General features: G+C 36.0%; 1 protein-coding gene and 1 pseudogene across 2 annotated transcripts; one reads left to right on the top strand and one right to left on the bottom strand.

Moving 5' to 3' along the window:
• Positions 1-72858: 72858 nt before the first annotated feature.
• LOC149580169 (metal tolerance protein 5-like) lies at positions 72859-255495 on the bottom strand. Of its 2 annotated transcripts, none has more exons than XM_089789873.1 (6): positions 254869-255495; positions 211270-211379; positions 210908-211153; positions 124635-124715; positions 123336-123569; positions 72859-73682 (listed from the first exon to the last, which is right to left on the bottom strand). In XM_089789873.1, exons 1-6 carry the CDS (start codon positions 255017-255019, stop codon positions 73329-73331), a joined length of 1176 nt encoding a protein of 391 aa, XP_089645999.1. In that variant the 5' UTR covers positions 255020-255495; the 3' UTR covers positions 72859-73328. The 2 variants fall into 2 exon arrangements, with proteins under 2 accessions (XP_089645999.1, XP_089645992.1); XM_089789866.1 differs by lacking the exon at positions 254869-255495 and adding an exon at positions 245241-245528.
• A 14783-nt stretch (positions 255496-270278) lies between these two features.
• LOC149580168 (uncharacterized) lies at positions 270279-270856 on the top strand (annotated as a pseudogene).
• Positions 270857-288358: the final 17502 nt, after the last annotated feature.

The following is a 288358-nucleotide window of genomic DNA, read 5'->3' as shown; positions in this document are numbered from 1 at the left end:
ATTTTTTTATTTTATTTTTTTTTTTTTATCTAGAACTTTTCAATATCATTAAAACAAAACCCTTATCAAATTAGATCTTAATTTCTAAATCAAGAAAACAAGGGTTCTAATTAATTCATCCAGTCTCCATGGATACAGAAATTATTGACGAATAATTAATAGCTTCACAAGATTGAAAGCTTAAAACTTTTATCACAGAGAATACAGATCTTCAAACCCCAGACATGAAGAAGGCAGGAAGGGATAATTGCATATTTAATGGATAAAAAACACAAGACCCTACCTGATCCTGATGCTATTATGCAACCTCCAGAAAACTGTATGCGAATTCGCTCCTCTCAATATCCTTCCCCTTCAAGACTTTCTTCATATCAGCCTTCTGAAATTTGCTTCCAAAAATTGTCTTCCTCTAAAATTTCTCGTCCAAATTCCTCTCCTCCAAAAATGAACCCCCAAAGTTGTGATAAGCAAATTCTCCTCAATTCGGGGCACTAATTGTGCGTTTACCCGAGAAGACTCTTTGCACAACTCAGTTAACTCAAATTAACTTTTATTATCTTTTCTAATTCTTTTGCATTCAACTTTCATGCACAATCAGTTGAATTATTAAATAACTCTATTTAAAATTTCACTTGACTTCAATTCTTAATTAATTTATTATTTTAAATCTTATGTGCACTATTTAAGAAATTAAAAATAACATTATTAATTTTTATAATTTAATCTTTTAATTTAATTCTTATATTTAACTCATGATTAGATCATGCGATCTAGAATTCTTAATAAATTTATATCTTTCAACTTTTTAATTTATTTTAGAACTTAATTGATAACATATTTAATTAATTTAAATAACAATAATATTTAGCATTTATTTAAAAATGAACTCCAAATATATTATTATTAAATTAAATAAATATTATCCTGTTCTAAATATATCTTAAACTTTAATTTCCAACTTTAATTCTTTTATTTAATTAATTAATTAATTAATTAAATATAAAGATATCATAATTATTCCTTATTAAATTAAATCATTAATTTGTCTTTTTAATTAGACTTGATTAATAGAAAATACACCAAGGACTTAAAAAGCAACATACGAAAACCCATCATAGAAAAATACATACCAAATCAAACAGAAGGGTTATAATCACCAAATTACATCATTTGATGCATTCGGAGGGTACTTAACTCAGATACTTGTCCTAATTATCAATTAGGACAATTGGCTAAAGGGTTTAGGATTTGGACTTAAGAGTTTATCTCCCCTCTCTTACCATTGAGATAGTGCGATAGGGTACGCTCATCCTGACAATTCAGGGAAGTCGATACCCGGTACCTGCAACCTGCATAAAATCCACGCATGTACAAACACAATATTCTATCCTAAACAGGGAATGGCAGGAAGTGGTGCATCGTGTAGATCCCGACTAGCAGGTGACTACGACTCCCTTCCTTAACCATATCAGAAACACCATACATAAATAAAACAACACGCACACCATACACATGCAGTATGGGGTAAGTATCCATAAGAAACACATGGAATAATGAACCATTTAACTAATTATCATCGATAACTGAAACCATTGAATAATCATCATACATGCATGAAATATAGAGTACCAAGTAATCTCATCATATAATAAACTGAGTGTGAACATCCTCTGATAATCTCTAAATTAATGATACTACTCATCAAACATAAATTGGCCTAAAAGAGTTTGGCAAACATATCATAAATGTAGCTCGAAAAATGTAAACTAGGGGCAGGCACTACATCCACCCCCCCTAGACTTAGGCTTACTCCTGGAAGCCTATAAACAAATAGGGATATAAATCCCGTAATCTAGATGCATCCTCCCATGTAGCTGAAGAGTCATCAGTAGGGTCCCATTGGACCCTTACCTGCTCTATGGTTCGACCCTTGAGGGTCAACTCCCGCTGCTCTAGAATACGTATTGGCTCCAAAGCCAGCTGCCCGTCCTCTACCTGTAAAGCATTCCAATCAAGAATATGTACAACATCAGGAATATACTGTCTAAGTACTGATACATGGAAAACATCGTGAATGCGAGCAAGGCTGGGCGGTAAAGCAAGACGATAGGCAACTGGACCAATCCTCTCAAGAATATCGAATGGTCCCACAAAGCGAGGTGCTAGCTTCGAGCCCTTTCCATAACGGATTGGACTCTTCCGCGGACGCACTCTCAAGAAAACCTTCTCTCCCATAGCAAACTACTTATCTGACCTATGAGCATCAGCATACTTCTTCTGCCTATCCTGTGCCGTTGTCAAGTGCTCTTGGATACGCACCACCTGTTGCTCCATGTCACGAAGCATCTCTGGGCCCAACAGGATGCGATCCTCAAGGCTATCCCAACTCAAAGGTGTACGACAAGGGCGTCCATATAAGGCTTGGAAAGGTGCCATGCCAATAGAACTGTGATACCCGTTGTTGTAAGCAAATTCCACTAGGTAGAGATAGTCCTCCCAATGAGTCTGCCTATCCATCACGTACATCCTCAACATATCCTCGAGAACCTGATTCACTCTCTCTGTCTGCCCATCTGTCTCTGGGTGATATGCTGAACTAAAGTTCAACTGCGCTCCAAGATCATGCTGTAGTGATGTCCAAAATGCGGAAGTGAAAACATGATCCCTATCCGAAATGATCTTTCGGGGAATACCATGTAGTCTCACAATGTCACGCATGAAGACATTAGCCACTGAAGCTGCAGTGTAGGAAGACCTAATTGGTGCAAAATGTGCCACCTTGGTCAACCGATCAACGGTGACCATGATAGCATCATGACGACGAAGAGTCATAGGTAATCCTACTATGAAATCCATAGAGATAATGTCCCACTTCCATGAAGGAACGAGATTCGGTTGCAAAAGTCCTGCCGGATGCTGGTGTTCTGCCTTGACTCTCTGACACTCAAGACATCTAGCCACAAAATCAGCAATGTCGCGCTTCATCTCGGACCAATAGAATAAACATCGCAAATCTGCATGCATCTTCTTGACACCTGGATGTGCCGAGTAAGTTGCACGATGGGCCTCTGATAGGATCAATATGCGAAGCTCATCCAGTAGTAGCACATAGATCCTTCCTGAAAGTCTCAAAAGGCCATCTGACTCTAGGACATAGCCTGAAAACTTACCCTCCAAGGATCTCCCTGAATTGATCTCACTGTACACCTCCAGATACCATGAATCCGTGGGGAGTGCCTGAAGTATCTGACATCTCAAATCGACACTAAGAGTCATAGATGATATCACATGTTTCCTGCGACTCAAAGCATCAGCTACGACATTCTCCTTCCCCTGGATATACTTCACCTCAAAGTCATACTCGCACAAAAACTCCATCCAACGCCTTTGCCTAGCATTCAAATTAGGCTGCTTGAATATGTACTGAAGACTACGATGATCGCTATGTAGTTCAAATCTGTGTCCCAACAAGAAATGTCTCCATCTCACTAAGGCATGAACTACTGCTGCTAACTCAAGGTCATGTGTAGGATAATTCAACTCATGATCCTTGAGTTTGCATGACTCATATGTAATCACTCGACCATTCTGCATTAGAACTGCTCCAATACCCTCGAGGGAAGCATCTGTGCACACCATGAACTCACCTTTTGGATCAGGTACAGCTAAGATCGGTGCACTGGTCAGAAGCTCTTTGAGTTTCTGAAATGCTTCTACACACTTTTCTGTCCAAAGAAACTTCTTTCCTTTCCTCTGAAGGGAGGTAATAGGGTGTGCTATTCTGGAGAAGTTTTGAACAAATCTGCGATAATACCCAGCTAGACCCATGAAACTACGAATCTCCGACACAGTAGTGGGTGCAGGCCAATCTACTATTGCCTAGATCTTCGCAGGGTCTACAGAGATACCTTCGCCTGAAATAACGTGTCCCAAATATTGTATCTCTGATTGAAAGAAATCACACTTTTCCGCATTGGCATAAAGTTGATTATCTCTCAAGCACTGCAAAACTAAACTCAAATGTTCCTCATGTTCCTTTTGGGACTTAGAATATATCAGAATATCATCGAGGAACACAAGAACAAATCTATCAAGATAGGAACGGAACACCCCATTCATTAAGCACATGAAAACTGATGGAGCATTCGTCAGCCCAAAGGGTACCACTGTGAACTCATAATGCCCGTAGCGAGTTCGAAAGGCGGTCTTATGAATATCAGCCTCCTTGATGCGAAGTTGATGGTATCCTGACTTAAGATCAATCTTAGAGAACACTGTAGCTCCCTTGATCTGATCAAATAAATCATCAATCCTTGGTAAAGGATACCTGTTCTTTATTGTCACCTTATTCAGCTGTCTGTAATCGATGCAAAGGTGCAAAGAACCATCCTTCTTCTTCACAAAGAGCACTGGAGCTCCCCATGCTGATACACTAGGTCAAATACTACCCTTGGCCAAAAGTTCCTCTAACTGCAAACGCAACTCACTTAGCTCCTGAGTGGTCATACGGTAAGGAGCTCTAGAAATAGGTTCCGCTCCTGGAGTGAGCTCAATGCTAAAATCAATGTCTCTCTTTGGAGGCATGCCTGGAATCTCACTCGGGAAGACATCAACGTACTCCTGTAAAATAGGGTGATCTAGGGTCTTCCTCGTAGATTCTTCCTCATCAAGCTCATTTACCGAAATGGCAAATACCTGACACCCCTTACGAAAGCTTCGCTTAAGTTGCATAGCAGAGATCATTCGTAGGGATATAGGTCTCGGTATCCCCACAATCTCAACATCCTTCCCTTGGTCATCCTGACACATAATGGTCTTCTTTCTACAGTCAATACTAGCCCTATGAGAGCCAAGCCAATCCATACCTAAGACCACATCGTAGGAGCCAAGAGGAATAACTCGAAAATCGACTGAAGTCTCAAACCCTCCTATGCTAAGTCCACACTTGTGAACTACCGAATCTGTGGAAACTTTAGCACCTGAGGCTAGTTCCACTTGCCAACCATGATCTTGCTTAACCGACTCCAGCTTACACTTATCAACTAGAGATGGAGAAATGAAAGAATCTGTAGCACCTGAATCAAATAATACAGAGAGAGGTGTACCTCGGATAGCTCCTGTAGTCTCGACTACTGTCCCCTGATGGTCTGCCTGACGGTGATCCACCGCTGCAAATACTCTATGAGATCCACCTGTATTTCCGACTGTAGGCTCAGATGCTGCTGGCCTGGGTCCTGAATGCTGAGATGCTCGCTGTGGGCAGTATGCTACAATATGACCAATCTGTCCACACGAATAACATCCCGTGCCTCTGCCAGATCCTCTCCCTATAGGTGGTGCATTCGACCGCTGTTGGCTACCCCTGCTAGCAAAAGACTGGTTGCTCTGTGCAGGCCGAGATTGCTGATTCTGCCTATTACGTTGAGCATTGCGATTGATCCTAGGGTTGGATCCACCGCCACCACTCTGTGCCTGAGGGTAAAATCCCTTATGCTGCTGAGGCTGCTGCTGAGAATGTGGCTGAGAATGCGGCTGAGAATACTGATTCCTCCTAGGGAAGGGAGGCTTCCTGATCCCACCGGAATTGTGGTTGCCCTTAGATCCTGCTATAGTAGGCGCTTCCACAAATCCTCCTTACCCAAAGTTGACACTCTGCTCTACCAGGATAGCTCGATGTACCGCATCCTTGAGGGTCTTAGGCTCAAATACCTTAACACCCCCAATAAAACGGTTGTTCAAGCCTTGAATGAAATGTTGTGCCAACTGTGCTGGGTTGTCACTGAATCCCGAAAAAGGCATGAGCTCATAGAACTTGCGCTCATACTCTACAACGGTCATAGTGAACTGTCTCAGGTTGTGGAACTCATCTGCTCTATGCTGCTTCCATTCCTCTGGTAGGAATCGCTCATGAAAACTCTCCAAGAAAATCTCCCAAGTGACACTACCCATGTCAATGCCCAACTTCTTCTCCTCAATAGTCCACCAGGTGGCTCCAAATAACTCTAGATTGGTAATGGCAAACCTCGCTTTGACATTACTATCAAAGTCTTGCATAGCAAAAATCCTGTCAAGAGCAATAAGCCACTGCTCAGCTACATACCCAGAACCTTGCCCATTAAAGGGTTTGATCTTGGACCTCTGAAGATCCTTCATCTGAGAAGATACTATGAATCTATGTCGGTCCTTCTGAGGACTCCTAGATCTGCGTCTATGCTCATGTCCAACCTGGTGTGCTCTATCCTGCTCAAGAACAGGAGGTAAGCGATCAATAAGGGTTCGCATCATTTGCCTCAGATCAACCTCCTCAGAGTCGGCATGTCCCTCATCGTGGTTCTCTTCCTGATGCTCACTGACATGCTCTTCCCTATTCTCTTCCTGAATGGGGCTCTCATGGATAGACTCATGAACACTAACATCTCTGCCTCGTCCACGACCTCTGCCACGGCCAAGGCTACGGCCCCTAACGGAAGATCTCATCCCAGATACCATCCTACAATAATATCCAAGACACAAGATGCTAAAATAATCATGAAACATACTACTGAAATACATAGATAAAAGACACATGTTTTGCAAACAAGATATTTTCAATTTTTAGTTTACCTATAATTTCAGTTTAAGTATAATTTCAGTTTTGAAGTTTTGAGTGTTGAAGTATGAATAAAATAGGTAACTAATAGTTTATATACAGTTTCAGTTCAACTAGCTTCAAGTTTTAGTTTAAGGTTTGCATTTTTATTCAACTAGTTAACACTAGTGGCGTTCCAATATACCCAGAGCTCCCAATGTAGAAACTTGGGCTCTGATACCAGATGTAACACCCCGCCAAGGGATCCAAAAGAATTAACCTAAAGTTTCACTAAGTTTGCTAAAAAAAAATTTTTTTAAAGTAAGAAAGTATGACATACACATCAAACAAGTAGTAGCGGAAGCAATAACATGTAATCATCGACAAACATACATTGCAAGTTACATTTCTTAAAGATCCCAAGACGTGGAGTCACGTTTAAATTTAATTAATTCTAAGTCTAACAACTAACACATACATATAAAAGAATAATCAGAAACTCCAATGTCCATAATATACATTTGTTCCGAATGCTCCTTGGCAAATTAATTTCGGAATGCTCATTCATCCACTGTACATGTCACAGGGTATGAAAGGCTTAAAAGAATATACATATGTAAAGATCAAGATACAACATCCTCAAATCCATGGTACAAAGTACAGTAAAATATATGAAAATTATTCACCATACATGATACATCCATACATCCATAATGATAAAGCATCTATCATAAAATCTAACCATCCATCATACTAATCCAAGAACATAGTGTAGGTAAATGCCAATCACGAAATTTCCAGCCACAGTGACCACGGAACGGATCTCATTGGTAAGAGTAAAAGCACTACCACCCGACCGCGTGGAACCTAAATGGTCCACTCCCACCGCGCTGAGGAGATAGTCTCAAGTCCCAAATAGGATAACAAAACCTATAATCATAAATATTCTCTAAGTCCAAGAAATCCTATAAGTATGCTAACTCAAGGGTTCCTAAAAAGATCGACATCTATATCCCAGAGGTACCACAAGACACGTAGGAAACCTAACATGCAAGCGGGAAAGTGTCATCGCAAAAGTCATGTAGAAGTTACCCGAGCAATCCCTTAGGAATCCCGGGTCCCTACTGATCCTGCGGCCACTAGTATCCTCTCGTACTGACGAGGCATACTATGGTATGCAAGGTCGTAACCAAGCGTCCTCTCTACCCCATCCTAGTCTGTACTAGCACTCATGGCATGGGAGAGAACATACAATTATCTTGTTAGGTTCATTTTCTCTCATTTAGTGTAAATGTTTTCACTTATTAAAAACGACTTACAATGGGTTTCTCAAGGTAGCCTCTTAGGGCTCCGACCCCCATTGCAAGCCACTTCCCGACTCTACACATAGATAACCTACCCTAGCTCATGAACTCATAAATCAAAGAATCATAATAAAACCATCTCAGTCCTATGCAAGCAACTGAAAATATCATAAAAAGATAATCCACAAAATATATCAGTTCTTCATGAGCAACAGATAACATCAAATAGTAATCAAGTAATCACGACAGTTCTCTATCAGCAACTGAAGGTATCAATGATAAGTCACAAAATCCAATGGTTCTCTAATGAGCAACCAGAAAGTAATACAAGTATAACTGATCGAGACTCAGAAATGGTTATCAAATATAACTGATCGAGACTCAAAAATGGTTAAGTTAGGTATTCTCAAATACATACATCTCAGCTTCACACAAGGAACTAGAAAGCAATCACAAACAGTAAACACAATCATGTCATAGAGCACTTCATCACATTACCATGGTCAGGTTAAGAAAGATCGAGACCAAATCATCAAGACATCACATTCACAAAACCCCGAGCCTCTGGTAACAACCTGAACTGGTCAACGCTAAACCAACCCCAAAACATTCAAAGTACAAAGTCAACATCAAAGTCTCAGAGATTGGATCTGAAAGTATATTATTTAAATTAAGGTAAGGTTTGTGTTTTAGTTCAATGTCGAATTCAAGTAACAAAGTTTTCACAACTACCCTTTTTCGAATAACCCAGTTCTATAATAATTTACATTAAATCAATATCCAAATTTATAATTTAGTCAAATAACATTCCTTATTAATTAACTTAATTAAACTAATTTTAATTAAATTAATCAATATTTATTAGATCTAATTAATTATTTTAATCCAACTAATAATTGTTAATTTATTAATATTTAAACAAAATTATTAATAAATTACAATTTACAACTATAACAATGCAATTAATATTTATTTATTAAATATTAAAAAAAATTTAGTATATTATAAAAAATTAAATATATTATAATTTTTATTATTTAAAATTTTTAATTAAATAAAATTCATTTTTTTAATAATTTAAAAAAATTATAAAAAAAAATTTTTAAAAACGAATTCCCAAACGTTTATAGCCCGTCGGCTTTGGCCGCAGGGCCTGCGGCGGCAGGTACTCTGTACCTGCCATCGCAGTACCTGCGACGCAGGTACTGTCGGCCTGCGCCGACAGTGGGGGCGGGTACGGGGTAATTCCCTCCCCCCCACTTTAATAAATTTAAATATATATATATTTTTTTTATTATTTATATATACTTTTTATATGAATTTATTTTATTCGAAATAAAATAAGTTTTTATTAAAAATTAATTTTGTTTAATTTTTAATACAAAACAATTTCTTCCAAAGGATAATTATGTAAAATATATATATATATATATTTATATATATATATTTATTTATTTTTTTATTTTATTTTATTTTTTTTATCTAGAACTTTTCAATATCATTAAAACAAAACCCTTATCAAATTAGATCTTAATTTCTAAATCAAGAAAACAAGGGTTCTAATTAATTCATCCAGTCTCCATGGATACAGAAATTATTGACGAATAATTAATAGCTTCACAAGATTGAAAGCTTAAAACTTTTATCACAGAGAATATAGATCTTCAAACCCTAGACACGAAGAAGGCAGGAAGGGATAATTGCATATTTAATGGATAAAAAACACAAGACCCTACCTGATCCTGATGCTATTATGCAACCTCCAGAAAACTGTATGCGAATTCGCTCCTCTCAATATCCTTCCCCTTCAAGACTTTCTTCGTATCAGCCTTCTGAAATTTGCTTCCAAAAATTGTCTTCCTCCAAAATTTCTCATCCAAATTCCTCTCCTCCAAAAATGAACCCCCAAAGTTGTGATAAGCAAATTCTCCTCAATTCGGGGCACTAATTGTGCGTTTACCCGAGAAGACTCTTTGCACAACTCAGTTAACTCAAATTAACTTTTATTATCTTTTCTAATTCTTTTGCATTCAACTTTCATGCACAATCAGTTGAATTATTAAATAACTCTATTTAAAATTTCACTTGACTTCAATTCTTAATTAATTTATTATTTTAAATCTTATGTGCACTATTTAAGAAATTAAAAATAACATTATTAATTTTTATAATTTAATCTTTTAATTTAATTCTTATATTTAACTCATGATTAGATCATGCGATCTAGAATTCTTAATAAATTTATATCTTTCGACTTTTTAATTTATTTTAGAACTTAATTGATAACATATTTAATTAATTTAAATAACAATAATATTTAGCATTTATTTAAAAATGAACTCCAAATATATTATTATTAAATTAAATAAATATTATCCTGTTCTAAATATATCTTAAACTTTAATTTCCAACTTTAATTTTTTTATTTAATTAATTAATTAATTAATTAAATATAAAGATATCATAATTATTCCTTATTAAATTAAATCATTAATTTGTCTTTTTAATTAGACTTGATTAATAGAAAATACACCAAGGACTCAAAAAGCAACATACGAAAACCCATCATAGAAAAATACATACCAAATCAAACAGAAGGGTTATAATCACCAAATTACATCATTTGATGCATTCGGAGGGTACTTAACTCAGATACTTGTCCTAATTATCAATTAGGACAATTGGCTAAAGGGTTTAGGATTTGGACTTAAGAGTTTATCTCCCCTCTCTTACCATTGAGACAGTGCGATAGGGTACGCTCATCCTGACAATTCAGGGAAGTCGATACCCGGTACCTGCAACCTGCATAAAATCCACGCATGTACAAACACAATATTCTAAGCTAAACAGGCAATGGCAGGAAGTGGTGCATCGTGTAGATCCCGACTAGCAGGTGACTACGACTCCCTTCCTTAACCATATCAGAAACACCATACATAAATAAAACAACACGCACACCATACACATGTAGTATGGGGTAAGTATCCATAAGAAACACATGGAATAATGAACCATTTAACTAATTATCATCGATAACTGAAACCATTGAATAATCATCATACATGCATGAAATATAGAGTACCAAGTAATCTCATCATATAATAAACTGAGTGTGAACATCCTCTGATAATCTCTAAATTAATGATACTACTCATCAAACATAAATTGGCCTAAAAGAGTTTGGCAAACATATCATAAATGTAGCTCGAAAAATGTAAACTAGGGGCAGGCACTACAATGTTTTGTTATTAATGATTTCCTCAATAGTCACTAAGTATTTTTTACTCTCTTTCTCTCCTTGTGGAGGACTAGTGCTCAGCTCATTATCATATGTGGTTTCTTGTGTGCCATCCTGAGCTATCTCATCTTGTTCTATTTCATTCTTCTCTACCTGTATTTGTAGACACCTAAAAACCTTTAGAAAATAAAGTATTTTTATGTTTTGAAAAATTCCTGATGACATCATCATTTATTAATTAATTAATTTATTTATTTATTTATTTATTTTTATGTCATTAAATCCCTTTATCTTAATTAAAAATATTTAATTAAGGAATCCCTCCCAAAAATGTTTAAATCTTATTTAAACATTATTTCCTTATCTATTAATTAAAATTGACCAAAAAACCCAAAATAAATTAAAAAATTATTTTTTGCCCAAACTTGACGAATTTCCTTAAGACCACTAACCTCTTCCAAAATCTTCTAATGCTTCTTTAATTTTGATTAAAGGCTAATCCCATCATTTCCTACCCCTAATCCCAACTCAAAATATTTAATTAAGATTAAATATTAATCCTCATGTTTATTAAAAAAATTTTAATAAATATCTCCTCAACCCAAACCCTTGAAATAAATAAAACTTTATTTATTTCCTAAAATCTAATTCATCCTCATCCTAAGAAGTTCTAGACTCTTCTAGAAAGTCTTCATTCTCATCCTCATCCTAGGAAATTCTAGACTATTCTAGAAAGTCTTTATCCTCATCCAAAGTCTAGACTCTTCTAGAAGATGTCTTTAAACCTAATCCTAATCCCCTCCTAACCTTTTCACATTCCCTAAACATGGGTTAAGACTTACTAACCCAAGCCAAAGTTAACAAATATCTCCTCCTTCACCCACCCTCATTAAATGTCATCCACTTGCCTATCCCTAAGCTAATCCTAAACCATCCTAATCCATCCTCTAATCATTTGTACAATCCTAAGCAAGCTTAAAACCCTCCTAATCAAGCCCAAGTCGAAATTTCTCTCATCTCCCTCAAAATATCTCAACCATAAAACTTTATGAAGCCCACTAGGCCATAAATGACTCTTCCAAGCCCTTTTATTGCTCTTACAAGCCATTATGAGGGTCTTTATGAATATTTTATCCCTTGAGCCTCCTTTGTTGACTCATCCTTCCCCTTTCCTCCATCCTCTCACACTGTGACATGTGTCACTCCCTGATTGGATATAAGGAAGCACAATCCATGTGCTCTCTTCTCATGCAATTTGAGCCCTCCATGAGCTTTTTCCCATCCTTGCATCTTAGCCCTCAATCCCTCAAGACTCTTGCCTATAAATTGGATCCTTCCCCTTTGCAAAATAACACAATCCATGAAGTAAAGTCATAATGCCATTTTAAGAAGCCATTTTACATCAAAACCATACAGTCACACCCAAATTCCAACTCCATTTGAAGCCCTTTTTGAAGCATAAGTTTGAGCATACATCCTATCTATTTAGACAAAGCTACTCAACAAGAGAGCTTCTCATTGAGAGAGCCCATTAATGGCTCATTATTCTCAATTGAGAGCTCATCTTAGTCTATCTTGAAGTTTATGAATTTTTTTTAGTTTGTAGAAGCTTTATTTAAATTTGGTTTCTATTAGCATACTAACATTGCTCATATACAGTATTCATTTCTTGTCTTCCATTATTTCCACTATTTATGATCAACCCATAGATTATTTTCCAAAGTAATTTTCTCTCCAGGTTACCACCTCTTCAACTCTATTACTCAAAATATGAAAGGCTTTTTATTTAGGAGAAAATATCCCTTTGTATTTCTCTATAGCCTTTGTGATCATTTTCTTATCAAATTTAGGCATAACTGAAGCTAAAGTAGCCTCCAGGCTAAAAAATTTCCAATCTCTAAAGGAGTAGTCTTAAAAGTAGCCATAATATTATAGATAGCTTCTTCAACATTATGCTTATCTCAATTGTCTAAGTTGTCAAAATCAATATGTGGAAATCCAAATAAATCTACATTTTTGTTTACATTCTCACATAGATTATCAATATTAGATGAAGGTTTTTGGCTTACCACTTTGAATTGACTAACACCATTTGATTTGATCTTCTCATCATTTGAATTTTCTTGAAGTTTTAGACTCCTCTTTAGTCTCTTAGTAGGCATGCTCAGCTCTGTTGTATCATTCTTCATTTTCCCTTTGGCAGATTGTGCTTCCTTGGCTTGTATAGTGGCAACCCTTGTGCTTGACCTTATCAAAGGTGCAACTAGCTTCTATTTTTCTTTCTTTGTTTGCTTCTTAGGTTTATCCCCTTTCTTCTATTGTGCTCTCCTCTTCTTTCCTTTTTTTTGGGTTCTTTCTCAGCTTCTTCTTCATTCTATGAAACTTGATCTTCACCTTATCCTTCTATTATCTGTAGAGGTCCTTGACCTTCTTCTACTTCTTCTTCTCCTTCTTTTTTAACATTACCAAAATTCTCTTTTAGTTTATTCACCATTTTTTTTTCTTTCTACTGATGATTCATCATAATTTCCAAATGATGTAGCATCCTTGTCAATTTCTTCTACCAATAGTGTAGTGATGATTATTGATGCTTCATCAACATTTACCATGTAAGGTAATGGTCTCAACCATCTAACCCTTGGAATAGATGCCTAAACATATGTATAGTCGACATCTACTAGTAAATAAATACCATTATAATGTTCTTCCACTAGAGACACGGGAATTCTTGTTCTCTAGTTCATAGACTTCTTAAAGTATTCAAAATAGCTAGTCATTACTATTAGAGTATTTTTTTAATTTATACTTATTAATTAAATCATATTGATTTAATTAATTAAGTTTCTTTTACTCTAGTTACTTAAGCTTCATTTAGGTACATTATTAATTAATTAATAATTAATAATGTGCAACCTAGCTTTTTCGTTTAGGGTTTCTATCTCACCTTTATAAGGTTGAGCCTTGTACTTTTCTCATTATCTCTTATGCATTTTTCACATTTGAGAGCAACTTTTCTTCTGTCTCCATTATTCTTCTCTTGTGATGGGTTATTGGCTAACAAGTTCTTCTTGGGTTGTGTAGAATTGATTAATATTCTTTCATGGTATCAAAGCTCAAATCTGTGGCTGTTTGTTCTTGATTTGAAGAATTTTCTAGAGCTTCAAGGGTTTGATCGTTTAGAAGTTTTTTTTTGGTTGGATCTAGGGATACACTTTTGTTGGAGGCCTCTTGAGTCAAAATAGACCTCACCAATGGATTCAGAGGATCGATCTAGAGAATTTTGATATAAAATTTGACCTATTTTGGCTATCGGAACAACCTGTAAAAAATTTTAGCCATTAGCACGCTTTTCAAGGTAAATCTTTTGAAAAAATGTGCATTCAAAAAAATTGCAAAAAAAAAAAATTAATTTCAATTTTTTGAAAAGTTGAAAAAAGTATTTTATTACAACTTTTATTTAAAAAGTTGTTCATGCGTTTGAGAAAGTTTTTTAAACTTTAAAAACAAAAAAAAAAGTTTGGATGTTGGTATGCCTGGGTCGGAGGGTACCCCTACGTAGGTAGTATGCATCAGCGCAGTACCTCTATGCATGCATCAATGCACTACACCTGCAGTACCCCTGCGTATACAGTACACAGGGTACGCATGCCATTTATAATTTTGGCATTTTAAAAAATTTGTTTTCCTTCTTCTGCCATTTTTGGCAAGTTTATTTGAAATCTACCATTTTTGGCAAGCTTTTTGGTGAGATCTGCCATTTTTGGCAATTTTTTTGGAGATCTACCAAATTTGGCAAAAATTTTGGCACAATTTTGGCCACACATTTTGAGGTGCCACATCAACACATAGTCATCTAGTAATGTTAGCACCCAGTCAATTGCCACATTAGCGACCAGTCAGCTAGTGACATCAACACCCAGTCAACCACCATATTAGTGCACTTTCAGTGATGACATCATCAAAATGTCATATGATAGCTATATGGCCGTTAAATTTTTTCCCAAGTCTGTAATTTTTTAGAGAGCTCCTTTTTTGGACCTACAATTGGTTTTTTGGCCATAACTTGGGCATATGGAGGTCTTTTTCTGATCCAAAAGAAGTGTTGGAAAGCTAGTTCGGAGATGGAGAAATTGGTGCTAGTTTCATTTGATTTTGAGTTCATTTGGGCTTCCAATTTTAGCATTGAACTAGAGGCTTTTGTTTCCCTCTTCTCTACATCTGAAATCTAGGTTCCTTTCATAGTTTTTATACTTCCTATAGTTGTTTTCTTTGGTATTTAAGGGCTATCTTATCTGTTGTGGGGGGTGAATTTTCTTTTCTTTACTTTAATTTAGAATAAGACCCTTCTACTTCTTTCTTCTTCTCTCAATGGCAGACTCTTATGTCGCCTACCTTACACCACACAACTATCATACTTGGAAAGGACAGATGACTAGATTGCTTATAGCAAAGGGGTTATGGTCATGTCTCGATGCAACTAAGCCAGTTCTACAGAGGTCTTATGAGCTTCTTATGTAGTGCAATAAAATGGACCAGGCAATGGGCATCATTGCAATGAATATTTTAGATGGGTTACTACTTCACCTGGATGGTTTGAATACACCTAGGGCTATATGGGACAAGTTTTCAACCTTATTCGGCATAATGAATCAATTCAAGATTCTATAGATAGATGCAAAGCTTACTTCCTTGATTCCTGAATCATTTACCAGCATTGAGGATTTCTTGATGAAATTCAAGTCTCTTCGATCTATGGTACAAGTTGCTAGAAAGACAAAATCTGATAATGAGTGTATCTTCTTGGTATTGTCCAAGCTTCGTGGACCTTATCAGATTTTCACTTCTACCTTCTACTCCACTATGGATGCTCTAGGTGCATGACATGTTATGCCCTCTTTTGAGACCTTTTGTGATTGGTAGACTTGTGAGCAATCAAAGCTTACTCAGATGGATTATCTTACAGGTTCACAGTCACATGCATTGCTTGCCAAGCCACCTTAGAGCACACAGAAGTCTAAGCAAATATCAAATTCCTCATCTCAGCACTCTACCAGCTCACCATCTTCTTCTAAGAAGGAGAAATAGAAGATAGAAAGACTTACATGTTCCTATTATCAGAAGGGAACACATGATGAGTCACTTTGCTATCAGAAGAAGTTTGATGGTTATGAGAAATAGATAGCAGATTTGCAAGTTCTTCTTCAGAAGAGAAATCTTTCCTCTCCATCCTCTTCTGGCTCACAGGGGTCTTCTTATAAGTCTTCTTCTATCAATCCTATAGTTGGATAGGATCTTAGAAAGGGTCATGCATGTTGGAGTTGATGAAATCCAACTCTGAAGATGTCCAAAATTACCTACATGCGAAAACTTGTCAAATAGAAGCCAAGAAAGTAAGAGCATGGAACAAGGAAAAAACCCTAATTAGACATGAGAGGGAAAATATGAAAACACAAGAAAATATGTATTTACAATATGCAAGAAGTGATGTTGATAAAATACAATGAGGGAGCTCGAATATAAAGAGCTCCAAGATTCTCCTAGAAGAAAGCTAGAAGACACTAGGAGATAAGTGTGACAACTAAGCATACATCCACATAAGGTGGAAAGTCCTCAAACAAGGTGAGAGCATAAGTATGACTTAAGAGAGAAAAAAATCCCATATTGTCAAAAAATTATAACAAACTCCTATACTACAACTAATAAATGAATGCATTTACCTAAGTAAGCTTAAGTAAATAGAATAAATAATTAATTATTAATTATTTACTCTAACACCCCCCCTTAAGTCCAACATAGGAAAATGTCTTAACCTCACAAAACTAAAAAATGTAGAATGGGTCCTAGCAACAAGGCCATGTTAGGTACCCATGAACAATGCAATCTTTGTAACTAGAGCAAAGGAGAAAACCCAATGGGAAAAACCCCTCTCCAAAAAGAGATAAGAACCTAGTGAAGAACTGAAGAAGCCTCCAACTAGGGGAATGTCCCCATAAAATAGGAACATGGAATGATCATGAAGAGAATCACTAAAGCATGAAGAAGCTGCAAAATCTGCCCTCTATAATAAAATTGCAACTATTGATCTAAAGTACCACCAAGGTAGCCAGCCACTGCAATCACCTTGTATATAGGATCAACCACTAAATACATAACTCAAACTATCAAACTATTGAACCAAGGATGCATTAGAAAAACAACATAACCCCCCCCCCCCACCCCCCCCCCCACTCTTAATGTAGATGGGGTGAGATGATAGGCAACTGAGAAGATGGGCCAAAGTCTCCTACAAACAACTAAGAATGACGAGAGAGGGAAAGAGGTACAAAAACTCACAAAGACATGGTCAAATTGACATTACATGGGGCTAATGTCATGGAAGTGACACTCACTTGACAAAGGGAGAATGCCTAAAATAGCAAACAACTATCCCCCCCATGGTGATTTATAAACATAGTGTATGTACAACTGACTCAAAAACAATGTTCATGACCCCTGAAATGCAAGAGTGGCACTTTATCTCAGTGTGATACATAAAAGTGCTTCAAAATAATAGCTACAATGATCAAAACTAAAAATAAGCTAATACAAAATATAGTACAGCCTAAAACAAAGGAAACCATGCCAAGAAAATGATCCTTGGGCCTAAAACACTCAAGATATCCAGCATATAGAAAAAATGCCAAAAATATGATAGAAAGAGCATGGGCCAAAATCTAAAGAAAAGGACCACATTTCTGAAAATATGACAAAACCAACTTTCCAAAAATATAAAGTTTTCAAAAAACTTACATGGGACGCAAAAGAAATGCTTGCCGGAGTCAAAAACACAACTTCAGACTTCAACTAAAAAATGGTCAAAAAAAAGTGTCAAAACCTAAAAATACCTACACCAATGTCTTTGTCTCAAAACTAGCTTTCTGGCACTTCTTTTGGATCAAAAAAATACCTTCGTATGCTCAAGTTATGGCCAAAAAATTGAAGGTAGGTCAAAAACTAACCTAGGAGATGTGCAAGCAAGGTGCTGATGCAATGCTGACATCAGCAATTCACTATCTTAAATTTGATGGACTATTAGCTGTCAGTGCAAAAAAAGGCCACATGGCAGTGCCATGTGGACACCACATGGCAAGTATGAATGATGTGGCAAGGGCCACATGGCAGACCTACCATGTGTTAGCCTGTGAATCTACTGACTATACTACAAAAATCCATGTGGTCACTGACTTGGCACGAACTACTGATGGGGTAGGAGCCTCCAACCAAGTGTTGATGCAGACTTCCATGTGGGTGTTGATGTCATGGGCAAAGAGCCTAAGTAGAAGCAGTGACTAGGCAGAGATTTGTAGGCAAAGTGGCAAAAATAGACTGTGTCTATCACCTGCATGTGAAAACTTGTCAAAGAGAAGCCAAGGAAGGAAGAGTGTGGAGCAAGGGAAAAACCCTAATCGAACATGAGAGAGAAAATATGCAAACACAAGAAAATATGTATTTACAATATGCAAGAAGTGATGTTGATAAAATACAATGAGGGAGCTTGAATATAAAGAGCTCCAGGAATCTCCTAGAACAAACTAGAAGACACTAGGAGATAAGTGTGACAACTAAGCATACATCCACATAAGGTGGAAAGTCCTCGAACAAGGTGAGAGGATAAGTATGACTTAGGAGAGAAAAAAACTCATTTATTGTCAACAACTTATAACAAACTCCTAGACTACAACTAATAAATAAATGCATTTACCTAAGTAAGCTTAAGTAAATAGAATAAATAATTAATTATTAATTATTTACTCTAACAATGCATTATGGGCTTCTTTCACATCCCCTTCACAGGTCCCTTGGATATTGGATTCAGGTGCTTCTCACCATATGGCATCTTCTTGAGAGATCTTCTCTTCTTTTGAGGCTTCTCCTATTCGCCATATTATCATTGGGAATAACACTGTTATGACAGTCTACGGGAAAGGCATTGTATGCATTCAGGAGGGCACATTCAATGATGTGTTGTATGTTTCATCTCTATCTGCAAACCTTCTCTCGGTTTATCAGATTTCTCATAGTGGGTTCGGAAAGATAGTTGAGTTCACTCCAGATTCAATTTTCATCTAGGATATTATGATAGGAGGTATTGTTGCTACAGGGACAATTAATCTTTCCACCCATCTCTTTTTTGGAGAGGAGTTTTTTTTTCAACTAGGTTTTCTCCTTTGCTCCAGTTTATAAAGATCTCCTTGTATTGGGTCCCTGATTAGGCCTTATTGTCGAGACCCACTTGTTTTTTCTTTCATAAATTTTCTTTGCTAGGTAAGCGTACTCCTTGCTTTCAGCTTAAGGGAGGGTATTAGATTATTTTTTATGTACATTTGTTAATTAAATCATATTGATTTAATTAATTAAGTTTCTTTTACTCTAGTTACTTAAGCTTCATTTAGGTACATTATTAATTAATTAGTAATTAATAATGTGCAACCTAGCTTTTTTGTTTAGGGTTTCTATCTCACCTTTATAAGGTTGAGCCTTGTACTTTTCTCATTATCTCTTATGCATTTTTCACATTTGAGAGCAACTTTTCTTCTATCTCCATTATTCTTCTCTTGTGACAGGTTATTGGCTAACAAGTTCTTCTTGGGTTGTGTAGAATTGATATTAATCAATTCTTTCAATTACTAAATCAACATTTTCACCTAACTGCTCAATATACTCCCATATCTACTATGTAACTAGCTAATTGGTCTTCCAAACTACCATGCCAAATGTAGGAAAAGTATTTTGGACATTGAAGAATATGTAGATAATGAGTGAAGCAAACTTACATGGTGAATTTTATTCCTTCCTATTAGCTTCTAGGTTTTCTAACAATTATTGAAGTTGTAGCTCAGCTAGGTTGTAGTTGTGATCATGTTTAACAATCTTGTAACCTAGGTCCACAATGTCGTATGGTACACTATTGAGTCAACTAGACTGGTAAAATCTATGTGCTATCACATGCACTATAAATATAATTATAGGATCTATGATTGTATCAATTAACATTCCCCTCTTGTTCCATACTGCTCAAGTGTTTTTCTCAATTATTTCCTTGGTATCACTCCTTATGGTCTTGGATCTATCTAGGGTAGGATACCCTGTTACCTTATGAATAATTATTTTATAAATTTTGACCAAACCATCCTCTAACCATAGTTGATTATCATGAATTCTTCTCAACACTATCTTTACCCATTCTATCTTGAACATCTAAGGGAAATCTAAGGCATGCATCAACCCTTTGCACTCTACAATCTTGTTCTCCTCCTTCAAGAATTCATTTTCACATAACCTCTAGTAGGTCTCCCTAATCTCTAAGTCTTCAAATTCACCTATCTTTCACATATAACAAAACCTAACATCTTTAATCATCGAAATCTTTGATGGGATCATTGATAAAGTGCCTAATAGGTTTCCCTTATATGTGATTTTAGGTATAAATTTAAAATTTAAAGGTTTCCACACATCTTTACTGATTAACTAAATATTCAAAACCTTTTTACCTTCCTTTCTCTCTATTGTCAAAGAGCTCATTGCCATTTTCACTATCCAAGGTTCATAAACTTGAAACAATGTAACTCAGCACTAGTGAAATACCTTTTGATTCAATGGATGGTGTCAAGTTGTAGTAGAATATTGTTTGTATTCACTAAAATCCTTTTCAAAATTCATCTTCTTACTCTTTAATTGAATATACAACCCTGAAAACCTTGTAAAAAATGCTTAGTGCTTACACAGTTGTAAGCTCGGTCACTAAAGGACTTTCAAAATGTTTAGTTAACATAGCAATCTCAACAACAACTATGATACCTTCATAACTCATGAGTAACTACAATTCTCCAATACTTGGCAACAACAAAAAATATAACATGTGAATAGATTAGCTCTTTCTTCTAACCACTTCATTACATCTTAAATCAACTTGATAAATCTTTTCATTCTGTAAATGCTTGGAACTAATGCAAAATATATCATATTAGATATCAGTTCCACACATACCTTTGATTGCCTAGTTGGCGGTGATGTGATCACCTGGTCCATTGTGTAACATGACCTCATCTTAGCTTGATGTGTTGCAATCTTCCTTCTTTCTCAATGTCTTATTCATCTACATCTTTGTCTTTTAAGCTGCTACCTTTTCCTTGCCTTTGTTGAATTCATTGATCAGTGTAGGTGATCGAGTTGTGCAGTTTCTTCTTACATGACTAACCTTAAAATAGCTGAAGCATACAATTCCTCCATTTAGCCACTTTTTTTAATTGTCTTTAAAGTGAATTCTTATGCAATTTATAGAAACATGACCATATTCTCCAAAATAGTGACAACTATACCTTGTGTTCTAATCCCAATTGTAAGAATTTCCATGATTATGTATCATTTTTTGCTTGTTTGATGTTCACTTAGATTTAGATCTACATTCATATGCTTTGTGTTCATATTTTTGATAATTGTAACAATATCCCTCAAATTTCTAAGTGTTGATGGTTTTGGTCCACCATTCATGTGCCCAATTTCCTTGCTTCTTGTATTTATAGTAGTGTCCTCTATTTTCCTACTTAGGGGTTTGATTGCCAATGTTACTCCTGCAGATATTTATTGTGTGACCTAATTTTCCACAATGGTGCCAAGTGGGTTAGTTGGTCTTTCCCTTATTGTTCCTTTATTCACCACTTTTAGATGATTCTTCTTCCTCAGTAGTCAAATATCCCAATTCAACAGTATCATCATTTGTTCTTGGTGTATTCATCAGTTTCTCAAATTACTTTATGGCTTTAGTAGGTTTATTGAGCCTTTCAATAAATTCATTTTGTAGTAGTTCATTCTATGATTTCATAGTCACAATCTCAATGTCTTTCCTATTCAGTTCTTGATTTGTAGTCATCAGTTGATTCATTGTGTCCAATTGCATGTTTGCCAATTTTTGTACATCTGATGTCTTCTCCTCAAGTTTTTTTGCTAGTATTATTTTCTCTTCTTCAATCATGACTTTTTTTCCTCATATTTCTTTTTCAATTTAGTTATTTCACACAACATAACTAATTGATTTTCTTGTTCCCTTTTTAGATTCTTGACTTCTTTATTTAGGGCATTATTCTTTTCCATCAGATCTACAATGGATGCATCTGTTGGATACAATTGTCTAATTGTTTGTTGTCTTTAATGTTGCACAAATGTCATATCAGTTGTTAGCTAGTGCTTGCCAAGCTCACTTGGTCAACAGGATAGTTTTCCTTGTCTATTGAGAATTTCTAAAGTTTACCCTATGAAGGCAGTGTCTACTAAGCTCACTCAAGTGTCAAAGGAATTCAGACAAGAAATAGTGTTAAGCAAGTTCACATGTTTAGCAAAGAAAAGTTGAATAGAGTCAATATTCATTGAGTTCACTTGATTTCCAAAGGATTTTTTGCAAGTTTGTAGTGTTAACCAAGCTTATGTTGGTTAACATAGGAAATCATCTCAAAACCAATGTTTACTGAGTAGGGTCAATCAATGAAGGATTTTGTTGTTTTGGCATAAGAAGCCTAATTATTTTAAGTATTGTTTCTAGTTGACTATGGTGATGATTATTGGTTAATATAATTTTAATTTGAGCTAACTTGACAATCTGGATGGTATAAATGAAAGGTCAAGTTGAAATTTTTAGTGTGTGTGCAAGTGTGTTGATTGAATTAAGAAGGAAAGAGTGAGAGCAAACTTGAAGGATAAGCAGGTATCCTTGTGGAGTAGAAAAGTGTTATTCGATCAAGAAGGATCAAGTATGAAGTAGAATAGAGATCTATAATCAATAATTTAGTTGCATCATAATCAGGTCATTTCATTGTTACTCTTTAACCATTGTAGTAGTGATCTAAAATCTCTTAATAGAGTTGGTTTAGTAGTCAGTTGTAAATCTTCTAACAAGGTTATAGTTCCATTGAATTTTTTTAAGACCTCTTGCAAGGCCACTCCTAACAGGGTGATTAAATCCTCTAACAAGGTCACACCTAATAGTGTATTTTGTAACCTTTAACTGGGTTGGCTCCTAATAGGGCTCACTTTAAAAGAGTGAAAAATAGTAACTAGTTACATTAGTGATTTTTTTCATATTGGATTTCCACGTTAAATCTTAGTGTCTCATGTGTTCATGTTATTTCTCTTATGCTTGCAAATTAATCATTGTTAATGTTTAAGATTAGCTAAAAGTAAATCACACTCTACATTTACTGAGTTATAGCATTTTCTATGTGTTTACCGAGTAACAATAGCAATCAATTTTCTCAATCTAAATTTTATCGTTGACATCTGAGGGATCTGGGATTTATTTTAGTGGTAACTAATTCAACGGACCCCCCCCCCCCCCCCCCCCCCCCCCCACCACTCTTAGTTACTCTTTCTATATTTCCAACAATTGGTATCAAGGTATTTGGTGCTTGTAAGAAAGGTTTCAAGGACCTAAGCTAACTATCAGGATGTCTTATAAGAGAGAGATTCCAAGCTAAATAGAGACAACTTTTCAGCATGGTAGAGACTCATGAGACTTCATCTAGCCACCATTAGTGATTCAAGCTTGAAATACCTTGATGAAGAATACACAACCCTTACTGGTACATTATCTGTTGGAGATATTATTGAGAAAAAGGACCATAACATCATTATGATTGATATTGTATCTTCTCTTAGCTATGATGAATTTGATGAGATCAAAGACTACAAAATTGATTTTGATATATGGAACAAGCTAAAGGACATCTATGGTGGTGATGAAAATGTGAGGAGAGCCAAAGTAGAGAGCCTTAGATGATAGTTTGATTAGATGAGAATGAGAGAAGATGAAAATGTTGCCAAATATGTGGAAAGAATCAAAGCTAGTGTTAATGCAATCAAAGCTTCTCAAGGAGAAATCAATGATGAAACAATTGTAAGTAAAGTTTTTAGAACATTGCTTCCCATCTATGCAATTAGAGTATTTGATATTCAAAAAAAGAGGTTTGAGCCAAATCACAAGATAAGTTTTGATACATTAGTAGGAAGATTGACAGCTTTTGAGCTAGACAACTATGACAATTATGTTCTAGCTTCCAAAAATATTGAATCTACATTTGAGGCCAAACTTCCACTCAAAGAGAAAGGTAAGAAAATAAACGACATTTAGTTAGAAAGTGAAGAGGAATCAGAGGAAAGTTCTAATAGTGATCTTGAAGTTGTTGAAGCTTTACTTACAAAGAAATATTCTAGAAGTAGAGGTAAATACAAAGGTAAAGTTTTCCTAATCTATTTTTCATGTGAAAAAATTGGTTATATTGCTACCAGGTGTCCAAACAAAGAAAGCAAGGATGAGAAGAAGAGTCACAAGTACAATGGCAAGAAGGATTTCAAAAATTACAAATCATACAAGGAAAAAGGTAACAAGACTTGTTTTATGGCTAAAGATTCTAATAATAGTGAACATGAAATAGTATACATTGTTGTGAAAGATGAATCTAATAAAGAAGAAGATAAGATGGCACTTATCTCTCATGTCAATAAAAATGACACATGGATCATAGATAGTGGATGTTCACATCATATGACTGGAGACAAAACAAAGTTTGAATACTTTGAACACTATGATGGAGGTAGTCTAAGGTTTGGAAACAATGAAATTTGTTGCATAAAAGGGAAAGGCTGAATCTCATTAACCAAAGAACTTGTATGTGATAATGCCTATTGGGTTGAAGAACTAAAACATAATCTGCTAAGTGTGGCACAACTAATCAACATTAGATTCAAGGTAGAATTCATGCTCTGATCTTGGTGATTGCTCATGTTTTATTGCTCAAATGAAAGAAATTTGGTTATAGCATAGAAGATTATTTCATGTAAACTTTGATAATGTGGTAAAGATAAGAAAATTTAGAAAAGTAAGCGGTATCCCTAGTTTGAAGAAACTAGATGTTGGTTTATACAAAAATTGTCAAATTGGCAAAATGGGAAAGACTACTTTTAAAAGCAAAAACTATTAGTCTGAAGATGTCTTGGAAATTGTGCATACTAACCTATGTGGACCCATTGGAATAGAAATCTATAGTGGAGAAAAGTTCTTTATTCTTTTTGTTTATGACTATTCTAGAATGATGATTGTTATGCATCTTAGAGAAAAATTAGAAGCATTTGAGAAATTCAAATGGTATCTAGCAAGAATAGAGAAGGAAACAGGGAAAAGATTGAAATTCTTAAGATCAGACAGAGGTGGTGAATTCATCTCCAATGAATTTAATAAATTTTTAGTCCCTGGTACTCTCAAGCAGAATGGAATAGGGAAAAGAAGAAACATATCCATCATGGATTGTGCATGACTGTAATGATTGAAAAGAATGTTGCTATGAAATACTAGAAGGAAGCCATCAGCACTATATTTCATACTTTGAACCAAGTATAGTTGAAGAAGGACTCATATAAAACTTCCTATGAATTATGGTATGGCTACAAACTCAATCTAAGTTAACTAAAAGTATTTAGAAGTAAATGTTATATCTTGAAAGAGTCTAGAAAAGGCAAATTTGATGTGAAAGGTGATGAAGGTATATTCTTGAGATATTCTTGTAGAAGTAAGGCATATAGATGTTTGAATTTGTCTACTCATAAAATCATAGAAAGTGCACATGTGAGAATTGATGAATTTTTAAAAAAGATTGAAGAAGAAAGCAAAAAAGAACTAGAAGACTACAGGAGATTTGTTTATTTCAAACTCAATACATTACCAAACACATCTATCAATAAGGAGACTTCACCATCCAAGTCTTTCTTAGTTATCGAGTTGCAAGAAGTTAAAACTGAGTCACAAGGACCCAATTCACATTCTAAAGCTACCAAGCCAATGCCTACTAAGTCTAAGTGATCCAAGCCAAAAGTTGAAATTCAAAATGAAGATAGTGCAATTCATTCAAAAGGAAAAGAACCTGTATTGGCCAAGTATGTCAAAAGGCATCATGCACCTAATCAGATTATTGGAGATAAATCAAAAGGTTCTATAACAAGAACTAAGCTAAAAGGTACATGTTTACTTGTTGATTTTGAACCTAGAAGTGTTAAAGATGCATTGGAAAATGAAAGTTGGATTGAGGCTATGAATGAAGAAATAGAACAAATAGAGAAGAATAAAACTTGGACCCTTGTTCCTAGGCCTAAAGATAAAAATGTGATTAGAACAAAATTGGTATTTAGAAATAAGCTGAATAAAAATGGACAAGTATCAAGAAACAAAGCAAGACTGGTATGTAAAGGCTACTCTCAAGAAGAAGGAATTGATTATGGTAAGACTTTTGCTCCTGCTGCAATATTAGAAGGTGTTAGGACTCTACTTGCATATGCTACTCATAAAGGATTCAAAGAATATTAGATGTATGTTAAATCTACATTTCTCAATGGTATTATTGATGAGGAAGTCTACATTGAACAACCAGAAGGTTTTGTTGATATAGACAAAAAGGACATGGTTTGCAAATTACACAAAACTCTGTATGGTCTTAACCAAGCTCCTAGAGCATGGTATGAAAGGTTGCACAACTACCTTATATAGATTGGTTTTTAGAGAACTAATGATAACAGTAGTTTGTATATCAAGGAAGGACCAGATAACAAGATTGTATTGGCAAAGATATTTGTGGATGACACTCTATTTACATGGAATGATGATCCATGCAAAGAATTTTTAAAACAAATGAATAAAGAATTTGAAATGTCCATGTTTGGTGAGATAAAGTTCTTTGTTGGATTACAGATACAACAAAACAAGCATGATATTTGCATTACTCAATCTAAGTATATCAAAGAGATATTCAAGAAGTTTGGAATGGAAGATTCTAAACTAGTTGGAACCCCCATATGTACTAGACTGAAGCTTACCAGAGATGATGATTCAAAAGAGATAGATCAGACCTTATATAGATCAATGATTAAAAAATTATAGTATGTAGTTCATACAAGGCTTTATATTGCTTTAGAAGTTGGGATAGTGGCAAGATTCTTAGCTAAACCCAAAGAAAATCCTATGATGGAAATCAAAAGAATTTTGAGATATCTAAAAGAATTGAAGATATAGTTTATGTTACAAACTTGGAGGAAACCTAGACCTAAAGGTATTCATTGATACTAATTGGGTAGGAAATCTTGATGACAGAAAAAGAACAAGTGGTGGAGTATTCTTTCTTAGTAAAAGGTTAGTATCTTGGACAAGCAAGAAGAAAAATTGCACATCCCAATCTACAGCAAAACTAGAATATGTTGCAGCAGCAGTGAATTGTTCTAACATTGTTTGGTTTAAATAGTTTTTGGAAGGCATGAAGTTTGAGATCAAAGAAGTTATGTAATTCCTTCATAGAGGAAGATTACTGCATGAAAGAAAAGAAGCTTCTTGTGAAAATCTAAGAGGGGGAAAATTTCTATCAAATAAATTTAGTTCTCAAATTTCATTGTGCTATGAAATGTTGTGTTGCCATCAATGTCAAAGAGGGAGATTGTTGGATATAATTGTCTAATTGTTTGTTGTCTTTGATTTTACACAAATGTCATATCAGTTGTCAGTCAGTGCTTACCAAGATCACTTGTTCAACAAGATAGATTTCCTTGTCTACCGAGTGTTTTTGAAGTTTACTCTACAAAAACAGTGTCTACTAAGCTCACTTGGGCATTGAAAGAATTCAAACAGGAAATAGTGTTAACCAAGTTCACATGGTTAGCAAAGAAAAGTTGGACAGAGTTAGTGTTCACTGAGTTCACTCAGTTGCCAAAGGATTTTTTGCAAGTTTGTAGTGTTAACCAAGATTTTGTTAGTTAACACAAGAAATCATCTCAAAATTAGTTTTTACCAAGCATGGTCAACCAATGAAGGATTTTGTTGTTTTGGCATAAGAAGCCTAATTATTTTAAGTATTGTTTCTAGCTGACTATGGTGATGATTATTGGTTATTATAATTTTAATTTGGGCTGACTTGACAATCTAGATGGTATAAATGAAAGGTCAAGTTTAGACTTTTAGTGTGTGTGCAAGTGTGTTGATTGAATTGAGAAGGAAAGAGTGAGAGAAAACTTGAAGGATAAGTAGGTATCCTTGTGGAGTAGAAAAGTGTAATTTGGTCAGGAAGGATCAAGTATCAAGCAAAATAGAGATCTGTAATCAGCATTTAGTTGCATCACAATCAAGTCATTTCATTATTACTCTTTAACCATTGTAGCAGCAATCTAAAATCTCTTAACAGAGTTGGTTTAATAGCCATTTGTAAATCCTCTAACAAGGTGATAGTTCCATTGAATTTTTTGAAGACCTCTTGCAAGGCCACTCCTAATATGGTGATTAAATCCTCTGATAAGGTCACACCTAAAAGTGTGTTTTGTAACCTTTAACTAGGTTGGCTCCTAATAAGGCTCACTTTAGAAGAGTGAAAAACAATAACTAGTTACATTGGTAGTTTTTCTCATATTGGATTTCCATGTTAAATCCTGGTGTCTCATGTGTTCATGTTATTTCTGTTATGCTTACAAATTAATCATTGTTAATGTTTAAAATTAGTTAAAAGTAAATCACACTCTGTATTTACCAAGTTACAACATTTTCTGTGTGTTTATCGAGTAATAATAGCAATTAGTTTTCTCAGTCTAAATTTTATTGTTGACATCCAAGGGATCTAGGATTTATTTTAGTGGTAATTGATTCAACCCCCCTCAATTACTCTTTCTATATTTTCAATAGCATCAAATTTGTTAGAGGTCTTGTTCTAAAAAAATCTAGTAGTGTCTTCTTCTTGATATTAACTAGGTAAGTATTTATGTTTCTCACTATGCATTACTTATTCTAACATGGCAAGTAGGAGATGTTTTCCACAACAAGTCAAATTTTGATATTGCTATCAGGATTTAACTACGTAATTTTTTGAGTCAAACTCATTTACCCATGTTTCATGAGTAGTGGTTCAAATGAATCCATATCTCATGAGAATGAATGGAACACTTAGTACTAATTGTATCTAGGTGATTCTCATAGAGGTGAATCACCAAGACTTCCAGGGAGGCCACCTATCCCTATACTACTCAGCTCAAGAATGCTTAAAGAGTTTTCTCCATTATTAAACCCCTTATTCTTGTAACCCTATTTGTAAACCTCTAGAAAGTGTTGTACCTTATGAAGCATTAATTATAAATTTCCTTAAGCTCATCAATTGATAAGTAGAAAATATTTTCCACAACAAGTCAAATTGTGGTAGTGCTATCAAGGTTTAACTATGTAGTTTTTGAGCCAAACTCATTGACCCATGGATGCTTCATGAGTATTATTTTACACAAACCCATATCTTAGAGAATAAATGGAACACTTAAGAACTCATTGGATCTAGGTGATGCTCAGAAAGGTAAAGCATTGAGACTTCCTAGGAGGTCACTCGTACCAGTATTACTCTAACTCAAGAATGCTTAACTATGAAGTTTTCTCCATGGTTAAAACCACTCTTCTTGCAGCCCCATTTGGAAAAAAATTATTGAGTGGAATGCCTTATGAAACATTAAATAAAAATCCTCTTTATCTCATCAATTGGTAAATATGAGATATTTTCCACAACAAGTCAAAAGGTGATACTACTACCAAGATTTAAGTGTGTAGTTTTTTTAGTCAAACTCATTGAGTCATGTTTCATGAGTAGTGGTTCACAATAACCCATATCTCATGAGAATAAATGGAACACTTAGAAATAATTGGATTTACATGATGCTCACAAAGGTGAAGCACTAAAACTTCTTAGGAGGTCACCCATCCCAATACTAGTCTATCATGAGTACACTTAACTACATAGTTTTCTCCATGGTTAAATGCACTCTACTTGCAACTCCATGTCTAAAAAATTCACCAAGTATTTTTCCTTATGATCCATTAATTATAAATCTCATTTATCTCATCAATTGATAAGTAGGAGATATTTTTCATAGTTAAATTGTGATATTGCTATTGGGATTTAACTATGCAGTTTTTTTGAGTCAAACTCATCGACCCATATTCCATGAGTAGTGGTTCACATGAACCCATCCTTTGTGAGAATAAATATAACACTTATCACTCAGTGTATCAAGGTTGTGTTCATAAAGGTAAATCTCTAGGACTTCCTAGAAGGTTACCCATCTTAGTGCTACTCCAACTCGAGCATGCTTAACTACAAAGTTTACTCCATGGTTAAACAATCTTTTATTGCAACCCCATTTGAAATAACTTCACCAATTGTTGTGCCTTATGGACCATTCATTATAAATATCCTAAATCTCATATATTGATAAGTGGGATCTATTTTTCCTCAACAAGCTAAATTGTGATATTGCTATCAGGATTTAACTATGTAGTTTTTTGAGTTAAACTCATTGAGCCATATTTCATGGGTAGTGGTTCACACAAACCCATATCTCATGAGCATAAATGGAAAACTTATAACTCATTGGATCTAGATGATGCTCATAGAGGTAAAGCATTAAGACTTCTCGGAAAGCCACCCATCCCAATACTACTCTAGGTTGAGTGCACTTAACTACAAAGTTTTCTCCATGATTAAACCAACCCTTCTTGAAACCCCATTTGAAAGACCTTCATCAAGTTTTGTGCCTTATGAAACATTAATTATAAATCTTGTTAAGCTCATAGTAGGAGATATCTTTTACAACAAGTTAAATTGTGATATTGCTACTAAGGTTTAACTATGTAGTTTTTTAAGTCAAACTTATTGACCCATGTTTTATGAGTAGTGGTTAACATGAACCCATATCTAATGAGAATAAGTGAAAAACTTATCACTAAATAGACATAGGTGATTATCATAGAGGTGAAGCACTGAGACTTCTTGAGAGGTCACCCATCCCAGTGCTACTCTAGCTCAAGCATGCTTAACTATGAAGTTTTCTCCATGATTAAACTCACTCCTCTTGAAACCCCATTTGTAAAACCTTCATCAAGTGTTGTGCCTTATGTACCATTCATTATAAATCACCTTTTACTTGTCAATTTTTAAGTAGGAGATATCTTCCAGAACAACTTAATTTGTGATATTGCTATTAGGATTTAACTATGTAGTTAATTGAGTCAAAGTCATTGACCCATGTTTCATGATTAGTGTCTCACATGAAATGATATCAAATGAGAATAAATAGAATATGTAGCACTCATTCAATATAGGTGATGTTCACAATAGTGAAGCATTGAGACTTATTGGGAGGCCGCCCATCCAAGTACTACTCAAACTCAAGAGTCAAGTGCACTTAACTTTAGAGTTTTCTCCATGGTGAAACCCACTTTTCTTGAAACCCCATTTGCAAAACCTTCAAAAAGTGTTGTTACTTGTAAAAAATTAATTAAAAATATCCTTAAACTCATCAATTGATAAGTAGGAGATATTTTCCACAACAAGTCAAACTATGACATTACTATCAGGATTTAACTATGTAGTTTTTTTAGTCAAACTCATTTATCCATGTTTCATGTGTAGTGGTTCACACAATCCATCTCTCATGACAATAATTGGAACATTTATCACTCATTGGGTCTAGATTGTGCTCATAGAGGTGAAACATCGAGACTTCTTGGGACATCACCCATCTGAGCATCACCTAGATCTAATGAGTACTAAGTGTTGCATTTATTCTCATGAGAGATGGGTTTATGTGAGCTATTACTCATGAAAAATGGGTCAATGAGTTTGACTAAAAAATAAATACAATTAAATCTATAAGAAAATATCACAATTCTAACATGGTATCAAAGCTAATCTAATATTATAGTATATTTTAGTTTCCTTTTTTGGCAGATTTAAGGGGGGCTAACAAGTTTTCTCTAGGTTTTGTAAAACATAGTATTATATTCTCTTACATTTCCACATGAACTAAATTTAAAAATGTATGTGGGGAGTTTTTTAATTGTATAATTTTTCATGCAAATATTTTATAGAATTTGTACATTTACAATATTCTCATTAATTTGGTGGCTTTTTCATTTATTCAATATCATTCAAAAAGATCAAGAAAGTTGATGCATAGTGGACGATTTGCATGTTGGTTTTCTTGTCTTTGTTGAGGTGGAAGCTTGTGGTGAAGATGAAAATAGTTGTATATCTTTCTTTTGGTGTCAAAGTGTGGGACACACTTTTCTATGTACTAGGGGAGTTTGATGTTGGAGCATCTTGCATGGGAAAATTAAATTATTAGAAAAAGAAAAAAAAAAAAAAAATTGTGGAGGAGAGAGAAAGTAACGAAAATAGAAAAATTGAAAAATATGAAAAAAGGAGAAAAAAAGGAATTTCTATTTTCGAGGTGCATGGGTGGCATAAATAGGAAAATAGTTCTCATTCCATTTATCAAAGTGTGTAGGTGGCATCTTAAGAAGTTTGTGGAAAGTTCCTTAAATCATGCATTTAATATTTGTTGTGATCCATAAACCAAATGTAATTTTCTAATTGGACCACATGGTGGTGCTTAGTTATATTTAGGTGAAAATTCTAGAAGGTTGTGGATATTGTAGAAGGTTGTGAAAATTCTAGAATGTTGTGGATAAATAATTCATTGGGTGTTAAGTGCCTATTTAAGGAAGGCTTATGTTCATTTGTAATCAAGCTCTTCAAGTGTAAGCTCTTGTAGTGAAGCTCTTTGAATGCAATCTCTTCTAAGGAAGTTTGGGAAGTAGAAGCTCTTTGAGTATAACCTCTTGAAGGATAGGCTCTTCATGTAGAAGCTCTTAGTGAGAAATCTCTCTTATATTATAAGAGTTTGGACTTATTTCATTTGGAGAATATTGCAATGAATTTCAAGTATTAATAGATGCTTTATGAAGCATTTTTTTTATCTCTTGTCTCCATCTTGTTGTGATTTTGGTTGTGCATTTGTAAGGGTGGTGTGGCCCTACATCAGTGGTATTAGAGCATAACTTCATCAGTGGTATCAGAGCTGGCCCTTCATCAAAAGTTAAGTTTGGATTTCATTCTTCCAAAATCAAAGCACACAATATGAAAGAAAGACTAGAGGCATTTTCACTTTTGTATTTAATTTGAGTCTTCTACAACTCAAATAAAAAAATTAATTTTGGTTGTGTTGTCAACCCCCAAAAAATATTTACATATCTATTGTATTATCTAGATTTTAAAAAAATTGGCAAAATTGGCTATCAAAAAAATGTCACATGATTACTTTTTAATTGGTCAAAAGTTAAAACAAATCTATATTTTTTTCTTTGGTTGTTAGATCAAAACAAAGTTTTTTGGGTTCTCTTACTATAAGAAAAATATTTCTATTTTTGTATTATCTTTTATATTTTTAAAAAATCAATCTAGAATTAAAATATTTTATATGAGAAAGTTGTTCCAATAGAATAAATTCAATTTTTTTAAAATCATAATTTTTCCATAAGTGTCATCATTCAATGAATAGGCTATCATTAGAAAGCTAAAAATGAGGACTTTTCATCTATGTTGGGCTTGATAAAGTTTTTTTTCAATATTTGTACATATTGCACGTTGAAGTTGTTGGCCCCAATTGATAATGTTTTTAATATATGTGCAAAAGTCATATCATTTGTTGTCATTGATGTTAAGCCTTATTAGGTTAGATATTATGCTAATTAAATAGAGTTCCATATAATTTGATTGATAAAGTCGATTTGATAGATGAAGAGGATTTGAAGAAAGTATGACGATGTAACTATTGATAAGTGTATGGTATTCAATGGGCACTTGAATGAGTTATACTCTGACATTATAATGTTGATTTGATTGTTCTACATGATTCAATTAAGTGTTGGAATCGTGTATAAGCAAGAACATAATATTAACCAAGATACTATAGTTGTCAACAAGCACCTAGAGAAGAAATGAAGAAAGTGTTGGAATTTGATTGAAAAGATCACTATTAAAGAAGAGAGATTGTTTACAAAGAGGGAGATTGTTTTTTATTAGATAAACAGGTTTTACAGGGACCCTGAAACCCAAGAGTTAAAACATTAACAAGGTTGATAATAAGCGTGAAAAGCCCAGCCAAAAAAGTTCCAATTCAAAGGCTGAAAATAAGCACAAGGCCCAGCCGACAGACAAAAGCCAAAGAAAAGGCCAGGAACAGAAACAGCATGAAACGACCAGGGAAAAAGTCCTTACAAAAAGCTAAAAAAAGGCACAGAAAGAAACAAAAGAACAGGTAGAGGATTAGTCCTTGTTCTTTCTCTCCAAGTCTTGCATGACCTGAGCTACCTCATAGGCCATCTTGTTCTCCTCTGCCTCTTCCTAGAGCACCCTTTGATCTTCTTGGTACTGACCATTTTTGATGTTGTCCTTTGTGGTGTCAACCCCCATTCTGGCTTCTTCCTTGTCTTTTCCATCCTCATCATCCTTCATAACTCTGTCTTTGATCCATCCCGTTAAGGATATGATGTTGTTGGTAATGGAGCTTAGCATCAAAATCATCTAATTCAAGAGATTATGATTGTAGATTTCAAGGGTATTTATCCTTCTCTCTACCAAACTAAGCCTCTCACTGTTGTCATCTCTTTTATCAAAGTCTGATCCATTCTTTTTATTCTCCATATGACCCACCTACTCTTTGACCTCCTCCAACTCATGGAAAAGCTACTTGATTGATTTGAAGTTATCAATCATGCTATTGCTAGTATTGTTCAAGAGATTCAGCTCAATTTCCCTAGCTTTGTCCAAAATAGCCACAATAGTTGGGTCTATGAGTTCTTCAAGCCTCGTCTCTTCTTGGTTATCCACAAGGACCTACGGGATCATGGCCTCTCTAAAAATGCCCATTTTTGAGGTCTTCACTTTAAAGTTTTTCCAAGCTTTCCTCCTGTTATTTACCTGCACCTCCCCACCCTCGGCCTCAGAATCCAAATTTTGTTCCTCAAGTTGTGCATGAATATGGATAGGTGAAAGAGGCAGTGAAGACATGTCCTGATCTTGCTACATAATCTCCTCCTCCATACCCTCCCTCTTGTGTTTCTTCCCTCCTCGATCCTCCTTAATTTCCTCCTACATCTCCATTTCCTCCTCTTTCATCTCCACATCCTCCTCCTCATCGCTTTCATCCTTCACATCTTTCATACGCTGGGGGTGATGGAGGAAGGCAAGTTCTTGACCTTATGGGTGGCTTTTTTATTAGTAGATGAAATCATGTCGTCCTCAGAGCTAAAGCTCTGAATGTCATCCAAGTTTGAAGAGTAGCTAGAGCTACCAAAGGTCACATTCTCAGTCTGAGGGGGATCCTTGCTTATAGTCTGAGCCTTAAAATGCTCATAAATAAGCAGCACGAGCCCCTCATGCAATGTGGGGTTATTAGAGGGCTTCTTTTTTAAACTAACCACTGCCTTGCTCAAAGAAGTTAACAAGTCAAAAGGAAAAGAAATTTTACGACTCCACCAAAAATGATTTAAAAGAACAAAGTGGTGGGTACGAGCCCTATCAAACCTAGGGTCCAAAGTAATATACTCTATAACAGCTCTCAAAACATACCTCCATAGTTTCTTCATGGTGTCAGGAACATAGTACATGTCAATCTTCTTTAGGGCTTTTAGCTCCTTCTCATCCTTAACAAAATCCCGCACAACATTAGCCAAGAGCTTCTTGTCCCTGAAAAACTTAAAACCCTCAATCAGGATTTTAGCAATGGTCGAAATCACCTCCTTAATGATCATCAAAGAAACCCCATTCACCTTCACTCTACCATCCTTCCATGAACCAATCATACTATTGGTCACCTCCTGATCAAAGCCATGCAATTTCACTATGTATCTGGTAATCCCGCCCAGATCTAGCTGCTCTCAAACTTTGTCCTTGCTCTTCCATTTCTCAATTTTGCCAACTGGCTACTTTCTACACCTTTTGCTAACCATATTTGCACTCTGCGCACCCTCAATTCTCATATGCACCTCGCACTGCAACAGATTGGATCCTTTGTGACTAAGCAGAATACAGAAAGAATTAACCCTTCTATTGCTCCTATAGTAAATGTAATAACTAACCCACAAAGCATGTCGACTAGTCTGTAATAAATTGTAGCAATTACAATTTCCCATGCTAACTTTTTGGGAAGTACCCTTTCCCCTTAATCCATTCATACTCATAATTGCAAGTTGATCTTCTTTGTACTTCCTTGGATCTTGTCTAGATCAATCAAGCTTTTAACATCCATCGGCAAAGTATTTCTAGGATGCCATGTCATAATTTGGCTTGCATTGACCCCAATATTTGCAAACTTGTCAGCGATCGAGTTAGCTTTTCAAAAAATATGAGTGGCGTGGACTCTACTAAATTTGGCAAGAGTCTCATGGGTCTCATCAATAAGATTCACAATCGACCATGATGGCTGAGAGTTGCCATTAATACATTTTATTATGTTGTTCCAGTCCCCTTCAAGCCAAAGATTAGTGACACCAATTTCAAAAGCCAGTTTGATAGCATTACATGTAGCATTCACTTCCACAAAGTGGTTGGTTTGATAACCCAGTAGGAGGGAAAAAGCCACAACCCCATCTCCATTTTCATTCCTTATTATGCCTCCACTTCTCAAAGAGCCAAGATTTCCCTTGGACGCTCCGTCGAAGTTGGCTTTATGCCATCCTTCCGAGGGGAGAAGCCATTTGGATTCCTATCTTTTGCCTTCTCTTTTTCTCTGCCACCTAATTCAATATCTCCCCCTTTCCTTATTGAACAGTTTTCCTTTATGTTTGCAAAAAAATTCTTTCCTATCACTTTAGCCGACTCCTCTTTATCTCTAAAGATTTTTTTATTTCTCTCCTTCCAGATGCTCCAACAGAAATGAGGCAGGATCCACGAACTTAATTCCTGAAGTTGAGACCCATTGAGCATACACTTTCATTGATAGAAGAGATCTAGGAGGTTAAAAGGCACACACTAGCTAAATCCCAAGTCCTGGGTGAGGGAAACCCAAACCTCCCTGGAGAAAGAGTAATGAATGAACAAATGATTGCTAGTCTTTGTCTAATCTTTACATAACTCACATCTACTAGGCATAATATGACCTCTTTATATGAGGTTATCCTGGGTAAGGATTTTGTCCTGTAGAGCCAGCTAATAGAACATATTAATTTTTGGAATGAGGCTAGGAATCCAAGCCCTCGACCAAGGAGGATTTTTGATAAAGAATGTTTCCAATCATTATTTTGTCACTGATGTCAAACCTGCTATTTGCTAGAATGATAATTGCTTATAAGATCCAAGTACTATCACTTGGTTGATTGATGAAGAGGATTTAATCAATAAGATGTAACAAAAGCACCTAAGGGAAAGGTTGAGTTATGGTTTTGTAATGAAGTACAAGGATTAGTTAAGACAATGGTAAAATGATGTATTGATAGTATACTTGAAGATATAGATGTTGGCTACACTTAGAAACTCTAGAAGAATAAGTTGTAACAAAGTTGTCTACAAAGCTTGACTAAGTTCATTAGTGAGTGTTGAGCAAGCTAGTTCATGCTGAGAAGATTTTCAGTAAGTGTCTAGCAAATGCAAAAATCTAGTAAATAGAAGGAGCTGAGCAAGCTCATGTGCCAAGCACATAATAGGTGTCAAGCATTAGTAAAATTTAGTTGATGCCAAGTGAACCCATAGTAGGTGTCAAGCATCAGTAAAACACAGTAGGTGTCGAGTAACATAGTGTGTGTCTAGCATCAAAATTTCAATAGTGTTGAGCTACTGCATTATTTGAAAAGTTAAAGATTTGCCAGATCTGACCTGACAAGTTTGTTACCTTAAATTTTGTGAACCAGATGGAGGATAAGGATGATGAGCTGGTGGCACAGAATTTTAGGTAAACTATTTTTTATCAAATATAGGAGGACTCTTCATGATGCTTCTAGAAGGAACAAGATAAGGGGTAGATTCATTGAATCCTACCTAATCCATGCAACCTAAAAGAAAGAGCAGGAAGATTCAAGTGGAAAAAGCATTCCAAACTTCTATTTAAGGAGTTACAGGTCAAGAAGCAAGAGTTGCTAAGTTGTCAAGTTATTGAAGTGGTTGGTAGGATGTCAAGGTGAAGGCATTGAGAGAGAAGAAAGAACAGAGCATAGAGACATTGCTTTGATAAAGTGTCCATATAGGAGATTGCATTGGCACATCAAGCATGGCGACTCAAAGGAGACACAGCTTGAAAAGAGGACAAGTTGTTAGAGCTGTATAGACTAAAAGCCAAGAAAGTTTGAGAGCTAAACTGAGATCTAAAATTTGCAAGTTAAATTGTGAGTTGTATCAGATTGAAAGCCTTATTGTTACTCTGTAACAATTGTATCAGGTAGGGTAAACATCCTATGGGCTTGTTGAGCTGTTGTTTTACATGGTGCTAAATGGCAGGAATTCTTGCAAACTCCTCTCTTGAAAAGCTAATTTTTTGAATCAACTCCAAGGTTTTGAGTGATCTTACGACCTACTAAAAATCCACTCAGTTGAAGATAAATGTGAATGTTCACAAAGAGGCCTTTGCTAGTTTGTTTTGATTTCAGATGAAATGAAGAATCTGCACAATGTTTAAAAAATAACACTAAAAAAGAACTATGTTTTTGTATTTTTTTTATGTTTTTATGAATGCAATTCTAACAATACAACTAGTATGAAATCCTATTCTAACAAGGGGGTTCATAAAGAAAATAACAAGAACTTTAATGCAAATAACATTAAATTCAAAGAAAATAATGTGAAATCAAAATCCTAATAGACATAAGCTACAGAAAAAAACACATTTGTAAGTTAAGCTTTCAAAATGATCGATAGGTAACCAATGTAAGTAGGAGCAACACTTCCTCAATTTCATTGATGCAATTGTCAGTGAGAAACTTTAATGATTGTATGATATTTTACTCTTCATTAAATCACAAGGCCACAAAATGTGCACTCATGTGAGATAGAGAGTTATGTAGGCACAATTTGACGATTTCTTCTCAAGCTTGTTACATCAATCAAATTCATAAAATTGTAGCAAACACCAGAAGTAAAAATTGCACAACCAAAAATAAAGCAATAAACCTTTGGCTCAATCACAATTCCATGAACAAAATTCACAAAAATATGACACATTCAGGCAAGAATTAGTACACTCCAAATGCAAGCACCAAAAGCATAATTTTATTACATAATAACGGTGGCCCTGATTACATATTATAATGGAGTATTTATAAGAAATCATCTCCTCAATTTGTGCAGAGACTGAGAGATATCTTCATGTAATAAAATTCTTTTAATTTAATAAAACTAACTAATTATATAAAAACTAACTACCTAACTAGTGCCAAACAAGACTCCATCCATATTTTATTTATTAATTGGATGCATGAGCCTTTTACATATTTAAAACAAAGAAATATGAGAGAAGAGAGAAAGCAAAAGCTCCAAGTAGAAGTGGAAGTGTCTGGGAGTGCCAAAAAATGGAAGTTGATCCTCCACAAGGTGTTTGTAGGAGTTAAACCATCGTCAAAATGCATTTATGATGCATGGAAAGCTCTATTTTTGGAACTGGTAGTTGATTGTCGATGGAACATTTTTGAAAATGCACACTTGTGGAGCTCTATACCTATGGACCTGCAGAGCTACGCACCTCAAAATGGTCCAAAATCTCAAAATTATACTAAGTGTCAAAATTGAAATTATGGTATCTGGGTTTTGTTCTTCTTCATCCCAAAGCCATGTTTGGATGTTTTCCCTTGAATTTCTCTATAATCTTAGTAATTTTAGCTACATCTAGTAAATCCAAAGCCTTGTATTTTTCCTTGACCTTTTTTCTATAATTTTCTACCTCAATTTGAGTGTTAACAAAATCCCCAAGTTTGGTATCCAATTCTAACTATGCTTCTTCAGTCTTGAAGGCTTGTCAGATGTCCTTCTCATCAGTAGCTTCCACAAAAATCTTCTTAAAATTCTCTACCACTATCTCTACAGGTAACAAATTTTCTTATTCCTCATCTTCAAAAATATCCAAGAATGCATCGCTATAGTGTCTCTCTACTTCCAGAATTCACTCTTGAGCTTGGTCCTTGAGCCAATGAATCTCCTCATGTAATGTTTCCATTACTTTATTGCTATCTTCTATTTTCTCTATCCAATCATCAATCATATCTAACTCTTCTCCTATATATACATCAATCAAAATCTAATACCTTTGCCACTTTATGGCTTGCAGAGTTTGTAAATCCTTACTATAGGTCCTTACTTCATCCATAATACTGAAGTCCTACTTCAAAATTGCTAAGATTTTATGCAGTAACTTCAAATTTCCCATGATAATCAAAATACCTTTCTCCTTAAAACTTTCCCACCACTACTAACAAGATTTAAAAAATGGATCCATATGCATAGCTTTCCCTTCTCTAAGAATAGTATTGAATGTGTCCTCGAGATGCTCAAGATCAAGAGGACCAACCACTTGGGAAAAATATCCCTTTAGGATCTCAATCTACCTTCAAAGCGTTTGGAGTTTGACCTCATCTTGCCCCATGCTTTTTAAGACTTCTTTGATTCCCATGGTAACCATTAATCGAGCCATATCCTATCTAGGTCTCCCAAGCATGGTCTCTTTGAGTTGATAATGTTTGGCACCAAGGCTTTCCACATCTGTGTCTTCAGGAGGAATGACCACTTATGCAAACAATTCCTGGTTCCATGTACTGGGTTTATTCAAAATCTTTGCAATCTCAAAAATGTCTTCCTCTAAAGCATAGAATTGGGGTTTGGTACTCCTCATTGTTTCCTTTTGGAGCCACCTTGGGATGCATTCATTTGAAGAACTTCTACTCGAAGATGAAGGGGTGTGTTCTACTACCCCCTTCCCCTTATCGCTCCTCCTAGGAGTTGTTTCCCTCTATGAGGGCTCTTCTTCCATAGCCTCCATTTGAGTAGACCCTATATCTTGCTCCTCAATGTCTTGGGAAGGTGGTTGAGAATATTCTATCATTTGTCCCTCCTTTGAGACTTCATCAGTTGTTGTTTGTTCAGGTTCTTCCCCTTGTGATGGTTCCTTTTGAATTTGTTTCTCTTCTCAACTTTGGGCTGGAGGAGTAACTGAACCCTTATCTACCACCATGACTTGTGGTGGAGATGGGGGAGTAAGATTAGGACCCTATGAATCTAGCAGCATATGCATCCAATCTTCTTGTTGAGGTTCACCTATAGGGGTATCCCTGATCTTATCCCCAACTAGTTTTGTACCAATAGGCATAAAATCAAAATCTAACATTTTGAAAATGGCATCACCTTCTTCGCTTTTCTCATCTGCCCATTACTGTACTTCATCTTCCAAAGAAGAGACTCCAAGGGTCCTACTAGGGTGGATGGAAATATGCCTATGGTACTTCTTCTCCTTTCTTGCTCGATGGCTCTAGCTAGCTAGGTTCTTTTTTGCAAGGGTAGCTACTCTTCTTCATTTGTCTCCTCTTATTTCTCCTCCTCCCCTTTTGAAATGATCTCAAGAATAGATGGAAAATGCACCATTCTCCTAGTCACCCTTTTCCTTTTCTTCTTTCAGATCTTGATCCTCTTTGGCTTTGTGGAGGCAGAAGGGGATGTTGGCTCTTTTTGTGAAGGAGGACTGGAAACTTGTTCTCCTTCTTCCTCTTCTAATTGGCTAGGCACAAAGGGAGGCAATTGAGGGTCATCCTGGACTTGAGTAGCTTCAGTATCCTTGGACCCTTATACATCTTCCTATTGTTGGGGAGGTACTTGCACTTCACCCTACTCTATTTGAATGCTTTGCGGGGGGGTCCTCTTCCTTTTTTCCTTTCCCTTCCTCTCTCAAGGATGATAGTATCTGACTAGGTAGTCAAGTTGGTATATTATCTTTGGCTAGATGGGAGATTGGGCCACAAAGGTAGAAATTGTAACTTTTCTCCCTCTTCCTCTCTCAGGGTGGGCTTGAGTGTGAAAGATAATAGTGTCAGGTATTGGATCAAGTTAAAAGGGCTTTTTGATCCAATCCTTAGTCATTCTAACTACGTGCCTTGCTCAATGATTAATATCATTGCCCTCCTCCCTATCAACCTTGGCATTCATAATGGGCCTCTCTCCTATTTTGTTCAAGTTGAACAAGGGGTGTCGCAGCTCCCTTGAATCTTGTTGCCTTAGTTCCTCTGAAATGTATAGTTTGAGAGCCTTCTCTGCTAGATACAAAGTCATCCTACAATGGTCTCTTATGCAGACCTTCATTTGTGGCATTCATCCAATGATCTTCTATGGCATCTTCATGATGGAACTCCTTGTCAGTCAAACTCTCCACTCTCCTGATATTATCAAAATAGAGCCTAAGGGAGTTGTACTCTTTGAGAGGATAATTCTCCCATTCCCACTCAAAAGATAGAATATCTTGCTTCCATTTGACCTAATATGGTCCAATAACTAGTGACCATGTCCAACGAGGTCTCCTCTATCTCTTCACCCTCTCATATGCGAATTCAATCTACTGGGAAATCACATGACCATGAAAGGTTCATATATGAAATTAACTGATTATTCTTATCTACAAATAATGAAGCTTAGATACTATTGGCTCAAGAATTTATCTTGTAATTCCATACAAAGATCCAATTGAAATATGCATATACATCTACTATACAATAGGGCTAAGATGATAATAACATTCTACACAAAAAATCTTCCTATCATTACCATTTCTTCTATGATATTAGATTCAATTGGGAAATCTTTTTGGGGAGAACATCAAGTTTGGAATTTTTCTTTTAAACAAACATTTCATGGAAACATGGTCGCTTGCCTAGAATTATGCCCATTTGACTTGGCATCCAAACCTAAGTATAGGTGCCTAGCAAATGTCAACTCATTGCAATTTTAAATGAAATCTGACTTACTCATTTCCATGCCTAGAAAAGGGTGAGTAAGATGGGTCAGCTCGATTTGACCTTTTCTTGGATGGTTAGGGGTAAGTTTATTAAGATGTTTTAGGATAAAGTTTAGTATAGTTCAGATTTAGACTAAGTAGGATTAATCTCATGTGTTGGGATGGATAAATAAAAAGTAGGAAATTAGGGTAGGATTAGTAGAATGTATTAGGATAATACTATAGATATCATGTTATATAGTGAATTCATATTATATATTATTATTACACATGAATAATATTTTTATGTGTTTATTTTATCCTTTAAGTTTAAGTTGATGATTTTAAGGTAAATAGAGTGTATTGAAAATTTAATATAGTTTCTCAATAATGAATACTTAATATAGGCTATTTAATATATGTTTGTTGACTCATATTAGTGAGTTGGTGTGAGTAAGATGGTTAATTAGGTTTTAGAGAAATTACATAGCTAGTCATAGCCTATGTTAGAAATGAATAGTGACCTTGTGTTTAGAGATTGGTAGTAAGTGTTGATTTAGTTAGTAGTTAGCGATATTACCTGGTCATAATGAAGAGAAATCATTTGTAATTCATATTACTTAAATAAATTAGTAAGAAAATTTGGTCTTGCTAATGTCAATAAGAATAGGAGTTTTAATATTTTAATATGATATTAAATGGGTAGAGTTTAGTTAAAAGATAAGATGATATGGGTTAAGTAAATTAAGTATGGATTAGAGATTGGGTAGGTAGTAATTAAAAGCATAATTGACATTAGCATAATAAATGTAATCGATTATTAAAATATAAGTTTTGAATTCAATTATTTCTCGCGTAAATTTTTTGTATCAAACTCAATTTTAGGTATGGGTGATGTTAAACAACTTTGAAAGACATTTTAGTGGTTATTTGGGATAGCTAGCTAGTTAGTTAGGGATTAGTATTATTATGATTTTAAATTTTTTTAAAACCATATAGTTGTCTAATGATAGGTTATTTGTATTAAATAATATATACGAATAATTTGTGCATCTTAATATATATGCATAAAAACCTTATATAATTAATTCTTCCCATAATTTTATCATGTTCATTTCATGTAGGGTGTATTGAAGCCATTATTGACATTAATAATGAGTGATCATTGAATGAATAAAATTTACTATATGTTATGTGATGGTTGTTACATCATGAAAAAAATATATATATCATAAGTAACTATAAATATAGAGCATGACATCCAATGGAATTGTTAGAAATATTCCATTGATAAGTAGTATGATATTTAGCCCCACCTGATTCATATACTAGGTACAAACATATTATATCTATATCAAGAAGATCAAGTTGTTATATTTGCAATATGATATACTATGCTAAGAAATTTATAGGTATGTACTATCTTGTCCTCTAATGGAAACGAGTATTGGAGAGTGACTTCATACAAAAACCTCCCACTATTTGGGTTGCACCTTTCATCCAACCATGCTAACTAACTAGGAAATATCTATGAAATCTTAACTCATTTTATAAACATCTGATCCTGAATTATATTTCTCAGTAACACCTAGAGCTTAGTTGGTTTAGTGGATGTAAGCATGACAACAAATTTGACTAGGTGCATTGTACTTCTATAATGCAACCACTCTATATTCAATATAATGTCTACCCAATAATAATTTGTCGTAACAATGTTTTGTTTTGCTAAGTATTCTAAAAATTTAAAAAAATTAAAAATTGTGGTTGTGTTTTTGTCTTGTAAAAGAATTTAGGCATGACATCTCTAGTAACACCAGTTTGTCACTTGGATATCTGGCGAGCTTCTTTGGGTTGATAGTGGTGCCAACTACCCATAGATATGTGAACATCTTGAATTGGATGAAGTAGGCCCCAAGAGCTGTTATCTATGCTTTAGCCTCATCGAATGACCTATTTGTATAATCTCCCTCTATGAATCAAATGACCGCAAAAATGAATGTGTCACTCACAATTTTGTATTCTTTTCTTTGCGTTGAGAGCTTCTTCCTTACTAGCTAAGGGTAAACAATGTAGGGCCAAGCATTAGGGTCCTACATACTACATCTCTTGTACAAAATGGGGTAGTTTTTTGCCCTTGCTACAAGTAGATATATCATGTAAGAAGTCATATAAAACTTCTTCTTCTCCTTAACTACTCCCAATTTCTCACACAAGTTCTCACTTAGTGTGGTGGCCCAATCAGGTGGCATCCTCATTGTCTTGATGGTCTTAATGAAATTGACCATGAAGGCACTAAGGTGGCTAGCAGCTACTAAACCCATGGCTCTGCTCAAAAGAATGATGGAATAAGAAATATCTTCCCTCCTGTATCCCCTAGACATGTCCACCTTTCCTATGACCTAGCCCAAAGGAGTCTTCTCAATGAGGTAGGAGGATTGAATTATTTCCATCCCCTCTTTTTGGTGTTCCTTGTACCATCTCTCCACTGCTTCATAAGAAAGTCTAATGAATTCATCTACCCTTGGGAGATGGAAGACCCTTTCAATGTTATCAGGTCATAGGTCCAGGACCACTTCTCTAGTCACACTCTTAACCACTCTCTCCTTAGGGACAAAGTGTTGTGCTAGTGTCATAATCAATTCAACTAATAGTACTGATACTAAATGTGAAGTTGCACTCACCAACCCAAAACAAATCAATGAGGACACTAGTGTAGATCTTTCAGTGGGTTTGTTACAAATTCTAAGGAATTCTCCCAAGTCTATGTGTCCCAAGTCGATATCTCTAATTTCTGCATAATAATCTTGAAACCTTGACTTTGACAGCATGCCTTGGAATTTGAATACAATTGGCTTGGGTGCCATTTTCTCTCTAGATGTGGATGCATTTAACTTGCATGATAGAAGAAAAGGTGTTTGTTTGTTCGAAATAATGAAAACTTAAAAATTAAAAATGTAGAAGCATTAAATTTCTTCTCCAATTAATTTTTAAAGAAAAATAATAATAAAAAGTTATGTCTTTCTATTTATTTAATATTATTATTATTACTATTTTCTTTTTATATTTTATATTTTTATTTATTTATTTATTTATTTATTTTTGTTAGGGTTTATAGTTAGGAGACAGAAGTGTGTATATACACGTGAAATGGGGCACAGGGGCTTGAAGTACGTGCACAAGTGGTGAGCGCAGTGTGCACAGCACGTTAGTGTTTTGACGCACGAGCACGTAGCGTAGTACAATGTGTGCACACACATAGGGTGCTTGAAGTGGTGTGCGTAGAGGATTATGTGAAGCAGGGTGTTGCGAATGTGGGGTGCGCATAGTGGGCATGGAGCACTGCGGGTGCGAGGCATGAGGTAGGCGTCTGAAACTATTTGGTGCCACGACAAGTGGAGGCGCAAAGGCCTTATAGCAGGGCATATTGCATGTAAATAGTTATATCTATGAATAAAGCATTGCAATTTGGTATCAGATCTTTCTTTGTTGTTGTGTTTTCATTGTGTGGTTATTTGAAAGGATCTAGATTACCTCCAATAGTGGTACCCTTAGATTCTTATTGTATCAATATGTTTCCTTAAGTCTAAACTATGCTAGCATAGGTTGCATCATGTATGACTTATCCCAAAAGAATAATTTTGAGGTGAAATGATTGGGATCCTAGGAAATTTTGAAATTTTGGGGAAATACAAAGGGTAAGTAGGAAAAAATAAGTGTGAAGGCTAAAAATTGGGTGAAAAGAGAAATTCAATTGGGTAAATGGATGGATAAATGGTGTATCATCTTAAAATTTAATCAATTTCATTTAATACCTTGTAGCCATCCTTATTGTGGTTTTGTACATCAGGACCTCCTTTTGCATTTAACAACTTAAATCAAGGTCCTTTCTTCTTCCATCCTTGCTGAAAACTCTCTTTGGCATCAATTTCTATTTTTGGATTCCCATTTATTCGCCCAACCACATAAATCATGCTTTATATTCATTTCCAACCATTTATGCTACATATGTAACCATTCTTCCTTGATTCTATAATATTTCTTGGATTTGGACCCCACTTCTTAGCCCTTTCATCCCCAAGTCAAGGATGATCTCATCCCTTCCCTAGGGTAGGTGAGAGGGTTGTCTCTTGGGTTGCAAGGGTTGACTATGTCCCTGACTCGAGTATTTTTTTGAAAGGAATTTTGAGCCCAATGTCAAATATTGCTTTTCTCGCCTTTTTGAGTCAACCCTTCTTAAGGTTTTCTCTAGAATCTTCATAAAAGAAGGCCTTCTCTCCTCATTTAGAAATCAAATATCATCCAATATAAATACAAGCTATCCGTGCTCAAGATATGAAAGTGCATTCAAAGATTTCTCAAGCAAGAAGGCAAGGCATTATTCATCCAAGCATTCAAGATTTTCATCAACCATCATGCTTTCCTCCTCCTAGTTCTAGCTTCATTGTGGAGTTTTCCTACCAAAGAGGAGATCTACTTCTACAAAAGCAAGAATTATTGAGGCATATTTCAAGCATCTACATATATGAGGTTTTTTCTTACATGATTTCTCTTGGTTTTTATATTGAGTCAAATCGATTGCATTAACATACTTAATCACAAACTAAACAAAATTGCATCAAAAATGCTATGGTATTCTAAATTGTTATATTTATTCTACTAAATGTTATCATTCCTTTATCAATATTTATTCCAATTCAAGATTGATTCCTCAATTATGACTTGATCGAGGCAAACCCCTCCCCACCAACCAATTTTCCACACTATTGTGTAGAAGTGTATGTTTCAAATAACATTTCAAGAATAATCATAAGGGATATAATTGAAGAAATTTATAGATCCATATTTTATTTGAAATCTGACATTCTAATGTAAGGTATGAGGTCCTCCTTGACCCTATAGTTTTAGTGACAGATCAATTGCAAATCTGGTAGTCCACAGTGCAAATAGGGGGATTTTGGCTTCAATTTCGGGTCTAGGTAAGGTACAAGGTCATACCTAGGTCAAGGTTGAGGTTTTTCTTGACCTCTAAGGTCATGCTTGACATGGTCTAAGTCAGGTCCCTATCCTTTCTTATATTTTACAATTTTTGTGGGCTCAAAATAGAAATTATGTCAATATAAGCTTTTGATCAGTAGAAAATAAGTCACTTGGCCATTTTTTATCATTGACCTAAAAGGCACACACATTCCTATCTCTAATACTTTCATTTCAATTTCTATATTAGATTTGTCTTCTTGTTAGAATCACACATCTTCATAACTTGAGGATCAAAGCCAAGGAATTTCCACCAAGCTTAAAAGCTTGAGGTCTCAAGATTTAACCATTTCTCTTTAGTGGCTTTAGCTAGATCTATTTGTGGATTTTACCTCTTTCTCTTGATCTCCTAAATGTAAGGGTGAAGTGCACACCATGCTCCCTTTTATACTTTGGTGAACCTGAAACTTTCATGCTTTATATACCTTTTGATTGAGTAGTTAATTTTTTTTATTGATGTGGTGGTTAGATTTTGCATTCATTTCAATTATATCAAGAATCACAAAAATAAATTATTTAGTAGTTAGTTCCTTTATTCATAGCATTAGCTTTCATTTTGCATCATAAAAAGAAAAAATTTGAAAAAATAGATGCATTTCATTTTTGCAATTAGATCTACTTTATATTCTCTTTGAAAATATATACTTGGAGTCAATTTTGTCTTTATAAACTTAAATCTCTCTAAAATATCTTGGTATGCAATCATTTGTATGGTCACTTGTGTTCTTGCTTCTCTTTTTATCATGTTTATGATGTGTATGAGAGTTTCTTTCATTTCATGATGTTTATGTCCTTACATGGCTATTTTGCATATGATATCATCATACTGACTAATATAAGGTTTTATGAAAATATATATATTTTAAGACTATCATTAGTATTTTACATGATATTTTACATCTTCATAAAATTACCCAGCATTATTAGCCCCTACTAAGGTCATCATTTTTATTCTATATAATGTGTTTGAAGGGAAGTATAATAGGCCCTTCCCCTTGTTTCTCTTAACTAGGAGATAAGATTCATCTTTTTTATCTATTCTTGTAGGGATCTATTCCCCTCCCTTTATTTTTTTTGTGTTTCTTCATACTTTAATATCTTTTCTAGTGTGCATAGTTCTATGTTCATTAGGAAGTGTATATTTGGTATCTAAAAGAAACCATTGAGGGATCTTAATATGATATCTCATTTCTCTATACTTGTGTGCATTCATTCTCCTTGTGGATTTGTATTATTATTTATGATGATATTCTTTTGCATTCTTTTTTTTTGTTACATTTCCATGTGCATCTTTATCTTTGCCTTGCAAAGGCATATTGTAAGGGATCTATCCTTTAGGACTTATCTTGTTCTCTCTCTCTTTAGGATCCTTTACTCTTTATATAGTGATACGCATTTCCTTTTCGACTAAGATCTTTCTCTTTGTTGATAGTATCTCTTTTTCACAAACTTCTCCTTATCTTAATAGGCATATTCAATATAATTATCGTGACCTTTAGATGGTATAATGTGACATCCTTCCTTCTTTCCCTTCATTTTCTATAGTTTGTATTTGGCATGTGATACGTTGTATCACACAAGATATAAATGTCATTGCTTAACATATTCTTTGTATGCCTTGGATTGGTATGTTTGTCATTTAAAGAATCATCTATTGTGTCTTCTTCCTTATTACTTCATATATGATATATTTTCTAGCATATTTATCTTATGTTGTTTGAAACTGAATATCCTATTATGTCTCTGATACAAGAGCACCTTGCATAAAAAACATGTTGAGAAGAGAGAAAGTGAAGAAAATGCAAAAGGAAAAATAGATAAATAAAAATGAGAAAAAAAATCATTTCTATTATCAAGGCACATAGGTGGCTTGAAAAGAAAAAAAATAAAAAAGGGCCATTTTATTTTTTGAGATGGATAGGTGTTATTGTAGAAGTTTGTGAAGTGCATTTAATATTTGTAGTTAGTTAGTTGCTTATCTAGTGGTTGAGCCTAATCTATTTTCTTATTAGCCCACAAAGACAATGTAATTTTGTAATTGGCTCACATGGTGGTGCTTAATTGTAGTTGGGTGGACATTTAATATTTGTATCAAGGTATTTTCATCTACCTTTTTGTTGGCATTATATTGTATTTGTCATTAGTGACAACACTTACTCGATTATGAATAATTATCGAGTTCATCACTTAGTCTATAGTGTATACAAGCATTCAGTGGTTACCTTATAGGTTCATCACTTAAGTAGTTCATACCGAGCATTCCTAAAGCTATCGAGTGAGTGTGCAGTCAAGCAGTTCATACTGAGCATTCATGAAGCTACCGAGTGGGTGTGCAACCTAGCAATATCTACCAAGCATACAGTGTTCACCAAGCTTCACAGTGCCTACTGAGTCATCAATTTGTATGATGGAAGTCAATTTTTACCGAGTGATGGAAGCATAGTGTTTACTGAGCGAAATCAAGGTAAACACAGGATTCAATTTTTACCGAGTGATACTATATCTACCGACTCTCCAATGGTTACCGAGTTCCAAGCTACGTTGTGTGATTAGTATGGACCAAGCCTTCACTTCTACTGAGTGCATGACGATGCTGAGTAATGCAGTGGATGCTGAGTATCAGAAGCTTACCTATTTAGCTTGAAGAACCCAAATTTTCTACTATTTGGCCGACTCAGTAATATTTTGTTCACTTGTGTTTTGGCCGATCTTGCAATTATAATTATTGGAATGGTATATATGTAATGTATTATATCATTTACAATATATGTATGATGTATCAAGACAAACATGTAGTGCTTTGAGAAGAAGGAAAGTGAATCTGTAGAAGAGCAGAGTATTCAGCAAGGTCTACAAGGAGCAGTAAACATTCATCAATCACAAGAGGTGATTTGTACTTCAAGAATCTAATTAACAATCAAGTTGTTAGTAGATCCACTATTTCATCCTAAGAAGTGAATATGTTTTGTAAATCCTTTAATAGGGTAAACTTAACAGTCTTTGCATAAATCTCCTAACAGAGTGCATACTTCAGTGTATGTTTGTAAATCCTCTAACAAGGTGGACGTAGCAATCCTTTGTGCTCCTAATAGGGCAGATCACTAGAAGTGGTCAATGTAAGCCTTAATAGGCCAACTTCATATTGCAGTAATGAAGTTTTGTGAGTATCATCCCCACCCCAATTTTACTTTCTATTTGGAAGGTTTCTGGGTTACCAAATCACTGTGTACATGTACTATGAATGTTTGATCTCTCATTTATGCAATAGATTAGATGAATGAGTGGTGAAAAGTATATATGGTTAAAGTATTAAATTGTTTAAAGTTTTGAAGTTACTGATTCACCCCTCCCCTCTCAGTAACCTATCATATCTTGAATATTTACAACAATTGGTATCAGAGCTTTTGTGGTTCTCAAGATAAATTTTGACAGCTTGAGAAAAGATCAAGGACAATGGAGATATTCAGACTTGATAAAGCTATTGAAAATGAAAAGCTAGATCTGGAAATGGCCATGGCTCAACTCAAAGAAGCAAAGGAGAATCTTTCTCAATCCCTGAAGAGAAGGAAGGAACTTGCAAGACAAATGAATGACCATCAGTATGTTGAAGAAAAAATTGAAGACCTTTTACCATCAAGAAATTCAGATGAAGCTAATGAGGAAATCAAGGAAATCCTAGCAAAAATGGCCCTCTGCAGGAAGAAGTAAGAAAGCTTAAAAGAGAACAATAAATCCAATCAATCAGGCTATGTGAAGTTTTGGAACAGAGAAACAAGGCAACTGAAGACTTAGAGACAAGAAATAATCAATCCAATCAGCATGAAGATCTTGTGGATCAACTATCTAATGCAAATGAAGAAATTATGAATTTGAGATCTAAAAATGGAAGCCTGGGGACTAATTTAATCACTAAAAGAAAAATCAATGAAAGATTACAAAGTGACTTAAAATCTGAAAGACAAATCAATGAAAGTCTAGAAAATGACCTAAATACTTTAAAAAAAAATCAATGAGAGAATGATGAAATCTCAAGCAGACATGACTCAATTAAATAAAAAAAGTGAGCAGAATCTTCATAGACAAAAAGGTAAAGCTAGACTTGGTTATAAGGAAGAAGGTGAAATCTCCAAACAAGGTGCCCAAAGGAATCAAAGACCTACTCGCAATCACTGTGGTAAGTTAGGTCACACATCAAACAAGTGTTGGAGCAATGAAAAAGGTAAATTCAATGGAAAATGTTACAATTGCAGTCAGCATGGTCATAAAGCTAATGAGTGCAAGGAGAAACCAAAATTTGAAAGAAATTGTCACAAATGCAAGAAGCATGGTCACAAGGCATTCCAATGCAAATCCAAATCATTCAATCCAGCCGAACAACTTGTTAAAGCAATATTTGGATGGGACTACAATACCTAGTGCAGATGTCATTATTGTGGAGAATATGGACATATTAGTATAAACTGTGCAAGACATCACCTAAAGAAGGACACTATTGTAAGGTGCTATGCATGTACAAAACTTGGTCATATAGCTAAAAACTGCATGAACATAGGAAGAGTTGAAGATGAAAAGAAAGCTAAAGCTGAAAACATTTGGAAGCAAATGAGGCAACACTGGATTCCTAAATCTACTGAGCAGAACAGTTCAAATGATGGCAAGTCACTCAAGAAGTGGGTGACTCCACCATTTCCAATTAGATTCATAAAGGAGGATATGGAACTACATCTTCAAGTGATATCTCAAGTAGTTCCAAAATGAAAGAAAGAAAAAGATCCAATCAGTATTTTAGATACAAAAGGTCACGAGATATCAGGTCATACTGAGCAAGGTTAGTCACAAACTCAACCAAGCTAGGTGGGGAGCAATAAAAGTTTTATTCGATCATCGAGTTGTAAGCTTCTACCAAGCAAGTGAATGACAGCTTGTCAAGCACTATGTCATCTCAGCTACCTTCGTACCAAGCATTTATGAAAAAATTTTTGTCAAAAGGGCAGAATTTGATTTCATTCTTCATCGCGATTACAGAGCTAAGAAATTTCCAACAATTCCAAAGCAAATTTCAATCGATTTCAAGCGATTTTCAAGTGGAGAATTTGTTCAAAATTTTCTTACACCTATCGAGCAGTGATGGCATTCGAGAGTAGCAGCAACACCAAGGCAAAAAGAGGTTCAGAAATGCTAGTCAAAGGTGTGGAGTGGAAGGTGCTAGATTTCAACCTAGTCCCAGCAATTGCAGAATCACTTGACCCCAATGGAGCTCAATCACAAACTCCACAAAGGTACTTCTCATAAAAAAATTTGTACACATTTCAAATGTTCTGTTTAAGACATTGGAAACCTAGAGATGGACAATGCCCTAGGAGAAATGAGTGTTGATGGCTCTTTGAAACCTGAGCATAGGCATCTAGAGACTAAAGGTTTAACCCATATCTCACATATGCCAAGAAGTTTCCAAATTAATTGGATCGGGTACATACTCAGTCATATTCATAATGGGAAACTATGGTTAGAGCAGCCAATGTTAACCATCAAGAAGATGATTCATAAGATTACCGGTCTCCCCATGCTAAGTAAAGCGAAAACTACCAAAACCCTAGGTTAGGAGGAGTTACAAAAGAAAACCCTAGCTGAATGGGACAGTAGAGGTTTTAAGGTCAGCACTGTATCTAATGTTGAATTAAGGTTTGGCATTCACATCATTGCCCACAAAATTTATAGCTCTAGTCATTTGAATAGTGTGCCCTGTGATGCTGTTGATTTGGCATTCAAAATTGTGAAGAAAAATCTTGAATTTGACCTGTCAAAATTGTTGTTGAAACAATTGAACAAGAACATGGAAAGCACAAGGACTTCAAAAAATAACCCCTACAAATTTGGTTCCCTGTTAATTTGTTTATTTTTCTATATTCAAAAAAAAATTCCATCAAAGGGCTCAGTTGTATGGAGAAAAGATATTCCAATTTTATATCAGATTAATGAGTTTATTGCTGACATGGGTGAAAACTTTGAAAAAGTTATGGATAATTATTTTGAAGATTTCAAGGAAAGAATGAACTACAGGTTCTAAATTCCACCTAAACTGGTTGAAGACTACAAAGATGATGCATGCTTCATGGTTGACTGTGATAAGGTATACATTTAGGCAGTCAGACCCTGAGTTGCATAGGTGAAACCTCTTCCTTATGAGGTTAATATTGATGAAGCTAGAGACATTATTGAAGCACTGGTAAATGAACCTGGAGATCCTAAGTTTCTTGCCTTTGGCACTTATGATGAAGCCAAGATTAGAATTGAGCTTGAAATCAAGCTACCCCAGGCTATAAGCAAAGGTAAGAGAAAGATAGCAAAGTTGAAAACTGCAACCGGCCCTCTTATGCTTATCGAAGGAAAAGGTGAGGATGAAGAAGAAGAAGAAGAAGAAGGTGAAAAACTTGAATCTGAAAAAGAAGAGGAACCGCCCAAGAAGAAAGGGAAGGTGATTATCACCAAACTTAAGAAGAAGCCTAATGCAGTATTCTCTAGAAGAACTAGACAAGGCAAGTAGGAAACTGTACTTGTCAGGCCTCCACTCACATTTGAGGAAAGGCTAAAACAATTGGAAGAGGGAGCTGGCATCACAAATTTTAAAGCATTGAAATTTGAAACAAGGGCTGATGCAAAGAAAATGCAAATTGAGGAATTGGTACTCAATAAAATGAGAAAATTGAAATACTCCCCAGACCAGCTTGCCCCTCAAATCTCCAAAGAGTTGTTGCAGAGATTGCAACCAAGATGGGAGTCAGCCACCCAAACAGTCAAGGACATATATGAGCAATCCCTGAAGAATCTTCTATCGAGTCTTACTGAAGCATAAATAAAGGCAACAATGAAGAACAATGAAGGTAAAATGATGATTAGATTTCACAAATGTTTGATTTTAATTAAGGACATTGAACATGTTGTAAGAGATGCAACAAACATGTGGAAGAACATCTATCATCTACAAAAGCCCAGTGGTGATCTTGTTGAAATCAAGGATAATGATAGCAGTGACAACGATGATTTTGATAACACTCCATCCATCACAGTTACTCCAGGAGAGCTGCATGCACTAACGAAAAAAAGAGAGGAAGAAGACAAGGAGGAAGAAGCACTTGAGGAAGAAAAAGATGAAGAAGATCCAGTAAAAATTGTAGCAAAATTTATTGCATCCCTTCCTCACTCTCCACCAAAGACTGTTACATCTACTTTGGAGATAGCTTCTACAAGTGAGATTGTGAGCACAACAGTCACGTCAATTGCTCAATCCTCACCAGCCACCTCCCAGCTCTAGTTATCTGAAATAGATGTGCCAAGCACTTCATCTACTAAGCTGTCTATCACCTCTTCAGCCACCAAGTCAACCTCCTTAGCTCCTTCATCAACAATGAGTGTACCAGTAAGTTCTACAATTTTGTTTTCATCAACAATATCTATATCCTCAACAACTCCAATTAGTTCAGATACTACTATGGGTACTCTACCAAGTGTGATACCATTTTTGGGAAGTGTTTCAATTTTTTATCTGGTTAGCACTTCTATTGGCATTCAATCCTCAAATCCTATCCCATTTTTCACTACTAGCCCTTCTATCTCCACTATTGTGTCTATTCCTAAGGTTAAACCAGTAATCACAAAAGTTAAACAAAAGCATCCATTAAAACTTCTGATCATTGGAAAGGAAATTGGAGAAGACATTGACGTAGACACAGAAATAGTGATTCAAAAGATTGACTATGATGATGCTACCATTGAAGAGATGAGGTTAACCAGTCAACTCATAGAGATGAAAGTTATGCAAAAATAGTTAAGATAAAAAAGGGATAAGGATTACAAAATAATTGAGAATGCCAAGGATATAATTATAGATGCTATTGGTGTTGAAGTAGATTCTACTCAACACATTTTGATTCAATTAGAAGAGGCAGTACAAAAATTTAATATAGATTCTTTCGGACAAGAGAAACTAATTGAAAAAGTTGAAAGGAAATTTGATAATAAGATGCTAGAGCATATTGTTCAAAAGATAGCAATCAAGAAAGTTGAACTATCAACATCTTTGAGTAATTTTGAAAATTCTTTTAATAATGCAACATCACTTTTTGCTAAACTTTGTGATGCTTTTGATTTTACTAAAGAAATAAAGGATAAGCTAAATAAGATTGACATTGATATGCAATCAAGTGCAGATGTACAGGTAGAACTATTGAGAGAGGAAGCAAGGATCCGGTCTGCACTCATAGACATCTAGAACATGATCCTTTCTATCATGGACACAATGCAGAAACATATTGCTCATTGCAAAATATTGGTCCAAGATCAGAACTTTTTAGTGGCTGATCACATGATCCAATTATCAGCAGAAGTTCAAATTGCTCTCTCCACCTATCAAATTTTGCAGCAGAGTTGGGATAATACTTTTGCCACCATCCTTAAGGTACATCAAGAATTTCTATCTCACTTTGGTGTAGTCATATAAATTGTATATATGTAGTCCTTTGGCATTATTGTCAAAAAGGGGGAGAGATCAAAATAATAAATGAGGAGAGTTATCACTATAAGTGAAAGGGGGAGTTAGCACTCATTAGAGTTAGCATGTGTACATAAGTATCTTTGTATATACATTATAAGTCATCAAGTAGGTACAGAGAAATGTATATGCAATAGTTCTACAAAGATCAATTTTGAAAAACCAAAATTCATTGAGTCAGGTTATGTACATATGTTTTGGCTTATAAGTGTTTTGTCACTAATGCCAAAGGGGGAGATTGTTGGCATTATATTGTATTTTTCATTAGTGACAACACTTACTCGATTATGAATGATTACCGAGTTCATCACTCAGTCTACAGTGTATACCGAGCATTTAGTAGTTACCTTCTAGGTTCATCACTTAAGTAGTTTATACCGAGCATTCCTGAAGCTACCGAGTGAGTGTGCAATCAAGTAGTTCATACCGAGCATTCATGAAGCTACCAAGTGAGTGTGTAGCCCAGTAGTATCTACCGAGCATACAGTGTTCACCAAGCTTCACAGTGTCTACCGAGTCATTAGTTTGTATGATGGAAGTCAGTTTTTACCAAGTGATGGAAGTATAGTGTTTACCGAGTGAAATCAAGGTAAACAAAAGATTTAATTTTTATTGAGTAATACTATATATATCGAGTCTCCAATGGTTACCGAGTTCCAAGCTACATTGTGTGATTAGTATGGACCGAGCCTTCACTTCTACCAAGTGCATGACGATGTTGAGTAATGCAGTGGATGCTGAGTATCAGAAGGTTACCTAGTCAGCATGAAGAACCCGAGTTTCTACTGTTTGGCCGACTCAATAATATTTTGTTCACTTGTGTTTTGGCCGACCTTACAATTATAATTATTGGAATGGTATATATGTAATGTATTATATCATTTACAATGTATGTATGATGTATCAAGACAGACATGTAATGCTTTGAGAAGAAGGAAAGTGAATCAGTAGAAGAGCAGAGTATTCAGCAAGGTCTACAAGAGCAGTAAAGATTCATCAATCACAAGAGGTGATCTGTACTTCAAGGATCTAATTAGCAATCAAGTTGTAAGTAGATCCACTATTTCATCCTAACAGGTGAATCAGTTTTGTAAATCCTTTAACAGGGTAGACTTAACAATCTTTGTATAAATCTCTTAACAGAGTGCATACTTCAATGTATGTTTGTAAATCCTCTAACAAGGTGGACCTAGTAGTCCTTTGTGCTCCTAACAGGGTAGATCACCAAAAGTGGTCAATGTAAGCCTTAACAGGCCAACTTCATATTACAGTAATGAAGTTTTCTGGGTATCATCCGCAACCCAGTTTTACTTTCTATTTGGAAGGTTTCTGGGTTACCAAATCACTGTGTACATGTACTATGAATGTTTGATCTCTCATATATGCAGTAGATTAGATGAATGAATGGTGAAAAGTATATATGGTTGAAGTATTAAATTGTTTAAAGTTTTGAAGTTACTAATTCACCCCTCCCCTCTATGTAACCTATCATATCTTGAATATTTACAACACCTTTTATGCCACATTGGTTGTATTTGTAATATCATGGTTGGTAAGTACCTATATACATAAGGCATATGAGAATTTGTAAACAAGATCTTGGTGTGCAAGCTCTTATGTGCAAGTTATATAAATAAATAAATTTTTTGAGAAGAGAAAGTTAGGAAAATGCAAGAGAAAAAAGAAAAAAATGAAAATGATAAAAAATATCATTTCATTTATCAAGACGCATAAGTGGCATTAAAAGAAAAAGCTATTTTTAAAAATGATTATTTCATTTATCAAGATTCATAGGTGGCATTTTAGAAGTTTGTGGAATGAATTTAATAGTTGTAACTAAGTAGTTACATCTTATCTAGTAGTTCACTCTAATCTATTTTTTTATTGGCCCACAAAGACAATGTAAGTTTTTAATTGGCTTACATGGTGGTGCTTAGTCCTAATTGGGTAAACATTTACTATTTTTATCAAGGTAGTTGCATCTACCTTTTATTTCACATTGGTTTTGTTTGTAATACCTTTTATTCTATATAAGCAAGAAACATGAGCATTTGTAAGCAAGCTCCTGGTTTGGAAGCTCTAAGCGTGAAGGCCCTTAGTTTGTAGGTTTCCTTATTGTAAGTTCGCCCACATTGTAAGAAGTTGAAGTTATCTCATCTTGAAGAATTTGTAGCTCTCTTCTTTTAGAAGTGATGTTGTAAGGATTTTTAAGTATTATAAATGCATGATTTGTGAAGCATTTTGTCGTCTCCTTATCTCTATGTTGTTAAATCTTTGGTCATGAGTTGGTAAGGGTGGTGTGTCCCATCATCAATCTTTCCCTTACACTTGGAAGGAAAGGTTGTTTGTACTCTCTCTCTCTCTCTCTCTCTCTCTCTCTCTCTCTCTCTCTCTCCCTCTCTCTCTCTCTCTCTCTCTCTCTCCCTTGATCATCTCTCCTCAATACAGTGACATTTTTTTTGTAATGTGACATTCTTTTATTATATGGAATTGTTGTCTTGATCAAGATTCTCTCTTATATGCAAAAGGTGTATGTCCTTCATCATCACCTCTTCTTTATTTGTTAAACTACAATCATTATAAATGTTGTCCCTTACTATGTGCTTCAAAGTTTATCATACTTCATCAATAATTTCTATTTCACCTAGAGAGAAGGGGGCTAAATGGGTTCCTTCTTGTTCTCCTCCCCCTCTTTTGTCTTGAAGACATTATCTTTGTTTAGAAACTCCTCTAGAAGGTAGATTTCTTGTCAATAAGATCTCTTCCTTTCAAGGGTCTCTTTTCATAAGTGAAATATCCTTTTGTGATTATCTATTTTCTTAGCTTGTAAGAGTCAACATTCTTCACTAAGTTTGTGGCATACATTATTGTTCAAGATTATCTCCTCATTTATAGAAGTATTGATCCTTGATTATCTTCCTTATGATGTCTATGGATACATAGTCATCATAACAAGGGGGACATACATACACTCTCCTTTGTTTTATATTTATGCATTTTACTTTTATTTTTGTTGCAAGTTATCCCTGACAGGTGTAAGTGGCCCTTGTCCCACCCTCAAATTTACATTTGCATACATAGATCTCTACAAATACCTAACCTAGACCCATCCACAGAGATCAAAAATATTTCTTTATGGATAATGGAGGGGAATCCCTTCATGAGGACCACATATACACATGCATGCAAAGTTTTGTAGGATTGAATACCGAGCATACAACCCCGCTATACCATATGATCTTATCTTTTTTTTTTATGGGATTGATTATCAAGAACACAAACCTATTAGACCATTCAATCCTATGTCCCTTTCTAGGATTGACTATGGGGCACATAAACCTGCTAGACTATTCAATCTTATTCCTTTGGTGATTCACAACAAGATTTAAATCTTACTAGATAAGGTAATCACTTCTATCCTCTTTCTCTTTTGCTTTCATGGTAGTATATTTATATAATGGAGTTTATGTCATCTTTGGTAGTACTCTTATTTTCCCTATGTGATCACTTATGCTCTTGCATTATCTTACTAGAGATGATATCAGTGGGTGAGGCATTTCTCAATTGAGGTCTTTCTCACCTGTTGAATTGGAGTTTGTTTTAGCACTAACCCCTTTTTGTATCTCTATGTCTGGTTTTTAGCTTTCTTTTTGTTTTAGCATGCATGTTGAGTTAGGATCCTTAGTTTGGGGGCTTATGTCCTTAGGCTTATTGATGTCCCATCTCTTTGCAATTTGTCACCTAATTCTTCATCATCTCTCTTATTCTCTCTCTCCCTTTACCATGAATATGCCTTGTTTCATACTCCCGCTAAAGTGGCAATTAAATGTACCTTCTTGAAATAGAAGCACTTTCATTTAAGAACTTTTAGCTCTCCTTAGTGTAGTTTTCTATATTAAAACCTTTTTTTGCATTTAATAACTTAAATCAAGGTCCTTTCTTCTTACAACCTTGTCCAAAACTCTATGTTGGCACCAATTTCTATGTTTGGCTTCCCATTTATTCCCCCAATCACATAAATCATGCTTTAAATGTATTTCTAACTATTTCCCCCATATTTGTCAACATTTTCCCTTGATTTTGCAACATTTCTTGTATATGGAACCCATTTGCGATCCCTTTGACCTCCTCAAAAGGGATGACCTTGACCCTTACCCAAATGATTTCCTCGAAGGGATTTAGGCTTGATGTCAAATATTTCTTTTCCTTCCTTCCCAAGTCAATCCTTCTCAAATTTTCTTTGAAATTGCTACAAAAGATGACCTTCTCTCCACATTTAGGCATTGACTAGCAACCAATATACATGCATGCTATTAATGCTCAAGCTCTCAAGGTGCATTCAAGGATTTGTCAAGAAAGTAACCAAGGCATTCTCCATCCAAGCATTCAATATTTTTAACAACCATCATGCATTCTTCCTCTTAGATCTAGCTTTATTGTGGACTTAGGTCATTAAAGAGGTCATGTAATTTGCCACAAGCATTTATCATTAAGGCATATTTCAAGCATCTACAAACATGAGATTTTTTTCTTACATGATTTCCTTGCTTAGTTTTTATGTTAAGTCAAAGCTATTCCATTATCATACTTGATTACACACTAAACATAATTACATCAACATTTCTATGATATTGTACATTGTTATATTTGCTTCTACTACATGTTAGCATTCCTTTATCAATATTTATTCTAATTTAAGGTTGATTCCTCGACCAACACTTGACTGAGACAAGCCCCTCCCCACCAACAGATTTTCCCCTCTATTGTGTGCAGGTGAAGGTTTAGATCAAAGTTTCAAGAACATATCTAAGGGCCATTATTGAGGCACTTCCTAGATCCATATTTTATCCCGAGATTCAACATTCAAAGGTAAGGGACAAGGTCGCCCCTAAATTTGTAGGTTTGGTGACAAAGCAGTTGCAAACCTAGGGATTTTGGCTTCAATAGTGGGTCTAGGTAAGGGACAAGGTTATCTCTAACCCTAGGTCAAGGTTGAGGTTGTCCCTAACCTCCCAGGTCATCTTGGGCCTAGTCTAAGTCATTTCAAATTTTCATGAGTTTTCTCTCTCCAAATAAAGAGGGCGATGTTGCTAGTGAAGGGGGGCATGTGCCTCTAGCATCTCATACCATTAATCTCAAGACCAACCACATCAAGGGAGTCAAACACCACATTTCCTTTTCTAAAGGTGTGTTATATATAGAATTCATCTACCTTTCTAAGCAAGGGCCAAATGTCATGTATTATACTGCTCACTTGCCAACTAGCACATATATTGTGCTTAGTAGCTTCGATAATCAATTTGGGATCCCCTTCAGTGCAAAGGCTTTTAGTCCTTGTAGCTTGGGAAAATTTTAGACCACAAAATAGTGCCAAGGCTTCAACTAAGTTGCTAGAGTTAGATCTAAATTTTTTTGCATTAGCCAAAAGTGGCTCTCCCCTATGATTTCTTAGTACCCCACCTCAAGTAGCCAAAACACTATTAGTAGCTCAGTCAAAATTTAGTTTAAGCCAGGGAGCTTGGGGGGTCATCCATTTAGTATAGGGTATATAAAATTTCTTACAATGATTAACTTTGAAGGAGTTAGGGAGGTTCCATTTTTTTGCCAACATACAATCCACAAAGGAAGGGGGATCGGTCAAAATTTTCCATTTATAGATAGAAGCATTTTCCAAGAGTTGTCTCTTAGTGATGCCCACTATTGTCTCAATATTATTAGTAGTAACCCTGAAATTTAACTTATTATGTTCTTTCCAGATGTTCCAACAAACGTGGGACGGAATGAGATTCCAGATCTGGTGAATCAGAGGATGGGTGGAGGGGAAATCCTCCAAGAAGGTCTAGGGGATATTAAATTTTGCAATGATCATGTGTCAAATAGTGGAGAAAAATAAGCAATGGATCAAGAGGTGGATGATAGTTTCCTTTGCATTATTGTAGAGAAAGCACCAATTAGTGAGTTAGAATTCCATATATCTAATGTTGTCAATAGTCAATATTTTACCATGCAGAGTCATCCACTAGAAGATATTAATATTTGGCATAAGCTAAGAGTCCCAAACTTCCCCCCCAGCAAGTAGAGTCCTTGGAAGAGCTAATAAGAAGGTTATAAGATTACTTAACAAAGAACTCACTAGAATGGTTTGTATCTAAGATTAAATTTCTTCTCTTTAAAACATGGGTATTCTGATGTCCTTTAACATTTTAGGAATGTCCTCTGCCAAGTGGAGGAGGTGGGGAGTGTCCCCTAGGCACTCAACAATCCTAACCCATACTTAGTAAGAAATATGTAGCCATTAACCATAGAGCCAAAAACTCCTTGGTTTGCCTCAAAATTTGGTTGAATTGGTTTCTAATCAAAGGCTTAACCCTGACCCATCTATCCTCGCAAAAATTGATCTTGATGCCATTACCAACATATCATCTGAGCCCTTGTTTCAGGATGATGTAGCTTTTAACAATATTGTTTAAAATTATGGAGTCGAAGGAAGATCCTTCCTCATTAGGGTGGGCATAGGAGTCATTTCTAAGATTTAGCTCTCATGATTTTGTACCAATCAATTGACTCATAGGCCAAATTCCAACCACCTTAGCAAGGAGGGCTTTGTTTACATTTGTTATCTTTTGGATCCCAAGTTTTCCTTGGACTTACAAATCCTATCCCAATTGACTAGACTAAGTCTAGGTTTTTCCTCCATTTCCATCTAGAGGAATTTCTTTTGCATCTTCTCTAGATTGTCAGCCATATTTTCAGAGATGCTGCATAAGGATAGGAAGTACATTGATATCCCTTGAATGGGGTTAGTCATGAGTTGTAGTTTACCAACATTGCTTAGATTTTTACCTTTGAATCTCGCCATCTTCCTCTAAATTCATTCAAGGATGGAGTTCTGAAATTGGAGGGTAACCCCCTTTACTATGAGCAAGAGACGAAGGTAATTATTAGAAAGAGCTACCTCTTAGCAACCAATAACTAGAGTGATTTTTCTCTGAAGGCCAAAATCAATATGGAAGAAGTATGTTTCACTTTTGTATTTTTTGATCTATTGGCTAGAGACTAAGGAACAACATCCATGAGTTGTTTCGGATATTTGGCCTCAATGACCAAGGAAACCCCAAACAGAAGGGTCTCATCCACAAATTATTGCAAAACCTCCAAAGGATGGATCATGGCAACATGTATACCTTAAATTATGTGTTCATTGATTAAGAAGAACAAATTCATGGTCATGACTTCATTGCCAATATGAAAAGATAAGTCAAGAGGGGGTTTCCCTAACCTTGGGTCCTTCCCAAGCTTGAAGAATCCCCAAGGGGTGTCATTGATGAGAACAGTGTAATGGACACTTCCAACAACCTCACAAATGATGTTAATAACATGATTATGGAATCCCAATTTAGAAACAACAAAAAAATGGAAGTTCCAACAAACCTTGTCACAAGCTTTTGAATCCTCGAGCTTGAGGGCCATTGCCATTATTTGCATTTCTCCATGGAGTGAATGACCTCACGAGTAGAGATCGCAACATCCAGAATTTGTCAAGAAGGGACAGAACCTTTCTAGGCAGAGCTTATAATTTTTTCTAGAAGACGTTTGATCCTATTCACCATAACCTTAGATAAGATCTTATACACAATATTACATAGGCTAATAGGTCAAAAGTTTCTCATCAACTTGGGGTCAAAAACCTTGGGAATCATAACAATGTATATGTTGATAAGTAGGAGATAATTTCCACAGCAAGTCAAATTGAGATAATCTCCTACTTATCAATTGATGAGCTTAAGGGGCTTTCTAATGAATGGTTCATAAGGCACAACACTTTGTGGAGGTTTTGCAAATGGGGTTGCAAGCTTTGGGTTTAACCATGGAGGAAACTCCGTAGTTAAGCACACTCAAGCTGGAGTAGTACTGGGATGGGTGACCTCCCGAGAAGTCTCGGTGCTTCACCCCTGTGAGCATCACCTAGATCTAATGAGTGCTAAGTGTTCCATTTATTCTCATGAGAGATGGATTCATGTTGAATCACTACTCATGAAATATGGGTCAATGAGTTTGACTCAAAAATCACATAGTTAAATCCTGATAGCTATATCACAATGTATATGTATTTAGTTTCCACAAAAGTTTGCCCACGTAGAGGAAGTCCTTGACAACTTTGATTAGGTCATACTTTATAACCTTCCAAAACTCCTAAAAGAAGGTCACGAGAAAGCCATCATGGCTTGGGGCTTTATAAGCTCCAATAGAGAAGTTGGCATTTTTTACTTCACTTCAATGACTTATGAAAGTTACAACTCATTGTTCGCCTCATCAATAATCAAGGGTATTTGATCACAAACAATAGGATCCTCTCTAGAGTTATTTGTGAAGCTATGAAGGAAAATTTGTGAAGCTCATTTTCCCACATCTATAGCTTTTATGGATTCCTCATCATTATCATTTATGATAGATTTAATGTTATTCCTTCTCTTATGCTTGGAGGCACATTGATTGAACAAGGCAATGCTTCAGTCCCCCTCCATCATGAATTGGATTTTGGATCTTTACTTTTAGTATATTTCCTCTTTGTTGTTGTTTTCCTTCCATTTCTTTCTTTAGTTTTCCCCCTCCTTGTAGGTGGGGGTTGATCATACCTTGATGGGGTGAGAGTTTGGTGAAAGCCTCACTAAAATGAGCAAAGGTGACATATAGTTTTTAAGGGAGACTTTGGTGGTGTCCAAGGCATTTGGTGATGGGTTAAGTTAGCCTGATGGGTCCATATTTTGGTGAGATATATCCTTCGTCTCATCCAAAACAAATTTAACACTAACAAGGTGTGGGGATGTTGTTGGTAGGACTCTCAACCCATAACCATAGAGCATTGAATTTGGGAGAACTTAGTCTACATCTCCTTCTATTTGAATATATCATAAAAGGAGTTTGTTCTCCACTCATTGGCTTCCCATTTGATGTTTTTGAGTTTATTGGCTACACAGAACTTAACAGAGCCCTGGATAGGGATATTCCACCATTTATGTATACAATCTTTGAACTTGGGATATGCATGCCACATGATTTCATATTTAAAAGGGATGGATCCCAAGGAGGGTTGATTACTCCAATTGAGAAGAATGGGGGCATGATCAGAGATGGTATGGGGGAGAGTAGACAAAGTAGCATAAAAGCGAAGATCCCAACCGATAGAAATCAGGAAGCAATCTAGCTAAACTTGGATAAGATTTTGACTTTTTTAATTGTTGGACCAAGTAAAGGGATTCCCTTGGAGATTCAAATCAAGAAGGTAATTCATCCTTATGAATTCAAATAAGTCTATCATATTGGCATTGTAGTCCAAAAGAACTCTGATTTTTTCAAAGGTTAAAGTGGGGAGTTGAAGTCCCCAAACACCATAAAAAGGTCATCACCGTTGTCGTTGAAGAACTTAGAGAGTCCCTCCCAAACCACAATCTTACAACTTTGGGTGTTAGGGGCATACAAATTAACCAAATACCAAGAGAGATTATTCAAAGTGAATTAACTTATCAGAAAATTATGAGAATGCAATCTCATGCACATTCAACGTACAAGGATTCAAGAGAGTGGCAACCCCATCAAATGCCCCATCAACCTTGTTGTAGGCAAAAGCAACATTGAGCCAAATTTTATTGGCAAGATTAGAAAATGTTGTTCGGGTCATTTTCACTTCTTGGATGAAGAGTAAATCAACCTTGAAGTTGTCTATGTTTTGTTTCAAAACATGTTTTTTAGGGTTGTTTAAGCCTCCCATATTCTAGGTGGGGTACTTCATTTCTTACTTTTTTGGGTTGCCTCTAAAGTCCATAATGTCAATTTGCAACTTCTCTAGCCATATGCTCTTTTTTAGGATTCTCCCAAAAGTTCTTCCTAGTTTCATGTCAGTGCCTACGTCCACCTTATTTTTCCCTATGGTCTTCCTTTTTGGCTTCTACCCATCTTCTTGATCATTGTCCACTAAAGAGAACAACACAAATATGCTAATAGGGGAGGTGACATAGATTTGATGTACTCCAGTGTCAGAATAGTACCAACCACTTTAGGTGGTGAAGCTAGACCCATACCATCTTGGGGGGGATGAGAAGGGTGAATCACCCCAATCACCTTTCTCCATTGAGAGTTTGTGTGGAAAAATTGACAAACAAAGGTAGAACAACAACTCCTAAATCCTCAAGGGTCAAGGATGAGGCCATCATTGTCCACTAGGGAGAGGCCAGGGCCACTATAGTCCCTAGGAGAACAATGCGTGTATCTTGGTACAATCCCCCATCTTCTAGTTCCAACCTCAACAATTGGGTAGGGGGAAGCAGTTGGGTTTTTTAGAACCTCTTGAATCCTCGCCATGAATGGGTATTTAACATTCTCGGTCCAATCCTATAGCCTCAACAATAGTGTGCGGATGTGGTATCTTCATCATGGCCTCAGTCTTCCCTCTCAGGGAGAAGACTTTATCCTTCGTTATTGGGTCCTTTTAAGCAATAACTTTACAGTCAGTAATAACATGCCCATGCTTTGCACATTTCTAGTAATAGAGGGAGGCATTTTCATAGACAATGGTCTGCGTCCAGGATTTGAGAAAGATGAAATTTGGGAGGGTTTATTAACAACAAGATTAACCTAGAACCTAGCACACATCATTTGGGTCCTTTTCATCATAACAACATCAATTGTAGAATCTCGTAATCCCAAACTTCCAAAGGAAGGCTTGGTAAATAGGTGCAAACAGGGGCAAGGTTGTACAAATCGACATTGGGGTCAGAATGAGGTTTCCATTTAGACAAGGCTGGGATTTGATTCTCGTAGTGCTAGCTACCAAAGAAGGCATGGACCAAGTCCTCTTCTACAGTGAATTTGAAGGAGAAGAGACCACCCAACATAGCAACTATCATCACACTACCCTTGACTTTGCAAAGGTTAGACATTGATTTCCTAACCATATGCACAAAAGGATGGAAGGCTGAGAATCTCCCCATCAAGAAAAGGTGAAGAAAGGAAGCAATATTATCCATGATGGCATCTGGAAGGCAAATTTTTGGACCATCTCCACCTTGAGAAATATTAGCTAGGGAGAGAACATCAACACATTTAGCATGACCCACCAAAACAACTTTCTAGCCATCATCGAAAGGGGTGCATGGGAGTTTGAAGTATCCACAACAAAAATAACTTGAGAATGCAATTGAACAGAGACAATGGGGTCCAAGAGGAGGTTGTTGCCAAACCCTAGCTATAGGGGGGCAAAGAAATGTCCCCACCTACAACTTAGGATCCCAAGACCAATGCTAGGTTAGGACAAACATCTATAAGGGAGAGAGGGGAGGTCTTAGTAGGATGGACCCTCCCCAAAAAGAGCCACCATTAGTACCAAGGGCTCAAACGACGCAAGAGCGAGAAAGTTTCAAGGTTCAAACAATGTAAAAGTATTTAAAACTTGTTTTTTCTTAAGAAATTCTTTTTTTATTTTTCTTATTTTTTTCAATAATATGAATTACTTAAAAGACTATAATATTATTATTATGAAGTTTTTATTCTTGAAAACTTTTAATCTATCAAAAGTATGAAATTACATAGAAAATTAATAAATTCCAAAAATACTCAAATATAATTGGTTTAATTTTTTAAAAATATGCATTCAAAACTTATAAAATTCAATAACAATAGGAAAACTTATTTATATTTTTTCTACTTTAAAAACAAGAAACTTTATATTATTTGAAACTTATCAAAGTCTAATAATGAGCAAAATTATGTTTGTTTTGCTTAAAATCAAATAATGAAGAAAATTAAATGTATTTTTTATTATATCCAAATTATCAAATCTAATAATAATAATAATAATAAATCACATTTTTATTTGGACAAATTTTAACTGTCAATACATATCAAATTAAAGACTTGTTTTTATTACAAAACATCCATCTGTGAATGTAATACATGTCTTGTCATAATAAAATAAATAAACTAGTATAGATATCTTGAATAAATCTAGCCAAAGAAATGTCGAGAGATATCTATTAAAAAATTATTAACATTTAATTTACTACACTAAAAAATATTTATTTTCCTTGTATCTCCATTAAATTTTTTGTACTCATTTCAATTTTTATTTTAATTTATAAAAATATTTATTCTTTATCTCTAAAGCTTATAATTTTGGCAAATACTTTATGTGATGTTTCTTAAATTATTTTTAAAAGTATATTCTATTTATAATAAAATATTAGAATTTTGACATGTAGATGGTTGTCAAATTTAACATAAAAAGGTAAATGTTAACATAAACACACTCATCATCCCACTCCACCCCATTCTGCCATTGTAGAATGCCTCTCATCATTAATAATTTTGGCTTGAATTGAGCCATTAAATGACTTCATCGCTATAACAATATTGTCCATAGTTTGGTTGTTCTCCACCCAGGGTGTATTCTTTGCCAAAGATGTATTCATGAGACGCTAAGCCTTTGTGCATCTTGAAAATAAAATTAGCATTCAAAAGAATTAGTAACACTGATCTCATTAGGTGAAGCCAATATAGATGCTTTGTCAATTGGCTTTAATGTACATTATTTTCTAGGCTTGAAGTTGGCTCCATTTTATACAAGAAGGGATATGTGTTGATGAATTTGTCATTGCAAAAGACTATAAATATTATTATATATTAAAAATATGTGTATGTCTAGTATTTTTGAATTTTATATGTTTTCAAACTAAAACCCAATATTAACCCAACTCCAATATTGTTTTTGTCAAATCTATGAACCCAATTAGCAAACCCAGACTAGGCCCAATATGAGGATTGGTAACATAACTCTGATTTGTAATTGTTGTGTACAGTCTACCACAAAACTTTGTAACTTTAAACTAAATAGATTGATAAAGTTCTTTATGTAAAATGTACAAAACAATCCCTCATAATAATGTATGGAATAGCTATAAATAATACTTACATTAAAAGCAATTATTCATGATATAGTACAATTATCACATACTATTCGGTTATACATTAAGTAGTGTTATTATTTTTACGATTATGTATCTTTGAATTAAAACAATTTATGTTTATAAATGGTGGGTGTGTCTATATATATATATATATATATATATATATATATATATATATATACATATACATGTACATATATATATTTATACATGTACATATATATATATATACATGTGTATATATATATATATATATATATATATATATATATATATATATATACATGTATATACATGTACATATATAGATATATACATGTATATATATGTACATATATAGATATATACATACATGTATATATATGTACATGTATACATACATGTATATACATATATATATATATATATACATATGTATACATATGTATACATATGTATACATATACACATGTATATATATATATATATATACATATGTATACATATGTATACATATACACATGTATATATATATATATATATATATATATATATATATATATATATATATATATATATACACATGTATACATATCTATACATATATATATAACATGATCATATGAATATACTTCCGTTATAATTATAAATTATACAACATGAATTGTCCTTTCAACCAAAAAAATTGTAGTTGTGTTTTACTGTTAAATTTTGAGCATGACATAAAATATTAAAATTCTGCATGTAGATGATTGTCAAATTTAGCCTGAAAAATTAAATGTTAACATAAACATACTCACACCATCCCACTCCACCCCATTCTACCATCGTAGAATGCCTCTTGGCATTAATAATTTTGGCTTGAATTGAACCACAGGATGACTTCATCGCTACAACACTATTGTCCATAGTTTGGTTGTTCTCCGCCCAGGGTGTATTCTTTGCCAAAGATGTATTCATGACACGCTAAGCCTTTGTGCATCTTAAAAATAAAATTAGCATATTTTCATCAAAAAAATTGTTCGCCAAAGGTTAGCATTCAGAAGAATTAGTAGCACTGATCTCATTAGGTGAAGCCAATATAGATGCTTTGTCAATTGGCTTTAATGTACATTATTTTCTAGGCTCGGAGTTGGCTCTGTTTTATACAGGAAGGGATATGTGTTGATGAATTTGTCATTGTAGAAGTTATATATTAAAAATATGTGTATGTCTAGTATTTTTTAATTTTATATGTTTTCAAACTGAAACCCAATATTAACCCAACTCCAATATAGTTTTTGTCAAATCTATGAACCCAACTAGCAAACCCAAACCAGGCCCAATACGAGGACTTGTAACATAAAGTTCTGATTTGTAATCGTTGTATATAGTCCGCCACAAAACTTCTGAACTTTAAACTAAATAGATTGATAAAGTTCTTTACGAAAAATGTACAAAAGAATTCCTCATAATTGTCATGTGCGAGGTACAAATAGTGTGAGAATGAAGCATGTATACTCAGTTAGAAAGCGTAGAACATAGAAGAAATGAAAATTACTACTGCAACAAACCTGGAGATACTCAACTTGGGAGAGATCTCCTTAAACCACTATCTCATGAGCTAGTGCAATAGTTTACCATCTTTTAGAGGCCTTAAATGGACTAATCTTCCACAAATACCACTGACCAAAGACTGCTCACCAATTTCTCGGACTTACAAGAAGTCATTTCAACAAAATTTCTAAGAAAACAAAAGGGATGTTGTTTGCCATGGTCTTTGTTGGAGGTACACACGTTACAATATCTCAGGTAGGAACCCAAGAATACTCAATAACAGAAACTTGTGAATTTTGAGTGCTCCAGCTTTATTCAAGCCCCACAAGCTGTCTTTTTGTCTTAACTAAGACAGTTTCAGTCATGAGAAAAACGTCTCTGATGAGTGTCACTGCATAGTGATGCATTTGACACCATCTGAAACCGTCTAGCTTCAACTGGGATCAAATTCATCACTGATGACTAGTTTCACCATGACACTAGCATCCCAAGCATTCAGATTATGCAGAGCACCTTTATCATTGTTGTGCACTGATAATTTTATATTAAACAGACGTGTTCACCCATTTTTCTTGTTGAAATAGGCACGAAGAGTTTCTACTACAAGTTAGACTCTTTAGTGACTAGTTTTTAACCAAGGTTGCATGGGTACTGTACCCACACCCCTGGTACTCGTACCCACGTACCCAAGTACCGGGTGCACGTATCCCACATACTGGTTACTCGGTGGAGAGCATCATAGCTAAGGACCTTGATTAAGATTCTGATATTTTTTTTGGTTTTTTATTTTTGTATTAGCTTGTTATTTATCAAACTTAATTCAATACCAAATCAGTTTGAAAATTTGATACTCATTAACAATAAACTTTATCACTGTTCAAGTCATAAGTTTATAATTTGCAATATGTCATTGTCATATGATTTAGGATCTTCTTGTTCATGTTTAAAGTCTGCCTTCTTTGTTATGGATCTAAGCATTTATCATGTATTATTATTTCAAACATATAGCAAATCTGAAACTGAAAACAATACATTACATTTGCAAACTTTATCACTGTTCTTGTTTTGAAGAACCATTCTCATGACTCATAATTTCAGATTTTATATAAATAAAAAAGTATAATTTTTAAATAAGTTTGAAATACCCAAGTACCTCCATCCCCTATTATAAAAAATACTTTAAACATTAAACATTCAGCAATAGCATATATATATATAATTTGACTTAAGGCTCATATTTTCAAATTTCTTGTTTTGAATGCTCAATGTCATGACTCATGACATATATTTTGATTTTTATATTTTCTATAAAATATTAATTATATGAAAAAATTAGGCATACACACATACCCCCGTCCCCTATTTTGAAAAATATGCATACCCGTACCCGTACCCACGTACCCATGCAACCTTGTTTTTAACCAATTTCAATTAATTCATCAAATCCATTTCCTATCTGAGTGGATGATTAGCATGCAGTAAAGTTGCTAATTTTTGCATGTCATTTTGGTTAGTTTGATTGCTGCAGCTATGGTTAGCTAACCATTGTTAAGGTAATTCAAACTGTCAGATTCTCTCCACAATGCATACTGAACGTAGCTGCAGCCGTAATGGAACAACCACGTGCCTTCCAGGGAAGATGTCCAGTGTACATACTAGATGCTAAATATTTGCTTATAAAGATGTAGATCCCAATATCTTTGTATTTTCTTCTATTATGATCCATGAGGAACAAAATAGTATAAGCTAGACATACAGCAGTTTTGAAGTTCTCTTACGTCTGTTGGAATATCTTTAAATCATAAACAGTTGTTGAATTTAAAGATGTAACACTGGATATTCAACCACCAGCATTGTAAGCACTGAAAGAATGAACTAAAGCTTTATTACACAGCATCAGAGAGCTAAGAGAACATACATTTAAGAAAATGAACATCCAAGATCTCTAGCCAAGAACATAATTGGAGCTTGTGCCTTAACTGTGTATACATAAAATAAGTTGCTAAGAAAGTATAAAATCATACAAATATTTGAAAACAAAAACTGCACACTGAGACTAGATGAGAGAGCTACAAATTGCCGAGTCTAGATAATAACTACATAACAGGTTGGAGGAGGGATATCAGTTAGCAACGATAGGATAAAATGCCCCGAATGTAAACATCACACACGACCGACTAACTTGTAGGCTAAAAGTGTTAAATAGTCAAAGTTGACTTACTTTTTGAATCTTAATTTTTTCGCCAGTGTGTGATGTCTAAGGGTGGCCGATAAAATGCATGATGAAAACACTGGGAATAGGTATACAACCCCATCATAAACAACTAGGAAAACTTGTTCAAGTTCCCCTGTTCAAGTTCCCATGCTCAGGTCTGTGACTGCATTCATAGTCTATATGCACAAAAGCCCGTTCTATGTCAGGAAGTGATTCCAATTTTTCTTGAAGTGCCTCTCCAATGTCATGAGACTCCTGCACAGACATATCACTGGGTAGCACAATATCAACTTCAACAAAGTAATTGCAACCAAATGTGTAAGCTCTGACTGTATCAATGTGTCGTATGGCACTATGATGATTCCAACAGAGATATGTCAATTTCTGCAAGTAATCAGGTGAAGCTGTTTTACCCAGCAAAGAATTCACATTTTCCAGGACTGTTTTCGACCATGTCTTGATTGTGTAGAGTGATAGCTGTACAGAAGGTCCACTATCAGCTTTGATATTTCAAACAATAAAGATTAACATAAAAATTTGAATGTACATGATATATGCTAAAAGAAAGCAGCATAATCTATATTTTGGTTCTTGAAAAATAGACAAACAAAATAGTGTATTCATATATGTGCGGAAGGACATTTAGATATGGTAGACCTGAAAGGACCAATTACTGAGCTGCTAAGTATTCTAAAGACATGCTTTCCAATGATCATTGCTATCATCTCTGAGGAAAGGCAAGCCCCATTACTTTTGTAACAAATTAACCTCTCCAGAATTTAATAAATTGAAAATGTGTAAACAGTCGCACACATTCATAATTTCTAAAAATAGCAAACTATAAAAAAAGGAAACATTTTCTATATTTTAATATGGGTTATATAAGCTATAAGTCTAAGCATAAATTTAGACATTTGTTGGCATTAATGACCATGTAGATACTGTTAGCATGAATGTTGATGATACTACATTGGGGGAGTATCCTAAGCATTGGAGAGTATTGGTATGTTGCATTCATGACTGTGTTTGTCATTGATGTCAACATAGCAATATTTCTGTAGAAGACTGGAAGAATAGCAGTCAGAGATCATATGTTGCATAGTAACTGATTAAGAGTTAAGTGATGCACAGTTATGGACATGTTCTTGAGTATGTCCTGATGACGTGGTTAAGAGGACGAAGTGTGAATCAAAGATGTATGGAAGTTATACCTGATTTACTGAGAGCAGTGTAGAAACGAAGTATTGGGAAGGTAGTTCCTAATGTTTGTTTGCCAGATTACATCTGAGATGCAGTAAGAAGATGCACAGTCATGCAGTAATAGAGGATAGTCGTGTGGTGATGTCAGCAAGTGCGCAAGACCTAGAGTCGCATGTGTAAAGATTTGTATAAACTGTGAGCCGACAGTGCTATTGTAATTATAATTAATTATATATCTTATTTTAATTAATTGGGAAAGCCTTGAGGCCAACTCAAGGAATTATTATGAAGGTATGATATAAAGGAATGATGTTTTCCTTGATTGTAGATATATATCAATTGCACATTGTACCTTAAGTGCGAAAAGGAGTAGAGTATTGATTGAATGTGTGTAAGCAATCCAAGGGATTATTGGATGCGCAGTCTGTGATTTGGTTACAAGATCTGAAGGAGCAAAAGTTCAGTTGACAGGACAGAGACAGAGGAGTACAATTCAGTTCTATTATTCTACAAGGAATAATACAGAGATCATTTGGACAATGGGTTCATTGGTCTTGCCTTCGAAGTTGTTTGAGCAATGGGTCCAACTGTCTTCCACAACTCCTAACAGGGTTGGAATCTCCTAACAAGGATTCAAAGTCTCCTAATAGGGACTCATATGTATTGAATGTTATAATAGACTCCTAACAGGGTCTATCCTCTAACAAGAAATATTTATATTAGTACATCATCTTGTGGCTACCATCCCCACCGGGGTTTTCCCTCTCATCAAAGTTTTCCCTAGTTAACATATCTGGTGTTATTGTGTATGAGTATCTTGTTGTGGTTTCAGTTTACATTACTCATATGGTTAAGATTGTTTAAAGTTGGTATTGATGATAATAGTTGTATAACTAATTCACCCCTCCGCCCCCCCTCTCAGTTATATCAGTAGACTATATATTCTAACAATTGGTATCAAAGCATCAGGTCCTTGAAGGAAATATTTAACAACTTTGGGAGATCAATGGTGAATCTTTTCAGAAAGGATAGTCCTAGACTTGATAGGGCCAACTATGACAGTTGGAAGGAAAAGATAAAGACTAATCTGATGTGCATGGGTCCAAGGTATTTTGACAAAAGCTGAGAAGACAATTGTGAAAGAAGAGAAGCTCGATGAATGCAGTGAAGTTGATAGAGACTTGTTCATGTGCAACATGAGAGCTAGAGAAGCACTATTGTCAGCTCTTCTTGATAGTGAGTACAATCAGGTAAAGAATTTTCAAACATCTTATGAATTTTGGAAAGCATTAGAAAATACTTATGAAGGTGATACACATACCAAGAGAATGAGATTACAAAATTGGATATGTGCATTTCAAGATGCTAACATGATGGAAGATGAATTTGCAAGAAGTTATATTGGTAGAATATCAGAAATTGTTGCAGGTATTCAGTCACTTGGTGCAACTAAGGAAGATGACGAAATTATGTGGAAGATCTTGAAAAGTTCGACACCACCTTTCAAACAAGTTGCGCAGATGATTCAACTTGTGATGCCCTACACTAAGGATTTCACAAAGGAAACGTTTCTTAGGAGATTGGAGTCTGCACAAGTTGAACTAAGACAGTCTGGAGATCTAGCCAGAGTTGAGACAGCCTTTAGTGCACCGAATGTTCGACCTAACCTATCAAGGAGTGCATGCACATGAGGAGATTTTGCTAGTAACAATAGATCTGAATAGAATAGAAAGATTGAAGGAGTAGCCCTTCTTGTGAGGAGAGAAAAAGATGGTAAAAAAATCTTTAAATGTTGGACTTGTAATGAATTTGGTCATTATGCATCTAAATGTCCTAAAAGAGAGAAAAAGTATAAAGGAAAGTTCAAGTCTAGAAGAGATAGAGATTGTTTGTATGCTAATGAAGAAGAAGAATCTAATGAGAAAGATCAAAGTGTCAGTGATGATGAATTAGGATTTGTGGCTATCAAGGAAGATGATCTTGATAGAGAGATCAAAGAAGAAAGAGCTCTAGTTACACAAGTTGAGAAAAAGTCTGATTGGATAATTGACAATGGTTGTTCACATCACATGATTGGTGATATGAATAAGTTTGTAAAGTTCAGAAATCATGAAGGAGGTATTGTTAGAGTTGGTAACAATGCAGCCTATCATATTACAAGGATTGGATCCATTACTCTTGATGGTAAAACTAACACTAATGATGTTTATTTTGTTGATGGTTTGAAGCATAATTTTTTGAGTGTTGGATAGTTGGTAGACAAGGGATATCTGTTGCAATTTACAGAGAAGACTTGCATCATCAAAGACAAATATGGTAAAATGATTAGAATTGGAACCAGATCTAGAGGTAATGTACTTTAGTTGAATTCCACTGAAGTGACATGTTTGGTAGCAAAAGTTGATAACAATTGGTTGTGGCATAGAAGATTTTGTTATATAAACTTTGATAACATTGTGAAGGTTAGTAATACATTTGCAGTAAAAGATCTGCCTAAAATTGTTAAGCTTACTAATGTTGTATGCACGGAATGCATGTTGGCAAAACAGAGGAAAGTGTCTTTTCCTAGCAAGAAGTTCTCTACTACAGAAAAAATTGGAGATTGTTCACACAAATCTGAGTGGTCCTGCAAGAACCAGAGGATTCTATGGTGAAAGGTATTTTATGATTTTTGTTGATGATTTCACTAGAATGATGTTGGTAGCATTTCTTAAAGAAAAGTCTGAAGCTTTGAGAAGTTTAAGACATTTAAGAATAGAGTTTAGAATGAATCTAGTGTTAAAATTAAGTGTTTGAGATCAGATAGAGGAGAATTTACTTCTAGAGAGTTTAACATATTATGTGGATAGAATGGAATCAAAAGATAGCTATCTGCATCTAGAACACTTGAGCAAAATGGAATTGCTGAGAGAAGAAATAAGCATTTGGCAAAAGCAGCCAAAGCTATGCTATTTGAGAATGATGTTCCTAAGACATTCTGGAGAGAAGCAGTGAATACAGCAGTGTATACTCTGAATAGAGTACTGATCAGAAAAGGCATGGACAAGACACCTTATGAGTTATAGTTTGGACATTCACCATCAGTCAAATATTTAAGGATATTTGGGAGCAAATGTTATATTAAGAGGAATGATGATATTGATAAATTTGATCCAAGAAGTGACAAAGGTACGTTCTTTGGATACTCATTGAAAAGTAAGGCTTATAGATGCTTTAACTATAGAACTAAGACAACAATTGAGTGCGCAAATGTAAGGATTGATGAGAAGTTTAGAACCAAAGAAAAGATGGTAGATTATAATTTAGATAATGAAGAAGAAAACTCTGGAATTGTTAGACAAAATGCTGAAGTTTTCTTTAAGACTAATTATGACTTGCAAAATGATGTGCGAATTGATGAGCAAAGAGGAGAACAAAGTTCAGATCCAAGAGAAGAGATAAGAGTTGAGATAACTACTCCTACCCTCAGTAAGAATCTGACAAGGAATCACCCTCCTAAGTAGATTGTTGGAAGCAAAGACAAAGGTGTAATGAGAAAGGAATAGAGTAAATGAGAAGATATGTTTGATATCTCAAGTTGAACCCAAGTGCCTAGATGAAGCAGTCAATGATAATCATTGGATACAAGCCATGAAGGAAGAATTGGATCAGATAGCAAAGAATGATACATGGGAACTGGTCCCTCGACCTAAAGACAAAAATGTGATAGGAACAAAATGGGTTTTCAGGAATAAGAGGAATGAGCAAGGAGAAGTTATGAGAAGCAAGGCCAGACTTGTTTGTAAAGGTTATTCACAACAAGAAGACATTGATTATGAAGAAACATATGCACCTATGGCAAGAATGGAAACAATAAGGATGTTCCTGGCTTATGCAGTGAACAAGAAATTCAAGGTTTATCAAATGGATGTCAAGTCTGCATTTCTGAATACAGAACTACAAGAAGTCTATATTGAGCAACCTGAACATTTTCCTTTATCAGAAGACAAAGACATGGCTTGCAAATTGAAGAAAGCTTTTTATGGTTTGAAGCAAGCACCAAGAACCTGGTATGCATGGTTGGACAGTTACTTGACAAAATTTGGATTTGCTAAAGGTATGGTTGGCAGTAACTTGTATCTAAAAGAGATTGAAGATGGTTTATTAATCATTGTAATATTTGTTGATGATATTATTTTTGGAGGCAATGATGAAGCTAATGATAAATTTGCTGAAGATATGAAGAATGAATTTGAAATGAGCATGATAGGAGAAATAAAGTTTTTCCTAGGATTGCAGATTGCGCAGAATAATGATGGTATATTCATCTCTTAAACTAAGTACCTAAAAGACCTATTGAAAAGGTTGGGTTTGGAAAGTTGTAAACTTGTTGGTACACCCATGATAACTGGTCACAAGTTATCTAGCAAAGATGTGACACCTACAGTAGAACAGAAGAAGTATAGATCAATGATTGGAGGTTTGCAATATCTGACTCACACAAGACCAGATATAGAAAATGCATTAGGGATTATAGCAAGATTTCAAGCTGATCCTAAAGAATATCACTTTGCAGCAGTAAAGAGAATATTCAGTTATTTGAAAGGAACATCTAAATATGGAATTTGGTATGACAGATCTAATGATTTCACACTTTGTGCATATATTGATGCTGATTTGGTAGGTAGTATGGATGATAGAAAGAGCACTAGTAGTGGAGCATTTTTTCTTGGAGGAAGATTGGTTTCTTGGTTAAGCAAGAAGCAAGATTGTATTTCACAAAGTACAGCTGAGGCAGAGTATGTTGCAGTAGCAAATAACTGTAATCAAGTTATGTGGATGAAGCAAATGTTGAAGGATATCAGAATTGAGATTGATGAATCTGTTATCATTTACTGTAATAACAAAAGTACAGTGAATATGTCTAAGAATCATGTATTGCATTCTAAGACTAAACATATATCAATTAAGTATCATGTGTTGAGAGAGAGAGAAGCGGAAAAAGAGATAAGATTGGAGTATGTAAGTACTAAGGATCAGATTGTAGATATATTTACGAAGCCTTTGCCTAAAGATACATTTGAGTACTTAAGAGGTATGCTTGGGGTTATGCCCCTGCCTACTTCTGAGTAGGTGATGCAGAGAGTGCATCAGTGCAATGGTATAGAGCACTACTATTTGACTAGGCTGAATGCTAATGCTTCCTGAATGGGGGAGTATCTGGTATGTACTGAGTCATAGAGGACTCTTGGTATTTGGTATTTGGTATTGAACAGTGTCTTTGGACACTCAAGCTGGTTAATGAATTTGAGCAACTGATTTACAATTGGTATGTGTTGTGAGGCTTTCACACCATCACCCCAAAATTTTTGGGGACCCCCTTTTTCGGGCAAGCCTTGACAATTTTCGCGAGTGTTGGGAATTTTTCGATTGCCTTAGCAACATTTGGAGTGGTCCAAAGGTTTTTGAATTGACAATTTTTGCACCTTGGATGCCCTCGGGCCAAGATTTGATTTGATTTGATTGTTTTCACCGAGTGCAAAACTTGATTTTCTAGATCATGTGATTTTTTCCTTAGACAAAATAGAATTCAACAACATTTTTTCAATAGTTAAAATGATATCTGGCAAGATAAAATTACAAATTTTGGACTTAGACAAATTTTGAAATTTTGATATATTTGTATAAGCTTGAGCATTTTCAAAATGAATTTGTTTGATTTAGTTGTTATGGAAATCTTGAAATTTTTTAGTGAAAAGAAATATGTTGATAGTGAAATTGGATTTAGAATTTAAATTTCGACTGCTAGGAAAAGGATTTATTTTGTTAAAAATTTGAAATTGTAGTGTAAAATTGAAATTGGATTAAATTACATAATCTAATTAATTTGGTCGAAATTTTTCCTAAGGGATTTTAGAAATGTTGAAGGAAATTGGTAATTTGGAAGTGAAAATTGATTTTGGCTTGCTAAATTTGATTTTAATGATATTTTAATTGCAAAATCGTTATTAAATGAAAATTTTGACATCTCCTAGATTTATCTTGTTTCTATTTTGTAATTCTGGATCAAACTGGCAATTAAATGAGCCAATTTTGCTATAGAATTTAGTTATTTAATGTTTCATTTAAATCTGGGCCATCTTTGGGGGTTTAATTTAATTTTATGTTTACAAGTCGGCCCTAGAGATCAACTGGAGGATATAAGAAGGGTTTTCCCCCCTCTTATTTGCTCATCCATTTCATCTCCTCTTCCTTGGTTGTGCAAATTTCTCCTCCAGTTGGGCGAATTCTTCCATAGCAATGATTTTTGGGGTCAGATTTTCCATTCTTTGGCAGTGATTTTCTTCCTCCAAATTGGGCAATTTTTGTCCTAGGGTGATTTGGAGGAGCAGATCCGATTTTTGCGAGATTGAGTGAATTTTTTTTGAGGTCTGAGATTTCCTTCTTTGGCAATGAATTCTTCCTCCAGCTATGGCAATTTTTTTTGGGGTGGAGACAAGGTGATTTGGGGTCTGATTTTTTTGCATTTGTTGGACGATTTTGGCAATGAGATCGAAATTTGGTGAAAGGGGCAGATTTTTGCAAGCAATTCATTTTCTAGGGCATCACACTTTGGAGGATTGAAATTTCTGAAATCTAATCTGAACTTGAAGAGGCCCGATTGTTGGTAGAAGACAAATTTAAGGTAAGATTCTCATTTATTTTTAGAGGTGAAGATTGGTTTTAAAGGCAAATTTTATTCCTTGTCCTTGCTTGGTTCGTTTCCCTTATTTTTTTCTTGCACTTTTCATCCACTTCATCATTTCCATTGATAGGCTGATGTTGGTAGATATAAGTGTAGATTTTATGATAGGACACTTGGAGAGGTAGAAATAAGCTAGACCACCCTAGGATTGGATTTGGGAGATATAAGTGTAGTCCATCCTAAGGTAATGAAGAGGCAAAGATAAGTGGTAGTCCCATCCCTAAGAAAGAAGGTTGGAGATTGATAAGTGTAGTTCATATCATTTAGAACGAAGGGGCATAAATAAGTGTTTAAGATGGTAGATGTTAGTGCAAGCAAGAACCCAAAGGGAACGAATACCAAAAAAGACAAGGAAGATATGATGCCTAAGACCACCTTCTTCTCGAAAGTGAGGCGAATAAGTGATACCAATATCAACACGGTGAACATGGTAATATTGAAGGACAATCCCCCATGGCAAAGAAGATCTACAAGAGCGGATTTTGTACACACGGCGGCTTTTCCTCCTACCTTGCCTTGTCCTAAATTGGTAATGGAATGTGCATCCTGGTTTGATATTGTTACCAAGTCCATCATTTTTGATGAAGGGAAGAGAGTGTTGGCTAACATCAACAAACAAGTGGTCGAAGAAGTATTCAATATTCCCTAGTATAAAGGCATGATAGTGGTAATTATGGACCAAGCAGCCAAGTTCTTTCAGGATAATTAGGAGGCCTACTTCATTCATCTAAAGCAAAATTGGTTACACGAAGGCAAGAAGGGAGTTACCAAGTCGTCAAAACTCACCAAGTCAGAGTTCAAGTCGGAGAAAGGCAACCTTATTGTGCTTCTCAGCCACATCATAGACATGGCTCAAGGTATGCAATTCGAAAACTAGATGTACTATTTTATTGATGAAATTGAAAATGGAAAGAGAAAATTTGATTGGGCTAGAATTATAAGTGAGAATTTAGTGTTGCAACTAAGGACAATACAAATTCAAAAGCAATTCTACATGGGATCCTATCTTTTCTATCTGATTGCGAGACTATATGAAAATCCTGGACTTAAGGCCTTAGGAGTGATTGGCAATGGGCCAAAGAAATATTTGGTGCATGAGTGCTATCCACAGCTTCATTTGCACAACACCAAAGATTATAAGATGTTTTATGATGCCTTTGCCATGATGACGGTAATGATATTACAAGCGACACCTAGGAGGCTCTCATCAGAAGCGGAAGCAAAATTTAAGAAGTATGCGAGTTGGTTCATCTAATTTCCGCAATTCACATATATCAGAGTGGCAGGAAGTATAGTTTGTCCCAAGAGACTTCCAAGGTACCCACCGGACAAGATAGTTTTGATGGAGTTGGCTAGGCAACTTGAGCATTATGACAAAATGATGAAACTTAAAGGTGAGATAGGGAGTACCTTCTCATTTGGAATAGGCAATGATATTTGCCCCAGTCTTGTTGTCTTTGCAGCTATGGAGAAAGAGTTAGAGCGATACCATCTAGATTGGTATAGAGCAAAACAAGGATTTGATCCTAATGGTCTTATCAAGGCATCTCACAAAAATGCATTCAAACCTATTCCTACTCTAGAAGATTTTTGGGCCAATGCACAGGATGACTTTCATATGAGGAAGCTAGCTTTCTCAAGATTGTTAGTGGGCATGATGAGGGAAATCAGATGGAGACGCCTTGATATTCCTACTCAATTGGAAGATGATGAAAATGTGCTACGGGAAAATTATGATACAGTGGATGGAACAGAGCTGGGTCCAGTGAATTGGAATGATCATCAGGATCCTTCCTTAGAGGCAGTTACAAGGACAGTTGATCTACACACTAAGTCGTGGTACAATGAGAAGCTAAGGCAATTACAAAGTCGGAAGGTATGCCTTACTTATGAGATGATGAAACCAAAAGAATGTCTAGTGGAGTCAATTAGATAGAAAGGTGGAGGCAGTCGCCAACAACAAAGAACAGTGAAGACCAAGAATAGAAATTTGGAGGTGAGAAAAGTAAAGAACATCAAGAGCCTCTAGCAAAGAGACAGAATGCAACACCGTCAAGGGAGAGCATAATTGAAGCTAGGAGCCAACAGGTTAATAGAAGTGGACAAAGGGTCTCGATAGAGGTGAGCTCTGATTCGGAGTCAAGTGGTTACAGTGATAGTACCGAATACTCACCTCTCTTGGAGAACCAACATGGAGATGATATGACAGTCACTAGTGAAGAAGAGGATAAACCAATTGATATTGATGCAGGAGCATCCAGAGGTATAAGGGCAATCCTGTGTCACCCAAAAAAACAATGTACTTAGACTTAGTTTCTGTTTCATGTGTTTTCATTTCTGGATACCCATTTGGGTCAAATAAAGGTTCCAACTCTCACAGCTCCACTATCAATGTTCTAGGATAGAGTATTTGAACACCTTGGGATACGTGTAAATGCCAAAAAAATAGGAGTATGTAATTGAGCCATCATTTTGGTGAACTAGGAGGTGTAAATTGGCTAGATGAATGTAATTGCAATTTAGAGCATTCCAAAAAAAGAATCAGGTCAAAAGGCCCCACGGTTTGAAAGTTATTGCAGTTTTTCGATTTTTGGAGATCTCCTAAGAATGCTTCAAAGTCAGGTTAGGGGCATTAAATGACCTTGAAAAGGGCCGAAAAATGGGGGACGAGTGAAGCTGGTCCATAGGGCTATAGAGCGCTTCGAGAGCTTTCTGAAAATGTAAACAGTTCGTCAATCGGAGCTACAGTTCAAAAGTTATGCCTCCCGGAAGTTCGGAAACCGTTTTTGGATTCTTCTAGATTTGCACCAACTTCTAACGCGGCTTCTGGAGCCTTCTACTTGGTCGGTGGATGCCTACTAGCACTTTCTAGAATGTACTCCTAGTCCTTAACCCTTCGGGGTCTATTAAGGACATTTGTGGGCATTGTAAAAGGCAGTTCGGAGTGGAAATTGAGAGGAGGTACCAAAAGGAGAAATTATCTCCAATTTTGTGCTATTGTAAGCCCTTAGGGCATGTTTTGAAGTCTATTTTCTCTGTACTGAATGTACTAGCTTATTTTCACAGTTAATACAATTTCCCTTTTCTTGTTGTGTCCATTTTGTGCTTGGGTCGTGTCCCCATCAGATATTAAGGAAGTAACCCATGCGCCTGAGGTTGTTGGTGATGCTTTGCTAGTCGATCCAAATCCCAATTAGGGGAGATGCACAGCACCACTATGGTTAAGGCAAATGCTTATGCCAAGAGGTGAGGTGGTGACTTTCCGAACAGTTGAAGATATTCAAGGGTTAGTGAAAAAGGAAGATAGTGAGAAACAAAAACAAATTGCAAAAACAGTGGCAAAGGTAATCAGGAGCAATGATGAGGGTCACTGAAAAGTTCAGATTGCTATACCAAAGGTTAGCAAGGCAGTGGAAGAATTTGTAGCCCAGGAGTACGAGGTAGTAGAGCATAACTTGGGAAGAATCATCGATGACATGGAATGCGAGGAGATCCAGGAAGGCATGGTTTTAATTAGAAAAAGGTTGAGGAAGGCAAACGAGAGGAGAGGATTGTAAAGTTGGAGGCCGAAAACAAGCATTGGAGAGATTGTCAGTTTATCCAAAAGTTGCATCAGGCAGCCCTTTCGCAAGACAGTGGGAGCAACATAGAAGAGATATCGGCTCAGCTGCATGAAACCAAAGATTGGATCAATGATATAATTCAAGATGGGAAAAATTTATTGCCTTCCTTTATCTTGACATTCACGTCATTGGTGGCTATTAGAGACAAATTCAGAACATTTGAAGGGGAGCGGAAGGATTTCCTTCTAGTCAAGAACTTAGCCATTCCCAGGCTACGAGCATTTATTGGGCTACCGGAGAGATATTTGGAAAGAAACAAGTTGGTGGATGAGGGAGGAATGAGTAGGGTGGAGTCTTGGTATGTTGCCTTGACCATCAGATTGAGGATACTTGAAGAGATACAAAATGAGATTGCACAACACAACCCAGGCGTTGACACTTCCATATCAACCATGATGAGCGACGTTGGGGTGGCACTTGATTTTGAAGATATCAAAGAGAAGAACGACAATGAGGTAGAGTTTGGATCGAGATTGGATGAGTTGAGGTAGGTTGTCATCACGAAGATGCATTTGGGCATCCTTGTCTCCCTCAATGCCTTTATCGAATACGTGAGAGAGTATGAGAAGGATCATGAGAAGATATTGCAAGCAACAAGCAACATGATGAATTCAGCTGAGCTCAAGATGAAGCACACGCCTTGCCCTCCCATGAAGGAAATTAACAACAGGCTAGCCAAGTTCAGTGCCTTGGCTAAGAAGAAGAAAGAAAAGGGTAGAATTATATTAGAAGATCATTTGAGATCATTTGATGCAAGCCCAAGTAGAAATTTCTCCTTTTTTGGGGGTAGGATAGGTGTCTGATTCTGATTGTTATCATTTTGGTGTCTTCTCATTGGTTGCCACTTTTCCTTTTTTCATTGGTCCATTGATGAGGTGACATCTTCTCATTGGCCGATGGGGCGGCAACCCTAATTAGGCTTTTTGGGATCTAATGTGGATCGTTGATTTTGCCTCTTAATCTCTACAATTGATTGTAATTTTGGCCTCTATATAAGGCCATTTGCTCTCATTTGGAAAGAGTTGAGAAAAATTGTTGCTTAAGATAATACCAAAACTGCTTCTCTTATCATTGTTGTGACTTGCATGGTGATTAGAGACACTTGGTGTTATTGCATGGTTTCTACTTCCAATAGTTAGAGTTAAATTTCATTGAAGTTGTTAAAGTAGATTTTATTTCAAGAAAGTTGTTAAGCAAGAGTAAGAGTAGATGGATAGTTGTATGGTGATATTAGTGGATGTTTGATAGGGATCCATAAACTAGGCCACTAGCATCTCAGTGGCTTGTTAGGAAGCCTTGCATGGTAATCTAGTCTTTTTTCCCTTGAATCATTGCATCTATAGAGGTAGAGCCGATGGTAAGCTTTCAGTCCATTTGCTAATCTTTCCATTCATAGGAGTAGAGGTAAAGTAGCAAGTTGTTCAGTAGTTGGAGTTCATTTAAGAAGAAAGTTAGAAAATCAGAGCATTGGTGGACATACCCTCCATCATCACCAACATCATTTGGCATTAGTATACATTGCAAAGCTAGATTCATCACCATCACAGCAAAAGCCCAAGTTATCTTCGAATGAATAACATAAGCCTACCTATGTGATTAACCAGCAAATCATATTAATATAACTGAGTTAGTATCCACAGGTGTAAGGAATCTTGGAGTATTTTTCTCATGTTCTTCATGAGTAATACTTTTCAAGAGAGGGAGTGAGTGTTTGATATTCCATATCAAGTATCCAATTGATATATGTAATGTAGTGGTACAAAACTAACATCAACAGTATGTAACAATTGGTATGGTGATTGACACCTTTGACATTGATGTCAATGGGGGAGAGTTAGAAATGAAAAACATCTCCTAAGGCATAGAGGAGAGTGTGCATGAGAAGGACTCCTAAGCAATGGGGGAGACATATCTATTTAGGGAGATTTAGAAAGATTCATGTAAGATGCAGGAATATGCACCTATTGTATTGTGAATTGTTTAGTGTGAAGTAAACAATTGATGTCTAAAAAAGAAGATGAATAGAGCAGTGTTCTAGAGGATTTCAGATTCGATTGATGAAGGGGATTTGAAGAAGATGAGAACAGTATGCAACAGTAGAAATTTACTTGGTATTCTTGGAACTTAGATAGTTTTTCATCTATGTTGCCATCAATGCCAAAGAGGGAGGTTGTTAGCATGAATGGAGATGATACTACATTGGGGGAGTATCCTAAGCATTGGAGAGTATTGGTATGTTGCATTCATGACTGTGTTTGTCATTGATGTCAACATAGCCGTGTTTTTGTAGAAGACTGGAAGAATAGCAGTCAGATATCTTATGTTGCATAGTAACTGAGTAAGGGTTAAGTGATGCGCAGTTACAGACATGTTCCTAAGTATGTCCTGATGACGTGGTTAAGAGGATGAAGTCTAAATCGAAGATGTACAGAAGTTATACCTAATTTACTGAGAGTAGTGTAGAAACAAAGTATTGGAAAAGCAATTCCTGATGTTTGTTTGCTAGATTACATCTAAGATGCAGTAAGAAGATCCATAGTCACGCAGTAATAGAGGACAGTCATGTGGTGACATCAGCGAGTGTGCAAGCCTTGGAGTCACAAATGTAAAGATTTGTATAGGTTGTGAGCTGACAGTGCTATTGTAATTATAATTAATTATATATCTTATTTTAATTAATTGGAAAAGCCTTAAGGCTGACTCAAGGAATTATTATGAAGGTATGATATAAAGGAAAGATGTTTTCCTTTATTGTAGATATACATCAATTACGCATTGTACCTGAAGTGCGAAAAGGATCAGATTATTGATTGAATGCATGTAAGCAGTCCAAGGGATTATTAGATGTGCAGTTCGTTATCTGGTTAAGAATATCTGAAGGAGCAGAAGACCAGTTGACAGGACAAAGACAGAGGAAGGAAGTACAATTCAGTTCTATTATTTTGCAAGGAATAATACAAAGATCATTTGGACAGTGGTTTAATTGGTCTTGCCCTCGAAGCTGTTTGGGCAGTGGGTCGAGTTATCTTCCACAACTCCTAACAGGGTTGGCACAACTCCCAATAGGGTTGGAATCTCCTAGCAGGGATTCAAAGTCTCCTAACAAGGACTCATATAACCGAATGTTGTAACAAACTCCTAACAGGGTCTATCCTCTAACAAGGAATATTTATATTAGTACATCATCTTGTGGGTACCATCCCCATCGGGGTTTTCCCTCTGATCAAGGGTTTCCCTAGTTAACATATCTAGTGTTATTGTGTATGAGTATCTTGTTGTGGTTTCAGTTTACATTACTCATATAGTTAAGATTGTTTAAAGTTGGTATTGATGATAATAGTTGTATAATTGATTCACCCCCACCTCTCAATTATATCAGTGGACTATATATTCTAACAGATACTGCAATGCACTACTTCGCACAAATTTAGTTATGAAAAAAATAGTAAAATCCAACATAGATCATTTTAGACAGGGAAAATGCCTCGACTCTACAATTCTCTAGATAAGGTCTCTGTCATGAACTCGCCATACTTAGTGAAGGAAGATAGTAGTGCATGGAAAGAAGTTTATATCTAAAGAAACATCTTAAACAGGTAACAAGTATCAACATGCATTGTATACGTATTTTTAACACTTTCTATGTAACCCGAGGATGCATCCATAGCCAAAGTAGGGGCATTCCTGGTAGGAAATGTTTTGGGAATGTGGGGACAAGTAGGAAACGTCCCTATACCATCTCCAATTTTTTGAAAATCTGGAAACACCTTAGGGGCATTTAAGAAAGTTGCAAAAGTGACAAAGGAAGGTTGGTTGTCTTCGAGATAGCTAAGTGATGTCTAGATGTCCTCTAGCCATCCTGGGACAACTAGCCGTCCTTAACGTCCCAACACAGTTTTAATCCACTACAGAAAAACTTAAATTTGAAAAATAAAACATTATAACATTAAAAGCTTTAAAAAAAGAGAAGTAAACAAAAGACTAGAACTATGAGAAACCAAGTGAAAGAAGGGAAGATGCTAATAAGGTGATGAATTAGACTCTAATTCTGATGTAGTGTAATGCCCCCTTCCAAATTGCTTCAGTATGGTGGGACCATTAGCCTATTCTATGGGTTCACGTAGGCTAATGATTCAAGGTTAGGGAACTTATGATAATTCTTCCAGTAGTTGGTTGTGATAGGTGTTTATTTGAGCTTAGGTGGTTGAGATGTGCCTATTGCCATCTGGTTTAGGCTTTGATGTCCCCAACCTATCCATGAAACCTATCAAGCATAAAAATACATGTTTAGTCTAGGTGTGGCAAACCTAGGACACTTTAAAGTTAGTGTAAGAATTCCTACCAATTTTGACCTAAATTTTCAGTTTCTTCTATTTGACATTTCATCAAACAATTGGTATGCTAATTGTCTAAAATCTGGTTTATAAATTTCAAATTTGTGTTTGATATTTGTTTTCAATGCCAAATCACAAGTAAACATATATAAATGATAAACAATATCATGGAAAATAGATGATGAAGGAACACACCATAAATTTACGATTTCTCCTTGAATAATAAAGATACAATACATGATTTTCATATAACAAAGCTCTGCAACTGCTTACCGCTTACCGCTCAAGTTTGAATTTTGAATTTCAAATTCGTTCATGGCAGGCCCTAGGCCTCTGGATCCTCCATCCTGCCCAGGCCTACAGATGGTGCTAGCCTTGCACAGGGATTTGAAAGACACAACAGTGGGTGGTGGGTCCTTGGGCAATGTCGAGAAGTCTTTCTCCGACACTGTGATTTTGGGTAGTGGGGGATCTGTTGTTTGTCCACTAGATGGAGGTCAGAAGTTGACAGATGGGACACTGAGAGGATGGAAGAACACACTTGTGGGTTCTTCAGTGGCTAATGTGTCAATGAAGGATCCCAAGATTACTCATGGCAAAGATGGGCCAGTGATCTCCCTCCCCGATACTTTAGTGGACAGCGTTACTTCTGGTCTTAAACTTTGTGTTGTGGGCAGATTTGTTGCCATTAGACCTACAATCAAGATGGTTCAAAAATGGGTAAGTTAGAAATGGAATATTAGGGGTAGTGTGGGTGTTTCAGCAGTGCCAAGTGGCATCTTCTATTTTAAATTTACGTTGGAGGAAGATATCAATCTCATTCTCTCGAGAAGTTGGTACTATGGTAAGCATTGTCTTGCCTTGACAAAGTGGCACCCGAGCTTTGATGCTAGTACTAAGCTAAATAGGCTAGCTCCGGTCTGGGTAAGGTTACCAGGACTACCCCTTGAATTTTGGGATGACAAGATCCTAAGGTGGGTAGGGAATTCTTTTGGACATTTTGTTAGTATGGACAAAGTAACTATGTAGAAATCACGATTGGTTTATGCCAGATTCTGTGTGAATGTGGCTTTGAACTATGCTCTCCCGATTGTGGTCACGCTCAAAACCAAATGGGGAGAGAAAGTTCAACCCATTGAATATGAGAATGCGGGCCTATTCTGTCAGAAATGTGGTCAATTTGGACACCTCATAGTGGACTGTAAGGCTCAAGTGCAGAAGCATAAACAAAAGGAAGGCTCCCTGAGAATAGTCGTGGAAGAGGTGAGGGAACCTTCGGATACCCCAAGTTTGGTGGAGGAGACTGTCAATGTTAAAAAAAATGAATGATAGCATGGTGCAGACCTCCCCACGAAAAGGACCAAGGGGGGTTATTGTTCCTAGGTAAGGAGAAGCTTTAGTAGATAATGAGAAAATGGGTGAATATCCCTTTAGACTTGAGCTAGAGGAATTAGTGTGTTCACCAATGGTACAACTTAAGGAAGGAGAAATGATGGAGAAAGGCGAAATAGTGGTTAACCACCCTCTTCCTTGCACTCCATGAAAATAGGATAGAGAGGGACCCCAAGAAACTATGACAATAGAAGGCGTTGCCTAGGAAAGGGTATGTACCCCTATAAGGATGATTAAAGCCTCTCCGGCGGAGATTGCTACTGAAGTGATGGAAAGCATTGAAAAGGTTGAAAAAGAACTAAGCCCCACCTCACCACAGGAGTGGGATAATGGAGAATGGGAAGTTCAGAAAAGGAAGAGAAGGGGGGGGGAAAACCAGATGTAGGGGCATGTGGGACAGCTGGAAGACTGACTAGCAGAGCAACCAGGACCAAACAATCAGCAAGGGACATGGCTTGTGGTAAGCAACTTACACTGGAGACTGTAACTAGAGGTAAGAAATGAAATTCCTCTCTTGGAATCTACGGGGGCTAAACAATCCTCAGAAGTAGTATGCTCTATAACAGTGCATATTTCAGGAAAAGGTAGATTGTGTGTTAATACAAGAAACTAAAATGTCTAATGCTAATTTTGATAAAATTGCTAGTCATGTTTGGCTGGGTGTTGCTTACATGCATATGGATGCTGAAGGAGCCTCGGGGGGCATTGTTACTATGTGGAACCTGTGCTCTATGATGGGGATTGAAGTTTGGAAGGATACAAATTTCATAATTATTGATTTCCAAACTAGTATTCAACATTGGGGGCTTATAAATTTATATGCTTCTAATAGTAGGGTAGGGAGGAAGGAAACATATCACAAGCTGGTAAGGATCCTAGAAAATATGAAAGATAAACAATTAATGTGTATGGGAGATTTTAATACCCCCTTTATCATTCGGAGAAACTAGGGGGGAACAAGGACTGCCTTGAAAGTTTGCAAGACCTTAATGACTTTATGAGCAGAATGGATTTTATTGATGTGGATTTGGGAGGGAACCTGTTTACTTGGATTAATAATAGGAAAGGGAATGATCTTATCTAGGTGAGATTGCATAGGCTGATGGTGACAAGGAACTAGAATAGCCTGAGCAATTCCCTGCTGGAGAACCTTACTAGAACTGCGTCAAATCATTCCCCTTTAATCCTTCCGTGGGAGGATGGTTTAAATGGTGGACCGAAACCTTTTAGGTATGAAATAATGTGGCAATCTCACCCAGAATTTAAAGATAGAATTCAGGAATGGTGGAATATAACAATAGATGGCATTGCTATGTATAGACTGACTTAAAAGCTTGATAATATAAGGAGAAATGTCAAGGGCTGAGCTGAGAGTTCCTTTGGAGACTTATTCAAAATCAAAGGAGAAGTAGAGGAAAAACTGAAAAAGCTCCAAGGGAAATTGCCGAAGGTAATAACCTTGAAAGTGCAATTGCGGAAGAAGAGGAATATAGAAAAAAAATGGAAGGATATTATGGTAAGGGAGGAAATTTTTTGGAAACAAAGATCAAGAGTTTAATGGTTAGTTGAGGGGGACAAAAACACTACTTTCTTTCATAGGTCAGCGTCCAATCATAAAAGAAGAAACACAATCAGCAGATTGGAAGGGGAAGAAGGTAGGATACATAAGGACCAAGAGGAAATGGGAAGACATGCGGTGGAATATTTTAGCAAGGCTTACATCAAGGATAATAATGGAAGAAATCAGGTTATTAGAATAAGTTTGATTAATACGATCCCACAAGTGTTGGCTGAGGTGGAAAACAACCACATTCTTGGAAACATTTTGGAGGAGGAAGTGAAATGTGTTGTGTTCTCCATGAAAGCTCATAAGGCCCCAGGTCCAGACGTTTTCCCTCCTGCTTTCTTCCAACACTTCTGGGAGATTGTTAAATGTGAACTAGTTTGGGCTACTAGAGATTTCTTTAAAACTGGGAAGATGCTGGAAAGGATTAATAAGACTTTTATTACTTTAGTCCCCAAAACTCCGACACCCATAAGCTTATTGGATTTTAGGCCAATAAGTCTGTGCAATATTGTTTATAAGATCTTTGCCAAAGTTCTTGTCAATAGGGTAAAACCATTTTTGGAAAAGATAATTAGTACTCCACAGAAGGGATTTTTTCCAGGAAGACAAATCTTGGATGCAGCGATAACCACACATGAGGTCATTCATTCTATGGAAAAAAATAAAAGACCCGCCTTCAGGTTAGATATCTCTAAGGCCTATGATAAGGTGAAGTGGGACTTCCTCTATGAGGTGCTTAAAACAGTGGGGTTCAATGACAAAGTGATAAACCTAATTAAGATGATGGTTGGATCGGTGCAGTTTTCTGTTCTTTTAAATGGCTCCCCCTGGGGCAATTTTGGAGCAGAGAAAGGTCTAAGACAAGGTGACCCACTATCACCCTACCTTTTTATTATGGTTGCTGAGGTACTGAGGAGGTCTTTCACTAAATTGGTTAACACAGGATGTGTTAAAGAGATTAAGCCTACTACTACAACGGATAGAGAAGTGCTGTAGCAGTTTGTTGATGATACTTTCCTCTTTGGAGAATCTTCGGTTATGGAAGCTAAAACATGGAAGACTATCCTTCATAATTATGAGGAAAGTTCAGGCCAGCAAGTTAACTACTTCAAAACTAAGATCTATTTTTTTAATACTGATGCCTCATTACAAAGGAAGATAAGAAACATTTTAGGTTGTCAGTTGGCAAACCTCCCAGATACTTATCTTGGCCTACCATTAACCACTAAGGAGGTGACTAATGATTTGTAGAATACTATAGTGGAAAGAATTCAAAAGAAGTTAGCAGGATGGAAAGGAAAAATCTTAAGCAATGTTTGCAAACTACAATTGCTCTTGGAGGCTCTATAGGGCATTCCAATTTACTTCCTATCCCTTTTTAAAATTAACCAAAATATGGTAGACAGAACTGAGAGAATAAAGAGGAATTTACTCTGGTCAGGGACGGAGGAGAAGAACAAATTGAGCTTGGTCAATTGGGATGAGGTCTGTAAGCCGAAGGAGAAGGGGGGGTTAGGAGTTCAAAGACTGCAAGATCTGAATAAAGCACTACTTACCAAGATAGGTTGGAGACTAGGGGAAGACAAGACGGACTGGGGTAATATAATGAAAGCTAAATATTTGTCAAATTCTCCTTTCACTTGGAATCTCTTCAATAATGACCTTCATAGAGGCTCCAAAATCTAGATGAATATTGTCAGGAGTAGAAGCTTGCTAAGGGAAGGGACAAGGTGGATTGTGGGGAATGGGGGTAGTATCAGATTCTGAGAGGATAATTGGATGGTGGGAAAACTGCTGGTTTATAAAAAATTTAAAAGATTAATGGAGTTACTAAAAGAAGACATGGGAAGGAAGGTGGAAGACTATATGGATCAAGGGAGGAAATGGAAGAAACTATGTAAAGACACTTACACTCAGGAGGATATTCAGCTTATTAAGGAATTGGAAATGATATTAGGAGCACAAAGACCCTCAATTAGGATCCAAGAGGATACTATAGTTTGGGACCTAACTTCTAGTGGTCAATTTACAGTTAAATCAGCTTATAAACAACTCTTCAGTAAAGATTTTTGCCCACCATTATGGAGTAAAGTTTGGATTAGTAATCTCCTCCCTAAGATTAATTTTTTCTGGTGCCCTGTTCAGCATGGTAAAATCTTAACTCTTGACAATCTGAAAAGAAGGGGATTTTTTATCACAAACCGATGCTATCTCTGCAAAGAAAATGAGGAGAGTATCTCTCACTTGTTCCTTGAATGTCAGTATACCTTGAAGATTTGGGCTATAGTGTGGGAGAAATTTGGACTGAATTGGGTTCTCAAGGACAACCTGGGTCAATTTGTGGAGAATTGGAGCTGCCCCTTCTACCACCCAAAATTGGTTTTTCTATGTAAAATTGTCCCGCCATATATTTGCTGGCATATATGGAAAGAGAGAACTAACAGAATATTTAGGGACATGGAAAAACCTAGGGAGGCGGTGATGAGAATCATGGAAAAATTGTTGAAGGAAAATTTAAAGGTAGCCAAATGTAAGTTACCGAAGGAAGAACTAGGTAGGTTGGAAGGTCAGATTGCTGAAAAATGGGGGGTTCAAGAGGATTTTTATCTTTTTGATAACTCAAAAGTGTTAAAGAGATAGCAATTGAGATGGAAACCACCAACCCTAACCCAGTTCAAACTAAATTTTGATGGGGCTGCTAGACGGGGTATAGGAGCGGCAGGTGGAGTGCTGAGAAATGGGAATGGTGATGCGCTTTTAATCTACTTTGGGAGGGTGGGGGATGGAAGTAATAACTTGGCCAAAGCTATGGCTCTACTTTGGAGTCTTCAATTGATTAGTGAAATGAATGTTAAGAAAATAACTATAGAAGGGGGCTCCAAATTAATTGTTGATTTGGTTAATGAAGTGTCCCAACCGGGATGGAATATTCGAACTATCATCATGGACATTATGCACATTTTGGAAGGAATGGAAAAGGTCTACCTGCAGCACATCTACAGAGAAGGAAATAAGGTGGCAGAAGCGGCGACGGCCATGTGTTTTGAATTAACAGCAGTCACGTGCTTGAGAAATATGGAAAATCTAAATAAGGACATTAAGTCCTTGATTCACAAGGAACGAGGGGGGAGTATTAATTAATTATGAATACAAAATTTAAAGCCGGGGCCAAATTTGGCAATTTTACCCTTAGAAAGTTGAAATTCGCTAAATTTAATAGTTGTTTTAGGGAAATGAGGAGATGACATCGCCGTACAAATGGTAAATTGAATGGAGACGAATTAAGGAGAGTGTCAATTATGGTAACTTACTGCGAAATTCAAATTACTCCCTCTTTGAAAGTACGAATCATATCATTAAATAGAGTGTCAGAGATTTGAGGGGTGTTAAAATTATGATGATAAACATGCACGATTCTCATAATGAATTCGCATGGAATTTTGAAGTGTCTCAAAAACGGGCTTGTATAACCATTTCGCTCTTCACAGAGAGGTACAGAGCTAAAGAAATTAGCAGAGATATTGGTAAAAAGGAGGTCTAGATGCACATCACTAAGGTGAGGGATTCGAAAGAAAGCGGGGAAGAAATGGGTGGAGATTTGAATAGGCTGGAGCCCACTAAAATTGAGAATTTTAAAGACAGGATGGCGACCTAGTTCCTATTAAAGGAAGGAGGATTTCTACCTTACATGTAGGTGATGGCGGGGTATGATGAGAATTGTGCCCTCCAATTCGTTAATGGGTGGCATGACTGAAAGGTAACCATAAATGGCATTACTTTCTAGGTAAATGAGGAAGTAATAGCCATGGCCACCGGGCTATCTATGAAAGGAAGAAAATGGAGAAAGGACACTAAAATGGCAGATGAAGCCAGTATGAATAGTTTTTTCGCGGAGGGTGAGGAGCCAGTGCGCTATGGAGGAAGATTTAAGAGGGATAGGCTGCCAGCTCCGTGGGATGATGTCTACTTGGTGCTCATGAAATATATCACGCTGGAGGGTAGGTTTGGTGTTTACTACTATTACCACTTTCCCATATTAAATCATTTTAGAAATAGGGATTTTATCTCTATCCCGTTTTTTCTGCTACATTCTCTGGAAGATATGGTTAGTGATGTTAGGGAGAAGAGGAACAAGGGGCATAACTTCACCATTATTCACCAAGGCCTGATTTTTTGCCTATACCAAATCCACCTTGCCCTCTACCCCCCTAGGGTGGTAGTGGTTGACAACCAGTGCCACTGCCAGAGCTCCCTCCCGAGTACCAATACTGGTACCAAAATTCATACCCCGCGGCCTTCCCCTAGCCGTGAAAATAAGAAAAAGAAGAAAGCTGAAGTGGTTGTTGAGCATAAGGCTAGTAAAAAGATTAAAGCTGAAAAACTAGTGGAAGTGGAAGAGGAGGGCTCGAAGGAGGGGGGATGCAGAAAGGGTAGGAGAAGGTCTAGTAGACTTGCCAAATCCCAAGCAAGGCATAAACAAAAATCTAACAGATTTAGGGGTTGAAGAGGTGGAGGAGGAGAGCTCTGAGAATAATGAAAGAGAGAGGGAGGAGGAGAATTCTGCCAGCAATTCTGTTGATGATGCCCAAATATCTATAGGGAACACTCAAGTGTCAGCTAGTAATGCCATCACTATAGAGACTACCCATGTTTTTGCCAGCTTCACCCTACAACCCATTACCTTCTGTGATGATAGTAACAAAGTTGATACCTCCCCCATTACAATTTCCTCTCTGGTCAAGGAAAAAGCCAAGGTTTATACTAACCCAAAGGTCTTGCAGGATGATAACCAAGTGGAAAAAGCCAAAGAGGAAGCCAACAAGGTGGGAACTAAAAACAAAGAGAAGGTTGAGAAGCAAACTGAGGAGATTGCCTAGCTGAATAAAAGGGTTAATGTTTTAGAGGAAGGATTCTCTACCTTCTCTAAATTTTCCCTTAAGGTCACTCATGTTGTTGCCACCACCCTCCAATTGCTGGCATACAAGAAAGAAGACACAGGGATGGACATGGAAGATCATAAGCTTCTCTTCAAGTTTCTTGCTGATGATTGGGCCCGGATTCTTTTGGCAAGGAAGGGAAAGGAGAAAATTGACAAATAATGATATAGTTTTAAAGGATCATTGGATTCTTGTTATTTTATGTTATTATGTTGGTACTTGGTTTGCTGGTTTTCAGCTGTTACTCAGACTTCGATTGGCCTGACTGTGCCAACGTTCTTTTATGAACTTTAAGTAGTACTGCTATCTTTATGGACTTCTACTATAGATTAGTTGTTTATAGTAGGTTGTTGGTTAGAAGATTGGATAGAAATACTGTAGTTAAATTACTTCTTAGTTTGCTTTCATTCTAGTAATGTTCTTTGTTGGTTTTGGCTGGTGATGTGCTGGTTACCAGCATTTTGGATGTAAGGGTCGACCCCCTTGTTTTTGGTCACTTTTAATTTCAAAAACAATGGAAAATACAATGATATCAGATTTGACATGGGTATAACATTATGTTACATCCCAATTTTTGACCTAGCTTGAAATATAGCCTTTGAGGTTCACATGAAGTCAGTTGGCAGTTTAATTTGAAATAATCTAGCAAAATGGTAGGATAGTTGGTCATTGTGATTTCAAGTGAAGATGACATGTTAGTTGATCGTTAATCGCAAATTTATAGAATTAAGATGAAAGGTTAACTGTTATGATTATTTATGAATAAATAATTTATAATTTAATTACTGAGAAATTCCTTGCAGGGAGCATGTCAAAGGTGTGGAAGCATTTTCAGAAAAGAATTAGGCAAGGCATCACCATCACTTGGCAGACGGGTAAAGGACCTAGCTAGAATACATCTATGGGACTTGCATGAGTTGTTTAATAATTTAATTAAAATAAATTGGGATAAAATATTAAACATATATTAAAGGATTTTAAATTATTTTTTGTCGTAGCAATTTTAATAATTGTTTATAAATGTTCATTTAAATATAATCAAATGATTTTGCACCATTATTATTTAATAATTTAATAGTTATACATTATAATAATGATCGAATTATAATAATTGTATTATTATAATCTTAGAATTTTAGTCTTCCAACTTATGTTCTTGCTTTTAATGGATTATTGTTGGCATGTTTAATAGAATTTACGTTTTTAAATTCATTTAGACTTCTTGGGAATTCAAAATGAATCTTGTAACTATAGGTAGCCGTAGAGACAGGCTTACTCTATATATTATGGATTTTCTTTGGCTGTCAGAATCCATTCTTCTTCTTCCTCTTTCAAAATTCAATTTTCTTGACAATCGAACCCTTGATAGATATTCTCAGAGTGAACCTGAGTTCATATTGTGCCATTGATTGAATTCTTTCAAGCTGCAGACCTCTGAGCTGGTAAGTAGAATCATACCAAACGTTAAGGTTATTTTTATTTAGACTTTCAGCAGAGTCACGTAAGACCCTACCACAACCCGTGTACCCTTTTTCATATTCATTTCTTGCAAGATTTGAATGTGGTATTATTTCTTAAGTCGGCAGTTACTAAATTATTGATAATCCTCATAAAGAAGACGTTTTTCCAAGTTATGCTTGCTGGTCATCGTGTAACGCTTGTTGGATGGCTTTCCATGGTCATTAATCATGCGACTGATTTCTGTTCTGTGTATTATCTTTATCGAACAAGAGACTGTTTCCTCTAGCCGCAGAAGCAAGGAGATGAGTTGGATAAAATCACTTAAGGCTTTCTATATTCTGAATCCAATTATTTTTCCTAACAGTTTATTAGACGATTTCCTACCTTATTCATTATGTTTTTGAAAAATAAATAACCATATGATTTACCTAGTAATGGATATGTAAGATGGAAATAAAATGAAATCCATGGATCAACAATCATGCCAGTGTTATCACCATTAATTACAGTACTTGTTTGTTCCATGTAAATTCTATAGAAGTCTCTTTGTTTCTCACGATGGCTGTATAAAAGTTTAAGTATTGAATAGTAAGTTATAAAGCAAAATGTAGATTCCGTATTAGAATATAGAATTTGTATCAGAACTTTGTTTAATAAGGAGATCATATCAATACAAGCTTATACAAGAGTATTTCCATCTACCTCTAAAATATTGGATAGTAATCTCAGGAAGAACTAGTAAATAGGTTATAAAGCAATTTTTTTTAATCTTTGCTAAGCCTTAGACCTAGGTCAGATGCACTACAATGACTGTGAACATAAATGTTTCTATACTCTTATGAAAGACAAGTATTATGAATCATTATGCCAAAGGATATAAGAATTAAACAATCAATCCTGAAATCTTTAAAGAACATTACTATGTAACCACAGAGGGTGAAATGCTAAATGCATATAATCTTCTTAGAACCAGCTGTTTTGAGAATTCCGAATACCTGGGACTCACCTGGTTGTGTAGCCAAGAAGATGGGTGATGAGGTGTGAGAAAAGAATCATCAATAATATGAACTAGTATCAGTTATGACATTTCAATATTTATCAGTTAATATGCAAATTCCTGTTACGATGATCTCTTGCTACCAAGTCGTATGGCATGTTTTATATCATGATGTCCAGTGGATGTTAAGATGCCCCCTATCAATTCCGGGTAGGGAGGGCCTTTCTCGTTAGAGATCGTGTGGGGATATATTGTGGTCCGAGGTTGGGTGGTTAAGCTCTTGACAATGTTTCACCTCACTCAAGATGTCGGACATGAGTCAGACAGAGATAAGCTATGCATTCAATTGTTTATCAAAAACAAGTATTATCATTTTTATTATGAAGAGGTAGGATTGAATTGAGTTAAATTCATTGTTATCGTTATTTTACACTTGGATTGAATTGTGAATTGTTTTCATTTATATGAATATTGAATATAAGTATTTATCTAATCTTGAGAAACTGTCACAAATAAGTAATCAGAAGAAAAAGAAATCCAAAGCCCTAATTGATTGGGTAATAGTTGGAATCTTAAATGATACAGTGGTATTGGAAGCCCTAGTTGAATCTGTGGTCGCGGAAGCCCTAAATTGAATCTGTGATTGCGCAAGTCCTAAAATGAATCCGCGGTATTGGAAGCCCTAAGTGAGATAGCAGTATCAGAAGCCCTAAATGAACCAAAGGTAAACAATGGCCTAATTGATACAGTGGTATGTGATAATTTGATTTTAAGATAGCGGTTTTTAGATGATAGTTGTCATATGAAATTGTTATAGTGTATTTGTGGACTAACCTAGGTGGTTATAGAAGCATCCCTAGTTTGATTCGAACTCAGTTTTTTGAGATATGTGATTTTCAATTTCTATAGTAATTTCTTTTGATGGTAATTCAAATTTTTAGTTAAGAAATTTTGATTTACTATTTTTAACAGTAAATCTTATTCACATGAACATGAATGATATAACTATCTTCCTATGAAACAAAGTAGTAACTATATTCTTTGAGTATGTTAGATGTTAATTTAGATCTAAAAAATCTGGATGTTACTGTTACAAGATTCAAGAAGAGTTGGCAGATTAACGGATTTCCGGATGATTCATTAATAAATAGAGGAACAAATGTGTTCCTTATAAAGAATTACAAGGACGTTGTTTCTAAAAGAAACAACGTAGACTGAAGACGGAATTAGAAACAAAACTAGAGACAGGATAGGAAACATTCCTATCTGGACTGAAGAAAAAAGAGATAGGATAGGAAACATTCCTATCTAGACTGAAAGACGGACTACAGACAAGTAGTTGACTATTATAGAAAGTATAAGATATTATCTTAATACCCTCCCTTAATGGTCAACGTATGGATGTCGGAACATTCTGTGATAATTGAGACCCTCCCTGGATCTACAGAATGTTGAAACCAAGAAGCTTTGCCAGAAGAGTGCTATGACTTAAAATAGGTTGCATTTACAAAACTTCGTTTTTGTGGAAAAAATGGTAAAACCCAGAATCTCACACAACCTTGCGTATTACAGACAACTTGAAATGATTTTTGAGGAGAAAATCAACAAACCCAGAATCTCACGCAACCTTGCGTATTACAGACAACTTGAAATGATTTTTGAGGAGAAAATCAACAAACCCATGAAAAACAGAAATAGATTCAGAAGGCGAAAAATGCAGCTTCGCCTTGATCAGTAAGCTCGACAACTTGTGCTGTTGGCTGGGAAGCATTTTGCCTTGCTTGGGCAGCCAAACGTTTCCGACACTCGAACTTCATATGGCCGAACTTGTGACAGTAATTACACTGCACATTTTGCTTCGTAGAGCCATCTAGGGATTGAGCAAAAGGTTGATGCTGGAAAGGCTGAGAAGACTGATGGTTGCCGATGTTCTGTTGAAAGGATTTTGCAGCATATGCCTGCTCTGAGGAGGCTGTAGAAGCACTGCTGCCAAACTGTTGTTTCCAACGATCCTGCTGCAGAAGTTTGGTGCATAATTCTGGAAACTTCAGATCAACATTAGTTGACGTAATGTTGATTGTTTCTATGAAGTGCTCATAGGATGATGGTAGACTTTTCAGAGTGATGACTACCATATCCTCTTCCTCCATTTTCCGACCAATAGCTTCGAGCTGATCACGAATGTCCTTAATCTTTGTCAGATGCTCTTGTAAGGACATACGTTCATCCATCATAATGGAGAACAACTGATTCTTTAGAAAGAATGCCCGACTTTTGTCAGATGTTTCATGCAACTCCTTCAGATATTTCCAGATTTCTGCAGCTGACTTGCCTGAAGGAATCTGTGGTAGCTGATCATCGATAACAGAGAGCTTAAGAAGCATAACAGCCTCTCGATTGCGATCATCAAACTTGTCCTATTCTGCTTGGTCAGAGGTCGGACGAGTCTTTGTGCCTAGAACAAGCTCATCCAAACGACGATATTTGAAGATGGTTAACATGCGCTGCTTCCAATGATTATAATTGTGGCCATTGAATCGTAGACTGCCCTCCAACATCAAATTAGTCAAAGATGCCATTTGCACGAAGTTCGAGGCAATGTTGAGGCTGACCCAGGAAAAAAAATGACAAGTGCCCAGAAGAGTAGACAAAAAACCCAGAAGGAATTTGCAGTCGCAATGTAAATCCGTCGGCTCGAAAATCGAGGCACAAAAAAATGAGGTACCCAAAAAATTCTGACGAAGACCCAGATGAGGTCTCGAAAAACCCACCAAGAATATTCCAAAAATAGTCGCAGATTTAGGAAAATCGCAGAGGCCGGATTGAGAATCGTTTTGTTTTAAAAAACGTCAGAAAAAAAAAAGGAGCTGAGAAGCATGGCAAAAACACCATTTTGCTATTACAGGCGCATGAAAGCTAAAGCCCGGCTGCAAGAAAAACGGTAGTAAAAAACGGCCAAAAAATGCACAACTTCAGGCCTTGTAGACTGCGGCCGAAAGTTGGCACATTCGAACCACAAACCAGGCAGAACACAAGCCGACCAGAGAAAATGTAGAGCCGTGATTTGCAGAAAAAAAACCCTTTACTGGTCTCACAAGCCCTAGCCAAAAACTAGGAGTTCTATGAATTTCTCACAGAAAACGGAAACCCTGCTCTCGATTTACAGTGAGATTTCTCCGAATGGAAAAACCCAGTTTGAAGCAAAATATCACAGATACTTAATTTCGAAAATAGCTACTGATAATTTCTGAAAAGAAATTATTATTTTCAAAAAAAAACTTCGCTCTAATACCATGTTACAAGATTCAAGAAGAGTTGGCAGATTAACGGATTTCCGGATGATTCATTAATAAACAGAGGAACAAATGTGTTCCTTATAAAGAATTACAAGGACGTTGTTTCTAAAAGAAACAACGTAGACTGAAGACGGAATTAGAAACAAAACTAGAGACAGGATAGGAAACATTCCTATCTGGACTGAAGAAAAAAGAGACAGGATAGGAAACATTCCTATCTAGACTGAAAGACGGACTACAGACAAGTAGTAGACTATTATAGAAAGTATAAGATATTATCTTAATAGTGACACATTACTACAACAATGAACAAATTCCTTCAAATATGAGGGTTTTGATTAATCAAAATGATTACACACATAGATGATAAATAGAAGTCCATTACCAAGTGGAAAACATGACTGCCTTAAATGCTGAACAAATATGAAGTGGCTGACTTGTATAGGTAGAAAATAACTCTCAAAATTCTGATATATAAAGCTGACCTCCAAGCACTAGCCGAGTGTTGTCCAACTCTCCCAAAATGTGCAAAACCTCCAAAAGATTTTCAGTTGAAACCTCCAATAAGGTGATACTTAGCACAATGGAGAATTTTGGATGAATCTACACCAAACATGGATATGAGTTTTCATCCAAACCACCAAGAAACTCCAAGGTTTTTTGTCCTTTGATTTCTTGCATTGAAAGCCAGGCTACCAATTTTCTCAGAGAGAATAAAATAAATAAACCAAGTATATCAAATTACTTCCTCAAATCTCAGTTTTATAATCCTCATGAAGTTTCTCAAAACCCTATTTGCATTTTCCACTTTAATATTGCATATGAGAAATAATAATAAAGTGACTCCCTTGTATAATTTCTTCATTAATATAAAGTCACTTTAATATCCTTATACCTCTAGATGTTAGCACTCTATTTGGCATAATAATTTAATACTTTATGACATTAATATATTAAATGCACACTCGAACCCTTATATCCCCTTTAATCATAAAGATATTTTAATTTAATTAATTATATTAAATTAAATGTAGACTTTAATTAATACAATTAAATTATTAAACTCAATTAAATGCCAAGTATTATATCAACAACTGATCTTGCTTGTCAACTCTTTGAATATTATCGTGGTGTCCTCTGACCATCTAGATGACTTAACATAAATATTAAGTATGGACCCAACCGTCCAAGTGATTTACTAAAAATATTGTGTATAACGGAGCTTAAAAGACCTTTGGAAGGAAAAACATAAATATATCAATGCACTGAAAAGGTAATAAAATAAACACCCAAAGGGTCATCTGAGTAACCTTAATTTGCCCTCAGAGGGCCCCCTAATCACCTCATTAGCATATGGGGACCACTGATAACAGGCTAACCTCTCAAAATAATTGAAGCTTAGGAAGATGCAAAAAGAGGACATTATAGTCCACCCTCCCAAAGATTGTTTTCCCTTAAGCAATCTGAATCTACATACCAAACGAATGCTATCTGCACCCGTGTGCCTGTTGGAATACTAGGATCCCATTCCAATCTCAGAGATACTGCTCTACCAATCCATTGCAGCACTTTGACATAACTATCATTAACCATAGGATGATGCTGCAACATCTTTATTAAATTAAAGATTTTGACATTGTATGAGAGATGAGATTATTTCTATAGTATGGATGCATTTTATATCATGTTTCTTTTTAATATTTATACATTTAAAGTTAGTTTTACACGATGGAAAAATAAACTATATAGAGATCAAGTATAGCTAAATGCTAGATGATATTGAATATGTGATAATGATCTAATAATATGAGCATATTCTCTATGTTTATCATGGTGTGACTTGGAATATGCTAAAAAATAACTATACATGGATGTGGATTTCCCGTGATAAATTAGATTACTTGGTGTATTTATAACTCAATGTACACCATTAGCAACATAAACAAGGAAGGAGGTGATGGTCAAATGGTAGAGCTTCTTACCTATAGTGCTTACAACCAAAGTTCAAACCTTGTGGGGTTACTCTCCACTGTGTCAACAATGGAATGGCCACCAAGATCTTGTGTCTTGATTTTCCCATGGGATATGGATTGGGACATTTGCAATCTATCTAGGGAGTACGTCCCTCACTTAGATTGAGTTGCACGCCTAGCTCAAGTGGGGAGAGTTTTTTGTAGTAGGCATGAGGTCACGAGATCCACTCTCTCTCAAAACATGTGGTACTGGAGGATGTGTCATGACAATGTTAGAGGTCACGTTATAAAGTATACCAGTAACCACACACACTGCGGTTTATAGAGAAGCTAGCTGATTCCTGCACTCAATTAAAAACTAAGTAGAAAATGACTTAAAAACAGAAAAGACAACACATCCAAGAAAAGTGGTCTTACATATGTGTTGATTGAGCATAAAGAGTTTTCCCATCGATTTCTCCATATCTTCTAGTATAAGTTGTAAACATGATTAGTATAGCCTAACTGCTCTAATACCATGATAGAGAGGATCTTAGCATACAACACTTAATAAACAAAACATATAAAACAAGAGTTGTATTATAGGAGTCCCACCTAATGTGAAAAAAAAACTAAGATCGAGAGGAAATTAAAAGAAAAATTGACCAGATGTAAGATACAATTACTTGACAAGTAGACATATTTACAACTTAACACCCACAATAAAATAGATCATCTATTACAAAAAAAGTGATGCTAAATTATGTCGCTAGTTTGAAAAGCACATCATCACACTTCATATGCACTCTTTAGGAGCTTTGCAAAAAAGTTCTTGAAACCAATTGAGACTAAATACGCATCATATTACATTGTCTTGGAGAGAATGGTTGAATTGCAAGAGCCACTGCAACTTATGGGTATGACACAAGAATGGAATAGGTGGGTTGAGTCCAAAAAAAAGCAAGGGAAGAGGGTGAAGGAGACAGTGAAAAGGGATCAAATTTCGAGTGATGCAAAATACATAGTATCTGTCATTACTCTTGTTTCCTAGGTCATTTGATATGGTGGAGATGCACCTACTCTTGGAAAGGTTTATGAGTCCATCAATTCCATGCTTGGCTAGATGAGAGTTGTTGTGCATGAGAGGAAGACCACTTAAGCATTGTACAATGAACACATTCAACCTATCATTCACCACGGATAGGAGAAGCGAAACACTCCTTTGCACATGACTGCCTATGCATTGAATCTTAAGTGGTACATGTGTAGGCCTGGTAGAGTTACACCACTTTAGGATAATGAGGTGAAGGAGAGGCTCTTTACGTGCATTGGGAAGATGTATGATGCTAAGATTGTTGGTAAGATTCACTTTGAATAGATGAAATTTGCAACTCTTACACATAATTGCTAATTCAATATTTGTCATTAATATTTACTCTGTAGAGTTTAGTAACTTCAGTTTTACTATTGAGTATGTTTAAGAAATTATGTTATAACTTTTATTATGTCCTAGGTTACTCTGATTTGGAAAAGATAGACATTAGAACTATGGCACAAAAGCATCCAATTTCGTGGTAGAAATTTGATGAATTATAGAGGGCAAAGATCACTACACTAGCCATTCGATTGCTATCTCAAGTTTGTAGCCCGTCATTTTTTTAGAACCTATTCAAGTTCTTAAATTTTTAATTTTATTATTTTTAAATTTAAGTGAACTTAAGAAGTTTACTTTTCTAATTTTCTCACAATGACCATTTGTTTTCTACCTCAAGTTTCTAGTTCCTTGGCTGCAAACACGAACTGGTCTACTTATAGCTTCATCCACTCTATTAAGAGGAACAAGCTTACCTCTAAGAGAGTGAAGAAGCTACTTGTTGTACACAATGTCTTGCATATCATAGATCACAAGTTATGCCTGTACAATGAGAGTCAAACAGCACGATGGGATGTAGATCCATATTGTTGAAAACAATTGATCAATTGTATATTGTCTTTGATGTTACACAAAATGTCATATCTTTACTAGTCAGTGTCTGCCGAGATTACTCGGGCAATGAAGACAGTTTCCTGTGTCTGCCGAGCATTCCAATGTTTGCCAAGTTGAGAAGACTGTGTCTACTGTGTTATCTCGGGCATCAAAGAGAAGTTCACAGAAGTTGAATGTTAACCAAGCTCACTTAGTTTCAGCAGAGTTTATATTTTGTTCTGACATCTAAGGGATCTAGGATTTATTTTTTGTGTTAACTGATTCACCTCTCCCCTCTCAATTACTCCTCTTATATTTCCAACAATTGGCCTTAGAGCTTTTGGTGCTTGCAGAGAAATTTTCAAGAACCTAAGCTAAAGATCAGGATGTCTTACAGAAGAGAGATTCCCAAGTTGAACATAGATAACTTCGAGGCATGGAAGGAACTTGTGAAGTTGCATTTGGCAACCATCAGTGATTTAGGTTTGAAATATTTGATCAACCCTTACAAAGCTCCTACGAGAACTATGACTGTGGAGGAGATTGTTGTAAAGAAGAATCATAACATTATGATGATTGGCATTGCATCTACTCTTAACTATGCTGAATTTGATGAAGTCAAAGGTTGTACCAATGCTCATGAGATGCAAACCAAACTAAAAGATATCTATGAAGGTGATGATAATGTGAGAAGAGCCAAGGCAGAAATCTTGAGAGGTCAATTTGATCAGACGAAGATGAGAGAAGATGAAAACATTGCAAAATATGTTGAAAGAATCAAAGCTAGTGTAAGTGCAATCAAAGCCTCTGGAGGGAAAATTGATGATGCAACAATTGTAAGCAAGGTAATCAGAACCCTTTTTCCTATACATGCAATTAGATTGTTAGCTATTCAAGAGATGAGATGTGATCCCAATAACAAGATAAATTTGGATGCTCTAGTGGGAAGGTTGACAGCATTTGAGCTAGATAACTATGATAATTGTATCCTAGTTCTGGCAATCTTGAGTCTTTATTTGAAGCTAAGTTGTCACTCAAGAAGAAAGTTGCAAAGTCTAAAGGCAAACAATCTGAAAGTGAAGAGGAAGATAGTTCTGACGGTGATCTTGAAGACATTGAAGCCCTACTTGCAAGAAGATATCCCAAAGGCAAAGAAAAGTACAAAGGTAAAATTCCTCTAATCTGTTTTTCTTGTGAAGAAGTTGGTCACATTGCAGAGGCTGTCCAAGGATAATCTGGTAATGGCATAGAATCAGCAAAAGACTTATACAGATAAACACAGGGTTGAGCGCAACTTTGAGATTGGTGATATTGTATATCTACGATTGTAGCCCTATAGACAGTCCTCTCTTAAAAAGAGTGGAGCAGAGAAACTAAGACCAAGGTTCTACGGTCCATACAGGGTTACCAGGAGGATTGGGAAGGTAGCATATGAGTTAGAGCTGCCTGCGAGCAGCAAGATTCATAATGTATTTCATGTTTCATGCCTGAAGAAGGCATTAGGTCAGCAGGTTATCTCTTCCACAGATCTTCCACCACTTGATGAGGAGGGATATTTGGTCTTGGTGCCTAAAGAGATCATTGATGTCAGAGAGAGGAAATTGCAGAACAGAGTGATTAAGGAGTACTTGGTGAGATGGAAGGATCTGCTTGCAGAGGATGCCACATGGGAGAATGAGCAGATTTTACAGCACCCGAGTTTGCAATTGCTTGAGGACAAGCAATTTCGAGAAGGGAGGACTGTAATGTCCCCTTTTTGACAGGCACCAGCTACTTATTTTATTTTAGCCTTTATTTTCCCCGGAGGCTAAAAAGGAAGAAATAAGGGGGAAAAGATATATTAAATTAATTACTTATAAGGTTACTAAACAATGAAATATTAAAAAGTAACTTTATATTTAATTGATTTAATATTAAAGTGACTGACATAATAAAATATCAAAAAGTCACTTGAAAGAATAAAGTGTTGGATTCCTCTAGAAGCTTCTTGGAGTTGCTTGTGAAATCTTTATAAGGAGCCTTTGGGGGGTCATTTTACACATCTTGAGTTGCATATTCATCTATTTTGCTAAGAGCCTTAGTGCTTGCATACTTGCCTGAGGGTTTGAAGACTCTAAGGTGCCAATTTCGGTTGTGAGATATCAACCCTAGTTGGGAGTGGAGGAATTGGTATTCGGCCAATTCATTTGTGATTAATTGGGAGATAATATTCAGTGACTTTTGTTCAGCCTGTGCATCTAATTTTTGACATCAGTTGGCAAGGAGAAAGGTTTTAGTTTTTGCAGCGGATCCGAAAAAGCAGTCTGAAAAAGCAGATCCGAAAAAGCAGTCCAAAAAAAAAATCCAAAAAAAGCAAAGCCAAAAAGCATGTCATCTCAGCTACTTATTCTAGGTTCTTTTGGTATTTACATTTGGCAATTGTAGATGGGTACATTGACAAGCAATATATGTCTTTTTGTTACCAAAGTATTCAATCATTGTAAACATTGAAGTATTGAAGGGAAATCAACTTAATTCAGCTGTTTAGTTTGTTTGCCAAATGTTTGTAAAAATGTCTCATTGCATAGTCATTCATAGAATGCATGCCAAGTGTTTGTGAAAATACCTCTTGGCTGTAGGTGTGCATTTTACATTAGAATTTCATGTACTTGCATTTGGAAAATAATAAAAAGAAGTTGCATATCACTTTGATTTCAAATTAGTTATTTTGCAATCATTTGTATTCATCAATATCATTGGCATTCAAAAATCATAGCAAAACAACAAATATCAACAAATTGAGGCTGCAAGGGAAGTGTTTGACAAAATTCCTAAGGCGGAAAAACAGGGATAAAACTTCAAAAATTGTCAAGGCACTTTACATTATTACACTTAATATATTAAGATCTGCATGTTCAGTATTTGCCAAGTAACAGTTGTTATTATAGTGATTGCCAAGTTACAACATATTGTTAGTGTTAACCGAGTGCCTGTGGGTTAACCAAGTAACAACAGTTTCAGCAGAGTTTAGATTTTGTTCTGACATCTAAGGGATCTGAGATTTATTTTTGTGGTAACTGATTCACCCCTCCTCTCTCAATTACTTCTCTTATATTTCTAACACATCTCAGATTGACGAGGATAAGATAGCAGCAAAAGTGGATGTAGGGCTAGTTGGTGCTCCTTTAGCGGAACTTAATCATGAGGAGTCTAGTAGTTCTAGTGATGATGAATTTGGCTTGGGAGATGATTTTGTATTCATTTTGATATCAATCATGATTCATTATTTCACATCATGCTACTTTGCCATTGTAATCATGATCATCTTTATGATATCTCACATTTCATATTTGAACAATGAATTTTGAATCTTTGATAGAACTAATATAATTTTATCATTATGTTACTATGTTGAACATTTTAATCGTTTTGGTTCGTGTTGCAATTTTCTATGTTCAAGTGTTTGGTATGTTATATTGAAAGTTGAAACATCATTTCATAATTAGCAGTTCAAGTTACACATGTGTAGTATGCAGCCCCTTTTGTATCCGTACCCCCACCACCGTCTCAAAATTGAGGCCCTTTTTTCCTCATACCCGAAACTCATCCCTGCAACCCATCAACTCAATGTACCATTGTACTAGTGTTACACTAATTGATATAGACTCCAAAGCACATAAATGAGTTCCATAAAACTTAAAAAAAGGAAAAAAAAAATCTAATGAATTAAAAGATGATAGAAAGCCTTGTAATTGAGTTGCACTTCAAATTTTGATAGAGGGGTCTTGCAACCTTTTCTATATGGCATAACATGTTATCAAAAATAATATCAATTGTTTAAGAAATTAGAACTTTTAATTAATCTCAAAGATAAAAGGACAAGTTGTTAACCATGTGTCAAGGAAATGCCTTTGCGAAATTTGATGGCATAAAATACCATGATTGTAGGATATGCACATCATGGTGCTCTTGATGAGGCTTTCATTTTTCGCATACAAATGCCTAAGAACAGTGTGCTCTTATGTACTACAATTATTGCAAGATGCACATGATGAGTTTGTTGGGCTTGCTAAAAAGGTTTTGGAGACTTTCAACCAACTGCAAGAGGCAGTTGTATAGCTTAATACCACAACATTGGTCAATGTCCTCCCAATGCCAAAATAGGAGCTTTGGAGCATGTTATGTTCTAAATAAGACTTCTTTGAGTTTTGTGTGACTTCCTTAATTTCAAATTTTGTATACAAGTATGATGTCCCCAATTTTAATGTAATAATTAATTAATTAATTGGTCCTAGGAATTAAATGAAATAATAAAGGAGATTTCATTAATTAATAAATATGGGGCCCAAGTTGATAAAATAATGAAATAATTAATATTTTTGGCCTATTCTAAAATGATAGATGGTTCTTGGAGGCCTTTATAAGGAGGTGGCTCAAAATAGTTATTCACCATGGATGAGATTTGACTTCTCTTTGTATTTCTGGAGGTTGAAAGCTAAGGGATCGTCGTGCGTAGTTTCTGAGGTGGAAGATCCTCTTTATTCTACTTGACACAGTTTTGGTGGTCCAATGCCACTCTATTCTATCATTGGAAATATCATAACGATATTTCACTTGTCTGCAAGATTTGTCATTTGTCGTCATTTGGGGACTATTTGTATCTGCTCGGATCTTGTCAGATCACATGTAATACGTAAGAAAATACTATCATTTGGAGGTTAATATATATATATGTTGTCACTAGTGTTTTGGCAACTATCTTGAGTTTGATTATGCATGTGCTATGACGAATATATATCATATAGATCTTTCCTTTTTTCTACATTTGGACATGATTAATTCGTTTACTCTATTGGTGTATCCTCTCTATATTGGTGACCTCCCTTGCAAAGCCATATTGCCTCATTGTAGGTCACTTCCCTCCCACTATACTCACCCTTCTTAAACCATACAACCCCCAACACCATTCCCCCCATCTCTAACTTACTCTCCCTCCACTCACTCACATTGTACTCTGATCCTCTTCTTGTACATTGAGCAATCCCACCACTACATTTCCCCCCTCTTCCCTGCATGCCATAATCACCTCCCTCCGTCTTTGCCCTTCATCACCATACCTATAGTCATACAGCTTACCTACCTCCTACTGTACACTGACTCACACCTCCCTTTGGAAGACTTCCTCTCCTCCACCATACATCTACCACCACCATACGGAAAGCTCTTTCATCCACTAGCATTGTACAACAATACAAGATTGAGTTGGGTGAGATTTGAACAGGTACATTACAACAAGTTATGATTTCAAATGTTTATTACTTACAAGTTTATTTCCTCTCGGGCGTCTACATATGTGTTCATCTTTGATTTCATGTTTTTAAATGGGCATTAGGGATTGAGTTTGAGCATATTCATTGAGTCTTCAATTGGGTTAATTGTACTTTATAGGCTATAAGTCTATAGAAGATGGTAGATAAGGTAAGTACATCTAGAGATGGAAGAGTTCATGGTTTGACTATTGTAAAGAATGTAACAATCAAAGATGGAACTCTCCCTAGTGCTAGATTCACTAAGTTATACAGAGATTCTTTGGGACTATCAGTTAAAAAATAAAGCAACTTCTCTTTGTGGAAAGTACAAACACAGTGTGGGTGCAAACGACTGCTAGTTCTGCTAACCAAGGAGACCTTAAAGACAAACCAAGTAATGAAGATGGGTTCCAATGGAAGAGTAAAATGAAAAGTCAAAAGTTGTCTCCTACATCCCCATAACCCATTGGAGATAACATCAAAATTGAAGATCTAGAGAAATTAAAAAGAAAAAGTAAGTACTTGGAGAAAATACAGCAAGTTCCTACAAAGGAAAGGGGTTGTGCCTAGAGAATTCAGATGATTGATAGGGCAGCTACAACAATTGCAACATCTAGAGCTCTAATAGAAGAAAACCCTCATCCAAGACCTTCCATCTGCAGAGATTTCTCCAAATTTTGGTGAAGGCTTTTTTTTGGAAAAGTAGATGGCATTGTAGGTCTAGGGAAGGTAATCACCATTCAACCCATAAAATGGAAGCTAATGGAGCTTTGGCCTATCTTTCTTTCTTTTGTCCAATTTATATTCTGAGGATATTTATACCAATTACAAAAATTATCTTAGGATGACATTACTAGCTAGGTATTAAGATTTGCACAAGTTTATTGGGACTATTACAAATGAAATCAAGTAGTCAAAGTTCAATGAATAATCAGTGTGTTGTCCTACATTTTGTCACCACAAAATGTAGGTAACAGTATGAAATTTTTTCAACTTATTTTCGCTTTTCTCGAGTTAGTTCATTATTTAATTGGACAACATTTCTCAACCAATCAACCCCAATTGATATAATCAATTCTTTTACTAAAGGCTTTCATCAAGTCTTTTTAATTTTTCTGTTTGTTGAGCCTATGCTTGATTTTTGAAGCCTTCAACATCCTTTTTCTCATTTTTGAGTGTGTTAGCTTTTGGTTTTACTCAAATCATGGCTTTCGGTTTTCTCGTTGATTCAATCTATCTTAGGGCTTAATCGCCTATGCTTGATTTTTGAAGCCTTCAACATCTTTTTTCTCGTTTTTGAGTGTGTGTTAGCTTTTGGTTTTACTCAAATCATGGCTTTCAGTTTTCCTGTTGATTCGGTCTATCTTAGGGCTTGGCAGTCAAAAGATATGACTATTTTAGTGCCCAAAAGGTGGACTCTCTAGATGCAATTGCATAATTTAAAATATCATGCTATATATTAATGTTGACATTCACTATTTGAAAAATATAACATAAACTCACTTTATGTTATGTTTTTAAGTTACATTACCACTTAAGTGACTATAGAGCACTTGATGTTATATTTTCATGTTGAGTTGTTTTTTAAATTTTTCCCTTAAGTGACTTTATAAACTATATAGTTTAAATTATTTTTGAGTTTCTTTATGTTTCAATTGTAACATTTAAGTCAAAGCTTTTTGAAATGATATTTGCACATGATATACTAAATGTATAGTGTAAATATTATTTGTGACACAAATAAGCAATATTTCCTCAAAAAACAATAAGACATGTGCTTAATTGATCACTTAAGTTGTGTATTTACATATCTTTCAACCCATTTACATGTAAATATGCAAATGCCTCTAGAGACCACGATTTTGCACTAAATGGCATTTTAAAAACACTTATACATGTAAATGCATGTAACTTACAAACATGCAATGGACAATCTAGAGTGAGACTTGCATATTTTGCATCTAGAGGACAAATGCATGCTTTTTTAAATATGTCATTGCACTCCTAGAGTGCATTTTGCAAAAAGAGCCCAATCTATCTCATTTAAAATATGCATTGTCCTTCCTAGAATGTGTTTTGCATTTCTCTGCATGCATTGGCAAAGATAGAACCTAAGTTTGAAGATTCGAGGGCAAAACACTTCATGTTTCCTCCTCCAAGAGCACGTTTTTCACCAAAAATGCCTAGATCTGCCCATGTTATGACTTGGAATCCCAAGATCAGGGTCGTTTTTGCATATTTTTGCATTCCCATGCCTTAGGCATTGATCCTCATGCAAAAAATGTTTTGCTTCATGCCCTTTAGAGATCGTGTTTTTGTGAAAATGTCTATTTATTGGGATTTTTGGAGCACATTTAGGCTCGAAGAAATATCTATACGATTGATGAACACGTTTTTGCATTCCAAGAGCAAAAACGCCTCATTACATAACATTCTAAGATCACATTTCTTGTAATAAATGTCCAAACATTAGATTTTTGGCAAAAGTGTCTAAGGTATTGAAGGAAAGAAAGCACGTTGTTGGCATTCTCATGCCACAATGGACCATTGAATGCTCATTTATCACCCATTACTCACAAGTGTGGAGGAAAACAATTACTTGTTTGTGAATCCGGATTTGGAGGAGAATTGGTCTTCAAGTCTATAAATCTTTCTATTTTGGCTCTTTGATCTCCAAGTAAGTGGACATTTTCAATCTTGCTCATTAATTCATGTTTATCTTGCTATTTTGTTGCATATTATGGCTTGTTATTGCACACTTGTTCAAAAACATGCCATGAAAAGTGTATTTTTCCTTTGAATAAGATGAAAACCTTCATTTTGACATGTTTGGAATTTTCCCAAAATCCAATTTCAAATTTGCATAAGAGAGCAACTTGCTTGTTGACATGTTTGAGTCTAAGATCAAAAGTATGTGTTTGTTTTGTGCTTGTCTTTGTTGGTTGTTTTCTTTCTTTTTCGTTTTTCTTCTTTTTTAAGAGGTTGCAAGTTCTTTCCCAAGAATGTGAGAGCATTTTCACTTCATTCCATTTTTCACCTTTTCATGCAAGTGCATCACACCATTTCACCAACACATGCCAAAGAAAATTTCATCCATTTACTTTATATGCAATTACATTCCAAGAGCAATTACATTTAATTTCACCCTCCATCTTCAATTACATGTAATCTCATTTTCTGTCCGCATTTACATGTGATCTCATTCTCCATGCACATTTACTTGTAATTACATCCAAAGAATCCAATTTTGGTAAAAGGTCACTCTTTAAACAACAAAGTGGCCATACCCACAAAAGTCCATCTTTGCCCACATGCAATCCACCCTTGAGATTCTGATTTTAGCCCTTTTCACCCAAATACATATGCTTTCCTGTTCATTTCCAGCCATCATATGTGTTTCATAAGTCTCTAATCCATACTTTGAACACTCATCCCTCATGGATTCGTCGTTGTAACTCAAATCCCAAAGTTTTCATGGATCCAATTTCATTGGAAGATGTTTTTATCTTCATGTTGCGGTGCACTCTTCAAGATATGTCAAAACATCTTCAATCTACAAAGGAGAATTCACAACAACTCAAATGAGAAAAACCTTGATCACATCAAGTTTTCAAATGACAACTAGAAACTCATCAAAGAGGATGTAGTGGTACAGAATACAAGAATCCCTGATCTTGCAGGCATCACCAAGTACAAGGCCCTTCAAAACAATCCCTGAGATTGTTTCAATTCTCTTCCATCTTTAGTTTTCCTAATTGCAAATTGGAGAGGTTGTATTGCATGAAATTGTGTAATCACATGCAATACGATTTGCATGTTCTTATGACATGTAATGTAATAATTTAATACGATTTGAATGTCTTTATGACATGTAATCCAATAATTTCTCTTGTTAGTTAGACTAGGTCAAAGTTGGTTGAGTTGCCCCACTTTTTCCTCCTTTTTCTCAGCTCCTTTGCCTATATAAAGGAGTGCTCCCTCATTGTAAAAGTCATTTTTTATTGTATGCAAGAGAGCTATGGAGATATTGTGCAAGCATCACTTTGATTGAGTACAATTGTGACTAGTGCAAGTTGGAGCTTTCAATGTGATTTGCATTTGTTATCTTTGATTCAAGTGTTTTTGCATTCTTGATAATTGAGTATAAAGAGTTAGGAAGCAATTGGAGCTAAAGCTTCGACAAGGAGTTGTTGTGGAAATAGATAGACTAGGAGCTTCAACTGTAGCTTGTATCTTTCTCTTAATTCACAAAAAATAGTTAGAAATCTTTTCTTTTGGAAGTCTTTGTGCCCGAATAGTAAATATTATTCTTATAGCATAGATTAAGACCGGATTTGGAGCCAAACTAGTACGCTTTCAGCTAGCCTTTGAGTTAGTGTTGGTTTATTGGTATCACTCTTTACAACTTTTGATAGAAGTGTAGTTTGAGGTTTCATCTTGCCCATTGATAGCCCCATGGGTAAGTGGATTTTTTTCTGAAAGTTAAGGGGAAAGAATATTCGTAATACCTTTTCAAATCCCTCAACTTCTTGCTTACCTTGAGTTGATCCAAAGAAAGGGGAGACTCTATCTCACACACTGTGGCTGGTCTACCTATTCTATGACTGAATTTTTCCCAAATTGCCAATTGCAAAATATCCACCCAACATAGTGAAACCTAGCAATGCACATCCGACCCAAACCTAAGGAGTACCTAGTGTGAGGATGTCCTCGAGATGGGTACTTAGAGTACCCAAGTACCCCTACCCTCACCCAAGTGTTGTTGCTCCCATCGCTGCTCTGCTTGGGTGCTTGAGGACATTAGGGGTGGGTGCTTCATCCACTCAGATAAGAGGAAAAGCACTTACCTCTAATTGGATGTTTGGGTGCTTGTGTGCTTAGGTGATTCATCCACTCTATTAAGAGGAACAAACTTACCTCTAAGAGAGTAGAGAAGCTAGTTATTGTACACAATGTCTTTCATATCATAGATCACAAGACACACATGTGCAAAGAGAGTCTAGCAGCACAATGGGCTATAGAGCCAAAGGGTCCATCTCTTATTGATGAGGATGAGATTGGAGTAGAAATAGATGTAAGGTTGGTTAGTGTTCCTTTAGTGGAACTTGAGGGTGAGGAGGCCAATAGTTTCAGTGATGGAGACTTTGGCTTGGGGGATGATTAGAGGCTTCTCATTACTACATTTTGTCATTTTGACATGAATTTGTACTAATTTTGATATTGATAATGAATCATATCATTCATGATGCTACTCATTGTAATCATCTTTATTATATAATTGATATCTGATAGAACTAATATAAATTCTATTTAATAATTATTTTGGATTTCTATTTGAATTTTGATTTATGAATGTTACTATTGAGTATGTACTATGTTCCTATGTTGAATGTTCAATGGTTCTAGTTCCTTTGGTATTTTTCTATGTACAAGTATCTTAATTTGGTATGTTCTACTGAAACATCATTTCTAAACTACCATTTCATGTTCTATATGTATAGTATGCGGCACCCCTCCCTCTCGGTTCCCCCACTACCATCCCCAAATTGAGACCCATTTTGTCCCTGTCTCAATGTTCCCCCATACCAATGTTGCATTGTGAATTATATATATAACTCCTTACATTAATTTAGGTTCAAGCACACATTTGGAAGTCCTCAAAAAGATGGAAATAAAGAACTGAAAAATCTTTTCTTAAACTATAGTTTATCTCTATAAATTTTTGTTTAATAAATATTTGGGTATCTTTCAAATTTGAGAAATTGGAAGAAAAGTCAAAAGGTGTATTAGAAGTTGGCAATTACCGTTCATATAATAGAATTTGTACATTATCAAAATCAATAACATTTGGGAACCTTTGAAATTTGAGAAATTGGAAGAAAAGAGAATTCAGAAGGTGTATTAGAAGTTAAGAATCATTGCAATTACCTTTCAATATAATAGAATTTGTGCATTATCAAAATCAATAAGGCAAAATTAACATTTGGGTCATTCCAAAAACAGATCCAGCTCCAACATAGCCCATTTACAGCTTTACAGATGAACGTTATTTCTGATAGGTAAACCGAAACCTTTACAAATAAACAAGAAAATGTGCACTAGGAGAACATGGGGCATTAGCCTTTTCCACATCCAATGGTCACCTTTTTCTATAGAGCTGAGCTGAGAAGTGAATTGAAGAACACACCACTTCAAATCTGGTGCAAATACTGATTATAAACTCAATAATTCTTGAAAGACATAAAATCCAAATTCTTGATCTGTTCTCATAAAACATGAATGAGAAACAAAGCAAAATTTACTTGGAAGAAAAACCCTAACGACTACTCACAAGAAGCTTCCAAAAGAAAAAATCTTGAAAAAATATTTTCTTGTACTACTTTTTTATTGATTAGACATTTTTTTTCTGAATTTTTGAAAAGAAAAATAATTAAACCCCCAGAAAAAATACATGCAGCCAATCGGAAAAATAAACATTTAAAAAAAATGGACTCTGAAACATTAAAAATAATTTTTTATTTTTGACAAGGCATCATCCGTTTGACAAACTAATTGCAAAATGATTCAACCAAAAACATTAGTCTCCACCTTAAATAGGCGGGAATAATAAATAAAGTGATAGTTATACTGTATACAAGCATGGATTTTACACATTACACATATAAACATGAAGAAATATAATGTCTCAAATTTGTGGCCAATTTATTTACCTATATTTTTTAATTAATTAACTTAAGGCCGACCTTAATAATACTTTAAATAGTTCTTTGTTTTGGGCTAGTTCAATTTTTAAAAAAAAAATTTTGCTTCTCCTTGTTGGGCGACATAAGAAGCATAGGTATATATACAACTCAGAGTTTCGAAGAAGTGAGGATATGATTTGAAACTTGGAAATTGCATATAAGCGAGTCCTCTAGCTTCTAGATCGAAAAGTCTAGGAAGACTACAACTACTACAATGACGTACTCCTTTGTTCTTATATTGCATATTCATTCCACAATATTATTCAATTTACAAGCAAGTTGGTGCAAGTGATGACAGGGAAGCCATGATCTTCCATCGACTCTGCTAACACAGTGCTAGCCACCTTTAGGTCATCCGACAAGTGCTCGAACACCATAGTATGCTCATATACCATCATATTTACCAAGTCTAACTCTAACTATATCACAATCATGTGACTCAGTATCCATATCATGTTTCCTAAGTTGTATACAGAGGAAAAAGATCATAGCAAACAAATAACAAGTGATCAGAAGACACTATTGAGAGATGCATCACCTCCAAGGCACTCTTTCCTAAATCGTTCCACCAACCTGAACTAATCTATCAATGTGGAAGGGGCAAGTGTGAACTACATCAGTCTAGAATAAATGAAAGCTTGTAAGGGCTTATGATTTGGTATCAAATTTAATGTGCATTTATGGAAGTTCGGATATGAATTGTACTTGTGAATCTGAAGATTGTATTGTTTTTGGATTTGATTGTGTGCAATATTTTCCCTCCTGCTCTTCTTGTCCTGATGATGGGTCATAGAAGGTGATTTGAAACATTAAAACAAAAAAAATGCACACAACCAAATCCAAAAACAATTGTATTGCTCTAAATGATGGAGTGTGGAACTCTCTTCACAATGTAGTGTTGTCGATAAATTATGTTATTGAAGACTGTGAGAACCAAGGTTTCTGTTGTGGCATAGGAAATACTATTGAAGGAAATGATATCTATTTATACATATTAATTGTACTAGTATATCACTGGGGAATTGCATAACTTGCAAGGAAAATTTGATATTCTTTTTAGTCTTTATGATATTAATATAAGCATATAAGTTTAACAATTTCAAGAAGGATATGTCCAAAAAACCTTCTTGGGTTTAAAAACCCCATAAAATATCATTTTATTAGAACACTTACAATAAATAGCCTATTAAAAGAATAATGAACTTGGGAATACTTTACTTACACAAGGCCAATAATGCCTTCTATATATAATGATTTAACTCATTATATAATTCCAAGTTCACACTCTCTCGAATGAGAGAGAACTTCCTTGAGTGTAGAAGGGTGACAAAATACCTTAATGGGTATTAGTCACACCTTTTGAATAACCCCCATTCATAAATATTTGATAATATAATAGGTATTGGATTATGATTATTTAAAATAAGATATGCTTATAAAGCATATTTTGTTGATGTGGTTTTTGTAACCATTTTAACATGTAGGATAGAATACTTAGTATCATAGAAGAGAACACTAAATATTGAATCCTTTCTTGAATAAGGAAGCTTAGATGCTAAACAATATATATGATTGTGTGATCAACTGAAACAACTTCAAGGTTCCTTCTTATTGTGGACTTAATGAAGTTTTGTGATGTGATATATTGGGTATCACTTGGGGATTTAAGCTATTCATTCAAAGGATATCAACTTTGAAAATGTGAATGATTTGGTAATGATGGTTCTTCAACTACTTCCAATGAAATAAACTACAAATAGATAAGGGTTTAGGAAGTCTAAACTAACTCTTAACAATGCCAGAGATCATTGATGATGAGGTGAAACTCTTAACAAGTCCTTGCTTTGCCAAATCAACTATGTAAATTAGGTTGGTTGCTTCTAAGGATGCGGGGATAATTTTCATATTGTAAACACTCATTCAAATACCAAATGATGGCACAATCCAAATGAATATTTCCAATTGAAGTTAGATGCTTGCAATCAGGTCAAAACTAGCCTTACACTAATACTTGCAATCAACAAGTACCAAATGGTAAGACCACTAGTTAAACCATGATTCACCAACAACAATATCTTTCATTCATCTACTTAACTACTATTCAATATTTATGAAAATCCTAATCTAAGAGATGAAATTAGAAACCATGCAATGCTCTAAAATTTTACAAAATTTATCATGATAACAACTATGAAGAAAGAATAATTTTCATAATATTATAGCAACAATCTCTGTGATTCTCCCACTTTTTGTAATAACCCTCAACAGGTGGTTAGCTTAATTTTTCTTCACAAGATTAATGGTTTGACATTTCGTCGAACAATTTGCATGAACATTGAAATCTCTATCTCGTTGTCTTTTATCTTCAGATTACTTTTGCTTGCTTGTAATGGTACAAATTTAGTTTAGACACATACAAATGGTTATTAGATGTCCAAACAAAGAAGCTAAAGTACAAATGCATTTTGTCTTTACCATTGAAATACATACATATGATTTCAACATGTGAAATGTGCATCTACAGCCAATAGACATTTCTACGAACACTTGGCATGCAATCTAATGACTGAAACACATTACTACAACTTGGCATTCTAACAAACAATGTGCAACCTTATGACTCTGTATTTCAATACCAAACTGTTTACAATGGACTATGAATAATAATGCCAATATGAAACTATTGATTTGCAATTATGAACTTGCAAGTTATTACTACAACTCTCATGAAATTTGTAATTAAATGAACCTGTAGGTGACTGCTGTAGATGTAAAATTCAGCAGATTTGTATGAGGAACCACATACAACAGTATGCTCCCTCCAGCTTAAGGCAGATCACAGTTGGCATGTAATAAACACTGTCCCAATAAAGAAAACATCAAACTCCTCTATGCTAGGCAGTATGGGCACTAGGTATGGATGCCCAGTTTGCTGATAAAATATCCTCCGTTTTACTTCATACTCACAACTGAACAGAAAATAGTGACAACACTCTAATCAAACATTCGCATCAAATCCTTGGCACTGAAAAACTCCCAAATACAGTAAGAACAGTAGGGAATTTGATACTCCAGACTTGCACACTTCTTCGCAAAAAAGATCTTCCAACCACAATAGCCATAGCTTCAGGAAGACAATATTATTTCTTAGAATTGAATCTACAATACTTTAGCTGTAGATCCCAAACCCTTATACTTCAGCAAGTGCATAGAAAATCAGAACTTCAGGAAAACATTGCAAAGACAACAAAGCAAAATAAGATTCAATTGGATGTCTTTCCCATCAAATGACCTCATATTTATAATCTTCAAATGGAACAAGTTTCCCAAATGAACTTTACTTAAGAAGCTTCCTCCTCACAACATTAAAATATAATAAAGTGTCATTATAATATAATTTATTAATTTCTTTTGGCTCCAAAAGTGACCTTTTCCATCGTAACATAATATTTTGACACACTAGGCCACTATTTCTTGTGCCCATTATTTAAAACTTTTCATCTTGGTTCCAACGAGCTATGATATTGAGATGACCAGCATACAACACCAACAAAAATAGCAACCTCAACATGTTTAGATGAATAATAATAATTCACCCGTCTTGTGAAAGCAATTGGAGAAGCATCAGAATCGAAATCTGACAACACCAGAGTGATCTTGATGAACAAAGATAATGAATGAACCTGACGAGGTGACTTACTATAAATGGACACTTTCTCTAAGATTCTTGGAGCCCAGACTAGAAGCCCGAAATAAAAACTGAGAGCACCAATCAGCTACTCTAACTCAACTGAGCTCATCAAAATCAACAGTTTGACTTACTATAAATAATAAGTCCTTCAATGGAGCCAAAACACACTATATGTTGTTGGAAAGCCTATAACCCCCACACTAAGACCCTCAAATCTCATTGTCAGCTCACAAGGGTCGCAATGGTGAATTGACCAAGCCAACTGTAGGAACCTGCTAAAAATGGGGGCATTACAGTCCTCCCTTCCTAAAATTGCTTGTCACCAAGCAATACTGGAGCAAAATGAACATCACAATCCACCTAGATCCCAAGGGTAGAACTACGTACTATCCCTACTCTACTAGACTGCGTACAACAACATTCCTCTTAATTTCAATATGTAGTATAAACTCTTGAACCAAAAGTCATGAAAGATGACACTTTTATGCTATATTTTAATTTATTGTTAATCTTTGACTCTTATTTGTGTGTTTAAAGGTCAAACTTTAACAGTACTCCTGTTTTAAAGCACAAATTCATAATATTTACAGTTTTAATTTTAGAAAATTAACAAATTGTATTAAACTTATATGGTGTCTCCAAGTATCCTTATTTCCAATTATTGAAAACAAATGCACTACTACCAGTACCAGTCTCCAGGCAAACTTGCTGAGTATGTTTCATGAAAATGAAGAGAAACTACAAGTATGTAACCCAGTATGCACTCATGGTTTCTCAAAATGAGATATACATATACTAAAACCAATAAGAAGTAATATTTAACATAGATTTTCCTCAAACATGATTTCCACACATATTGACACCATAAAAGAAAGCTAGAAAAAACTTTCTACAACTGTTGTAGAAAATGAGAAATATCATGTGGTGCAGTAAAATTAAATGGTTGGGAAAGTGCTTACCACTATTGCTCCAACTGGATCTATCCACCAGTAAAATTTCCTTGCAAGTACTGCAGCAACGAGACCAATTGAATTGGTGATGACATCAAAGAAATGATCTTGGGCATATGCCTTTACAATCTCATTAGTAAAAGTACGGCAATAGATTACAAGGAACAACTTCACAACAGTGACTGAAACCATAATTCCAACGACCCAGTACCACCTGTCTCCTTCTAGCAATACAGCCTGGTTCTGTACCATTTAGAAATAGAGTTGACAAAAGCGAATTACTTATATGTAATATGCCAAATTACCTTACTGGTTGAAAAGATGATACACTAATGCTGGAAAGATCATAAGAAGATGAGAAAGAATAACCAGAAGCATTATGCATGGGACTGAAGAGAAGCATAATCTACAGAACATTGTTACATTTAAGCTAAACATTTTATAGCTCCAGAATAATTGTCAGAACAAACTAGTACAAAACTCATAACTTTTAGGACAAGGAAATAGGCCTGTATATAGTTTGCATCACTGGCAAACCATGTATATTTTTTTCATTTGATTTTACCTGCAGACTGTCAATAGAAACAGAAAGCGCTCAAGCCAATGATACTATAATTTCACCAAAGATTAAAAAAGAATTAATGGATTTTAATCCTCGGAAATATTGACAAGAACCTGACATCATTGTATTTAACAAAGAAACTATTGCTTCCATAGCATTAAATGTCATTCTAATTTTACAAAACAAATCCACTCAAAGGAATTAAATTAAGAGACCAAGATAGCACCTATGGTTCTAGCTATGTTAATGAAATGTATTGCATATTATTTGTTGGAATACAAAGCTAAACAAGTATCCACTGGCAAACCATGTATATTTTTTTCATTTGAATTTCCCTGCAGATTGTCAGTAGAAACAGAAAGCCAGAGCTCAAGCCAATGATACTATAATTTCATCAAAGATTCAAAAACAATTAAGGGATTTTAATCGTCAGAAATATTGACAAGCACCTGAGATCATTGTATTTAACAAAGAAAATATTGCTTCCATAGCATTAAATGTCATTTTGATTTTATAAAACAATTCTGCTCAAAGAAATTAAATTAAGAGCCCAAGATAGCACCTTTGTTATACTTATGTTAATGAAATATATTGCATATTAGTTCTTGGAATACAAAGCTAATCAAGTATCCAATAAGCCAATATCCTGTATGCTTGTGGAAAGTTCAAAGTCAAACTATCATAAAAACCATAAATCAAAATAGATATCCCATTCCTAAGGTATACATATAAAAATGGAAATCTACCTTTGAAATAAGTTGTCGAACAGCCTCTAGCAAGATCGCCAGTCCCAATGTAGCCATAACTGAAGAAAAAACCAGAATTCCCTGCACATGGAGAATTTTACAAAGAATCAGCATTCAATAAATGTTGGGCAGTTAGTAACATTCATGCTTTGAACAATGAATACAGATCACGATAAAAGGAATATGAACATACACACATCAATGAGTAAGCATAGCAATGGATAACCCAAACTATAAACAAACAATTTCTTACACTCTCTTCCACTAATCAAGAATAGAGTTCATATTAGGTTATATTGATATGTAATATTCTCAGAGATGTTAGATCATTCTATGCTTAAGCTTAAACTTGATCCCCATTATTAGCAATCCAGAGTAGCACATAAATGCAATTCATAACAATCAATCTTCAAATGAAAAATACAGACCATTACAAAAAGATAATGAGCATAATTTTTTTATCAAAAGTAAATATACATAAAGAATTATATAAGACTTTTTCAACTTGTTATGAAATATGGTACATCAATAAGCAAATATGGCAATGGAAAATCTAAACTACAAAAGAAAAATCACACATAATATTCTATGCTAGTCAATAATAGAAATCATCTTAGGTTATATTAATATGTACTATGAAATTACTCGAAGAACGAAAGATGTTATAAATGCCCATTGCTAAGGCTCTGGGTTAGCACATAAATGCAATTCGAAACATGTAAGGCTGAATTAGCGCTCACATCTTAGGACTTTGGAGCTTTGTTATCCAAAAGTTTCCCATATAGGTGTTTCACTGCTACATGGGATCTCTTATCATGTGAATAAGAAACCAAAGAATAAGGAGTCACATGGTCAAGAGAAGAAATGAAATGCGTTTGACATGCTGGCAAGTAGCTTAAAAGAGCATGAAGTATGTCATAGATAATAAGGACAACTTTATAGGTGTACTACCACCAACTAATTCACAACGACCAAAGTTGAGTGATCTTTATGGCAATGATTTTTAACTACCTGACTTTCATAGATCAGCAATGGATCCCAGGACTTGTCTAATGTTTTGTAACTTGTTACAGCATAGAAATGCAGAGCTATTTTATATAACTAATTAATATTTTGTCTCCATGAAAACTTGATAACGGCCCTTTCTCATCTTGCACTAATACTATTACAGGAGATAATTTTGGTCTTTAATATCTCTCCTAGAGAAGGTACATATTGACTAAATTCAAGAAACAAAAGATGCAAAACAGAAATTCAATTCCTGAAAAGGAAGCAATGAAACCCTCTTGAGAGCCAATCCAGACAGCAACAAGATCTTGCATCCAGTAAAACCAAAAAAAATTATCCTGCAGATAAACAATAGGTTTTTCTTTTGGTCCCATTATATATTTGTGATAGGATGGAAACCTATCTCCAGGGTTGCAAAACACTCCCATCTGACAGACTTCAACAAAAAATTATCCAGCAGTTTCCATCTTATCTCCACGAATTTCAGAATTTTTTTGTTGCTGGAGCTTATGCTTTATGAATGTTTTCAAAATCTCTGAATATAATTTCCAATATTTTTTTCATATATGACCTTGTTTCTTTTTGTTTACTTAAAAAATATGCCTTAAAGATTATGGTGTCCCTTGACAAGCCCATCCCTGGCTTTGATGTCCATGTTTCCAAAGCTTCAACAATCAGGTTCTTATTCTTAGTGCAAGATAGATTTTTCAAAAAAGTAGCCTTATACACCCATGCCCCTTCCCAACTGTGTACCACCATTTATCCAATATGGATATGGCTTGGATACATGTGGATACTATATCCACATGTAATGTTCCTGTTAACTCCAAAATCTTGCACCCTATTGCTGTTGAACTTGAACTTTCAGCAATTTCGGAGTAACATGGGATCAATCGGAGGTTGTGGGTATCCTATGACCTGACTAAACCACCGGGTTCTAGGCTGGTTCCTATCTGATTTTGTGTGATGAATCACCTAACTATCAAAAGCTAAGGAAAACTTGTGAGGGAAAGAGATAGAGAAGTACTAATGACTTGAAATATTACACAAATAAAGAATGGTGATGCACCAATTAATTTGACTGAAGCAAATATCTTTCCAAGCACAATCTGACAACTTGCAGCATTCTGAACACAAATACACCTCTTGGTTATATACTTTTCACATGAGTATTTCAGAGGAAACTTCAAAATGTAAAAATATTAAAAGGAATTAATCACAATCAATATTTTCAAACACTTGATATAATCCCTAACATGTGCATAGTACTTCAAATCATAAAAGATGCAGAATGAAACATAATTTTAATGTTTGTAGAAAGAAAAACAAGAAAATGACATCAATTACTATCAAAGCATACAAGTATAACTCCAGAAATAGATCCAAAATACGCTGTATAAACTGTCAGTCTCTGAAAATAAATGCTACAAATCTGATATAGTAGGATGATAAACACAATGCCTAAAAATGGCAAAGACTCCTCCTCCCAAAAACTGAACCTCCTCACTATCAAAAAGAGAAGTATATATCAAACTCCAAACCAACAAACTTCCCTCAAAATTAGGGAGCTACAGGTCGGATATCAGAGAAAACTGCTCCTAAAAAGGCTCTAGGAACTCCAAAAAGGTGTCCTCTTTATCTCATACTCTCCCTCCACCAAGTCTTTATAATGACAACTCAAAGTGAACTCCATAAACACCTGTAATCACTCCTAAAATGACTTTAAAGTCATTAGTAAAACTCCAGACATCATACAGCCACTAGGACACTAGGCGTTAACACTAAGCCATCACTAACAAATCACATAAAGTCTCCCACTTACCACTCAAAACTAACTCCAAGTTGTAGCATATCTTGGCATAAAGAATGCCACTTGTCCATTTTAACACTTGGTCAACAACAGACTTAAATAACTCCCATTCAAATCTCACTCTGACATATTATTTTGTTGCACCAAAACTATTATTAAATAATTGATTTATAAAATATCAATTATAAAATAATAATTGCATTCTCAAAACATGTAACAAAATAATGGTAATGTTTATTTAACATAATAATATACAACTTAAATTGAACAAGTTATATATTATTATGTTTCATAAAACATATCCTTTTCCCACAAATACATGGCGGACCTGACATCAGTATGAATTATGAAATATAATATGCTAAGGAAAAAAGAGAAACCGAAAACATATTATCCATTTCATTATAGTCGATTCTAGAGAGAAGAGGAGAAATAAGGGCCCGTTTGGCTGCGGGAATAGGAATATGGGAATTGGAATACATATTCTGGAATAGAAAATGGGGGTACATATTCCTATTTTCTATTTGCTTCAGCCAAAATTTGATGGGAATTCACAGACCCACAAATTTATGTTTTCTAAAATAAATAAAACTGGAATAGGAATACGTATTCTAATTCCACCTATTTAGGTGGAATTGCAAAACCTCATTTTTGGGCCAAAATTGGAATACGTATTCCTATTTTATTTCGTATTCCAATTCCGATTTGGTGCATCCAAACAAAGAATTCAAAATTTTAAGTATTTACATATGCCTATTCCACTTGTATTCCTGCTCCCAAATGGGCCCTAAGGGTTTGAGAAAACCCTAGCTGCCATGGTGGAGAACTCTGGGATTTTCTTGGTTGAAATTTGTAGTTATCTTGATGCTGCCATGAGTTTTGGAGGTGTTTTCCTGTGATCTTGCCATGACTCGGGTTTTTTGCTGGGTTGATGCCGCTATTAGGTGTTTTTATGAGAAAAACATGGCTCTGTTTGTTGCATTTGGACGCCAATATTTGGCTTTCTTCTTAGTCGCCGCTAGATATTTGGATCTACTCTTATATTGACATTGTTCATATGTTGACTTGGCTCTGTTTGTGGAAAGAATACGGCTGGAGTCTTTCTTACTTGTCGTAGCTGAAGTTTTTGCTGGGTTGAACAAAATTCTGAGATCTCTTTAAACAGCTGTAAGTTGTTCTTATTGACCAACTTGCAGTTTTCTCTATCACCATTTCCTATTTGTTGTGGATGCATGAGTGTTTGCTGTCCATGAGTATTTCTGGAAAAGAAGATTAAGATTTCAAACCTTCATTTGGATGATTTATACCTTCTTACTTGGTCTCTCTTTGTTTTGCTACAGCACTGAAAAGGATTTCTTCTAGGGTTTCTTCTTGTGCATCCAGCATTATGTATTCTATAAAGCCATAGAAAATGCCTTTAACTGACTCTTTTTCCTTGACCTTGTGAAAAAACAGCACCCTATATGCTTTAGTTCCTATGAAGAAAATGCTGATGTAATTTTAATGAGCTGCAACTGGTCTAGTTCTCCCTCATTTTCCTGTAGATGAAGATTGAAGTATTTGTGTTGATTTCCCTTTCTCTATGCCTGTAGAAATTTTTTGCCTGTAGACTAAAAGATTTTAGAATAAAACGGCTTTTAACAGTCACATTTTCCCTTCTCTGTATGATTATTTGATCTGCTGTTACTAAATGAAAAGCCATAAATTCTTTTAATATGGACTTTCTTTTCCTCCATTTGCTGAAAAATATTGAGGTATAATGAGGGTAAAATATTATCAAGTCATTATTTGCAGAATCTAACGTTAGCATTTCACGGCCAGTTCGCTAAATCATCACATTTTCCTTTTTTCTGAATCAACACTGGAGTTGTGGCTTCTGCACTTTTCCTCTTGCAAACTTAAAACTCTCTCCAAAATTCCAGTCACCCCAGTTGAAAGACTTACACAAACTTGCAGCCTGCAGTTTAACAAAACCAATACCATCTTTGTACTGTAATTCATGTTTCAGCCACTCATGAAACTTGTTAACAATGTAATGATTTTAAGGTAACACTCTTTTCAATTTGTTCAGTATCTGACATCATTATTTTGATAGTTTTAGTATTTACCTTAAGCTTTCAAAATCTGTTTCTTTTCTGAGAAATTCACATTTCTTTGATTCAGCATTCATCACATCCCACACACTGTTCCTGTAGATATTCATGCTGCTCATAAAACTATGAATGCTGCCTTTCTCTTTGAAAGTTTTTTCTTGTTTGAAATATGAAGTTGGCTGCATGATTCTAAAACGTTGCTATCTTACTTGTGCTCTCTAATCAACACTTGTTGCTGCAAATCCCCATTATTACTTGCCAGGTGTGAATCTCTTGTATCTTGATGAAAGCCGCAAACTCCTTCTGGTCACCTTTCCATCTTCACTTATATGATGTATGAATATTGTTGCAATGTGATTGTAAAAAGCGTTATGAATGAATACCTTTCTGAATCAGCATTGAAGTGCTATTCCTTCCCCTGGTGTTGTAAATTTGCTACATTCATTTCCAGATATTTTTCTTTTTTGCCTTCCAGTAGTTGCATACTTCTACCATCCTGGTGATATTCTATTACTTCTATGCTTGAATTACAGATTCCTCTGTTCTTCCTGTAAATTCTGAATCTCTTTATTTCATCTTTTACATGCTGAAGCCTCTCTCTATTCCTGTTGCAACACTTGACAATCATGTAGCTTGCAATTATTACATCTTCTTGTTTGTAGCTGTAGCATTCATTGCCATTTTATATTCTGAAACAAAAGGTTTCAAGTTAAATAGCTTATCCCTTTGATGTTTGATTGTATAAAACTTGCAGTAATTCCACTTGGCTGTAGAAGTAAATGGTTTCATAACTGAATATGTCCCTTTATACTTTTGTTTACTATTCTGATCATCTTCTTAGTTTATATATCTTATAGGCACACCGGGCTCAATAACCCTCGTGAAAGCCCACAGTTATATCTACATACTTATTAGAGATAGGACACTGCACAAGAAACAAACATGTTTCTAATAAAAATTTTGGTGATTGCTTGCCTTGACTGCTGTTGGTAGATGTTCTTATTTTATGGAAATCCACTACATGACAATAGCTTAGAGGTTTATGCATGAGGTGAGATGTTCCATCATTGCTTAGGTCCGTTGGATCTAACATCTTCATTGATGTATGCAGGATTGGGAGACTTGGAGGAAATATGGTTCAGGGCAGCATACAGGCAGGATTAGACAAATGCAAAACGACCAGTCATTACAGGCAATGACTAGTGCCCTATGACCCTCTTTACTCTATTCTCTTTCTTTTATGCTATGTACTTCCATAGAGTAGGAATATGTATCAATAGTTCTAGGGACCACTCTCACGGTCAATTGTGTGGCTGGTATTTACTTTCAGAATTCATTTTATTTCAGTTTTGTAAATATGAGTTGTATACTATGACGAATATTACAAAGGACATTTTCTCCATTTTTTCGCTCTGAATGAACTATGATTTAGCAGTAGAACATCAGCTGAATGCAATAAAAATGTGTAGTTTACTTTCATTTGATCATTGTTTAGAAATGAATTTTAGCATGTGTTATAATTAAGTAACAGTTCCCTTTTGGGATATACTTGTTTTTTGCCCAAAAGTAACAATTCCAACAATTTAAAAAAAACAATGCCAACAATACATTTCATTTGCAAAGAGTATCCTATAAATAAATTATAAAATGGGAAGTAAATTTAGGAAATATTGTAAATGATTATGCATTGAAATTGTAATTGTGATTTTGATCATGAATAATCCCTTTTGAAAATAATTATCCTAAATGTATTGAATCCATTTCATGGCATATTTCCAACAGCCAACCATATTAGGAATTTGATGGAAAAGGATGGCAGGATGTGCAACAGTATTCTTTACTGACATAAGGAGACTGAATTACACATCATTGTAAATAATCATATGAGAAATCTTCAACTTTCTAATAAACTTTTCAAAACATACCAATGTGAATCATTGCATCACTAAAATTCTTCCAATTACATAATTGAGTAAACAATGCAAAAGATTGAGTTTAGAAACTACTGTAATTGGATAAAATTATCTATATCACAAGCCTCCGCAAGTTATCTGTAGGAGGGATGTGTCACACGAGTGGCCCTACCCTTCACAAGAATATAGACAATGTCATGTCCCCAAATTTGAATATAATAATTTAATTTAATTAATTAATTAACTAGTCCCAAAATTTAAATAATATAATAAAAGAACCTTTAATTAGTTACTATAATTAATTAATATGGGCTCAAGTTATTATTTGTATTTGTGGTTCCGATTGATTTAATATATCTTGGACCTATTTTTATTTTAGTTTCCATTGGCAAGTTTTGCTGTCGGCTATCTTTGTACACCCGCAGAAAGGTTTTCCTTGACGGGTATTTAAGCACAGCTTGTATGTGTTGTGAAGTTTTCACATCATCGCCCCAAAATTTTGGGGACCCCCTTTTTTTGGTTGCCTTAGCAAGTTTTTTGGAGTTGTCCAAAATTTTACACTTAGGATGCCTTCAAAGCCAAGAGAGATGTGATTGGATTTATTTTTTCACCTGGTGCGAAACTTGATTTTCTGGAACATATAATTTTATCCTTAGGCCAAACGATTTCAAAGACAACATTTTTCAATAGTTAGAACAATATTTGGCAGGATAAATTTGCAAAATTTTGGACTCAAACAAATTTTGGAAATTGGAAATAATTGTATAGACTTGAACATTTTCAAAATGAAATTTTTTAGATTTAATTGTTTTGGAAAATCTTGATTTTTTGGTGAAGAGAAATTTTTTATAGTGAAATTAAAATTGGAAAACTGATTTTGAATGCTAGAAAAATGATTTATTTTGGTTAAAAATTAAAATTGCGTTGCAAAATTGAAAGTGGATTAAATTGCAAAATCTCATTAAATTGGTTGAAATATTGCTTAGAAGATTTTTAAATGTTGAAAGAGATTGGTAAATTAAAATTGAAAATAAAATTTAGCTTGTTAAATTCAATTTTAATGATATTTTAATTGCTAAAATGTTTTTAAATGAAAATTTTGGCATCTCCTAGGCTTTCCTTGTTTTATTTTGCAATTTTTGATCACAACTAGTAATTAAATGGGCTAATTTCACTTTGAGCTAAGTAATTTAACATGGCGTTTAAATTTGGGCCATTAATAAGGCACTAATTTAATTTGCTGTCCTCTAGGGCAAGTCGGCCAACTTGGAGAGACATGAAAATTTTGGTATAAGAGGGGCTCCCCCCTCTCTCATCTCCTCATTCCATCTTCCTCCTCATGTGTTGAGCGATTTTTCTCTAGAAGGGCAGCTTGCAGATTTAAGCAATTTTCTTAGGCAGATTTTTCCTTGCTTGGTGGCATTTCTTTTCTTCCATCTTAATTTCTCCCTTAGGCAATTTTTTGAGGCAGATCTGAAAATTTTCTTGCTTGGACAATTTTCTAAGGTCCAATTTTCTTTCCAAAGGCTGTGATTTCAATTTCTAGAGTTGGGCAATTTTTTTGGTGAGGAGGCCATGTGATCCAAGGGTTTGATTTTGGCAAATGTGGGCAATTTCAAGTAGGTCAAAATTCTGATTTTTGCTAGGGCATCACTATTTGCAAGGAGGCTAGAAATTTCCAAAATCTGATCCGAATTTGAAGAGGGCCCAATTATTGGTAAAGGCAGATTTAACGTAAATTCTATTCATTTTTAGAGGCGAAGATTGGTTTAAAGGTGGATTCTATTCCTTGTTCTTGCTTAGTTTGTTTCTCTTATATTCTTCTTACATTCATCATCCACCACTTCATCATTCCATTGATAGGTTGAAGTTTGGAGAGATAAATGTAAATTTCATAATAGGACACTTGGAGTGGCAGAAATAAGCTAGACCACCCTAGGTTGAAGTTGAGAGATATAAGTGTAGTCCATCCTAAGGTAACGAAGAGGCAGAAATAAGCTAGATTCCATCGATAGAAAGAAGGTTGGAGATTGATAAGTGTAGATATAAGACTTGGCGATTGATAAGTGTAGAGATAAGACTTGGCGAGGCAGAAATAAGCTAGATTGATAAGTATAGAGATAAGACTTGGTGAGGCAGAAATAATGGTTGGAGATTGATAAGTGTAGAGATAAGACTTGGCGAGGCAGAAATAAGCTAGATTCCATCAATAGAAAGAAGGTTGGAGATTGATAAGTGTAGTCCATATCATTTAGAACGAAGGGGCAGATATAAGTGTTTAAGATGGTAGATGTTAGTGCAAGCAAGAACCCAAAGGGCATGAATACCAAAAAGGACAAGGAAGACATGATGCCTAAGACCACCTTCTCGAAAGTAAGGCGGATAAGTGATACCAATATTGGTACAGTGAACATGATACAGTTGAAGTACAGATTGAAGGAAGGACAATCCCCCATGGCAAAGAAGATCTACAAAAGCGGAATTGTACATGCGGCGGCTTTCCCTCCTACCTTGCCTTGTTCGGAATTGGTAATGGAGTGTGCATCTCAATTTGATATTGTTACCAAGTCCATCATTTTTTATGAAGGGAAAAGAGTGTTGGCCAACATCAGCGAAAAAGTGGTCGAAGAAGAATTTAATATTCCCCAGTATAAAAGCATGACAGTGATAATGATGGATCAAGCAGCTAAGTTATTTCAGGGTAATCAGGAGGTTGGCTTCATTCATCTAAAGTAGAATTGCTTACACAAAGGCAAAAAGGGAGTTACCAGGTCATCAAAGCTCACCAAGTCGGATTTCAAATCAAAGTATGGTGATCTCATTGTGCTTCTCAACCAGATCATGGGCTTAGCCCAAGTAATGCAATTCGAAAACTAGATGTATTATTTTATTGATGAAAATGAAAATGGAAAGAGAAGATTTGATTGGGCTAGGGCAGGGTTACTGGAAACGCAACCCCCCGACCTCTAACACGTGTATTGTCGTATCTGATACGAATATAGAGAAGAAAAGGAGCAAATAGGAGGGAAAATCATTTCTGCCCATTTTTGGAAAGATGCCATTTTAAACCCGTGCCAAAAATGGTGAAAACAAATTTCCAAAAAGTTGGAGCCGAATTTCTTATAGAATGTCATTTTTTCCATGTCGATTTAAAGAAATATCCACCAGACTGCCGTACTCGCTAGGAAAAATCTAAAAATATGCCATAATCGCTGGGAAAAAAAAAACCTATGTATTTATAAATAAACCCCTTGGGCCTCAAGCGATTGACAGATCAAACGTTCAAATAACAAATCGAATATCGGCGTTTTGCGTCTGCTCCAACTTGATTTCTCCTGCGTGTGGTCTGCTCCAGCTTGATTTCTCCTGTGCGTGGCCTCCATCTTTGCACGGTTTATCGCAATAATCAATACAAAATCTGTAACTCCTAATTGTTTTATGTTCGATTTTTTTAATGTTTGTTCAATGTTTATATGTTAATGATTTTAAATTTTTTTTTTTAGTTCAAATTACATTTCTAAGTTTTATTTTACAAATATAAATAAATATAAAATTTAATAGTTTTATTTTTATAAATTAATATTATTTAGTATTTAAAATAAAATAAAATTAAAATTACAATTATAATTATTAAAATTTAAACTTTGTAAAAATTAATAAATATTAAATAGTATTATTAATTACAGTAATATTATTTAATAATTCATAAAGCCTAATAATTGTTTTAGATTGTAGAGTTACCATTTGAATATTAAATTTATATTTCGACGAAATTAATTAATATTATGAGCATATTTAATTTATTTTTAATTAATAAATAATTTAGATTTAAGTTTCAAAGTTATATTGTTGTAAAATTAAATTTGAAATAAAAATTATTGCACATATTTTATTTAATCATTTTATAAATTATTATATTAATTTGAAATTTGTGTTTTATAGCTTAATGTAAATTTGTTTTGATTTCATAATTTTACTAATTTTTTATATTTTTCAAGATCCTAATCATGGCGTCATCGTCAACAAATGTTAGAGCATCAGAAAATGACAAGTGGATCAAACCAAATGCTAAATATCCATTATGGAAACATGTAACCATCATCGAGAAATTTCAAGGCGGTGGAGGTTTTAAATGTAGGTGTCATGAGTGTTTGATTGATTATAATGGTTCTTATACTAGGGTTCGTTGAAAGATCCCTGATGGATCTCTTCTGTTCATCTGTTGTAATTTTATATTTTTAAATCTATTTCCCTATTTATTTATATTTTCTTGCAAAACTAGACAGAAGTGCAGAAAGTTTTGTTTGTTTTTTATGGTTTTATAACATAGAAAGGAATAGGGAACAAAAACCATGAAACAATGCTGAAATAAATAAGTATTCAATAAAAATCAGAATTATTGCAAACTATACTAGGCAGATTTGTCTGAATTATAGAGCCAAGCAATAAATCCAATGCATTTCCCAAAGCTCACATACAAATTTGATGTCAAACTAGAAAGTGAAGATTGTTCTTGAATCCAGCATACATTTGGAGGTAAATACAAGCAATACTCTACACACCACATGGTGTATCTTTTGCAAATGGCATCCCACAAGCTGCAATGAACCACGTCCCAACTGGAAAGATGATATGCCACGTTCAAACCCCAATGAGAATTGATGTGTCTATCCTTAATCACCACGCACAATGCCTAAGAGATTCAGTGCCAAAGATTGCTGAGGGCTATGTCCCAGCCAATAACTAACCTGGGGTTTGCATCCCAGACTAGAAATCGCCCATTCAGAACAAATTCATAAACAAGTTGTCAAATATGCAAAAGATGATCTTAGAATAAAGCTTCTATCTCCTTATAACCCCTCTCAATTGCAAATTGAACCCTAAGTCTCTCCAAGTGGCATTGGGTAGTGAAAGTGTTATAATTTCTTATTTTAAAGTGGTCATGTTACTAGAAAATGACCTTTTTCCTCATAGACAAAAATCTATTCACTGAATTGCCTTAAGACCAAAGAGAAAGATTTAGAGAATTTCGAGACCTTTCCAACGAGCTATCACACCATAGGATGCGCATCTAGATGAGGCCAAAAACCCCTTATTACTCTAAAATGGCTAATAACTTAGCCTTATTTAATTATTAAACACTAACTTAGGAAATATTAAAAATATAACCCAAGTAGCCACAAAATGCCCAACTGACATCACAAACTATAAAATCATCATGTCACCAGTCTGTGACTGAAGTCGAAAATAAAGGATCCACTGGCAATCTCATTCCTAAAATCTAGGGATGCTCCTAAAATTTAGGAAACAAGTCCTATCCCTCTCAAACTGAATTCAAAGAGTAATCTCATGGAGACCCAACCCTGGGCAAGATCATACCTACTAAAAAGTAGGAACTGCGTCCTAAAAATAAGGAACATCTCCCAATTGATCAATAATTGCCAAAACATCAAGTCCCCAACACTGAATAACCATATTGGGTCTCTATCAAACCCTATCAGCCTACAAGACCCCATAATAAGCTGACTCACATGTCTCTGGTAGACTAAGCTAAAAGAGGGGACATGACAATCCTTCCCTCTCGGAGATGCTTGCCCACAAGCAATACAACACTAATCCTCCACTATCCCAAGCAATCCAAATATAGAGCACTGATCGACCCCAAACCTATAGTGTCTCGTCAGGATAAACATACTGCCCACTGTAAGGTGTAGAAATGAAGTAGATCACATCATCATAGTAGAGTATCCACCCCTAAATACCCTTGCGCCCAAGAATCCAAACAAATGTCCATCCTGCCCTCCTATCAAAATTCAGACTATTAGCCAATCCCAAAATAGTTCTGTTATGCAACCCGTCCCAAACCTCATACAATCTCCGTGGCAAATCTAAGGCACCCGCTCCTATGTGTTGAGATATTGAGGGACATGGGGTTATGATCAAATCACTGTTACTATCTGAGTCTTAATCAGTAATCATACTCCTAGCTGATCCACCCTGAGACGGAAGTGAGCATGCCTTGAGCACGATCTTCCTTCTCCCCACCATAAACTCCAATTGTCTCTTCTTGAAATCTTGGTTGTATCTCTCCAAGTATTGCAACCACTATACACCCAAAACTATATCCGTGCCCCCTAGATCACACATGTAAAAGTCATCTATCAAGGTGTATCCCTTCATGCCTATGCTCAACTGTAGGATACCCTTGACGCATTGCAGAGTAAGACCAGAGTAAGACCATTGGCCACAGTCACATCAATTCTTGGAAAATTCTGTGCTTGCAAACCACATCAATCTACCATTCTTGTATTTATAAAATTATGTGTAGACCCACTGTCCATCAAACAATACACAGTATGCCCATGGATCATACCCGAGATGTAGAAGAGGTGAATCATTGATGCACCTGACAACGTAGCAATAATCCCCTATGTTGCGATTGCTACCTCAGCATTTTCGAGCTCAATTTGGACACCATCATCTTTGTCATTTATATCCCAAACCTCCTCATCGTCCACGTCTAATATGACCTCAATAAGATGTGCCTTTCCCTGCCCAAGGCACCTATGTCCCGGTACCCATGGCTCCTTACAAGAAAAACATAATTTCCTTCTCCTTAGTTCATTTCTAGAATCCAGGTCTACTTTGGGAGGTGGAGGTGGCCTGTCCTTAGCCTGTAAAGGAGGTCTCTATGGTGCCTTTATATTCCCTGATGGTTTCTTATCAGTCTAATAAGAGGTAGCAGTGGTGTCCAATCTCAATGTCACATCAATAGCATCCTTAAGAGTGGCCGGCTAGAAAGCACGAACCAATCCCTTAACCCTGTCCTACAATCCCTCAATGAATAGCATCACACTACACTTCTATGTCATATCAGGTACCATAACTGCAATGCGCTGGAACTCATTAATATAAGCTTCTGCATTACTAGGTTGTCTCAGATGAGCCAACTCTCTATAGTAAAGTTCTGTATACTTACGGCCAAACCATGTAATGAGTTGCTCAGTGAACTCAGCATAGGAATGTACTAAGGCGTGATCTTGGGTAACCAATCCATGGTGCCACCAATTATAGGCAATGCCCTCCAAATGCAACACAACAAACTGAATAGCCTCTCACTCAGGCATGGGCCATAATGAAAGATATATATCCAGCTTGTGAACCCAAGCTCGTGCACTCGTATCTCCTAAGCCATTATATGTAGCCAATGTGATCTTCCTAGTAGCTCTATTGAGGTCATAGTTCTGTTGCTACGGTAGTGGTCTATAACCACGATTTCCACTAAACCTAGCTGTATCTCTACACTGTGCACAATACTGGGGAAGAGGGAAGACATCCCTAATCTCAGGGGGTAGAGCTCTCCACTCAGCTGTGGCTGCCAAAACTGACTCCTGGAACCCCACCTCTGGTGGTTCCACCTCTGCTGGTCATTCACCTGGTATGAACTAAGGAAGCAATGGTCTATTCATAGTAGGTGTACGATGGCGATGCCGCCTAGAGGAATGAAGGGAGCTCCCAACTGAAGAATGGGACTAATGGCTGCACTGACTACCACCCACTGAAATTGATCTACTTCGCCTGCCTCTGTGTCCACCCATCTCCAAACACTCCAAGGTATCTTGAAATCTGTCTAAAGCCCGAGCTATCCCAGGCTGAGTAGTGAATAGGGTCTACACCATCTCTCTCTGTTCATCATCCTAATTCCCTGTGCCGCCCACTTGTTCTTCTACCATAATAGGTTCCTAGTCTATTCCAAACCCTTGCTCAAGTTGAGCTCTCCTGCACGTATAAAATCAGTGTATCTCAGCTCTTGGATGCATAGATTTGTATTCAATCCACCAACTAGTGACTAACAAGATGCTAATATGAATTATCAAAACTTTTGATCCAATACCCAGATGCCAAAATGAATTATCAAAACTTTTTATGCAATACCCAGATGCCAAAATGAATTAGCAAAACTTTTTAGCCAGTACCCAGATTCTGAAATGAATTATCAAAACTTTTTATCCAATACCCAGATGTTGAAATCTGTTGTAACAATTTCTTACAAACCCTACAAGCTAGCAGGATGTAAGCTCTGATACCACTAAAAGATCTCTGATGGATCTCTTCTGCTGATCTGTTGTAATTTTATATTTTTAAATCTGTTTTCTTGTTTATTTATGTTTTCTTGCAAAACTAGACAGAAGTGCAGAAAGGTTTGTTTGTTTTTGATGGTTTTATAACATAGAAAGGAATAGGGAACAGCAACCATGAAACAACATTAAAATAAATAAGTATTAAGTAAAAATTAGAATTATTGCAAACCGTACCAAGCAAATTTGTCTAAATTATAGAGCCAAGCAATAAATCCAAAGCATTTCCCAAAGCTCACATACAAATTTGATGTCAAACTAGAAGGTGAAGATTACTCTTGAATCCAGCATACATTTGGAGGTGAATACAAGCAATACTCTATACACCACATGGTGTATCTACTACAAATGGCGTCCCACAGGCTGCAATGAACCACATCCCAACTGGAAAGATGATATGCCATGTTGAAACCCCAATGAGAATTGATGCCTCTATCTTTAATCACCAAGCACAATGCCTAAGAGATTTGGTGCCAAAGATTGTTGAGGGCTACGTCCTAGCCAATCACTAACCTGGGGTTTGCATCCCAAACTAGAAATCACCCATTCAGAGAAAATTCATAAACAAGTTGTTAAATATGCAAAAGATGATCTTAGAATGAAGCTTCTATCTCCTTATAACCCCTCTCAATTGCAAATCGAACCCTAAGTGTCTCCAAGTGGCGTTGGATAGTGAAAGTGTTATAATTTCTTATTTTAAAGTGGTCATGTTACTAGAAATTGACCTTTTTCCTCATAGACAAAAATCTGTTCACTGAATTGCCCTGAGACCAAAGAGAAAGATTTAGAGAATTTCGAGACCTTTCCAACGAGCTATCACACCATAGGATGCGCATCCAGATGAGGCCAAAAACCCCTTATTACTCCAAAATGGCTAATAACTTAGCCTTATTTAATTATTAAACGCTAACTTAGGAAATATTAAAAATATAACCCAAATAGCCACAAAATGCCCAACTGACATCACAAACCATAAAATCATCCTGTCACCTATTTGTGACTTTAAGTCGGAAATCAAGGATCCACTGGCAGTCTCATCCCTAAAATCTAGGGATGCTCGTAAAATTTAGGAAACAAGCCCTATCCCTTTGAAACTGAACCCAAAGAGTAATCTCATGGAGACCCAACCCTGGGCAAGATCATACCTCCTAAAAAGTAGGAATTGCCTTCTAAAAACAAGGAACGTCTCCCAATTGATCAATAACTACCAGAACATCAAGTCCCCAACATTGAATAATCATATTGGGTCTCTATCCAACCCTATCAGCCTACAAGACCCCATAATAAGTTGACTCACATGTGTCTGCTAGACTGAGCTAGAAGAGGGGACATGACATTCGTGGACACCTCTGTCACATAAAAGGTACAGGATGTGAAGTGTGTCCTAGTCCAAAGGTTGATGGTCAACTAGGGAAGAGATTGTCACGTGAGAAGATTCCAAAGTACCACAAAGAAGAGGATGAAGCTAATAGTGAAGTTTTAAAATCAACACAAAGGTCAAGTCTCAATAGACCTCCTTTGCATCCAACTTCAGGAACATCTACTGGTGACAAGAGGCATAATTTAGGACCTCTTCAAAAGGCATTTCATTTGCAAAGTCGAGAGGATGCCGATCAGAGTATTGCACGTTTATATGTGAATGGAATTTCATTTAATGTGATTCTCTCGCCATATTGGCACGAGATGGTTAGGTCTATTAATGAAGCTCCAAAAGGATACAAAAGCCCAGGGTATGAGAAGGTTCGTACTACTCTTTTGATTAAAGAAAAAGAGATTATTGATAGACAGTTGCAAGTGATTTGAGATTCATGGAAAATTTCAAGAGTTTCCATCATTTGTGATGGATGGAAGGATGCTAGAGATAGGCCATTAATCAATGTGGTTGCAACGAGCCCAAAGGTGGCAATGTTTTTGAGAGTAGTGGAATGCAATGCTAAAGAGAAAGATACACAGTTTATTGCCAACATTCTAATTCAAGCAATTGAATCTGTGGGGCCAAAAAGTGTTGTTCAAGTGATCACAAATAATGCAAAAGTATGCAGAGCAGCTAGGTTGGTCGTGGAGGCAAGATATCCAAAAATTTGGTGGACTCCTTGTGTAGTTCATTCTTTGAATTTGATGCTACAAAAAATTGGCAAAATTCAATGGATACAAAAGATTTATGAAGAAGCCAAAGAGATTCAAATGTTTATTTGTAATCATCACATGTCACAGGCCATTTGCAAACAATTCACTAAGCTAGAGTTGTTAAGGGTAAATGTCTTGTCTCAAAAATATTCAATTTGTTTTCTTATTGAAATGTATTTAAGATTTATATGGTTTTAGAATGTTTTTTTATTTATTGAAGGTGGTTGAGACACACTTTGCCACACACTACATTGTTCTCAAAAGGCTTGTTGATGTCAAACAAGCTTTGAAAAGTATGGTGATTAGTGACATTTGGGCAGTATGGAGACAATCACAAGTAGATAGAGCAAATAATGTCAGGAGGTTAATTTTTGATGAGGATTGGTAGGCGCAAATAGATTATTTACTATCTTTCACTAAGTCAATATACACCTTGATCCGTCAATGTGATACTGATAAGCCAATATTAGGTGACATCTATGATTGCATAGATACAATGGTGGAGCAAGTTAGAGATATTATTATAGAAAAAGAGCAAGATCCCTCTAAATTTTTTTATAAGCAAATATATGATGTAATAAAAAAAAGATGGGATAAAATGACAACTCCATTGAAACTTTTGGCATATGTTTAAACCCTAAGTACTACCATGCTGATATGTTAGCACTGCCAAATAGGACAGCACCAAATAGGGATGTTGAGGTTGTTGAAGAATATAACAAAGCTTTCAAGAAAATGTTTACAGATCCTAGAGTTGCTGTGGAGATTCGAGATGAGTTTGGGACATTTGCTTCCTCTAATGGAACTTATGCATATGTTGATGCAATGGCAGATAGAAAAGAAATGGATCCTACAAAGTGGTGGAACTTCCATGGTGCCATGACTACACATTTGCAAAAGCTAGCAATCAAGCTTCTATCATAGGATTGATTTTATTCTAATTATTCTAATAAGAATTATTTCTTATTTCAAATGCTTTTGATTGTTTGTGTCTTTGTAATTGTAACTTGTAAATTATAATAAAAAACTCTTTTATTGCAGGTTTCTAGTTCTTCTACATCTAAGAGGAATTGGAGTACATATGGCTTTATCCATTCTATGAAATGAAATAGGTTGGGAGCCAGCAAAGCAGAGGACCTTGTTTATGTGCACTCTAATCTTCATCTATTGTCACATTCCTCCATAGACTACATCAAAGGACCTAATAGACTTTGGGATGTACAACTTGAGATAAGTGACATTGATGTATCCATAAATGCATTGACACATCTCAACCTCAATGTTGAGAATTCTAACATGGTCAGAGGGCCCTTCGCTGAATCGTCAATGGGTTCTGAGAGTCTAGGTGGTGGTCGTACTCAATCCAGCTATCCTAACTCTTTAGAGAAGCTTGATGATCTAGATCTCGAGTTTCAAGAGAACGGTAATGATATTTTTGATAGCATGTGATTCTACCAAACTATTTTTGTATTTGAATTTCATTTTACTAATAAAACTATATCTAACTATAGTATTTTGGAATATGTCGCAATTATGTGTTCATATTGCTTTCATTATAATGAAAAACTTCTTTAATGACTATGAAAATTTGTTTATATGTATAATTTTATATATATATGTGTGTGTGTGTGTGTGTGTGTGTGTGTGTGTGTGTGTGTTTTAAGAATGTTGTATTTGTTGTTCGCAAATAAGAGGTCTCAAAAATTGGCTGTACCCGTACCCGATACCGTACCCATGTCCATGCAACTCTGGGCTAGGATTATAAGTGAGAATTTAGAGTTGCAACTTAGGACCATGCAAAATCAAAAGCAATTCTATATGGAGTCCTACCTCTTTTATTTGATTTAGAGGCGGTGAAAATTGAAAAGTGAATCTCAAGGAAGAGTAAACTTCAAGGAAGAGCAAATTTGGAGGAAGTGATTTGAAAATATTTGAGGCTATAGACCAAAGGGATAATTCAAGTGGACAAGAGGAGAACGCCAATGAGACAGAATTTGAATCAAGATTGGATGAGTTGGGAAAGGTTGCCATCAAGAAGAAACATTTGGGCACCTTTGCCTCCCTCAATGCCTTTATTGGATACGCAAAAGAATATGAGAAGGATCATGAGAAAACACTGCAAGTAGTGAGCAACATGATGAATTCAGCTGAGCTCAAGATGAAATATGCACTTTTCCCTCCTATGAAGGAAGTCACCGACAAGCTAGCCAAATTCATTGCTTTGGCTAAAAAGGTGAAAGAAAGGGGTAGAACTATATTAGAAGACCATTTGATGAAAGCCCAAGTGGCAAATTCTTCTTCTTCTTGGGTAGTATAGGTGTCTGATTCTGATTGGCTACCATTTTGGTGCCTTCTCATTGGTTGCCACTTTTCCTTTTTTTTCATTGGTCCATTGATGAGGTGGTGTCTTTTCATTGGCCGATGGGGTAGCAACCCTAATTAGGGTTTCTAAGATCCAATCCAGATTGTTAGTTTTGCCCCCTAATCTCTATAGTTAGTTGTAATTTTGACCTCTATATAAGGCCATTTGTTCTCATTTGTAAAGGGTTGAAGAAAATTGTTGCTAAGATAATACCAAAATTGCCTCTCTTTATCATTGTTGTGACTTGCATGGTGATTAAGAATATTTGGTGTTATTGCATGGTTTCTACTTCCAATAGTTAGAATTAGATTTCCTTTGAATCTATTAAAGTAGAATTTATTTCAAGAAGTTGCTAAGTAAGAGTAAGAGTAGATGGATAGTTGCATGGTGATATTAGTGGATGTTTGATAGGGATCTATAACTAGGCCACTAGTATCCTAGTGGCTTGTTGGGAAGCCTTGCATGGTAAACTAGTCTTTTCCCTTGAATCATTGCATTTATGGAGGTAGAGCTGTTGGTTAGCTTTCATCAGATTTGATCCCCGTCCATTTGCTAGTCTTTCCATTCATAGAGTAAGAGTAAATAGCAAGTAGTTGAGTAATCGGATTTCATTCTAGAAAGTTAGGAAGGAATAAGTCATTTGACCACATACCCTCCATCATTACCACCATCAACATTATTTGGCACTCATACAAAAATCATCACCATCGTCCCAAAACCGAAGTCATCCTTGAATGAACAACGTAAGACCACCTACATGATTTCCAACAAATCACATTGATATAACTGAGTTAGTATCCATAGGTGTAAAGAACATTGGAGTTTTTCTCATGTCTTCATGAGTATTAACTTTTCAAGAGAGGAATTGAGTGTTTGATATCCCATATCAAGTGTTCAATTGCTATATGTTATGTAGTGGTACAAAACTGACATCAACAATATGTAGTTGTAAATATGCATTTTGATTATTTAATTTTTACTACAAATTCCCGTTGGGATTCTCTATTGTTCACCATTTCAGAAGTGAAAGATCTTCCTACTTGGCTTGTTCGGTTTTGGTGGGATTCAACTCTCACCCTATTCCGTTGCATGTAATACTTCGCTCGGATCTGGCAAATAAGAGCACCATCTTATTGAAAATATTAATTGAAGGATATTTGTGTCCAATCTCCATTCTTATTTGGTTTATTGATGAATTCGGATCTATAAATTTATAGTTACATAACTCAGCATTCCTCTATCCGTACATCATCCATTCCCGACATCATGAAGTGCATCTTCCGTACTACAACTGTATGACTTGGACAACTCCGTAACTGTACTGCTGCTATCATAATGTAGTACTTGTCTTCTCCCCGCACCATACGGCCGTTGCACCTCCATCACGTACGGTCATAGTGGCATTCCACCGTACGGCCACCACACTACCGTATGGCCTCCAAGGGGGAACCATACATCCTTCAGGCATCCACCATACCATCACTTACACTCTACCGTACGACCATCAAGATAATACCGTACTACCTAAAGCACTAGCCACCCGAAGCAATGAGGGAGAACTACCTAAAGCACTGGCCACCTGAAGCACTAAGGGATACTATCTAGAGCACACAACCAGACTACCTTAAGCATACGACAAGACTACCTAAAACATACTACAGGACTTCATAAGGAAACGCTAGAATGGAACATTATAGACAAGGGAGTTGTCAAGGAGTTTCATCCAAGTTTTGGTGTAGTGTTCTTCAAATTTCTAGTCAACCATACAACTATAGAAGACCTTCCAACTATGTATGACCATCTTGATTGTGCTATGCAACTAGAACACAATTAACTGATTGGATGCAAGCAAACTATTGCATCACTTTGGCCAAAGCTTCATAATAAGACACTTGGAAAAAAGCGCAATCAAACGTTCACACAACTCTTCTCAACTTTGATTACTTCATGGGAAAATAGTGTGTTGTACACCTTGAGAAATAATGCATATAATTGTAATATTTATTTTATCACGTGGATGTTATACCTAGGAGAACCTAGATGGATGTGGAACATGTAGAGATTCCTTGAAGATATTCTTGAGACCACTTGATGAGTTGTATTATAACATTGTAATAATATTTTATCTAATTATTTAATATCGGGGAAATGATTAAATAAAGTACCCAATATTGAATGTGCGTCAATGGGGTTAGGTAGCACGTGGTTTATGTAATATCACTTATTAGTTTTGTGGGAGCTTGTTTCTATAAAAAGCAATCACAAGGGTAGCTATTAAGGTATGCCAAGTTAGCATTTGTGGAGATTGAAAGTGTGACATGGGATGTGTGGTTGATTGTTTATTCACATGGAGTTATTGTTTATGTTTGGGGCTTCGAAGGCTTTCATGGTGTATTCTAATGGACACATTTATGAAGAATACGTGGATGATAGATGCTTTTGGAGGTTGGGGTTTTCCCTCGTGATGGTTTTCCTAGAATATATCTTGTGTCACTTTTGTGAGTATGTTGTCTATTCTCTTGCGTGTGGATTCTGAGTACTTATTGTTTATACAGCGATATGGATTATGTGGAAATTGTCATGATATTGGCTGCGAGTTTCCTTACAAGTGGTATCAAAGCCATAGTTTTGGTCATATAGCCTTAGTTGTTGAATCCATGTAATGCTTGAAAGGACAATGCAAGCTATGCGGGTTTGTTGCAGCTTTGGGGGTTGTAGATTTGAGGGGTTCTGCGGATATGATTTTATAAAAAAATGCTTCAAAAGAGTTTCCTTGGATGTGCATTTATGTGAGGGTTTTGGGTGTGAGGTTTTAGATTTAACTCGATGGGACAAAACAGACCTTATGGTTGTGTTCAGGGAGGTCATATTACAAATTTTGATACATAATATTTTTATTAATTTGGTGACAGTGGTTCTTGTTTGAAATTTTTTTAGTCCATTCGGCCATACGGAATGTCAAAGTGGTCACTGTCAGAGAAAATTATAAATTATAAATCTGCATTTTTGAAAATCTTGTTCAGGCTTGTTGAAAATTTAAAATAAACATATTGGGCGAGGATTTGTCACCACCCTTGACCTCATATGTGTTTGCAAAGTCTGTAACAGGGTACTGTCTGTCAGCAATACCACTGCTGACAGTGGTAACATCAGTACCAACATAGGACAAAGGCATTGTTGGGAGGGTACCATCCGGACCTACTGTGGGTGCTAGCCCACATAAGACAAGCATGTGTTTTTAACAAAACAAACAATAATTTTTTTCTGCCAAATGTATATTATATTTATTGAGTATTTCAAATAACATTTCTTATGTTATTTAATACTTTTTTGAATATTTGCTGCCCAGTAATTATATGCCTGGTATATGTCAGTATTTTGGTGGTTGTAAAACAATGAAAAATAGTTTTTGGGGCCATATTGGAAAATTTTGAAAAATGGTTTTTGGGGGGGTATTGTTGATTTTTGAGATCCCTTGTTTGCATGTATGGCATATCATTACACCCAGGATGCTTTTGCATCATGTTACTAGGTACGGTCATGGCGGAGGAGATTGTTGACTATGTTATGATAATCGGTTGGACACAATGAGAGTTGGAGGCTTGTTTCGTGGATTTAATCATGGTGTCATGGAGATTTTGTGTTTAGGAACTTAAGAATGACATGATTGGATTGCATATTCTTTGATTGATGATCATTTGATTGGATTCCTAATTTAGTTATGTTTGCATATCTTCTTCAATGAGGATCATGATTTCTTTTGGGGAGCTCATGACCGCTAGCTTTGAGTTCTTTGATGTTGCGAGCCCTTGGTTGATTCCTAGAAGATGCTTTTATCATGATGTCATAGATAGCTTCTATGCACTTTTGGTGGGAGCTTCTACTGGTGATGATGTGGTGGTGTAAAATTAGTTCATGATTGTTTGTTGGTGGTTTCGTATCTTCTTGGTTTGGAGATCTTGGTTTCATTTGATATTACTGCCATATTAGTTGTGCGTGTGTAGACCTAGAGGATCTTCATTTAGGATCAATACTATTAACCAAAAGGTTGATGTCAATGCCGGTAGTCTTGACATACAAAGTTGAGTCAGCACTCCTTTGGCAACCCTGATCTATGAGGTACTAATCAATTTTCATGTACCATGCCCAAGAAGCTTGTTTGAGACCATACAGTGCTTTTACCAATTTAGGTACCTTATGTTCTTTATTGGCAACCTTGAATCTAGGAGGTTGCATTATGTACACATCTTCTTGTAAGTCACCATTGAGGAAGGCACTCTTGACATCCATTTGATGGACCTTCCAACCACAGTGAACTGTCATGGCTAGGACTAATTTGATGGTGCTCATCTTTGTTGTCAAAACAAAGATCTCCTCACTGACATTTCCTTCACGCTAAGAGAAGACTTTGACAACAAGACAAGCCTTAATAAATACCACCACCCTTGTATTTGACTTTGTGGACCCATTTGCATCTAATGGGGAAGATTTGACAAAAATCCAGTGTTATTTATTAAGACTATGATGCTTAGTCTTCATAGATTCTTCCCACTTAGGTATCCCTTTTTCCTCTCTGTATGTTTGAGATTCATACATGTTGTGAATGTTGGCCATGAGAAGATTTATAGAATCAAATGAGCTCATCATCATGAAGATCATCAATTGTCTTTTCCCACCATTTATGCCAGAGAGAAAAAGTGCCGACATCAAAAGCAGAAAATCCAATAGGATCGTCATCATTAAAGTTAAGATTGGATGAAATCTTGAGGAAAATTAGGTGGTGTAGCTACATGTTTGGGTGATCTTGCAAGAGAAGGAATTGGTGGAGAGGAAAGAAAAGGAATAGTTGGAGCCTTCTCAACTATCTCATCAAGTGGCCCTAATGGAAGATGGGCACCCAAGGCTTGAGCCCTGAGAGACTAATCCTATGAATCCATAATTAATTTTCTTAATAGTGTTGTTTTTCTTAGGAGGGCTGCAAATGTAGTAGCACTGCCATAATGTTTGGTATGTACTTTCCAAATAACAATGTCCTCTTGAATTTGTATGAGGAATTAACCAAGAGAAGAGACATGTCCCTTCATGGGACATGTCTATTCATCAATATAATTAATATAATGGCAAACTTAATTATATATATATGAATCATTGTAATTATATTAATTTCTCTTTGATCTCATAGGTTTATCCTACTAAAGCTACCAAAACATCAACACTCCCTCTTCGCTAGGGAGGATAAACACAGGAAATGTATTATACCATGGTAATATTAGGTATGGAAAATTTTAAGGATACCTTTGATCAAAAGATATCCACCATTTTGATATCACATATGATATCAAGGTATTAGCCTTCAAAATATCAACATATGATATTCATCAAAACTCTAAGTAATGGTCTCCAGAATATCAACACTTGATATTCATCATGTACTCAATAAGACAATGGTCTCCAGAATATCAATATATGATATTCACCATTTTGATATCACATTTGACTATTGGTCTCTAGAATAACAATATATGATATTTGTAACAAATGGATTTTCATATCTAAATTAAAGACGGTTTAAACTAAAACTCCCAGCATTTATATAGAGAACTGAATCTTTTTCACATGACATTAACTACTTTTAACAATTAGCAGAAAATAACTGAAATCACATTCCATTGACATAACTAGATCAATGATTAACTATTCACTACTGTATTCATATTCAACTGAACTAAATAGATTAATGATTAATGAGCATAATTGTATTCATGATCAACTATAATAACTAGATTAATGATTAACTATTCATAACTATATTCATGTTTAGCTGAAATAAAGATATTAACAATTAACTAGCATAACTATATACAAGTAAAGTAAATGCTTAACAAGAAAACAAAGAAGGAAAGGAGCATACAAGTATCTTTGGAGGATCTTTAGTTGGTTGTGCAAGCCTCAGCTTTGGTGAGAGGAGAAGCTTTGAGATAGGCTTAACCTCCCAACCTTGAACCATACTTATCCCTACACATTCTATCAAATTAGAATGACCCTCCCTACCTTGGGATCGGGCTTGGGATGTTCTTCAATCCAGCCACCTGAGCATCATAATGTTTTGAGTGTCCGCTCAGTTATGAAATGGACATGCTTACATAACTAGCACTACTGACATCAAGTGATCATTAGATGGCAAACATGCCTATAAACTACCTTGGTCAAGGATTTCCAATTGAGTTCAATGACCCGATCACCACTGCTCGACTTGACAACAAGATTCATAATAGAGATGAGCATGAGCTATTAAATATATTTCATTTAAGGTTTTCTTGTCTGATTTCTCTTTTGTTTTCTTGCAAATTTATTCCACCTCTTCACCATACTTGGCTACACAGTCGGTGATTCCCAGGTGTATTAAAATTATGAGCACTCAGCCCTTTTACACCTCTTCACCATATCATTGCTATATTCTCGGTGAATCCCAGGTGTTTTGGAAAGGTTGAGCAATCTGCTACTAATTATCTTTTAAGACTTGTTATTCTTATCAGTAACTTCATGAAGGTTTTTACACATTTTGAGACTCCTTATTAAGAGATACTACTCGGATAGATGGTTCTGGATACAATGAAAAATAAAAAATAAAAGCTCATTATAATTCTTAGGGTACAGTCAGCAAATTGCATAATATAATCATAGTCTTAAAGAAAGAGACTTCTAAGCTTAGTCGGCTGTAGGAGAATATGCATTCAAAAATATAGAAGGGTAACTCATGACCTGATATGTATCCTTTGGGGAACTTGCAATCTGATCGGCTCCCTCTTGATTTCTTCAGCGCTTGACCTCAGTATCCTAGCCGAAATTACTTGAAGTTGAAGTCACACAATCTAAACAAGGTTTTTAACAATGGTAAATAGCAAATGTATCAATGGTAGATGGTAAGATGTATCAATGGCAATTGCAGATGTTTTAATGGCAGACTACAAGACATTTCAATGGCAGATTGTAAGACATTTCAATGGCAAGTTGTAAGACATTTCAATGGCAAATGCAATTGTAACAATATAAGGATGAGTTGGTAAATGAAACAAGGGAAATCTAGAATGTAGCAAGGTATGAAGAAATTTGGGCACCAAGAAAAATGGTGATCCTATCTCTCCCTCACGTCTTCCATATATGGAGAGTGATAAGGACTCCTTGGCTTCCTTCGTTTACAAAAGATTAAAGCCGATTCAAAATTCCAAGTATTAAATAGATTATGAAAAGAGAGGGAAAGAAAAATAAAATAAATAGTTGAAAAGAAGAGTTGGAAGGATCATAATTTTCAATATTATAATATATACTCATATACATTCATGTAAGTATATCAATGGGGTGACATCATTAAATTACGTTGTTATAATTTATTGGTGCCATTTTATTTTTATATTTATATGTACGTATGTAAGTATTTATTATAATAATATGATGAAGATCAATTAAAAATCTCTTAGGGTAAAAGTATAAACCTGTGTCACCTTTTTGTAAAAGAAAAGGCTAACAAAAGTATAACTATTCACATTCAATGACATAAAATTGATACTATTATTTTTAATTCGAAAATGAAGTAAACTAGTGAAATGTCTATAAATGGATGAAGTTTAGGATTATAATTTCTGATAATTATTTGAAATAACAATTGATATATTTTCCTAATTTTTATAGATAATTTTTTAGCTTCTAAAAAATGTTGAAAATCAGGGATCTAGTTCCCACCACAAAACTATATGGAAATAAACTTATTTCCCTTTCATCTTAGACTATGTTATAGATAACATATATAGCTAGAACAATCAAAAATAAAAATTGACTTTAGAACTATATTTTCTCTTTTATAATGATTCAAATTTTGACTCACCTGAAATCGATAATTTTCATCTCCCACCACATTTTTCAAAACTAATCTATTCACACCAAGAGAAAAATTATACATTCTAGAAGAGGACTCTCTCCTCTAGAACATCATATAATTTTTAATTTATTTATATGATTTAATATTTCTTTCTTTCTCAAAAAAAAACATTTTTTTGAGTGTTAAAATATGTGGTTATAGAATTTTTTAATTATAATATACTATAATTAATTAGAACAATATAAACTCTATATGAGAATATTCTTGACTCTGAGCTCTATGAAATGATGTTTATATGTTATTAAAAAAATATCATAAAAAATAGTAAGAGTTATTAAAATGCCACTTTTCTTAAATAATTTTGTTTCTTTAGTAATTGGATACAAACTAGTATAAAAAAAGCATTTAATAGACATTTTCAATTGGAAAAGTGTGAGACCATATATAACTTAGCTAGAATGAATTTATCTATATCATATATTTGAAAAATTTTGATTTTTAAATAGAAATACTCAAATTATTTGTTCTAATAAGTCAGCCTGAAAAGCAACACAACTTTGTACTTTTACCCCTTGAGGTATGTTTTATATTTTAAAGTAGATTATTTTATGTTGTCTTAGATCATTTTCTTAATAACTCATGTAGTCCCAAAAATGTATCCTGTGATCAAGTCGTTTGCGTCCTTTCTAAGGAAGTTTAAGGTCATACCTGCCAATCCTAATAACTAAACTAGGCGAACATCCCATTCCAATGATCTCGTTTAGCAATGCTTCCACCCTCTACATCTTCTCCTACAATCGCCCATGAAAACACTTTTGCCATAATAATTTCATATAAACATAATAATCGTTATTTTAAATAAAGCAACTGCTAATCATCTAATAATAGTTAATGGTTAACGACCATCTTCATTAATAGTTAATACAACATATATTAATAACTACCTATTTCACATGACCATGAAAGAATAATTCGTTAAATCCAAGGGTTATGAACAAGTTTTAAATTAGGTCAAAATTTGGGATGCAACAATATTCACCAGTTACTCTTTGAGTATTGGCTTTCAAAATGTTCAGATGCAAGATATACACTAAGTACTATGAGTAATGGTCTCCAAAACATCAATTTGCATTACATTCAGCATATACTCAAAAAATGTTTCGATTAAGTAAAAACAGGTTTTGAAAGGACCCGAAACCTTGTACAAAGGGAGAAGAAAGATATAACAATGAGGACCATAACATAAATGTAGAAAACCACCCAACAAACTAGAGGGACACAACCAAGTTCCCTACAAGAGGGCAAATAGCCCAAGAAACCAAAGACCGTCAAGATTTAAATTTTGGTCCCGACTTTTGAGAACGTAAAACCATATCAAATGAGGGTTTGGTGGACTTGCTTTTTTTCCTTTAACTGATGTCCAACCATCCTCCACCTTCCCAATAGCCTTTTGCCAATCCCCACTAACCCCCAAAGCCCCAGCTATAGGAAAAGCACCAACAGCAGAGTTCTGGCCAGAGTCAGTGGTAGAAAAAGGGCCAACATCAACCTTCTAAATCAAAGCTGCCAAAGGGACAGCAATTGAATCAACAGAGTTAGCAGCAGGAGAAGAGCCATCAGTAGGAGAAGTGTCAGTAGTCAAAGGGATAGCATTCAAATTGCCAGAGACAGCAACCAAAACCTCATCCGAATCAGTAAGAGAAGAGCAATCCGACTCATCTACCATTGTGGACACTTTCTGAACCGTATAGTGATCATCTGAAACCCTTAACCACCAAGAAGGTGATTTTTTCAAACAAACTTTGTTAGAGGAACAATGCACTGTTAGATGGCCGATCATATGACATTTCCCGCATCTAAAGGGGATACCCTCATAATCAAGAAGTTGAATCCAAGACCCATGAGGAGAAGCCAACTTTATCTTTTTTCAAAAGCCCCTTGGAGACATAAATCTCCACAAGGATTCAGGCATACGTTGTCCTATAAATATTGGAGGAAGCTGCATCAACCATCAAGAAATCCCCAAGGGCTTCCCCCACAATCTCCAAGACTGAATCTAGCAAAAAGTAAAGGGGGAGGTCCAGTAGCCGAACCCAAAGAGGAATCTTCTTGAAGGTTCCAGTATTTGGATTAAAAGTCGGATACCAAGGCTTAGCCATTAGGGGGAACCTTTCCTCCTAAGAGAAGCCACATACCAAGATGGAGTTTGTCATCAGCATTAGCAAATTTCACAATAAAAAAACTCCTTGCCACAGGGCAAATCTGAGCTAAATCCGAAATGATTGGTTCCCAGAATTTGGAGATCCAAGCACGCAAAGCTGAAAGAGAAGGCCAAAAACCCCTAAACCTAAAGATAGTAGCAGTTGAAGAGTAATCTTCCACATATGTAGAAACCTCATCAACAATATCTAAATCAAGTTGAATCTCAATTGGTTTACTAATAGGAACAGGCACCGCCAAACAACTAACAAAGGGCACAGCCGAACAGGACCCCAACTTCAGAACAGGAGCACCGATACCCGCTTCAAATGCAGCCACATCCACCTAGGAAATAGCTGGTCTCCCCATAGCAACATTTGACACAATAGGGAAAGAATCCCCAATAGCAACTAGAGGATGAAGGGCAAGAGAGGCAGCCAGAAGAGCCTCAACATGAGCAGCAACGTCAGAACTAGGCACAAGAGTCCGAACAAAGCTAGACACAGCAACTCGATCAGAAGCAAGCGCTTGAGTGGGAGCCACAGCAAGATTAACTAGGGCGGATGCCACATGAGTAGATGCAACGGGGAATCGGGCCACTGCAAAAGGATGGGTAACCTTCACACCAGCACTGGCTAGAGATTGAATCGTCGTGCGGGAGGGAGTCGGAACCATCGGGAGCCTCTTTCCCTAAACTTTGGGGGAAAAGTCCAGTCCTATACCCCAGGCCAACGAAGCAGGTACTTGGCACAAAAGTCCGGTAAGGGAAACTGGCCTACAACTCTTCTCCACTACGAAGGGGAGTCGAACCTGTGACCTCAAAGAAGTAAACCTCAAGGCACAGACCAACTCACCTACAAGTGGCGGCTATATACTCAAAAAATGTTTATAAGGTATTGTGTGAGGTTCTCACACCATTGCCCCAAATTCTTTAGGGAGCCCCTTTTCTTTTATCGCCTCGACAAAATTTTGGGTTGTCCAAAAAAAATTTTTGACTTTTGAAAATTTCACGCCTTGAACACCCTCAGGCCAGTGGGAGGGACAGTTTATTTTCACCCGATTTCACTTGATTTTCCAGAGCAACCAATTTCATCCTAAGGCCGAACAATTTTAAAGAGCAATATTTGGCAGGATGAAATTGTAAATTTGTACTTAGACATTTCCTTTTGAAAACCCGGATATAACTACGTAAATTTGAATAATTTTCATAAGGAATAATTTTTGTTAGACTTGAGTTTTGGGAAATCTTAAATTTTTTTTTGGTGAAAATTTTAATTTTGTAGAAATATGGCTAAATTGCAAAAATCGATTTTTGGCTCTAGATGCAATTTTATTTTATTTTTGTCAAAAAAATTCTGATTGGCATAGCAAAATCGATTTAGGTAAAAATTGCAAAAAATTGGTTTTAATAGATTAAAATTGTCTTAAAAACTTTTTGCCTCTAATGAAATTGGTAATTTAAGATTGAAAAATGGCTTTTGGTTAGTCAAAATCCAATTTTAATTACATATTAATTATTAAATCCTCATTAAATGGAAATATTTAACATCTCCAAGGCGTTATTTAATTTCTTTTCGCACTTTTGGTCTAATTGGCAATTTTAAAACGCAATTTTCATCATGGCAAAATTAATTTTGGCTAAGTATTTAATTGTGGGCCATAATTTTTCATTAATTATTGTTTTTCTTGCTTCTAGGGTCCAAGTCGGCTAGCTTTGGGGGAGTAAGAAAGTTGGGTATAAGAGGAGGCCTCTCTCCCATTTCTTCCTCACTTCTCACTTCTCCTTCTCAAGGCCTTGGCGATTTTGCAAGAGCAAATCTGCACTCTTCTTACTTAGTGAATTTTGTGGAGGGTGAAAATTTGTGGGAGCCGAATTTTGTGGAAGCCAAATTTTGTGGAGGGTGAAATTTGTGGGAGCCAAAATTTGTGGAAGATAAAATTCTGATTTTTGTAAGAGGCTGCAAAATTTGTGGAAGATAAAATTCTGATTTTTGTAAGAGGCTGAAATTTTTGCCCTAGGTTAGGTAAATTTTATTTGGAGGTGAATTATATGATAAATTTTTGATTTGCAAGTGGATTTGAAGTTCTTGAGGTCCAGTCCTAATTCCGAAAAGTCACTATACGATTATTGGTTAAGGTGAATTTTCATCATTTAGAATTGCAAGGGGTCCTTAAGCTGACATCCTTCTTTCGTTCTAGTCTTAGAATTTCTTCCCTTGGTTCTACTTGCCTTCTGGTCCACCACTCTACCATCCCATAATAGGGCGACGAGTATGGACGATGTTAGTGCAAGTAAGAATCCCAAGCGGACAAACACTAAGAAAGACAAAGAGGATATGATGCCCAAAATGCCCTTCTCGAAAATGAAAAGAATAACCGACACCAATATCAATGCAGTGGACATGATACGGATGAGGGACAGACTAAAGGAAGGACAATCCCCTTGGCTATTAGTTAAGGTGAATTTTAATTATTTAGAGTTGAAAGGGGTCCTTAAGCTGACATCCTTCTTTCGTTCTAGTCTAAGGATTGCTTCCCTTGGTTCTACTTGCCTTCTGGTCCACCACTCTACCATCCTGTAATAGGGCGATGAGCATGGAGGATGTTAGTGCAAGTAAGAATCCCAAGCGGACAAACACTAAGAAAGACAAAGGATATGATGCCGAAAACACCTTTCTTCTTGAAAATAAGGCGAATAACCGATACCAATGGTAGTACAATAAAAGGATATGCAAAAGGCAGTTGCACATCACAGCCCAGGCATCAACACTTCCATTATGACCATGATGAGCAACAAAAGAGCAGCCCTTGATTTTGAAGACATCAGAGAAGAGGATATCAATGAGATAAGACTTGGATCGAGATTGGATGAGCTAGAAAAGGTTGCCATCAGGGAGAAGCATCTAAGCACCCTTTCCTCTCTCAATGCTTTTATCGGATTTGTGAAGGAATATGAGAAGGATCACGAAAGGATACTACAAGCAGCGAGCAGCGTGGTGAAGTCAACGGAACTCAGGGCGAAGCACACACCTTGTCCTCCTATGGAAGAAGTTAACGAAAGGCTAGCTAAGTTCATTGCCTTAGCTAGGAAAATGAAAGAAAAGGAAAGATTTATATTAGAAGATCATTTGATGTAAGCCCAAGTGGCAAATTTCTCTTTCTTCTAGAATAGGACAAGTGTCTATTTTTGATTGGCCACCATTTTCGTGTCTTCTCATTGGTTGCCACTTTTTCATTGGTCCATTGATGAGGTGGCAGCTTCTCATTGGCCGATCGGGTGGCAACCCTAATTAGGGTTTTGAGGATCCAATCTGGACCGTTGATCTTGTTTTGATCTCCACCGTTCGTTGTATTTCTAGCCCCTATAAAAGGCCATTTGCTCTCATTTGTAAATTGTTGGAGAAATTGTTGGGAAGATAATACCAAAATTGCTCTCTTTTTCATTGTTGCGATTGGCATGTTGATTAAGAACATTGGGTGTTATTGCATGTTTTCTACATCCACATAGTTAGATTTCTTTTCAAGTTGTTGAAGCAAATTTCATTTCAATTTGTTTATGCAAGAGTAAAGTAGATGGATAGTTGTATGGTAGCATAGGTAAATGTCTGATAGGGATCAATACTAGACCACTAGCATCCTAGCGGCTGGTTGGGAAGCTTTGTGTGGCAAACTAGTTTATTATTCCTTCGAATCATTGCACTTATGGAAGTGAGGCCGTTGGTCAGCTCTCATTAGGTTCGATCCCCGTCCATTTGCCAACCTTCCATTCATAAGAGTAGAAGTAAAATAGTGAGTAGCTGGGTAGTCAAAGTTTAAAGAAGGAAGTTAGAGGAATAGGTCAAGTATTAGAATACATCCATTCACCTTCCACCACCATCGCTTTCCCATCAACATCATCATTGGCAGACTCATCTTCCATCATCACCACCATCAACATTATCTATCACTCGCACATTTCACAAACCGAACCACCATCACCTTCATCCCACCAAAGTCCAAGTCATCCTCAACAATTTGCGTAAAGCCGCATACGTGATTAACAACAAATCACATCGATAAAACTGAGCAAGTATCCACAAGAGTAAAGAACATTGGAGTTATTCTCATATTCCATGAGCAATAACTTTTCAAGAGAGCAATTGTATGTTTGATACTCCATATCAAATGTTCAATTGCTAATATGTTATGTAAGTGATACAAAACTCGCATCAACATTATCTGGCACTAGAAGGAGGGCCCGAAAATTTTAATTTTGAGGATTTATTGGCATTTAATTATGAAGAAGAATGGTGCTTCCTAGATCAAATCAGCCTAGAGCAACTTGGAGAAAACTTCAAGATCACATTGTAGCTAGTTTATGCTCAACTGCTTGGGAGGAAAGTGAGAACACTAGAGAGTACCTGGACACCGTTGACATGCTAAATCAAGAAGAAAGAAAAGCAAGAGCTATTGAAAGAAGAATTCAAAGCAGGTTAGAACGTCAAAGAGAATTGGAAAGTAAGCTTGAGAGAGAGAGGAAAGCACAAAGACAAGCTCAAGCTATTGTTGAAGAGAACTCAAATTAGAGTCAATCAAGTTGGGATTATTTTCAAGCTGGATAGAAAGATTGGGTCTTTTTCCCTCGAAAGATTTGAGAGACTTATATCTAATAAGAGGCAGAGGATATTGAGAAATACACCACATCAAAAAGAGGACTTACTTGTGTTAGAATCTCCCAAGAAACCAAGGAATTGTCGAGTAGCTGATACCTCAAACTTAGCTAGCCCTCACGTAGTCCACCAGTTCAGACCCCAGTCAATCAGCCAGTTCAAGCTCAAATCAATACACCAACGATTGCTCAACCACCATGGATCCAAAACAACGCCTCACCCCTCTTATTCCAACAATACCATGATCTACCGAAGAATCTGGCGGTATTATGTTCCAAGTTTTTTGTCAATTATCCTAATCGTACAGTAGAGAGCATATTAAGGTATTCCAAGAGGTACTGTGCAATAGAAGAATTCAAGAGGAAGATGTCGCTTCTAGGCTTTTCCCTTATTCACTAAGTGAAGAACCTTATTACTAGTTTGTCAATTTAGCAGCATCATCAATAACAGGATGGGTTCAACTCAAGGAGGCCTTTCTTGCAAAGTTTGGTATGCCCATCACACCACTGGATTACATAAAAGGTTTGTGGACATAATGAGGCATGATAGAGAGACGATAAGTTCCTTCAATGATCGTTTCCATAAGGCTTACACGAGATTGCAAGCCCCTTACACAATGACGAAAGCTGGTGCATTGGAAGCATACTACAATGCCTTAGACAACCAAACTGCTATGTTCACAAGAATGCCAAATCCTACGGCCACAACGTTAACTGAGGCCTACACTAAAGCAACTGAGATAGGAAAGCAATTAGGCCAACAAGGAATGGAACCCCAGGGTGCAAGATATCCGAACAATCTGGTTCCACAGCTCGCATACCAAGCACCTACAAATCAGTTAGTAGTACATCTGAGACCTCCATTATCTCAAGCACCACCATCGCTACCAGTTTATCTACAAGGTGCAAGTTCCTCCACAAGGATGCAAGAAGAAAAGGAGGAGATGAAAGAGTTGATTGACCAAGTCAAGAAGCTATCTACAGAAGTCACCTATTTGAGAAACCAGAACAATCAACTCCAAAGTTCCCAAAGAAATAATCAAGGGAATAATTACCAGAATCAAGGTGGAGGTTATCAAGGAGGATATCAAAGAAACCATCAAGGAGGACGATACCAGAGGAATTATCAAGACAGAGACTACCAAAGGAATAACCAAGGTGGCAGTTATCAAAGGAACTATCAAAACAATAACTATCAAGGTAACAACCAGTTGCAAGACCAAGGATACAATAATCAGTCCAACTAGAGGAGAACTTGGAATACGGGTCGAAACAATGGAAATGTGGTGTTGCCACTTGATAATCAGGCTTCAACAGATAATAGACCAGTGGACCGAATATTCTTGGCTGAGTCCACCATGTCCAAGTATTGTAGATTCCATGAGACAGATCAACATTCGGAGTTAGGGTGTGCAAAATTCAAGAGGGCATCTAACCTGTTCCAAAACATAATAGATGAATCAAACAACCAGGAAGATGTTAAGGTTACAGGGTATGAGATTGTCCCATCCTCGGGATATGATCAGTGTCTGACTTTTGAGGAGTTTTCATTCCCACCAGAATTTGAGGCTTATGAAGAACCCCAAGGGAGATTTCCTCCTAAGTCAACAAACGAACCAGTTGATGAAAAAATAGATAAGGGATATCGCAATGGGTCGGATTTTTCTTTCCCACCTTTGGAAGATACTGTTCTAGTTCAAGGAATAGGTGGGAACCAAACATTTCAACAACCGGCCAGCAATGTTAGGTTTTATCAAAAGAACAAAAAGAGAAATGATGGACCCTTCACATCCTCCATACCCCCAAATAATTTCAATACCCCTCCACACCCCGATGCAAGTAATATACCGAATCCTTCAAGGGATGCACCCAAATACAGAAAAGGTAACTTTGGAAGTGGGAATGGACAACCGAGCTTTCAACAAAACACACAGCAGAACAATCAAGGTACTCAAAGAACGCAGAATGTCTACTCGACACAAGAAGCAAATAGAGGAAGAACTGGAAATGATGTTGTGAACAATGAAGAGTTGAAGAGATTAGGACAAAGCGTGATAGAGGAGATGAAGAAGGTTAAAATCAGTCTCCCTTTGTTCGAATTATTGAAGGTAGCAGAGATTAGAGACATGTTCCTTGATAGTTTGAAAGATAATAAATCACAAGGATTCCACACTCAAGGTGCAACAACACAGACTCAAGAGAGGCCTCCTAATCCGGTGCATGTAATCCAAGACGCTCCAGGAGAAAATATGACAAACTCATCTCAATACATTTCATACAGAGAAATAGGAAGCTCTACACAAGAGATTGCATATGGCGATATTAGTGAATTTAACAGACAGCCAGGACCTCAACCGATTTACGTGGCTCAAGGATCAACACCTGTAGAACAACAAACTCAAAAGAGTCAAGACCTGATAAACAACCAAGAAAAAGTGAAGGAAGAGGTTACTCAACCAATAGATTTCGGAGTGAAGCCAAAGCAAGTACATAGAACACCGATAGTGTATTATCAAGGGAAGGATGAGCCAGCCCCATTTTTTCTATCTGTAAAGATGTTTAGGAAATTGCTTCACAATTGCTTGATAGATTCAAGAGCGTCAAGTAATGTCATGCCTTTGGACATTTGTAAAAGATTAGGAATCACACCTTTGAGATCCAACAAAGGAGTTACTCAATTGGATAAGACAGAAGTGCCAATAGTGGGTGAGCTACACAACATACACATGCAGTTGGCATCTGATCCAAGAATGGAACACATGGTAGACATTTCCGTGGTAGATGTGGCAGATACCTATGGATTGATCCTAGGTAGACATTGGGCTAGAAGATTGAATGGATATATGGCAACGGACTTCTCTCACATGTGGCTCCCATGGAAAGGACTGGCCAATAAAATCAGAATTGATAGTACCCCAAGGCTGAGATTGACGATCACGAAAAATAACAAACAAAATGAAATATTGTTCATAGAAACGAATATGAGCACCTACAAACCAAAGAAAGTGGAAATATTGACTATGAACATCATAAGTGATGGAAAGGATTCCACTGAGATCCTGATCGAGTAAGAGCCAGATGCTTCGTCCGATGAGGGTGAAGGCATGTTTGAAAACTTCAAGAATTTCGTGACTAGAACTGTGCAACAAGGAATGAAGTTAGGTAACCGAACACCAGTAAGAGACTTATTATTGCCCAACTAGTGTAGAATTCACAATGCATTCCACTCGGAGTTATCTTGCTCTTTGTGTACAGTGGCCTTAGAACAAGTATAAAAGAGAATCCCAGGGGCTCTAAAATGAGAAGATCAACATGGCAAACAGAAGGTTGAGATTCAACAAGTTGATGAAGTAGAAAGCAGCATGATGGGTGAAACGAAAAATCAAATTACACCACCCGATGAAGAAATAAAAGAAGATAATGAAGCGGATAAGTCAAGGAATTTACAAAAGAAGTATTTAGAAAGAAATGGGGTTTGGACTCTGAGGTTCGATGGCTCCAAAACCAAGCACGGAGCCAAAGTCGGGTTCGAGTTAGTCAACCCAATAGGGGCAACATATTTGGAGGCACATAGATTACAATTCCCATGCACCAATAACATGGCAAAATATGAGGCTTTGATTCTAGGCTTGTTGTGTGCTATTAAGAAAGGTGCCAAAATACTTCATGTACTCGGGGACTCGTACCTAATAATTGAACAGATAAAGCAAAAGTTTGCTTGCCATGACAAGAGGTTGAAAAATTATAGAAACCCAGTCTGGGATTTGATAGAAAGATTTGATGCCTTTAATATCAAGTTTAGCTATAGAGCATACAATCAAGTGGCAAATGCCCTCGCACAGACTGCAAGCTCACTAGCACCAATTAAGTTGGATGGCTTGAAGAAGTTCAGAGTGGAGTTGGCATCAGTTCCATCAATACTAGACAACGTCAAGAATTTCCAGATGTTCGAAGATGATAGGCATATTCTTAAATTCTTGACCAATTCAGATATTTTCACCGCACAAATCATAGATGGCGAAGTGCATGAAGAAGCGGAGATCGACATAGAAGGAATTATGAGCCTAAAGACCAACACTATTCCAAATGGCATGACTGAATTGGAGAGAATATTTGACATGGACCAATTCCATAAAACGCAGTATCAACCTACAAGAGGTGATGAATGTGAAAAAGTTAATTTGGGAATAGAGGATTGTCCCAAGATTGTCCACATTGGAAAAGTTTGCACACCTAAGGAGAAAGTAGATATATTGAATTTGATGAGGGAATTCCCTGACGTGATTGCTTGGGGATATGAAGATTTGAAGACATATGATCCCACCATTATTACACACACGATTCTACTGAAGGAAGGGAGCAAGCCATTCAGGCAGCAACAAAGGTCAGTCAACCCTTTGTTAGAACCATTGATATATCAAGAAGTGAAGAAGCTGCTCAATGCGCGAATCATCTTCCCAGTGAGACACTCAACGTGGGTCGCCAATCTTGTCCCAGTCAAGAAGAAGAATGGAGAGGTAAGGTTGTGTGTGGATTTCAAAAACCTGAATAGAGCATTAGAAAAGGATTATTACCTACTGCCATCGCTGGACGAGGTTTTGCAAATTGTGAACAGAGCTAAAATGATGTCATTTATGGATGGATACTCGGGATACAATCAAGTGATAGTCGAAGAGGAAGATAGGTTAAAGACGGTTTTCACCACGAAGTGGGGGACTTTTGCATACAAAAGGATGCCTTTCGGCCTGATCAATGTAGGCACAACATTTCAAAGGGCCATGGACTATGCCTTCAAGGACTTAAAAGATAAATGCATTATCATCTACATGGATGACATAACGGTATTTTCAAAAAACAAGGATCACATAATGGACTTGTGGTAAGTTTTCACAAGATGTAGAAGGTTTGAAATCTCTTTGAATCTGAAGAAATGCATGTTTGGAGTTACCGAGGGAAAGCTTCTGGGACATGTGATTTTAGAGAAGGGTATAATGATAGATCCAGAGAGAGTGGAAGCAATTTCCAAACTTGGCGTGCCAGGTAGCAAAAAGGAGCTCAAATCTTTCTTTGGAAAGATCAACTTCGTGAGGAAGTTCATATCCGCATTTGCTGAGATTGTGAAACCAATGAATGACATGTTGAAGAAGGATGCAAAGGTAGATTGGACTCCAGCAGTGGAAAGGGCATTTGAGGAGATAAAACATTCTATTATCAATGCACCAGTCTTGGTAAGCCTAGATTATGAAAGACCATTCAACATATATTCTTTCGCCTCTAATGACGCATGTGTGGTCATTTTAACACAAAAGAATAAGGAAGGTGAAGAGCATCCAATTGCATTCAGGAGTGCACCTTTCAAAGAGGCCGAATTGAACTACCCGAATGTGGAGAAACAAGCCTATGCCTTGGTGAAAGCAGTAAAGAAATTCAGGCATTATATCTTAAGAAGCAAAGTACACGCAATTGTGCCTAACATAGCAGTAAAGACTTTGTTGATGCAAAGCGAGCTTGGAGAAAGAAGTGGCAAGTGGGTCGCCACTATTCAGGAATATGACGTAGAGATCCAACCAATGAAACTAGTCAGAGGACAACAATTGGCACAAACCATGGCATCAGAAGGACCTGGACTTGTACAACAAGTCTATGAATTCGAAGAAGTACAGCCCGATGAATGGTATCAGGATATAATCAATTATTTATTAAATCACCGATGTCCTTCACATTTGAACCCAATGCAAAAGCAGGCGCTAAGATTTAAGAGCAGAAGATATATGCTACAAGGAGTAGTGTTGTACAAACAAAATCATGAAGGGGTATATTTGCAGTGCGTTGAAAAGGAAGAAGCAAGAACATTTTGGAATATTTCCATGACAAATAGGGAACAGGACATGGATCAGATTTGGCCACAGCACATTGGATATTAAGAGTCGGATACTACTGGCCAACCTTGTTCAAAGACACTCATGAGCATGTGAAGACTTGTCATGTTTGCCGAACAGCGGCAAAGAGACAGAGGAACCCAGCGATGCCTTGCGGCCAATCATCGAGGTGAGACCTTTCACGATGTAGGGACTTGACTTCATTGGTCCCATCAATCCACCTATCTCAACACAACACATGTATATTCTAACCGCAACTAACTACTGTACTTGGTGGTCAAAAGCCCAAGCTTCCAAGAATTGCACTACTGAGATTGTCACTAAGTTCTTAGAAGAAAAGATTACCACCAGGTTTGGTTGTCCTTCTACCTTTGTATGTGATAATGGTTCTACTTTTACTTCTTTAAAATTCCATACTTGGGCGTTTGACCATGGGATAATTTTAAAATTTTCATCAGGATACTATCCTCAGGGAAATGGCCTAGCAGAATCTACAAATAAGAACATTTTGACCTTGATTGGAAAACTCTTAGATAGGAACCCAAGAGATTGGCACACACAACTGAGATACGCCTTATGGGCAGACAGAACTAGAATGAAAGAGTCCATAGGAATCACACCTTATCATTTGGTTTATGGACAAGATCCAGTATTCCCAATCCAATTGAGAATTCCAACTTTGAGGTTCATACAAGAATACTATGATGAGGACGAAGACCGAGTCCAAGTTAGGTTGACTCAATTGATGCAGTTAGATGAGAAAAGAGATGAAGCCCTAGATAAATTTGCAAAACATCAAAGGGTAGTGAAACGTTGGTTCGATAGGAGAGTGCAAAATAAGGCCTTTAGGATCTCAGACTTGGTCTTATATTGGGACAAAGCCCATGAAAGGAAGGGACAACATGACAAATTCAATAAACTATGGAAGGGTCCTTTCCAGATATCCAAGATCATCAGAGATAATGCATTTAGACTAAAGACACTCACTGGCAAGGATGTCCCATTGCCTATCAATGGGCAATTCCTCAAGCATTATTTCCAAGCCTAGGACTCCATCCGGAGCCCTTCTGTACATAGTTAGAATAGGTTTTCTTTCAGTTGGTAGTTAGTTTATTTTTCTATTCTTTAGAGTAAAGTTTGTCTTGGACCATTTGGCCCAAGGGTTTAGAATAGTTTCCCTTTCAATTGGTTAGAGTAGTTTTCCTTTCGTTTTTTAGTTTAGATGTTGCGAGGGAGCTCGAATCTAGTTTGCATCAAGTCATTTGACTTGAAATCTTTTAGCTTCCCTTAGTTAGCAGTTTTGGTTTGGGTCTTTGCAAGTGCAAAGGGGGGGTCCATGTTATCACTCGTGGGCGAAGTGTGTAAATTTTACATTTTTGGTGACAAAACAGAGTCTGTCTCGTTCATTTCTTGAGTATATTTGACAAGGTCCAGAGATTAAAGGATGTGTTTAGTCGTTGGTCTATGGTAGGACTTGTACTAAACTTGAGTTTAACTCGATAGAGGTTCTTGAGTTATCTCTGACATGGTTACAACATTCTACTCACACTTAATTGCTCTAAGTTCTTGATGTTTCGAAGTGAAATTGGACTTAGTAAAAATCTTACACCTACTTCAGTGCCACTGTGGTCTTCCAAACCCTCCGCAAGCTTCATTTCCCGCAAACCAAACAAAAGATTGAAGAAAAGAAAGAAAAAAAGAGAAATTATGTCATGAGAAAAGAGAAAAAGCATTATCAAAGTGAAAATAAAGATAAAATTGGTTCAAGGGTGTGTAATCATCTCTATCGGTGCTATAAAAATAATCACTAAAGGTAGACCGTGATTGTAGTGCCACAGCGATAACTCCGTCGGGGCTATAAACGCCTGACTGGCAGTGGGGCTCTATCCAGGTTGCTTTTGAAGTAAGGATATTATAAGAGCTAAGTTCAAAGGATCTGAGAGATTATCAAGTTCTTGTCGAGCTGGGAATAAATCATTTGCACACACGTGGGTAACTTATGGTTAGGATGCTTAAGTTCAACTTGAGAGTTCTTTCCTTTGTTGAGTACTTGTCCTTAAGTAGATTTTCGGATAAGCCATCCTGAGATTTTGGTTCTAAGTTATTTTATTCTTGAAACGTTCAGGAACATTTCACCTGTGGAGTCGCTAGATGTTGTGAGGTTCTCACACCATCGCCCCAAATTCTTTGGGGACCTCCTTTTTTTATCACCTCGGCAAAATTTTGGGTTGTCCAAAAAAAATTTGACTTTTGAAAATTTCACGCCTTGGACACTCTCAGGCCAATGGGAGCGACTTAGCTTATTTTCACCCGATTTCGCTTGATTTTCCAGAGCAACCAATTTCATCCTTAGGCTAGACAATTTTAAAGAGCAATATTTGGCAGGACAAAATTGTAAATTTGTACTTAGACATTTTCTTTTGAAAATCTGGATATAACTATGTAAATTTGAATAATTTTCAAAAGGGAAAATTTTTGTTAGACTTGAGTTTTGGGAAATCTTAAATTTTTCTTTGGTGAAAATTTTAATTTTGTAGAAATATGGCTAAATTGCAAATATCGATTTTTGGCTCTACATGCAATTTTATTTTATTTTTGTCAAAAAAATTCTAATTGGCATAGCAAAATCAATTTGGGTAAAAATTGCAAAAAATTGGCTTTAATAGATTAAAATTGTCTTGAAAACTTTTTGCCTTTTATGAAATTGGTAATTTAATATTGAAAAATGGCTTTTGGTTAGCCAAAATCCAATTTTAATGACGTATTAATTACTAAATCCTCATTAAATGAAAATATTTAACATCTCCAAGGCGTTATTTAATTTCTTTTTGCAATTTTGGTCTAACTGGCAATTTTAAAAGGCAATTTTCATCATGGTAAAATTAAATTTGGCTAAGCATTTAATTGTGGACCATAATTTCGCATTAATTATTGTTTTTCTTGCTCCCAAGGTCCAAGTTGGCTAGCTTGGAGGGAGTAAGAAAGTTGGGTATAAGAGGAGGCCTCTCTCCCATTTCTTCCTCACTTCTCACTTTTCCTTCTCAAGGCGTTGGCGATTTTGCAAGACCAGCTCTGCACTCTTCTTGCTTGGCAAATTTTGTGGAAGGCAAAATTTGTGGAGGCCAAAATTTGTGGGAGCCGAATTTTGTGGAGGGCGAAATTTGTGGGAGCCAAAATTTGTGGAAGATAAAATTCTGGTTTTTGCAAGAGGCTGCGATTTTTGCCTTAGGTTGGGTAATTTTATTTGGAGGTAAATTACATGATAAATTTCTAATTTGCAAGTGGATTTGAAGTTCTTGAGCTCTAGTCCTAATTCTAAAAAGTCGTACGATTATTGGTTTAGGTGAATATTCATCATTTAGAGTTGCAACGGGTCCTTAAGCTGACATCCTTCTTTCGTTCTAGTCTAAGGATTGCTTCCCTTGGTTCTACTTGCCCTCTGGTCCACTACTCTACCATCTCGTAATAGGGCGACGAGCATGGAGAATGTTAGTGCAAGTAAGAATCCCAAGTGGACAAACACTAAGAAAGACAAAGAGGATATGATGTCCAAAAAACCCTTCTTGAAAATGAGGCGAATAACCGATACCAATGGCGGTACAATAAAAGGATATACAAAAAGCAGTTGCACATCACAGCCTAGGCATCGACAGTTCCATTACGACCATGATGAGCAACAACGGAGCAGCCCTTGATTTTGAAGATATCAGATAAGAGGATATCAATGAGATAAGACTTGGATCGAGATTGGATGAGCTAGAAAAGGTTGCCATCAAGAAGAAGCATCTAAGCACCCTTTCCTCTCTCGGTGCTTTTGTTGGATTTGCGAAGGAATATGAGAAGGATCACGAAAGGATACTACAAGTAGGGAGCAGCGTGGCGAAGTCAGCAGAACTCAAGGCGAAGCACACACCTTGTCCTCCTATGGAAGAAGTTAATGAAAGGTTAGCTAAGTTCATTGCCTTAGCTAAGAAAATGAAAGAAAAGGAAAGATTTATATTAGAAGATCATTTGATGTAAGTCCAAGTGGGAAATTTCTCTTTCTTCTAGAATAGGACAAGTGTCTATTTCTGATTGGTCACCATTTTGGTGCCTTCTCATTGGTTGCCACTTTTTGCACTTTTTTCATTGTCCATTGATGAGGTGGTAGCTTCTCATTGGCCGATGGGGTGGCAACCCTAATTAGGGTTTTGAGGATCCAATCTGGACCATTGATCTTGTTTTGATCTCCACCATCTGTTGTATTTTTGGCCCCTATAAAAGGCCATTTGCTCTCATTTGTAAATTGTTGGAGAAATTGTTGCGAAGATAATACCAAAATTGCTCTTTTTTTCATAGTTGCGATTGGCATGTTGATTAAGAACATTGGGTGTTATTGCATGTTTTCTACTTCCAAATAGTTAGATTTCTTTTTAAGTTGTTGAAGCAAATTTCATTTCAAGTTGTTTAAGCAAGTGTAAAGTAGATGGATAGTTGTAGGGTAGCATAGGTAAATGTTTGATAGGGATCAATACTAGACCACTAGCATCCTAGCGGCTGGTTGGGAAGCTTTGTGTGGCAAACTAGTTTATTATTCCTTCAAATCATTGCACCTATGGAAGTGAGGCCGTTGGTCAGCTCTCATTAGGTTCGATCCCCGTGCATTTGCCAACCTTCCATTCATAGAAGTAGAAGTAGAATAGTGAGTAGCTAGGTAGTCGAAGTTTAAAGAAAGAAGTTAGAGGAGTAGGTCAAGTATTAGAACACATCCATTTACCTTCCACTGCCATCGCTTTCCCATCAACATCAACATCGGCAGACTCATCTTCCATCATCACCACCATCAACATTATCTGCCACTCGCACATTTCACAAACCGAACCACCATCACCTTCATTCCACCAAAGTCCAAGTCATACTCAACAATTTGCGTAAGGCCGCCTACGTGATTAATAGCAAATCACATCGATAAAACTGAGCGATTATCCACAAGAGTAAGGAACATTGAAGTTATTCTCATCGTCCATGAGCAATAACTTTTCAAGAGAGGAATTGTATGTTTGATACTCCGTATCAAATGTTCAATTGCTAATATGTTATGTAAGTGATACAAAACTCGCATCAACAAGTATGTGCACACACATTCTCATAATGCTTACCATATAAACATCCACCATGAAAAGTATAATCTATCATGATTTGCATAGACATCGTAAGATATCCATCACAATAGAAAATTAAGTTATTGTAAGATCGTCTGTTAGTGTAAGATCAGCATTAGCAAATTTCACAATAAAAAAACCCCTTGCCACAAGGTAGATCTAAGCTGAATCCGAAATGATTGGTTCCCAAAATTTGGAGATCCAAGCATGCAAAGCTGAAAGAGAAGGCCAAAAACCCCTAAACCTAAAGATAGCAGCAGTGGAAGAGTAATCTTCTACATATGTAGAAACCTCATCAACAATATCTGAATCAAGTTGAATCTCAATCAGTTTACTTACATGAACAAGCATCGCCAAATGACTAACAGAGGGCATAGCTGAATGGGACCCCAACTTCAGAACAAGAGCACCAATACCCACTTCAAATGCAGCCACATCCACATAGGAAATAGCTGATCTCCCCACAACAAGCTTTGACACAATAGGGGAAGAATCCCCGACAGCAACCAGAGGATGAAGGGCAAGAGAGGCAGCCAGAAGAGCCCCAGCACAAGCAGCAAGGTGAGAACCAGGCGCAGGATTCCGAACAAAGCCAAACACTAAAACCTGATCAGAAGCAAGCGCTTGAGCGGGAGCCAAAACAGGATTAACCAGGGTGGATGCCTCGTGAACAGATGCAGCGGAGAACCGGGCCGCAACAGAAGGATGGGCAGCCTTTAAACCAACACTAGCTGGAGAGAAATGAGCGAGAGCAGGAGTTTGAATTGTCGTGCGGGAGGGAGCCAGAGCCATCCGGAGCCTCTTTCCCTAAAATTTGGAGGAAAAGTCCAGTGCTATGCCCCAGGCTAGTGGAGCAAGTATTTGGCACGAAAGTCCCATAAGGGAAACTAGCCTACAGCCCTTCTCCACTATGAAAGGGAGTCGAACATGTGACCTCAAGGAAGTAAACCTCAAGGCATAGACCAACTCACCTACATGTGGTGTGCAGTGTGTGGTGTATAGTGGTGGCCATACGAGTGCGGTGTGTTGTTGCCAGGCGTGTGGTGTACGATGTGGTGTTAATGCTGTGTTGTTTCTAGGTGTGTGGTGTGGTGTTGTGCGGTGTGTTGTTGCCAGGCTTATGGCATGCGATGTGCGTTGTGTTGTTTCCAGACGTACGGTGTGTGGTGTGGTGTTTGTGTAGTGTGTTGTTTCCAAGTGTGTACACAGCATGCAACAAGGGTGGATTACGAAGGGAGGTAGTACAAAAAATAGAGGGGAGTGTTGCACAGAGATTGGAAAGAGAATACAAACTTATATGCAAATAATATTGGAACACCAAATCCATTAAATAAAGATGAAGCATGAATAGATATTGAAAACAAATAACCTCCAATTAATGCTCGCATACAAAGATGGTGCTCCGAATTTTCAGATCCGAGCAATGTATTACAGGCAATAGAATAAGGTGAGAGTTGAATCCCACCCAAACCAGAATAGCCAAGTAGGGAAGTTCTTCCACTTCTAAAATGGTGAAAATATCCAAAACTCCAACAAGAATTCACAAATACAAAGAAAATAATGCAAATCACATCCTAACAACTTCCTACATGCTGCACATAAATACCCCTTTGAAGAAGACTCTCGAGGGTTTACAGAAGAGTGCTAACACGGCAAAAACCTGCAAATAATTAAGAAACATTGGCCCCTTTATTAATTTAATTAATTAATTAAATAAGTCCTTGTGATATTATTTAATTTTTAGGACCTTTTAATTAATTAACCTAATCAAAATATTTTATTCAAAATTGGGAACATTACATCATCACCTTTCAATAACTTCTACAAATACAAGTGATGATCATTTGGAAGTAGTCACTTCCTCATGATATACACAGGGGGTTAGCCTATTAAATCATGCAATCACACACATGATACCAAAAGTTTACATGAAGTCAAAACTCCCTCTGATTCTAATATGATCAAGATTTTCAAAGATCAATTGAAGCATATCCTCTATTTACTCCTTCGGACAGATGTCTCAGGCTCCCTCTGAACATCAATCTTCTAAGCCCCTTTACCTTTGAAGAAGTGTCGAACTCCCTCTTTTTCCTACAAGGCCATCTTTGGAAAAAATCAAGGTAAATAATTCTTATAGTACATGTATAAATACAAATAAGTAAAGGTGATTTTAAGATATAAAAAATCAAAAAATACTTATCTCTCTCCTTATCTTAAATTTCACTTACTATTTTCAAAATGATCTCCATGTATATATATATATATATATATATATATATATCTTTTCACTCTAGGCAAAGAAAAACATCTCTCCTAGACGTTGTTACCTTTAGACTTCAAAATTTACGAATATAATAAAAATTGTTAATAATATAAGTCGCTTTTGTTTTGTTTATTTCCATTGCCGCCTCATTATATATGGCCACTTCCCTGCTTACATGTTCTATTATCTCCTTTCAATTCCTTCTCTTGCAATTTGATTGAGAATGGGATTTCAACACATTCAAGCTTTCTTTGTTCTCCTTACATTCAATCCACCCTTCCTTTGATATTCGTATGCTGATGTATCAGATGTTTATCTACCTTTGGGGGTAATCCATTTCTTTGCCTGACAATTGTGTTTTGAATATATTTGTTTATCTGGCATTAATGACGGTAGTGTTTTTTCCATTTGATAGTATTTCTTCCCTTCTTGACATACTTTTGGCCATACTTTAAGGTTTCCTGAAAAAATGTTTTCTTTCTTCTTCGAATGTACATGTGAGTTGATGCCCTATATGTCTTCCACTAATAAACTAATCATCGCATATATTATACCAATGAGCAATCTATAATTTGACTTTTGAGATATATATATATATATATATTGTATATACTATCCAGAATAACAAATAATTTTACTTGTAATTCTTCACAAAATGTTGAAATCATGTCAATGTAATCTCTTATTATTGTATATTAAAGTAGACAACCATCCAAGCAAGTGACATTTTTTTTGCAAGTGGTGAAACGATGAACCTCAAGTCATGGAATAAGATGGGGCAGATTGCTCCTGTCCATTAATTTCATCAGATGCAGGCAGGAATGATCCATTTACTTGGGAGATATTGATCTCAATATTTATTTATTTCATTTTAGTTCTCCATGCTTTCCTTCCTCTTTTGGTGCTTTTACCATTTGTCTAAGCGTTGAAAAATTGTACACCATAGGTAGTGGATAATCACTTGCATTTTCTGAATGAATTCATTGAAGTTATCAACTTGTATTTACTTCTTGACTTTGATTAAGACCATTATGAGAACATTGCTTTTCTTATGACTAAAATTGTTGCCTTGTTATTAACTCTACGTTCCTTTATCAATGTTGATGATATTTTTCTCTTAAATCTTATGAATAAATATCGCAATCTCCATATTTTGGTGTGCATCAAACACCCAAGGTACATCAGATGGTACCAATGAGCCTCAATTATTGTCGCATTTCTTAGCAGATCATTTTCCTATTGGTTGTGTTCTTCTCAAACATTAGGCATTTGAAGCCCGCAGTTTACCAAAATTCTCAGTGGTTCACTAAATTCATAGCTACCTGCTAAAGGAACTTTGCACTTTGACCCCACCAATAATGTCACACAATGAGTATCTAGAAGCTCATAGCAATAGAAGAAGAATGTGGCTCCCAAAAGAACAGGGTCAAGGCCCATCCAAAGATGAATAATTTGCAACCATTAATTGAATACTTCATTGTGGCATAGTTGCAGTGGCAAATAATAGTCAGTACTTTAATATATCAGACTTGTTACTCCATTCCATTGCTTTCAATTTCTTGACTTAGTAATTCACAAGCATCTAGTCACTTCTCTTCCATTAACTATGCACCTGCGATTGGCTTACATAAAATCTCTACAAAACATCTTGGCTTGTTCAATTATATTGAAAAACCAAACCATTCAAGTTCCTAGAAATTTCAATCTGCTCTGATAACATGTTGTTTTTCTTAGGACGGCTGCAAATGTAATATCACTGCCATAATGTTTGGTATGTACTTTTCAAAAGGTAGTGTCCTCCTGAATTTGTATGAGGAATAAGAAAAGAGAAGAGACATGTCCCTTGTCTATTCATCAATATAATTAATATCATCGAAAACTTAATTTTATATATATATATATATATATATATATATATATATATATATATCAGAGTAACGAGAATCGCCCAAAAATCGCCATCGCCGATTTCATCGGGTGAATCGCTTGAATCGCCCAAATTGGCGATTCATCCAAAAAATCGCCCAAATCGCCTGATAAAATCGCCAAGAAATTGCCCGCGGCCAATCAAGTATGGACTTGTAAAATTTAAAAAAATCACTTGCTTTTTTTACTTTCTTTTTGACCTATTCTCTTTGTTATAACCCTAAAGGGCCTTCTATTTGTTTAACATGAGTAGAAGAGAGGAAAAGTGAGAGAGAAGAAGAGAAAAGAAAAGCCATAGGTTTCTAACCGGCAAGAAGGAAGAGCACAAAAGAGATCAGCAATCCATTTGGGGAGGCCATCAATTGCATTGGGAGCATTAAGGAGCCAATCTCAACACTCCTCAACTCATTTGCAAGAGGTAAGTGCTCATTTTTTTTTTTGCATGTTAGTGTATTATGCATTTTTTGTTAAATTTTTATAGTTTTCAAAATTTTTAGTTTAAATCTTGAATGTTCTTTATTTTTACTAAGTTGCAAACTAGGGTTTGTTGTTTTGTAGCTTTTATTAGCTTCAAACTTTGATATTTTACATAAAAAAAAATTATTGCAGCAGAGTTTGCTTTCATTTTTCGCAAATTTGCAATGGGTAGAAAAGATGAATGTTGGAAATATAACGAAGATTTTCCTAGAAAAACTAAATATCAAACAAAATGTATTTTTTGTAAAGAAAAAATAACTTCTGGGGGTATTTATAGATTGAAATACCACATTGCTGCTATACCTGGACACGATGTTACAATTTGCAATCACCAAACTCCTGAGGCAAAACGCACTTGCTTCATGGCATTAGAAAAAATTGTAAAAGACAAAGCCAATAGGAAAATGCAACTTCAAGGGTTAAGGGGTATTGGCTCCCATGTTCCCGCATCTGCAGCCGCATCCACATCTGCATCTGCATCAGCTTCCGCATCCGTAGGTTGTGTTGGAGAGGGTTCTTCCAGGCCTCCTTTTTATCCTAGTTCTTCTGCTCATGCTAGTGCTAGTGCTAGTGCTAGTCAGTCACATACTGAGACAGAGTCCCACACCAACCTATTGCAGCCTAGAGTGCGGAAAAACAGAATGGATAGTTACTTTGTGCCACGCACTACTCCTGGTTCCCAACCCACGCTTGAGGGCACGGGTTTGAACAAGGAGATTCATGATGCTGCCAGAAAGGAGATATGCAAATTTTGGTACTTTTGCAACATTCCATTTATTGCAGCCAGGTAATTGATTCTTTTTTCTTTGTTTTCTTTAAAGTTAAAATTAAAAGTAAAAGTAAAACTTTAATTATATCTACTTGTTTTATAATTTGAATCTTTGACATCTAAATTTTTATTTGTGACAGGGCTCCTTATTGGGAGAACATGATAGATGCGGTTGCTATTTGTGGTCCGGGGTTTAAAGCCCCAACTGAGGCTGAGTTGAGTGGTACCTCTTGGATGAGATGGTAGAGGACATAAGGGCTAAGCTCGAGGAGAACCGAAAGGAGTGGATTGCAAAGGGTTGCACCATCATGACTGATGGTTGGACAAATAGGAGGAATAGAACACTCCTCAATTTTCTTGTATCTTGTGGAGGTGACTGATCATTCTACTTTCCTACATACATAATTGTAAATTTTGATTTGTTGAATGCTAATTTGTTGATGATCCATTTAATATTCTAATTCGTTGTTTTGTTACTTGTAGGATATACCATGTTCATCAAATCCATCGATGCTTCCACGCATGTAAAAAATGTCACATACTTATGTGAGGCTATTGAGGAAGTCATAGCAGAGGTGGAAGAGCAAAATGTGATCTAGGTGGTGACGGATAATGCAGCAAGTTATGTTGCTGCAAGTAAACTTTTAACTTTTCAAGTTTTGAAAATAAAATTATTTGAAATTTGAAATTTGAATTTTTAATTAACTTAAAATTGTTGTAGGTAAACTTTTGATGGAGAGGCACCCCACCATATTTTGGTCCCCTTGTGTGGCACACTGCATTGACCTCATGTTGGAGGAAATTGGCAAACTTGAGTTTGTCAAGTCTTGTGGACAGGGCAAAAAACATATGCAAATTCATTTATAATCATTCATTTGTCCTTAGCACAATGAGGAAGTACACAGAAGGCAAGGAGTTAGCTTGCCCAGGTATCACGAGGTTTGCCTCGAATTTCATCACCCTGCAATCCTTGTTGACATCAAGAGATGAATTGAGGAGCATGTTTGTTGGGTGGGACTGGATTTCCTCTTCCTATGCTACGACCACTGCAAGGATAGATGTGGCGGATTGCATATTTGATGAGGATGGTTTTTGGAAACCCGCTAGAGAAATCCTAAAGGTAAATTTATTGCAATTTAACATTTAGTATTTTACTTTTACTATAAGTTATATTATTTTATATTTAAGTTTTGACTCAAACATTTTGTTTTACTTTATATGTAGGTCATTGAGCCCCTTGTAGCTTTGCTACGAACTGCTGATGAGGAAAAGCCCTCTATGGGCTACATTTATGAGGGCATGGATAGGGCCAAGGAGGCCATCAGAGCCCAATATGCAGGAGTGCAGGAGAGGTATGGCCCTATTTGGGACATCATCGATAGGAGATGGCAGAATCAACTCCATCGACCCATCCATGCAGCAACTTACTTTCTGAATCCGGCATTTCGTTTCCGTCCTGAGTTCAAGGCGGATGCGGAGGTTCTCACTAGCTTATACACAGTGATTCAGAGGTTGAGTAGCGATGAAGATAGCGCTACTGCAATTGTTGAGCTAGACCAGTTCAACAATAAAGAGGGGCCACTTTTTTCTGGCAGGATGGCCATAAATGCTCAGACAACACTACAGCCAGGTAAAAATTAAATAATATATTCAATGTTCATGAATCTAGATTCTAAAATTAAAGTTGATTATGTAATTTTAGAGTTAACTTGTAATTTGTAAATGAGACTAATTGTTTCTATTTTCCCTTATTGCAGATAGATGGTGGCAAATGTTTGGGGCCACAACCCCAAAACTTCAAAAAATTGCCATCCGTGTTCTGAGTCAGCCAAGCAACGCTTCTGGATGTGAGCGCAGTTGGTCCATATTCGAGCACATCCATTCGAAGAGGAGAAACAGGTTGACAGTGCAGAAGTTGAATGATATTGTCTTTGTTCATTACAACCTTCGTCTTAGGATCAGACAGATTTTGGGCACTGACTCCTCTCTGATCATTCTGGAGGAGATTGATCCAGAATCAGAGTGGCTCACAGAGGTTGCGGATCCAGTCTTCACTGAGGAAGACCGTGCGTGGGTTGACCAGGTGGATATAGAGGCTGAGGCAGCTAGAGCACGTTCTTCAGGCATTGGTAGACGCACACGTGCACGCACAGGCACAGGCCCTAGCAACGTTCGTGAGCCCATCTTACATGCGGGAGATATGGCTCGGCAATCCTCTAGGACCTACATTAGACGGCTTGCTACTAGGCAGACTGGATACTCTGAGGCTGAGGCTGAGGCTGCAGCCGAGCTTCAGGATGATGTTGAGGATGATGATGATGACTATGAGTCTGAGACTTGAGCTGGAGCCTTGTTTTTATATTTTGTTTACAGATATTGATACTGAATCATTGATAGACATATGTTTCAAACTTTCATGGATCTTCATCTTAGATTCTTACATACATTTATGATTTGATGTCTTATGGATCATCTTACATACATTCTATGATTTAAATCATTATGATCATTTGATTTCTATTTACTTCAGCTAGCCTACAATTTACATTTTAGATAACATAGTTACGTATGTGATGGATTTTATGTTCCATGTTTATGTATGTTAAGTTTTAACTTCTATTTGATGATGTTATAGTGTGTTTAAGTTATATTCAATAAAGGGTGCATAAAATAAGTTTTAAATTGTTAAAATCTTTAAATTTAAAGGGTTTTTTCAAATTTGCCGATTCATCGCCAATTCATTGCCGATTCATCGCCAAGTCATTGCCGATTCACAATTCGATTCGGCCTTGCCAATTCCGATTCTTGTTACTTTGAGATATATATAGGTTTATCCTCCTAAGCTACCAAAACATCAACAAATAGAAGATGAGCACCCAAGGCTTGAGCCTTGGGAGATTGTTCCTCATCAAAAGATCACATCATGATTGAAGATAGATGATTAGTCAATGTCAACTAATTGTTGGCCTTGTGATAATCATTATATCCAGTTAACATGAGTTTCTAGCCATTAGCATCTAACTTGGTGCATTTAGCATCAGGGATTCAAACAAAAGCAATGGAGCCAAAACTTTGAGATGACTAATTATGGGCCAATGGTAGGCCTCTTCTATACTCTGCTTCTTGACAACCACTGTAGGAGAGAAGTTGAGAAGACAAATGATGATGTTGACTATTTCAACCCAAAAAAAATTTGGTACACTTGTTTTCAAGCATAGACTAGGCCATTTCAGTGATTGTGCAGTTTCTACACACAATGACACCATTTTGTAGAGGGGTGTAAGGTGTTGTTGGTTTTTGTTTTATGTCATTTTGTTCAAAAAAATGGGAGAAGGCAGAGGAGCAGAATTATCCCACATTGTTAGTTCTAAGAGTAACAATATGTTGGGAAAACTCTTTTTCTACAAAGGTTTTGAACTTTATAAACTAAACAAACCCCTCTAATTGCTGATGACAGAAATACACCGACATTTTACAACTGAAATCATCAACAAAAACTAAAAACACATGGACGTAACAATAGGAGTAGTCAAAAGGCCACAAATATTAGCATGGACCAATTGTAAAATGTTAGAGGCCCCCCAAGAGTTGTCATCTGAAAAAGGAGTGTGACTCTACTTCCCAGCTTGACATGTTCCGCAAACTCCAAGGTTCTAGGTTCGAATCTCCAAAAGTCCAATTATAAGATCATCCCAAAAATTTAAGAAAGATAGTACCCACACCGTTGATGCCAGAGTGTACCAACAGTGGAACGTTGGGCTTCCATAGCAGGTTCTTGAGAATTACCACAGTCAACGAGTTTGAAAAGACCATGATCCTCAATACCCACAATAGCAGTAGAGTGTGCCTCTCAATCAATAATACTGCATTGATGTCAATTGAAGGTCACATTTTTCTGAGGGGAATGTCTCAAAATTTGATTGCCAAGAAGGTTGAGCTCCATTCTTGGAACATAGTACACATAGAGGAAAATCAATTTCATCCCTCCAAACTGAATCTGTATATTGCCTTTTCCAACAACGGTGTACTCTTCCCCTTCAAAATTAACTAAATTTGAAAATGGCTGAAAATATTTGAACCAATCTCGGCAATGAGTGAAGTGGCAGGAGGCACCTAAATCAATATAACAAGCAGAAGATTTTACATGATTGGCAAGTCTCTTAGCCATAAAGGCATAAAAGGTAGACTTACCTGCTTAGTGTGCTTTGGGTTGTGAACTAGATTGCTTGGCTTGAGAAGCTAAGCATTTACGACATTCCAACTTCATATGACCAAACTTGTGGCCATAGTTTCACTAAATATGTTTCTTCTTTAGGCCTTCTAATGGAAGAGCAAAGGGATTTTGCTTGGAAGATTGAGAAAACTGATAGCTGTTGTACCCTTATGAAAGGAGTAAGCTGAGAAAGCTTGTGTGTTTAAAGTTGAATTGAAACCATTGTCAAATTGTTGTTTCCAGCGATCTTGTTATAAAAGCATTATGCAGAGATCGAAAAATGATACATGAGCATTAGTGGAAACAATGTTGAGAGTCTCAACAAAGTGCTCATATGAACCATCATGTCTTCTTCCATTTTGTATCCAATGGCTTCAAAATGATCTCTAATGTCCTTGATTTTACTGAGATAACCTTGCAGGGATACATGTTCATCCATCATGATCATGGAGAACAATTTCCTCAAGAAGAATGCATGAATCTTATCAAAGGTATCATGAAAACCTTCTAGATAGATCTAAATTTACGCAATTTTTTTGTGAGGAGCCTGCAGCAGTTGATCATCATTAATTGAGAGTTTGATGAAAACGACAACTTCTTCATTTTTCTCATCAAATTTGTCTTGCTCTTTGCCTTCATCTGTAGGATGATTAGTCTTGCCCAAAACAATTTTGTCAAGACATCTATATTTAAAGATTGCCATTATATCTTGTTTCCATCTACCGTAATTTCTGCTATTGAATTTCTAACTCCCCTCAAGTAGAATATTCGTCAGAGATGCCACTGCAAAATATTGAGGTCAAAGATGGTTGACTGAATAAAGACACATGTATTGAGGCAAAATAAGATCAATGAAGAAAAGGTGTGGTTTGAATAGCATTGAGACAAAAATAATAATGATTTCAAAATTGAACAAATTTTTGGGCATCAATCCCAAGATAGAAATTTTAGAAGACCCAAAAAACATTGAGAGAAACCCAAAAATATCTCAAAAAACCCACCAAGAATCTATTCACAAAATTTGGATTTGACCAAAATATAGAGGGTTATGCAAAAACCCTAGATGGAAGGAGATGATAAGTTGATAACTGGCAATCTATAAAGTTGGAGAAAAAATGCACGAACTAGTATAAGATCATAGAGAAAAGTCTTGTAGCACCAAGAACTGTAAACAACAAAACAAATTCTTGTCATCAACAAGAAACCAAAGAAAAGGGCCTTCGAAGACAAACATAAATCATTTTCAAGAGAGAACGATGATTGTGGAGAACTATTGATGTGAGTTTTGTTTCACTACAACATACAAAATCGAATACTTAATATTCTAAGATGAAACACCAAATCTCAACAATCTCTCTTGAATAAGGATGTTCATATGTAATGTCCCTATTCTAGTCCTATAGGTTTTAGGGTCAAATTCTTCAATTCATTCATAAGAACTTCTATCTCGTTATACTCAATTCTTTTAGTTTGTCACCAATGAATGTATACAATATTCTTTAAGGAAAGATGTATCAATACAATTATGGAGTTATCTTGATGTTTTATAATCTAATAGTATCGCCAATGATTCTCTCTTAATTTACTATTAAACTTATCGGCTAGAATATGGATATTATCTTCAGTCAATAATATCAATTCTTTACAGCAATACATTGTTGAAAAATGTCATGTTGTTTCGGTGAAGAATAATATGCAACTATAATATGAAAGAGACTTCCTTTGATCTTCAATGGTAACTATATATCCCAATAAATGTTGATTTTTTCTTTTCTAGCTTGGAAGGTGGAGTTACTTTAAAGCAACTCGAGTTGGATGTTTAGCGACAACTTAAGTTTTTATTCTTTAATAGAATAATTCAGAGTTTGTGAGGTTGCATAAATCAAGAGTGATTTATATGTTTTAAAGACAACGAAAGCAAGGAAAGCTTCTTTTCTTGCAAGCCAAATAAAGCAGTTGGGCTCTATATATGTAAACTTGTTGTAGCAAAATTGATCATATTCTTGAAGCGAAAGTTTGTTGTCAGGCTGAATAGAAGATCCAACATTTGCAGGTTTTTTTCCCAAACTTGGATTTCCTGGGCATATATGTGCTATTGTTGCTATGTTGCTAGCATCACACTCCACCACAAATGGCTTCTCAAAACTAGGCAAAACCAATATTGGTTGTGTTGCCACTTCTTTCTTCAACCTCTCAAAACTTGCATCTGCTGCCTTAGTCCATGTGAACTTGGTCTTCATGCCTCCTTTGATAGTGTCATTCATCAGTGGACAAATTTCACTAAATCTCCTCACAAACTTCCTATAGAACTGTACTAGGCCATGAAAACTTCTGACCTCAATAACAGATCTAGGAGTAGGCCAACTAAAGATTGCCTCCACCTTGTCCTTATCCATCTTTAGATTCCCTTGGGATACTACAAACCCCAAATACACCAGCTCCTCCTTCATGAACTCACTCTTTTCTAGGTTTACTGTCAACTTTTACTCTTGGACTTTCTTCAACACCATTTCTAGGTGTTTCATATGCTCTTCCTTTGTTTTGTTGAAGATGAGGATGTCATCTAGGTAGACAAAAACAAATACTCCTATGTAGTCTTTCAAAACCTCATTCATGACTCTCATGAAGAACTTGGTGCATTGGTAAGACCAAATGGCATTACCAACCACTCATAGAGACCTTCAGTAGTCTTAGATGCAAACTTCTATTCATCACCCTCCTTCATCCTAATCTGATAATAGCCACTCTTAAGAGCAATTTTGGAAAAGTACCTAGCGCCACCTAGTCAGTCCATTATATCCGAAATAGGAAATCTATATCTAATTGTGATTCTATTGATTTCTCTAGAATCAGTGCACATTCTCCACTTACCTCCCTTCTTATGTGCTACGACAACCGATACAGCACATGGACTGATGCTCTTCCTAATCAACCCCTGATCAAGCAACTCTTGGACCTGCCTTGCAATCTCCTTGTTTTGCTCTGGAGTCATCTTATATGCAACTTTATTTGGCAGTGATGCTTCTCGAATGAAGTCAATTTGATGACTTGTGGCTCTCTTTGGAGGTAATGTTAGTGGTGCTCCATCACAAATTATATCCTTGAACTAATCCAATAGGTTTTGTACCTCTGCAGGTATAGGTGTTGGTGAAGATGTCTTCTCCTCCTTGGGCTTCACCATGATGGCATACCCTACTCCTTCACCTTCCTTCAAATCCTTGAGGAACTCTTTCCCACTCATCAACAAGGTCTTAGCAGTTGCCTTTTCCACCTTATCTTCTTCCACTATGGACTATATCCTATATGTGACACAATCCTTCTTGAAAGAATATTTATTATCCTTCCCATGATGTATTGCCTCCCTATCATACTACCAAGGCCTTCCTAACAATAGATGGAAAGCATCCATGGGAAGCACATCACGAAGGATCTTGTCTTGATACTTCCCAATAGTGATGTTTGCCCATACTTGTTCATTCACTAGGATGTTTCGCCCTTTATCCAACCAAGTCACTCTATAAGGACACACATGTGGTATCTTTGTTAGTACAAGTTTTTGTACTACTTCCTCTGACATTACATTATTAGTAGACCCTAAGTCTATGATCACCTTGCATACCTTTCCTAATATCTTGCAAGTAGTTCTAAATAATGCCCTTCTCTACTTGGGTTCCTCCTTTCCTGGTTCCTTAACCAAGACTCTCCTTAACATGAGATTTTCACCCTTCTCGATGTCAAGGTCCACTTCACCTACCTTGGGATTGTCTTCCTCTTGGACATATGTAATCTTCTTCTCTCCATAGGATGATGATGCCTTCTCTGGACATCTGTAGGTAGGATGCCCCAACTTGCCACAATTATAACACTTCATATTGTTGAAGTGAGAGCCTCTGTTGTTGTTCCCAAATCTGCCTTTGCCGCCATTGTTGGATCCTTTGCCTCTACTAGAGCCTCCACTCTGACTAGTCTCATTGGCCTTCTCATTCCACTTGGAATCCCCGTAACCTCTCTACTCATTGGCCTTGCCACTAGAGCCTCCTCTTGAGCCACCCCTGAAGTCTTTATCTCTACCTCTGTTTTTGGAACTTGAGTCCCCTTTCTTCCTTAGTTTATCTTCCACTTTCCTATCCATTTGAAAATAGGCTAAACAAACTCAACTCTTCCTGGATAGAGCATTTAAGGCCATTTAGATACCTAGCCACCTTGATGCTTTCTACCTCCTGCACCCTTGATCTTAGAGCCAACTTCTAAAACTCCTTTGTATAGGTAGCCACATCATGATCCTTCTGCTTGAGATTCTGCCTCTACTTGTGAATCTAAATCTCATAGTGTTCTAGCAAATAGGTTTCTTTCATCTTTGCCACCATAGCCTTCCAATTAGCTATAGGTTTCTTCCCTTCACTCTCTCTTTCCTCTTGAGCAAACTTCCACCATGTCAAGGCTTGACCTTTCAATCTAGGTTTTGCAAATCTCACCTTTTGGGCTTTTGTCGTCCCCTCACACTCAAAGTAGTTTTCAATACTTTCAATCCATTCTAGGACCACCTCTGCATCCATCTTGCCATGGAATACTGACAAAATTTCAAGATTCTTCCCTCCAAAAGACTTGAGGGCTTTGAGGAATGGTTCTTGCTCACCAAGTGGAGGATCTGGTTCAAGTATTTCATCCTCCAAACTCAACTTCTCTTTAGCCTTGCTGAAGTCTCCATCTTTCTTAGCTTGGGCTGCATCTTCCATCTCCTTTATCTTATCTTTCACCTCTTGTAGGGCCTCATCAAGAAGCCTGGTCTTCTCTTCTATGAGCTTCTTTTGCTCATCTACCTCCTTTGCTAACTCTGCATTGGTAACCATCTTTGAAGATCCACTTGACTCAGTGGAATACAGGATACCACCACAAGCCACAATCTTATGGCTCTGATACCACTTTCATGGGGAGCTTCTTCACTTCAAAACTTTCTTTCTCTTCCAAGGCTACTCCTAGCCTCCTTAGGGTTACTATCCCAAACCCCAACCTAGAGGACTCCTTCCCAACCCCCTTTCACCAAGAAACTTAACCAACAATTCAAGTTTCCATCCTCTACCTTCAGATCACCAACTATGCACTATTTGGCCTAGAATGCCAAAACTTCACCAAATACACCTAAAGGGGCCAAACTCAAAGTTGAACCACCCTTATGGGGTTCTTGACACATTTCCTACCATTCTGCATCATTCTTTTGAGTTTCACACACCTAAAACTCCAAATTACCCCGTTTAGCCTCGTAGCCCTAGAAGCCCATATTAGCCCTCCTAAAAACAAGGAACAAGCTATAACTCCCAAAAACTCTGAACAAGGCTACTTGGTGTCTTTAGAACTTTGATTCCCTATGACCTAAACTTGAAGATTTTTCAAGTCTTAGGCTCTTGTGTTGACCGAACAGTACGGCTTCAGAAAACCCCTATTCCAAGGGTTACAAAGGCAATGACAATGATTCTTTTCCCAATGGTTACAAACTCCACTTCCAACCTCCTCCTCTGAGTTATGAACCCTCAACATCCTACTCCTTCATTGCCTAAACAAGATTGGCACGTACCAATCCATTGTTATCACTAAAACTTCAATTCAAGCTTTCATTGCACCTTGCCAAGCCTATGCTGCTTGCTTAGGACTCACTTGAAAAATTACCTTCTTGACTTGCATAGACCCCAAAATCACATATAGATTCTTTACAAGGGCTATTGCTCGATTCACAAGAGCCATGGTGTTTTGACCAAGGAAAGTCAAGCCATAGCCGTTTTACTGTTGGTAACTCAAAACTGGACAGCAGGAAGGTAAAACTTAACTAATTTTCAAAACCTTGTAAGATGAATGCTTTGAATCAAAACAACCATGCACAGATCCTATACATGATCCAAAGACACTATTCCATCAAAAACAGTAAGCTAATCAATCCAAAAATCTCATTCAATCCTTCAAACCATGTCTCTGTCACACAAAATTCTCCTTCAGAATGTGTTGTCCATACAACTTAGCATCCAACCCTTGGAAATGAGTTGAAAATGTTTAAGGAGGCTCCCTCATCCATCTTGGCCTTTGGTTCGAGCCATAAATACCCATGTAATTCGTTCCTCAAAACTATGTAAAGAGTTGCTATGGAATATTGCAAAAATTGCAAAGTTGTCAATGCAACTTTTTGACAACTTTTGCAATTTCACAAGTTGAGCCTTCAAACCTGACCAGTTTGTTATCAAACCTTGTATAATGAACCTACAACACCTAAGTGCCACTTTTTAACACATCTTGCCCCCATTTAGGCCTTTTTGCCATATTTTGCCTTATTGAGCAATTCTAAGCAATTTTTGCCTATCAGGACCTAATTGACAAAACTTGACTCGCATTCCAAATCCTACCTATTCAAACCTCCTAAACTCACCTTGGGAATTTATTCCTAGTCCTTATTTCCTCAATGGTTGGTTAGACCATTTACAAACCAAAAATGCATTAGGGTTTCACCTTTACCCCTAGGTGCTCCTGCACCACTGCCAAGGAGATGTGGGATACACTCACAAGACTCTATCGAAGCGACTACTGAAGTCGTAACATGATGCTCAAGGACAAATTGCATAATACTAAGATGTCCAAAGGTGAGTGTGACCTCTTATTTTTCCAAGCTAACACAAATCAAAGATGAGTTGGCTGCTATTGGAGAGACAATTGCTGAAGATGAGTTCGTTCATATAGCCGTAATGGTTTTTGTCGAGTGCATTGTCAGCAAAGATTGGCTACCTGATTGGGCAAGACTTTGGGATGATTTTGTTCAAAGAGGAAATTTGTGAGGGTGCTCATTGAGGAGACTAGACAAAGAAGGGTCAAGACGAAGAAAATCTTGTTCTTGCAAGTAAAGGTAAGAAGACATCTAATAAAAGGCAAATAGAAGGTTCTTCTTCTAAGAGTAGGTAGAAGAAAGAACTAAGCAAGATAAAAAAAAATTTGGGCCATCGATGGATCACTTTCCCAGTCAATGTCCAAATAAGAATAAGAAAAATAAGGACAATTAGAAGAAGCAAGTTGCTATTACAGCCAAGGTGGACGAGTTTGCATCACGATTTGAGAATGAGTTTTACTCATCACCAATCTCTCAAGCTCAGTTTCCAATAGGGTTTGGTATATTGATAATGGGGCTTCTTGCCACATGACGGGAGTTAGAGATTGTTTCACCAAGTTGGAGGAGAAGAAGCTAGATTCCTATATTGAGCTCGGTGATCATGCCAAGTACTGTGCAACTGGTTTCGGCACTGTCAAGTTTCAGAGAGAGTCTAGCAAACCCTTGTTGGTGGAGGATGTGTTGTATGTTCTTGGCACAACAAAGAATTTAATTTCAGTTTCTACTTTGGAAGACAAGGGTTACATCGTAACCTTTGAAAGGAGAAAAGTTTATTTTCGTCCCAAGGATTTCAATGTTGCAAAAGTGATTGGAGTAAGCAATGGCAGCTTGTTTCACTTATAGTGAGCATGCACATGCATTGGTGAGCAGTTGTAGAGGACAAGGAGAATTGTGGAATACAAGGATGGCACATCTTCAACATGGAGCACTTAATGTACTCAAGGAAATAGTGACGAAGCTGCCCGAGCTGAAGTCAAAAAAGCATGAGGTGTGCAAGGGTTGTGTGCTTGGGAAATATGCTAAGACCATTTTTCCAAGAAGTGATAGTAGATCTAAAGGGATTTTAGATCTCCTACACTTAGATGTGTGTGGGCCTAATGGAACCCTAATTTTTGCAAATTGGGGCATCCATTTGGCACCCTCCCTAAATGTTACACATAGCTTCAACATTGTCAAATGTCAAATTTGGTGATGATGGTCATAAAGATCTTTTGGAATAGTTAACAAGAGATCTATAGGTGCACTACAAGTGATTCTTGAGTCATCACAGTCAACTACATCAAGTGTATGGGCAAGGACGGGGAGTAAGATTGGTAAGCCAAGTTTGAGTGTCAGTGGTGATCGTCCATCTTCACTGGACAGAGAACCACATGATCTAAACCTACTCGGGTGAAGGCTTCAAAATAGGTAGTTGTTGTAGTTGCTCAAGACCTTGCATTATAGGGATAGACTTTATTTAATCTTAAGGATTCAAACAAGGAGCAAGTGAGATTAATTCCTAGTAAGCACAAATTTGAATAGCCACAACTTGAGCAACTTCAAGAAGTTGAGAATGATGTTGTGAGGAACTTCAAAGAAGATTTACATCAAAGATTATTGAGTCTCGACTTCAAGAAACAAATTGATGGGCTAGAGTTACTACAAAAGGCCATTCCTTCTCATAAAAGAGATATCATTGAGATAGTTGATATCCTTTTACATTGAATAGTTTTACATTTCTCCGAGTCAAATACACCATGCTTGCTAAAGGTTCTCGAGTTTCTTCTTGAATTATTTGAGGCATTGAAAAATGAAGGGTATACACTTTCTGAGTCTGAAGCTAACATTTTCCTTCCTTGCTTAATTGAGAAGTTAGGACATAACATTGAGAAATAAAGGAAAAGATGTGGGATTTAACAAAGCTAATGACATGTATATACTTTCTACATTTATCTTGGAGGGTTTGCGATCACAAAACAGCAAGACTAGAATTGAATCTGTAGATCTCACCGGATTTATGTTAGATCATTATAGGATTGAGCTAGTTGTCCTTACAAAAGCATTGTTGCTACTTTGACATCAGAATGTGATGGTGAAATTAGAAAAATTGCACCAAATACATCAGTGACTAGATATAAGATTCTTGGAGTTGTCTTCTGCAAAATCAAGTGCAATACCAAAATGAAGAATATGTACATTTAGAAATGGCATGCACGAGGCACTTTCACCATGGACTAGCAACGTCTAAGGCAAATGAAAATTGTAATGAATGATCCAGCCTTCCAACAGATGAGACCGCGTAGAAATTTAAACCCCATCCAAATTTGTCTCATTCTCCATTACCAATGTAGGTTCCAATAATCCGTCAACGATATTGGGAGTGTTGATAGATTTTAAAATCATGTTCAAATGATGATGAGAGATTCAATGAGATGTTGGTCAGGGATTTAAAGAGAAGGTTAAACAATATGGAGGATGGGGTGAAAGGTCCGAACATGCATGATATTGTGTAAGGTTACAAGAAATTCCCACCATGAACAAAGCACACAAACTAAATTTTCATGAGAGGCTTACATAGATAACCAGTTAAATGATTTCCCTGCGACTGATGGAGTTATTGACATTCATGCCTGCATCATTTCATTCACTGGAGAGAAGATGTGCAAATGAGTGTAAAGTCAATTTCAATGAAGCCAATAGAAGTAGGGAGGCAGATATGAAGGTGACTCCTGTAGAATACTTGAATCTCATTCCCGTTGGTGTTTGGTTATATCAAGGACATGTGCATTACATAAAGGAGTTGACGATCATATCTAACTTGCAATCAAATTAGGGGAATTTATGGATATGTCGAGCCTAGTGCAATTTCTTAACAACTTCCCAGAAGAAATATTTTTAGAAGGAGCGAATGTCGTGGCTATGGCTTTTTCTACCCAATTCAAGGAATACCATTTATTACGATTTGGTTAATAGCAAAGACCTTTATGAAGAAATTAAAACATGCGAATGAGAAGCCATTGGTTGCTAATCAAAATAGTTTTATATGCTAATAGATGTTATCATAAGTTAGTTACTCTATATGAAAAGGCATGTCGGGTTCCAATCTACTTCATACAAATATAAATGAGAGATGCTAAAAACCAAATAAGACACATAATATCCGATAAGAGTATTATAAAAGATTTTGATTTTGTAACCTAGACTATAGATGAAGGGATGACTTTCAAACTGAATTAATGTATTATTCTTTTATGATCAATCAAAGTTCTCTATTTTGGTTCATTAAAGACAAAGAGATAAGCTACAATTTGGATTAGTCCTTTGTGGTCACCAAGGAGATTGGCCAATTACTCCTCACAATGCTTGTGTGTTAGATCCTTAGTAGCATTCTTTGTTTAATAATCAGGGTTAGTGTGAAATATACGTGTCTTTCTTCACACATGTCTAATTGGACGTCCCTTAGAAGACGCTAAAATCCTTTTAGACTAACATTAAATTGCATATATGATTGATCGTTTGCTTTTATAGCACATGAACAATTGATGATATTTGGATATGTATGGTCCCATAAGGTCGTACATAAGAGCCTTCATTGTGGTGGACTCTATTGCCCAAGTAAACAAGGCACCAATCTTTAAAATCATTGAAAAGCAATCATTGGATTCATAGTTGAAGTTAGTGACTCTTTTATGTATCTCCTTGCAAGTATCATCACAATTATTGATAAGATCTTATATAAACATTCAAAATAGATCCTTTTAGATCCTGCTAGGACCTGTCTCCTGGTACAGCAGGAAACAGAAGTCAATTGCATAGAGTTTTGTAGAGGTTGAGCATATGGCAGCTATCATGGCTACATGTGAGGCTATCTAGGTGCGTAAACTTCTAGTTGGGCTCTTTGACTAGAAGCTACATCATACAGTCATTTATTGTGATCATCAGAGTTGCATCAAACTTTTTGAAAATCCAGCGTTCCATGACAAGTCCAAGCACATTGAGATCAAGTACTACATCAGAGATTGTGTGGAGAAGGGGATAGTTTGTGTTCTTCAGGGATAAGCTAGGTTTTCTGCTCGCTAAGAGGGAGTGTTGATTTTTGTTTTTCTAGCTTGGAAGGTGGAGTTGCTTTAAAGCAACTTGAGTTGGATGTTTAGCAACAGCTTTAGTTTTTATTCTTATATAGAATAAGTTTTGAGTTTGTGAGGTTGCATAAATCAAGACTGATTTTATATGTTTTAAATACAAAGAAAGCAAGGAAAGTTTATTTTCTTGCAAGCTACTAGTTGGGCTCTATATATGTAAAACGGTTGCAGCAAACTCGATTGTATTCTTGAAGAGAAAGTTCGTTGTCAGGCTGAATAGAAGATCCAACATTTGCAAGGTTTTCCCCAAAGTAGGATTTCCTGGGTATATCTAAGTTATTGTCTATGTGTTTGGCTTCTATTATTTTGCTTTTGTTACTAGTTTCAGTTAAATTACCTAGAGTATTAATTGTTATAAATCAGGTAGAGTTTCTTTCTATGAATTTACTATGCAATTAATATATAGTTGGGTTACGACAAATTAGAAATTAATTCTCATAAAAAGATAGACTTCAATATGATTTGATAGGATATTGAAATGAATGATATTCATTGCCTCCTTATAGCCTACAAAATGAAAAGTTTATATCTTTCATGTATGATAAGTCACAACTCTTAGCTTAGCTTGCTTCATAACCAGACTAGTTCTCTCTCATAATCGATACTTTCACTTAGTCACTTGTTAACTAGTTGAGAATTAGTCTTATTAAATAAATTGATATCATTTAATATTCTTGATTAGTAATTGTGGACCTTTATAATTACTCTGACCAGTCTAGGAAAGGCATACTACAATTATTTAGTTGATTCGGCAATGCTAATGGAATGAGGATGATACCAAAAGTCCAATATATTTTGATATTGGAATAGTATAAAAACTGAATACAATAAGTTCAGCTGAAACTATTCAACATAGAGTGACGAAAGTCCAATACAATGAACAATCATTCCCTAATATATGCATTTAGTGACAATCTTTTATAAGAAGTGATGGACTATTCAGCCCCATCAGAGATTAGTGTTTACGATTACTACCTCTCTGTCGATTAAAGGAATTGTTATCGACGTATTTAGAATGGAGCCTTACACATAGGTTCATATCTGCCAATTAAATTCTTCCTTGGTTCATACAAAACCCCACTGATATATTAAATTGTCGACTAGTCTAGGTTATTGACGTTAGACTTATTTATTTGTTAAATATTATTATTGGGTATATATATATACATATATATACATTTGACATGCATATTTCACAACTTGATCTTAATTACTTTTATATATAATTGTATGATGGTAATATTTATATTGATATTACATTATTATTTTATATTTTATTAATAATGGATTATATCTAGTACTTTTAATTGTTTATTTATTTATTTATTTATATATTAATTCTTATTTAGTGAGTGCAGGCATCATATTATTATTTATTTAGTTAATCCATTTAATTGTTTTTATATTATAAAATTTAATATGTTAACCTTATAATCATCATTTATCACTAAGTTCTAGATCATTTAATCATACTTAATCATAACAGTTAACCATCTTCTCAATTCCATGAATTTGTGATTAATGATCAACTAGCATGTTATCTTCACTTGAAATCATAATGACTATCTTACCATTTTGACAAATTATAACAGATTAAACTACCAACTAACTTCATGTGAACCTCAACGGCTATATTTCAAATTAGGTCAAAAATTGGGATGTAACATCTATGTAGAGTCAAGCACAACAATGACTACGGTGTTTATGCCCCATAGCTCAATTGCAAATGGAAATGTGCTCAATAAAACCAAGACGAAATCAGATCTAGTTGTTCTTTTCAGTGTGAAGAAGATAATTTTAATGTCCAAAAGGCTAAACACAGCCTATGGGACAACCTGCCAAATTAAGCCAACTTTAGTAACTCAGATCTTTTCTTTTGTAAGTTGATAATGAGCACTCAACTTCTCAATGTACTCCTTAGTGAATAAGTTATGCCAAGAGCTATCAGAGAAAATATTCACAAACTTGTCCTTGGTTTCCTTGTATGCATTACATTCTATAATAAAATGTTGTTTAGTTACCACATTCCCATGAAATCTCTCTTGCCAAGCCTCTTTTGGCCTCTTCCAGTGCCTAGCTTCACAAAGGAGTTGATGATAGTTGGTTCTCAATTGGGCAATAAGAATTTTAGTTCTCCGCGAAATGATGGCCCCTATGTATGCTTTTTGAAGTTGATCACATGTGGGATTGAACTCATTGATATAATGTTTTTTCTTCTTTCCAAGCCCATTTCCCCAATTTCTCTTGTAGAGTTTATCCATAATGAAGACTTCTATATCTTTGTTATTGTAGGGCACATTGAAATGAATATTCCATTTACACATCCACTTGATGTTTTGTTGCATCCACATCTTCTTCCTTTTGCACAATATATCATTGAAGATAACTTTAGACTATCTAGCTTCTTCCACTTGTTTGGCTCTTTTTAGATATCTTATGAGACATGCCATAGCAAGTGCTTCAGTAATGAAAGCCCCCATTTCACTTAACATGATAACATATGGGACCGTGCTTTTAATTTTGAACTTGCTTGTGATTAAATGCTTTTGGATTCCCTCGACTTTCTTCCATTGTGAGGTTGAAGTGTTGCTGGCCCATAATTCACACTCATAAAGAACAACTAGCAAAACTAAAAGACCAAAACAAGTTTGACTAGTTTTCCAATCCCAAACCCCTACCTCTCTACACCAATTTTGAAGAGCATTAAGTGGCTTCCATCCTCCTAAAGTTCTTTTCTTTCTGAAGCCTTCCTTGCTTAGATTTTTGTTGAAGTCAATGTTGAGATGTTTGTACTCTACAGCTTCCTCAAGAGTACTACACTTATGCTGATTTTTTTTTTCACTATTAAAAAAATTGACTTTAGTCTTGCTAATATTGACCTACATTCCAACCATTCTACAAAATCACTCAAGAGCAAGCAAATGTCCTTGCAAATCATAGGCAGATTTGAGAATCAAAATGAGATTGTCCGGATAAAGGAGCAACCTTATTGAAAATCCTCCCAACTCAATACCCTCCCCATTTTGCATGTTCAACCACACTCCATGTCTGTCGAGATATAAGCCAAACAATGTAGGTGATATAGGACAACCTTGTTTGACCTCAAAATCACTTCTAAAACATTATGAAATGCCGATTAAAGTTCTGATTTTGATTTCAACCTCTTCATACATCCTATTAACAACTTTGAGATGTATCGGGATCTCCAATTCTTCTATTCTGAACCGAAGTTTGTCCCCAAGGATTGTGTCAAAAGCCTCTTTAAAATTAACAAAGAAACAAATACTTCATCATTTTTCTCCCATCATTGTTTAAATAATGTGCCTCAAAGTGATACAATGATCAATTATCGAGTGTTTTGGCCTAAAACCTACTTGCCCTTTTGCACATTTATGTTTTTGTTAAGCCCATTAGTTGATTCTATTTGCTATTATGTTGTTATATAGTTTTGCAAACAAAGGATTAAGCCTTATTGTCTTGTAACTCGAGGGGTTATTGACATAACCGCTCCTAATAGGGTATATTGCACAATTGATTGTCCTACCTTTAGGAAACCCTTGTTGGCTTGTATTATTGAATATTTTGTAATGTGTAGTGAAAGTGTTTTCATGCCCCACTTGAGATACTATGCTTGAAGTTCAACCAAGTCTTTTTCCTTAGCAACACTCAACTTCTTAATATCCATCTCGTTATCCAACATCAAGTTAGAATTTTTTATGATGATTTATTCATCGCTGCCTATATTGTTTCAGAAAACTTGATCACCGTCTTCTTTGAAATGCAGAAAATTATCATCCTTGTTGTAGAAGTCAATCATCCATTGAGTTGACTAATTTATTCATTGCTTCCACGACGAAGGTTCTCGATGAAGGCTCCTGTGACGAAGGATGATGGCCATGATGGTTTTCTTGCTAGCCGTAGCATATTTTGTGTCGTTATATCCATATCGCTCCTTCTCTGATCACTCGTGTGCCCTTCATGCCCTGAGTCCTTGGTTTTATTGTGTTTATTTTACTTTCTCTATTCACTCTTTCTTTGTTCTCTCACGGCTGGAGCTTGAACTTCACAACATTCAGACTGGTCGAGTTCCTAGACTGTGATGGATTATTGGTGTTTGCCATGGGATTTCGCTCAACATTGGTTGCAGTTGTACCTTCAGTCTAAGCTTACTGGTCGGGTTCTTGGGCTATGACGGGTTTTTGGTGTTTGTCTTGGGTTTTTGCTTGACGTTGTTGGCAGTTGTGCCTTCGGTCTGAGCTTACTGACGGGTTACTGGTGTTTGCCTTGGGTTTTTGCTCGACTGTGGTTACTCACTTTGTCGGTGATCTCTACTTCTTATTCTCACAAGTTTTTAGTTTCTTCTTCCATGCTTGTGATCCCTACGACTTTGACGTGATCCTTACTACTTTGTCGGGTTGCACAGTGCTGGTATTTGCTACCACTACTACTTGCAAGGTCTGTTATCTCATTGTTACCGCCTGCGTACTGTGATTTCCTCACATCGGCTATCTCTGGTTTGCTGAAGTCTGTGTTTACGTCAAGGGCATATGGTTTGTTGGTGCTTGGTCTAATACGTTTTCTGGATCAATTGTTTGCTCCAATGACCACAGGTGACAATACGCCACAGCATCAACTTCTGACCTACCAGAGGTTATGTGATCGTGTGATGAAGCTAGAGACTCACAATACTTTGCTTAAAGAATAGGTTGTTGCATTGACAGTAGAAATTTCAGAGTTCAAATTGTCTACAAAATTGAACACCTCGCATATCAAACAATTTTCCAATACCTTCATCTCTAAAATTGCAAGCTTAAAATCCAATTTAGAATCTGTTATTGAACAACTAGATGTGCTGGAAAAAATCAAGGAACAACAAACTGAAATGGCTACAATACACTCTTCTTTGATTGTTGAAACTGAACAAAAGGTGAAATCATGGGCATTTCTCTATACCAACATAGATACAACAACACCCTGTCTAAGCTTAGACAAGATTGTTCAAGGAAAGATTGATGATGAGCGCATGCGATGCGCACATGAGCTCGACTTGAGTGTTCGAGGCCTCTCACCCACATCTGATCCTTTGGCTGTTGGACATTCTTTCCTCTCTGACCAGCTTGATATCTCTGATATCACCTTAGATAAGTGTTGTTTTGGTATGGGAGATACCCTTTTCATCAGGTTTTTCTCATTTTCTAACAGGCCCCATGCCCTTAGAGAAAAGAGAAAATTGTTCTCTCTCCCCTCTAAAATTTATCTTGATGAAGATCTCACAAAGGCACAGGTTACAGAGCTGAAACATGCATGAGGAATTGTGGCAGAGGCTAGGCAAGTTGGAAAGTGGGTTGTTATTAGGAATCTTAGAGTTCTTGTTCGTGATTCTCCTTCTACCGGATGGGTAGCGAGGATGACCTCCAAAACTGCATGACGGTTTCGACAGCAGTCTAACAAGAGGAAATTCCCTTCTCTTCTTGTCAACTATTGGAATGGTAATGGCTCTTTATGGTTATTGTTTGGTCTCTTTCGAGATGCGATGGGGTCCACTGATATCTTGGTTGTCACTGAGACTCACGCAAGTCCCATGCGTCCTCTTCCAAGATACCCTGGATACTAGTGGTTGTCATTTTGCAGAGAAGAAGTTTGTACTTCTAGTGGGGTCCATATGTCATGTCCCTTTTTTAAACAGCATAACTTTACAGGGGATTTGCCTATCATCGACTCTCGTAGGCAAATGATTATGGGAAGAGGGTCATTTTTGTCTTCCGATAATTACAATTGAGTAAGTGGGGCCTACTCGTCCTAATATTAAATAAAGGTTGTACTCCAACTTTATCAAGTTATTTATTTAATTTTATAAAGTTTTACATCATAAAAGATGATTCCAGAAAACTTCCAGAAACTTCTCAGCGAAGGGAATAAATAGAGGACATAGGGCTCCCATTTGGAACAAGCAGTTTTGTGGATTCGATTTCTATTTCAATTAGAGCAATTTGTAGCCATTGGTCTGCAAATTTCCTTTAGGTCTTTGGGAACGAAAACTCCCTTGGGTCTGCATAACTGAGGTGGTGAGATATCCTCCGAAGGGTTGCGCATTGGAAGTGGTCTCCAACCATTTCATGTTGGGCTTATTTGCATATTCAGATTAGGTTAAGGGGAATGACTTCTTGGAATCCTGAGAATTGGAGAATTTGAAAGATAATCAATTCCTTCATATCTGTCCGACTTCATCTAGACGAATCAGTTCTATCAGGGAAAAGAACCCACCATCTGCGAGCTGATAAAAAATGCACCAGTCAAACGAGTACCACAGCCAGGGCAAAATTCGTTCACTGCCAGATCGCGCTCGGGCCAGTTCCGTCATTTTTCAAAACAGTGGATATAATAAACGAAATCCTTACCCCTGTCAGGAAAAGCGTTCACGAGCGGGTATTACTTCATTAAAAGAAACACAGTATGAGCCACGAGGGGGGAGTGTAGGCACAGATCGGAGGCAATCAACGAAGTTTTTTTAAGGGAACCCGTCTTCCTGTCCGCACACGTTCAGTCGAAGAACGGAGGTCGAGACCCCTGTTTTTTAATTCAGACTTCTCCCAACGATCCTGGGATATCATCAGACCGTTTCAAGTGCACAAGGGAAAAAAACAATATATGGCCAGAATGGGGTTATATCCGAAAACGGGTTAGGATCGCGAGACATGCATCAGATCTAGGGAAGAAGGTTGCCGACAGCAGGTATAGTTCGAAGTACAATGAAGCATATTCATCTCCATCCCTCTCATCAACGGATTGCATTAGGAACAACATAATCCATCATGCTATGGCAATTATGGGAGCCATAATAATTTCAGGTTCTTATTAACAATTCTATAGAAGTAAGGGCGGAATGCATTACACCAGGATTATTAAAAACTGTTACCATTACTGCCATAGCTAGTAATACAGAACTCAGCAAGTCTTGGTGTTTCCAGTTGTCATTTCATTTTTTTGGTGATGAATTATTAGTTTCAGTTTTATTGATAACTAGTAGGAGTTTGTTGCAAACTGTTTGACGAAACGTCAACCTCCTGAAGTACTAAAATTTTGGTGTTAAAAAGGTAATAATCCTGTTGGGGTTATTTCAGTGGTATCAGAGCAGTAGTCCTGCCATCCTGATTGGGTAAAAGTACTTTTATTCCCAGTGTTATATTCGCAAGAGAACCATATTTAAGGACGGAGATATGGGTGAAAGACAAACACAGAGTCCGCCAAGATTTCCCAGAGTCGATGATGATGAAACCAGAGAATTTTACAGAATCATGACTACCGGACAACAAGAAATAACTCAGACACTACAGGCTTTGACTACCATAATGGAAAGAGTTATTCAGCCCAGGATTCAGGATCAAGGAAGAGGCACATCTGATCACGATGATAGGAGTGTGGCAGGATCACAAGGTGCTCCTAGGCGCAGATCATGGACAGCAAATAGGCCTACTCGTCCCACCTTCCTAAGGGAAGGGGCTCAGGAGATGGGAGAAGACGATGTACCAGAAGATTTCCAGGATGATCTTAGGGCTGCTACGGCAGAATGGCAGGCATTACCCCCGCATGTGCAGGAATTATTGAACTTCGATCGATATTTAAACCAAAGAAGGGAACATATGAGGAATAGCCGCCAGAATAGGAGACCTAGAGGATGTTATGATAGTGAGTTACAGCGAGCTGTCAGTAAACTTACTTTACCCTTTTTCGATGGTAGTGGTCAGATGACAGCACAAGCTTGGATTCATAAGTTGGACACCTTTCTAGCGTTAAGGCCTATGTCTGAAATAGATGCCATCAGATATGCTACCTTGCATCTGGAAGGCGCAACTCATGATTGGTGGTCACATGGAATGGTTACCTTGCAACACAATCAGGTAACAACGTATCAGGACTTTGTGGATAGATTAGTTGAACGTTTTGATAAGAAGGATCCAGAAATTTATTTTCGCGACCTTGCACAGTTAAGACAGACTGGCAATTTGGAGGTTTATATTAGTGAATTTCAGAGGTTGTCAATCATGGTACCAGATGTATCGGAAAGGAGGTTAGTTATCTTATTTACAGAAGGATTGTCTGAACCCCTCAAGGGATGGATTAAGGCATTTAACCCATCAACACTGCAGGAAGCCATGAGGAAAGCGCGAAGTATGGAGCTTACAGCCCCTTCTAGCAGGTTCACTCCCAGGAGTACTACCTCTTTCAGAGACAATAGGAAGTTTGATAAAAATAAAGGGAAGAGCATTGAAACCAAAGGGAAATCTACCATACCCCTAGATACAGAGGCATTAAATGACTTGCGAAGGAAGAAATTATGCTTCTATTGCAAAGGTCCATATGACAGGGATCATGATTGTCCCTTGCGACCAAAAGGGAAAGCCAATAGGGTTATGTGGGCATATTACGAAGAATCGGATTCCGACAGTGCGGCAAAAGAGGAAGAACACACTGGTTCAGAATCTGAGGAAGAGACAGGAAAGTCAGAACAAAAAGAAGAACCTGAATTGCATCTACAGCAAGGGCGTTTGTCTAGCATTCAGCAGGAAGGATCTTTCAGATTACGTGGTGTTCTAGCAGGACAGAAGGTGATTACATTGGTTGATACCGGAGCTACACATAACTTCATTGATGCACGATTGGTTGAGCGTCGTGGTATTAAGACAGAAGAATTCGAAGGTCTTCGAGTACAGGTTGCTGATGGATACACTCTTAAGTGTAACAGGATAGTCAGAGACATGCCTTTACGCCTGAATAATTATGAGTTCAAAGGGGATTACCACGTGGTCAATATGGGCGACTTGGATATCGTTTTAGGGATGACATGGTTACGTTTATTGGGTGAGGTTACCTTTCGACTCAAGGACATGGAGATCAAGTTCGAAGTAGATGGGAGGCAACATGTATTGAGAGCTATTCGGAATAGTGATATCCGAACGATTTCTCTTAGACGATTGGAAAGATTGGTGAGACATGAGGATCTTGAATGGGCAGCCATGTGTACTCTCATGCCTACACAGGAGGAACAACAAAAGACGGAGTATCATCCTGACATACGAACATTGAGGGAAAAGTATAGTAAGGTATTCAGCGATATTCCACCTGGTACACCACCTGATAGAGGGATTGAGCACATCATCGAATTAGAGGAAGGTGCTAAACCAGTCATGATCACTCCATACAGGCATCCAAAAAGGCTCAAAGATGAAATAGAAAAAACCATCAAGGAGCTCCTCGCGATGGGACACATCAGACCTAGTAAGTCTCCTTTTGCTTCTTCAGTAGTTTTGGTTAAGAAGAAACATGGTTCGTTACGGATGTGTATAGATTACAGGATGCTGAATAAGAAAACCATTAAGAATAGATATCCTATCCCACGGATTGATGAGCTAATAGATGAACTGCATGGGGCATGCTACTTTAGTAAGATTGATTTGAGATCAGGTTACCACCAGATTAGAGTCAGAGAACAGGACATTGAGAAGACTGCATTCAGGTGTCACTGTGGGCATTTTGAGTTTGTAGTAATGCCATTCGGATTGACCAATGCACCAGCTACTTTCCAGTCCACCATGAATAAGGTCTTCCATCATCAGCTGAGAAAATTCGTGTTAGTATTCTTTGATGATATCTTGGTATATAGTCGAACATGGCAGGAGCACATGGCGCATCTAGAAACAGTATTGAAGACCTTGCAAGAAGAGTCCTTGTATGCCAAAGAGTCCAAATGCGATTTGGGAATGATTGAGTTGTTATACTTAGGTCATATTATCAGCCGAAAAGGAGTACGGATGGATCCTGATAAGATTCGCGCTATTATGGAGTGGCCTACTCCTGAGAACCTTACTCAGTTAAGAGGATTCCTTGGTTTATTTGGCTTCTATCGCAGATTTGTTTGCGGATATTCGCGACACGCGGCTCCTATGACGGATTTGCTTAAAAAGGGAGCTTTCGTTTGGACAGCAAAGGCACAGGCTTGTTTTGACAGATTCAAGGAGATCATGACTTCATGTCCGGTACTAGCATTGCCTGATTTCTCGAAACCATTTGAACTTTAGTGTGATGCCTCAGGAGATGGTATTGGGGCTGTTTTGATGCAGGATAAACACCCAATTGCATATGAAAGCAGGAAACTCCGTGGGCCAGAGAGATCATTCAGCATTTACGACAAGGAGATGTTAGCTATCATGCATGCATTAGCTAAGTTCAGGCAGTACTTAGTAGGTGGCAAATTTTGCATAAAAACTGACCACAACAGTTTAAGACATTTCCTTGGGCAAAGGGATCTCAATGATAGGCAGCAGAAATGGGTCAGTAAGTTACAGGCATATGACTTTGATATATCTTATGTTAAGGGCACGCAAAATGTGGTAGCGGATGCCTTGTCACGCAGACCACATCTCAGTTCGATGATTGAGATCTCTGAGGACTGGAAGCATTTGATTATTGCAGAATATGCCAGAGATCCATGGGCATCTAGGATAGTTGATGGGACACTTGTTGATACCAGGTATACACTTGTGGATGAATTGATTATTTACAAGAGCAGGATATTTTTAGTCCCAGGATCGAAGGTGAAGCAGTTCATTATGCGAGCTCTTCATGATTCACCTATAGCTGGTCACCCCGGATACTTTAAAACATATAGACAGGTACGAGAAAGATTCACTTGGAAGGGACTCAAGACAGATGTATTGCAGTATGTCCGTGAGTGTCCTGTGTGTCAGCAGAATAAGCTAGAACACACCTTCCCAGCAGGACTCCTACAGCCACTTCCTATTCCAGCTCAGAAGTGGGAATGCATATCCATGGATTTCATTACCGGGTTGCCCAAGGCTCAGGGTCGTGATTGCATTTATGTAGTGGTAGATAGACTAACGAAATACGCTCATTTCTTTCCCATCACCACTACCTATACCGCAGTACAGGTAGCCGAGGTATTTTTCAGAGAGATTTTCAAGTTGCATGGGATACCCCGCAGTATTGTCAGTGACAGGGATAGTAGATTCTTGAGTCATTTTTGGCAAGAGGTGTTCCGATTATGTGGAACTGAGCTCACACCCAGTACCAGTTATCATCCACAAACCGATGGACAAACAGAGATAGTAAACAAATGGGTGGAAGGTTACTTGAGGAATTATGTGGCTGATCAGCAGAAGACTTGGGTAAGATGGATTTATTTGTGTGAGTATTGCTATAACACCACTTTCCACATGTCTATCCAGATGACACCTTTTCGAGCATTATATGGCTATGATACACCCAGTTTCATTGACTTATTGATGGGAGATGTTAGGGTTCCACGTGCTGGGGATTTGATGCAAGAAAGTAAAGATATTATTAGCTCTCTACGTGATAACATCGCGCGGGCACAGAATCAGTATAAGCAATATGCAGATCAAAAGAGGACAGAGAGGAGCTTTGAGGTGGGCGACATGGTTTATTTAATGCTTCAGCCATTTCGGCAATCTACTCTCAAAAAGAGTGGGTCAGAAAAGCTTAAGCCTAGGTATTATGGACCTTTCAGGATCACCAGGCGAATAGGGGAATTGGCTTATGAACTTGAGCTACCAGCAGATAGCAAAGTATATAATGTGTTTCATGTATCACGCCTCAAAAAGGCGTTGGGACAGAATGTGATACCTTCTGCAGTATTACCGCCTTTGGATGATGAAGGGAAATTGATCCTAGTACCGGAATTCATTTTAGAAAGCAGAGAAAAACAGCTCCGCAGAAGAGTAATCAGAGAATATTTGGTTAAATGGAAGGATCTACCAGTCGAAGATGCTACTTGGGAGAATGAGACCATTTTGCAGCATTCAGCTCTGAGATTGCTTGAGGGCAAGCAATTTCAGGAAGGGCGGACTGTCATGTCCCTTTTTTAAACAGCATAACTTTACAGGGGATTTGCCTATCATCGACTCTCGTAGGCAAATGATTATGGGAAGAGGGTCATTTTTGTCTTCCGATAATTACAATTGAGTAAGTGGGGCCTACTCGTCCTAATATTAAATAAAGGTTGTACTCCAACTTTATCAAGTTATTTATTTAATTTTATAAAGTTTTACATCATAAAAGATGATTCCGGAAAACTTCCAGAAACTTCTCAGCGAAGGGAATAAATAGAGGACATAGGGCTCCCATTTGGAACAAGCAGTTTTGTGGATTCGATTTCTATTTCAATTAGAGCAATTTGTAGCCATTGGTCTGCAAATTTCCTTTAGGTCTTTGGGAACGAAAACTCCCTTGGGTCTGCATAACTGAGGTGGTGAGATATCCTCCGAAGGGTTGCGCATTGGAAGTGGTCTCCAACCATTTCATGTTGGGCTTATTTGCATATTCAGATTAGGTTAAGGGGAATGACTTCTTGGAATCCTGAGAATTGGAGAATTTGAAAGATAATCAATTCCTTCATATCTGTCCGACTTCATCTAGACGAATCAGTTCTATCAGGGAAAAGAACCCACCGTCTGCGAGCTGATAAAAAACGCACCAGTCAAACGAGTACCACAGCCAAGGCAAAATTCGTTCACTGCCAGATCGCGCTCGGGCCAGTTCCGTCATTTTTCAAAACAGTGGATATAATAAACGAAATCCTTACCCCTGTCAGGAAAAGCGTTCACGAGCGGGTATTACTTCATTAAAAGAAACGCAGTATGAGCCGCGGGGGGGGAGTGTAGGCACAGATCGGAGGCAATCAACGAAGTTTTTTTAAGGGAACCCGTCTTCCTGTCCGCACAGGTTCAGTCAAAGAACGGAGGTCGAGACCCCTGTTTTTTAATTCAGACTTCTCCCAACGATCCTGGGATATCATCAGACCGTTTCAAGTGCACAAGGGAAAAAAACAATATATGGCCAGAATGGGGTTATATCCGAAAACGGGTTAGGATCGCGAGACATGCATCAGATCTAGGGAAGAAGGTTGCCGACAGCAGGTATAGTTCGAAGTACAATGATGCATATTCGTCTCCATCCCTCTCATCAACGGATTGCATTAGGAACAACATAATCCATCATGCTACGGCAATTATGGGAGCCATAATAATTTCAGGTTCTTATTAACAATTCTATAGAAGTAAGGGCGGAATGCATTACACCAGGATTATTAAAAACTGTTACCATTACTGCCATAGCTAGTAATACAGAACTCAGCAAGTCTTGGTGTTTCCAGTTGTCATTTCATTTTTTTGGTGATGAATTATTAGTTTCAGTTTTATTGATAACTAGTAGGAGTTTGTTGCAAACTGTTTGACGAAACGTCAACCTCCTGAAGTACTAAAATTTTGGTGTTAAAAAGGTAATAATCCTGTTGGGGTTATTTCACCATAGGTCTGGAGGTGTTGCTTGCCTGATTAGAGATGACATTTTCAGGTTCGCACTAGTGGTTCACTTTGATGCATTTCTCCAAGTTCATGTGGCTTCGTATTAGGCGTCACAACCACCAACGAAGGGACATCTTTCTTGCAGTATGTTATTTTCCATCGACCTCTTCTCCATATGCCATAAATGGTGTTGAGGATGGGGACCCTTTTGGTGATCTTCACGAGAGTATCTCACAATTTGCAGCCTTAGGTGATATCATTATTCTTCGCGACTTCAATGCACAAACTAGGAATCTTCAGACTCCTATACATGACCGTAGCTCTAATTCGATTTGCACCTCTAAGATTAATCCGATCAATATGGGACTTCAGCATACCTCAAATGACGCCTCTGGGCCACTCTCTTGTTATGGTTGCCACCTCCTCTAGCTTTGTGAGTCTTCTGGTTTCTTGATCTTGAATGGTTTTTCTTTCCCGGCTCTGATCTCTTTACCTGTTGGCCACACTATGGTGGTGCGAGTGTTGTGGACCACCAGTGTTGTGGACTATGTCATCACCTCTTTTTCCTTCATTCCCTCCATTCACAATTTCACCATTTCTCGTCTCCCCTTTGTTGACCATGCTCTTCTTAGCATTGCTATTCACATTTCATTTCATTTGTTGCCTTCTTTTCAACCCTCTCCCATCCCGACTGACACTACCTATACTCCTGCTCACTTCTGCTACCCCAAGGGTGATGATGAGCTTTTCTCCTACCATCTCAGGAGACTTTTGACACCTGCTAGTTTCAGTGATTCACATGCGGCCTCTGTCATGTTTGATTTACTTGCTTCGGTCATTTAGGAGTCCGCTCTCCTTTCTATTCCTCAGTGCTCCTCTCCTTCTCTCAAATCTAAGCATCAAAATACTTGCCCTATGAATCAATGGTTTGATGCTGATTATAAAGCTTTCCATAGCTCTGTTCGCTCTTCTGTTGAGAATGACTCCTCTGTCTTCGCCCACCTGCATTTTTCTTATGTTCGTTTTCTTTGCCACAAGAAGCGTTCTTTTGCTTCTTCTCAATGCAGATCCCTTCGCTCCACGCTTATTCAGAATCCCCAGATCTTCTGGCGTACCCATTTCCCTAGGTGTCCCCCCCAGCCCTCCATCCTTGACTTTCACTCTTTGATCTCCCACACCATTACACTTTATGACATTCTAGGTCAGCCACCCCTTCATTCCACTCCACCTCTTTACTACCATCTATTCACCCCCTCCAGTATTTTTGAGGCCATTAGATCCATGAGATGCAGTAGAGCTACGGATGAGGATGGTTTCCAGGCAAAACTTTTCAAACTTGGTGCTTCGATTCTTGGATCCTACCTTCCTACACTCTTTTATAGAGTGGTTTGTACTGGGTTTCCTGAGTCCTAGTCACAACATGTGATTTATCCTATTCATAAGTCTGGGCCTGCTTCTGATATAGGTAACTACAGGACTATCATGATCGGGCATACTTTTGCCAAACACTATGCCACTGCTCTTAACACCATGCTATCTAAAGAGTTTGATAGGAGAGGCTGTAGGGCTAAAGGACAGGCCAATTTTCGTGCAAACTATCAGACTATGGATCACATCTTCACGTTGAGAGCTATTATTGAGGAGGCTAGGCACCGCTCTGAGAAAGTCTACTGTTGTTTTATGGATTTTTGCAAGCTTTTGATTCTATTCCTAGGATGACCTTATTTTAGAGACTTAGCAAGATTGGGATCTCAGATATGATGTTGACTGCTATTATGAGATTGTATGAGAAGGTTACTGGTAGACTCAAAACCCTAGAGGGCTTTTCTGCTCCAATTCAGAGCACCATTGGGGTGAAGCAGGGCTGTCCTCTTTCTCCTACTCTATTTGGTTTGTATATTGATGAGCTCAAGGATTTCCTTGTGAACTCCACACAACTTGGTAATGGGTGCTATTTGCGTCAGGTTTTGATCTCCATTCTCCTTTTCGCAGATGATGTTGTTCTTTTGGCCTCTTCTCCCAACTATTTATAGAGACTTCTTGATGACTTGGCTTCTCTTTATGATCAGCGTCAACTCGTGGTTAATCTAGCTAAGACTCGGGTTATGATCTTTAACTTTTTAAAGACCTCTCATCTTCATTTAATTTTTCAAGGGCGGGAGGTTGAGATCACTTCTTCTTATATGTGTCTCGGTGTAAAGTTTTTGGGGCCCCGCTTCAATTTGAGACCGGCTATCCAATCCAGGGTTAAGTAAGGGTATGGGTTCTTTGGTCATGCTCGAAAGACGGTGCTTCAAACATCATTTTCAAGACATTTCATCCAAGTTGTCCCTCTTGGACTCCTTGGTTAGACCGACCGTTCTCTATAGCCTAGTGGTTTGGGGACCTTCTCTTCTTGTTTTTGATTGTGCCTCCATTGAGTGTGTTCAGATGTTTCTCTTACGGCGTATTATTAGATGTCACAGACTCACCCCCCACATCATTGTCTTAGCGGAGTTTGGTGCTCATCCTTTCAAACTTGCAGTCATTTTTTACTTGATTTGGTTTCTCCATCAGCTTCGTGGATTTATAGATTCAGATGTCAACCAGCACAAATACTCTCATTTGGCATACTGTTTTTCTGTTGAGATTATGAGATCCGATACTAGCACTAGATGTCATTGTTGGTACGCCCAGGCCACCTCTTTGTTGGGTTTGATCAGGATTGAGATTGATTGTCTTCCTCCATACCAGTTCTCACTAGATGCTCCTACTCACCTCCTCCCCTCACGTCAAGAGTTGAACGAGTATGTCAAACAAGATATCTATAGACAGTACATTATCACTACTTAGAGTAATCCTCCTGGTGGATTACGTCCTAAAATGGCCTTTTATGCAGAGCATTTTCTTGAGATTCAAAATGGTATTATCGTGTGTTCTACCTATCTTTATCAATGTTGGTGTCACGCCCTGCATTTATCTTTGGGCTCCTTTAGAGTTGGCTCTCACCGTCTTCAGGTTTGGACCAATCATCATATGTATCGTGATAATCGGATTTGTAGACTGTGTACTTTGGCAGAGGTTGAGACTAAGACCCACTTCATATTTCGTTATCCTATATACTATGAGATCAGAGGGAGATTTTATTGTTTATTTAGAGATTGTTTTTCTCTTTCAGCATTCTTCAGCTATATGGATCAGCGGTGTCTTGCACTTTATTTACGGGAGGCCACCCAGCTTCGTGAGCATTCCCTACAGTCAGTCATACCTCAAGGCCATACCTTTGACCAGCTCATCACCATCTTTTTCTCCCCCTTGTCTCCTTCACAGGGTGTGGAAAGGCCTTCCAGTATCACACTGTACCAGCCTCTTCAAGCTGCGACACTCCTCTAGTGGTTCTCCGCGACAATCTATGACTCTGAATCATCCATGGTTATATCCTTCTGTGACTGATTTCTTTGTACCAAGGAAGGATCCTTAGTCCTTACCTTGGCTTTTTGGGTTTCGTGTCCTGTTTTGTTTCTTCTTAGTCACCATTTGGTGCTCCTACTTTGGCCAGCTCTTTTGTCTGTATGCTTAGTCCCATAAACCCCTGTGGTTTTTTGTTGGACATTAATAGTATTATCTTATCTTATCTTATCTTATCTCGACCTCTAACATGGTGAAAAGATTTGTCGTATTATTGACCAAGGGTGACAAGTCCGCCTCACCTTCTTGTTCATTAAGTTTCTTATCATAATCAAAACATTGAGTGTTTGTGATATTATTTTCAGTTTATTCCTATCTTGGTTGAAGTTTCTTCCAGAATAGCTTGGGGTTATTTTAACCAAGAAAAATCAGCTCATTTCACCTTGTAATCATAAAATCAACTTTTCTTCTTCTTTCAAATCTGCTTGTAGACTTTAATGTCAAGGTTTATTTTATTTGACTCTCTTAGATTTATCCTAGCCATTTTGCATCCGTTATTGAACCATGCATTGTCTAGAAAAGGGTTTGTTCCAGACATTCTTTTCTTTGTTCTTTTGCACTTTGGAAGAGCCTTGTGAATCAGATTTGTCAACATATGGTTATTAACATCATGCACGTAAATTTTCTCCCCCTTACAAAGTCTCTCATGTGTAGCCTTGAAGATGTTACCATTTTTTGGAGCCAAGAATTCTACCTTGTGAGAGTGGTTGTTGAGGGCATTAAGCTTTGCCCCAAGCTGCTTATTTTCTGCCCATGACAAATTTATGTACAGCGGTCTATGATCTGACTTGAGTTCCCATATGCATTCCCCACTCTCAACTTCCTAAATGATCTCATATAAATTATGCAAACAAATTGCATAATCTACCACACTTGCACCATTGTAAGTGTTGCAAGTGAAATTGCCCAACTTTGACAATATAGCCAAACTATTGCAAATTATTAGATCAAAAGTGCCAAATACAGTGTTCAATTCTAACCCAAAATGATTGCACAGCCTTTAACATCTTTTGAGACTCTTTCCTAGTAATGTTTTCTCTTTTCTGTGAGCCAAATAGGATTATAGTTTTCTTTGAAGCTGAGTATACTAGATTTTCCCATTTGTTGTTCTAACATTAAAATCTCTAACAAGGAGAACATCCCCTCGCTACAAAAACACAACAACATCCTTCTTTAAGGCTGCAAAAGGATCTTTGTGATCTAAACCACATTTTTTATTAGTATTAGAAACTTGTGGGGCAAAATAATTGTTGTGATCCTAAGAAGACTACCATTTTCCAAGGCTTTGAATCATATAAACTGTTTTTTGAAGTCTTCCTTTGTCAACTGAATGGCACGTCCTTTTTCTTTCACTAGAACCATTATACCACCATGACCTTTACCATTTTTTGCTGCCTCATTCCACACTGCCAACTTTCAATAGCCTTCAAACAAGGGAGTCTTACATCCTTCCTGCTCATGCATCTCTAAAAGACAAATAATATTTTTACCCTCTACAAAAGGCCCTACTCTCGCACTATGCCTACTCTGATAACATATTAAGAATATGGGTAGAGATAAACAGAAGTGGCAATAGTTAAACACAAAACAACAACATGCTTCTTATATTTCATTCAATACATATTATATATTTATAGGATTCTCTTATCCTATACTGAGATGTTTTAACAACTCAATATAAAAGCATTCATACCACTATTATAATAACATGTTTTACAAACTCTAGCACTCCTAACAATAATTGTTTCATCCATCCTCTGATGCAATATTTCCAACACCTACCACGTTTACTCACTAATCCTAGATATGTTTGCTTGTAGGAAAATCAAATGAATAATTTCTAATGTCTCTTGATGAATTAGCAACTTAATTAAATAAATAAATTGAGGATTTCTAACAGTTTTTATAACAAATAAATAATAGATTCAACCAAATTCCATACCTATCACTTTATATTATAGATGGGTTTTTTTTCCTGAATTAAACTCAGACTTAGAAATCTTATTCCTTGATGCCCTCAAACGGATTGGTCTCCCCTCTTTTATATCATCCATGGTTGGATGGGTCATAACTCATGTCCTTTCCATCTTCGTATTGTGCCTTTTCATGGTCGACTGCCTTTCCATTATGTCTTTTCATGATTGGTGGGCTTCGTATTGTGCCCCTTCAGGGTCAGCTATCTATATACAGTGCCCTATCTTGGTTAGTTGCCTAAATATTGTGCCCTACCTTGATTAGTTGTCCTATGTATTGTGCTTTTGCATGATTTTTGGGCTGAAATGAAATTAGTATACTACTTAAGGATTACCGCCCAATGGCAGAGTTTTATTTCATCGCCCAAAGTTAAATGATGATTGGCATCAGCAGTTGACTTCTATTTATGGTGTGGCATGACACCACACATGCCAAAAAAATACTATTTTCCAATCGTGTTGGATATTGTGATTTTTTTTTTAAAGTTTGACATGAAACTTCCCAAAATTGATTTTAAAAACTCCATTAATGTGAAAAAAATTCTTTTTAGTATGTGAGAATTTTTTTTTGCTCACCATGGTCACCATGGGCATTCCCATGACCCAATCCGACATTCAGTTTAAGGCGAGACTAATCCCTTGGGATATGGGTAAGGGCTCATACATTGAACATACCATTTAAACTTGGGGAGTCGAACTCATGTCCAATGGGGAGAAAACCCATCGCCCAACCCAACTCATCTCCCTGTCGCAAGCTTATTAAGTTTAGAATTATATTGTTTATTTAATTATTTTCTAAACTGCAATATATTTAGATATTTTTCTTGTTTAACTAATATTTAAGTTTAATTTTATCATTAATATTTAAGTTTTATTTTATTTTATCTAAATTTAGATTTAAAATGGTGTTATTGTTAATTTAATTAAGGTCCTAATTTGTATTATTTTTTGTACATTGCAAATTGTTAAATCAACTTACAATTACTTATGTAACAATTATGTACCTATGTTACTTTCAAAGCAATGAAAATCTCCTTTGATAACTTAGAAAATTGTATTAAATATAGGTGTGTGTATTTTTTTGAATGTTGTATCTAGCCATATCCATATTATGGGTCTTCAAAAATGGCCATATCCCTTTTCGATACTACATTTGTGCCCATGCAACTTTTTTATTCAGTTTCTTAAAAGAAGTAGGAAAGGCTATTGTGATTGGACAGAAAATTTGGATATTGAATTTTGGTTCACCTCACTCCTATTTCAGCATGGTTCAGTCTTCTTTCGAGATTACAAACCTCCATACGAGATCAATGAATTCAGAGAAAAAAAACTACTTTTATAAGACCTATCTGTACCAACTGCCATGGCACTAAAAGACTTGCCCAAAGGAAAAACAAAACGGACTTCTTTCATGATATGAAGAACTAAAAAGGATAACCATGCATGGGGTTCGATTCTCCCATCAAAGCAAGATTCAAAATCTCACCTGGGAGAAGAGAGGCTAGGATGAAGATACTGCCCCTATAATTAATTTATAACACCTAATGTATTCAAGTGTTAATAGGTCCTATATTTATGAGTGTTTATATATAAATAATAATAGACATGAGGTGAGCTACTCATTTCAGGACCATTAGTCCATTATACACTCTAAAATAAGTCACCATCTAGCACTTATACAAGTTGAAGCATGAGATACTGTTCAAGCTTGTCCAAAATGGTTTTGATTCTTGCTACTCTAAAAGAATTCAGAAAGCGTGAAAGTAAAACTAGAGATGGAGAAGTTGCAAACATCAGAGACAATAGATTTGATAATTCACTGAAATTTCAATTTGAGTAAAATTGCTAGTAATTGCATATGATAGATTTGAAACAAGATTTAGGCACAAGAAATATAAAGGACTAACCAATGGTTGCATGCGGTATTTCCCAACTGGATAGAGATAAGGATTTGGTTTCTGCATCTTATATGCAGTGAACCAGAGAATGAAGCCTGATAGAAGATCCAAGAGCGAATCTAAGGTTGAAGCAATTATGGCTAATGAGCCACTCCTTATTGATGCAATAATTTTAGCAGTAAAAAGTACAACATTTGCAAAGTTGGACACTTGAATTGCAGTCCTCTCACTTTTTGCAACCATTTCACGATCTTCCTGAAAGAAATCAAGCAAAGAGTATGAGTTTAAATAATCACACTCCTTGGTAAAATAAGGCTTCATGATGCAACTTCTTTGATGAAAATGCATAACAACAAAAGGATAAAACCAACCTCAGACATGCTAGGCAGATTTTCATGTGGAAGTACAGAATCCATTTCTCTAAAACGTTCAAGCATCTCCTCTTGCTGCTGATAATAATCATCCACTCCATCATTGGGACCTGCCAAGGAGTATGAAGAAACAGCTAAAAACTAGTACATGCACACATCTGAATCGTAGAACTCCAGAGCTTTTCTCCATGTTGCTCTATAAAGGATATACTACTGCTATCTATCTTCATATATTTAATCAAAAGACTTAAAAAGAACAGTTATTTGAGATGAAAAGAATCATAAAATTTCATGACTCTATAAGCACATCATTATATTCTTCTACAAGTTAAAAGGAGAGCGTCCCTCAATTTTCATTACTCATTCTGATGACCTATTTTGATGAACCAGTTTTTGACCCGTTTTGATGACACTGCTGAGCAGGATAACATATCTAAAGTAATACTGGGTCAGATTTGTGAACAGAACTTGCGTACAATCAGATTCTGGAATCCTCTATTAAGTCAAGTTCAAACCAAGCACTGACATACATTTTCCTAATGAAAGAGATACTTCAATAAATAGTTATATTTTCTCTTTCTTCTGTTTAGTAAGATAATCACTAATGACTACTGCAGATAATCTATACCACTCAAGTTAGCCACCACCATGGAGATCCTAATTCTTGCAATCATGATACCACTAAAGAGAATCAGTATACTATGCTATCCAATTCATGCTTTCTTTGCCTGTGCAAGCTTCTTCTTTTGACTGTTACATATCTACTCAAACATTTACATAATGCTAACTGATGTTTGGCAAATGCAACATATCAATAAACACGGAGGTAATAAATTCAAGAAAACAAAAAGCATACTGATAAAATCATATGTTAAATTTCCTATAGTGTAACTAAACCCAGACCAGTGGGAGCTATGATGTTGCAACTCATATGAATGCAGGCATCTCCACAACAAAAGATAAGACTATGATAAAAACTTTATGGGGGCAGATTCTAGAAGCTTTCTGCAAAAAGAAATTTGTGTGCTCATTGAATATAGAAAGGCCAAATGTATAGCACACGATTCTATTGTAAAAATAGATCTCATGATGAAAAAAATCCTCACTAAGCAGTTTCTAAATTTCACAAATTCTGTGTTTAGATATATTAAACTGAAGTATCTATCAGTGGAACAAACAAAGTTAAATATTGCAAAGGTCAAAGAATGTCATGACGATTAAGAATATTCTGCAACGATGTTTTGTACAATTCAAATCTCTTATTTTACAGTGCTTTAGTAATTAGACCAAATCCCTAGAAGTACACTACTAGCAACAAGTTGAAGTCAATAAGTATTTACAGATTAAACACTGGAGATCTGGTGTAAGGAAACTCTTATATTTTTCCAATACATTTATCTCCAGAACTTTTCCCTGATTAGAAACAAAGGCTATTGCCACATCATACAACTACTTCAAAGAAATTCAAATGATTAGACCCCATTTTCTAACTGCTGATAACAAATCACACAGTACTTCATTAGTATAAGTTATCAAAACATCCTCTGGTTCTATTGATCCATTAGAGTTTCCTATTTGCTATATGATCTTGTGATTCAAATCTTAGAGCCCAGTCAATTGCATACAATAAATCATTAGATACCTCACATGATATACCTTCAATTATTTGATTTCTACAGTCATTACCATAAACAAACAATATATAACCCTATCAGTGAATTTGCACTAGTAACTACCACCAATTTTACTTTACAGAAGGAAAATACTGCCCCACAAGTGTGTAGGAAAATAAAACTCAAGATTCACTGTGAATAACCACAAAATCAATCCCTAATTGCCGGTCCCTGCCATTGTATTTATCATATTAGACATGGATATATATGTAAAAAGGAGTCCATAAAGCTCTTTGCAAGAAGTGTTTCACCAATGAGTTTAACAACATTGTGACTAGGACATGGAAAATTATTTTAGAGGGACCTCATTGTCATGTGTTCTTGGTCGACACAGTTATGATATTCTACATTCAGCCAATTTTATCAGATATGATTTGATGTGATGACTGACTCATATTGAAACCAATGGTATTATAATTGATTGATTGCTAGCTCCCATGAAGGTGGTTGTGTCTGCTGCATTCCACAGCTAGGACCTCTATCCTAATATGATTTGTGAAGCTACGTGTGCAGTGTTCAGCAGATCGTGTTGGGAAGGAGTTGCCATGGAGAGTAAGAGCCCGGTTTTAATTGTTTGATTGTTTAGAGCTTTTGTTTTCTGGTGTGGGATCTTTTGGTAGAAAGGGGTTTTTGTTTGGGTCTCTTCATTTGCACCCAGATGGTTGGTTGTGGGATTTCCAACAAATTGATGGTTGCTAGAGATGTGCCACCTGGTGGATCTTCTTCGGGGTTGCATGCACAGTCGACTAAGTCATTTTATGTGGGGGTGAGATTGAAGTGGAATAAAGTTAATGGTTGTCTTTTGAGTAGTCAAGATCATCCTGTCCTCATTCTTCCAAAGTCTATTATAGAGGATGATGAGTATTGGACCAAACACGCTTTGACTTGTATGTCTCTCGAAATTTTGATTTCTTTTTTGGCTCTTGAAGCTTGGATCCATCACTCGTGATGGATGGAGAGTGATATGGACATTATGTTGGCTACGAATAGCTAGCTCTTGGTCATCTTCTCTTGCATGTCTGATCAGAATCATATCTATGAGGGAGCCCCATATTTTTATAATCGTGTGGAGCTGTTTCTTAAACCTTGGCATAGGGGGTTCAAATATACGGAGAAACTACCATCACAGGTTCCTATCTAGGTTCACTTTCCAAGGATTCCTTTAGAATTTTGGTGGGAAGACATTTTATGCAAGATTGTTGCATTACTTGGGAAGTTGGTCACTGTTGCTTAACAATCCTTAGAAAAAAAGTCATTTTCTATGCCTAAATTTGTGTTGAAATTGATTTGAGTAATCCACTACTAAACTCTTTGGAAATTTGTTTAGACTCTTGTAAATAAGGCAACAAATAGACTATGAATCTTTCCCTTTCTAGTGTAGGATATGCCATGAGTATGGACATTTGCAGCAAAAGTGCCCTCACATTTCTAAGGGGAATAATGGCTTTGTTGGAGGTCTCGGTGGGTCTTCTTCCACAAGACCAAAGATGGATAAGTGAAGTATGGGAAAGCTCCAATGGATCAGACAGGCCTAGATAAGGATGGCTTTCCTATTAGGCCCAAGGCCAAGGGTCATAGATAGAAGAGATCCTATAGGGATCGACAACCTAATGCAAGTTTTAATTGGTTTGAGGTGCTAGATATTATGGCCTTAGACGAAGGTATTTCTCCAGATGTTTCTTCTGGTGCGACTAGCTTAGGTGGGGGGATCCCCCATAGTATGACTCCCGTGTCTTGAACCGGGGTGTAATCCGTGGCCCCGAGTATGGAGTTCTTTTGCTCTTGTTGTGCTATAAGATGCGGACATTGTCTTGGCAAACTCGGTTAAGGAGGTGCCTGACTCTAGTAAAGGCAAGGGGTCTTCTTCAACATTGGGTTTGATGCAAAGACCTCTTAAGAAAGTTTCTTTTGCCACTGCTTCAAAAGATGATCAGAAAAAAGACCAAGAGAAAATCAAAATAACAAGAGATTTGGTGGTACAGTCTGGTATTGTCAAGCCCATGGAAGTTCATTTCCATCACTCAATAATTATTCTTTCATGGAATGTTAGGGGGTTGAATAGCATCCCCGAAAGAAAGAAAAAAAGCTATTCTTGAGTTCATTTTCCTCTCTTTTAGGAACCAAGGAAGATTACTCCTCTAGTGGATATCTAGTTGCTCAGCTCTTTGTATGGTTGCCACTAGTTTAGACACTGGTGAGACGATTTTGATCACAAATGTGTATGCTCTTGTTGATCTCTTTGGCAAGATAGGGCTTTGGTCTCATATAAGGTATGTTAGGGCTTGTACCCCTTTCCTTCCTTGGATTTTATAAGGGGATTTTAGTTTTGTTTAAAGTTTGGAGGAGAAAAGGGGTGCCCTGGTTCGTTTGGGACCCTTTTCTAAGCTTTTACATGAAAATGTGGATCTTTTGCATTTTAATTATATCAGACCTGTTAATGGGCTCTTTACTCGGGATAATCAAAGGGTTGGGGAAGATGATGTCTCTAAGCGTTGGGATAGATTTTTGGTTTCCTATTTATGATTGGAGGCAATCTCACTCCCTCTTCTGAAATTCTGGATTGGAGGGGTTATGATCATTTGCATATTAAATTCTTAGCTAGTTGTGTTGTTGTTCCCAAAAATCCTCCTTTTAAGTTCCACTTGATGTGGCTTCACAACTCTTCTCTCCATGACTTAACGGTTCACTAATGGAGGGATGGTGGCCCCACCTATGGTGCTGTTATTTATTCATTTGTTAAAAAATTACAGTATGTTAAATGGCAGCTCAAGAAACGGAACAGATAATGCTTTGGCAATCTTTATACCATGGGGGGGAGGACCAAAGAACATTTGGCAGTTATTACACAAAAGATTCGGGATTTTGGTTTTTCTGAGGTTTTGGGCAGTGCTAAGTGTTAGGCTTCTAGAGATTTAGCAGAATAGGAACTTAGGGAGGAAATTTATTGGAAGCACAAGGCCAGGATTGATTGGCTCTAGGAAGGGGATAGGAAAACCGCCTTTCATATATCAATGCAGGCTCATCAGAATAGGAGTTTTGTTTTCCTCTTTGGTTAATTCAAATGGACTTCAAGTGACTTCTTTATCAACTTTGGCTTGGGGGGCTTTCCAGTTCTATTTGGCCCTCTTTTCTAACGATTCACCTTCTATTGACAATGAGGAGAACATTATCTTGTCTTTTATTTCCTCCCTTATTACCAATAAAATGAATGATTCTCTCATGAGACCGATTTCTATGCTTGAATTGGAGGAGGTTGTTTTTGGAATGCTCCTAGCCTTGACGGATTTCCAGCCAAAAAAATTACAAATTCTAGGATATTACTAATAAGGATTTTTTAGATGTGGTTCACAAATCATATAATATCAAACAAATGCTCCAGGCCCTGAACTCTACATTCTTGGTTCTTATTCCAGAAAAAGGGAAGGGGCTAAATTGGATTTCTTTTGGCCTATTGCTTTGTGTAATGTGGTCTAGAAAGTTATTACTAGGCTGATTGTTGAGAGGCTAAAATTGTGGCTTCCAACTATTATCTCAAATGAGCAAGGAGGTTTTGTGGCTGGAAAACAAATTTTGGATGGAGCAAATATTGCTACTTATGCATTCCGCTCTATGGCTGCCTCTAGGGAAAGATCTATGCTCATCAAACATGATATAGCTAAGGATTATGATAGAGTTAAATGGGACTTTTTGCAAAAATTTCTTCTTGCCTTCGGCTTTAGTCTAGAGTGGGTGAGTTGGACTTTGAGTTGTGATGCTTCTTCCTTTTTGTTCTTCTTAATGGTGAGTCTTCTGAGGTATTTGAGGCCTCTACAGGTCTTCGCCAAGGTGAACCTCTCTCTCCCTATATGTTTATTATTATGGCGAAGGGCCTTGATAGATTTATTTAAATCTCGAGTTTCTCAAGAATTTGTTCATGGTTAGTGGTGGGGTAATGGTCTTCCTATACTTTCTCATCCTATGTTGGGGATTTCTTGGATTCGGGAAGTTTTTTCCTTTAGGAAAACTTTGGACATTTATTTGGCTGCAACTGGTTAGAAAATCAACAAGAAAAACTCCTCTATTAATTAATTCAATACTCTAGACCCTATTCAATGAGGATTGCTAACATCTTGAGATTTCAAATTGGGTTTGTCCCTCTAATTTATTGGGATATTCCTATTACTGTGGGTAGACAGCCTAGGCTCTTTTGGCAAAACCTGCTTGATAAGTTGCAGCAAAAGGTTAATAAATGGACTCGTAAATGGATTTCAACAGTTGTCTGGGACTCTGGGTTACTCTTTCGCAATATGTGATTCAAGATCTTCCTATCTATAGAAGCATGGTTCAGGTGGCTCCTGTGTATTTTCTCAAGAAGTTTGATCCTCTCTCTTGACAATTTCTATGGAGCGGTAAATTGCAAAACTCTAAATGGAGTCTAATTAGATGGGATTTTACTTGTAGGCCTAAGGAGGGAGGTCTTGGCTTCCACTCTACTAGTGTGAGTGGTCAAGCTCTTGCAACTAAGCTATATTGGCATTGGTGTTCCTCTCAGAATTAACTTTGGCTTGTATTCTCACGCATAAGTGTTCACTAGGAGATGACCCTATAAATGTCTCTCAATTTCCTTTGGAGGTTATAGGATATATGTTTGGCATACTTTGAAGATTGGGGGGCTCAATTGATTAAGAGGGGCCTTTTCTGGATATGTAACAAAGGCTCTAGAGTGATTCTTGGGATTGCAATCTCCTCTTTTGTTCATGTACCAACATCTACAAGCTCTTTGAGATTATTTTTTGTTTCTTGAATGAAATAAGGTAGCAAATTATAAGATAGTTCAAAATCTAGGCCTTGTTGCATAGAATAGAAGAATTCTTCTGATTAGCTGCTAGGGGGCTCAAAGAGGGATCAAAACAATATAGTTTAAAATCTGGGCCTTGTTGTTGTTAAGGAAATAGCTTCGTTCAGATTGAAGCAAACAAACTATTAGACATATTTGATCATTGTATAAATACATTTGCTTGTGTAAATTTTTATGTGTGTGTGTGTGTATGTATATATATAATCTTATTTTAAAACTTAATCACACATGTATATATACTTAATGAACAAAGTGATGTTAATATTTCATAGGGTGCCCGCAGCAGATATTCTTCCTTATACTCTTACCAAATGATCGGGTATTACCACATCAAGACATGATCAAGGTATGTTTGATAGCATTGATTATCATTAGTAATATTGTCAATGACACTACTGTTATCAATGGGAACCATTGATAATATATGAGTATCATTATCGGTTGGTAATATAAATAACGACTGGTGTATGTATTAGTTATCAAGTATAATGACTGTGATTAGTTACTGCACGTAGGGTCATGACCCTACGTGGCTTATGCCATGTAGGGGTCATGCCTCTACGTGAAGCAACTCTTGATAACATATATATTAGAGACTATCACTGCTTCCTAAGAATGAGATCAATAAAATTGGCAATCTCATTACCAAAGTAAGCAGTCAATACTTATTATATATATCAGTCAAACCAATAATATATTCAGCAGCGATAAAGATATTGTATAGTACAGTTGTGTGCTCATACATATATTACTTTATGATTATAATATTCTCAGATTTATCTGAGATCATATCTCAGTTGTGATAAAGAGATCCATACTAACTTTGAATTGAAATCTGAAAGCAATATACAAGGACTGTAATATGGTCCATCAGATATATTCAGAAATTAAAGGAACTATTGTTCTCTCTATAACACATCCATATTCCTTAACATGGTATCAGAGCCTAACTAGAGAAGAATAAAGATGTAAAATTTTGAATCAAAATATCAGAGTTACAATAAGAATTAAAGGAGGAGCAATCACAGTGAATGGCGTTAGAGTTGAGGATAGACTCAAAGGCACTTCAAGTTTTGTTTCATGGAAAAATCGAATTATAGCAATACTTCAAGAACTTGAATTGGATTCCTACATAGAAGAAGACAAGAAGATGCCTAAAGATGAACCAGAGAAGACATCATGGAAGAGATGTAACAATAAGGCTAAGAAAACAATCATTGATGCTGTCAAAGATCATATTCTTCCATCTATACAAATCTGACAACTGCTTATGAAGTGTTTAAGACCATTCAAAATACATTTAAAATCAACAATGCAAGCAGATTACTTACTTTAAAGAAGAAGCTCTTGAACATCAAAATGATTAATGGGGGGCATTTCAGCCTACTTCTTGAGAATTTCCAAATTGAGAGACCAACTCTCTACTATTGGAAATAATGTAGATGATCTGGAACTATCCCTAATAGCCCTTAGAGGATTACCAATCTCTTTGGAAATCTTTTATCCAATGCATTAGTCGACCTTCACTACCTAAATTCAATCAACTCGAGAAAGATTGCACTCAAGAAGAATCTCAACTAATATCAAGAGGGATCAGTCCAAATAAAGAGGGAGAAATTCAAGCACTACATGCAAATTCAAGCAACAAAGGGAAGAAAAAGAAATTTAAACAAAAAAGAGGAAATAACTACCAACATCATAAAAACAGAGATCTCTCTAAGGTCCAGTACTACAGGTGTGATAAGTTTGGATATACACACAAGTTCTGTCCAAAAGGGAAGAAAGCTCAAGCAACCATAGCTGAAGTCAAGGAAGTTGAGGATTTTGTATTCTTCTTAGCCTTACCAAGTGAATTAAACTCAATTAGAAACACCTGGATAATCGATAGCGGAGCATCAAGACACATAACCGGATTTAGAGACCAGTTTGAAACATTTGAAGGACACTCATCTAAAGAAGTCACAATTGGAGACAATTCCACCTATCCAGTAAAAGGAATTGGGACCTGCTCAGTCTAATTAAGGACATGAGTTAACTTGCAATTGAAAGATGTTCTCTTTGTACCAGGCATTAAGAGGAATTTGGTCTCTATTTCAAGCCTAGCTGATCAAGGATACCAGGTTAACTTTCAGGAAGATAAAGTTTTACTTTGGCCTAAAAATTCTAACATTAAGAATGTTATTTCTATAGGATCTAGAGATGGTAGTTTATACAAACTATGTAACAATCAAACATGTACTAAGCCATGAAGCATCAAATCATAATGAAATTTGGCATAGAAGATTAGGACATCTCTGGTATAGTGCCCTACCTACTATAAGAAAGATTACTACTAAATTACCTCATCTAAAATTTGAACATATTGGAATTTGTAAAGGATGTGCTCTAGGGAAGAACAAAAAAGGATCTTTTCCTCCAACTGAACATAAGTCTAAAAATTTACTAGAACTTGTTCACTATAGTGCCTCTCATGTTTGTAGTCTGTACCTTGTCTATTTTGATTCAAGAGATACTCGATACTCTTATTTTGTACCTTGTGATGACCCGAGGGTCGAATGTTATACTTTGATTCAGTACCTTAGATGATATACTACTATGCTATTCAATTTATCATTTTGCATGTTGATGCTATTTTGAGATGACAGTAGATCTATGATGATTTTTGGTTATATGGTTTTTTTGGACATATTTGTTGGTTATGTTATGAGATGAATTTTATGCTATGGTTATTTACTTCATTCTTGTATCTTTACGCTTTTTGCGAATGTGAGTGATGTAAATGGATTGAATAGGTATTTTAATACATGTTGCTTTGGCTATGATATTATATGCAATTGCACTTGATCGTGTATTTTAGTGTGCAGGAATTATATCCCTGGCAGTGGCACATGGAGTTAGTGATTCAGCTGTTCATATTTTGCCAATGTCATCCCTGTATGGTCGACGTATCCTTATTTAGTTGTTTTAAATTAAAACCTTTCGATGATTAGTAAATCCGAACTTATCTGCATTATGTGACTAGACCAGTGAGCGTGTCTATGCATTCAGAAGTTCGCATTGTCACAAAAGTGTTGTGTTTTTCTATAATTTTGGGTTTTCGAGTTTTAAATCTTTTCGGATTTAATTTCTAGCAGCTTTACCTTAAGTGAATTTTCATTACGGATAATAACCTGTTTTCATTACGGATAATAACCTGTTTTCATTTGGGTCGATTCAGAGTTTAGCTACTCCAGCTGGCTATTTGCCATAATCGACTATTCACTTGAAAAGTGAATAAGTATTGGAAAAGTGAATTAATTATTCACTTCTCACTTTTTAGAATTGGAAATTTGAGAGCCATTTAGAAATCCTCTTCTGAAGGATTCTTGTTTTGTTTGTTCTGAGAGCTGTGAGCATGGGATTTCGCGAGGTTGGTCTTGTTGGATTCAGCTCGGGGAGTTTATGCTTTGCCGCCATTTTCAGCAGATTTGGCGAGTGATTTATTTTATTGTGTGAGTTACTGTTTCTGCCCCTTTTGCTGTCAAGTAGGGCTTTCTCATTTTACTGTTTTCGCTCCATTTCAGCTTCCATTTCTTGTAGCAGCATGTTAGAAGGTTGAGAACTAGTGTTCCCCTCTGTTTCTGTATGTTGCTTCTGCCCGGTTGGTCGGGTATGAACGTTTTCCCTATTTTTGAAATGGGAGTTTGAGTTTTTGAGCCGTTATGCCGGCCAGTTTTGCATATGGTGTCCAATTTCAATTATTTTTGGATTTTCAGGGTTTTTGCACCGAAAGGCCAAATGAGTTTTAATTTCAGAATTTTTTCAAAATTTGGGATTTTTGCCTCGTTTTGTGTGCCACCCTGTTTTCTTGGCACAATGTGGGTCGTGGACTTGGATGATTCGTTTGATATCCGTCAAACCACTTTTGCACTTTATGTTGCATTGGGATGCGTGTAGCATCCGTCATCTTGATTATGTTTTCGGTTGATTGACTTTCTGTTTGTGTTCTCATCCAGTCCTTGTGTTGATCTTCCTGATGGTGGTGCGCCACACACATGTACATCTGTCGGGTGACCTGCAGGGCCCAATCTTCCGTGGTACTTCCATAAGTTGTGATCATTGGGGTTGGGTTGGGAGTTTGCATGCCTATGGGCACTCATCGTTGGATGAGCATGGGTAGGGTAGGGTAGCATATGGAGGGGGCTTCTATCTTGTATCTCGGTGTTCATAGTGCCAGAGTTTGGCAAAGGAAGCTTTATATAAGTGATAACTAAATAAAACATTGAGTGGTAATAACATTAAAGATAATAAAATAGTACTTCAATGTATGAGCCTTCCGTTGAGGAAGTTGAGTCTACACAGTGTATGAGCCTTCCATTGAGGGAGTTGAGTCTGCACAAATCCGAGCTTGGACTTGTCGATGCCAAGCGACTCTCCATGATGTCAGCCCCTACATAGTAGCCCATTGAGATGTTTGACTGGGACCTGTAGTTTATGCATTGTCTATATCTTGGATTCAGTCATCATACTGCTTGGCGTATGTGTTAGCCATGGATGTTGTTTGGCGTGTCTGTGGTTGGATCATTATCTCCATCAGCACGGTGAGTGTGGACCTACGGGTGCCATGTGGTTGGGAGGCATAGCTACGTTCACCACTGCTAGGGACCGGTGTACAGAGACGGTCTTGTATTCTAGTGCGACCGTTGTTGGATGTGCTCACTTGGTACTTCGGTTTATAGAGTATGCTTCTTGTGATTTATGCTTTCATTGGGATGTTGTTTATCATGTTTAGATGATCTTAGTTTTGATGCATTCTTTGTTATGATGATTAGCATGTGATAGGTGATGTTATCTACTTCCATGTTTACCTTATGCTTTACTACTAGCATGTTAGATTTTCTTATGCTTTTGTTATTAGCATGTTTTAGTAGTGATGTCCCTACAATGACAGTACAAACGATTTGATCGGTGGCTTGGGACGTTACGCGCGGGGGATGGCTAGGGCCCACGATGGCCTTATGACGCCATTGAGGGTTGGGAGGAACCATGCACTGATTTTGGTTGTTTTGTACATTGCGATGTCATTTCAGTTATTGCAATGTTGCTTTAGTCCACTGCAATGTTCCTTCTATACTTTTACCTTTACCTGTTAGATGGTTAGATGTTCTTTCCGTATTTCCTTATTTGGTTTGAGTGTTCTTGCCTCGAAATGTGAATCCGGTACTCCCCAATGTGGAGGTCCTGAACTCAGTTTTAGTTTGTTGTTTGTCCTTAAATATTTTTCTTGTGTTCTCTGGGTGACCTTTTATCAGCGTGGTGCAACACTATTGTGTCACACGCCCATAGAAATTATATCGTGTGTCCCTTGATTCTATCGCATGCCTCTTGGAGAAGTATGGCACCTCCTTGTAAGAAATATCAGACGATACCCTTAAAGTATCACACGCCTTCGAGAGAAGTATCGCCCAGTCCCTGAAAGTGTTGCCCTCCTTTAGGAATGTCGTGCGATACTTTTCAGTGTTGCATTGAAGTATCGCCTGGGTTTTGTAAAAACCTGTGCGGGCAGGCAGCGAGCACTTTTCGATTTGATCCGAACTTTTTGGGAGTTGATTCGGATACCCTCTTTGGTGTTCTCCAACCCTATGGTGTCGCATTTTGATTCCGGTTTTATGTGTTTCCGTAGTCAATCCCTTGGGGTTTAAAATATATCATTTAAGTAAAAGTTCATTATACTTAAGATATATTTTAATATATGCGACAATTCATTTAAGATAGGTTCCAGACCTCTACAAGCTAAGATAAAGATTCTAGAAAATTTCAAGGTTTCAGAAATCCAGACTTAGCCAAATTTCAAAGCTTCAGGATTTCAGACTTAGCCAATTTTCAGGAGTCAGCATTTGTCTGTCAGCTTGGTTGATCTCGTATGTTTTCTTATTTATGTTTTGGTTAGTAGTGGCGTTTGGAGATCCTTTGGTGTTTGGTTGATTGTTAGTCTTCCGTTGTGATCTTTATGATCTGTGTAGGTTGTTATCATGTGCACTTACACTTGGTTTTAAAAATTTAAAAAAAGATTATCTTGCTTGTATTTCATCCTTAATCCAAGGATCTCCAGGCGGGGCATTACATCCACACTGATTTATGTGGTCCAATGTCAGCACCCTCACTAGGGGGATGTTTGTATTACGTAATCTTTGTCGATGATTATTCTAGGAAAAATTAGATATATTTCCTAAAAATCAAAGAGTCAAATTTAGTATTGTTGAAATTCAAAGAATTTAAAGGCTTGGTAGAAAATCAAACAGGGAAGAAAATAAAGACTCTAAGATCAGATAATGGGGGTGAATATATATCTAAAAAATTTAAAGAATTTTGCATTTCTGTAGGGATTAAGAGGGAGAGTACAGTACCTTATAATCCTCAACAAAATGGAGTCGCAAAAAGAAAAAAAAGAACCATCATTGAAGCTGCAAAAGCCATGATGCATGATCAAAACATACATATCTTATTATGGGTTGAAGCCTCAAATATAGCTGTGTACATCCAAAACAGATGCCATCATTCAATCTTTAGAGAATATAACACCTAAAGAAGCCTTACAGGGATTAAGCCAGCTGTAAGCCATCTAAGAATCTTTGGTTGCCCCATATACATTCATGTTCCCAACGAAAAGAGGACTAAACTAGAACCCTCCAAGAAGAAAGGCATATTTGTTGGCTATAGTGAAACCACTAAAGGATACAAAATTTATGTTTCAAGACAAAGATCTATTGAAATCAGTAGAGATGTTAAATTTGAAGAAGATGCAGCCTACAAACTTTCTCTAAGTGTTGAAGATGATTTAATCACAGAATTGGATGAAAATCATACAATTGAGAATCAGAGGAAGAATATTATAGAAGATCATGAACCTCCATCATCTAATCTTGAGAATGTTAAAATTTCTAACAACAAGAAAAGACCACTATGGGTAAGAAAGATGATTGAAGAAAATAAAGTGGAACCTGATGAAGTATTTAGAGAAAGTAAGAGAAAAAGAAACCAAACATGCCATGTTGCACTTATGATCGAGCTTACAAAAATTGAACCATCAAATGTTGAAGAGGCTTTTACATGTCAAGCTTGGAAAGACGCAATGATTGAGGAATACCAATCTATCTTAAAGAATGATGTTTGGTGTTGGGTGGATATTTTCCAACCAACAGTTTTTGGTAAAAATCTAGTCGCAAAATAAAATGACCAGCCACAGCATGTGAGACAAAGTCTCTCCTACCTTAAAGGGAAGGCTCTCACTTCTCGCTATTCCTTGGATCAACTCAACGTAAGCAAGAAGTTGAAAGATCTTGTAAAAAGAGTGTTACTAATATCCTTTCTTCTTATCTTTCAAGAAAGAATCCACTTACTCATGTAGTGAGTAATGGGCATGGTGAATCTCTACTACACTTCTATCAAGAGCTGGAAACAGTGATACCAATAAACCTTCACTAACTTAAAGGCTAGCTGAAAATGTACCGGTTTGGCTCTAAATCCGGTCATACTTCTATATGGAAAAGCTTTACAATTAGGCCACAAAGACTCCTAAAAGTAAGAATAACTTAACTATTTTGCGAATTAAGAAAGAAGAATAAGCTATAGACAAAGCTTCTAGCTATATATTTCCACAATGGCTCCCGGTCAAAGCTTCGGCTCTGATTGCTTCTTAAATCACTATGTTCTTTTATTGAACACACAATAATAACATGAATCAAGACAATAGGCACAAATTATAGTCAAAGTTTTGAATCCAATTGCTTCTTTTATTCATTTTTCACCCAAATTTGTACTACACAATCAAAGTTATGCTTGCATAAATGTGGCAGAGCTTTCTAGCATACAATAAAAGATAATTTTTACAATGAGGGGGCACTCCTTTATATAGGCACAGGAGTTGAGAAAAAAGTGGGAACAACTCAACCAACTTTAACCTAGTCTAACTAAAAGAGAAAATATAGGGTTAAATGCAACTGCACATGCAACTCACATTAAATCTTTTACATATGCATGTAACTCGCATTACATGTAATTACACATCTTCATGTAATACATCCCCTTCAATTACAAACATGAAAGAAGAAGAAGAAAGATGGAAGAGAAATGAAAGAATCCTAGGGATTTTTCTGAAGGGCCTTGTATTTGACAATGCAATCTCGGATGATCACAGGATTGGAAGTTCCTATACTTTGTGCCACTGCATTCACCTTGATAACTATGTTGTTGCATCTTTTGATAACCTCTGACTCTCTTTGATGAATTGTCCATTATCATTTGAAAACTTTGACATGTTCAAGCTTTCCTTGCTCAAGTTGTCGTGAATTCTCCTTTTGTAGATTGGCACATTTTGGATTCTTTGGCACTTTGAAAACCTTCTTGACGATGTCCGGATGTAAACTCAAAATAACTTTCCATCAGCACCTTTAATTTTTTTTAAAAGTAAATTGATTGGCGCATGGGAATGCGTGCCAATGGAGATTGCTGATTTTCAAACGTAACTTAGGGTCTTCAAGATGTTATTGCATGAAAAATGATTACATGTAAGTGCAACATGTAACAAGGGATGAAGGATGAGATGGAATGCATAGGTGGATGGTGGACAAGCTTTTCCATGTAAGTGCAAATGGAAGATTGAGATGCAAAGCATGGAAAGATGTGAAAAATGGAAAAGTATGTATTTGCTCATGGAGGCGTGAATGCATATGGAGGCATGGAAATGGAAAATGGAGGGATAATGAGCTTTATAGTCACTTAAGTGAAAAGGTGAACTCAAAGTGCATGAAAGATGAAAATGACATCTTTTTGACTTTTCAAAAAGTGACTTTTAATCAAAATCACACCTTTGAGATGCAATTACACGTAAGGCATTTCGTGTAATTGTGTCATGCGAATGGATGCAGAAAGTGAGATAAGTGAAAATGGAAGCGGAAAATGGGATTACATGCATGTGCAGATGGTGAATAAGATGGAAAACATGTACTCGCATTTGTTGGATGGGATGTAAGTGTTGTGACATGGAAAATGGAAGTGGACCGTGATGATGCTTTCGCATAAAGTGAAACAAGAACAAGTTCTTGCAAAAGAACTTGTAATTTCTCCAAAGTGGAGAAAATTGGCAAGTAAGCACAAAATACAAAAATCAAAAGAAAAACATACCTTTAGAGAGTGACTCAAACATGTCAAGATGCATATGCACTTCAACACAAAAATTTAAATTTGAAAATTGGGAAAAAACCAAAAACAAGAAAAATAACAATTTCTTCATTTTTAAAGGAAAAATGCACTTTTAATGGCATTGATTTCAACAAGTGGCAATCATCAAGCAATAATGTGCATGAAAATAGCAAGATAAACATGAATTGATGAGAAAGTTTGAAAATATCCACTTACTTGGAGGTTAAAGAGCCAAAATAGCAAGTTTTATAGACTTGAAAACCAATTCTCCCTCATATCCGGATTTTCAAACAACTTTTTGACATTTTCCGTACTTGCATTTAACAAATATTAATGAGCAATGAAGGGTCGAATTTGACATGAGAATGCCAAATACATGGACTCCAAAGACAATATCATGCATTTAAAACTCAAAAAAAATCCCTCTTGATCAAAGGTATGGGCTGGAAATGCATTTTTTGAGTTTTTTGAACAAAAACATGACTTTTTTATGCCAAGATCTAGGCAGTTTTCGAAAACATGGCCAAAAATTGCATGTTCTTGAATTATTTTTGACTTGTGAATGCAAAAACGACTTTCCCAAATGCATTGACATGGATCAAAATGCAAAAAAGTGACTCCAAAATGCAAAAAAGTGAATAAAAACCCCAATTTTCTGAGTGTTTTTAGCAAAAACGTGATTCATAAAAGGCATGAAATGAATCCGTTTTTGGCTTCCAAGTGCAAAAATGTGATCCAAGATGTATTGCAAAGGATTGAAGATGCCAAAACGCCTCTTTTCCTTGCAAAAAGGTGATCTAAATCACTCTAAATAAATTTATTTGAAGATTTTTCCAAAAACATGCCCTTGGAAGGAGTTTGAAAAAATGTTTTTTAGCAAGATAAATCCATTTTTTATGTTAGAAAATCTATTGCCAAGCAAAAACAACCCCAATGAAAAAAGTCCCATGCAAATCCATCAAGAAAATCTCCATTTATGATCAAAATCGAGTTCTTGGAGGGCAAAGACATGCATTTCTTCAAAATTAGACTTTTTGGAGGCCAATACACATATTAAAACATGCTTTAGCTTAAAATCAGACCTTTTGGAGTCAATAGCATGTTTTAAAATGTGTATACAAGGCAAATCAGACCTTTTGGAGTCAAAAGCATGTTTTAAAATGTGCATACAAGCAAAATCACACCCTTTGGAGGAGGATGCACATTTTAAGTTACATCTCACATTTTGGATGTAAAGACATGAAAACCCAAGTTTTGATGCAATGACATCAAAAAGGTCCACTTATGATAGCCTTTTGATGTAATGACATCAAAAAAGTCCACCAAAATGAACTTTATATGCACTGACATGTAAAATGTCCACTTTTGATAGCTTAAAGTCATTTAATTCACTTAAATTTATAAAAATGTTACTAAATGGGTCATAAATAATATTTATCTATCAAATTTAAATATATAACATGTAAACATCATTTAAAAAGTAACATTTAAATAAGCATTTGATTTAAAAATCAAACATTAAACTGGAACTATATAGTTATATAGTCACTTTAAGTGAAAAATTAAAAAGTAACTCAACTTAAAATTATAACATAAAGTGCACTATAGTCACTTTAAGTTAAAAATTTAAAGTTAAAGTAACTTAAAAACATAACAAAAAGTGAATTTAAATTATATTTATCAAAAAGTGAAAGTCAAATTAAAAATATAACATCATATTTTTAATTTGTGTTGTTGCACCAAAAAGGTCCACTTTTGAGGCACTAAAACGGACATATCTCTTGACTGACAACTCCGATTGAGCTCTAAGTTAGACCAAAACAAAGGGAAAAACAAAAAGGCTCGACAGAAAGCAAAATGAAAAAGACTTGATAAAATCCTTCAACAAAACAATTTGATATACGAATTGAAATGGATCAATAGTTCAACATTAAGCAACTGAATATCAAATTCAAGCTTAGAGAAATGCGAAACTAGCTTGAAAAAGTTTCGTGTTGTTACCAACATTTTGTGGTGACAAAATGCAAGACAACATTTGGAAAGTTGTACCTAGACCTAAAGACAAATCTGTTGTCTCTTCAAAATGGTTATTCAAAATCAAATATGCATCGGATGGTAATACTGAAAAACACAAAGCCAGATTTGTTGCCAGGGGGTATTCTCAAAAGGTAGGAATTGATTATGAAGAGATGTTTCTTTAGTTGCCCAATCTACTTCTATAAGAGCCATTATCGCCATCGCGGCTTCCAAAGGGTGGAAGATACATCAAATGGACATAAAGACTACCTTTTTAAATGGTGCAATTGAAGAAGTATATATAGAACAACTTGAAGCTTTTGCTACACATGGCAGAAATCTTTACGTATGCAAACTAAAGAAAGATATCTACAGTCTTAAGCAAGCTCCCAAGTCTTGGTATGAAAGAATAAACAGTTATCTCTCTAAGCTAGGATACTCCAAAAATAAAGTTGATCCTAACATATATTTCAAAATATCTGATGGTGACATGTTAATACTTGTTCTCTATGTTGATGACCTATTAGTAATAGGTAAAGATCATCTTATTGCAAAATGCAAACAAGAACTTGTTGCTGAATTTGACATGAAGGATCTAGGCCTTCTGCACTATTTTCTAGGTCTAGAAGTATGGCAAAAGAAGAATTACATTTTCCTAAAGCAAGGAAAATACACCATTGATATCTTAACTAGATTTGGTATGATGGATTGTAAAACCCTATCTACTACAATGAAAATAAATCATCATAAGCTTAAAAATGAAGCGGCAAATTAAGAACCTACATATCCTACGTACTATAGACAAATTATTGGATCTCTTATGTACTTGGTAAACACTCGCCCTAATATTTGTTATGCTACTAATGTGTTAAGTCATTTCATGTGCAAACCTAAGAAGATTCACCGAATGGCTGCCAAGCATATTTTGAGATACTTGTGTGGTACTATTGAACTTGGCCTGAAGTATGAGAATGTTGAGATACAACTCTGAGGGTATCATGATTCTGACTGGGCAAATGGTTCCGTTGATCATAAAAGCACTACAGGGTGTTGTTTCAGTCTTGGATTGGCTATGATATCCTAGTTTAGTAGGAAATAGTCAACAATTGCTCAAAGTTCCACTGAAGCTCAATATATGGCTGCTTCCATGGGAGCTCGTGAAGCAGTGTGGCTAAGGAAGTTACTAGTTGAACTATTTGGGAAGCCCCTAAATTCCACTACGATTCATTGTGATAATCAAAGTTGCATCAAACTTTTTGTAAACCCAATCTTTCATAATCGATCCAAGCATATCGAGATCCCTTACCATCACATAAGAGATATGGTAGACAAAGATGTTATCAAATTAGTCTACATCAGCACTAAAGAGAAAAATGTCGACATATTTACCAAGTCTCTTGGAAAGTTGAAAGTGGAGTACTTCAGAAGTAAACTTGCTATGACTAAATTGTAATTGAAATTTCTGAGATTGAACCTCTGCATTATGTAATTAATATATTCATGAATATCTAATGTTGCAATATTGCATTTATGTGTTATGTCATGAAAGGTGACAATCTTTCATGGGATGTATGTGTAAGGTCGCAATTGTAAGGTGACGATCTCAACAATAGTTTGACCTATTATCATGATAGACTACATTAACTTGTCCTCGAATGTGCCAAAATTCATGATAACAATTGTATCAAGATTGACTACATTAAGTCACTATCCTAGAATGTGTTGGATATCTTGATGTTGAATATATTGTGTTTATTTGTTACCACTAAGTGTTTTCTCGAATTGTGTCGGTGATTATGATAATAAACATATCATGATTGACTCCTTAAAAGTTGTGTCCCGGACTGTGTTGAATATCATGATATTGAGATAGTTATTCTGAATTCTTGATCTATTACCATGACAAACTACATCAATTGTTGTCCCGAAATGTGTCAGATGTCATGATAATTTATGTATCAAGATGGATTACATATGTCTGAGTTTGTAATGCTAGCGATATTGTGTTGTGATGTGGAGCCTAATCAGAGTCAGAGGTTTATTCAATGTGGTTTCCCATTTAATTATTTCTACGAGGGTTTGGGGGTAGTGCCCCCAAGATGGGGTCAAGGGGCAATGCCCTTGCGGGGTCCTGGGGCAACGCCCCAGGTGCACTCCTTGTTGCAGTATAGGGTGGGGTTGAGGGGCAACGCCGCCAAGGGGTTTTTCAAAGGTAGCAGCCCCGAAGCCAAAACTGACTCATTATTGTAAAAGGCATCAACTGCAATTTTTCTATTGGATGACTTATTCTAGCCCTAATTTTGTAAGCGGCAAAAGCTTGTATAAAATGGCTTAGGGTTAGGGATTTCATAATGTATGGTGATATTATAGCTTCTTGCGGTGGTATTGAGCTGTAAGGGATTACGGATTGTAATCACTAGATAATAATAATATTGAACTTGTTGTTGGTGGACGTAGCCCAGAGATTGGGTGAACCACATTAAATCTTTGTATCTTGTGTTCTCTTCTATGTGATCTATTATTTTCTGATATTGTTTATATCTGCATGTCAGTGTTATTTCTATCTGTGGTTAATCCTAAGATATTGGAGACTTCATTGTCATCCTAAGATCAAGGTTGATATCTGATTGACTTCTTTTAGTTGTTGTCCCGAAGTGCCAGAAATCATATAACCTACATTTCTCTAAGATGAAATGTATTCGATTTGGAAGCTTTACAGAATTGACATAAATGCTCATACCAAAAGAATACATCTACGATGTTGTTCAATCCTCTCTTGCTAAGAGGGAAGTAGCTTCATTTAGATTGAAGCAAACAATATATTAGAGATATTTGATCGTTGTATATATAGATTTGCTTATGTGAAATTATATATTTATATAATCTTATTTTAAAACTCAATCACACATGTATATATACTTAATGAACAAAGCGATGTTAATATTTCATAGCCTGCCCGTGGCAAATATTCTTCCTCATACTCTTACTCAATGATCACGTATTACCAGATCAAGACATGATCAAGGCATGTTCGATAGCATTGATTATCATTAGTAATATTGTCATCAACACTATTGTTATCGATAGGAACCATTGATAATGTATGAGTATCATTATCGGTTGGTAATATAAATACCAACTAGTATGTATTAGTTATCAAGTATAATTACTGTGCTTAGTTACTACATGTAGGGTCATGACCCTACGTGGCTTATGCCACATAGGGGTCATGCGCCTATGTGAAGCAACTCTTGATAACATATATATTAGAGACTATCGATGCTTGCTAAGAATGACATCAATAAAATCGGCAATCTCATTGCCAAAGCAAGCAATCGATACTTATTATATATATCAGTCAAACTAATAATATATTCAGTAGCGATAAAGATATTGTAGAGTACAGTTGTGCGCTCATATATATATGTTACTTTGTGATTATAATATTCTCCGGTTTATCTGAGATCATATCTCAGTTGTGATAAAGAGATCCATACTAAGTTTCAATTGAAATTTGAAAGCAATTTACAAGGACTGTAATATAGTCCATTAGATATATTCTGAAATTAAAAGAACTATTGTTCTCTCCATTACAGATCCATATTCCTTAACAGTTGTTGTATATAGATGAAAGAATATTTTTTATTGACCACCATGGGGATCAAAGAGGGATCAAAAAGAGCTTGTTTGGATTCTGGCTTCTAGAGAGTGCAGCTCCTTGGTGGGACCTGATGTTTTAGCTTGGGTTAGTGCTTCTTCCGAAATATACATGTTTCTACGAGGTACCTGGTGTTGACTAGACAGTGATGGTAAGGTTCCTTAATAGAAGTGGGTTTGGAATAAATTCTCTTAGCCCAAGTGCAATTTTTCATGTGGTTGGCAATCCACAATCATTATCTTTACCTACGATAATCTTTGCAAGCGTGGATTTTAGGTACCTTTGATATGTGTTTTGTTCCATAAGTGTGAGGATTTTGTTTTTCATGTCTTCTTTCAATGCTCTTTTTGTCAAGAAGATTTGGCTCTTCTGGTGGAGTGCTTCGGGCCACCCATGTTGGCATGTCTCTTATTTGTCCAATGTCTAAAATCTGGATCACTTGGGGTACTCCTCTTCTAAAACCGCTTTTCTTCAAGTTACTTGGGCTCTTGGTCCATCCTTTATTCTTTGGCATGTCTAGTTGTAGAGGAATAAGGGGATTTTCAAAATGTTAGGATTGGGGTCACACACCTATGGTGGAAAATCATCCAATCTCTTCGTAAGATAATTCTAGCTAAGTGTGAGTTGAATGGAGGTATGGATTTTGGGGATGTATTTCTCTGCAATCGCCTCAATTTTCTTCTTCAGGGAGGGATTCTAGAGTTTGTTGGTTAGCAGTTTAGTAGTAGGAACAGACATCCTTTGCGTTAGGTTAATCATGAGAGGTATTAGATTCCTCTTTTGCCTGGAGTTTTAAAAGTCAACACAAATGATTCTTCTCATGTGAATCTAGGACTTATTGGCATTGGTGGAGTTGGACGAAATAGTTGTGGTGAAGTCCAATTTTTTTTCTTTATTTATAAGGGCTCTCATACTAATAATCTCATGGAAGCTCTTGTCATTTTGTTTGCTTTGGAACGGTGTTGTGTGTATGGTTGGCACAAGATTATTTGCGAGACTAATTCTTAGGTGGTTGTGAACTTGCTGACCAAATAAGAGCTCAAGGATATTAGCTAGAACTTGGTTTTGGTTATTAATCAGATTTTCCAACTATGCAAGTCTCTTGATTCTGTCATTTTGCACACATCCCTCAAGAGTGGAATGTTGTTGCTGACTGTTTGGCTAAATGAGCTTCAGAGAACATGCAAGATTGGAGCATTGTTGATAAGGAGCAATTGCAAACTGATTTATTTCGTATTATTTAGCAACTTGTTGATCATGATGGGTTTTGTAGAGTTGTTTTTTAAGCTCCTTTTGTTTTGTTTATTTTTGTGATTCAATAATTTTTTAATGTCTCTTTTAGTTAAAAAAAGTAGTGTCAAATAACTTTGGAAGTATTGACTGAACATCCAACCTCTTGATTTTTTGTAGCTTTACTTGGATAAATTACATCAAGATATGTATATATATGAGATATATATATATAAACTTATATTTATAATATTATACTAAGAGATATTATATATATACATAAGAGTTTAATTATGATAATGAACAAACATGTCCATGGGACATGTCTATTCTCTCACTCTCATATAAATATAAGGGGAGGCTGCAGTTGGAAAACACATACCAAAACATGGCAGTGCTTAGTACATTTGCAGCAAATCCAAAAATCAAAATGGTATCAGAGCCAAGTTCAACCAAGATGCAAATGAAGACTACAAAAGTTTCTAAAGACTTTTCAACAATTTTTTTTCTCTTGCACACCTTGTTACACATCGCACAATGAATTGCATTTGAGGAAACGACATATTCATTTAGTTTCGTCATCTTCCTGACATATTTGTCAAGCATTTGGTTAAACAGTTCCTATGCCACGATAGGTGAGTCTATATTTTATTGGAAAGAAACTACATTGGCCCTAATTGTGGGGACGTTGGCAAATCGAACTGCATTTCCTTGTAAAGTTTTGAAGCCTCTTTAATAATCTGCATCACACATATTTGTAAGTATTGCATTCCATGAGGTGATTGGAGATATGACAGAATAATCAATTAAGATCGACAAAAGCTATGCACATGATGTTTCATTGGGATAAGTAGAAGTAGGGAAGCATTGTTGTGATTCTATGGTAATGGCAAGCACGGTCTTTTTGCAACTATTTCAGCTCCAATTTAGAGACCTTATTTGGCAGGTGGCATAAACTTAAAATTGTGTCACTCCCTTCACACTGCATATGATGGCAGACATCACAACTTGTTCTCTACTATCCCTAAACCCCACATGGGTTTTACAAATGGTTTAAAGATGATAAAAGGGAATGACCGAGGCCCAAACAAGATAAAGTATGTGAAGGCAGTTAAGTGCACTTCAAAATGGTACAGGGACAAGGCAGATGCATTATTGAAAGAAACTATGGTTCCAATTCTAAGAAAGGTGACTCCATTAGAGGTGTTGAAATAGGTGGCAGTGGCAACTATTTCCATTTGGGCCACCAAGTTCAAAGTAACTACACTATTCAATCCCTATTTGTGGATGAATTGCCTCTCTTTCCTACCTATAAGAAAGTCCAAGAAAAGGCTACAGAATTGAAATAGGAAAAACATAGTCGAATATTATCTGACATGCATGGAAGAGTGACAATAAAAATCTTGGAGACAAGACATCGTACTTTGAATTTGACAAGTTGTTAAAATGATGGCATCAATCAGACTAATAGATAAATATATACAAACACACATATATGTTATTCTCTCATGGAGCATATCCTAAATATATCTGCAACCATATTGATCATGCCAAAAATCATACAAGGCTATCAAGCTTGTGTTTAATTATGTCTTATTATGACCAGAGCAATTTAATGCACCCGATTCTTATTAGGATTGTTAAGACAAACTATTGTTAACAAATCATGCCTGTTCTTATTGGCCTCTTCATCCAATAGACACGTTTATACGTATTGTCCTTGTTGACATCCTATAAAGGACTAAACAGATACTTGAGAAGATATATTGAAATCAATTAATGTGTTCTTATAAGTTTGGCAGTTACAGATAAAACTACTCCAGCATTAGCGATTGTGTATTACATCAGAATTAATATTATTTAAGGATCTGCAATCGGATCCATTCCAAAACTCAAGTTATACTTTGTGCATAAACCAGTCGTAAAAAAATAGTAAGCTAACCCTAAGAAGAAGTTTGATTATAGTTACACAAGTGATAAAGGAGCATACCCACCCGACAGTGCCTAAAGGAGGTAAGAGTTCAAAGGACATTCATTAAAGATAATAAGCTATGCAGGCCAAGACCTCAGTGCTAAAGGGGTATAACTCTCACGTGGAGACATTAGTCATTGCGTATAGGGGTCCCACACAATCAACAATGGGTTGGAATATATGTCATCTAATAGTGGTTATCCATCTTTCAAAGGCATGGTAAGGGATACCAATAAGGTATGAAGTTATAAATTTATTTTATAATTAAATTAAAGCCTATTTGGAAGATAGGAATTATTTTTTGAAGCAAAAGTAAATTATGAAGTTCTTCAATGAAAGAACATGTGAATTTATTTCACAATGTATAGAAGCATTGTGTGAAGAAGAGATGATTATTTTACTCAAAGTATTTTTACAAAAGAAAATATTAAGTGGAATTCAAGATAAGTATTTATTATTATCGAGTATTACATTTATCTACTCGTTATTTGTATTTCTATACATAAAAGCTATTGGCCTTGATTTTTTTCCGAAAATGTTATTGCATGAAGAGGGAGATTGAGATTCAGAGGGAGCCTAGCATTTCATTAGAGGCAACCTTGAAAGAGAGGGAGCAGATAGAGGATATGATTTAGTCAACCTTTTCTGATCTTGGTCATATTGATTTAGAGGGAGTAAACCATGTTGAAATGGATTCTCCAATGATCAATAAATTGTAGCAGTCAAGAGGATTGTGATTCATGAATATACCTCATCACTATATGATTTTAATGGGCCTACCCCATGTATACATCATGAGGAAGTGACAACTTTCAAATGATGTCACTTGTATTTTCAGAAGTTATTGAAAGGCGACGATCTTACAATAACTTAATTTTCTATTATGATGGATATCTTCCGACGTCTATGCAGATCATGATAGATTATACTTCGCATGGTGGATTTTTATATGATAAGCATTATGAGAATGCGTGTGCACATACCTCATAAACATTTTTGAGTACATGTTGAATGTTATGCAAATTGATGTTCTGGAGGGCCACTACACAGAGTACTTGGTGACTATCATGCAACTTGATGTTCTTGAGGCCATTACTCATAGTACTTGGTGAATATCTTGCATCTCAACATTCTATAAGGTCATTACTCAAAGAGTATTTGGTGAATATCATTGATATTCTAGGAGACCAATACTCATGATATCAGATGTGATATCAAACATTTTTGAGTAGTTGATGAATATCATGTATTCTGGGAGGCCAATACTCACGATATCAAATGTGATATCAAACATTTTTGAGTAATTGGTGAATATCATGTATAATGGGAGACTAATTCTCATGATATCAGATGTGATAACAAACTTTTTGAGTAATTGGTGAATATCAAATGTCGATATTCTAGGAGACCAATACTCATGATATCAGATGTGATATCAAACCTTATTCAGTAATTGGTGAATATCATATGTTGGTATTCTAGAAGACCGATACTCATGATATCAACATGTTAAATATGTTCTGATCAAATATATTCTTATATTAAATTGAAGTAATATATGGTCATGTGTTTATCCTCCCTAGCTAAGAGGGAGTGTTGATGTTTTGTAACTTTACTCGGATAAATTACATCAAGATATATATATATATATATATATATATATATATATATATATATATATATATATATATATATATATATATATATATATATATATATATATGAGTTCAATTATGATACTTTACAGGCATGTCCCATGAAGGGACATGTCTATTCTCTCACTTTCATATAAATATAAAGGGAGGCTGCAGTTGGAAAACAGATACCAAAACATGGCAGTGCTTAGTACATGAGGAGAGCAAAGCCTCATTTTTCAGACTTCACTATGATCTTTAAGGCTCACTGATCTTTTTATTTTGTAATTGTCAAATTCATAAAGTTGTGTATTATCTTGAGAATATGATCAGAACGCAAACATGTTTGGTTGATTATCTGCATCATCAGAGGATTTTGTTGTTTGAATTTGTTTGAAAGCAGTGATGACATATCCTTTTGAAATTGTATAAGCTACTTTCAAGAGGATATTTGCATGCAGGATAGGAAAGATAACTAAAATCCAATTCCTCCTTTGTTAGATTATCAAGTCGTCAGCATTGAAATCGCTACTCAAAAAACACTCAAATGTTTTTTTACAGACCAGAATAAAGGCATTTCTTATCAATTGCGTCCATAATAATATCACAATTGAAATTTCTCCAAAAAAAATCAACCTAAATGTTATCTTACAGAGTAGAATAACCATATATATATATAAGAGTTCAATTATGATACTTTACAGGCATGTCCCATGAAGGGACATGTCTATTCTCTCACTTTCATATAAATATAAGGGGAGGCTGCAGTTGGAAAACACATACCAAAACATGGTAGTGCTTAGTACAGGAAGAGAGAAAAGCCTCATTTTTCAGACTTCACTATGATCTTTAAGGCTCATTGATCTTTCTATTTTGTAACTGTCAAATTCATAAAGTTGTGTATTATCTTGAGAATACGATTAGAACCCAAACATGTTTGGTTGATTGTCTGCATCATCAGAGGATTTTGTTGTTTGAATTTGTTTGAAAGCAGTGATGACATATCCTTTTGAAATTGTATAAGCTACTTTCAAGAGGATATTTGCATGCAGGATAGGAAAGATAACTAAAATCCAATTCCTCCTTTGTTAGATTATCAAGTCGTCAGCATTGAAATCGCTACTCAAAAAACACTCAAATAATGTTCTTTTACAGACCAGAATAAAGGCATTTCTTATCAATTGCGTCCATAATAATATCACAATTAAAACTTCTCCAAAAAAAATCAACCTAAATGTTATCTTACAAAGTAGAATAACCCTTCAAATTTAGGAGGTATTATCTACTACTCACTTGAAAATTCCTAAGCCTCATTCTACCAATCCAAGGAAAAATCAATGATAAACTCAGAAATAACTTGTGATATGAAAGGTTTGTGGCAAGAATATCATTTATCTGATTAGCAATACAATTTTTCTCACTTAATCAGATAAATGATGCTTAAGAAATAGCATATTTCTATTTGTTGGTGAAATGGATTTACTCAAATTTATGATTTTTATATTGTTGAAAGTTAATAACATATATATATATATATATATATAATATGAGCCCACAGGCACTTCCAACTAATTGCTAATATAAAGCTCATTTTAGATCCTTATTGGTTGTTTTTTTATTTGCAAGGAAAGTTTGTAAAGTTCTTCGCAAATATTTTCCAATCTAGGTTTTTAATCTTTGTGCATACTAGAAAGAAGAGGTGGGTCCATTTGCAGTTTCATTTGGGCATAAAAAGGAGCCTTTGTCCCACATTGGTTGTGTTTGAAGTGCTTTTGTTATTCTTATAACTGGGCACACTTGTTTACTATTGTGAGAGTATGTTCATACATTGTGGATTCTCTCTCCCTTGTGCTCATGATTTGCATTGTCTTGACTCTTGACCACAGTGTCGGTTGTCTTGTTGGTGTGTGAAACTGGTAACTCACTCCTTAATAATTGTGCCCATGTGGACCCTAGTTTTATTTTGTTTGAAGATGCCAATTGATCTCTTTTTAGCCTAACTGGCTACTCTTGTTCAACAAAGCATATCTGCTTCAATCAATTTTTAATGCTCCATATATCGTTGGAAAGCTGATTTCACTGCCTTCATCATCATTTAGGTTGATTCACTTCAATTTTCAGTTTGTCGGTACTATTTGCAGCTTCAAGTCTCTCTTTGTTCTCCTGATTTCTAAGATTTTGAAGGATTGCAGTTTTTGAGGGGCTTACATTTCAATTAATCTCGGATGTCTTTATATTTGGCTTTTGCTTACATGGATCAATCTGAATCGGAGATCCTCACCCTGCACAAATATCACACTTGGAAAGCGGGCATGCAACACTTACTTTGATTCAAAGAGTTGTGGTCCACATTGAGTGAGACTCAACCTAATCTCACGAGGGAGTTTGGGAGGTTTTACACGTTAGGATAAGTGTGATGAGGCAATGGGTGTCAAAGACTGCACGATACCAAAAGAAACATGGGATAAACTCAAGAATCTTTTTGCTTCAATTAATGAAATTAGAGCTATGCAACTAGAAGCAGAACTTACATCTCTTTCTAGTGATACATTTTCCTCCATTGAGGATTATTTGGTCAAATTCGAGTCCTTGTGTTCTCCATTGAAGGTTTGTGGAAAAGAGAAAACAAATAAAGAATGTATTATTTTGATTTTGTCTAAGCTTATAGGTGTCTTTTCCTATTTTTCTACTTCTATTCCCCAATGGTTGCATTTGGTACAAGATTTGTAATGCCATCTTTTGAAACCTTTTGTGAAAGATTGATTAGGGAGCAATCCAAGCTTCATCATAATGATCACTAAGTCTCAAGCATTAGTTGCTACTCCACCTCAAGAGAAGGGAAAAGAGAAAACAAAAAACATAGGCCCAAGATAGAATCTCATGAAACTTGCACCAGCTCTTCTAGAGAGGATAATTAGGAGAGACACATATGTACCTTTTGAAAGAACCCTAGGCATAGTGAGCAAAACTGTTATAAGAAGGAAATTCATGAGTTAAAGCAATTCCTCAAGGAGCATCATATTTTCATTTCTTCTTCATCTAGTTTTCCCTCTTCTACTTCAAGCAAACATGAAGATACATCTCCTAAGAACTTTGGAAAGGGTCAGGGCTTGATTACCACTAACTCAACTATGGATGTTGGCTGGATCATTGATTTAGGAGCTTAAATTCACATCACCCATTCTGGTGATTCCTTGATTCTAGATTCTCTTAGAGCACAATTTTAGGATAAACTCTTGACTGCAAACAATTACCATGTTTATGTTGTTTTAATGTTTTGGATACAGGTATAGTTAATAATGTTCATTTGACTCCTAACATCTCTCAGAATATCCTATCAGTATATCATATCACACAGAAAGACAACACAATTGAGTTCACTCCCATTAAATGCTCATTTGTCATCCCAGAGGAGAGATTTTTATAGTTGGTAGTGTTGATCATCAATCTAGGATATTTACCTTTAATCCCTTTGTTGATGATGATGATCCAAGCATTCCCTTTACTTCTCGTTCTGATGAGGGGAGTAATTCCAATTGGTATGTGGGCCTAATCATGATTTCCCTATCTCCTGCTATATTAGAGGTTACACTTGACATGAATTCCAAGACATTGACACTGTAGGGCATCACTAGTCTTTAGAATTTATGGTTTGAGGATGGTTTCATTGCAGGTCTATCCAACTTGGCTTCTCATTTTTCTATCACATATTTAGTGGACATGCTTGAGGAGACATTGATTCTTTTTGCAAATTGCTCTTTGGAGGATGATATTGAGTCTTCTACATCCATTGTTTCTTCCTTCATTGGGACTCTACCTAGTCTTGATGAGACACCTTTGGAGGCACTTCATTCTTCTTCCACACCTTCATTGCTGAGACTTCTTGCTTGTCCTTTTCTCAAGGATGTGGATTTCATTGTACATGCACCATTGGATCTTCATCTTCCTAAGGAAAGACACGTTGTTTGTCATTATGGACACTTCTTTTGGCTTCTAACATGCTTCAGCAGTTTCGAGGATACTTCATTAGGGAAGGTCATATTATCCCCATCCTTCCATTCATTAGAGAGACAGTTGTATTGTATTCCAATGATGGATGTCATTCTTGTGGGGGTGTTCTAGAGACCTCCATTCATCGCATACTTCATCGAAGATGAGTTTTGTCCCATTAGGTTTTCCTTGTTTCTCTAGTTGTATGAGATTCATTGTGTTTGCATTGTACATGAGTACCTAATGTAACCCAGTTGCCAAGACACATCATTATTATCATATATCATAATAATATTCTCCCCAAGTTGCACTTAAGGCAAGTTGTTAGAGTAAAGTATTATTTACTCTATGCTTAACTTAGGTATGTCTAATGAATTGTCATTTATTTTATTTCCTATTTCAATTGATATCTGCACCAGAGTAGTTGTCTCTACCTACCCTTGCACATGACTAGGACAGATGTCTCATTTGGTGCCCTTAATTTTCATTCACCTTGCAAGTAGGCTTGTAAATGTTGTAGAATCATCAAGCAATCAATATTTCTTTTGCATCTCTTTATCCAGTTGTTGGTTGCCTCCTAGGAATTCTAATTTGCTTCTCCATGGTGGTGTGGCCACTACTTGCCACCCATTCACCACTGTGGGTGATAGCATTTTGAAACAAAATTGACAGTCATATGGTGGAAAAATTTAAGCACACAAGTGTTGGAAATTGATCCCCTAGAGCCCAAAATTAGCCTTTTTCTTTTGCCATTACTTTCCCTCAGGGTGTCAAAATTTGGAAATGATATTGTTGGAAAGCTAGTTCTGTATAATTGCTAGTGGCGTAGATCATTTTTGTCATATTTTCTCTAGGTGCATTTTATTGTTGTTAAAAGTCAATTTCTCCATTTTTGGACCTTTTTTTCTTCAATTTGACAATTCTTGAAACATCATAAATGTATTGAGGAGTTGTACCTTATGCACATGCACTTTGTCAAAATTTGACACCAAGTACATTTTTACAGCTCTTTGCACCTTTGGCATTGTGACTGATTACTTGAACATCCTAATTCCTAGAGAGGTTTTGTCGTTTTGGGAAGGCTTCATTTTCAACACTCATCATACTTGGGAGTTTCTAATTGCAATTGAGGGTTTCTGTCTTTTTAATTTTTGAGATGTCTCATAGTTGATTATGGGTTTTTCATTTCATCCTTCGTTTATCATCTTGAAAAGAGGAAACTATAAGCAATGGAGAGATAGCATCAAAAAACATCTTTTTGGCTTCATTTATTGCAACATTTGTATGGCCTTCTTCCACCTACAAGTACGCCTAGTAAGAAATTCACTTCGAATTGCAAAAGGGATCATGTTTTAGGAGCTAGTGCTATGCATGTTGATGATGACATTTTTTAATTCCATTCTTCATTTTGAGTGTCCTTGTATTTGAGAGATATATGGAGATTTTGATACTCAATGATTCCTCAATGGTCTTGTTTTAGATTGTCTTGTGCCTCTTCACATTTTTTAGAAAGGATAACCTATGACTATGATACTATTTGGGAGTTTGATTTTTTGGAGTGCTTTGAATCTTCAAAAGATGAAGACAAGGTTGCTTCAAAGGCTCCTACTTCTCTTGCATTGATTGAAAATTCCTTCATTGTTGTTTCACTGAGACCATACATTTTCTGTTGCTTCATTAGAGTTTCGAGTCACTTCTCCAAAAGGTTACCATGATTCTTTATATTAGGACCATCTTTGTCTTTCACACTAGGACATATTTGAGGGGTTATCTCTCCTCTTTGAGGGCAGTTGAATTGTACAACTATTGTAAAACCTCATTGTCTACGGAGTTTATTCAATATCAATTTCTGTATAATTCTATTTTGTCACCATCATTGTGGATTGAGTGTGTACTTGATTTGATTGTAGCATCTTCATCTTAGGAGACACATGAGCAGATTTTAGAGACACTACCAAGCGTTTTCATTCTTCTCCATGTCACTTCTTACATGAATCGGGCATTCCCATATTTCTTCCAAAAGGGTGTCAACTTAGATCCTAGAAATATTTCTAGAAGTCTTAGTTGTCAATTATATCTAATCTTATCTTTTGGTTTTTATTTCCTTCTTTTTCCTAGGTCATCTAATATTCGATAATTTAGTTGTCTCATGTTATAAGATTAAGACGTGTGTCATCATCTTGTCTAATCTTATCTATTGCACTATCTGTATAACAAAGGCCATCATACACTTTGTATCATAAGACCACCATTTAATCATATCATGGATCTTAATACCAAGCGAGCTCATTTCTTGCGAAGGCCATCTTTTGTTTTGCAGGTGATACTTGGGATGAATGAGTAGAATTAGAGCATTCTACACCAACTCTCACACACATGCAGATATATATATAATGGAGCAGACTTTCTTAAAGTAATAAATTCCAAAGGTTAGGGTAGCAACATCGCTCCTATGTCAAGCAATATCATTGTTCTGAGCAAATATAATCAAAAATAAAATAAAAATTCTGATATTGATAACATATTTGGGCTTCAACCAATTGAACAAAAAATGACACAACGACGACATGTTTCTAGCAATTTGACTAGTGGAATTTTATGAAAAACTTAACTGGTGGTATGAAAACAGGAAGAATGCACATTTTTTTAATCTATCATGGGGGTTTGCATTGATTTATGATTCCAAACAACATGACAAAAATATATTTCATCTGATAAACAATAACATTCTTTTGGATAAACAATGTTCAAAGTCAAACCAACATCAGTCTTAGTACTTGTAACACTTTCAGTGGCTAATTCAATTAATCTTAGTGCATATTTCTTGGAATCTATGAAATGATCTATTCTATAAGAACTTAAGTATCCATGAAGCAGGTCTGTATTGTTGGAACTACATATTGCTAAAATTATGGGAAATGCATCTAACAAAGCTATTGTGTTGGCATGCTTGATTCAGCACAGAGTAAACCTAAAAGAAAATCTCAGGCTCCATCCCCACGAAAAATAATGTGGTGATAGGAAAATTGATGTAGCAACACAAATTAAGAGCTGCCTTCAAGCAATCATGGATTTCTCTTATTTGAAACTATGAATTTCAAAAAATCCATGAAGTGGGCCTGCTTACTGTGTATACCTGAAAACCTGTGCAGCGAGTCTCCTATATTGAACTGCATATGTGTAAATACTAAAAACAGAATTGGGTCTACTTAATTTTAACATGGATTACAATAAAAACTGAAAGAAACCACAGAAAGAAATCTTGAAGGTTCAAGTAGGGATATTGAAGAAGAAAAGTATTACACTAAGTGTTAACATTGAAGTAATCATGGATTCCTCTTTTTTGAATTGCATGTTCTAAAAATCTATGAAGTGGGTCTGCTTTATAGACTCTATCAATAAATGTACCCGAGTCAGCTTTGTTGAACTAATATTCAAAATGCATATTTGTAGATTAAATGGGCTCACCTTTTCAAACTGCAAAACTCTAAAACCTAGGAAATGAGTCTGCCTTATTACAAAAATATTCTAAACTGACCCAACTAAGAAGAAAAACCAACAAACCCCTCTATGTTGCCTATAATCCCTTTCGTGAATTCCTCTCTATTGAAGGCGTGAATACATTTTAAATCTACAAATGGCTTTAATGTATTGAAACTCAGTATCGATAAATATGAATTCAGTAGCTCTTCTTGATTTCAGCATAGAATCTAATAAAGATCGAAAGAAAAACAAAAACAAAATTAGAAACAACTTAAAAGCGATGGAATCAAGCACAAACCGAGTACTCTTTTAAAGCAACGATTGATTCCTCTGAGACGCCTGTCATCCCTTTCAGGCCTTGCAGAACTGATGAATTGGAGCCTCCATGCATTCTCCGTCCCAGTCAGCTCACCAATCTCCATCTGATCAGCTTGGAGCAAAATCTCATTTCTTCCTCCCAAATCATCTTCCATTGTTTATTAATCAGACTATGTAGAATGAATATAAATACCTCTGAAATGTGGTGGAGAGAAATTAATACAGAACCTCACTTCTTTTCTCTAAGAGATGTCTATATTAACACACATGGTGTAGAAATATTAGTGGAATAAATGTTAACTGCAAAATGAGCCCGCCAAAGCATTGTTACAGAAGCATGTCTTGACCTAGTTGCACTTGCAAAATCTTTTGAGCAATCGCACAAAAGAAATTTTAGATATTACCTAAGTGAGGTAGTGTATATTTGTCAACTTTTAAGACAGGATACTTCAGGAAGCTATTTTATCTTTATTACGAAATTTGATGATTTATGCTATAGTATTATAATAGTATCTTATCTAATATCCAAGATCCTTATATGGAGTGCTCTCTGCAGGTTATTCGCTCCCCATTGGAAGTTAAAAAATGAGCTGCAAATCTTTAGACCAAGTCTGAGCATTATTCATTTCCTGCATTATAATAACGTATTAATTGTGATGTATGAGGGTAATTTATGTATTGGTATATGGATAGCCATTTTCCTTCATTCGCAGGTCTTTCTCAAAGATTTCAGTTTCAGATGTTCGGATGGAAACAATAATCTTTCTATTTACTTGGAGCAATTAATTTTTATAGAGATGAACAAATTTAAGTTATATATTTTTGCAGATTTCTCTTTGGAAGATGATCTTGAGTCTTCTGCATACATTATTTCTTCCTTCATTGAATGAATGAATGGATGAAAGAATTTTAATGACGTCCACGAGGCCATAAGCCTAAGGGACCTACATAAACACTCCTAGTTAGTCTGATGTGATTTCTCCAGCCTGTCTCTTTTGTTGTGAATCTGCATAAGAAAAATGGCCCCCTTGAAAAGTCTTGGTCCTCCGAAAAGGTCTTTTATGTTGTTCACTTTTATCGTTTTTTTGTGTTGGTTGCGAATGTCTTCGTATGTTGTACAATCCTTCAAATAATGTCACTCTATTTCCACCACACCCTTGTTGCAAAATCTAAAAATTTTGTCCTCCCACTCTTCCTTAGGGACCTTCCATCTACTAGTTTCACATCTCAAATGGTGGGAACCAAATCTCAATTGAGCAATTAGGATTTTTGCCTTTCCCTTGATCTCAGCTCCTAAATATTCTTTGTTGTCATGTTCGCATGTGGGATTAAATTCTTTGACATAATAGGCTTTTTTTCTACCTAGCTGGTTTGCCACATGACAGATCTGATTTTTCCTGCCAACCATTTTTTTATTTTAGAATTGCTTTCCAGACATTCTAGGTAGTCAATATTCCACTTATTGAACCAATTATCGTTTTGTTTCTTCCATGTCTTCTTTCGACGAGCTAGTTCTTCGTCAACCACCCTACTAGGCCAGCGATGTGCATCCATTTTACTCACCTTTTTTAGATAGCTCAACAATCTAACAATTGCCAAGGCCTCCACCGAGAACATGCCCGCCTCCACTAAAATAATCTCATATGGGACTGTGGATTTGATTTTGAGATTAGTTGTGATGAAGTGTTTCTGAATTCTTTCAATTTGTCGCCATTTATGGTTTGATACATTGCTCCCCCATACCTCATTGCCATATAAAATAACCATGGTTACCGAGAGACCCGTCTCCCCCCTAAAAGTCACATCTCGGAGACCGAGACGCGTCCTGGAGACTTTTCACGTCTCCGGAGACCTCAAAAAAGGTTGGAGACTTCATGACGAAGTCTCCCCCTCTCCTAATAAAAAAAGTGAAGTCTCCCCGAAGTCTCCTGATAAAATATAAATGTAAAATATAACATTAAATAATTTTATATATTTTAGCCCTCATTTTAATATTTTTAATGCAAAAATTAAGACCACCGACAATTTAAATGATTAAATCATTTAAAATATTTTATTTAATAAATTAATAACTTTTAAAACATTAGAAACACTTTTAAAAAATTATTTTTATTTGACAATTTAAATGATTAAATCATTTAAAATATTTTATTTAATAAATTAATAACTTTTAAAACATTAGAAACACTTTAAAAAAATTATTTTTATTCTAAATTCCAAGTGAACCAACAATAATTAGAAATATTTGAGAAATAATTAAAACCACTAAGAACGTGGACGGGGAGATTTCCCTTCAGTGGAAGCTTTATATGATATGCGAGCAAAGAAAGACCCTATAGGATGGTGGTGGAACCATGGAGGTGATACTCCTGAGTTGCAATCATTTGCAATAAGATTGTTGTCACAAGTGGCTAGTTCTTCAGCTTCTGAGAGGAATTGGAGCGCTTATGGTTTTATTCATTCATTGAAGAGGAACCGATTGGGGTCAAAGAAAGCAGAGAACTTGGTGTACATTCATAGCACACTCTGCCTTCTCTCTCGTGTCGATCCTACATATATGGAAGGTCCCTCAGCAAAATGGGATCAAATTGCACATGATGGAGATGTTGCAGCCATGATAGAAGAAGCGGTTGAACCAAATGGCCTTAATGATTTGCTCCTAGTTGTACTACTATTAGAGGAACCTGAGTTGGAGAGATGATTTTTTGGAGAGCATGATAGCTGAAGACCTTTAGATGGATGATCACAACCTTGTGGAGTAGATGATAGTACCATCAACATACTAATACTAGATATATTTCTGTTTTTTTTTTTTGTACAAAGTGTTCATTTTTGTTTGCATATCGGCAATTCAACATCAAACTATACTTTTTTGAATAAAAAATATGAATATGTAATGATAATCTCAGTGATTATCAATCTGATATGATGGTGATCATATGCAATATTCGAAAAACAAATATGTCTATGAGATACAATATTGTGATCATGTGAGTTTTGAAATCTTTGACTCTATGAGTCTATTTTAATTTTTAATGTGACATTACTATTATTATTTACTTTAGTCTTTTAGTCTTACAATATTACTATTTTCAAATTTTGTATTTACTTTTAGTATTAGACTCTTTAAACTATTAAAAAAATAAAAATAAAAAAATTGTCATCTTCAAGTACCCCCGTCTCCTATTTGAAAAATTGCCATATCAGTACCAGTACTAGTACTGGAGACCTCGAAGTCTCCCCGTCTCCCGATGACCTTGAAAATAACCGGTATCACCAACAACCCAAAGAGGGTTTTCTTAGTCTTCCAATACCATAACTCTGCTGACCTGCACCTGTTTTGAAGAAGACAAGATGCCTTCCATCCCCCTTGTATCCTTTTTGATCTACATGTTTCTCAACTAAGCCGGTAATGGAAATCTATCCCCAAATACTTGTATTCTTCTACAATTTCTAGCGCTTTGTCATTAAATTTGAAAGTGCATAGTTGTTTTATCTTCCTCAAAGAAAAGACCATGATCTTCGTCTTAGAAGTGTTGACCTCCATCCCTACTTCCGTGCAAAATGTTTCTAAGTTCTTAAAATGTTCTCTCAACCCCTGTGCTGTTTTAGCAATTAGAATGAGGTCATCGGCATACAAAAGCAATCTGATCACATATTCAGCCAGCTGAATTCCCTCTCCATTGGCTTTGTTTAGCCATTCCCCTAACTTGTCAATATAAAGGCCAAACAAGGCAGGCTATAACGGGCATCCCTGTTTGACCCCTATGTCACTACCAAAGCATTTTGACATGCCCACTTTAGTTCTGATTTTCGCTTTAACTTGTTTGTAAAGTTTATAAACAGCAGCTCTATACTCTGTTGGGACCTCTAGTCTTCCATCCTATTCCATAACTTATCCCTAGGGACGGTGTCGAAAGCTTTCTTAAAGTCAAAAAAGCAGTAGAAAGCCTCGTCCCCTTGTTTATCCCACGTTTTTTCTATGAGGAACCTTAGGGTAATGCAGTAATCAATGGTGGAATGTCTTGGTCTAAAACCCGCTTGTCCCATTCTTCTCCCTTCTTTTTCTGCCCATCCATTAATTCTCCGCTCTATCATACTCCCATAGAGTTTTCTTAATAGGGGGTTCACCATGATGGTGCAGTAGTTGGAAGGGTTGTTGACATCCCCACTCTTATGGAGAGGAATAACTACACTAGTGGTCCACTCCGTGGGAAAGCATCCTTGCGTAACCATATTAAAAATGTTCCTGATGTGTGGAGTCAACAAATCTGTCCCCCACTTTAGAAATTCAGCCTACAACCCATCAATACCCTGAGCTTTTCCACTCGCTAATCTCCTTATCCCTAGAGTAATGTCTTCATCAGAAAATAGTTCATCCGAGTTGTTGGTTGTGGGAAGTAAAACTTCATCCTCCAATCTCTCATAAAGAGTCTTTGCATACTCTAACCATTGAGAATCTATAATTTTATTCTCAACCTATTTTCTAGCTTCTTGTAATTTCCTCCAAAAATCTTTAGGATTGTGCTTTCCTAACATGATTAGCTCCTTCCTCCGATTAATCACATATTCTTCTTTTTTGGATTTGATCAACTGTTTGTATTCTCTTATGATTGTTTTGTTTTCCTTTCTCCCTTTAAGTTTCCTTTTTGCGGCCTTGCATTCTTCGTCATACCATGGGTTGGCCGGAAAGGTGTTTGAGATGCTCTTCTTTATCCTTGTTCTCTTGCAACCCTTTAGTGCTTCCTTAATCAGTGGGATTAGAAAACTGTTGCTGATGTGACTTTTCTTATCCCTGTTTTCCTTGATATTCGTGATGTCATGATGCATTTGGAGCTGTTGTTCAAGAGCGGTGCAAAATATTTTTTTATTATCGTTGTTTATAAGAATCTTACCCTCTTTATATCCTTTTGTGCTTTCATCTAGGACCTAATCACTTTTCCGTCTTTTGACCTTCATATTTTATTTAATACAAAGAGGCATAGGGTCTGAATTGTTTAATTCGAAAATCAACTACTTTGGTGATGAGTGATTGTGAACATATTAGATAGTCTACCACACTTTGTCCATTATACGTTTTGCAAGTAAACTTGTTTGATTTAGGAACTCTTCCTAGTCTTGATAAGACACCTTTGGAGGCACTCATTCTTCTTCCACACCTTCATTGCTGAGAATTCTTCCTTGTCCTTTTCTCAAGGATGTGGATTTCTTTGTACATGCACCATTGGATCTTCATCTTCCTAAGGAAAGACATGTTGTTTGTCATTATGGACACTTCTTTTGGCTTCTGACATGCTTCAGCAGTTTTGAGGATACTTCATTAGGGAAGGTCATATTCTCCCCATCCTTCCATTCATTAGAGATATAGTGGTATTGTATTCCAATGATGGATGTCATTCTTGTGGGGGTGTTCTAGAGACCTCCATTCATTGTGTACTTCATTGTAGACAAGTTTTGTCCCATTAGGTTTTCCTTGTTTCTCCGGTTGTATGAGATTCATTGCATTTGCATTGTACATGGGTACCTTTATGTGACCTAGTTGCCAAGACCCATAATTATTATCATATAGCATAATAATATTCTCCCTAAGTTGCACTTAAGGCAAGTTGTTAGAGTAAAGTATTATTTACTCTATGCTTAACTTAGGTATGTCTAATGAATTGTCATTTATCTTATTTCCTATTTGCATTGACATCTGCACTAGAGTAGTTGTCTCTACCTACCCTTGCACATGACTACGACACGTCTCATTCAATGCCCTTAATTTTCAATCACCTTGCAAGTAGGCTTGTAAATGTTGTAGAATCATCAAGCAATCAATATTTATTTTGCATCTCTGTCCAATTGTTGGTTGCCTCCTAAATTCTAATTTGCTTCTCCATGGTGGTGTGGCCACTACTTGCCACCCATTCACCACTGTGGGTGATAGCATTTTGAAAAAAAATTAGTGTGGACAGTCATATGGTGGAAAAATTTAAGCACACAAGTTTTGGAAATTGATCCCCTAGAGCCCAAAATTAAGCTTTTTTCTTTTGCCATTACATTCCGTCAGGGTATCAAAATTTGCAAATGATATTGTTGGAAAGCTAGTTTTGTATAGTTGCTAGTGGCATAGATCATTTTTGACATATTTTCTCTAGGTGTATTTCATTGTTGTTAGAAGTCAATTTCTCCATTTTTGGACCTTTTATCTCCAATTTCACAATTCTTGAAACATCAGAAATTTATTGAGGAGCTGTACCTTGTGTGCATGCACTCTATCAAGATATCACCCTAAGTACATTTTTCCAGCTCTTTGCACCTTTTGCATTGTGACTGATTACTTGAACATCCTAATTGCTAGAGAGGTTTTGTCTTTTTGGGGAGGCTTCATTTTCAACACTCATCATATTTGGGTGTATCTAATTGCAATTGAGGGTTTGTCTTTTTAATCTTTGAGATGTCTTACAGTTGATTATGGGTTTTTCATTTCATCCTCCTTTTATCATCTTGAAAAGAGGAAACTATAAACAATGGAGACATAGCATCAAAAAACATCTTTTTGGCTTCATTTGTTGCAACATTTGTATGGCCTTCTTCCACCTACAAGTACACCTAGTAAGAAATTCACTTCGAATTGCCAAAGGGATCATGCTTAGTGCTATGCATGTTGATGATGACATTTTTTAATTCCATTCTTCATTTTGAGTGTCCTCGTATTTGAGAGATATATGGAGATTTTGATACTCAATGATTCCTCAATGGTCTTGTTTTAGATTGTCTTGTGCCTCTTCACATTTTTCAGAAAGGATAACCTATGACTATGATACTATTTGGGAGTTTGATTTTTTGGAGTACTTTGAATCTTCAGAATGATGAGGACAAGGTTGCTTCAAAGGCTCCTACTCTTCTTGCATTGATTGAAAATTCCATCATTATTGTTTCACCAAGACCATACATCTGCTGGTTCTTCATTAGAGTTTGGAGTCACTTCTCCAAAAGGTTACAATGATTCTTTATAGTAGGACCATCTTTGTCTTTCACACTTGAACATATTTGAGGGGTTATCTCTCCTCTTTGATGACAGTTGAAATGTACAACTATTGCAAAACCATCATTGTCTATGGAGTTTATTCAATATCAATTTCCGTATAATTCTATTTTGTCACCATCGTCATGGATTGAGTATGTACTTGATTTGATTGTGGCATCTTCATCTTTCTTGGAAAAGGAGACACATGAGCAAATTTTAGAGACACTACCAAACGTTTTCATTCTTCTCCATGTCACTTCTTACCTGAATCGGGCATTCCCACATTTCTTCCAAAAGGGCAACAAGTTGTTTGTAGATACTAGATCATGTTTTCTCTTCAAGCACTTATCATTTTCACAAGAGATTACACATTGTGGGTGGGCCACACTGTCACTTCCTCTCTTATGCGGGGTCTCTTAATTATAACTTTGTGATGGATGCAGTCCTAGAGGTGTATTGACGAGTCCTCCATTCATCACTTGCACATCATTGTCTTTTGCATTCTCTCTTTTGAAGGGGTTTCTTTCTCATGTGTTTTCTCTCCTTTAATCTGTTTATGAGAAATCTTTTGTAAATGGGTATTTAAAATGGTCTTGTAACCAGATCTCATCATGCATCATCCTTGCATCTTTGAACCATTTGCATGGGTTAGTTCCTCCCTAAGTTGCACCAAAGGGTGGGTATTGGTGTGAATAAGGTATCTCACCTAACTAGTTTACTAGTGGGTCCTGTTTACGTGTTAACTTAGATCCTAGAAATACTAGTGGATCCTATTTACGTGTTAACTTAGATCCTAGAAATATTTCTAGGAGTCTTAGTTGTCAATTATATCTAATCTTATCTTTTGGTTTTTATTTCCTTCTTTTTCCTAGGTCATCTAATATTCATTAATGTAGTTGTCTCATGTTATAAGATTAAGACATGTGTCATCATCTTGTCTAATCTTATCTATTGCACTACCTGTATAACAAAGGCCATCATACACTTTGTATCATAAGATCACCATTTAATCATATCATGGATCTTAATATCAAGCCAGCTCATTTCTTGCAAAGGCCATCTTTTGTTTTGCAGGTGATATTTGGTATGAATGAGTAGAATTAGAGCATTCTACACCAACTCTATCTCACACACAGACACAGATATATATATATATATATATATATATATATATATATATATATAACTAATGGAGCAGATTTTCTTAAAGTAGCAAATTCCAAAGGTTAGGCTAGCAACATCGCTCCTCTGTCAAGCAATATCATTGTTTTGAGCAAATATAACCAAAAAAAACTTAAAAATTCTGATATTCATAACATATTTGGGCTTCAACCAATTGAACAAAAAACGACAGAACAACGGCATGTTTCTAGCAATTTGACTAATGGAATTTTATGAAAAAACTTAACTGGTGGTATGAAAACAGGAAGAATGCACATTTTTTTAATCTATCATGGGGGTTTGCATTAATTTATGATTCCAAACAACATGACAAAAATATATTTAATTTGATAAACAATAACATTCTGTTGGATAAACATGTTCAAAGTCAAACCAACATCAGTCTTAGTACTTGTAACACTTTCGGTGGGTAATTCAATTAATCTTAGTGCATATTTCTTGGAATCTATGAAATGGTCTGTTCTGTAAGAGCTTAAATATCCATGAAGCGGGTCTGTATCGTTGGAACTACATATTGCTAAAATTATGGGAAGTGCATATAAGAAAGCTATTGTGTGGGCGTGCTTGATTCAGCACAGAGTAATCCTAAAAGAAAATCTCAGGCTCCATCCCCACGAAAAAAGATGATGTGATAGGAAAATTGATGTAGCAGCACAAATTAAGAGCTGCCTTCAAGCAATCATGGATTTCTCTTATTTGAAACTACGAATTTCAAAAAATCAATGAAGTGGGCCTGCTTGCTGTGTATACCTGAAAACCTGTGCAGCGAGTCTCCTATATTGAACTGCATGTGTAAAAACAGAATTGGATCTACTTAATTGTAACATGGATTACAATAAAATCTGAAAGAAACCACAGAAAGAAATCTTGAAGGTTCGAGTAGGGATATTGAAGAAGAAAAATATTACACGAAGTGTTAACATTGAAGTTATCATGGATTCCTCTTTTTTGAATTGCATGTTCTAGAAATCTATGAAGTGGATCTGCTTTATAGAATCTATAAATACTTGTACCCGAGTCAGCCTTGTTGAACTGCATATTTCTAAATGAAATGGGTTTGCCTTTGTTCAAAATGCATTTTTGTAGATTAAGTGGGCTCACCTTTTCAAACTGCAAAACTCTAAAGCCTAGGAAATGAATCTGGCTTATTACAAAAAAGTTCTAAACAGACCCAACTAAGAAGAAAAACCAACGGACCCCTCTATGTTGTCTATAATCCCTTTCGTGAATTCCTCTATATTGAAGGCGTGCATGGCTTTTAAATCTACAAATGGCTTTAATGTATTGAAATTCGGTATCGGTAACTATCAATTCATTAGCTCTGCTTGATTTCAGCATAGAATCTAATAAAGATTTAGAGAAAAACAAAAAAAAAATTAAAAACAACTTAAAAGCGGTGGAATCGACCACAAACCGAGTACGCTTTTAAAGCAACGATTGAATCCTCTGAGACGCCCATCATCCCTTTCAGGCCTTGGAGAACTGATGAATTGGAGCCTCCATGCATTCTCCAGCTGATCAGCTTGGAGCAAAATCTCATTTCTTCCTCCCAAATCATCTTCCATTGTTGATTAACCAGACTATGTAGAATGAATATAAAGACCTCTGAAATATGGTGGAGAGAAATTAATACAGAACCTCACTTCTTTTCTCTAAGAGATGTCTATATTAACACACATGGTGTAGAAGTATTAGTGGAATAAATGTTAACTGCAAAATGAACCCGCCAAAGCATTGTTACAGGAGCATGTCTTGACCTAGTTGCACTTGCAAAATCTTTCGAGCAATCGCACAAAAGAAATTTTAGATATTACCTAAGTGAGGTAGTGTATATTTGTCAACTTTTAAGACAGGATGCTTCAGGAAGCTATTTTATCTTTATTACGAAAGCTGATGAGTTACGCTATAGTATTGTAATAGCATCTTATCTAATATCCAAGATCATTATATGTAGTGCTCTCTGCATGGTATTCGCTCCCATTGGAAGTAAAAAAATGAGTTGCAAATCTTTAGACCGAGTCTGAGCATTATTCGTTTCCTGCATTATAATAACGTATTAATTGTGATGTATGAGGGTAATTTATGTATTGGTATATGGATAACCATTTCCCTTCATTCGCAGGTCTTTCTCAAAGATTTCAGTTTCAGATGTTCGGATGGAAACAATAATCTTTCTATTTACTTGGAGCAATTAATTTTTATAGAGATGAACAGATTTTTCAGTGGGAAGTCATTCCTATGGGTTCAGATCAAGTATGGACATTAAGGTCCATTGTATATCTGCAGTTCCAATGAAAAAAACAAGCACAGAAGAAATATTAGTTAAACTAACCATATTGACTTCCAAAAGCACTCTCAGTTCAAATAACTTTTTCAATGCTTTTAAATTTGGATTTGTTGGGCTAGGTGTGGACAAGGATGTAGATGGTACGTGGCAGAATGAAATTATGCATATTCAATTAGATTTTATTCAAATATCCATCTTTATCATCTTGAAAGTCAATAAACATTATTTCATTCAATCTTTTACCTTTATCATTTTTAAATTGTATTTAATGTTATGACACTAGGATTTATAATCTTAAATTTCATATTGATTTCTTTAAGTTTTTAATAATTATTAAATGTATTTCTTTAATATTGTTATCAATTGTAATAGAGGGTTCATTCATTGGAAAAGTTTGTAGGGTGGACTAATTTATTAAATTATTTCCATTTCACTTATGTTCATATCTTAATGGAGATGCATATTAAAGTAGATATTTCTTTGAAAACTACAAATGTTTGTTAGTAAAAGTGGTAGCCAAGCTATTTGGTTGAAATATGTCTCTCTTTATTATTATATGATGGACAAAAAAGAGTATTGTCAAGATGGCAATACCCTCAATGTGGTCCCATAAAAATCTATTAGGAATATCAATTGGAGAGCCCCTAGAAATAAAATTCAAGTTATGTTGAGGGCTATAGATGAATCCCCTTCTATGATGCGAGAGCATCCTAGGTGCATGGGCAATTTTGCATCAACCAAAAAATATTTTTATTTTATCTTTCTTCGATAAGGGTTATCTCAGTGTAGAGTTCTTATTTCTACAAACTTACTATTTTTAGTAAGTAAGTAGTTCAAGCTCATAATGTTGTAAGAGCATCCTATGATGCACCTTATAAGCTAGTAGTTCAAGCTCATAATTTTTCTAAGTTAGTAAGTTAGAAACTTACCATGAATCTCCTATGATGCAAGAGCATCCTAGGTATATAGGCAATTTTGCATCACCCAAAAAAATATTTTTATTTTATCTTTCTTCAATAAGGGTTATCTCAATGTAGAGTCACTATTTCTAGAAACTTACTATTTTTAGTAAGTTAGTAGTTCAAGCTCATAATGTTCTAATTTCTTCCATGGAGATTCATTTTAGATATATCAATGTGTCAGTAAAGTTTCATTGCAACATCAAGTCTATTTGTGAAGTTATTGAAAATTTTCAATACTAGCAGCAAGGTATAAAAATATTCAACTTAGTTTTGAAGGTTTTAGAGGTTATGAAAAGGACCCAAACCTTGACTAACTAGAGTTTGCATGAGTCAAATATTTTGGAGCGATTCGTGGCATTTCTAAAATGGGGTTAGTGAATCGGAGCAACTGGTGACGAGTTATGGTCTTTAGAAGTTGTGACACCTGAAATGGGTGAAAATAAAATTCCTTCAAATTTTCTTGAGTTTTGAAAGTTTTTGGGGCCTACTCTAATGTAATTAAATATAAATAGTAATAATATTTTAGGATTGGTCGACTTGAAGGTCTAGGGTTGATATTTTTAGAACCTTCTTGGGTGGTGAAAAACTCTTTATATAAAGAATGTCTATAGGATTGTTTAGGATAGTTATGGGATGTTGGTGGTGGCTCTAGCTTACTAAATATTGTAAGAAAAATGCCAATGTGGCTTTGCATGTATTATTTATGAGATTTATAACTCCATACTTCTAGAGATAATAAGAAACCAATTTTTTGCTCTTGTAACTTGTTGAACTATTTCTCTCTTTTTATTATGTGTTTGTGCTATTAAGGGGAGTACCCTTCATCAATCTATTTATGTTCTTGTTGCTTGTAGTTATTTCTCTATTTTTTTATGTGTTTATGTCATCAAGGGGAGAACCCTTCATCAAGTGGTATTTGAGTAGGAGTTCCTAAGCGTGTAAACAGATCATCGACTATGAGGTAGTTCACACCAAGACCATGGTTGAGGTTTTGAGCAATAAATGTGAAAATGTCTCCACAAAGGAATCATGGTGGAAGAGATAGAGGTGTCATAGAAGAGGGTTTTAGAGCCCTCTAGAGACAAGTGCAAGTATTGCTAGGAATGAATATTGTGGTAAGAAATGAGAATAAGGATGAATTTGAAGAGGGAATGTTGAACATAAAAGAGAAGATGTAACTAGAGATCCTAAAGAAGATAGGTTTTTTAGAGTCATTTTTAGGATTGAAAAAGAACCCAAGATCGACATCCCCACATTTTGTATAAATCTTAATCTAGAGGAGTTGATCAACTAGATCAATGATCTAGAAGAATATTTTGAGTATAAAGCAATCGAAGATCCTAATAGGGTCAAAATTGTGAAGGTCAAGCTGAAAGTGCATGTGAAAAGTTGGTGTCATGAGATTTAGTTGGAATGAAATATAAGAGGAAAGGAGAAAAGAAAAATATGGGATCAAATGATGGAGAAATCAAATAGACAATTCTTTTTTTTTTTATTATGAGCTCAATTTGCTAAAGAAAATGCAAGGGTTGAAGAAAGTAGGAAGATCTATTTAGGTTTATACAGAATAGTTCTATTGAGTTCTTATCATAACAAGGCATATGGAAGCTGAAAAAGATAAAGTTGCATGTTACTTTAATGGGTTGAGACTGAGTATTTAGGAGAAGTTGAGTATGGTTAGGATGAATAGTATTGAAGAGGCATACCAATTTGTTAGAGTAATAAAGTTTTTTCATATTAATAAAATTGTATTAATTTAATTATTAAGTCACTTATTATCTCTAGTTTACTTAAGCTAAACTTTGGGCATATAATAATTATTTTTATTATTAATTATTAGCATGCAACCTAGGTTAGATTCCTATTAGGGTTTTGATCTCCTTTATAAGGATGATCTCTCTTTGTAATTTATTAATTCACTTTTGATTATAGCAATTTCTCTTTTTTCTCATCAAGAATGTCTCATTTGTGGATTTGGAAATTTCAGCGTCAATAGCTTTTGCTTCTCTCTTTCTATAACAAGTGTTAGTCTGTAGGCGATTCTTGGGAGTTGTGGGGTTGAGCTTTCATCAACTTCAACATGGTATCAAAGCCTCCAAAATAAGAATGGAAGAATGTCTATATGATAAATGATCCATCTCACTGAAATGCATAGGTATTGAGCCATTGCAATTGCCTAGTACATAGGATCAAATACTGGATACATAGCTCACTCCATTGAACCAAGAAAGTAATAGAACCAACATAACCCCCCTATGATGTTGAGAGGTAAGACATGAACACTGAAACTAAATGCAATATCTCCTACAAAAATAAGAACTAGAAACATCAAGAGTGCAAAAGAAGTACAAACATCTATAATGGTACGTGTCATCGACACATCATGAGGCTAATGTCATGGAAGGAACACTCACTTGATAAAGGAAGATGGAAAATATGGCCAACATGAAACCTCCAAGGCACTTTATAATATAGTGCAAGTACAACAAAAGAAAAAGATGTGCAAGATCATGAAATGCTATAGAGCAATACTTTATCTCAGTGTGTTTGCAAAAGTATTATAAAGGATGTCAACAAAGATCAAAAGAGACATAAGGAGAATACAAGACATATTACAACCCATGAAAAATTATGTGAAGAAACGAAATTGATCCCTAGACCTAAAACATCCAAGATATCCACAAGATTGTAAAAAAGCAAAAAAATGAATAGAATGTGCCTGGAGTAGAATCTAGAAAATAGAATGTCTCAAGATATGTCTCCTAGAGTACAAAATAGAACCTCTAAATTTGACTGAATAAATTGACAACCAAATAGCATCAAAAGTCTAAATAAACTACACCATTAGAATAGGCTTAAAACCATCTTTCCAACGATATCTTGTTTGCAAAAAATGAAGTCTGAATGAGCAAGTTATGACCAAAAAACACATGTAGGTTAAAAAAGAGCTAGAGGAAAAATTTAGTCTTTTTACTGCCTCGAGATCTATGCCAATTTCTATACCAAAATACCTCAATTTATGTGAAAAATCTTGAATTTTGTAACAAAAAATCTTGATTTGAGCACAAAAATATTGATTTACTTGCAAAGAAGATTTCAATTTTCAAGGCTTTCAATGTGGGATCCAAAAAATGGAGAATATAGTGTCCCTTTGGTGCAAATGTACAGAGGTATGACCATCTTGGGAGTCAAAGGATTTTCTTCCTTCCCTCACAACTACCTCAAATTGTGGTTCGACTTCTTTGCATTTTTTGTAGTTATCATTAGAGACAAAGTACCAAGAAGGGTTTCTCAGTACATACCCTTACCGATGGCCATGGCGATTCCATTCTATTTGTGAGGATAATTTTCCATTTATATGTCTATAGGGATTGTTGTTGTGTTTATATGGGAGAGGACCAATCGCAAATCTACTAATGTCTATGTTCCTATCATTGCCTTTGGTCTCCTCTGTAAAGGCATGTGTGGACTCAGCTAATGGAGGCATGTACACATGAAAGGGAATGTCTGTGTCAAATCAACCCCTCTGTCTTAGGTCTGATTTTTTGACTATGCATGGTTTTTGGTTTGGAGTTTTTTTATTAAAAACTTTATTTCACATGATAATTTTCTATTTGGCCACTAGATTTATTTCTCTAGCACTAGCCCTTTTCCCAACACATATTTTTGGCAATCAGATTTTTTCTGCTAGAGTTATTTTCTAGCATTTTTTTGCGTCAATGGTCATTTGACCGTTAAATTTGGGCTCGTCACTTGCTGACATAAATGCCACGTTATCATTGCATCGGTGTCCATGTTTTCCCTTCTATCTTTGTTTGGACTTACCTTCAATTTTTTGCTCATATCTTGGGCATATAGACTCTATTTTTTGCGAACAAGATATCACTGAAAAGATGGTTGCGAGCCCATCATAGTGGTATAGGAGATTTTTAGTTTTGATTTTTTTTTATGGTTTTTTAGTTATCAAAGTCAAGGGTTCCTTTTTGCACTCTTGGAGACATATCTTGAGCATCTAATCTCTAATTTGGGAATTCTTATATCATTGGAAAGGTCTTTTAGAGCTCTTTCCAATGATGGTAGTTGTTTTTCTAGATTTTCTCCAGACACATTCTAATTGCATTTTTGTGTTCTAGTAGATATCTTGGTTGTTTTAGGTCCAGGGATCAATTTTATTGCTTCAAATGATTAATTATGGGTTGTACTATCTATTGTATCATCCTTATGTCTCTTCTAGTCTATTTAGGTATCATTTGTATGCATTCTTGCAAATGCACTAAGATAAAGTGTCACATTGCATTTGTATTTTCATTTCAATAGTTTTGCCCTATTTTGCCTTTTGATTTCACCAGTGACATTTGAGGACACTCCTACAGATTATTGTATTCTTGGGATTCACCATATCTTGTTTCTTATTGTACATGCACTACTCTCATCAAAGTGCCATGGGGGGTTGATGTTTTTCCTTTGTTTGCCATCTTCCTTTGTCTAGTGAGTTTTCCTTTTGTGACATTAGCCACGTGACATTTATGAGATTAATCACCTCAATATAGTTAGATGTACTCTTTTGTGCATCTTGTTCACAGTTCCTTGACATGCAGTTCTTTTGGCCCACTTTTCTAGTTGCATGCCACCTCACCCATGTCTACATTAGGGGGTTCTTCTCTTGTTTCTCATGCTTCTTTTGTTCGATGGAGTGAGCTATGTATTCAATATTTATTCCTATGTACTAGGCAGATGTAGTGGTTGGGTACCTATGCATTTCAGTGAGATGGATCATTTACCATATCAACACTCTTCTTTTCATTCCTACTTTGGTTTCAGGCTTCCATGTTTGATTGATCAAATCTTCAAGCTTTGACATTTCATGTCATTTTTATCTTAGAGTTCATTTTTTTTCCTTTCTGTGCCTCCTAATTCAATGAAGATTATAGTCTTCTCTACCTTGTCATGTTCTTTTTCAGTGGAGGTTCTCCAAGTTAGCAGTTACTTTTTGACAAAGCTTTACAACTTCTACATGCTTCAATGGTGTTCTTTATGATCATATTTTATTCCCATCTTCTAAGACATTCCCTAGTTTGGAGGCTTCTTTAGTCCTTCACTAGTTCTTTCAGCATTATTTCCATCTCTTTTTGGAGTAGGGTTTTTTCCATGTGGTTTTCTCTATTTCTCCTCTTTTTCAGATATTTGGTTTTGCTTGTGTTACTCATAAGGCTTTGTTGTTGGGACCCAAATTTACTTTTAGTAGTAGTTTCTAGGTTTTTTAGCTACCCCCTAAGTTTATCTTGGGGGGCGGGGGGGGGTTGTTGCGGGTGTTGTTAGAGTAATAAAGTTTTTTCTTATTAATTAAATCATATTGATTTAATTATTAAGTCACTTATTATCTCTAGTTTACTTAAGCTAAACTTTGGGCATATAAAATTTAATTCTTTTATTAATTATTATCATGCAACCTAGGTTAGATTCCTATGAGGATTTTGATCTCCTTTATAAGGACAATCTATGTTTTTTATTTATTAATTCACTTTTGATTTTAGCAATTTCTCTTTTTTCTCATCAAGAATGTCTCATCTATGGATCTAGAAATTCCAACCTCTTTAGCTTTTGCTTCTCTCTTTTTGTGATAGGTGTTTGCATTCAAATGATTCTTGGGAGCTAGGGGGTTGAGCTTTCATCAACTTCAACACAATTTGCCTTAAGGATGGAAGAAAAGTTGAACAAGAAGTTTGAAAGTAAGCAAGGTGGAAGAGGTTATGGACGAAGATCTTGTAAACAATCATATGTAGACCAATGTGAAGATCAAAAAAATATTGATGTGGCTAGTAGCAGTCATAATTAGAGGGGAAGTAATTTCAACTATACCTATGATCAAAATAATAAAAATCACAGAGGAAGAGGGATAGGTCAAGGACTAAGAAGAGGAGGCTTTTGAGGGACATGTTTCAATTAGGAAGAAGAAGGACATGGAGCTTATGAATTCCCTCAACATCAAGGGAGAACCAACAAAATACTAGAGGAAAATACACAAGTTGTGCATGTAGATGAAAATGTCAAATCATCACATTTTGAAAATGATGAATTAAGTGATGTCCTAGTTATTAGAAGAGCCTTGCTGAGTGATGAGAATGAACCCAAAAAAAAGAAGAGTTTGTTTACCAGTAGGTACAAATGCAATGGTAAGGGTTGCAATGTCATTTTGATGGTGGTAGCACAGATAATATTGTTTTCAAGGACATGGTTAATGAGCTGAAGTTAGAAAGAAAAAAACACTTCAATCCCTATTGAATCATTTGGTTTTAGATGGATTATAAGGATTTGGTTAGTGAACAATATTTGGTAAAGTTCAATATTAGGAACTACCATGATAATGTGTTGTTGGATATTATGCCCATAGATATTTGTCACTTGTTGTTAGGAAGACCCTAGTAGTATGTGTTGGAAATATAAGAGGAGTAACTAAGAGGGGAGGGGTGAATTAGTTACTACAAAAATAAATCTTAGATCTCTTAGATGTCAATACAAATCAAAACCCTAATTTAAACTGTATTCTGTTGTAACTCGACAAACATACATGCTCTCGATTTATACTAGCAAATGTTGTAACTCAATAATAACTAAAATAACAATAGTAACTCAGAAAATGCAAAACTTAAGATGTTTTCTATGATTAGCCTTAAGATTAACTTAGTTGCATACACATAAAAGAAACAGCATGAACACAAGTGACACTAAGATTTAACATGGAAACCCAATTTGGGAAAAATCACCAATTGCAATTAGTTACTGATTTTCACTCTTTTGAAGTGAGCCTTATTTGAAGCCAACCCTTTTGAAAGTTACAAAACACACTATTAGATGTGACCCTAGTAGAGGATTTAATCACTATGTTAGGAGTGGCCTTGTTATAGGTCTTTAGACACTTCAAATAGAAATGCCACCTTGTTAGAGGATTTACAAATAGCTATTAAGCCAACTCTATTAAGAGATTTAGATCACTACTACAATAGTTAGAGAGTAATAATGAGATGACTTGATTTTTGATGCAACTGAATTGTTGATTACAAATCTCAATTCTGGCTTGAATAATTGATCCTTCCTGATCGAATGTATCTTTACAGCTCAATAAGGATATTCTACTTATCCTTCTAATTTGCTTCCTCTAAGCATCATCAAATCTTCTATTATGTTCCACACATTCAATCCTCAACTTGACCTTATATTTATATCTTACACATTATCAAGTTAGCTTGGATACAACATAGAATACTTAACATTCATCTCCTCAGTCGACTAGAACCAACAACTAAATCAATTGAACTCAATATGTCAAAATAAGAAAATTCTTCGTTAGCTCACTATGCTCAGTAAACATTAACTCAAAAAAGATTTTCCTATGTTAACCAAGTGAACTCAGTTAACATTGCATATTCAAAAAGTTCCTTTAGTAACCAAGTGAGCTTGGTTAACACTAGTTCCATCCAACATTTCATTCATTAAATGAGTGAGCTCAGTTAACATTCAACTTCTACAAACTTTCCTTTTGATGACCGAGTGAACTCAGTAGACACTATCTTCTAAACTTGGCAAACTCTAGAATGCTCAAAAAACATAGGAAACTATCTTCATTGCTCGAGTGAGCTTGACATACATTGACTGGTAATGATATGACATTTTGTGTACCATCAAAGAAAATACACAATTAATCAATTATTTTCAACAATATCCCTCTTTGGCATTGATGGAAACACAACATGTCATAACACAATGAAATGTTTAGAGCAAGTTAAAGTAGGGAACATATCCTTAGTTTCATTCTAATTCTCATCCATAAGAACTCCCTCTATCAGTGTGAACTCCCTCTACCTTCAATTTCTCCCTCTATTAGTAAAAATTTGTCTTTAACATCTTCTTTTGATAGAAAACTTTCCTTCTTTGATATCAAACCAAGTTCTACTTCTTTGATATCTCTAAAGTATTAAATTTTCTGGTGAAATATGACAACAAAATTTTCCCTCTTTTACATCTCATGCCAAATACAATATACAATGAATATCAATGTACCTCATATACTAACTCATTTTTCATGTGCCTTTTCAATACTACATCAACTATCTAATCTTCAACATGCTCTGGTTGATGCATCACTAAACTTCATTTAGTGAGCTTCAGATAGGGGAATGACCCCTAACTTACCTCTTAGATACCAAAAAGAATCTTTAAGTAATAGCTTAGTGGATATATCTATAATTCTCTATTTAGTATTCACATATTCCAATCTTACCTCTTTATATTCTACCAATTCTCTCAAAAAATGATATTTTATAGCAATGTGCCTGGTTTTGGTATGCATCATAGGATTTTTTGATATATTAATTGCACTAGTGTTATCATAGAAGATAACCACTAGATCTTTGATCTCTATTTTCATACCTACCAAAAGTTTCTTAAACCAAACAACAATGGAACAATTAACTGTTGCTACCACATATTTTGCCTCTGTTGTGGACTAAGAAATACAATTCTACTTCTTGCTTGTCCAAGACACTAGTCTTTTACCAAGAAATAATGCTCTACCACTTGTGCTCTTTTTATCATCAACACTTCCTACCCAATCGACATCTATGATTGCTTTCAAATCCAAATTGCCTCCTTTTTTGTACCATAATCCATAGTCTTTAGTACCTTTTAGGTATCTTATGATTCTCTTGATTTCCATCATGTGATTTTCTTTGGGATTTGTTGAGAATTTTGCCACCATACCAAATACTAATGCAATATCAGACCTCGTATGCACTACATAATGCAATTTTTCAATCATTGATCTATATGTGGTTTGATCTACCTCTTTTGAATCATTATTTTTGGAAAGCTTATGTCCAATAGACATAGGTGTTCCAATAGGTTTTGAATCTTCCATTACAAATTTCTTTAGTATCACCTTGATATATTTGGATTGAGTAATGTAGATACCATCTTTCTTCTATTGGATCTTCAGTCCAACAAAGAATTTTATCTCTCCAAACATGGACATCTCAAATTCTTTACTCATCTCTACTGAAAATGCTTTGCATAAATTATCATTTCCTATAAATAAAGTGTCATCCACAAAGATTTCAACCAACATAATCTTTTTGTCTAGTCCTTCTTTGATATACAAACTGTTGTTATCATTTGTTCTTTGAAAACTAATCTTTATCAAGTAGCTATGAAGTTTGTCATACCAAGCTCTAGGAGCTTTCTTGAGACCATATAATGCTTTGTGTAATTTATAGACCACATCTCTTTTGCTAGGATCTACAAAACCTTTAGGTTGTTCTATATAGACTTCCTCGTCAAGAATTCCATTCAAGAATGTAGACTTTACATCCATTTGATAAACTTTAAATCCTTTGTGTACTACATATGCTAGTAAAGTTCTAACACCTTCTAATCTTTAAATAAGAGCAAAATTTTCACCATAATCAATACCTTCTTCTTGAGAATAACCTTTAAAAACTAACTTTTCTTTGTTTCTTAAAACTTTTTCATCTTCATTTAGATTATATTTGAATATCCACTTTGTGCCAATTACATTTTTATCCATGGGTTTAGGAACAAGAGTCCAAGTCTTATTCTTCTCTATCTATTCTATTTCTTCATTCATAGCTTCAATCCAACTTTCATTATCCAAAGCATCTTTAACATTTATAGGTTCAAATTCAACAAGTAAACATGTACCTTTCAATTCATTTCTTGTCATTGTTCCATCTGACTTATCTCCAATGATTTGATTAGGTGCATGGTGCCTTTTGACATATCTAGCTAACATAGGTACTTTGGATTTAGAACATGTTCCATTAATCTCTTCATGATCTTTTATATCAAGCTTGGGTTCTATTTGTGACTTAGATCCATCTAACTTGGTTTGCTTTGGCACTGGCTCCATAGCTTCTGATGGTGACTCGAGTCCTTTAGACTATGACTCAAGTTGCATTGGTTGCAACCCAATAGCTTTTGGAGATTTTGGGGACTTAGGAGGTGAGGCTTTCTAACTTCTAAATAGATTTGGCATTTTATTAGATTCATAATAAACAAACTTTATGTGATCCTCAGGTTCTCTGTTGCTTTCCTCTTCACTCTTTTCTACAAATTCATCAATTCTCACATGCACTTTTTATGATCTTATGAGTAGTTAGATTCAAAAAATTGTATGCTTTACTTTTATAGAAGTATCCTATAAATATTCCTTCATCACCTTTGACATCAAATTTACCTTTCCTAGATTCCTTCAACATATAACATTTTCTACTAAATAGTTTCAAGTATCTTGCATTAGGTTTGTAGCCATACCATATTTCATAAGGAGTTTGATTTGAATCTTTCTTCAACTATACTCTGTTCAAAGTATGCACTATAGTATTGATTGCTTCCTTCCAATATTTGATCACAACACTCTTTTCTATCATTAAGGTTCTTGCACAATCCATGATGGATCTATTCCTTCTTTCAGCAATGCCATTTTGTTGAGGTGTACTAGGGGCTAATACTTGTTTCTTTCCTTTTTCAATGTAGAATTCATTGAATTTATTGGAAATGAATTCACCTTCTCTATCTGATCTTAAACATTTCAACTTCTTTCTAGCTTCTTTCTCTACTCTTGCTAGATACCAAAAAGCTTTAGATTTTTCTTTTAGATACATTATAGTCATCATTCTAGAATAATCATCAATAAATAGAATAAAATACTTATCTCCACTATAGCTCTCTATTATAATAGGTCCACATAACTTTGTATGAACTAACTCCAAGACTTCTTCTAAATGATAGTGTTTTCTTTTGAAACTTGTCTTTCTCATCTTACCAATTTGACAATTTTTGCATAGACCCATATCAAGTTTTCTCAGACTACGAATACCTCTTACTCTTTTATTTTTTCTTAACTTGACCAGATTATCAAAGTTCACATAAAACAACCTTTTATTCCATAACTAAACTATTTTACTTGAGCAATAATACTTGAACTTTCACTAAGATCTAGGTAGAATAGGATACCTTTTGTTTGTTTGCTAGACCCAACCAAATTACCTTTTCCATCCAATAGCTTAGCCTTCCCATTCATGAATTCCACCTTGAATCTAATGCTATTCAACTATACCACACTCAGTAGATTATTCTTTAGTCCTTCAACCCAATAAAAATTGTCACATCTAAGTTTATTGGTTAGTGAGATACAACCTTTTCCCTTTATGCAACAAGGTTCATTGTTTCCAAATCTCACACTATCACCATCATAATGTTTCATGTGTTCAATTTATTTTTTATCACCAATCATATGATGGGAGTAGCCACTATCAATAATCCATTTATCATTATTGCTAACATGAGAGATAAGTGTCATTGTATCTCTTTCATCATCAGATTCATCTTTTACAACAATATAAACCATTTCTTCATCTTCACTTCTATCTAAATCTTTAGCCATAAACAAGATTTATTACGTTTGTCCTTGTAGTCCTTGAAGTTCTTAAAAATCTTTCTTGCCTTTGTACTTGTGTTTCTTTTCATCTTTTTCTTCTCTGTTTGGGCACCTTGTAGCAATGTCTACAACTTCTTCACAAGAAAAATAGATTATAGGAACCTTACCTTTATACTTTCCTTTGCCTTTGGGATACCTTCTTGCAAATAATGCTTCAATGGCTTCAAGATCACTGTCAGAACTATCTTCTTGTTCACTTTTAGATTGTTTTCTTTTAGATCTTTTAGCTTTCTTCTTGAGTGATATCTTGGCTTCAAATGTAAACTCAAGATTTCTAAAACTAGGAGTATAATTGTCATAGTTATCTAGTTCAAATGCTATCAATCTTCTAACTAGAGCATCCAAAGTTATATTATTTTTTGGATCACATCTCATTTCTTGAATATCAGACACTCTAATTGCATAGATAGGAAGAAGGGTTATAAGTACCTTTCTTACCACTATTACATCTTCAATTGTTCATCTAGAGGCTTTGATAGTGTTGGGACTCAAAATTGAAGCCTTAATTTTGAGTACCATTCAAAAAATCAAGCCCTATAAACACTTTTTAATGTATGTGTACCTGGTTGTCTATTTGAGGCCTAAGAGGTGTTTAATGTTTCTAACACCTTGCATTCAATATATTCACTCATCCCGTGAAGATAAATTTCCATTATGAGTCATTCTCTGAGGTTTCATTTTGAGCAATGTCCAAATCTGCATTTTTGCCCAAGTGTCAAACAATGACAAGAGGCCTTGTTTGCAATTAAATATCTTGCACCCAGTTATGTTTCATGATTAACCACTTTAAGAGTGTGTAGTATCCATACTGGAGAACTTATGTTTCAGATTTTGAGTCATTTTGATATGTTTTGACTAAGTTTTGAATCCCTCAAAGTTGGTTGTTTATTGTTGTCACACTGATGCTAATTGTTTAGAATTTTGGGAGGCCTTGTTTGACTGGTTATAACTTTGGCCTAGTTAACTAAAATGAGAAAATTCCATTTGAATTGCATTCTAGAGGTCAGATACTTGTTATGTTTTAATTTTGATCTTATGAAAAATTTGTTTGATTAGTTTTCAAACACAATTTCATTTGCAATTTGTAATGTTTTACTGGTGTCAAGAAGTACAAATTGATTGATATCCCTTTTCGTGATGTCATAACTTTGAATCTATGATAGATGAGATCAAATGGATTGTACTATTGCATTCTTCTCTAAAAATTCTTTAAGTGGGCCAGTTTGCAAGTCTTGATGAATCCATTTGCACACTTTTCCAGGCCCATTTTGTTTGTGAAAATTACTTTTCTGCCAGTGTTTTCGGTTCTACAATTCTGAGTAGCCCACTTTGACCACTCACCAAATGCGCCTAGTTATTCACCATGATCCCAAATCATAGATTATATTGTCCTCATGACAATGAACCAATGCCCCAATTTTCATGCCTCCAAGCATCAGTTTGACCTATTTTCAAAGCCAAATCTGAATGCTTTTATGGTTTTCTAACATGTGTGCTTGTAAGCTATTCTAAGGAGGCAACTTTGACAGTCAATATCTTTTGACTGAGAATTCATCATGAGACAAGATTCGACAGGGTATAAGAATGTTGAACAAAGGATTAGTGGGTCTGATTTTAGAGTCTAGCCAGGTGTTTTTGTCAAATTTTAAGGCTAGTCAAAGGACCACTTGGCATGAAGTTGACGATTTGTAGAAAGAGGTGGAAATGCATTTTAAAATTGTATCTAGTGTTTGAATTTTTTTCAAATCAATATTACATGATTAATGGACCAATTTGACAGTTTAGTTGTTTGAAGACAAATTCTTTTAGTCGGACCCACTTTGGGGCTCGACTAATTGCATTAGCCTAATAAGAAGCATGAGGATGTGCACATATTACACAAAGGAGATGATTCAGACTTAGAGATGTATGTTGATTGAACATAATAAGAATTAGATGACTCAAATCGAATGGTGTATATTGAAGAGTGCAAATTCTTCTTTAAAAGATCTCTTAGTAAATCAAGGCAACCTCTTATTTGGTATGTGGATGTACTTTTGGTGCAATATGATTTTCTCCAAAAGATGATTTACTTTGAAAAGATTGAGGTAGTGAACCATCTTTGAAATAAATATGTTTGTGAGACATTACTAAATTATGGTGTGGATTATGATAAGACATGGATATATGATAAAAATACATCATGAAATCAATCACTTTTGCAATACCCACTATCTGCAGGAAGTGTATGCTCATATGCTTGTCCAAATTAATAAATAAGTGAAAGAAGTAATTCAGGCTGATTGTACATGCTATGCCTATGACATTATGGTTATGGTGTGAAGGTGACAAAAACAACAATACTGGAAAGCATTGCTCAAAGTTATGAACAATTGGATGAAGAACACACAAAAAAAATTTAATAGCAATTGAGACACAAAATAAACTATTTATAACAAGAAGCTAGAAAAAACTCACATGTTAGCAAGATTTTAATGGAGCAAAGATTGATGGAAAAAGAGAATGTAAAGTGGCAACAACAACTTATGTACTTGGCTCATGATAAAATCTTGTATATTCTAACTAATACTGTACCTTGAAGGAAGTTGAAGCAAACAAACTAAAATCAAACCAAGGAAAACTAATGCACCATGTGGTGTAAAGGCTAGAGTATTAGTAGGTGATGTCAGTAATGTTGTGCTCTGGACAAAGTCTAAGGTGTTTTATGTAGCTGCCGATGGTCAAACGAAGGTTAGAAATCATCCTCCATCAAAGCAATATACCAATTAAAAATGTGATTTCATTTAACTCAGTGATTGTAGGGTATGCATAGAGTGGGTATGTTGAAGAAATCACATATGAGAGGGAGGTAGTTTGCAATCACTCGTGAAGTCATAAAGCCAAGGTGGAGAGGTCCCTATTACACAACCTTGACCCATTAGAAAACATGTGCAAGCAAGCTTTAGAGAATGTATAGCTAATAGATGAGTATGATAACTCAACGGGCTCTCCTTGCAACAAAGTACAGTTATGGTGAGAAGTGTGGCGATTGTCAAAAGGGGAGGTATTGAATGTTTCAAGATGAAATAATTATCTCATCAAGGATGGAGAATGGTTAAAGTAGAGAGGAGTTTACACATGAAAAGAGATTGGAAATGCTAAAGAAGGATGCTAGTATATGCAGGAGGAGGAATTGTGTTTGAAGAGTTTTCTTTCTTCTGAATGTCCAAAGGAAAGACCAAGTGTTGAAACCCATGGTGATGGAGGTATAGGGTAGATCAAGACAAAGAATGAATTACAAAAGCCTCAAGTGAAGATGCCCAAATCTATGGGAGAGAGGATGCAACTTGAGTGCCAATAAATGAATTATGAAGAGCACCATAGGTTGAATCCAAGTAGCCAACATAGGAGTTGTAGATTATCTATGATGGCAGGGGTAATACAAGGAGTGAGCACCAAATAAGATGCATCCAAGCCCACATTGGAACATAATGTAGATGTCACACACGTTTTGAATGACATCGAACTCCATTTAGAAAAAACCAAAGTTCCATTTAAAAGGATGCAGCAACAGTTTTATGAGTTGTCCATGGTAGTAGAGGGAGCAATCAAACTTTATTCTCTTTGATATGATAGATGCCACACCTATAGTAGGCATAGAATGCCCTTGGAAGCACAAGTGATATCTTGTGGTTTGAGAGAAGCATGAGTGCATGTAGAGGAAAGCATGAAGAATGAAGAGGAATGGTGAAAGTAATTATCCCATATTACCCATGTTTGAGGTCTCTCAATATTTTAAATGCACGAGCCCAACCTTATTACATGTCTAAGAAGACAAGTGCTCTTAAAGTGCAAAGCTCATGTGTGGGACCCAACTAGATGGTGACAAGAGTTAAATTTTGAACAACATATGTAGTGATGTCAGCATGACATAAAATTTGGACTAACCTGCAGTTAACATGTGGTGTCAGAGGATCGACCCAACTTGGTGCAAGAAATGAGTTGTTGACATGGCACAAGGTGGACATGTGTCACAAAGGTACATTCCCATATACACAATCAACAACTGCTAATTGTGCATGTCAGGATCTGCCTAGTTGACACATGGTAGCGGGCCTCAGTTAGTTGTGAGGTGGTAGGTGTCAGGTAGAAGGTTATGTGGCATTGAGGGGGTAGTTTGGAAGCTAATGAGATATTGACACATGGTGGTGATGTGTCAACTAGTCAGAGGGTCCCACGTGGTGCTCGATGGAAGGTGATGTGGTAGATGCCAACTAATAGCATGTTGCCATGTGGCACAAAAGTCAAACTCAATTGACTCAGATTCATAGATAAGTTAGAAAATAAAAAATGATTTAAAAGTGATATTTTAAATGTTTTTGGCATAATCATGTGCAAGAATTTTCAAAATTAAAAAGAGGATATAACCTAAAGTATGAACTATAGGTTATTTTTTAATTTTTGCATAAAAAATTAAAAGGCAAGTGCAGACTATAGAGCTATGATAGGGGCATGATTTTCGAAATGGTATTCTGGGTATCTCTAGTAAGAAAATATAGTGATGTTCAATATCACTGGAATCAGGAGAGAATGACCTTTCCATTTCTTGAGTTCATTTTCACATAGGAAGCTATCTGCTTAGGTTATACAAGGTTTTATTCCAGATACCCAATTTGCAACCACATTCAGGTATGGAAGTTCATATTTGTTTTCTAGCGAGGTGATGGACTGAATGTGTGTAAAAGGCAGTAAAAATGTCGTTAGGGTAGAGTCCAAGTCAGTTGAATCAAGATATTATCAAAAAAATTAGATATTTTGGTGACACAAGGGTTTTCATCATTCATAAGAGATATTTCGAAGTTTGTTACAGAATAATGATGAAAATCATATCAAATTTCATGGGTGTAAAGATGAGAGAGGTTTTACAACTATAGGGAATGAAGATTCAAATGGACACATGTCACTTCTAGATTAGATCTAGGATTTCATTCTCCTGCTATATCTTTCTCTTTCTCATCCATTGTAGGGGTTAGTTCCAGTTTATCTGTGAGACCATATTGTTGGATCCAAAGCTGTGATTCCACCACATTCTTCAACATATTTCTCTTGTATGAATAATAGTAGTTAAGATAATATAGCTAGTCTTGATCCACTTAGTGGTTTTATGAATTATTTTACATGCATCTAAATGTATAGGTTCAAAAAAATGAATACAATGAGCATGAATCTCCTTAGTTTCATTGTAATTCTTGTCTCTTATTCTATAATCTACAATCTTAGGTGGTTTAGGAACAAAGAACTGAGACCCATTTGCGTCCACTTAAGGTTGTATGTCTGATATGTTTTGCTATTGGAATAAAGGGCCAAGTAAATGCTTGATATATTTGATAGGGTTGCTGGTTATTTGAGAGGGATACTTCATTAGAATGAGGTCTTTATGAATATCGATGTCTGATTCACAAAGTGATAAGATAGATCTAATATCTTGATGTATGGAATATGTCATTGGTATCATAGATGTATGTGTTTACTTTGTGGAATTGCCTAATAGATAAGGCATTGATCAACTACAGGATCAACTTGTTCTTATTGTTGCATATTTGGGGATTTTCTGAAATCAACATCATTAATCAAATATCTTTCCCTTTAATATTTGAAGGAACTAAAATGTGATACCCTCACTTAGCTTAGCAATTTATTTGGCCATGTTATTAGCTATTCCATGTCTGAGATATTTGCATAAGTGTTAGAAGATTAATGGTTTTATCTACTTTGTTAGATTCCAGTGTATGTTTTAGTATTGGTACCATATAAGTGAATCTGAGGTCTACCCACCTAGGTTTTGCAAAGCCTAAAGTAGAAGAAGGGTCTAGCCTTATAGTTGGTCCAGTGTTTGAAAGGGTATGTTGAAGATGGGAAGTAGCTGCCCCTAGATGTATCTTCTTCTCATCAGGCTAATTTGAAATTGTGATGTTTCAAAACACCAATAGATAGCACTGACACTGGCTTTGATTCTTTCAACATATTTTGCAATGTTTTCATCCTCTCTCATTTCCATCTAATCAAACTACCTTCTAAGATTTTCTAGTTTGGCTCTCCTTACATTGTCATCTCCTCCATATATGGCTTTTAGCTTGATCCACATTTCATAAGTAGTTCCACAATCTTTGACCTCATCAAATTCTATATAGTTGAGAGATGAAGCAATATCAATCGTCATGATATTATGACTTTCAATTTTTGAGAATAAAGTTACCATAAATAGTCCATTGATTAAATTACATGAAATTCATGTATAACACTTATTTAGATCACTTTCAACTCATAACTTAAATAGACAACTTTAGAGTTTGATACAAATAGATAACCAAAAAAAAAAATGGCATAATTTGATGATGTTAAGGTGCCTCTACACCACACTCCAATTATAATATATTTTTTGTACACATGTAGATATGTGGTAAGTAAATCTATAAATATAAAGCATCATCCTATGCAATAATCAACACAAAGTTAATCATAATCATATAGCTAACATCATATACTTAGATACTCAAAGTCAATATAAACATCAAAGCAACATCAAGCAATCTAGCATGCACATGCAAAACAATATAAAAATCATTAACATCATAAACATAAATAGTGGTTGATGAGTGGTTTTGACACACATTAGTACCCATTAGTATGTCCCATGTCCCTTAAGGTGTTATAATGGGTATTAATGGGTTCTACTATATTCCAATTGGTCCTAGTGTATTTTAAGGGGTCGTAATGGTTATTTGGACCACTTAGGACCAATTATGGTCCATCATCAAACATTGGGACCCCTTAGGGCACATTAGTGTGTAATGGTTAATATGCTTTAAATGGCCTTAGTGGCTTCTAATGTGTCATAATGTGTGCTAATGAGCCCCAATGGGTCATAGTGTGTCATAATGGGTCCTAATCAATCCTAATGTGCCCTAATGCCATCTTAGGACAAATTAAGACCTATTAGGACACATTAGAATCCTAACTATGCCCTAAAATGATTGATACACTCTAAGGGGTCATAATGGGTCCTTAATAAGTCCTAAGGGTTCATGAAACCACTTAGATCCCATTACAACCCTTTAGGAAAATTAGGACTAAGTAGGACATATTAGAACCCTAAAGTGTTTCCACAACAATTAATATTTTATAAGGAGCCCTAATGGGTCCTAACATGTTTTAATGGGCATGGATGTGTCCTATGGGTCATAATGGGTTCAAGAGTTCCTATGAACACTTAGGACACATTAAAATCCCTTAGGAAATATTACAACACATTATGACACATTAACAACCATTAGTGTGTCCTACTATGATTAATGTGTTGTAAGGGGTCCTAATGTTTCCTAGTGTGTCCTAATGGGTCCTAATATATCCTAAGGAGTCTTAGTTAATCCTAACAACATCTAGAATCCATCATGAGCCCTTATGATGAATTATGATCACTTAGAACCCTAAAATGTACCCTATAGTTATTAATGTGCTCTCTCTCTCTCTCTCTCTCTCTCTATATATATATATATATATATATATATATATATATATATATACACATACACATACATACACACACACACACACACACACACACACATATATATATATATACACATATACATACATACATACATACATACATACATACATACATACATATATATATATATATGTGTGTACATATATACACACGCATATATATACATATATATATATATATGTATATATATGTATATGTACATATATACACACACATATATATACATATATATATATATGTATATATATGTGTGTGTATATATGTACACACACACACACACACACACACACACACACACATATATATATGTATGTATGTATGTATGTATGTATATGTATATATATATATGTATGTATGTATGTATGTATGTATATATATATATATATATATATATGTATATATATGTGTGTGTGTATATATATATATCTCACATACACACACATAGACACACTCACTCCCCACTTCCTACCCTCCCTCTTCACTCTCCTCACTTCCTACTCCCCTCTCTCCCACCATCTTACATTCCTTCCCTCTCTCTCTCAACATGGTTAAACATACATTTCAACTACCAAACCAACCGTAGAATAAATAATACAATGAGCAATGATCCTTAAATGATCATACACAAGTTAGGGGCTTAAGGTTATAATCAATAGTCAATTAAAAATATGTTGAAGACAGTGTGTTGATTCCTAAATTTTTTTTAAACCTCCAAAATATAGAATATTTCACTCAACTCCTATGAATTTGAAAGCACTTTGAAATATCCTATATACATATAATATAACTTAAGTATTTAAATTATACTTAAATGTTACGTCCTAGTCATAAAACTATCTTGGCAGGGCCTATTGGATTTTAATTGTGTATTTAGAAGGTTTTTTTGCATTTTTATTTACAAACTTTAAATAACATGTACAATATGTTTTGAGGGTTCTTCCTACTAATTGGGGAGGATTCTTGGATAGACATATGTCACCATTTCTTCCTAAAAGGGAAAACATCATTTAGTTTTGTTGGTGCAACATCTACAATGATTCAAGAGCATCTATCATGGGTGTAGATTTTAAATTGAGGGGAGGGGGGGTCTTATTTGCTTCTCTTCCTTCTTATTTTGAGGAGGCATCATTGTCTTTGGAGTTTGAACCATATTTTTATGCAAATCAATTACCACTCGTTCCTTGTTTTTCACATTCTTTTATTGGGATTGATCCTTATTGATTTGTGGCATCTTCACCAATTAAGGATATGGCAACACATCATCAGACTTCAAAGACATCATACTTTATTTAGATTCACCTTCCTTATTCATATCCACAATGGGAATCCTTCTTGCATTTGTACTTGGTGTATCTTCTTCCTAAGGGAATAAATGTTGTTTGTTAACATTGGAACACCTTTTGTCTTCAAGTACTTTCCATACTTGCAAGAGATCATTCACTATGGGGGAATTTAATTTCTCCTTTCTTCCTTCCCATGGAGTGATACTTGATTGTATATGCATCATGCATGTTATAATAGGGGGGTTTTGATTACTCTATCCATTCATGCATCTTTCTTTATTTTCATCTCTCTTTTTGGGGGAGGGCTTTTTGCATGAGGTTTTTCCCCTTTCTCCACTTTATAAGAGATTGCATTGCATATCTTTTGTACTTGTAGTGTATACATGGGTACCAAACATGGCCTAGTAGCCAAGATAAATCTTTCATCGTCATCTAGATTTTGTGAGCTTAAGTGCATTCCCCTAAGTTTTACTTCATGGGGGTGTTGGTGTAAGTAAATAGTACTAATTACACTTTACTTAAGTTTACTTAGGATAATGCATTTTCATATATAGTTTTCATGTAGACACATAGGAGTTGACACTTTATTTGAGCACATGTTTTCTCACACCCCACTTTGTGTGATACACCTTTGTGTTCTTATCCTCTCATTGTTGCACATACTTTCATGCACAATGGAGGATACTCCACCTTTGGTGGACATGTAATTGGTTTTTATGCTTATCACTTGCATGAATCCTAGTTATCTTGCATTGCCTATATTTTCAACCACATTTAGATTGTAAACCAAGTCATGGACATTGTACTCTTGATCATTATTGACTTAATCAATTGATCATTTTCCCTATCTCTTTAGTGCTATCTCTTGAGCTGATGCAGGAGCATCCTGGATTGCCTTGTTATCCTGCTCATTTTTGTTCATTCTACAATTTGGTGCTGAGTTACTATAACGCTTAGTTGGTGCCAAGTTATTGTAGCACTTAGTTGGTGTTGAGTTATTGTAGCACTTAGTTGGTGCTGAGTTACTGTAGCAATCTAGTGTTGACTAAGTGTTCCTTCATGTGCCAAGTTACCTAGTGTATGCCAAGTGACTCTTCATGTGCCGAGTTACCCATTGTATGTCGAGTAACCTTCATGTGTTGAGTTTTCCTATTTATGTTGAGTGTCAGCATTTGGATGTGATTTCTGAAGCCAACTATTGGAATTCCTTTTAGAATAACTAAGAGGGGGGGGGGGTGAATTAGTTATTCAAGGTCTAGCTATAAAAATAAAACTTTTCACAATTTAGTGAATCCATAAAACATTCTTAATCATGCATGCATTCATTGTGTGTTAACTAAATAAGATATGTTACTATTAAATCAACATGCATACATATAAAACATAAAACACAACATATCCATCAACACACTTGACACAATGATTTAATGTGGAAACCCAATTTGAGAAAAACCACTAGTAACATGCTACTCCTTTTTCACTCTTTTGAAGTGATGCCTTGTTAAAGGCCAACCCTATTAAAGGTTAAAAAACACATTGTTAAGTGTGACCCAGTTAAGGGATTTCAATCACCTTGTTAAAAGCAAGCCTTGTTAGAGGACTTTAGGCCATTCACTTGGAATGCCATCCTATTAAAGGATTTCCCAATGAATGATAAGTCAACCTTACTCCAAAGGATTTACCCTAGGCTAACAAAATTGTTTGAAAGTAATAGTAGAGCTTTGATCTAATACAACTTACAACCTTGCAGATTACATATCACTATTCAGTCATCAACTTTGTTTGGCTTCCAATCTTTGTAGTTCTAATAGCTTGTTCACCCTTCAAGCATTCATCCTCTTTAAGCCTTATTTCTTAGTACACCATTGTATACTTCTTACTTGGGTCACTTGAAGCAAAACCCCTTTCCTTCTCCTTGTTAAATTTTCACATCAAAACTCTCTAACCTCTTTTCTTCATGACCATACATCCCTACATATAGGAAATTAGAACACTTTTCCTACTCATTATCCATCACCAAAATTAGGGTGTTTTGATGGATTAGGTAGGATGCAATGTATTTATCCCATATCTTGTCTTTTCTAGAAACTTCTCCTAGAATCCATTTGAATTCGCCTCCAAAATGGTTTACATAAGATTCTATGCCACCAACTCATCAATCTTATCTTCCTTCTAATTCAAAAGTTCCAAGAAAACAAACTTGCTAGATTTTATTTGGTGAATCTTTGATCTTTGTCATAATGCAACAAATTGGCATTATCAATCTTCTGATGCTCGATAAATACCGTGTTACTCGACATCTATTGTAAAATCACTCAGCATCAACTAGATTTTACTGGTTCTTAGCATCAACTAAAAATTACTTGGCATCAACTAACTTGCTCGACACCTACTAACTTTCTTAGCATCCACTAGAATTTTCTTTCACTTAGCTCCAAATGACTTTTTGCTTGGCTTGCACTAACTTTTCCCAGCACCTACTATCAACTTGGTCAAGCCCAACAAATGAACTTTGTTCAACCTTATTCTTATGATCTTTCTAAGTATAGCCAGTCATTTTGTAACCTAAAGTAGATCAAAAATACATTATGTTATCACTATCTTAACTAATTCTTTCACTTCAATACATAATCATAACTCAACCTTTCCTCTTGGTACTTTTGCTACATCTTGTTGATAAAATCCTCCTCATTAATCAACTAAGTGATAGTGCTTGAAACATATAAGAAATTGTCTTATCAGCATGTAGCAGGTTTGACATCAGTGACAAAACAATGATTGAAACACACAATCTTCTTCAATAGTCTTTCCACTCAAATGGTCTTTTCAATCATATATCAACAATCTCCCTCTTTGGCATTGATGGCAAACCAAATTGATCAACTAGTCAAACAAATGATGAACACCTTGTTCCATCAAACTAACTAGGTTAAAATAGTAAGGAAATACCAAAAAGAAAGCTTATGATTTGAGTTTTTTTCTCTCTATCAACAAATCTCTTCTAATTAGGTTACAAAATATAACATTCTCTTCTTTCATCTAGATTAGTAGAAGATCAGAATATCTTCCTCTTTTTGTTTTTCTGCTTTCTCCCTTTTTCTTTCTTTTAGTCTTTTGATCTTTTGATGATGTACACTCTCCATTGTTCCTCTTGCACTAATTAGTTTAGTGTACTTTCTCCCTTGATCAACTTCCTTGATCAGTTTAATGTACTTTCTCCCTCTTTTACAACAATGCCAAAGATATACTCTTCAACACTTGGCACCTTTGATATATGTAGACATAGACTTTTGTAGGTTCTTCAATTATCTCCCTCTATCATCTTGCTTGTGAATTATTTGTAATTCCAGTTCTATGATTACTTTAGATAGTCCCTAAAGTAAGATCCTCTACATCAATTTGTATGAAATGAATGTCAGCTTGTTTGATGTAGTGTACTCCCTCTATCTTTTACATAGCCTTTGATAGGGGTATCACCCCTAGTTTACCTCTCAGATACTCATAAGCATCCTTAGGTAATGCTTTGGTGAAGATATCAACAATTTGCTCCTTTGTGTTAATATATTCCATCTTCACTTCTTTGTCTTGAACCAATTCCCTTACATAATGATACTTTATTGCAATGTGCTTTGTCTTTGTATGCATTATAGGATTCTTTGATATATTTATAGCACTTGTATTATCACAATAAAGTGTCACTGGTTCTATGATTTCTTTCTTTAATCCCTTAAGTAGCTATTTGATCCATACAATGGTTGTGCAATTAATAGTAGCATCAACATACTCTGCTTCACTAGTAGATTAGGAAGTACAACTCTACTTCTTGCTAGTCCATGTAACAAATCTTTTGCCTAAGAAGAATGCTCCTCCACTGGTGCTCTCTCTATCATCAATATTTCCAACCCACTCAACATTAGTGTAGGCTTTCAGTTCAAATTTTTCATTCTTCTTATAGTATAAACCATACTCTTTTGTTCCTTTCAAGTATCTCATTATCCTTTTTACAACCATCAAGTGATTCTTTCTAGGATTAGAAAAGAATCTTGCAACTATCCTCATAGCTAATGCAATATCAAGTCTATTGTGTACTACATATTTCAATTTTCCAATCATGGATCTATATAATGTTTGATTGACCTCAACTGAAATATCATTCTTTGATAGCTTGATTGTTGTCACCATAGGTGTACTTACTGATTTTGAATCTTCAAGTCCAAATGTCTTCAATATCTCTTTGACATATTTTGACTAAGTGATATATACACCATATTTCATTTGATAGAATTGCAATCCCACAAAGAATTTGATCTCCCCAAACATTGACATTTCAAACTCTTGCTTCATCTAATTTGCAAAATCTTTACACAAAGCATCTTGTCCTTCAAATATGATGTCATCAACAAATATTTTAGATAATAGTATACCTTTTTCTTTATCTGTCTTCATGTGCAAGTTACTATTATCATCTATCCTTTCAAATCCAATCTTAACAAGATAAGTATGAAGTCTCTCATACCATGCTCTTGGTGCTTGTTTCAATGCATATAGGGCTTTATGTAGTCTACATACATTGTTCTTACTATTTTTATCCACAAAACCTTTTGGTTGTTCTATGTAGACCTCTTCTTCTAATATGCCATTCAGAAATGCAAACTTGACATCCATCTGATAAAGTTTGAAACCTTTGTATGCAACACAAGTAAACAAAATTCTCACTCCTTCCATTCTTGCTACAGGGGAAAATGTTTCACCATAGTCAATTCCTTCTTCTTGTGCATACCCTTTGCAAACTAGTCTTTCTTTATTTCTTGTTACTTCACCATTCTCATCTAACTTTTTTTCTGAATACCCATTTTGTGCCAATCACACTCTTATCTTCTAGTCTAGGAACTAGACTCTAAGTCTTGTTCTTTTCTATCTGCCGAATTTATTCTTCCATAGCTTTGTACTAGTCATCATCCTCCAATGCATCTCTCATTGTCTTAGGTTCCTTCATGCTTGACAAACATGATTCTCCTCTCAATATATTTCTTATCATTGGACTTGCATCTTTGTCTCCAATGATTTGATCTATAGGATGGTGTCTTTTGACATATTTGGACAGTCTAAGCTCAGTTCTTATTGCTACATTCTGTCTCTTAGCTTCAATATCATTATGTACATCTCTGTCAGGTGTTTCAACATCTCTTTCATGTGTGCTAATCTTACAGTCAGATTGTATATTCTATTCATTCTACAACTTGGCATCTGAATGTAACTTGGCATTCAAAAGCTATGACTCGAAAATTATTAAAATTTGATGTTGGCTTGCTCCATGATTTGTAGCATCTTCTTTAGCAGGCATTCCTTCATAATAGTATACAAATTATTTGTATGCTTCTAGTTCTTTTGTAGGTTCAGCCTCATGTATTTCTGTGAACTCATCAAAATTCATATTTACACTTTCCACAATTTTGTTAGTGTTAGTAATTAAACACTTATAAGCTTTACTTCTTGTGGAATAACCAAGGAATATACCTTTTTTGCTCTTTGCATCAAACTTTCCACTCCTAACATCTTTAAGGATATAGCATTTTCTTCCAAATACCTTAAAATATTTTACATTAGGTGGATGACCATACCATAGTTCAAAAGGTGTTGAGTGAGTACCTTTCTTGACTTGCACATGGTTCAAGGTGTATACAGCAGTACTTACAGCTTCTCTCTAGCATTTTAGAGCAACATTTTTCTCCATCATGAGTGTTCTAGCATAGTCCATTATTGACCTATTTCTTCTTTCAAAAATTCCATTTGTGGAGGGGTCCTAGGTGTAGATGTTTGTCTCTTGATTCCTCTATCATTACAAAACATCTCAAACTCATGTGAAGTGAATTCACCTCCTCTATCTGATCTCAAGCATTTCAAACTCTTACCTATTTCTTTTTCAATTCTTGCTAACTACCATTTAAACATTTTGAAAGCATCTGATTTTTGTTTTAGAAACATGATTGTCATTATTCTAGAGTAATCATTACCAAACAACATTATATACTTATCTCCTTTGTAGCTTTGCACTTCAATTGGTCTACACAAGTTAGTATGAACAATTTCAAGTATTTCCTAAGCTTTACTTTTAAAGTTTGAATTTGTCATTTTGCCTAGCTAACATTGTTTGCACATTATATTTTCTGGTTTCTTCAACTTAGGAAAACCTCTAACTCTTTTCATGTTGCTAATACTAATCAGATTATCAAAATTTACATGACATAATCTCTTATGCCAAAGCCATACATCATCAAATTTTGTAATAAGACAAGTAGCATCTTCTACATCCAAATAGAACAAATTACTCCTAGTTTGATCACCTTTTCCAATCAAATTTCTATTTGTATCATATATCTTGGCTGATTTCTTTTCAAACTCAACTTTACATCCCAAATTATTCAATTGTGACACACTTAACAAGTTATAATACAATCCTTCAACATAATAAGCATTGTCACATGAAATCTTGTTTGTGAGTTTGATAGACCCTTTTCCTTTTATTAAACATGGTGCATCATTACCAAATCTTACACTATTTCCATCATAATAGGTTAAGGTAATGAACTTACTTTTGTCTCTAGTCATGTGATGTGAGCATCCAATGTCAATGATCCATTTGTCATTCTTGTTCACACAAGTCATAAGTGTAGTTGCCTCATCCTCATCTAATTCATCCTTCATTGCAACATATACCACTTCATCATCATTTTCATCAGAGTCATGTTCATTAACAATGTAGCATGACTTCTTGCCTTTGTCTCTGTAGTCTCTTCCATCATCTTCTCTTCTATTTTTGTGCTTGTTCCCTTCTCTAAATTTCTTCTTCTATGTACATCTTTCTACAATATGACCAACTTCATTGCAATTAAAATAAATGATAGGCAACTTACCTTTAAACTTGCCTTTTCCTTCGTAAAATTTTCTTGCTAGTAATGCTTCCAATTGTTCAATACCCTCATCTATGTTACTGTCATTGGATAAATAATTTATCTTCCTCTTCTTCATCTACTTCACCTCCTCAAAATCCTTTAGCAACAATTTTTCTTTGAAAGCTGATTCAATACTTTTTGGTTTGTAGTTGTCAAAATTAGATAACTCAAAAGTAGTAAGTCTTCCTACTAGACCTTTAAGGGTTAGATCATTTCTTGGTATACATCATAACTCTTGAATTGTAGATACTCTAATGGCATACATAGGCAAAAATGTTCTCAAGACTTTACTTAGCACAGTATCATCATCTATTTTACCAGTAGCACCTTTTATTACACTAATAACTTCTTTTATTCTAGAAACATATTCAACAATATTTTCACCTTCTTCTATTCTCATGTCATCAAACTTACCTTTGAGGCTCTTTGATTTGGCTCTTTGAACATTTTTGTCTCCTCCATAGATGGTGTCTAGGGCATCCCACATCTACTTTTCACTTTTAAGGCCTTTGATATAATCAAACTTAGCATAGCTTAGGGCAGAGGCAATCTCGAACATTGCCTAATTGTGTTCTTTCTTTTTCTTCAAATCTTCAGGAATTAGGGCTCCTATTGGATCAATATGTTCTACTAAAATGCAAGATTGTGGATAATATTCAAGTCCTCCAAGATGTACCTTCATCAAAATTTTCCATGCAGAAAAGATATCTCTATTAAGCTTGGGTACCTCTCTTTTTAAAATCTTGATCTTTGTGCTTGTAGTACCTTAAAACTAATCCTCTTAAGCAGATGGCTTTGATACCAATTGTTGGAATTCTTTTAGAATAACTGGGGGGGGGGGGGGGGGGTGGGGTGAATCAGTTATTTAAGGTATAGATGTACAAATAAAACTTCTCACAATTTAGTGAATGCATTAAAAATTCTTAATCATGCATGCAATCATTATATGTTAACTAAAATTGATATGTTATTGTTAAATCAACATGCAAACATGTAAAACATAAAACACAACATATCAATCAGCACACCTAACATAATGATTTTATGCGGAAACCCAATTTGGAAAAAACCACCAGTAACATGCTACTCCTTTTTCACTCTTTTGAAGTGATGCCCCGTTAAAGGTTACAACACATACTGTTAAGTGTGACCTAGTTAAGGGATTTCAATCACCTTGTTAAAAGTGAGTGTTGTTAGAGGAATTTGTGACACAATGCGATAAGACCACACAATAGAAACACAATAATAAGGAGAAATAATGCTAGATCTGATGCCAAATTACAATTCTTGATATATTCATAAAATATAATTGATTACATGCAATGTGTCAGGTTGTAAGGCCTTCCTAGTTACGGGCAAATACAAAGCAAGAAATAGTTCTGCAAGATCCCTCAAGATCCAATCCCAAACCCTAGCTAGTCCAGATCTACACTCTGGTAGAAACTCACAAGGGAGATCTCAACTTGTGCTTGCAAGCCCATGAAGCTATCTCCTTATTTTCTAAGCCACAGCTACTAGCTCTGCTCCAACTTCATCCAAGTGTAAACTACCTCATAGTCAGTGCTATGTTCACACATTCACAACTCCATCACAATCCTACTGTAAACTGCCTCACATTCGGCACTCTACTTATAGACTTAGGAAAACTCGCTCTTCAGCTACTTCCCACACCCACTCCTCTTTTGAGTGAATGAAATAATTACTAAAGACTTCCCCACAACCCCTACTTATACAAATCTAAGCCACAAGTCGGCCCAAAACACAAATTAAATACAAATACATAAATTAAATGCCAAAGTCGGCCTCCTACAACAATTAAATTCCCAAAATTGATGTCTTAGTAAAATTGCGATATCTCCTAGCTCTGACTGAATTAGGACTCAAGATTTGAACCATAGGTAGAAATCTAGGCCCTCTTCAATATTTAAAATTTGAATCCTTTAACTCATTGTGAAAAATGAGTTATATAACCTGAAATAGACACCAAATTTTTAGATCATGCCAAGCAACCAAAGACCATGTCGAGCTCCATAGACCATGCTGAGTTCCAAAGACCATGCCCAGCTGCATAGACCATGTCGAGCTCTCAAGACCATGCTGAGCTCCCAGACCATGCCAAGCTCCCTAGACCATGCCAAGCTCCCTAGACCATGCCGAGCTTCCTAGACCATGCCAAGCTCCATAGACCATGTCGAGCTCCGAAGACCATGCCAAGGTCCCATCCTTCTTTGACTAAGTACCATTCCAAACACCCTCCAAAGCAAATACTGAGCCTCCTCCCATGAACTCCAAAGTAGTCACCAAGTAAATCCAAGATGCTCCTGCATTAGACTCCCTAGGTAAATAGAAAAGTGTGTCCCACACTTTGATGCCCAAAGAAAGAGCAAAAACCAACTTCATCTTCACCAAAGGCTTCCACTCCAACAGGGATAAGAAAACCAATCTACACATCATCCACATCCACATAATTCTATCAAACACCAGAATATCATCCAACCAATCATCATGCTCACTCCTAGGAATAAACTAAACATAATGCTTCATCAACAAACCCCCATCCATATCAACAACTAGTGAATCCATACTAGTAGCAACCAACTCCACATCAGTGACAATATGAAGATCTCTATCAACATATGCCAAACTCTCAGCACCAACCTTAATACGATAAGCCAAGCTAGCTTCAAATCGAGTAGCCATCTTAGAAAACCTCCTCTTCACCACATCAAACCTCCTTTCCACCACACCAGGGAGATTCACAATCATCTCAGGGTCCAATCTTCTCATGGCCATCTCCCAAGATCTTCACAAACCCTCTGCAAGAAATCCACCAATAGAATCTACCTCCTCAACCCAATCCTAGAGCAAACTACCTCAACTTCAATGATCTGTCTACACACTTAGGAACAACCTTCGCTCTGATACCACCTGACGCAGTGCAATACAACCATGTAGCAGAAACACAATAACAAGGAGAAATAATGCCAGATTTGATGCCAAATTACAATTCTTGATATATTCATAAAATATAACTAATTACATTGAACGTGTCAGGCTATAAGGCCTTCCCAATTATGACCAAATATAAAGCAAGTAATAGTTATGTAAGATCCCTCAAGATTCAATCCCAAACCCTAGCTAGTCAAGATCCACACTCTGGTAGAAAACCACAAGGGAGATCTCAACTTGTGCTCGCAAGCCCACTGAGCTATCTCCTTATTTTCCAAGCCATAGCTACTAGCTTTGCTCCAACTTCATCCAAGTGTAAACTGCCTCACCTTTGACGCTCTATTCACACATTCACAATTCCATCACAATCTTGCTATTAACTACCTCACATTTGGCACTCTGCTTACAGACTCAGGAAAACTCGCTCTTCAACTACTTCCCACACCCACTCCTCTTTTGAGCAAATGAAATAATGACTAAAGACTTCCCCAAAACCCCTAATTATACCAATCTAAGCCACAAGTTGGCCCAAAACACAAATTAAATGCAAATGCATAAATTAAATGCCAAAGTCGGCCTCCTACAACAATTAAATTCCCAAAATTGATGTCTTAGTAAAATTGCGATATCTCCTAGCTCCCAATGAATTAGAACTCGAGCTTTGAACTATAGGTAGAAATCTAGGCCCTCTTAAATCTTTGAAATTTTCATCCTTTAAATCATTATGGAAAATTAGTTGTATAGCCTAAAATAGACACCAAATTCTTAGACCATGTCGAGCAACCAAAGACCATGCCGAGCTCCCAAGACCATGCCGAGCTCCCTAGACCATGCCGAGCTCCCTAGACCATGCCAAGCTCCCTAGACCATGCTGAGCTCCCAAAACCATGCCGAGCTCCTATCCTTCTTTGACCGAGTACCAGTCCAAATACCCTTCAAAGAAACTACTAAGCCTCCTTCCATGAACTCCAAAGTAGTCACCAAGTAAATCCAAGATGCTCCTACATCACTTTGGGCCATTCACTTGGAATACCATCTTGTTAAAGGATTTACCAATGACTGTTAAGTCAACCTTAGTACAAAGGATTTATCTTATGCTCATACAATTTTTAGAAAGTAATAGTAGAGCTTTGATCTAATACAACTTACAACCTTACTTGTAGATTATAGATCACTATTCAGTCCTCACTTTTCTTGGATTCCAATCTTTGTAGTTTTGACATCTTGTTCACCTTTCAAGAATTCATCCTCTTTAAGCCTTCTTGCTTAGTATGCCATTGTAGACTTCTTACTTGGGTCACTTGATGAAGCAAAACCTCTTTCCTTCTCCTTGTTAGATTTTTACATCAAAACTCTCCAACCTCTTTGCTTCATGACCAGACATCCCTACATATAGGAAATTAGAACAC

This window comes from Cupressus sempervirens, chromosome 1, assembly GCF_028749045.1.
Source record: "Cupressus sempervirens isolate cs-2001-9-10 chromosome 1, ASM2874904v1, whole genome shotgun sequence".
In the NCBI taxonomy this organism is placed as follows: domain Eukaryota; kingdom Viridiplantae; phylum Streptophyta; class Pinopsida; order Cupressales; family Cupressaceae; genus Cupressus; species Cupressus sempervirens.
Note: the sequence above shows the minus strand (reverse complement) of the source record. Positions and strands in the feature narration are given on the sequence as shown.

Coding starts and splice junctions, on each gene's coding strand:
- LOC149580169 (XM_089789866.1), bottom strand. CDS start 245,415: ATGGAAGATGATTTGGGAGGAAGAAATGAGATTTTGCTCCAAGCTGAT. Junction 211,380..245,240: donor TTGCTTTAAAAGAGTACTCG/GTTTGTGCTTGA, acceptor ACTCCTTGGCAG/GTCCCAATGATGGAGTGGAT. Junction 123,570..124,634: donor TTCGACAACTTATTTCAAAG/GTAGATTTCCAT, acceptor TAAATGGTACAG/AACCAGGCTGTATTGCTAGA.